Raw genomic sequence first — 288,358 nt, forward strand, 5'->3', positions numbered from 1 at the left:
ATTAAAATATAAGTCATATTTAGTCATACCATAGGAAAAGCCATTCTCATATCAATGGGCCTGCTTCTTTCAAATTTCCACAGTTCAATAAAGGGCCCAAGTGTTACACTGAACAGATCATGAGAATTAGAAACAGAAAAGCTCTGTTTACTTATAGGATATGATTTTAGATTCCTTTATTATTCATGTAGTCATTCACTAAACATTTATTGAACACTTATGTGAAGAAACATCATCCCAAACTTGGAAAAAAGGGGTGACTGACCGCATGCTTTCCATTGTCACACCATGACCTGCCAGGATTTTCAAATCTCTGGGAGAATCAATCTGTTTGACATTTCTGCTTACTGATTAGAGCCCAGACTCTGCAATGTTACCTGTAGATTTCTGTCATTAGAGAAGCTGTGGTTCCATTGCTCTGTGGAACATTAAACAATATTCTATATAACCTAGCAATCATATTCTAACAGTCTGTTTCCAAAAAATTTCTAGAAGTATCCAATTCTTAAAAATGCTTTTGAACTGGCATTACTATTATATGTTCCCTTGTTCATAATGAAATCTATCTTTGACAGACATTTATTCTAGATTGGTGTTTTAATGTATTTGTGCTGCTGTAACAGAAGACCACAGACAAGGTAGGTACTTTACAAAAACCAGAATTTTATTTCTACCCTTTCAGGGGTCTAGGAAGTCCAAGATCAAAGCATTGGCATCTGGTGTGGGCCTTCTTGCTCTGTTCTCACATGGCTGAAGTAGATAGGCAAGAGAGAATGAATGCCATGTTCTTATGGGGCAGAAGAGCAAGCCAGCCAAGCACAGCTGGAGCGTCTTTTATAAGGGCCTTATTCCCACTCATGAGGAAAAAGTTGCAATGGTCTGATCACCTCTTAAAGACCTCACCTTTCAATACAATCACATTGGCAACACCTGGATTTTGGAGAGGACACATTTAAACTGCAGCAATTGAGATGATATCACATTTTTGACTTTTCGAAAGTTATACTCTGTGCTGTGAAAGATTTACAGAAATATAAATGACAACTCCCTGACCTCCAAGTCTGTCTACAACATCTGTAATATCAGACAGAAAGTGATCCATGCCATAGGGAAGGGTAGAGGAAGTACAGTAGAATGCAGAACAGAAGCTTCATTTGTAGCTGGAAACACAGGGAAATCTTTATGAAAGAAAGGGAATGCTTTGGCCAGCCCGGGCAGTGAGGAGAGGCACTGGGCTATGACATCGCTGTTCTTTGGACAAGTTTAATGTCATCCCTCTTCTTATTATCTCTTTATCTTTCCCTTTTCTTTCAATCCCAGATCTTCCTTTTCCTTGCTCATCTTTGCCCTTTCTCAGCTGCTCCAATTCTCTTTCCTCTGGACCCCATTCTTCTTGGCACTTGCTTCAGAAGAGAAGTATTTGGAAGAACTAGGCAGGAGACTCTCTGCAGAGAGGGAGCTGAGCAGGAGCCCAAGCCACTGTCAGGGGCCTCCTGTGGTATGGATGGAAAGGAGCTTGTTTTAGAAAAAAAAAGCTCCAGAGGATCAGAGGATAAAAAAAGAGGCCAGGGAGTCAGAAAATCTGCATTTATTTAAAATGGTTTCATGGAGTTGGCCATTCTCTTTAATAGGCAATGTAAAACAATATCAATATTTATGGGCATTTATGCAGCGGGTACTAAGGCAGCCAGCACCTTCACCCGGAGGCAGCCAGGATTATAAAGACACTGGTCTGATCCTTTAGATGATCAGAGCACATTGCTCTCTGGAGCTGAAATCACTCTTCCAGGGCCCTGGGGCCCCATTTGGCGTTCAGAAAGTGGAACAAAACACAATGATCCCTAAGAACCCTGCCAGGATAGCAGCTCCCCAAACCAAGCCGCTCCTTTTCATCCTTCCCATCTGTTAAGACTCATTCTCTCTGATCAAGCCACGGGCCTTAGCACAGCACAGAGACCACAGATCATTCTCCTAAAGATGAGCAAATGGCTCCAGAATGGGACAGGGTGGAAACAAAGTCCCCATCTCGAAGTCTAAGCTGAGCTTTTAGTCTTGGAGTGCAATAAACACTCAATGACGGGGAGAAACCAACTCCAGGGGTACCCTCTGGGTGACATTTGGGCCAAGATCACTTAGGAAGCGCCTTTTCATCCCCAGGCCTCATGGGTGTTTCAGAGACCATTGTGCTCAGGCAGTTACAGGCTATCTGGTCAGTAGCCCCAAACAAATGTTCTGTGATTTTTATCTCCAGCAGTGGACAGTAAGAAATTTATGAAATGCAGCAAAAGAGTGATCGGCCCCAATGCAAAGCTTCTCCCAAATGTGGTCTTTGAAAGTCCCTTCCTTGATAAAGGGATCTTTTGCAATGCTCTCCTCTTCTTTTTCCCCCTCTGGACACGTCAATAAGACACCCCAGGAGGATTCAGAAACACAACAGCAGCAAATCACACAGCAGCTCCACGCTGAGGAGCTTGCAGCCCAGCCATGGAGCCAGGCTCAGGAGCCGGTAGTACTCAGCTGGGCACAAGGACATTGCAGCCTCCAGGTGGTGAGGATCTGTGGCCCAGGCTTTGGGAGCAGCTCATTGAAAAGGACAAACTATGACAACCAGGAGGCAACTTCCAAAGAACTGACGTTCCTTGCTTGAGTGTCTCACCTACCATGACAAGGACTCAAGATCATATCTCTCCTGTCTTAAAATCCGTAACAGATGGTGTTGCTTTCCTAGCCTCCCCATCCCTTACCACCTCAAGGCACCCCAGGGCAGGACCCGCATTCTTTTACCTGAGAAAGTGGGTTTCTCCTTGCAGCCTATGCAGAGGCATGGAAGGGACAGTCCCTAAGCCATGCCGAATGGTGGAGGCGTTTAGGACATACCCCAGCATCTTTGCCCCAGGGCAGGAGGACTCAGAGGTGTGTGTTCTACCCTGGCTTCCTGAGATCCCAGAGGGAGTAAGTGCCCAGTGTCCAGGGCAGCAACCAGCTTCACCTCCTTCCTGGCAGCCTTCCCTCCCCTCTCTCCCATTCCCACCCCCGTCAGGGTTTTTTCCACCTTCATGGTAAACTTGCAGTTTCATTGTTGTATCTGGGTCTGCTTCTGTGGCAGCACAAAGCAAAGACATCCCTCCTTTTCCTTATTTCTCTCTGCCTTCAGCTTCTTACCGCTTACTTTAGAAAGTCTCCAAGGAAATCTTCTCCCCTGGCCCCAGGCAAAGTCATACGCCCCTCCCACAGGCAGGCAGGGGATACTTACCTTTCCATTTTTTTTTTTGGTCTGCTCATTTAAAATACACTACTGACATCTGGGATTATGTAAAGCCACTAATGAAGGGAGGTGAATTGTGAGTGGAATTTTGACAAATAACAGTAATAATAAATATCTAGTCAGGACCTATGTGTTAGTCTGTTTGGGATGTTGTAACGAAATACTGTAAATTGGGTGGTCTAACAACAGGAGTGGGTTTCTGGAGGCTGGAGGTTCAAGATCAAGGTGCCAGAAGATGGGGTGTCTGCTGAGGTCCATAGATAGCATCTTCTCCTCTTGTCTTCACTGGTGGAAGGAAAAAACTCTGGTCACTTTGCCCTCTTATAAGGGCACTAACCCCATGAGGGCTCCACTTTGATGAGCAAGTCCCCTTCCAAAACCCCACTTCCTAATACCATCACCTTGGGGGTTAGGCTTTATCATATGGATTTGGTGGGGACATAAACATTCAGACCACAGTAATCTAATAACTTGCCTGGCCAGGCCTCCTCCAGCGGCAGCAGGAGACCCAGTGGTTGAATCCGGAGTTCCTGCTCCCCTTACCTGCTCCCACACTGCCTCCCTGGAAGGGAGAGAGGAGGAAGGGAGGGAGGAGAAGAGGTGAGGGAGGCGGGAGGAGGAGAGCTGGCCATGGAGCTGCCAGGGCTCGTAAAGGCAGGGACTGATAATTGTCATGCTTGGGAAAGAGGAGGGACCCATCTTAGGCTAAGAAGGAAAGCCCTGGGGTGGTCTAGGCTCTGTCCCTTTGGGGGAAGCGATGTTCATCATGCACTTGTGCAAAGCAGCAGCGCCAGAACCGGGATGCTCCTTGCTGTCATCGGAAAATGAAGGCAGAGTCTCAGCGTTCTGGCTGCCATCCTTAATCCACGCCTCCCACTTATCCCAGCAGAGTGTCGTTGTGATGTTCAGACAAGAGAATTCTGCCCTGGTGCCTGGAGTCCAAGCTTCTTAGCATCTTTGTCTATCGGTCAGGTCAGTTTGTCGCCCTTCCCCGTACCCTCTGTATCTTTCTCTTTTCCTTCCTCCCTTCCTTTTCCTTCCCTCTCGTTGGTGCTTTTTCTTTTCTTTTTCCATTTCTTTCTTCTTACTTTTTGTCAATATTTTCAGTTGTCTACTCTTAGCCAGGTACGGTGCCCAGAAAACAGCACAGGGGTATCCAGCAGGCATCTGCTGGGCAATTGGAGAGGAACTTGGTGATTTCCCGGGGCCAAAGCTATCTCATCACCTGGGGAGGAGCCTGAGGAGCCGCTGGCCAAGGGTGGAAACTTGCATGAGCCTGATTGGTTAATAAGAGTTCCACTTTATTTGTTTCTGTGGGTGATGCACTACTCAGGATCAGTGGGACCCAGGGATCCTCCCTGTGGGAGGAGAGCAAGTAAAATAGCACCCAGTTGGCCAGGGAAAAGGAACTGGGATATTCTTAGCATATTACATATCCAAAAGAATTTAGATATTTCTAAAGGGACATTTTCTTCCAACCAGGATGTGTATGATTTTAAGGCTCATCTGGTTTAGAAAACTGGAAACAAACATTAAGAAGTCTCCCTCGGCCGGGCGCGGTGGCTCAAGCCTGTAATCCCAGCACTTTGGGAGGCCGAAGGGGTTGGATCACGAGGTCGAGAGATCAAGACCATCCTGGTCAACATGGTGAAACCCCGTCTCTACTAAAAATACAAAAAACTAGCTGGGCGTGGTGGTGCGTGCCTGTAATCCCAGCTACTCAGGAGGCTGAGGCAGGAGAATTGCCTGAACTCAGGAGGCGGAGGTTGCGGTGAGCCGAGGTCGCGCCATTGCACTCCAGCCTGGGTAACAAGAGCGAAACTCCGTCTCAAAAAAAAAAAAAAAAAAAAAAAAAAAGAAGTCTCCCTCTTCCTACTCATCAAATTTTGCTTCTCTTTCGAGGAGATTCAGGCAGATCTGTTGAGCTCCCTGGTTCTTCCCCACAGATATGGTGAGTTCTGAGCGAGTCTGTGGCAGTCTCCTGGTAATAATTCCCCTACCTCATTCCCACCTTGGTCTTGTGACCTCATGTAGTCCATGCGTGCTAAATGCTACAATACACAACCTCCCAGGTTCAGTGCCCTAATACAATCAAACGTTATTTCTCAGTCGAGTGCAGGTTGGTGACAATGGGAATGGAGACTTGGGGATACTTGGGTGGGGGAAGGGAACTGCCCCATGCAGTCTGCTACCATCTATGGCTTCTCCTCTTCTAGAGCAATGGAATCCTTCACCGGATCTTACCCAAGTATACCTAGAAATTCTAGGTAGCAATGAGCACCAGAATTCGAATCTCATTTCCTGGGGAAAGCACTCTGCACTACACACACATGAACTCCTGGGATGATACCACTTGGATCACAATTAGTGATTTGTGACATGGACTGTCAGATTCTACTAGCAAATTTATATTTTGATCTGGCCAAAAAGCTTTTACTAAACAAACTCGACTTTCCCATAGAAAACATGATTGTACTTTCTCTCTTGAAGACAGGTTTTGTTAAATTTCCTTTTAATAGAAAGACTAAAAGCCCTACTGTATCCAAAAATGGCTCAGCAGAGGGGGGTTGCCATTCAAAGGATGCCTTCCTCTCAAATTGACAGAGGCTCATTACTCTAAATTGCTTCAAGCGCCACCAAGATTAGAATTCTTCAGCAGCCTGTGCTGATTCAGAAAGATGTCGCCTCTGAAGTTATATGCTACCCCGCTGCCTCTGAATCTGTAGGGTCCCTAGGAGCTTCTAATCAGCTGAACATCAGCTGCCTGACCTACTTGAAATGTGGACCAATGAAAATTGTGTATAGTCTTGTAGAAGTCGGTGTTGGATTATAGGATTAACAAGCACTGCTGGGGGTGGGGCGGCCTTTTACTGTAGCTGACACGGGGCCAGTGACTCAGGCTTTTGTCGAAGAACAATGCTGCCAAGGTACCACAGGGCCTAAGAGGTGTTTTGATGTTTGAAGACCCTAATGAGGCTAGCTGCAGAGAAAAAGCAAGGAGAAAAAAAGAGAGAGAGAGAGAGAGAGAGAGAGAGAGAGAGAGAGAGAGAGAGAGGCAGAGACCAGGAGAGGAGGTCAGAGAGGAAGGTAGGGTTGAAAGCAAGATCAGAGATGTGAAGAGGGATGGACAGAGGCAAAGACTACGTTTCTCTGCAACATTGTTCTGTGGGCCTGGAAACAAACTGCTTATCTGGTCTGAGATCATTTCTTCCTTGGTAAGACTGAGAATATCAAATGGTGAGCAACACAATAGTATTATGGTTCAGCCCAATGGCTCTAAATTGTCCTTCAGCCCTGAATTATCCTGGCTTTGATCTCCCTCCTAAAGCAATCCCTGTGGTTTCTGATGACAGGTGCTTACTGCTTGCTATACTTCCTTTTATTTTTTTGGAGACAGGAGTTTCAGTCCTGTTGGCCAGGCCGGAGTGCAGTGGTGTGATCTCAGCTCACTGCAACCTCTGCCTTCTGGGTCCAAGCTATTCTCCTGCCTCAACATCCTGAGTAGATGGGATTACAGGCATCCACCAAGACACCCTGCTAATCTTTTGTATTTTTGGTAGAGATGGGGTTTCACCATGTTGGCCAGGCTGGTCTCGAACTCTTGACCTCAGGTGATCCAGCTGCCTTGGCCTCCCAAAGTGCTGAGATTGCAGGCATGAACCACAGCAGCCAGCCTGCTTTCTACACTTACTAAAATGTAAGCAGCACCTAATATATTCCTTCCTTCCCTCATCTTTCTTTTTCTTTCTTTTCTTTTTCTTTCTTTCTTTTCCTTTCTCTTTCTTTCTTTCTTCCTTCCTTCTTTCCTTCTTTCTTTCTTCCTTCCTCTTTTTTTTTTTTTGAAACAAGGTCTCACTCTGTCACCCAGGCTGGAGTGCAGTGGCACGATCTCAGCTCACTGCAGCTTCTGCCTCCCAGGTTCAGGTGATCCTCCCACCTCAGCCAGCCTGCCTACCTTCTTTCCTTCCTTCCTTCCTTCCTTCCTTCCTTCCTTCCTTCCTTCCTCCCTCCTCCCTCCCTGCACTCCCCTTTTTCTCTGTCCCTTCTCTCTCACCTCCCTCTCTCTCTTCCTCTGTCCCTCTCTTCCTTCTTTCCAGTCATTCATTTCCTTGGTAGACACGACGATGTGAAGCCCAAATTCCCCTTCAAGAATGAAGATCTTATTCTCCCAGTGGCTGAAAGACCACCCTCAGTTATCAGCCCTCTTTGGGGGTTGTCATGTCTGAAGACAGTCCCCTCGCCCAAGGGCCACACCTCCTTCCCAATGGCAGCCCCATTCAGGGAGTGATGGATATGCTGGTATAAGAGCCTGGCCAGCACCTCCTCCCCATACAGATTCCTCAGAATCTGTAGGGTCCCTAGGAGCCTCTAATCAGCTGAACATCAGCTGTCTGACCTACTTGAGCGGACCAATGAAAGTTGTGTATAATCTTGTAGAATGCAGTGTTGGATTATAAGGCCATGCTGCTCGGAGTTCCCTGTGACCAGCTGAAGCCTTGGCATGGCAGCCCACCTCCTCCGTCTTTGCAATTTGGCTTCCAGCCCCTCTAGAAGCTTCGCTGGGGTCAATCCTGTGCCCCTAACAAGCATCCTGCATGCTGACCAGCCCCTCAATGTCAGCCTCCCAGAGCCCCCAACTGTGGCAGGTACCAAACTGACACTGGTTGCTATTTGCCATGAAAGAAACCTGTGCTGTTGCTGACATGACAGTTAAGTGATTACCTTCACTTACACACACACACACACACACACACACACACACACACACACCCCTACCTCAGTTCTCTAGAACTGTGTGTGTGAGTGACACTGCTTGGTAGATACCAAGGCAAGATAGACTGAGCAACACCTCTGAAAACAAAAGTCAATTATGTAAAGCCCCTCCAATGAGAGAAAATGTTTTGTGTATATACAAATATACATACACACACACATATATATATAAAGCCTGTTTTCAGGAGCCCATTGCAAATCCAGAACTCCTCTAGCCATCCAAGGCTTTGGTTTTCTCTTGAAAATCTTCCTTTGACCTTTGATATGCTTGGTTTCTGCTCTGCGGTGCCATTTGAGAGCCTGCATCATCTCAGCATTTCTCAGACCTGGCCCAGTGCACAGCATTCCAGCTACCTATCCTTGAACTGTCCATCTGGAAGCTGAGGCGGTTCCTTCATGCCATCCCACTGCCTTTCTGCAGAGCACAGACCATTCTAACAGAGCTGGACAGAGAGGCTGCTGCTGCCGATGCAGAGGGAAACCAATTGTGTCTTTTTGTTCAATGAAAAACATTCATGTCGTTTTTTTTCTTGACGGGAAAGTATCCCCAGACATGCTTTAAGACATGACACCCTTGGCATCAAATCTAGCAGATATTTATCCTGTCTTTGTCTCAAGAAAGTGATTCCTAAATGAGCTATTGTTCTCTGTGAACCAAGTACTAATTAGCATGGCCTTAGTGTGGACCTTCCTTTTCCAAAAAATCATATTTTCCTGGTAAAGGAGCAGGCATGCTAGAGTCAAGGGAAAACGATGACCAGCAGGTTAATTGCGAAGCCCAAAGCTGTGGCATCAGAGCAACAGGAAACAGTCCTGCTGTTCTAAGTCTGCAAAGCAATTTCACACTGCAAGAAGGGCACCTGATGCCTGTGGGAACCTGGACTGGCACGGACCTTGTACATGGGTCAGCCAAAGAAGGATGACATATAACATAACTCATTCTGCCAGAGAGAAACAGAGGCTTTATCCTTGGGGCTGACCCCTTGAATTAAGATTATGCCACCCAGGATCAGAGAGGCCGAATGCCCCACTCAAGGTCACACAGCTTTTTGGCTTATGGTGTGGTGGATTAAATGTTTAAACTTCATTTTTATTTTTTTAAATTATGGTGAAATATACATAACAGAATACACTATTGCCACCATTTTAAAATATCCAGTTTAATGGCATTAGGATCATTCCACATTGTACAACTATGGCCGCCATCCATCTCCAGAACGTTTTCACTTTCCAAACTGAAACTCAGTCTCCATCAACTCTGGCCCCTTTATTCTTGGGGCCAATCCCTTAAATTAAGATGATGTTACCAGGATCAGAGAGGCCAAGTGCCCCAGTTGACATCACACAGAGCTTTTGTACCCAGACGTTCATTTCCACTGCCCCCCACCCCCCAGCACACACACACACACACACACACACACACACACACACACACACGCATTTTGAACCAATTAACTTCTGATTCTCTCCTTCCCTGCAGTCACTGGTCACCTCCATTCTACTTTCCTTCTCTATGAATTTGACTATTTCTGGTACCTCATAGAAGTGGAATCATACAGTATTTACCTTTGTGTGAGTGGTTCACTTCACTTAGTGTTAGGACCTCAGGCTCATCCATGCTGTAGCATGTGTCAAAATGGCTTTCACTTTTTGAGGCAAAATAATATTTTTCACACACACATATATATATATATATACATACATGTATAATATAAATAATTACATGTACACCTATAGATGAAGAAGTTCTGTTTATCTATATGAATAATCAAAATGTTATATATATATATACATACTCATATATGTATATTCATATACATTCGTTCATCAAGGTACTCTTGAGTTGCTTCTGCCTTCTGGCTATTGCAAATGATATTGCTACAGTAACCCAGCTGGGACTAAGGGCCAACAGGGGTGCACAATTAAAGATCATTGTTGTTGTTGTTTTGTTTCGTTTGAGACAGAGTCTTGTTGTGTTGTCCAGGCTAGAGTGCAGTGGCAATCAGCTCACTGCAACCTCCGCCTCCCGGATTCAAGCGATTCTCCTGCCTCAACCTCTGGAGTAGCTGAGATTACAGGCATGAGCTACCATGCCCTGCTAATTTTTGTATTTTTACTAGAGATGGGGTTTCACCATGTTGGCCAGGCTGGTCTCAAACTCCTGACCCCAAGTGATCCACCCACCTCTGCCTCCCAAAGTGCCCGGATTACAGGCATGAGCCACCACACCCAGCCTTAAAGATAATTTTTAAGTTTAAATTGATTTTTTTTAGAAAATATGTAATTGCATTTTCTGCTGGTGGAACCTAACTGATATTTGAGCAAGGCTGTCACCATTTTACGGTCTGTTTCCATTCTACTTAGCCAGCTTGGGTGGCTTTACAAACACAGGATCTGGTTCTTCCTTTACTCTAAGGAAAGACATAAAGACAAAGTGGGCACAGCTGGTGGAGGAGTGGCTCAGCCCTTGCAGAATGTCCCTCCCGAGGACACAGTGTGATTTGGTTCCCTGATGTGCCTAAGATAGTTCCTGGCACCGAAGAGACTCTCAATACATTTTTTTGGAGATGGATAAATGAAAAAAAAGAAAAAAAAAGAAACTTTAAAATCAATGGATTGTATTGAACTATTTATTTTTAAACAAATTTATCTTTAACCAAACTTAAATGTGTATCTAGTCGTAGAGCTTATTTTCTGTAATAACCATCGCAGATGGGAGCCATGAGTTTGTGAATGAATAGACAACGGCAAGCCTGGAAAACAGAGCAAAATCTCCTTTGTGCCTTTAGCGCTATAAGGAACCTTTAAAAAAAAAAATCTTTGAGGTGCTGCCACCAGACTTAGACAAAAAAAGACACGTGTTGCTGAAGATGGATCAGGCTTTGCTATTCATCCATAATGAGCTTCTCGGGACCAACTTGACTGTCTACTGGAAATTGGAATCCTGTTATCACTGCTTGTTTCAGGTTCTGGTAAATGTTCCTCAGAGTCCAAAAGTGGGGAAGCCTAGCACTGTAGCCGTCCCTGTCAGCACCCAGCACAGATCCATCCTACAGCTGCACGACACCTTGGAAGAGAAAGAAGTTTGTAGGCTGGAATACAAATGAGGAGAATTTGGAAACTATTCTCTCTCGGTAAAGTACATCCATAATGGAGTTAGTGAAATTGCCTGTGACCGGGCTGTGAACGAGGATCCAGCCAACAGTAACCTTCCTGTGAGCACCGCATTCCTTATTGGTCTCACTGTCATCACTGAGGCTCTTGTGGAGTTTGGATGCCTTTAATAATTGGATTTCTAAGGCCATAAGTTCTCGAGAAACTGATCGCCTCATCAATTCTGAGCTGGGATCTCCCAGCAGGACAGACCCTCTCGATGGTGGCATCCAGCCAGCAGTGTGGCATCCATTTGCCCTGCTGCTCCCTCTCCACGGCATGGACACCTTCAGGGGGATTGCTGTCATACTCAGGGTCTTCGTCAATTATGGAGAAGGGAAATATTGATACTTCAAACTCATGAGTTGGAATGGGTTGTTGGTGGCTGACCTTGTGTTCCCATGGTTTGTATTTATTATGGGATCTTCCATTTTTCTATCAATGACTTCTATACTGCAATGGGGATATTCAAAATTCAGATTGCTGGGGAAGATTGCATGAAGGAGTTTCCTGTTAATCTGCATAAGAATTATTGTGAATCCCAGTTATTGCCTTGGTCCATTGTCTTGGACAAGGTGCGCATTCCTGGTGTGCTGCAGCTCTTGGGGGTGACTTGCTTTGTGGTTGCTGTGTCGGAGCTCCTCTTTGTTAATCCTGTGCCTGAACATTGTGCCTCAGAGAGGAGCTGCCTTTCTCTTCGAGACATAATGTCCAGCTGGTCCTAGAGGCTGCATATCCTGGCGCTGGAAGGCCTGTGTCTGGGCTTGACACTCCTCCTGCCAGTCTCTGGGTGCCCTACTGGTTATCTTGGTCCTGGAGGCATTGGGGATTTTGGCAAGTATCCAAAGTGTACTGGAGGAGCTGCGGGCTACATGGACCCGCTTGCAGCTGGGAGACGATCGCCTTTACCAGCACCCATCTTCTGCTGTGCTTTACCACACCGAGGTGGCCTATGACCCTGAGGGCATCCTGGGCACCATCCACTCCATCGTGATGGCCTTTTTAGTAGTTGAGGCCGGAAAAATACTATTGTATTACAAGGCTCAGACTGAAGACATCCTGGTTCGATTCACTGCTTGGTGTTGTATTCTTGGGCTCATTTTTGTTGCTCTGACAAAAGTTTCTGAAAATGAAGGTTTTACTCCAGTAAACAAAAATCTCCGATCCCTTTCATGTGTCACCACACTCAGTTCTTTTGCCTTCTCCATCCTGCTGGTCCTGTACCCGGTTGTGGATGTGAAGGGGCTGTGGACAGGACCCCTGTTCTTTTATCCAGGAATGAATTCTATTCTGGTGTATGCTGCCCATGAGGTGTTTGAGACCTACTTCCCCTTTCAGTGGAAGTTGGAGGACAACCAGTCCCACAGGGAGCACCTGACTCAGAACATTGTTGTCACTGCCCTCTGGGTGCTCACTGCCTACATCTAGAGAAAGAAGATTTTTTGGAAAATCTGATGGCTCCTGCTAACATGTACTGCTGGGAGACTCTAGTGGGCCTGCAGGGAGGACTGAAGCAGCCTTCATTAAAGGGAAGCACTCATTAGTTAAAAAAAAAAAAAATCTTTGATACCTTGCAGCTGCATTAGGATTGTTAAAACAAAAATTATACACTCTCATCTCTTAACTGCAACTCCAGTTGGCAACTCCCCAAAAAATTGTTAAAGAAGATGCCTGTGTAGCCGGGCGCAGTGGCTCAAGCCTGTAATCCCAGCACTTTGGGAGGCTGAGGCGGGTGGATCACGAGGTCGAGAGATCGAGACCATCCTGGTCAACATGGTGAAACACCGTCTCTACTAAAAATACAAAAATTAGCTGGGCATGGTGGCACATGCCTGTAATCCCAGCTACTCAGGAGGCTGAGGCAGGAGAATTGCCTGAACCCAGGAGGCAGAGGTTGCGGTGAGCCGAGATTGCGCCATTGCACTCCAGCCTGGGTAACAAGAGCGAAACTCTGTCTCAAAAAAAAAAAAAAAAAAAAAAAAAGAAGATGCCTGTGTGTCAGGTGACTATGAGCACGATTCTGCTGCTTAACGTGAAACCACGAATCGCACCGCATACAGGAGCAAGTGTTTGGCTGGAGTGTGGCTGATCTGGGCTGGGTTCAGCTGGGCCGTCTGCTTCTGAGCATCAGCAGGGGGTGGCTTCTTGAGGGAGTCTGGGCTCAGGGTCACTCGGTGACCCTGGTGGAGGAGCCAGCGCGTCTGGGGGAAGTTCTGGGCGTGGCCAGGCACAGGCAAATAGGGAAGCAGCAAGGCCTGAAAAGGCGAGCCTTCACTTCCACTTTAATTTATTGGCCAACGCTAGTCCCATGGCCAAAGTTAAAGGAAGCGGGGAAAGTGGGAAATATGTTCTGCCTTTTGTGGGAAAAACTGTAAAGTCACGGAGAAAAGATCTAAATACAGAGAGGGCTGGAGAATTGGACCAATAACGGCACCTTCCACATCCGGCTAATGAAAAATACGGTGGCTTGTTGGGGAGGTGGCGCTGCAGCGTGGGATCCGCTCAGCTGAGCATCCCCACCATCACCACCGTGAAGCCCAGGGAGGGAAGACCCTGAGGGGATCCTTCGGCAGAATCTGGTTGCCACGGACTGAATGCTTGTGTCCCCGCCCCACGATTCGCATGTTGAAATCCTAAAGCCCAATATGATGGTATGAAGCAGTGGGGTTTTGGGAGGTGGTTAGGTCAGGAGAGTGGAGCCCTCACGAAGGCGATTCATGCCTTCATAAGAAGAGACCAGAGAGCTCCCTCGCCCCTTCCGCCAAGTGAGGACACAGCCTGGAGGCGCCACCTGTGAACCAGGAAGTGAATCCTCGCCAGGCACCGAACCAGCCCGCATCTCCATCTTGGACTTCCTGCCTCCAGGACTGTGAGAATAAATGCTTGTTGTTTAAGCCACAAGTGTAACCATCCCATGGTTTATTTGTTATCATAACCTGAACTAAGTCACTAGTAGTAGAATACAAAGGTAAGAATTACAGTAGTACTTACAGTGCTCCTTAAGAGTCTGCCTTTGCGTGATGATTGCCATGCCAGGCCTCACACAGCAGCTGACAGGTTGAGGCTCCTAACGTCACCTCTGCAAGGAGCAACTGTCGCTTTGCCTGAGCCTTGACATAGAATCCAATCCTTAGAACCCTCACTAGATAACACAGATGATTTTCTGACTATTAATGGCAGTAAACCTTGCTCTTTCCTGTAAGAAAGAGGAACGTCTAGCTTCACCCTGAGCATGGGATCCCCTTTGCAAGGATAATCACTGTCAGAAGCTATTTTGATTTCACTGCTCACCAGCAGCTGGAAGTGAGCACATGTGATTAGCTCAAAAGCTAACTGTAAGGCATTTCCAGCTGCTGGCCTTGGAAACCAGGTATGGGGTCAGGTAATTACAGTAACATTTCCTTAAGCTCATGTTGCTGTGTCAGGGCAGATTTCATCAAAACTGAACACGTTGGAAGAGTCTCAGAGGCTGCTTTCTGGGCAGATCATCTAAGTGGCCTCAACCCCCAGGCCATGGACTGGAAGGGGACCTAAGCTCCGCCTCCTGTCAGGTCAGCAGCAACATTAGATTCTCACCGGTGCGCAAACCCTACTGTGAACTGCGCATGCGGGGATGTAGGTTGTACCACTATCCTCCTCCCCGGTCTGTGGAAAATCTGTCTTCCATGAAACCAGTCCCTGGTGCTAAAGGTTGGAGATCATTGGTTATAACAGACAGGCCAGAAGTGGGTCCTGGGCTTTCCAAGTCTGCTTATCGTTGGGTTCCTTTAACAGTGGGAAGTGTTAGGGACAGGGAAGAGAGGGAAAACAAGGAACCCCTAGCATCACTGGTCCGTTTCTGAGTGACTCAGACTTGGGTACATTTCCCTGAAAAGCCTCCTTGTTCAAGGTCTTGATGACTTTGATCAATCAGAAGGTGACTTGGGAAGCTGGGCCTGGAAGGAAGAGTTTATATTAAAAAAAAAAAAAAAAAAAAAAAGTGATGGAGGTTAGTAGTGATATTGTGAAAACAGAAATAAGGACAGAGACCCATTGGTCTAGAAACGGCTAGAAAGAAAAAACGTATTAGGTTAACTTTGCTGATTCACTCTAGTGGACTATAGACTTCTCCATTCCACAAAATGCATTATTGACGAATGATAGATGTTGACTAATCTGTGTCACAAGCCACCTTAAAATACAGAAGCACAGGAATGTAGACTCAGCCTTTCTGTGTTTGTGCAGTCATGGGCTACATAACAACATTTCAGTCAACAACAGACCCCATAAGCAACGGTGGTCTCCTAAGATTATAATGGAGCTGAAAAATTTCTATCACCTAGTGGTGTCTAGCCGCTGGAACATGGCGGCACAAGACACTACTCTTGGAATTGTGGTGATGCTGCTGTAAACACAACTACTGCCCTGCCAGTTGTATAAAAGTCTAGCACATACAATTATGTATGGTACACAATACTTGATAATGATATTAAATAACTATGTTACTAGTTTATGAATTTACTATACTATACTTTCATCATTATTTGAGGGGGTACTCCGTCTACTTAATCCAAGACAGTTACTTTTAAAATGGCCTCAGGCAGGTTCTTCAGGAGGATTCCAAGACAAGGCATTGCTATCACAGGAGATGACAGCTCCATGCATGTTATTGCCCCTCAAGACCTTCCAGTGGGACAAGATGTGGAGGTGGAAGACAGTGATATTGATGACCCTGACCCTTTGTAGGCCTAGGCTAATGTGTGTGTTTGTCTCTTAGTTTTTGACAAAAATGTTTAAAACATTTTAAAAAATTAGAAATAGAAAAAAGCTGATAGACTAAGACATAAAGAATGTATTTGTGTAGCCGTACAATGTGTTTGTGTTTTAAGATAAGTGTTATTATAAAGGAGTCAAGATGTTAAATTAAAAAGTATATAAAGTAAAAATTTATAGTAAGCTAAGGTCAATTTACTATTGAAGAAAAAAGTATTTTAAAATAAATGTTTAATAAATTTTATAGGCTAAGTGGACAGTATTTATAAAGTCTACAGCAGTGTACAGTAATGTTCTAGGCCTTCATATTCACTCACCACTCACTCACTGACTCACCCAGAGCAACTTCCAGTCCTGCAAGCTCCATTCATAGTAAGTTCTCCATACAGGTGTGCAGTAGGTCATACATCTGCATTTGTGTGAGTCCACCCTACAATGTTTGCACAATGATGAAATCACCTAATGACACATTTTTCAGAACGTATCCCTGTTGCTAAGCAACACGACTGTATTTAAATGATCCTGAAGATACTGATCCTCTTCCCTTTCATTGCAATTGTCTTCTTTCCTCTCAGTCAAACTAGAGTTTTTTCTAGGCAGTCTAGCTTCCCTGACAAGCTAGACTGTAAGCTCCTTGAGGGCAGGTATCTTCTTTGCCATATTGTCTCACTGGGGCACCTGAGGCTCCTGACATGAGTCTGGTACACAGGAAGTGTTCAGTCAACATCTTGAAATGAATGAGGTATGGGAACACACCCAGGATCACCACCATTGATCATCACCGAGAGAGAGAGACTTAAACAGGGATTGGTCCCCACTGAGAGAGAGACTTAAACATCCCATCAGCATCTTTCAAGTTTAGGGTGGGAAGTGGTGGCAACAAAAGTTCCGGTTGATGCTGGTGTTCTTTGTTTAGTGAGGAGGCACTTGCATGACTCATGCTATGTACTGAATTGAGTACCTCCTGCTCCCAAATCCATACAATGAAACCCAAACCCCTAATGTGACTGTGTTTGGCAATAGGGCCTGCAGGAGATAATTATGGTTAAATAAACTCATAAGGACGGGACTCTAATGAGACAGGATTTGTCTCCTTATAAGAGGAGACACCAGGTGAGGAACAGCAAAAAGGTGGCTGTCTGCAAGCTGGGAAGAGAGCCCCCATCAGAAACCAAATCAGCTCCTTGATTTTGGACTTCCCAGTCTTTAGAGCTGTAAGAAAGTAAATTTCTGTTGTTTTGGCCACCCAGCCTATGGCATCTGATAGTCAAACAGACTCAGGCTCATCTTAATTATTCAAAATGTCCCACATTTAGGGTCCTACTGATCGTATCCTCTTAGTGACTTTTACTGTGTTCCTCTTACTCCTTTATTTCCAGGAACTTGTTAGTGAGAGCTCTAGGTTTGGTTAGATTCCAGCTGATTTCTTCTGTTAAAAATTCTCATGGTCTGGGCACGGTGACTAACGCCTGTAATCCCAGCACTTTGGGAGGCCGAGGCAGGTGGATCACTTGAGGTCAGGAGTTTGAAACCAGCCTGTCCAACATAGCAAAACCCTGTCTTTAAAAAATAAAATAAAATAAAATAAAAAATTCTCATGGGTGGTGCTGGGCATTTCACGCTGCATCTCATGAAGAGACGCGTGATGTCTGGTGACCCCTTTCCTGGTGACGTTAGTGTGACCCAGTGTGCTCAGGTGCTGTCAGCCTGCTCCACCTAACAAGTTTCCCATTCGTCACGCTCCTAAACAGTCTAGCATCTGTTGTTGATTATGGACCCATGATCTCATGAAGGATGAAACCTTCTTTTAAACAGGCCTCATCCTGGGCCATGATCTTAAGTTTGTGGCCACCTGTGGGTGGGCTGAGGAGACAGACGGGACAAAAGCAAGAAAGGAGAACTCGACAGCAGAGAGCCTTCATGGCTGACGCTGTTCCTTTCCAACTGTCAGTCACCCCATATTGCACAGAGGACCCAGAGGCTGGTAAATTTGTAGGCAGTGAGGTGCCGTGTTCCCGCTGCCATTGTCAATGCATGATGATACCTCAGTGTCCCCTTTAAAACTCGTTTTTGGAGTAATTTTAGCTGATGTCGGACTCCCTGCTCCACACCCCCATGCAGGCATTCTCAGTAGCAAGGCAGTTCTGGACACAGCACCTTGTCATAAAATCCAGATTTTATTGTTGTTCTTGCCATAACAGGTGGTTCCAAATGAAAATTGTGAACTTATATATCTTCTTGCTTTTCTTATTTGTCTTATCAGTATAGAATGCGTGTTGTTAGGTCGGATTGGATGATGTATTCATTCATTTGCATTGCTAATAGGAACACCTGAGGCTAGGTAATTTATAATGGAAAGAGGTTTAATTGGCTCATAGCTCTGCAGGCTGTACAAGCATGGCACTGGCATCTGCTTCTAGTCAGGGCCTCAGGAAGCCTTCAATCATGGCAGAAGGAAAAGGGGTACCAGTGTGTCACATGGCAAGAGCAGGAGCAAGAGAGAGAAGCGGAAATGCCACACACTGTTAAACAACAGAGCTCAGGTGGACTCTTAGACCAGGAACTCACTTATTACCTTAAGGGTGACACCAAGCCATTCACAAGGGATCAGGCCCCATGACTCAAACACCTCCCAATAAGCCCTTCCTCCAACACTGGGGATCACATTTCAACATAAGATCTGGAGGATACAAATATCCAAACCATATAAGGTGATAATCTATCTGGTAAAAATTAAGCCCTTTTTAGATTGATGAAAGACTTAACACAACTTAAGTTTGCCTCTATACTTGCCATACATCTGATGTGGGTTGATGGAGAGCGTTGATCCATGCAGTCACTCAGGGACCCTGCCACATCCGCCCTCAGGAAACTCTTCATGGAACAGGGAGCCTGGATTTCCCTGAACTTACACAAAGAGCATATAGGACTCCTGTATTAGGTGGTTCTTGCTTTGCTATAAATCCCTGAGATGGGGTAATTTATAAAGAAAAGAGGTTTAACTGGCTCATGATTATGCAGGCTGAACAGGAAGCATGATGCTGGCTCTTCTCTGCTTCTGGGAGGCCTCAGGAAACATACAACCATGGTGGAAGGCAAAGAGGGTTCAGGGATGTCACATGATGAAAGCAGGAGCAAGAGAGAGAGAGAGTGCAGTGGGGTGCTACACACTTTACAGTGAACACATGTCATGAGAAAACACTGTAACTAAGACAGCACCGTGCCATGCGGGCTCCACCTCCATGATCCAAATACCTCTCACCAGTCCCCACATCCAGCCCTGGGGATTACAGTTCAGTATGAACTTTGGGCAGGGAAAAATATCCAAACTATTTCAACTTTTTTGGGCCTGCTTACGCATGAAAACCATTTCGGAAGTCAGCCTGATATCTGCTGTTGCTACAACCTTGGGATGACCTGTAAGCCCCCTGGCTGCCTCTAATCACCAGAGACTCCCTGTGTCCACTGAAACAATGGCAAGTATTGAAACACACTCTGAATGGGCAAATCGGCCGGGTCAGTTCTTCACAGGGGCTTGGCCCAGAGTCCAGCAGCCAGGAGGCACTCAATAAATAGTAGTTGTTTTTATTTTATAAATGAGACACCTGAGGTTCAGAGGGTTGGGTAACCGACCTCAAATTACCCGTCTGTGAGTGGCAAAACTGGGAAAATCCCCAGCTCAGTTTGATCTGGAAAGTTCAGCCTCATTTCACTGGGCACAGTGCCTCTGTGGAGACACGGGCTGCTTTGTGGAGCCCTTGAATGCTAGATGAACCCACAAAATTACTCATCAACTACAGGTAAGTGGGGACCATCGATAGCTGGGTGAGGGGTAACAACAAAAGTGGCAACTTAGGAAACCCCAGCTGGCAGCACAGTGCAGGGTAGATTTCAGTGAACAGAAGCTAGAGGCAGGGAGACCCACTAAGATTCCATTGAAATAAGAAGCTGGACTCAGGTTGGCGTGTTAGCCAGGGAAACACCAGATGACTTCGGAAGAGCTTGCAAAGGAAGTAGGAGCAGAATGTGGTGACTGATCAGGGAATAAGGAAGAGACTGTAAGATGACATAGAGCTTCTGTGGGATCACAGGAATATAATCCCAATATTGGCAAAGGGGACACTTGGTCCTAGGATCTGAGAATCAGGAAACTGGGGAGTGACCTCTCAGCTAAGCTACTAGTTAGTTGGGTCACCAGGGCTTGAAGAAGTCTGGGCAGATCTTATTCATAAGTGTGACTCAATAAGAAAAAGAGGTGAGTTAATGGGACAACAAGGCAGGCCTGTGAGCAGAAAGGTGTGTGTGTGTATGTATGAGAAGGACTATGTGAGTAGAAGTGTGTGTGTTGTGTAAGTGCGTGTTTATGAGTTAGTGTGTATGTGTTGGGTAGAGGTGTGTTTGTATATGTGTATGTGTATTTGTGTGTAGGGTAAGAGTGTGAGTGTGTGTGTTGGATAGGGGTGTGTATATGGATGTGTGTGTTGAGTAGAGGTGTGAGTGTGTGTGTTGGGTAGCGGTGTGTGTATGAATATGTGTGTGTGTTGGATAGGAGTGTTTGTGTGTGTGTGAGTATGTGTGTTGGGTAGGGGTGTGAGTGTATGGATGTGTGTGTGTGTTGAGTAGGGCTATGTGTAGATGTATGTGTGTCAAGTAAGGGTAAGTGTGGATGTGTGTGTGTTAGGGTGCTGTATGGATGTGCTTGTGTGTTGGGTAGGGGTGTGAGCAAATGTTTGTGTGTTGAGTAGAGCTGCACTTATGTGGATGTTATTGGGTAGGGTTGTGTGTGTATGAATGTGTGTTGGGTAGGGCTGTTAGGGTGTGGATGTTTGTGTGTTGGGTAGGGCTGTGTTTATTGTTTATGTGGATATGTGTTGGGTAGGGGTATTGTTACCAGGGCAGTACCCAGCTTGTAGGTTCTTGGCCCTCCTAACCCCAAACAATGGGGAAAGGGGTCCCAGAGGTGTGGTGAGTTTATTGCCCAAATAAAATTGTGGACCCAAAGAGTTTTGTGGAAGAGTGATTTATTAGACAGAGAGAAAGAGAGAAGACAGCTTCCACGCTGTTGTGGGAGGGAAACCCAGAGAAGGAAATCTGTTCAGGTAGGACCAGCTGAAGTTTTAACCCTTGAGTTATTCCCTCTCCATTCATGTCCTCGTCCAATGAGAGGAGTTCTTTTAAACTTCCTCTGGATTGATTGATCTTTGACTCTGATACTGGATTGGCTACTTGGTCTGCAGCCCTGACTTACAGAGCCCCCTCCTCCCAGAGCTTTCCATGGGAATTTGGGACAAAAGAGCCCTACCTGGCTTTCCCATGCACGGAAAGATCAGACAAAGAATTTTACCTGGCCCGTGTGGAGGAGGTGCTCAAAGAGCTCCAGCCACCTGAGGTGGGAAGTTGGGAAATTCCTGCATTTGAAACCCCTTCCCTAGCAGACCTGGGAAGAGAAGTTTTTTTTTAACACAGTCCCTCAGTATGTGTGTATGGATGTGTATGTGGTGGGTAGGGGTTTGAGTGTGTGTGTGTGTGTGTGTGTGTGTGTGGTTGGGTTGTGTTTATGTGGATGTGTGTTGAGTAGGGGTGTGTGTATGGATGTATGTGTATTGGGTAAAGGTGTGAGTGTGTGGATGTTTGTGTGTTGGGTAGAGCTGTGTTTATGTGGATGTATGTTGGGTAGGGGTGTGTGTGTATGGATGTGTGTGTGTGGTGGGTGGTGGTTTGAGTGTGTGTGTGTGTGTGTGTGTGGTGGGTGAGTTTGTGGCATATGCATGAGTGTGTGTGCTGAGTTGTGTGTCTGAACAGAACACTTGCAAGCAGCATGTGCGTGATTACATCTGGAAGTGAGTATTCAGAATGAAACCTCCCTTTCCATTCTTTGGTAGCCGAACTTCCAAGAAAGGTATCCTGTAATTGAGCCCCTCAACTCTGAATATCCAACTTTCTAATTAGCAAGAAAAATACAATCCTGGCTCTGCCAGGGGTCATAGGGATTTATTTTGCAAGTAGACACACACTCCTTGCCCCAGTCAATTAAAGACTTGAGGTGGCAGGGATACCAGAGTTGGGTTTCTCTACCTTGACTCTCTGGGATCCCCTTGAGCATGTAGGGTGGTGGGACAAGGTATGAATACCAATTCAGGAGACCAGAAACTGGCAGTCACACTACAGATGGAGTCCTCAGGGCATACAAGGGAAGCTTTAGAAGTTATTTTGAAAAGACAAATGCAAATTACATTAAGAGCTTAGCTATAAGGTAAGTTGGTCAGGGAGGGAGAATCTTTGTTTTTTCAAGTGCAAGGAACTCTGAACTCAGAGGAACAGATGTGTAACTAAGAGTTACACTTAACCCATTTAGCAGTCATTTCCTGATCACTTCTAAAGCTATTTGCTTTTAGGTGAGAAAGATGCTGTTGATCTCAAGAAGAAAATTGGACTCAGGCTAGGTTCTAAGTTGATTCAGATAAGTAAGAGCTCCAGGGGCATTGTAAAACATCACATTGGCGGCACTAATTTCTTAAACAACTTTCTATTTGTCTTATTGTTTTTGAGCAGCCTTTCTAGCTTTTAACATTTCTTATCCTACTGTATTATATTTAAAAGTTTTTTAAAAGATATTCTGTCCTTTCTCAGACTCTTAAAGAGATCTTTGTTCTTTCAAATGGAGTTTGGCAGAAAGATTTGTTTCCCTCTAGGCAGATTTCATTTATCTAAAGTTGGCTGAGAAAATCCTCCCCTTGCTGAAAGCACACCTTCAACAGTTTGACCGTGAGGTTGGCCTTTCAGTTGCAAGGTTGCAGATTCGCCTTTGATCTCACTGGAAGCAGCAATTTTACCCAGCTTGGCAAAGCACCAGCCTGGGCGTCAGGAGGGCCAGAGCTCAGCCACAGTGTCGCTGCTAAGGATCTCTAGCAGACATGCCCTTGGGAGAGTCTCCTTAGTGCCAATCTTTCTGTGCTCTGTACAGCAGGTACCGGGGAAGGTGGCAGCCTCAGGTTCATTGAGTTCAGCTATGAAACTTCCAGAGTGCCCAAGTGATACAGAAGTAAAGAAAAAGTACTTAGGCAGATAGGGTACAGGAGTCTTCAGTAAGGTCTTCCTTTAATGAAAAGCAGCCCCCAAATCATTGTCTTTTCCAACAAAGAGCAGCCCGTAAAATTGAGCTGCAGACATAGATAAGCAAGCTAGATGTTTGCATGGGTGAAAGCTGGCAGTTGGGCCAATAGAAAAAGGCTACCTGTGAATAGGCACTATCAAAATGGTGGCTCCATCTTCTCTTCTCTTTTCCAGCCCTGTGTATAGTAAGGAGCAGACAGGATATGGCACTGGCCAAGTGGAAATCCCACTTACATAATAAGATTAGGGTGGGGCAACCAACCTTCCCATCCTGCTATGTAAACATCACACCTCCTCAAACCAGTCTGTGGGCCCGATGTAAATCAGACACCACCTCCTCAAGCCTGACTATAAAATCTGCTGCAGTCCACTGTGGGCCACTTTTCCCTTTCAGGCACCTGTTTTTTGCAAGAGAGAGCTGCTCTCCTCTCTCCTTAACCCACCCGCATGTGTTTGTATCCTTAATCTTCTTGGCATGAGACAACCCTCCCACTCCCCGGGTATTTACCCCAACAATGCTGCTTCACAAGTAGCATCTAGTGGAGTTCTTAGATCTTGTAATACCACTTCTGACCCTGACACCTTTGGTTTTCTTAATGGAAAAGATCAGCTCCAGCAATGGGGGCCCTGGGAGGTGAGACCCAGTAGCCTGATGGTAATTCCTGTGTGGGGACATTAATGACTTTGTTGAAAGAGCTGAAAATTTCTGAAATTTTTCTGGGGGTCCCTTCTTTTCCCTTAACTCCTGATTATGGATCTATCATTCCTGAGTTCATCTAGAGTTGTAAAACCAAAAGGGATCTAGGAGCACATCCATCTGGTCATATCACTTATTGAAAACAAAAAAGCTGTGTTCCTCCGGAGGCAAAGACACTGCCCCTTTTCTCTTTTCTGGTCCCTTGCTAGTCTCAGGGTCCACGCCCAAACCTGGAGTTACCATTTGGCACTGTCATCTCTTTGTGCTTCTGCTTCTTCGGCCTAGGGATAAGGAAACCTCGAGTTGTTCTACCAGCTTCTTAGAGTGTTAACCATCTTGTCCCAAAGCTATGTTGCTGGAGGATCAAAACCTGCTCCCTTTAGAATTCCCAGACTGGAGGGGCAGATATGATTGCCGGCCATCTCCATTGCAGAAAGTCAGCTTTACAAGGGAGGGTCTGGGGTCAGGGTGCTCCTGCTATTGTATCCTGAGTATCAAGCACATCACCTGGCACAAGGCAGTCTTTAAGTAAGTGCAGTCTTATTGAACAAATGAACAAATGAAGTCCAATCACTCCCACTAGCGTTCCTTCTCAGGAATATTTCCCAATCTTCTCAGAATGTCTCCAAGTCCAGGGAAGAAGCATGGTAGCTTTGTTACCACCAAGTAAACCTGTCTGTCCTTTCTGCTTATTGTGCTGACCTCGGTCTCCAGAGAGAATAGGGCACGTTTGGAAGCTCCAAAATTCAGTGCATTGAATCCACTCACACTGAGTCCCACCAAGGCTAATGCCTCAATTCTTCCTTATTTCTCTTTGAGCAGATTCGTGTGTAGCCAATCCCTCCTTGGTCTTCTGCAGCTTTTGCACCCACGTGACCCTGGCCCCAGTGAAGTGGGTCCTCTGGAGCTGTCTTGTACTGACTGCCCTGCGTGTGAGCAGGATCGGGCCTCCGAAACACACAGTCTTGTTCTTGCAGCTTTGTCATTTTTTTAAAGGTTGGTGAACTTGGCTTTGCTTTTCAGTGTCATTCCCACGGAACCTCAGCAAACAGAAGCTTTTTAAAGCACGCCCTTCCTTTGGTGACATCAGCAGGTTGCCTAGGTCCATGAGGACAGCAGCCACAATTGGGAGGACATCTGCCACCACCAGGAGGCATATTTTGCCATCGCGAGGGGCCAGCTCAAGCCCAGTGGGCAATGGGAAAGAGGCGGGCAGAACCAGATGCTGACCCGCTTAGGCATGTGGCCTTTTCCTTTTACCACTCTCAGAAGGAGAAAAACCAAGGCCCACTATTTTTTGCCACATGCTCATGGGACAGAGAGGGGTGTTTCTTTGGGATGAAGTCTGAACAATGAAGCAGGGCGTGGGGCCAGCCTCATCACCTGAGGAAATCACCAGGCTCTTTGCTTTCCCCTCCCTGCAATTTAGCAGATAGGTAAGTCCCTTGGCCTGTGGCTCCCTCTTTACCCAGCAAGTCTCCCTCCCCGGAGATGAGGACCCCTGTAATTATCTGAGGTAAGGTCCCAGCACGGGCTCCTGGAAGCCTCCCTGCACACCTACAGTTCTGTCTTGAGGTCACTTTGTGGATTCAGGGCCCTGAGATAGGTTCTGAGTGTCAAATACATATTGAATTTCAAAGACTTACTAATAACCTTAATAATGTGATTTTATATTGAATATATGTTGAAATAAAAATTTGTGGTATATGAAATTAAATAAAATACATTATTAAATCAATTTCAAAGATTTCTTTTTACTTTTTTTTTTCTTTCTGAGTCCGAGTTTTGCTCTGTCACCCAGGCTGGAGTGTAGTGGCACAATCTCGGGTCACTGCAATCTCCACCTCCCAGGTTCAAGCAATTCTCATGCCTCAGCCTCCCAAGTAGCTGGGACTGCAGGTTCATGCCACTATGCCTGGCTAATTTTTAGTAGAGACAGGGTTTCACCATGTTGGCTAGGCTGCTCTAGAACTCCTGACCTGGTGATCCGCCCACCTTGACCTCCAAAGGTGCTTGGATTACAGGCATGAGCCACCGTGCCCAGCCTCTTTTTACTTTTATTATTGTGACATTTACAATTACATCTTGGCTTGCATTATTTTCTGTTGAATCAGCACTGCTCTGGAAAGAAACCCAAGATCTCTTTCACAATTTTTCTTTTCTTTTTGTTTTTGAGACAGAGTTTCCCTCTTTTGGCCAGGCTGGAGTACAGTGGGATGATCTCGGCTCACTGCAACCTCTACCTTCCAGGTTCATTTCAAGTGATTCTTGTTCCTCCACCTCCCTAGTAGCTGAGACTACAGGTACATGCCACCACACCTGCTAATTTTTTTATTTCTCTGAGAGATGGGATTTTGCTATGTTGGCCAGGCTGGTCTCAAACTCCTGACTTCAAGTGAGCCTCCCCCGCCTCGGCCTCCCAAAGTGCTGGGATTATAGGCTTAAGCCGCCACACCTGGCCCACAATTTTTCTTAATCCAATACTCTAGAAAGGACCCTAAGGAGATTCTAGTATCTTCTTTTCTGGTCTCTCCACTCCAAACCCTCAGGCACTCTTGGGTCTTCAGGATGCTACCAAAGTCAAAATATGCCTCCCACAGTGGCCGTTCACACATAGACTCCTGAAACGGCCTAGAGAGGCTCTGCATCTGGGACTTTCTCCTCCCCAGACAGAGGACCCAGAGCAAGTTTGTTTTCTAGGAGGGCATTCCTCAATGTACTCTATGATGTAAACTGCAAAATGGTGTTGGCCAGCTTGGAACATGCTGGGCTGATCAAGTCAGATTTCTTAGCTGCAGGAATACTCAGAGCACGTGTATATTAATAAATATTGTGACTCCCTAAGAGCAAAACACTTTGTATGACTTCTAAAGTTGTTGAAGACAAAGCTCCTTCTGCCTTTTTTGAGCATCTGCAGTGAAGACACATTGAAAGGGACTCTCTTATTTTTGCACTTCTATTAAAGGTCCTCTCTTTCTTCTGCCCAACCTTGTCCCTCAAGTCCTTTCCCTCTCTTGTCCCCACACCACCTCCCAGGTCCTCTCCCTCTCTAGAAGAAATGGTCCCAGGTGCGAGGCAGACCACTGCCGAAGCTCCAGAGAAGACTCAATGGCTTCTAGTATCTGGCATTTTGGTCACTGGCATTTGGCAAAATGGCCGTTGATTTAGCCACAGAAGAGGAATTTGCTGATGCTCAACCAGGTGAGACTGTTTTTCTCTGTCTAGTGCTGACATTCTCTCCTCCAGACTGCAGAAAAATTTCATTGCCCTCTGATTTATATGATCACAGGAGATCTCTCTCTCTCTCTCTCTCTCTCTCTCTCTCTCTCTCTCTGTATGTATATATAATGTGTGTACTGAGAGTAAGAGAGAGAGCCTTATATCAATGCCTAATTCATTTAACTTTGGGGAACAAATCTAATCAATTTCCAACAGATGGCTCTAAGATTTGCGAAGTATTGGATAAAGGACATTACTCAATAATCATTTATATTGTTTTATATCCAAGCTTCAACCCTCCCAGAAGGTGGGAGTTCTGGAAGAAAGACTGACTTTGGCCAGGCTGCAGGAAGCCACCAGGAAGCTGGGGCTAAGGCATGGCTGGAAGAGGGCCAGGAAACTCATTTGCTCTGCTCCATCTTGCTAACATGGGCTGCTGTTATGTTTCATCACAGCCCTGCCATCTGCTCACCCCTGCACCTCAGATGCCTCCCACATCCTCGATTGAGGTTACACTGAGGCTTACTGCTTCTGCAACCAGTTTCTATCACCAGCTTCCCACATATGGTTCACTTTTTGAAAACAAAACAGGTCAGGAGCAGTGGCTCACACCCATAATCCCAGCACTTCGGGAGGCCAAGGCAGGAGGATTGCTTGAGCCCAGAAGTTTGAGACCAGACTGGGCAACGTACCAAGACCCTTTCTTTACGTAAAATTTAAAAAATTAGCTGGGCATCGGGGCAACTGCCTATAGTCCTAGCTGCTTGTGGGGCCGAGGTAGGAGGATCACTTGAGCCCAGGAGATTGAGGTTGCAGTGAGCCATGATGGCACCACTGCACTCCAGCCTGGGCAACAGAGAGAGAGAGACTCTATCTCAAAACAAAAACAAAAACAAAAACAGATTTCACCTATAGGAGGTAGGTCTTGACATCTCAGGCATCTTCTTCCTCTTTGCTCAGACTTTTGGTTCCATCCTCACTTAACCATTGTTTGTTAAACAGAGCAGCCTCACTGTATGGCAATTTCTGCTCCTACTGGGTCTGCACATGTAAAGGAAATCACTGGGCTTGGATTTAAAAATAAAAGCACTGGCTTCATTTGGTTGAGTTAATTATTTTCATTTGTTTAAACTTCATGACAACTAAAGTCTGCCCCAACTAGTTGTGGACCATGCCTGCCAGCTGCCTGCAGAATCCACTTCTTCCCTTTGGAATTCTCTCCTCCTGACACTGACGATGCCCTTGCTTCAGACGACCTGCCTTCCCACTCTCCACTGGGCACTGTGGAACTCCTCGGCGTCCAGTCCCAGGGCAGAGCCACTGCAGGACCTCAAGTCTGCTGGCCTGAGCAGGGCTAGTGTTTTGTGAACAGCAGCTGAGACCCAGTTTGGGCTCACAATCTCATATCGTATGTCAGAAAACAAAAGAGCAATTGAGTTCTTGTGAAAACTTGCCAGATTTCCATGCAACAGTTTCCTTCTTGAAATCCCCCCGCCTTTTTTTTTTTTTTTTTTTTACTTTCTATCATAGAAATGAACTCAAAGGATAAAATGACTAATCACTGGCCTACTCAGAATCATTGGTACCCCGCAAGTAAGGGTGATCCTGCCTCAATCTATTAATTTTCCTTTCCAGGATTTTCAGATGTAAAACAAACGTTCGATGTGATCTGCAACACTGATCTGTTATAATTAAACAACCTCCTACTGTCTAAACTGGCAACGCACTCCATCGATCAGTGGTAAATGTGGTCCTTGGAGACTGCTTTTATGTTTGTTTCACTTATGGGAAAATGGCCACAACCCTTTTGTAAGATCCCTCGGCTGCTGCTCTCCCCCAGGTTACAATCACAGTAACTGCTGCTTCTGGGATGCCTTGCTGTACTTCTCACGTCCAATGCTGGCTTGATGCATATGTGCTTGAAGGAGACCGAGTGATGGGAAGTCTCCAGTTATGAATAAAATACATTCAAGTCAATAAGCCCTTCTTGGGTTCCTTTGCCTCACCATCTTATGGACAATTTATGAAGTACCCTGTATGTACCAGGAGCTATTTGCAATGTTTAAGATGTGGGAGCCGCTATAATTCTAAATATGTCTTATATCATCTACTTTCCTCTTTGCAAAGCTGGGAGGTTGGATTCCTGCCAGGCCTGATAATATAGATCTACTGTTTACATGTAGCATAAAGGAGGCCCTGATGACTTCCTACTCTTTGCTTCCCTCGTTGTCCAATAGTTGGGGCCATTGGGCTGCTCTGTTCAGACCAGTCCTTGCTCTAGATGCTAGGATCCAGCCATACCTGAGGCAAGGACGCACACTGGTGTCAGTGTTCCGTCACCCCCATGGTCAGGCCTCACGGGCTCTGCCACAGTTCAGACACCAAGGCCCCTGCTTTAGTTTTCTGAGAGACCGTTTCCACATTGCACCTGAATTCATCCAGTTCAATTTCACAGAACGACTTGTCCTAGTTTAAGCAGAAAGGAATGTATCACAGGCTACTAAATGGTTTATGAAATCCTTGGAAAAGCTGAAGAAACAGACCTTAGGAAGAGCCCCCTGGAGCCACTCTCAAAGCTATCTAGCAGAACCTGGCCACATTTCTAAACAGGAAGCTGCCTTCAGAATCAGCAAACAGCCCCCACACCCGCCGGCTTCAGAACCACCCACCTCTGCTCTCCCCACACAAGTGAGCAGACATCTCAGCCCTACCTTTCTGGCCATTTGACTGCTTCCAAATTAAATCTCTCCCATTTGCATCAGGAGGAGGAGTCTAGATGATGTCTAGAACCCTAGTTTCTGATGACTCTCAGAAATGAGATGTTTCACCTGCCCAGCCTCTGCAATTCAGGAAAAATCAGAGTGTGTTGTAAGTGACACCGAATGAGCTTGCCCTCTGATTTGTCAGTTTCCCGAACAGCCACTTGGCCCTTGTGTATATTGATTTTTAAACTTCTGTAGTTTACTCCATCCCCCAGGGCTCTGGGACACCATTTCTATTGGCTGGAAACCTACTGGGAACCAGCTACCTGCTGACAAATTCCAATCTTATTACTATTTTGTATTGAATATTTACTCTGCACAGTTCCTAATTTTCTGTGAAGTGCCTTTTCTCTTTACCACTCCTTGACACAGTTACTGCTCTATAAACTGAAACACCACTCCTTATGGCCACAGTTGTTTGTGCCATGAATAAGCAACTCCCTAAGCTCAGATTTTCTCTTGAATCTGTGGGCTGGAAATCAAGATGGTTGAGAACAACTCTTCTCCTAGTGGCTGAAGTAGTAAAAAGAATGTCAGTGTGGGCGTGGTGGCTCATATCTGTAATCTCCGTGCTTTGGGAGGCTGAGGTCGGGGAACTGCTTTAGGCCAGAAGTTTGACATCCACCTGGGCAATATAGCCAGACCCTGTCTCTACAAATAAAAAATTAGCCAGGCATAGTGGCATGTGCCTGTGGTCCCAGGTGCTTGAAAGGATGAGGCAAGCGGATTGCTTGAGCCCAGGAGTTCAAGGCTGCAGTGAGCTGTGATTGCACCATTGCAGTCCAGTCTGGGCAACAGAGTGAGACTCTGTTTCTAAAAAAAAAAAAAAAAAAAAAAAAAATATCAGGAGTTCTCAGGTGTCCAGCTCTCAGGATGCCTCGTCCTGTAAGGGCCCCCAAGAGTGGCTGGAGGGCAGGGCATTATGCCTCTTGGGCCACCTTGCAAAGGGCTCAGAGTTCTGCCATGAGGACAGAACCATCTACCATGAGAGGAAAGAATCAGTGGCTGAGAAGATGGAAGTAAAGCCACGAATTGGAGAGAATGTCCCAAGGCCATTTCCATCTCTGGTTTCAGCTTCTCCTCAATCCTGACCACATGCTGGATTCGGGGCTCCATGAGATATCTCCATGTCCTTGTTATGTTCCCAGTTCTCTTATTTTGCTTCAGTTTGAGCTGGCCTCCTGTCACATGAAACAGGGAGTCCAAAATACCATTGACCCTTGAACTACACGAGTTTGAGTTTCATGGGTCCACTTACACATGGATTTTCTTTTATTTCTGCCACCCCTGAGACAGCAAGATCTATTCCTCCGTCTCCTTTCCCTCAGTGTACTCAACATGAAGATAAATAGGATGAAGACTTTCATCACTTCTACTTAAGGAATAGTAACTATACTTTCACTTTTTAATAATTTTCTTAATAACATTTTCTATTCTCCAACTTACTTTATTGTAAGAATATAGTACATAATACATATAACGTACAAAATATGGGTAATGGACTGATTATTTTATTGGCAAGGTATACAGAGCACCTGTGACATAAGTAACTCCATCTTAGAAAACGACTCCATCTTTCATTTCAAAAGGCATTATGCCAACAGGACCAGATGTTCCCCTAATCAATAAAGACAGCACCTGACTGTCTCTATAGCCGGAGCATAGCTAGCCACACTCTCTATTATCAGTCAGTCCTCACCAGAGGACCCAAGGGCTACAAAACAGCAGGACTCCACAAGCTGGACTCGGCTGTTTTATGAAATACCATCCTGCTGTCACTCGTGATCAGCATCTGGCCTCTGCTACAGAGGGCTCTGTCCAAACCAGGGGCTCTCCCTTACATGACACTGCTGTGCGTCTAGATCTGCCCAGGACCCTCTCCTTGTCCACATCACTGCTCTTGGATGGATTAATTAATCCCTTTTCCTATCCCCTTTTCTCTTGATGTTAAATGTTGCTCCGTTTGATGTGGAATGTTTAATGTATTCCATTCATATATTGATTAAGTACACTAGTGGATGGTTTGCAATATCAACTGACCTGTGGAGTGGCTTGAGCCTGTGTGCCTGTGGCTCTGAGTCCTGAGCGAGTGCTAAGGAAAACTGCATCCTTGGGAACTCCATGCAGCTTGTGGCTTTTATGATGGAAATGGCATCAATAAAAGCCTGAACTTGTGGAAAGACACAAATGTGCGTGGACCTGGTTATGTCTGACCTTGTGCCTCTCCCAGCAGTAAGGCTTCCAGTCAACAGTAGGCTGCTAGCAGTTACGTTTTGGGGGAGTGGAAAGTTTTACTGGGATTTTCAACTGTGCAAGTGGTGAGCGCTCTTAACCTGAGTGTTGTTTGCGGGTCAACACGCATACGTATTGAGCGAGTGTGTATGTATTGAGTGATTTGACGGGGACTCTTGGACCATCCTCATTGGCCTCCACATGGATGATTTCTCCTCACTTAAACACATGCAAACTTCTCCTAACCTTGATTCTTACAGCTCTTGCCCTTTGCGCCACAACCTCAGTAGAAGCTTCTGTACTTCTGGCTCCAGCTCCTCTCCTCCCACAGTCTCCTTAGGGGACTCCAATCAGGTTTCCCCGCTGCTCGTCATCAACCTTCGTGTTGCTGAATTCAGTGCTCACTGCTCGGCCTCACTGTGGCCCACCCTGCATCCCTGAAACGTTTCCTTCACCTGCCTTCAGCTGGCCTCCCTTCCACCCCACCAGTGACCCTTACTGGTCTCCCTGATTGCTCCTTCACACCCCCGATGACTTAACATCCCTGTTGGTTTTTGGCCTCTTTGCTTCCCTTCCCCGCTTTGCCCTTTGTGGGCAGGCTCTGCAGGCTGTTTCTCATGCCCCAGGCAGCGGCTCCCAGCCACAGGAAGGGACTAGGGGGAGGCCAAGAGAGCCTTAGGCAGCATCTCCAGCAGCAGCAGCAGCAGCAGCAGCTGTTCCTTTTGTTTCCACTTCTTGGAGGCAGCATGGAGTTTAGTTTCTGCTGGGTGAGCCCAGCTCCCAGGTTCCTGTAGCACCACCTCCCCTTTATTCCCAGACCTCATGATTCTCTACGGAGAAAATCTGATTGAATCTGCAGAAAAGCTATTAGAATTAATGAGCTTAGTAAGGAGATTGCAAATACATCTTGCTAAAATCTCTCAAATCAAAATTTTAAATAAGGATCCTCATTAATGACTTTTCCTATAATACACTGAGTTAGGGAAATAGCACTGATCTCTTAAGAGTGAATGAGCTAATTTTTTTTTTTTTTGCGTGTATTACCTTTTGAGACAATATGGTCATAGACTGAGAAAGTGAATGCAATAGGCCATCTAGTTGCCTCAGTCAAATCTGATTTAGCGCTACTGAAAGTTCATTTTTTTTAGATGAAGTTTCACTCTTGTCACCCAGGCTGGAGTGCAGTGGTGCAATCTTGACTCACTGCAACCTCTACCTTCTGAGTTCAAGCAACTCAGCCTCCTGAGTAGCTGGGATTACAGGCACCTGCCACCATGCTGGCTGATTTTTGCATTTTTAGTAGAGATGGGGTTTCACCATTTTGGCCAGGCTGGTATCGAATGTCAGCGACCATCAGGACGGGTAGGCACGTCTGCCGGGGGTCTCTCGACCTGCAAGAGGGTCCCAATACCTGGAAGAGAGAGTGCGCTTGAAGAGAGCAGGGGTCTGGAGGGCTGGATAGGCCGTGCCTAAACAGCAAATTTTATTTTTCAAAGGCCAGGAATAAATACACTTTCTTTACTCTGGTTTATGTCATTGCAAGAGGAAATGCAAATCTACCTTACATGGCCTATACGATAGAGAAGTCAGATACACAAGCAGTGGTTGTAAAAAGTAGCAGAATTTCCTGTGATCACAAAGCTTGTTTACATCCAGACATTATTCCTCCTGGCTGCAGGTATTTCTGGTTTGATCTTGTTTTAGAACTGAGATGTGAAAAGGTTTTCTGGTTTTCCTCATCAGAATATCTTTTAACGAGTTTCTCCTTTGTCTGTTCCTGACTCAACTTATCTCAACTCCCCCATTCAGGAGTCTCTGAGTCAGGGATCAAAGCCATCCCGTATGGTGGCATTTGCTTTGCAAATATCCCCACAGTTAAACCATTATCTAGGGTACAAGGCAGTCAGGCAAGTAAAGAAAAGGTTAAAGCTTATTCTTAAAGAAAGAGTCATAAAAAGTTAAAAGCAGAAACTGGTTGCTGGTAGGGAGTCACTCGGTCTAGCAGCACCGCATAGTTTTAGGCCCAAACGATATTGTGGTTGATATTAGAAACTGATCATCCATCTTTAAGTTCCTTTTTCCCGATAGCTTGACTGCCTCCAACAGGAAACTGTGTTTGGGATCAAACTCACCGTATAGCGAGACTCACGCCTTTTGGGGGTCTCACACGGGAATGTTCCCCACACTCGAACTCCTGACCTCAGGTGATCCACCCACCTGGGCCTCCCAGAGTGCTGGCTTGAACCACCGCACCCAGCCTGAAAGTTCATTTTCATACAGACAAAAAGAACACTCTTCTGATGAGAACACTCTTCTGATGCCAATGAGCTTTCAGGTTAGGAGTCTTTAAAATAATTTTCTGACACAGAAATGAGCATGCTGTTCTTTCTTACTTGATGTTTCCTCTTTAGGATGCCTGTCAGTTTCTGCACAGGAATTGTCTACAACAGTAGTTCTTGAGGTTTGATTTCTATTAGAAATGAAATTTTTAAGTCTCCACCCAGACCTGTGGAATCAGAAACTGTGGGGGTGGCATGCAGCATTCTTTCTTTAATATTCCTTTGAGGGGATTCTGCTGCCTGCTAAGCCAGAACCACCAGTCTATACAAGCTTGGGGTATGGGAAACAAGATCATTTATGAGGTCACTTTTGCTGTCTAAACTAAATTCCCTGAAATAAAATTGGCAAAATGTTCCCTACTTTTCAAATTCTTTCCTCCCTCTCTCCCTCCCTCCCTCCTTTCCTTCCCTCTCTCTCTTTCTCTACTCACTCTTTTCTTTCTTCCTTTCTTTCTTTTCTTTCTTCCTTTCTTTCTTCCTTCTTTCTTTCTTTCTCTTTCTTTCTTTCTTTCTTTCTTTCTTTCTTTCTTTTTCTTTCTTTCTTTCTTTCTTTCTTTCTCTCTCTCTCTCTCTTTCTTTTCTTTCCTTCTTTCTTTTTTTTTTTTTCACCAGGCAACTTTCTGGGGAAGCACACTAAGTTTTAGATAATAACATACACTATATATTTCCAGTAATCAGCAAACACTCATCAAAAGTAGAGGGAATAAATGCACTTTTACATGTTAACACAGTAGATTTACTATTCAGTTATTAAAATGAAGCAGACACACACAAAGAGACACACACCTACACACATACACACACACAGGCACAAACCCAGAGAGTTTTATTAATAGAATGTGGAGGGAAAGAAACATATGAAAAATAATACAGCATAATTCCATTTATATAAAATTTAAAAATAGACTCAACCAAACTACGCTGTTCAAGGATGCATACACAGGTGGTAAATCTGTTAAATAGTCAAGAAGAGTATTATATATATTTTTTAAATAATTTCAACTTTTATTTTAGATTTAGGGAGTATGTGTGCAGGTTTGTCACATGGGGTTACTGTGTGACACTGTGGTTTGGGGTACGAATGATCCCGATACCCATGTAGTGAGCATAGTACCCCATAGGTAGTTTTTCAGCCCTTGGCTGCTTTCCTCTCTCTTGCCTCTAGTAGTTCTCAGTGTCTTTTGTTCCCATCCATGTGTACCCAATGTTTAGCTCCCACTTTATAAGTGAGAACATACAGTATTTCGTTTCCTGTTCCTGAATTAATTTGCTTAGGATAATAACCCCTAGCTACATCCATGTTGCTGCAAATGACATGATTTCATTCTTTTTTATGATTGCATAGTATTCCATTGTATTAATCTGTTATCATGCTGCTGTAAAGAACTGCCTGAGACTGTGTAATTTACAAAAGTAAGATGTTTAATTGACTCACTGTTCCACATGGCTGGGGAGGCCTCAGGAAACTTACGATCACGGTAGAAGGGGACAAAACACATCCTTTCTCACGGAGTGGAAGGAAGGAGAAATGCAGAGTAAAGAAGGGAAAAACCCCTTATAAAACCATCATATCTTGTGAGAACTCACTCACTATCATGAGAACAGCATGTGGTAACCACCCCCAAGATCTAATCATCTCCCACAAGGTCCCTCCTTCAACACATGGGGATTACAATTCAAGATGAGATTTGGGTGGAGACAAAGAGTCTATCATACATGGTGTATATGTAACACATTTTCTTTATCTAATCCACCATTGATGTGCACCTAGATTGATTTCATGTCTTCATTATTGGCAATAGTGCTGCAGTGAACATACACATGTATGTGTCTTTTTGGTAGAACAATTTGTTTTCCTTTGGATAAATATACACTCATAATGGTGCTTTTGATTTGCATTTCTCTGATTATTAGTGATGTTAGCCTTTTTTCATGTTTGCTAGCTGCTTGTATGTCTTCTTTTGAGAAGTGTTCGTTCATGTCTGTTGCCCACTTTTTAATTTATTTTTTGCTTGTCGAGTTGTTTAAGTTCCTTATAGATTCTGGATATTAAACCTTTCTTGGATGCATAGTTTATGAATATTTCCTCCTATTTTTTAAAGTTGCCTGTTTAGTGTATGATTATTTTAAAGTCAGAATAGTGGTTACATCTGGAGGGAAGGATGGTGTTTGCTTGGAGAAGAAATTTATGGACAGGGGCTCTTGGAACTTAATAATGCTCTATTTGTTGACCTGGGTGGCCATTATGTGGGTGTTTGACTTATAATATGTCAAACTGTGCATTTAATTTTTTACTGCTTTGTAGGTATATTTCACAATTCAAAACTGTCTTTAAAAGAAAGAAGGCCTGGTGCTGTGGCTCATGCATACAATCCCAGCACTCTGGGAGGCTGAAGCAGATGGATTGCTTGAGCCCAGGAGTTCAAGACCAGCTTGGGCAATATAGTGAGACCCTGTCTCTACAAAAACTACAAAAATTAGCCATGCATGATGGCAAACTGCCTGTATTCCAGCTACTTGGGAGGCTGAGGTGGGAGGATCACCTGAGTCCAGGAGGTCTAGGCTGCAGTGAGCCATGATCACACCACTGCACTCTAGCTTGGGTGACAGAGCAAGAACCTGTCTCAAAAAACTAAACAAAACAACAACAACAACAACAAAAATACCAGGGTTAGGGATCCCCGATTGTAGGCTGAGTAGTCTGTCTCTTTCTTGCCAATTTGTAATGCCACCACTTTTAGCACTTAGTAGTCACTTCCAGATCAAATGCCCCAAGTATACAATTAGACTGACCTTTCTCAGTTTTTAATGGACTTTCCACGATGACAAATGGGGATTTCGCTTTTGGCCCCACCCTTGTGTGTCCTTCCTCTATCTCCCAGGTCTTTTGATAATTTTCTTTCCCACATTTTCTTTCTTTGTGTGTATGTGTGTGTGTGTGTGTGGGGGGGAATTTCTAATGGTTTGATTTTTAGTGCTGCTTCTATTATTTTGTTATATCTTCTCTCCATTATAGAAGATGACCTTATAATTATTGACCAAATATTCCAATAAATCTATTAATAGGCCCATCTTGTTTTTAATATCCAAGCTCCTTTTTGTTCTCTGGCCGTTCTTGTCTGATAGCATCCAGTTCTTTTTGCAAATACACTATATTCTAAGAAGAATATTGCACAGCATTACACAGATATGGAGGTACTCTGCTGGGGAAAGCTGGGAATTCAGGCAAGTTAACAGCCCAGAGCAGCACTATCCCATGGAACTATAATCTGACTCAATTATGTCATTCTAAATTTTCTGCTAGACACATTGGAAAAAGTGAAATGGAAGAGGTTGAAATTAATTTTAATAACATTTTATTTAATCCAATATATCCAATATAACATTATTTCAACATGTAATCAACATAAAAACTGTTGAGATATTTTACATTTTTAGTTTTATTCACAATACCTTTTACATTTAAGCATATTTTTCTTTGAACATGTCACATTTCAAATGCTTAGTAGCTATGTGTGACCCATGGCAATTAGGTTGTATGGTTTGGGTCTGCAGAGAGCTGCATCAGCCATGCCTGCAGGCTAAGTTCAAATCTGCTCTGAGATCCCGAAGAATGTCCTTTCCGGCCTGGTTCCCATCTTCTTGCAGGTTGCTTCTGAAATTTGCTCCCAATAGCCTGGCCTCCTGGATGGTGGGGCCTGGTGCCTTGCTCCATCTCAGGTCCCCGTCAACACCCATCCTCCCCTGCATAATTTCCCCTCTTGGACACCATGTGTGTAATTGCATTTGCTCCTGATCTCAACCCTTTCAAAGTTTTGGTTTCCCCGGGGATCACTTCACATGACCCAGTTCTGTAAGCATCATTCTTGGGCTCTGCTTAATACCCCCAGGCTACTGCCCAGCTGCCCAGGCTCTTAAACTGGCTAGAAATGCTGCAGCCTGAAGGTGTCATGAAAGGCTGAAAGGAGCTTGTCCTTGTTACACTGTGTCTGGCCAGCAGCCAAATTATCTCCAACCTCAAACTCCGGGTAGGGTGTGGGTTCCCGCTCCACTCACAGCTGCTCAATAACTGGTGTGGCCTGGGGCTACTGTGTCTAGAGTCTGGCCTCTGGGCCTTTGCATGGGTAGAGAGAAGAGAAAGTCAGGACAAATGCAGCAGGGGCCAGTAGGAGGAGGCAGAAGAGATGTCCCCAACCCCTTGGGGGTAGAGGGCCTAGAACGAGGAGCCCCAGTCTGTACCCAGTAGGATCTCTGAAGGCCAGGCTGGACAGGTGTGACTGGTGAGTCAGCCCTGGGCCCCTGCCACCCTCCCTTTACTTACAGCTCACACAATAGCTCAATTGTATCATTGCACTTAGCTTTGGCTTGGGTTCCAATACAGGGACTTAGCCCAGGGACCTCTAGAGGACAGAGAGAAACAGCTATGAGAGAGGTCTTTGTGCAAATCTATCCTGCAGGAAGGAGCCCCAGGGGTATGGTCAGCATGGCTGTGGCTGACAGCACAGTGTAAGAAGAGCTGTTTTCAGCCACTGGCTTGGACTGATGGCCAGTGGGCGTCAGAAAGCGACTGGAGGAAAGTTTATCAAATAGGTGGACAGTTGCTGTGCATTTTAAGTAGAGGTTCACGCGAAGGACTCTGAGAATCTGAATTCCAAGAGAAGACAGCAAAGTCTCAGATATTGCAATAATATTTAACCAGATGAATAATTTGAATATACTGTATTTACCGTTTTGTCTGCTGTCATCACACGCAGAAACCTATTTAAGACTGTTTGAAAATAAAAAAGAAGGGTTGTTTAGGTCAGCCGAGAGTCTGCTGGGGCCAACACCCTAGCACCTCCTGAAGAAACGCTTAAACCCTTTTTCAGGAAGTGAAATTTCTGAACAGCTATGACTTATGTTAATATATTACAGATGTGCTATCGCTACAGCACGTTTTGACACAGGCCATAGTGGGGCACTAATCCAAGGCAGAGATGAGGGTGCTAAGAATGACACAGCCTACTCTTGTCCAGCGTGTCGAACACAGATGTTGCAAGGGGCGTGTTCTGGGTCTTAGCATCTTATATTCTAAAGGAAATAGGGAGCAGAAGACTTTTTTCACTGAACATTCTATTAAGATCTTAAAAGTATATCCACCATGGTCCCAGGTTTGACCAGCCTGTGGGCTCCATGTCGTGACATTATCAACGATAACTCTAGTTTTTGTAGCTTTATCCCATTCATTAACACCAGGTCTCCAGCCCCACTCGAGGTCTCGCCCAGTCATTTCCAGAGACACTGGGTGAGTCTGTGAGGATCCCTTGCATTCTTCCAGGGAGGCTTCTCTCGCCCACGCCCACTATTCTGGCCCGTTGCATGTACAGGAATGCCGTTTTCTTCAGCACCTGCGTCCCTCAGGGAGCTCAGATGGGAACCTGCGGCGTGAGGGTGGGACTGTTCTCAGGCAGACGTTACGCTCACCTTTTCCTTTTCTCCTCCCTCCAACCCCACTCCTTCCTTCTCGTTCGGTCAGGAACCCTCATGAAAACACATTCCTGCCTCACCTCCAACTGTACATTCACAGACAAGTCTGAACCTAAGTATCTCAAATAAGGAGGTTCCAATCCTAGTGGATTTATTTGAGAACTAAACTCTGGGGAAAACTCTCAGGGTATAACAGGATGTACCACTGGAACTCTGTATCGTTCAGTTTTGGCAGGAGCCCCCATGACTGAGGACAACATGGTGGGTTCAGCGACGGCGCTGTGCCCTGAAGCAGCGTGCATGGAGACGGTGGAGCTGGGTCTGCCGGTTCTTCCTGTCACCCAGGAAGGCCTCAGAGCAGGTTCTGGTGCAAGAGACTGAGAGTGAGGAATATATATGGGCTGCCCACACCCCACAGAGAAGAAGTACTTCCCCTTCCCTCAAGAAAAGTGATTTGGACTTCGTGAGAGTTGGATATCATGTTGCCTAGGGTTTGGGAGGAAGAGAAACTTTTGTTTCCCTCCTACTAAGCCTAAGGGCTAGAGCAGCTCTTCCGTGGGAGCAGAATGAAGAAAACAGCCTAGGTTGGAAACAGGGGTTCTCCGCTGGGTTGAGAACATTGCATGTGCATTTGCATGGCAGGTGATACGTTCTGGAGAGCCGTCAGGGACCCTGTAGAGAGGACCTGGCCTGGGGTCATTGTAAGGGGTGTCCCACCAAGAAGGACTGCCTGAGACAGAGGAAGCCTCCAGCAGAAGCTCAGAGGCCAGGGGAAGAGTCAGACAGAGCCGACGGGTAGAGTCAGAACCAGCCAGAGGACAGACACCACCCACATGTCCCAGCAGGGGGATTCCAAGCATTGGCCAATGTGCTCTGTGGGAGGAAGAGCCAGCAATTGCACATCTATCCACATCCTGATTACAAAGGAGCCAGTCAGGAAAGGCGTTTCCTCCACACTCCACACCTTTCTGCCCCTTTCCAGCCCATTGCAGTGAGAGGGAGGCGGGGAGGCAGGTGAGGAGTGGAGAAGGAGTCACCACGCTGTCCTCAGCTCTACAGGTTTCCAGTCAGCACAGGCCCAGGCTGGGGTCACTTTAAGCTGGATGAAATTTTGGAATCTTGTTGGATAGGAATTTTCAACTATTGAAACAAGACTGGTTTTGTGCCTGAAGGAGTCAAGAATATTGAGAGACTTTCTCAAGATTTCCTGCACAGGTATGAAAGAAGGAAAGAATTTAAAGGAGCCGTGGGAGAAGAAATCATTTTCTGCTTGCCCCTCGCGAAGCCAGTGGCAGAGAGCACCGTTAAACACAGTCACACACAGTCACTCACAGTTAATCTACATAGAAGCATTTAAAATACTATCTACGGCTGTGAGAGGCCAGTGCCAGCTCGTTGAGATCTCCACTCACTCAACACCTGCATGTTGAGGACCATGGGTGATATTAGTGCCCTAAAGGCAGTATTGACCGAACTTGTTTTACTCAAACTCTTATCTCTAAGCATCAAGAGCCTACTAGGTGTGGCAAACATCTGAGATTCTGTGAGAAAAGCGTGGCCTTCCATTTCCTGCCTCACACTGACTTGGAGGCAAATACCATGCCCGCAGCAGAGAAGCAGTGCAGTCACTTCCGCTGCAGGATTTCAGTGTCATTTCTCCCATTCTCCCTCCCTACCTCTCTCTTTCTGCATACTTGAATTTATGTGGGCAGTGTAGAAGGAAAAGAAAATCTCAGGACCAGAATTCACAATGCCAAAAGGAAAAACTAAGCTGAAAGCTGAGTCATGTAAGAACTTCCCTTTTGATCTTAAGAAGATAGCTACAGGCCGGGCGCGGTGGCTCAAGCCTGTAATCCCAGCACTTTGGGAGCCCGAGGCGGGTGGATCACGAGGTTAAGAGATCGAGACCATCCTGGTCAACATGGTGAAACCCCGTCTCTACTAAAAATACGAAAAATTAGCTGGGCATGGTGATGCATGCCTGTAATCCCAGCTACTCAGGAGGCTGAGGCAGGGGAATTGCTTGAACCCAGGAGGCGGAGGTTGCAGTGAGCCGAGATCACGCCATTGCACTCCAGCCTGGGTAACAAGAGCGAAACTCTGTCTCAAAAAAAAAAAAAAAAAAAAAAGAAGATAGCTACAATGAAAAGTTAAAACAATCTCCCCAGGCAGCTACTCTATGTTCACCTTATCCTTATGTGAAGGGCCAATTTACTAAGCATGAGGGGAGTATCTAATTGACTATTCCCCTTCCTGCTCCTTTTCTCTTGCAACTTGTGGATTCGGTACTGTGACCATACCCTCTCTCTCTCCCCTCTAGCCCACTTTCCTTCTTTAAATATTGAAGTCCCCAAAATCGTCTTTGGAAAAAAGCATGGACCACAGACTGTTCCTGTGGCTTTGTGTTGCTTTTTCCTGGGCATGTCCTTATCCTTGGCAAAATAAACTTTTAAATCGATTGAGACCTGTCTCAGGTACTTTTTGGTTTATGGCAGTAAAGTGTGCATAATGCAACTGCACTTGTATTTCGTAATATCTTTATGTGTTCTTATTACTCAGGTAAGCCATTTTTATTGTGAGAAAAATCAGAAGATACAAATACATTCGAAGGGAAAAAACCTCTCATCTTTCCTATCTCCCAACCTTAGTTTAGTCTATGTCTTTAATTAATTGGCCTATTTCTAGATCTATCCACTTTGGACGTGAGATTTCTGCTAAGATGGGTGAAGATTTTGTTTATTTACACCACATTTCACCTCCCTTTTCCCATCATTTCAGTTTCTCACATTACTATTTTCTTTCTTTATAAGTTACCTTGGTGATTCCAGGTAACTGAATTAGACTTTTAGCCACTGTTTATCAACTATGGAAAGGCTATCTTGGGCTTTCCTTTAGCAATCTTCCCCTTTTCACTGACCGGTTTTTCATCTGTAGTTTCCCTTATGCATTGTTAAGGTCAACAACATTTGCAGATGCCAGCAGCCACCCTCTCTGCTATGCTTCTTCCATTTTGTGACTCAGCATTCTCTCAAATCTAAGAATACTAATTCATTCATTTTAAAGCGAGTATTTATTGAATTAGTTCTGTTTCCTTGGCTGTCAGTTCTTCTATTTTTAGATTGTTTTCTTTAGGTTTTGATCATCATTGGTTGTTTGCTCACCTGCCTGTTGAATGCTAGTTTTGTTTACCATAGCCTACCTCAAGTGACAGGTAGAATCCAGGTAACTTGTCAGTCTGGAGCCAGGGAGGCATCCACAAGCCACCACCTGTGTTCCACACAGAGTGCCTTAGAAGCCTGTGGATAAACGAGACAGTAGGCACTGCTGGGGCTGGGATTCTAGAATCAAGAATGTGCTGACAATATGACCTGGGCTCATCTTGAATGCAGGAGCTAGAAACCAAGAAAGGTAGCTGGTGACAGGCAGGAAAGAACTTGACTGTATAAAAGCAGATATATATATATATATATATATATATATATATATATATATAACCACCAAAGAAGATGAGCCCCCAAAACCTGTTTAGAACCTATCTCAGGCAGACAGTATTACATATTCTTCCAGCTACAGAAGGGCTTCATGGCATCAAACCCCATGTCTGGAAGTAGTTATTCATTAAATATTTACCAAGCATGTACTTTATGACAGGTGCTGTGCTCCTCTCTGGAGTTTATACACAAATAGGACATGTACTTCACACAAGAAGCTCACCATCTATGGGAGAGGAAGACACACGTTACATACAGCATGGTGTGGTAAGTTCTACAGTGAAAATGTGCACAGATCCCTGGGGGGATCACACATGGAAGGAGTATGCAGCTCAAAACGAGAAGTGGATCTAGTTTCTCAGGTGGGAGATTCCTGAACTGAGTCCTGGAGACAACTGGGAGTTGGGTAGAAAAGAGTGGCAACTGGAGACAGAACGATAAACTTTCTAGGCAGAAGGGAGAGCATGGCAAGATCAGGTGTCTGAAAATAAAACCGTATGACTGGAGGTTGGTGAGATAAGGCTGTTGAATTGGACAGAGCTGGGCTACCTACCTCCATGAAGTTTCTTATAACTGGAAATGAGCAGGGAGGCGGTGTGTGCCTGGTGCTCTGGTCATTCACTGCCACATAATCATCCAAAATAATGGCTGCAAGTAGTGATGGTCATTTATTTTGCCCATGAATCTGCAGTTTGCACAGAGCTTATCAGGAAATGCTTGTTCTTGCTCTATGTGGTATTGCTAGTTTGCTGGGCTTTGTGGTAGGTGGGATCTGCTTCTAAGGTCATGGTGCTGATGGTCAGGTGTGGGTCCAGCCAGTGCTGAAGGCCAGAAACCTTGCTGCTTTCCTCATGGGCCTCTTCCCGGGCCTGGCCTCCCTCACCATCTGGCAGCTGTGTTTCCAGAGTGCCTGTTCCAAGACAGTTGGGCACAGATTGCATCACCTTGGAGACCTCATCTCCAAGGTCACATAGCATCACTTCTTCCTCACTGTATTAGTAAAGACAGTCCCAAAGACCGTTGAGTTTCAGGGATAGAGGAATAAGACTCTATCTCTTGATGGCTGAATGGCAAGGTTTGAAAGAGCCTGTGGGATGAGCCATTTTTAGGATATGTAACCCCCACTCCCACCCAAGGCAGCGGGTGTGTGGAAGACAGAAAGTGGGGTTTGACCCAGAGGCAAGGGGACCCATTAGGAGACTTATTCAAGTGAGAAAAGGACACAGTGGAGAGATGAAAATGTGTTCCACAGTCTCTTAGTCTCTGGGAGTTAGAAAAGGAGGTTCAGAAATTATAGAGCAGCAGTCGGCCACAATCTCACCCTCTGGAGCAGGTGTCCCCAAACTACGGCCCACGGGCCGCATGCGGCCCCCTGAGGCCATTTATCTGGCCCCCCGCTGCACTTCAGGAAGGGGCACCTCTTTCATTGGTGGTCAGTGAGAGGAGCACAGTATGTGGCGGACCTCCAACGGTCTGAGGGACTGTGAACTGGCCCCCTGTGTAAAAAGTTTGGGGACGCCTGCTCTGGAGGCTTCTGCTGATGGCACTGGTGCCTGGCTCCTGGTTTCAGGGCCAGACTCTGCCGTGGACAGTTGGCTAGCCAGGATCTGGGAGTTGTTTTTGTGTGCTCGCTCCACATCAGTCAGGGACATGGTTTCCATGAAGAAACCCAATGCAACTCACAAGGTCCTACCGTTCTCATGACTGGCAGCAACACACACTGCATGGACCAGCAATTCCAGGTGACTTCAGCACTGTGCTGTCCATGGAAACAAAGCCTCCCCAGAGACTACTGCTGACAGGGAGCTATGTCCTGAGAGCATGAATGAGTCTGACCCACTTTCAAAACACATGAACTCCTGACGGTGGCCTTCAGGGGAGGTGGAGGACCCTTACTCCAAATGCCTGGATGACTATTGAGAATAACATTCAAGAACGTTCAAGAACAATGCAGATGCTTCCTGAGAATGTGCTTGTTTTCAAGTCCATGGGCCTTCAAGGGTCAGAAACTGAGGGTGTACAATAACAGTATTCAGTTCGATGGTGAAAGATGAGAACAGTTATTAGGGAGTTTCCCATCTGTTCCTTCCCAGTCACGCGCGCGGTTGTTCCCTGCAATTCAACCAGCACACATCCTCCTCTCCATCAGCCTAGGATGTACTTGTGTTCACCCAACTGCAGGATGACCCCTTCACCTCTCACTTTACCAGTAATGAGTGTGCTCATTTCAGGCTCAGACCTGTGGCCTGGGCTTTGATTTTTGGTTGTTATAAAGCAACCAAGCTGGGTGGCTAGCAGAGTTCCGGCATCTCAGAGACCTTTGGATGTGGACGAGGACCACAGAGGCAGACCCACAGAAGGAAATTCAACCTCGAATCGGAACTGAGGTTGGCAGGTGAGGCTGCCACAGGCCCTTTCCAGTAGCCAGCAAGATCGAGTCTTCAAAAACTCAAGAGCCCCTTGCCATGGAATACCCCCTGTGAAAGACGTGTCCACCCCAGGGATCTATCTGGAGAAGGCTATAGCTGTTCTTTACACTTCTCCCCGTTTGAACGCTCTTTCTATGCTGCTCCCGCCATCTCTCTATGCCTAGTTTTGTTGCTTATAAAATAAGAGTGTGGGTCCAAGCAATCTCTAAGGCACCTTCTAGCTCAGAACGTTCCATGAGTGTGTTTCCACACTGTATTAGTCACAGTTTCTCCAAAGAAACAGAAATGATAGTATATAGATAATTGGCTCACATGCTTATGGAGGCCAGGAAGCCACATAATCTGCCATCTGTATACTGAAAACCCGGGAAAGCTGGTGGTGTAATTCAGTCTGAGGCCAAAGACCTGAGAACCTGGGGGTGCCGCTGCTGTACACCCTGGAATTGGAAGGCCTGAAAACCAGAAGCTCCAAGACCTAATGGCAGGAAAAGATGGATGGCCCAGCTCAAGAAGAGGGAGAGAAAAATTCTCTCTTCCTCTGCCATTTTGTTTTACTCATGTCGTCAGTGGATGGGATTGTGCCCACCCACATTGGTGACAGTGGACGTTCTTTACTCTGTCCACTGAGTCAAATGCTAACCTCTTCCAGAAACACCTTCATAGGCACTTCCAGAAATAATGTTCAATGAGATATCTGGGCACTCCTTAGCCCAGTCAGGCTGACACAAAATCAACCCATCACACATAAATTTCCCAGGCAAAGCAGCAGAGGGTCTTGATAATCACATGAGTGCAACTCTTTGAAGTACATTTTTAAGGAGCAAGAATTGGCCAAGGCCATCCACTGATTCCAGTTTCTTGACTTTCTTCTCTCCAGTGACTTTTTTCTTTCATCCGTCTTGGTTACCAACTGTACCGCCTCCAAATTTGCAGTTCACTTATCCTGTTTTCCAGCCACAATCAGTTGCCCTTCTCGTTCATTTACTTAATCTTTCAATCTCATTAAGACCTCCCAATTCATTGACCCCTGGCATCTTCTTTTTTTTTTTTTTTTTATCAGTTTTTCTTTACTTTCCACCTTATGAAATTTATATATCCCATGGTTTATCTTCATAACTATAGTAGAGTCTATTTTATCCAATGTGATTTGGTCTGGCAATTGGTAACAAGTAGAAAAAGTTCAAAAAGTAAAAAAAGTAAGTTAAAACTGGGAGTTCTAAAAAACGACACATATACCTTTGAACCATTCTTTTAGTTAATAACATAGAAAATCGGGATTAATTTGACAGTCTTTTGAGTTAGGCTCATGCCTTTCCTTTGAGAATGGGTCTGCTGATTAGAATTCTGTGTTCTTGTTTTGCTAAGTCACTATAAAACCTCCTCTACAACTTCCAGTTTGGTTTTCTTTAAAATGGAGTGAGCATGGAATGACATTTGGAAGCCATCTGAGTGCAGTTATGTTCTTACAGTAATGTGTAAGCTTGAAATAACAGGTGTTGCAACACTTGTAAGCCCAGAACAAACAGAACTGAACAGTGGAGCGTGGGTGCTTGTGGAGCCATCTGGGTGCCTCAGCCCGTAAGTTCAGTAAAACCCTCATGCTCCTGAAGGCTCTGTCTCAGCCTTTTTGCCTCCGCAAGCCCCTTCCCGATCAGCCTTCTCAGCCCTTCCCTTTCATTTGATGGCCCTGCCTCTGTCACTAGAGCCAAGGACCTTAGAACCAAGCAATGCCATGAGAGAGTCAACTGGGTGCCTGAAAATCTATTTAAGAATTATGGCCCTAGCAGGAGAACAAATATGAAAAGATTCCTCCAGAGAATGGCCTAGAAAAGAGATTAGTTGCATCTAATAAAGTACAGGTAATAGAAAACAGCCATGACTAGGGAAATGGTTAGCAACTAGGTCATCAGGATCCACGGGGTGGCAGGGAGCACCTGCTGGAAGGGGGCAGCCAAACCCAGGAGGAGCTCACACTTAGCCTGTCAGGGGTTGCAGGCAAGACCCCAGCCAGTGTCCGGGTCCAGGACCTTTCTGATTTTTCTTTTTAATTGAGAAATCCCAGCAGCTGAAAAGGTAAACTCACAAACTTTCTAGAAAAGTTACACCAATATTGTCGGGGATGGCCATGATATCTTTTGTATGTAAACATTTTTTATTCCCAGGGAAATTCTGAGTCAAATGTAGAAATGTTTAAGAGAATCAAACTAATAGTATTAATATTTTTGAGATTAAAAATCTTGTCCATATTTGGTAGTTTAAGTGTTTGTAAAATTTAAGATAATTTGGGCTATTAATTTAAAATCTATAATTAAACAGGCTTTTTATTCTAGGTTATAATCTTACTAAATATACAGCCTTGGATCATTTAGAAGAATTAAGACTCAGTATAGTTCTAAGTTTATTAGAATTCCAAGGATTACTTAAGTACTTGGACAGGTTTGTTTGTTAATTAGGTAGCTTAAGTGCTTCAGAAAGGAAATGGAATTAATGGACACATAAATGTTAAAATACTTAAAGGAGTTTATTTAATTCAATTTAAAAAAGAAAGTAGACATTAACCCAAGTAATTAAAAGGACTTGCTAAATGCTAGGTTTATAAATAGAGTAAAGAGATCGGTATGCCAAATTCAGAAACTTAAGGAAGAAACAGCGTTTGGTAATTTTATCTTTAATTTTTAAAACTGAACTTTTTTGAGGGTAATTATTTCTACATTCAAAACCCATCCTTAAGGACACAAAACTCTCCCACTGACAGCCTCATACTTCGTGGGGGAACAGAGGCCATCAGACAGGCCCCCTCCTCCTCTGGTCATCGAATCCCCAGGCTGCTGTGCTGGATCCTTCTTCCAGACAGCAGCAGTCGCGTTGCTGCGCCACGGTCCCAGGCTCCTCTAACGCAGCTCTGATGCCCTCCCTCTTGCGTCTTCACTTCCCCCTCTCTGGGACTGTTCGCACGAGCCAATAAACAAACTCTGGTGTCTCCATCTCATGAAATGTCCCCCAAGCCCTCCAGCTATTTCTCCTTCTCAGCTCCCAAGTTGTCTTCATCTTCCGCCTGGTCCTTCCTTGGTCTTCTTCAATCTGCTCCACCCAAACTGCTCATGTCAAGGTCACCGGCTTTTCTGTTGCTGTCCCCGTGGGTTTTGTCTCTATCCTTATCTGACTTGACTTCTGTCTGGCCCTGCCTCCCTCTCTCTCTTCCTGTCCCTCTAATCTTCTTCCTAGTCTCCAACTCTAAGAGAACATTGCTTCTGAACCTCCTCTTCCTCTTTCTCTGCGTCCTATCCCTGGACAGCCCACTTACTTCCCTGACTTTAAATGCCATCTGTGCCCCGAGAAATTCCACATTTGGTACCAAGATTGGCACATGCAACTGTCTTTGGCAACTCCCTTTCAGGGCTCATAGCATCTCGGATTTATCTTGATTAAACCTTGGTCAATTGAACATTTAAAACTGAGCTCCTGATGGAGTGAACATTTTTCTACTTTGAACTATTTCCACCTCAGTCTTCTTCAAGCTGGCCAGCAGCCCCCTTCCACACCACCTTCAAGCACTGCCTGCTCCAAGCTTATCCCCATCTCCCTCAGGGCCCACACAGAGGTCTGTTCCACTTAGTGCTTTGTCTTTGGCAATAACTGGCTACTTCAAAGTCTCTAAATGTTAGAGTTAAATCATAACTCTTCAAAGAGGCTGTTTTAAAAATTCACTCCAGGGCTGGGTGCAGTGGCTCACGTTTATAATCCCAGCACTTTGGGAGGCTAAGGCAGATGGCTCACTTGAGCCCAGGAGTTCAAGACCAGCCTGGGCAACAGAGTGAGACCCCATCTCTACAACAAATACAAAAATCAGCTGGGCATGGTGGTGCACATCTGTGGTCCCAGCTACTTTGGGGGCTGAGAAGGGAGGATCACTTGAGCCCAGGAGATTGAGACTGCACTAAGCCATGTTTGTGCCACTGTACTCCAGTCTGGGTGACAACATGAGACCCTGTCTCAAAAAAATAAAATTTCTGTGTTTGTATCTTGGCAACACAAAAATAAATGAATAAAAATTCTCTATTTTTGTTTTTAAATCATCCTGATTAAGTTAGGCAACCAATTCATTTTGGACTCCAGTTCAAGTGATCCTCCTGCCTGAGCCTCCTGAGTAGCTGGGATTACAGGTGGGCACCACCACGCTCAGCTAATTTTGGAGTTTTTAATACAGATGAGATTTCACCATGTTGGCCAGGCTGGTCTTGAACTCCTGACCTCAGTGATCCTCCTGCCTCGGCCTCCCAAAGTGCTGGGATTACAGGCGTGAGCTACCGCCCTCGGCCCACTCATTTTCCATCCCAATTTTGTTTCTCCATTAATCCATAACTTGCGGGATTTGTTTTCTTATATACCGATTCCCATAAGATGCAAGCTCCCTGAGGACAGAGATCTGTATATATTTTTTTGCTATTGCAACCCATGGCTTAGCACAGGAACCAGCATCTCAACAACGGTTGAACGAAGACCTACAATTGTGCATGAAAGAGAAAGGGGGTCTACAGTGCGTAGATACAGCTAAAACTTTCTAGTCCAACTGTCCCAGTGGGCCAGGTTGCCTGCCCCTATCTTAGAGGATTAAATCCATTAAAGTTATAGACAGAGGGGAAATAGTGATGGTAAGACTACTTTTATTTTTGCTTTATTTTATACTTTTATACTTAAAATTTTTTTATACTTTTATTTTCATTGCTCGATGAAATGCCATTGTAAATGCTAATTATCTTCTAGCAACAACTTTGAGAACTAATCTCCAGTCTCTTGCTAATTTTCTTTCAGATTTCCACTTTTCCAAATTTAGGTAGACTAGATTCTATGCACATCACCTTTGGGTTAAGGTAGCTAAAAACTAAACTTTCAAGATGGTACTATATCATGTAAGTTAAATGTACTTTTTAATGCTGAGATGCTGTGGGTTTGAGGATATGCAGGCACTAAAGTTTAAGTTCCCACATCCAGTTACAGATGCGAGATTAAATTCTAATGGGATGACACTTTCTCTACATTTCATAAAAATGTCAACATTGTGATACCCATTAGAATGGCTACTCTCAAAAAAAAAAAAACAGAAAATAAGTGTTGATGAGGATGTAGATAAATTGGAACACTTATACACTGTTAGCAGGAACGTGAAATGGTACAGCTGCTATGGAAAACAGTTTGGCAGCTCTTTAAAATTTTAAAAATAACAGTATCATATGATCCAGCAATTCCACTTATGGTTCCATACCTCAAAGAACTGAAAGCAGGAACTCAAACAGATATTTGCATACCCAAGTTCACAGCAGCATTATTGGGAATAGCTGGAAAGGTGGAAGCCACACAAATGTCTATTGAAAGATGAATAAACAAAATGTTGTCTATCCATAGAATAGAATATCATTCAGCCTTAAGTAGGAAAGAAATGCTGACACATGCTACAACATGGCTGAGCTTTGACAACATCATGCTAAGTGAAGTAAGCCTGTTACAGAAAAGTTAAATACTGTATGGTTCCACTTAAATGAGGTACCTAAAGTAGTCAAATGCATAGAGAAAATAGAACGGTGGTTCCCAGGGGCTGGAGGGCTGCAGGATGAGCTGTCGTTAATGGGGACAGAGTTTGTTTGTGAAAATGAGAAAGCTCTGGAGATGGATGGTGATGATGGTGGTACAACAGAATGGATGTATTTACCACCACTGACCCGTACACTTATAAGTAGTTCTGGTGACAAACTTTACGGTATGCATATTTTCCTACAGTTTTAAAAAGCACTGCAGACCACATGTGGTACCCAACATAAAGGATTTTTCACAAGTACTGTGGTAGATTTAGACAGATAAGAAATAACAGCTCTAGCCAATGGCACCCTGGGCTTGAAGATCCAACTCAGTGGAGCACATTCTCAGATGCCATGTGGTCTTCAGCAATGATAGAGACACAGGAGCCCAGAGGTCTGTCCTCTCCAAGGCTTGCATGAGCAAACTCAAGGTAAATGGAAGTACCACCGAAACCTAGAATATACTTTTTGGCCAATGGTTAAGTTGTCTTCATTAAACATTGGCTTAATTAAGGAGTGGGTAAGACCTTTCTAGTGACTTAAAGTGGGTTTGGCTCACCTCCAATTAAGCCAGAGAGAAGCCTGCTACCTTATTTTATAGGTTCTCGACAAATGTCTGTTAAGCACCTAACGTGTACAGGGAGCACATACTAAGAACTTTGGGAAAAGTGTACGTCTTTTGTGAATCATGAAATTGAGACTATTCAATCATTTTGATTAAAAAATGGCAATATCATATATTCAAGTTGAACTGTTGATGGTCTAATGGGGGAGAAAAGACACAGAGAGATACAAGAAAAGCTGGCCAGCAGCAATCAAGTCTAGCCCTGGTGTCACATAAATACTGCTGGTCTCCCAGGTAAAGGAGCAGCATGAGAAAGAAGGAGCTGGGACATCAGGGCACAAAGGGCAGAGCAAGTCCCCGTATCACAGAAGGGCCTGGGGAAGAGTGTGAACCCGACAGGGAAGGGGAAGTGCCTGCGCTCAGCCTCTTCGTGGAATTTTCAGAAGAGTTTCTAATGAGCAGACGTGAGAAAGTAAGCTTGGAAGGGAAGCTGAAGCACGTAAGCAGAGTCCGCGTCTTGGGTTGTCTGTTAAGTTTGGATTTCATCTTCTATCCAATGGGACAGAAGGGAGCCAATGAGCCTTCCTTGATGGCAGTGAAGTGACGCGAGTACAGCAGAGGTGCAGGAAGGAAAGACTGCAGAGGAAAGAAATTATAGGAAGGCTGCACCATTAAAAATGACTATTTAGTCTGGCAGAAAGCAGCAAGAAAACAGACCAAATGCCTGGGGGTTGAAATTGGAAATTATGCACTGGGGATCAAGGGGTTGGGTGAGGACCTTATGAAGGAAACAGGTGGTGCTGGAGTTGGAGGCAGATAGGTGGGGCAGCCGCTAAATGAGAAAGGCAGGAATCGGTGACACACGTGAGCCTTTGACCCAAGTCATAAGGAGAGTCATGGCATCTGACTTGGCTTGACTAAATGCCAAAAGATGATGGAACACTATCTAGAATTTCACAAGAAAAGACTGTGATGCATGAACCATGTGCAGCTAAGCAAACATTTGTTTTCAAGGGCCATATAAAGGCATTCTCAGATATAAATGGATTCCGAGTACACTGTTCTCTTTTTCTCAGGCTGATTCACTCAGTGCTTTTAAATTAATTTATTGAGCACCTACTAGGTGCCAAGCATTGGTCTAGTATTTAGGATACATCAGTTAACAAAACAAATACCCCTGCTTGTATTGGAACTTCATGCTGTGTGTATGTTGACAGAGAGAATAATAACCCTAGTAAGTAAATAAATTATTCATGTTAAAAGTTGATAAGTACTACAGGGGAAAGATGAAAGCAGAGAAAGAGGGGAAGTTTCATTATTAGTGGGATAGTCATGGTAGGCTTCACTGAGAAGGGTATTAAAAACTTTTTCTAGATTACCTAGATTAGGAATTCGGTATTTTGCAACACCAATCTGCTCATTGACTTCACTACATTCTGAAATTTGCAAATAATGTTAACAAGTACTTTTGGTAAAAATATTGACTAAAAAGAAAATTGTTTTCTGTTTGTTTGTTTGCTTGTTTGTTTTGAGATGGAGTTTCTCTCTTGTTGCCCAGGCTGGAGTGCAATGGTGCGATCTGGGCTCACTGCAACTGCAGCCTCCTGTGTTCAAGCGATTCTCCATATTGCTGAGATTGCAGAGGTGAGCCACCATGCCTCGCCAGAAAATAATTTTCTAATACCACTGGGAAACCAAGCAAAGTCCAGAACAGACATTTTTCTCCTAAATATTTTCCTACCACCTGTACAACCAAAGTGAGTCTCTGTTTTTACTCAACCCAATTTGGTTCCCTGCAATTTAAAATATGATTAAAAAAAAAGATGTATAAAAATGTGAAAAAAAATTAAAATTCTTCCAAAGGATTTCTAGATGGATTTGTAACCAGTATCACCTTCCCTACCTCAAAAAATTCACAACCTGAAAGATTTTCCACCAGAGATAATCCAAGGCTACCCAACGGTATATGGGTAGACAGTTTCCAAAGACAAATTCCAAATGCACCTTTCACAAAGAGAGCACCTGTAATTCTATAATTCTAGAACACCTAAGGCCACCACTGTCACAGAACCAACGGGATGTGGATACTATTTTGATGTCTGCTTTTTTTTTTTTTTTTTTTTTTTTTTTTGAGTTGGAGTCTTGCTCTTTCACCCAGGCTGGAGTGTGGCGATGTGATCTCAGCTCACTGCAACCTCCATCTCCCAGGTTCAAACGATTCTCTTGCCTCAGCCTCCTGAGTAGCTGGGATTACAGGTGTGTACCACCACACCCAGCTAATTTTTGTGTTTTTAGTAGAGACGGGGTTTTGTCATGTTGGCCAGGCTGGTCTCGAACTTCTGGCCTCAAGCAATCCACCCACCTTGGCCTCCCAAAGTCCCGGGGTTACAAGGCGTAAGCCAGTGTGCCTGGCCGGATGTCTGCATTCTAATTGGGCAAGTATCTTAGTTAGTTTCATTACCTCACTCTCAAGCCTCCCTCATTGTATTATTCTCTGCTCTTCACTGCACTCAATGGGACCTCCTTGGCACTTGTGGAAATGAATACTGCTGACATCCATTCCCTGTGGGACTAGATGGAATTCTAGGTTGAAATCATTTGAACACAGTGTCTCTATGGTACTACATGTAGATGTGGTCTGAAATGTTGTATTAGTCACTACTAGCTTCATTTAGATAATTTAGCACATTAACCTATTTTTTCCTTTTCATTATGCCTATTTAAGAAGCTATACAAATGTGCTAAGCATTTCACATTATGTAGTTTACTTTGTCTAAATGTACAACCATGCTTAATGACTCTAATATCCTCCTCAAATGGCTGTATTAAAAAATGCAGCTCTGCACCAGTGTTTTGGAGGCACAGAGTTTTCAGCACTGGCTGGAGGTCAAGCTGCTGGTGAGGAGCGCCCAGGCTCAGATGCAGAGTGTGTGCCAATGGAGGTGCGCTCCACCACCATGAGCACAAGCCTCTGCTTTACACAAGTCCACTGATTTTCTGGATCTGGGGCTTCCTTAAGCCATGACCTAATCTTGGAAGGCCACATGACCCTACCAAGCAGCAGGAGCTTGAGGACAAGGCCCTGGTGACCGGTTCCTGACCAAATACTGGCCCCTGGAAAGGAGCTCAGGCATTTTTGAAAGCTGTCAAAGGTGAGCTTTCACACCAGCTGTCAGGCTAGTCTATCTTCAATGGTCATTTAGTGTCAGGTAGCAGCATCTGCCAAAGATAGAACGGCACGAGTCTTTCCAGTGAGTTTGGATGGCTAGTAGCCGTGCTGTGGGAAACCCAGTGGAGGTTAAGGCAAATAAGACAGTTAACAAAAGAGAGAAAAAAAAACACTCTAAGCCTTTAAGATCAGACATTTCTTTCTATATCAGTAGTCCCCAACCTGGATTGGCTTTGTAGAAGACTTTTCCACAAACCAGTGTTTGTGTGTGTGTGTGTGTGTGTGTGTGTGTGTGTGTGTGTGTGTGTGTGATGGTTTTGGGATGAAACTGTTCCACCTCAGTTCACCAGGCATTAGTTACATTCTCATAATGAGTGCACAGCCTAGGTCCCTTATATGCGCAGTTTCACAGTAGGGTTTGCACTCCCAAGAGAATCAAATGCTGCCACTGATCTGACAGGAGGTGGAGCTCAGGGAGTAATGCTCACTCACTTTCCCACTGCTCACTTTTTACTGTGAAGCCTAGTTCCTAACAGGCCATGGACTAGTAGTGGTTCATGGTTCAGGGATTGGGGACCCCTATGCTATATGGTCCAAGGAGAAAGGCATGCTGTAGATGGCATGTGCTGAGAGTAACGTGTTTCCCCAAAGGTTTCAAGTAGGCTAGACTAGAACTCAAAGTGCAGGTCCAAACCACCTTACTGGAAGCTTCCAGCAGCATGTTAAAAATGCAGATAGAGACTTTCTGGGGCAAGGCAGTCAACTAGTTGCAGCCAGGTGGAACAGCTGCCACTGACGGATGAGTATCACTGGCACAGTTTTAACAGATCTTCAGAGGGAAAGCACTGAGAGTACTCAGAGGGAAGACACAGAAGCTGAGCTGAATGGGGAGGAAGTTGGGACCCTGCATGGGGAGGGTACTGTGCACCAGGACTCACTCCTGGCCCCCAACAACTGTAGGGGAATGGGTGAATTGAACTGACAAGGGGCAACCTACTCTCACCACAGGCCTTTGGAATCCTGGCAGGAGGAGACCCCTCGATCACCATAAACACTCGAGTTTGCCGGGAGAGCTGCTTAGAGAAGTGATAGTGGGTCACGCCAGCTGATGTGGAGCCCAGAGGGTTTGATGCAGAAGCATCTGCAATGGAGCACAGCCAGGGACGCCCAGCCCCCTACGCTCAACTTGTTCTCCTAGGAGACTTTAGCCCTCTGGAAACTGTCAGGCCTGAACTCCTCTGCAGAGCTGTCTTGCCCACCAGACAGGCCAGTCCGACATGAGCACCCTTGGTCTGCTGGCCTATCCTGAGGCCCCAGCCTGGCTGAGGCCACTTGCAGGAAAGCCTCAGTTACCTTGGGGGCCCACATCCTGCACTGGTGGACCACGCCTGACCAATGGAGAGCTCCAGTGAAATGGCCCCTATGGCTATGCAGTAACCTGCTGGCTTCCTCCCCCCACAGAAGCTTCCCTGAGGCCCACAGCCACCCCGACATTGCTTTGTCAGAGTGTGTGTTCCAGCAGGTTTTGCCTTCCCTGCCCTGCCAGTGAGCATGTCTGCATGCATCCAGCATTGCCACAGAAGTGAAACTACCCCAACTAGCTAGAGAGGCCAACCTTCAAATTCAGGAAATGCAGAGAACCCCAGTAAGATACGGCAAAAGAAGATCAATCCCACAATACATAATCATCAGATTTTCCAAGGTTGACATGCAAGAAAGAATGCTCAAGGCGGGTAGAGAGGCAAGTCGCCTGCAAAGGGAACCCCATCAGGCTAGCAGCAGACCTCTCAACAGAAACACTACAAGCCAGAAGACATTGGGAGCCTACAGTCAATGCTCTTAAAGAAAAATAATCTTCAACCAGGAATTTAACATCCAGCCAAATTAAGCTTCATAAGAGGAGAAATAAGATCCTTTTTTAGATAAGCAAATGCTGGGCCCACCTTACAAGAGATCTTGAAAGGAGCATTAAATATGAAAAGGAAAGACTGTGATCAGTCAATATAAAAATACACTGAAGTACACAGAACAGTGACACTACAAAGCAACCACATAAACAAGTCTTAATAATAACCAGCTAACATCGTGATGACAGGATCAAATCCACACATATCAGTACAAACCTTGAATGTAAATGGGCTAAATGCCCCAGTTAAAAGGCACAGAGAGGCAAGGTGGATTAAAAAAAGGAGAAGAAAAATCCAAGACCGACTCATTGGTATGTTGTCTTCAAGAGACCCATCTCAAATGCAGTGACGCCAATAGGCTTAAAATAAAGAGATGGAGAAAAATCTACCAAGAAAATGGAAAACAGAAAAAATCAGGGGTTGGAATCCGAATTTCAGACAAAACAGACTTTACACTAACAAAGATTTAAAAAGACAAAGAATGGCATTACATAATTGTAAAGGGTTCAATTCAAGAAGAAGATGTAACTATCTTAAATATATATGGACCTAACACAGGACACACAGATTCATAAAGTGAGTTTTTAAGAGACCTTCAAAGAGACTTAAACTCCCATGCAATAATAGTGGGAGACTTCAACACCCTACTAATAGTATTAGGCAGATCAAGGAAGAAAATTAGCAAAGATATGAACTCAACATTGAACCAAATGGACCTGATAGATATCTACAGAATTCTCACCTCAAAACAACAGAACATACATTCTTCTCATCCACACATAAGACATATTTTAAAATCAATGCCATAATTGAACACAAAACATTCCTCAGCAAATGCAAAATAACTGAAATCAAAACCACCATTTTCTTAAAGACCACAGCACAATATTAGAGATCAAGACTAAGAAAATTGCTGAAAACCATAAAATTACAAAGAAATTGAACAACCTGCTCCTGAATGACTTTGGGGTAGATAATACAATTAAGGCAGAAATCACAAAGTTCTCTGAAACCAGTGAGATACACCAGAATCTCTGGGACATAGCTAAGACAGTGTTATGAGGAAAATTTATAGCACTAAATGTCCATCTCAAGTTAGAAAGATCTTAATTTAAAAACCTGATATCACAACTAAAAGAACTAGCAAATCAAGAGTGAACCAACCCCAAAGCTAGCAGAAGACAAGAAATAACCAAGATCAGAGCTGAACTGAAGGAGATAAAGACACAAAAAACATTCAAAAGATTAACAAATCCAGGAGTTTTTTTTTTTTTTTAAATTAGTAAAGCAGATAGACTGCTAATTAGACTAATAAAAAAGAAAAGAGAGAAGATCCAGACACAATTAGAAATGACAAAGGGGGTATTACCACTGACCCTGCAGAAATACAAATAACCATCAGAGAATATTATAAAAACCTCTATGCACATAAACTAGAAAGAAGTGGAAAAATTCCTAGACAAATACACCCTCCCAAAACTGAAACAGAAAGAAACTGGATCCCTGAACAGACCAATAATGAGCTCTGAAATTGAATCAGTAATAAATAGCCTAACTAACAAAAAAAGCCCTGGACCAGATGGATTCACAGCTGAATTCTACCAGACATACACCGAAGAGCTGGTACCCATCCCTACTGAAACCATTCTAAAGAATCTAAGTAGGAGGGATGCCTCCCTAACTTACTCTATAAGGCCAGCATCACCCTGATACCAAAACCTGGCAGAGACAACGAAAAGAGCAAACTTCAGGCCAGTCCTTGATAAATATTGATGCAAAAACCCTCAACAAAATACAGGCAAACCAAATCCAGCAGTACATCAAAAAACTTATCCACCATGATCAAGTAGGCTTTATCCCTGGGATGCAAGGTTTGTTCAACATATGCAAATCAATAAATGTGATTCATCACATAAACTGAACTAAAGACAAAACACAATTATCTCAATAGATGCAAGAAAAAAGTCTTTCAATAAAATTTAACATACCTTCATGTTAAAAATTCTCAATAAATGAGGTATTGGGAGAACATACCTCAAAATAAGTCATCTATGATAAACTGACAGCCAATATCATATTGAATAGGCAAAAGCTGGAAGCCTTGCCCTTGGAAACAGAGACAAGGATGCCCTCTCTCCTATGTAACATAATATTGAAAGTCCTTCCCAGAGCAGTCAGACAAGAGAAAACAATAAAGAGCATCCAAACAGGAAAAGAGGAAGCCAAACTATCCCTATTTGCAGATGACATGATCCTGTATCTAGAAAAACCCATAGTCTCAACCCAAAAGCTCCTTCAGCTGATAAACAAGTTCTGCAAAATCAACATACAAAAGTCAGAAACATTCTTACACATTGACAACAGTCAAGCCAAGAGCCAAATCAGGAACAGAATCCCATTCACAATTGCCACATAAAGAATAAAATACCCAGGAATACAGCTAAACAGGGAGATGAAAGATCTCTACAAGAAGAACTGCGAAACACTGCTCAAAGAAATGATACAAACACATGGAAAAAAAATTTCATGCTCATGGATAGGAAGAATCAATCAATATTGTTAAAATGGCCATACTGCCCAAAGCAATTTATAGATTCAATGTTATTCCTATGAAACTACCACAGACATTCTTTACAGAACTAGAAAAAAAAATTTTAAATTCATATGGAACCTAAAAAGAGCTGAAATAGCCTAGGCAACACTAAGCAAAAAGAACCAAGCTGGAGGTATCATGCTACCTGACTTCAAAGTATACTATAGGGCTACAGTAACCAAAACAGCATGGTACTGGTACAAAAACAGACATATAAACCAATGGAACAGAATAGAGAGCCCAGGAATAAGGCCACTACACATGCAACCATCTGAGTTTTGACAAAGCTGACAAATGACAAGCAATGGGGAAAGGACTCCTTATTCAATAAATGGTGCTGGGATACTGGATAGCTGATGAAGATTGAAACTGGACCCCTTCTTTATACCATATACAAAAATCAATTGAAGAAAGATTAACGACTTACATATAAAACCCAAAATTATAAAGACCCTGGAAGACAACCTAGGCAATACTACTCTGGACATAGGAATCGGCAAGGATTTCATGACAAAAACACCAAAAGCAACTGCAACAAAAGCAAAAGTTGACAAACGGGATCTATGTAAACTAAAGAGCTTCTGCACAGCAAAAGAAGCTATCCACAGAGTAAAGAGACAACCTACAGAATGGGAGAACATTTTTGCAAATTATGCATCTGACAGAGGTCTAATATCCAGTATTTATAAGGAACTTAAACAAATTGACAAGAAAAAAACCCACCTCATTAAAAAGCAGGCAAAAGATATGAACAGACACTTTTCAAAGGTAGACATACATGTGGGCAACAAACATGAAAAATTAACATCACCGATCATTAGAGAAATGCAAACCAAAACCACAATGAGATACCATCCCACATCAGTCAGAATGGCTACTATTAAAAAGTCAAAAAAGAACAGATGCTGGCGAGGTCACAGAGAAAGAGGAACACTTTTACACTGTTGGTAGCAATGTAAATTAGTTCAACCACTGTAAAAGCAGTATGGTGATTCCTCGAAGACCTAAAAACAGAACTACCATTTGACCCAGCAATCCTATTAGCAGATAAATATCCAAAGGAATATAAATTGTTCTATCATAAAGATACAGGCAGGCACACATATGTTCACTGCAGCATTATTTGCAATAGCAAAGACATGGAATCAACCTAAGTGCCCATCAACTGTAGACTAGAAAATGTGGTACATACACATCATGGAATACTATGCAGCCATAAGAAAGAACAAGATCATGTCCTTTGCAGGGGCATAGATGGAGTTGGAGATTATTATCCTTAGCAAAGTAACTCAGAAACAGAAAACCATATACAGCATGTTCTCACTTCTAAGTGGGAGCTAAATGATTAGAATACATGGACATAGAGGGGAACCATGCACACTGGGGCCTATTGGAGGGTGGAGGGTAAGACGAGGAAGGGGATCAGAAAAAATAACAGGTACTAGGCTTAGCACCTGGGTAACGAAATAGTTTGTACAAGCCCCTATGACCCAAGTTTACCTGCCTAACAAACTCACACATTTGCCCCTGAAGATAAAAGTTAAAAAACAAAACATAGATGACTGCCCTGTTCCCCTGCCAATCAGAGTCTGAGGGACAGGGCATGAAGGAGCACATTTCCTAATGACTGGAGGTCCATGTGAGCTGCACTCAGCAACAGCCAGCTTCCTCTTCCTCAGCAATGGGAATGCCATCTGCTAGGGGCAGAGGGGGACACAGGTTTTCTGGACACTGGTTGGTTTACTGAACTCTTGCCCAGTGCTCAATAGCCAGTGTCAGACTTGGCCTGAGAATGTTCCAGCAGGAGGTTCCAATGAGGTGGTTTAGACCTGCACTTTGGGTTCCACTCTTGTCTACTTGAAGCCTTTGGGGAACATCCCAACATTTGTGGAATACTGGTTGGTTTAGTGAACTTCTTTTTCCTACCATCCCACCCCATTCCTAACCCCTAAGGAGAAAACAAAATGTTTCCTACCCCAAAGAGGATCATTTTTAGGGATGTGAATTTGCCAGCCACTGCAGAGCAGGTAGGAAGGTGAGTGCTGAGTATGGCTGAGTGCAGCTTTTGGTTTGGGCTTCTAATGAAAGACAGCTCAGCAGCTTGTTGAAGCAACCCCTCTTCAACACTTGAGGAGTCTAAGCTTTAAGAAGCAGGGTGCATTGGCCCTAAGATGGCTAAGGATCACACTGAGGGTCTGAGGCAGCCAGCTCTTCAGCGGGGGCCCTGAGAAAGCCCCTAACAGGACACCTATGAGTTAGTTCCAAGTGAGAAAAATGTTGAGCAGATCCCTTGACACACACAGGCCACCCCCCATGGGCATCCATCACTGTTAGGTAGCATTCGCACAAGCACCCTCACCAGGGCAACCCCAGCTAACCCTTGCACAACCCCATTTGACTCGGGAGCAAATATTCAGAGATGCTGAGTACTTTGCTCGAGTCTAGGCCCTCAGTATTTGGTGGGATTCCAGCATCAGGTCAAAATGTCATTCTCAGTGAGACCTGAAAGAGTCTGGAAGAACTGGTTTTTTCCTTGGATGTATTCTGTCTCATGTAATGATCTCCCTCACTCAGCTGAATGTCTATTCACAATGGCTGGGCGCCATCAACCTCAGGTACAAGACACCAGAATTCTAATTTATTATAATCTAAGGCAACAGAAAAATACAATGACATCACAGGGAACATGCACAGTAGAGTAAGTGTCCAACACCTTGCTTCTCCCTAACACCTTCCTAGGTTGGGGTTGGAAGGGTCCGGTACTGGAGCATGATCCTTGGCTGTGGATCCTGGCTCCACCATGCAGCAGCCATGTGCTGGGTGCATTGCTTGTGGGCCTCACTTTCCTCATCTATAAAATGGGGATAGCAGTCCCCACCTCATGGGGGTATGATGAGGAACAAATGGGGACACAGTGCCTGGTACAGAGGGAGCGCTTGATACGTGATTGGCCTAGGAGGGCACGAATGCCAAGTCATGTGACTCTGCACCCCCAAGGCCTGGCACATCAATAAATGCTCCTGATCGAGAAGACAAAGATGAGTCAGCTGTGGGGGACACAGTTCGAGAGTGCTGGCTGCCAACAGTTCAACAACATATTTCTAAACACATACTTTCCAAAGAGCAAAGTTCAGAGCAAGTCTGAGATTCTGACTTCTCCTGGAGTTTCACTAATTAAAACTCATTATTTCAATATACAAAAATGTGGCAGTAGAAAATGAAAACACACAAGTAATAAATGTGAAGCTCTTCACTAAAAATGACTCCCGCTCTGCAATGAGCATTCAGGAAATGCTGCAGTAATTACTCTCCCATGATTGAATCAGAGTTTTCCCAAAGATAAATACACATAGAGCCTCGTCATAATACTTTTTTTTTATTACAATATCCAAAAAACTGGGTATGCAAGTTTAGGGGATCTCAAGACCCCTTCTTCAATTGTAGGAATGTGCCATCTCAAGACGGTATATTTAAACTATAAAGAAGTTCAAATGTAAAGGAAAAAGAAAATGCAATTTCTTCATAAACATTCTGTGTCTCTTACTACCAATCACATACTCTTCTGTAAACCCTGAAAATTTCCCTGTAAATAATATATATATATATATATAGTGTGTGTGTGTGTGCATGTGTGTGTGCGTGTCTGTGTGCGTGTGTGTATAAAGTGTTGGTAGCTCCCTTCCCCAAAGATCAGCTGTTTTCCTTAATCATCTGTATTAGTGTCAACAAACAGCTACAGATACATATTTCTTTGAGAATTAAATACATAATTGTGAGATTCAAACAAGCCAAAGGGCAAGAGGAAAAAGCACTATGTGGATGGCACATTTGGGGTCAATTACCAAAACATCTGTCTTTCTGAGTCACCGGTTCCCTCTTTTGCAGACTGCCTTTCCAGGAAACTCTTTCTTTATTGCAAGCACAGCCCCAAAGGCACTGGGCAGTCTCCTCACTGCCATCGCACCCGGTGGTTCCAGTATTGCTATCAGCAAACATGTTGGCTCCCTGCAGAGTCCGGGAGCCATGTAAGGGCACAGGACACGGGCGAGGGCTGCTAGGACTGGGGCCATTGCACCTGCTCTGCCCAGCACGTGGAGGGCCCAGGACGCGGGTGCCGCCGCTGGGTGGCCTGAGGCTCGCTCACGCGCTCACAGGTGCCCCGTGTCTTTGTCATGAGGGGTTCCGTGAGCGGGAACGAGTGCCGTTCCCAATGGAAAAGGAATAACGTGAACTCGCCCTGCGCCTCCCCTCCTCTAAAGCTGGCCGGCCGGGTGGGCTTGAGTGCGGGTGAGGCCTGGAAGGCGAACGGGAGACAAACCCACCAAGCGACCTGAACGTAAAGAGAGACTCGCTGGGAAGCCGTCAGGGCCGTCCCCACGGGAGGAGCCTCCGCGGCAGGGCCGGGCGGTAGCGCCACCAAGAGGCGAGCGTGGGGCCGGGGCGCCGTCACTGCAGGGCCCTGACGAGGTAGAGCTTCTCCCCGTGCTCGCTGGTGAAGATGGGCGCCTTTTTGTAGTGTTCCACCAGCTCGTCCATGGTGTGGAAGCGCCGCTGCCCAATGCAGTAGACATTGTCCACGAGCTGCACCTTGAAGTGTTTGTTCTTCCCTGACGCTTTAAGGGACACGGAGAAGTCGCTGGGCTGCGGAGGAAACAGAACACAGTTACAGCGGGGCCACCGCTGGGAGCGCCTGTCCAGCACCCGGAGGCCCAGGACGTGGGCGCCGCCGCTGGGTGGCCTGAGGCTGGCTCCACTGACTCTGAACCCTCCGGGCACCTCCATCCACCTCTCCCGCGCGTCTGAATCCAAACCACGCTTTGTTTTTTTTTTTCACATTTGAGATGGAGTTTCACTCTTTTGCCTAGGCTGGAGTGGAGTGGTGCGATATGGGCTCACTGCAACCAACCACCATCCCCGGGGTTCCAGCGATTCTCCTGCCTCAGCCTCCCGAATAGCTGGGTCTATACGCACCCGCCACCACGCCCCGATACATTTTGTATTTTTAGTAGAGACAGGGTCTCCCCCTGTTGACCAGGCTGGTCTGGAACTCCCGACCCCAGTCAATCTGCCTGCCTTGGCCTCCCAAAGTGCTGAGATTGCAGGCATGAATCACCATGCCCGGCCGGGTCTCTGTTTTATATCTAGAATGGCATCTGATGTCCAGAAAGACCGGGAGGCAGTCCATGATTCTGAAGTTCCTAACAGAAGAAAAATTACACTCTGCTTAGCCCAGTTTCAGTGCTAAATGCGTTTGAGTTATTTGAAAAGTGCGAACTCATTATGGAATATACAGCACCGCATTATGGAATATACAGTGCTGACCTGACTGCTCAAGAAATTTGTCATTTTTATTTACAAAACTGTTTTTTGATAAACTGGGAATTTATTAACGGTGGTTTGTATGTAGGCAGTAGCTAGAAATATTACTTCTTCTGATGTCTAACACTTAGAAATTAAGGCATCAAAAATTTTCTAATTCTAAGCATTTAAAAATATAAAGAGCAGTGGAAAATTCTGGTTGCATTTTAAACACAGTTCACAATCTACGAGAGGAAGCTGAACTATGGTTTGATTACAGATTTTATTGAAAAATATTTAAATTCTGTGATATGTCAGTGCCTTAGTTATATTTCAGAATATTTTAGAAACATGTCATTATTTTAATTAAAATGGATCTTTTATTGGCTGGGTGCAGTGGCTCACACCTGCAATTCTAGCACTTTGGGATGCCAAGGCAGGCATATCACCTGTGGTCAGGAGTTTGAGACCAGCCCAGCCAACATGGTGAAATTCCGTCTTTACCAAAAGTACAGAATTACTGGGTGTGGTGATGCGCACCTGTAATCCCAGCTACTTGGGATGCTGAGGCAGGAGAACTGCTTGAACTCAGGAGGCGGAGGTTGCAGTCAGCTGAGATTGCACCACTGCGCTCTGGCCTGGGCAACAAGAGTGAAACTCCATCTCGTAATAAAAAAATTAGCTTTTATCTCATTTCCCGAACAGCATGCAGGAAAGAAGATAATGAATGACAAATGTTCTTTTTCAAAAATATCAAGTTTTGATCAATGAATTAAACAAATATCAATTAGTTACTAACACATGCCAGGCAGGCTGTGCCCTGGATATGTGTGTGCGCGCATCCAGGATATATGCTCTGTGACAATCCAGTGCGTATAAATAGAGATGGATAAATAGAGGTGGACAGATGGCTGCACAGGGCAGTAAGTTCTATGAAGAAAACCCCAGAGTTGCAGGGGAGAGGAACATGAGCTACCGGAGCCCTAAGTGTGTGAACGTGTGCATATGTGAGAGGAAGTATGTGAGTATTAAGAGAGAATGTTAGCGTGTGAGTGTATGTGTGTACACACACAGGTATGAGCTCTAAGTATGTGTGTGTGTATGTGAGTATTGAGAGAGAGAATGTGCAACGTGAGTGCACGTGTGTGAGTATATGAATGTCCGTGCACACACAGGTATGCACGGGGAGGGGGGCAGGAGAGCACTCTGGATAATGCAGAGGCAGGGCTGGTAGAGAGTGCTTGAGAAACTAGCACCTTGGTGAAGAAAGGGAAGAAGGTCCTGCTTCTGCGGCACCCAAGGGGCAGTGTGACTGGTGGAGTGGAGAAGGGAGTCTAGTCCACACAGTAAGTGCTGCACCCCTGGCTTGCTAGGTAGCATCAGTTCATGCCTGACCAGTGGCAGGACCACAGCCTAATATCCGAAATTCTGTATGGAATTCCCACACCAGCTTTCTGCTTTTCTCAAAGCCCAGGAACTTCCTGCTCTGGGGGTCCAGTAGCTTGGGGCCCTGCTTTAAGACCTCCTAGTAGGACCTCCAGACAGTGAACAAAGGCCTAGGCCACTGTCTATCACAGGGTTCACAAAAGCCCAAATAAATGTTTGATAAGTGGGCAACCCTTGCAAAATAAGGAATCACTCCATTTACACCAATGACAACACAGGGGAATGAGTATCTGAGAAAACTCAAATTGTGCAAGGCAGCCCGGCTCACCCACCAGCCACAGCTATTAACAGGAAAGAATGAAAGGAACAATTTTAAGTAAGTATAGTTTGTACTTGTGCATGCTTCTGCCCCAAACAGATCAAATAAGAACAAACCTTTGAGGGAAAAAGCCCCGTCTCATTGCCATGTGAAACCCGGGGCTCTACATCTTAGAGGAGGCCCAGGGCATGCTCCTGGATTAAACTCCAGGAAGAAACCAGAAGGTTAATCTCAGATTAGGCCTTAGCCTGTAGATGATTATTCTGTAAATATGTATATTCTGTACTAGAAGTTGTGCCTTTAGGAAAAGATCAAGGGCAATCTCACCTGTAGAGTTTACCATAAGCCAGGCACTGTGTTAGTTTTATAATACTTTAATCAACTTAGAAATAAAGTGGCATCAGTTTTAGTGGAGGCAGTATGGGAGTGAATCGTGGTAAATATATGATACACCCAATTTTAATTAAGCCAAATGATCAACAGATGACTTTCTGCATAAGGAAATTTGCTTTTAATTCAAGCTCCTTAATTTAACATCATGGTGTGTGTGTGCCTGTATGCATCCCTGAGTTGCGGCAATAAATTTTCGCAGCAGAAAAGGTAATTTTTAATTCCATGGGCTCTTGAGCAGAAACCTTACAGTTAAGGATGTAGAACCAATTTATGCCAAGCAGGAGTGCTAAAAGTTTGGGAGTGTTCTTTAATTTAAACTGAGATTTCCTGTAGGAAATCTAGAAAAGAACAACCTATATGCTAACATACACCGTTACATGTTACCACTGAACACCTCTAAGTGAAGTGTGAAGATGAAATAGGTCAGATGTTCTCCAAGTATGCTTTCAAGACTGGCAGCATCAGCATCCTCTGGGAACTGGTTAGAAAGCAAATTCTCAGGTGCTAGCCATGGTGGCTCACATCTGTTGTCCCTGCACTTTGGGACGCCATGGTGGCAGGATTGTTTGAGGCCAGGACTTTGACACCAGTTTGGGCAACATAGTGAGATCCTATCTCTACTCAAAATTTTAAATAATTAGCCAGATGTGGTAGTGCAGACCTGTGGTCCCAGCTATTTGGGAGGCTGGGGTGGGAGGATCACTTGAGCCCAGGAGGTCAAGGCTATAGTGAGCTACCATAGGGCCACTGCACTCCGGCCTGGATGACAGAGTGAGACCCTATCTCAAAAAAATTAGATTTAAAAAAAAAAAAAAAAAAAAGCAAATTCTTAGGCTCTGTCCCAGCCTGCTGCAGCAGAAATCCTGGGGTAGAGCCCAGCCATCTGTGTTTTAACCTCCAGCACCCTCTGTTTTAATAAGCCCTTCAGGAGACGCTGATGCAGTTTGAGAACTGGAAGAAAATTTGGAACAAACATCAGCAGTGTTGGAGCCACCAACAAATTTTAGTCACCAGAAAAAGATGGGAATGCAATTTATGGGCAAAGCAGCCCATAATGGAGGGAGCTCCGGTCTGTGGATGCCTTTCCAACTTCGTCCTGAGGACTCTGGCTCTGTTCCAGACATCCCTCACAGGGAATTTCCTCTGATGGGAAAGCTGGGACACTGCTGGGGACAGTGCTATATGGGCTCTTCCTTTCAAAGTGAGCCAGTCCCTGCATCTGATGGAGACAGAGTTACTCCTGATCCAAAACAACTCTGCCTCCAGAGGGGGCCAGGGAATGATTCCCATGAAAGCAACTCCATCACTCCTGTTCTCATCTGTTGTAGTCCTTCCATGGTTGGCTTTCTAGAACAGACTTCAAGAAATCAGATTAAAAAGGACCATGCCACACTCACTCCTCAACATGTACTAAAGTACTGATAGTATGGTAGAGTACTCTACATTTAAGCTTGTCAAAGAATCTTAACACATTTTTGAAATACGCAGTCAAGATGCTGGCTGAGGCTGCAGTCATCTGAAGGCTCGCCTGGGGATGCAAGCTCTACTTCCGAGGCAGTCTGCTCACATGAACCCCTGGGGGGCTCTGTAGGGCTACTTGAATGTACTCACAACATGGTAGCTGGCTCACTCTAGATCAAGTGACCCAAGATAGCGCAAAGAGGCAGCCACAGCGCCTGTCTCAGAAGCTGCTCTTCATCGCTTCTGCCACATCTTGGTCATTAGAAGTGAGTTGCTCAGTGCAGCCCATGCTCAAGGGAAGAGGGTCAGTCTCCACCTTCTGGAGCAGAGTACCAAGGAATTTACGGACATCTTTTTAAGCCATCATAGATGGACATGACACTCATTTAAATTTTCTATGGCCGGACTAAACTAGACTCAGTCCTTGGGTTTTGAAACATCTGCCCTTTGATTTCTTTCTCCTCTGCAATTGCCACCTTTGTGCTATCTCCCACTGTCCCCATTTCCTACACTTTCCACATCCAAACATTGTACTTACTTGGTATATAGCAATTTCTCTGTGCTGATTACTAGGCAAATTTTCTAATTTTCTAACATTAGACACTTCTTCCTGTTATGTCCTTCTATGACTATTCCTTATAAGGAATGATTTTTCTATTCGCATAGTTTTTGAATCAATGGTTCTGGAGAATGAACAATTAGTACAACTCATTCATTCGACCCTTCTTTTCAGAAAGTCATTTTCCAAGTGGAATCTAAGGACAATTAACAGGTTGGTGAAAAACCAACCTCTTTCAGGGCCTCAATGATCACTGTTGCTTTTGTTTAGGTTTTAGGTTCCATGTTTGAATATAATTAAGTGCAAGAACCCTATTTAACTCCACATCCCCACACTGGGCTCAGAGTATCTAGGGTTCCACAAACATGTAGACTTACAAATTTCTAATTTTGACTTCTTACATTATTCGTTCCTTTAGGTCATTCTTAACACCTCATCTCTTTGCAATTTGTGCTTGTGATAAACGGTACTAGAAAAGAACAGTAGAGAGCACACGCTGTGATCCCATCTCTACGGCTTCACCAGTTTGATCCACTGCCACCAAATACTTGCTGAAAAGCACCTTTGCAGTTTTATAAAACAGATGTCCTGATCAGACATGCCTCTTCCTCTCTCAAGATTTAATCATTGCTTTCTCATAGGAGGAAAAAAATAAATGCCGAGGACAGACTTTAATATCCTTCATTTCCTCCTCCATCCCTGAAAGCTCACATATTAATGCGATTTTCTTTTAAACACAATGGCCATGAGAAAACAAGAGAGAGGGGCCTTGCTCCAGCTACTTTTGGTCCTTTAAACCTTAAAATTTCTCCTTATCTTTCACTTTGGACTTTATGAAAAGATGAGAGTAGAAACTGTGTGATTCACCAGGCCTCCCACACAGACCCTGGACCGATTTCCAGCCATGCTGAAGTCCCCAAGCATGAACAATCTGCACATAACACTCCTTCCACCCACAGAGAGATGTTACCCTGTTGGTTTCTTATCACATGTTGTATCATTCTTTTCTTTTGGTAGAGATGTTTTTCTCCTTTTACTTTTTTACAGAAGGTACTCTTCTGTCCGCAGAAGGGGTTCATTTACCTCCCAAAATTTAGAACAAATGGGTTAGAGGCAAATCGTAATCCACTGATTTATAGATTCTTGGTTTTTATCTCAGAAAAACTGCCTTTCAGTTTTACCATTCTATTCAGTCACCTGCCCTAGCCGTCTAAGGTAGTCTTTTAATCAAAATCAACTCCTGTCTACACTTAAGCTGCTAGCTGTCACCTGACCCTATGCTCTTTGTTTTTACATCAGATTATCTCTTCCTTGCCCCAAGTGTGATGAGTCTCACCAGCATTTCCTATTCTCCTATCAATGTTCACCCTATAAAATATTTACTCCGCAGGCCTGAAGCCAATCCACGCCGACATGACAAATATTCATCTAATTAATTTTGGAAGTAATCTTATTTACATAAATGATGAAATATCAATCATCAACTACAAAGCAGCCCTCCAAGTCCCATCTACCTAATCCAGGCAAATGGACCGTTCCCTGTCCACTTTCTTGTTAGTATGCATGAGTGTGTTTAGCCCTCCCTACCCCCAAAGGTATTTCCTAAAGTCACATGTAATACCTTACCGTATAGACCTTTAGAATATTGTCCTTGTTATTCTTTGTCTTTCCACAGTGTCACACCTGATGTGACTGAGTGATCATTTAAGTCAGAATTTTGCCATATAACACAACAGTAGGCAAAAAGGCTTGAATCAAGTGCATATACTCCACAAGGCGGTGGTTCTCAAATTGGAGCATCACAAGTATTCAGGGGTTCATAGGTTCTCAGGATTTGGAAGGAAAAAAAGGACTCAGAGGGCTTCTTCAAACCAAGATTGTAGAGTCCTACCCAGAGATTCAAAGGCAGCAGGCTGGGACAATCTGCACTATACCAAGTTTGCTGGTGATGCTGACGCTGCTAGTCTGGGAACCACACTTTGGAATTACTGCCATGGATGGAGGCTGAAGAAAATTATACATTTTGGGTTTTCTCCAGTTCATCTGTGGCAGCATCTATGCTTGACTCTGTTATACTTCCAATGACTATACTGTAGTTGGAATTTTTAATATGCTAAAATGAAATGCAGTAAAGGAAGATGGGTAAGCAGACCAGTGTACAAATGACTCCACCATCAGTTATTACACAACGAACTTATTTATAGTAAATTGCTTTCTGTGTTATAAACTCCACAGGGATCCGAAACTGTTTTGTTACTCTATGCTGCTCTTGCCATGCTATAAAGGTCATGTTAAAGAAATGCCTAGCAATAGTGCCACGAAAAACATCCCCAGATAAATAAATGAGATACTCCACACAGAAATACAACTTGAAAGGGGAGACATATACCCGCTGAAAGAAGACAAGCAAAATGTAAAGCTGAGATTAAAAGGTTATGGGGTGATGCAAATCAAAACCACAACGAGCTACCACCTCACACCTACCAGAATGGCTGTTTTACATATACATACATACACACACACAGCCATGTGGAGCTTAATGACTGGATATGTTCTTAGAAATGCATAATCAGGTGATTTGGTCACTGTGCAAACATCAGGGTGAACTTACACAAACCTAGATGGTCCAGCCTACTACACACCTAGGCTATAGGGTATGGCCTGTTGCTCCTCAGCTACAAACCTGCATGGCATGTTACTGTATTGGACACTGTAGGACATGGTAACACAGTGTATTCTGTAAACCAAAGAGACATCTACATCTATAAGCCAACATAGTCACAGATTATTTTGCAGCCACAGCTGCAATTTTAACCCCAGTGCATGATAAATAACCGTGGAGCACTCACAGAATGAGACAGCACATCTCCACCTTGTGGGAAAAACCAGGAGCCATGGTCCCAAAAGAAATTATGAACATCATACAGGCAGTGCTCGACTTACGACCACGGTCAGGACCGTGGACCACTCGTAACACAATTTGGTCGTAAGTTGAGTAGGCTATATGTACAGTTGAAATGGTGCACGCGGAGATGGTAGTGCTGCCGGAAGCTGGTCCGCACTGTCATACGCCCAGCTGGGCAACGTTTGTGCTGCCAGACATGGAGCAGTCGTGGCTAGCGATTGTCGTTGTAAAGTCGAATGGCTGTAAGTTGCATAGGTTGTAAGTTGATCAATACCTGGTACTAACCATTTGCTACTTATTGTACTAAGAACACTAGCTTTTAATAAAAGTCTTGTGTTCACAGATCCCAGTGCATGGTATATTGCTCGTCTGTTTTAAAGGCTGGTATTGAAGAGCCAGCCAGGGTGGAGAAGGCAGTCTTTAAGGGTTCTGGCCTATCTGAGAATCAGAATCAGGTGATGAGTACTCAGCTTCTATATAACAGCCTGTACTTCATGATCTTCCAGACCCTTCCATCTTCAGGAGTTAAATATGCTGTAATCCCAGCAATTTGGGAGGCTGAGGTGGGCGGATCACGAGGTCAAGAGATCGAGACCATCCTGGTCAACATGGTGAAATCCCGGCTCTACTAAAAATACAAAAATCAGCTGGGCATGGTGGCGCGTGCCTGTAATCCCAGCCACTAAGGAGGCTGAGGCAGGAGAATTGCCTGAACCCAGGAGGCGGAGGTTGTGGTGAGCCAAGATTGCGCCATTGCACTCCAGCCTGGGTAACAAGAGAGAAACTCCGTCTCAGAAAAAAAAAAAAAAAGAGTTAAATATGCTTAAAATTAGAAATATTACAAAAATCCAGGCTTAAAACTTCCATTTGGTACTGGGCAAAAAGCCTGGCAGTTAAAATGAACTTGTTGTCTTTGAAACTGGAAAGAAGCCTACTGGCACTGCTCACAGCAACCTAAGGTTAAGTCATCTTAACGTTAATTCATTTATGAAGAAACACCTACAGATGGAAGCCTAACCATGAATCTAGGCAGCCTGTCAGGAAATCACCGAAGGAGTTCACTCAATTGCTCCCCATCTTCAGAGGTGACGTGGAAGCAGTTTTCACTTTGCTGTAACAATCTACCTCCTTCCAATTCACCAGCAGAAACACAGCAAATAGAGGACGTTTATTTTCAAACTCTAGACAGTAAAACAAAACAAAACAAAAAAACTCAACAGAAATACACTTCAAGAGATAAATTCCACTCAATAAAAGCTATAGTTGTAAATGAAGCTAAGCTTTATGACAATATTTTTATAATTCTTGGAAAGGTAGTATTATGTAGAAATGATTTTAATAACAGCTGTGAGAATGTATAAAACCACTAAAAATGCATCATAGGGATCAAAGGTTTTCAAAGTGTAGTCCCCAAAGCAGCAGTCTCACCACCAACAAATGTGCTATTAATAGAAGTGCAGATTCTTGGGCCCCAGACCTCGTGAATCAGGTCCATTGCAGGAAGGACCTGGCAATTTCTGTTTTAATAGCCCTCAAAACGATTCTACACACTATACATACAGTTTGAGAATCACCACTTAGAGAAATGGAATAATCAAATTGCTGAAAATAGAGTTTTGGGTAGAAGTTATGATTTCCATAAGAAATATTATAACTTTAGAAATACAGAAAGGAACTATTCTAATTATTTTATTTTCTGGTCAACTACTTTTAGTATATTTTTAAAAAGAGAAATGAAATATCCATCAACTTTTAGTATGGCCAATATGTGCATTCAATTATCCTTAGCAAGAGAGTTTTTCTCTACTGGAATCAAATGTATATTATGACAAAAATATGAGTATCTAATACCATTGCAGGGCATAATAAACATGTCTTCCCTAAGGCCACAACCCCAGAGAACACCTTTTTCATCTACCCTCTAAAGTCTTTCCTCTTCTCCCCAAGTCCTAGGCAGAAAGAATAAGTATGTGATCTCTTAGGGATTTAAAATCTTACAGAGGAAAACAGCCTCCCAGACCTGTGGCTGATGCTGCCCAGCAAGTCACCCAGGCCAGCTCTGCACCTTTTCCAACCACACCCTAGTTGTGATCTGTCACTTCCCAAGCAACCGTTACAAGGATGGGGGATGCAGCAATTAAGAAAATAAAATATCGACAACTTGTCCAGTTTACCAGAAACTCAGCAAATGGTCACTGTTCATTTTAAGTACAGCTTTATATCCACATCCATAGAATCAATGCCGATGAGATGTAACATGTAAAGATTTATGAACACACACAGGGTGAGTAAAATTTCTGAGTTTTCTGGATTTAAGCAGGTATGGCTCACAGATGAAGGTATGATAATGAAATATGGACAATAAGCAACAACAATGCATCACTTTATCTACTAACAATAAATGACAATGGATGAAAGAGGAGAGCGGGGTAAAAGGAAGAAATGGAAGAACAAGCAGTAGGTACTGAGGTTCAGGGCAGGAAAAAGAGGCCAACAGGTTCGTTCGTTTGTTGATTCACTGATTCATCTAATATATCCAACAGGCACTTCTGAAATACCCAGCGCTTACTGATAGTGGATCGCGTAGGATGTGGCAATGTTTGTTTTCCCTGAAATATCCACCTCTCAATATCTTCAAACAAAGGTCTAGCTCATTTACACTGCAATCACTCAGGATATTTTAAAAACTGATACACATCTTGAAGATCCATTCCAAAAAAACAGCTGTGCTTATCCAGAAGCCAGGCTTCATATGGTAACCTCAATTAAAGGCCCAGGCCCAAAGATTGCAAGAAAAGAAAAGGAAATTAAATGAAGATGCCTGCCTCTGAGTTCTGCAGGGAGGCTGAATCCCTCAGAAACCTTTCCATCCTGGCATGCTGTGAAGGAATTATGTCAGATCATGAACCTAAGAGCTCTTGGCGGCCTGGTGGTGGCTGTGAAATGCCAAAATGAACAGGAAAACACATGGGGATGGGGGGAGGCAGTGGATTGTGGGAAAAAAATAAGCAAAGGACTCGTCCACTAGGGCAGGTCCCTGGCAGTCACAGATGACAGCTGAGAACAGCCTTGGTTATAAACAGGAAATGCAGCAAACCTGGCTTGGTTCTGCTGTCAGGAGAAAAGGAGCAACACACCTCAGAGCCCTTGCAGAATCCCTGTGGCACATGCATACTAACAGCTGAAATGGCCCGTGTCATGGCAAGATCCATCAGGACAAGCTGCCCTGCACAGCATCAGGCCACGTGGAGCCTCAGACCGAGACAATGCCGCTACGTGTGAATAGCCGATGCAAGTCCCAGTAAAGCCCTTTCCACCTTATATTCCTGGAATCATACATGTTGTTCCTTGACTTTCTAAGCTAAGGCAGGCTGTAAAATATCTGGAAAGGCTTCCATTAAACAATGGTTAAAAGGAAATACAATTAGTACTTTAATTCTTTTTTTTTTGAGACGGAGTTTCGCTCTTGTTGCCCAGGCTGGAGTGCAATGGCACGATCTTGGCTCACCGCAACCTCCGCCTCCTGGGTTCAGGCAATTCTCCTGCCTCAGCCTCCTGAGTAGCTGGGATTACAGGCACCCGCCACCATGCCCAGCTAATTTTTTTATTTTTAGTAGAGACGGGGTTTCACCATGTTGACCAGGATGGTCTCGATCTCTTGACCTCGTGATCCACCCGCCTCAGCCTCCCAAAGTGCTGGGATTACAGGCTTGAGCCACCGCGCCCGGCCAGTACTTTAATTCTTTAGGAAAAGTCAGCATATTCTCTAACAATGCAAGGCAACTGAGACAGTGGGGTGTAGAGTTCTGAGATGAAATGCAGCCAAAACATGCATCCCTCCCTATCCAAAGGGATCTGGTCCTCAATTCAGACAGCAATGACCACATGTGCATGTTAAACAGAAAAGGCATAGGTCTTCTCTAAGGCCACCACCCCATAGAACACTTTTTTCATTTACCCTCTAAAGTCTTTCCTCTTCTCCCCAAATCCTAGGAAGAAAGAATAATGATTGGGGCCAATGTCTCCACATTGCAGGACTTCCCTCCGGGAAGTCTCTTCAAACTCAAAAATTTTAAGCCAAGATCATATTTTGTGCATCATCCTTAGCCCTTAAGCACTCTGGACCAAGCACTTAATATTGTAATTGGTTTTCCAGTGCTTTCTCTAAGTTTCCACTCGACTGAGTTAAAAGCGCTGCTGTCCTTAATTTGCTTAAGGCTTCAAACGTGATCTAAAGGAAGTGGTGCACAGAGCTCTCATCATGTGAGAACAATTCAATGTGATGTCTTGCCAGGAATGATAAACCCTGGTGACTTGATAAGAAAATCTCAGAGTTCAGATTTCAGAGGAAGTTAGCTTTCAGGCTGGCATGCCCTTCCAAGTACATCTAAGGCTCCGCAAAATTGATGACACCATAAAGGAGCCCAGTTTCCACCACCAGGATGCTCTTTCCTCCAAGAGGAGCAGATCCCAGTTGCCTCTTTCTGGAGGGCTTTGAATGCCTCTCAGATCAGTCAACAGGACTCTTGAATGTACACTTACTCATTGTGCTAGTAACCTTTTCAGAGGACAGCAGTGGCAGTAGGTAGTACATAGCAGTCTTACAGTGTGCATTTAAAAATGAAATTGAAGCCTACTAGAACCAATACAATTCAAATACATCAAACTCTGTCTCCTAAATGCTTGTTTTGGGGGTCTCTCAATTGCAGAAAGTGTATTCGGAAAGACGTTTGCAAAACTGGTGGAGTATTTCCTTCACACTCGAAAAGGCTGCCTTCTGGGATGCAGGCTCCAGTGGACCCCATGCCTGAAACCACCCCCACAGCCTGCCCACTTTTGGAAGTGGTCTGCTGCCCCAGTCGAGTGGCCTCATATCTCCGACTCACTGCACACACACAAAACTCATCTCTCTTAAGAACCCTTGTTTTCTTTTCAATTCATCTCCTAAGTGCTTTAAAAGCTTTTCAGAGATGAACTCAGTGGTGCTGCCTGGCGAGGCAATGATCTTGGGATTATATGGTTTACAAAGAAAAAGCAAGCAAACAACAAAAGGCAGTGTCAGAAACCAGCCACAAGTCTTGCAGAGCTTGCTTTCTCTGGGACACAGACCGAGTATAAACAAAGTAAATCACTCGGGCCTTCTGCTTACACAGAATGGGCAACCAGGAGAAAAAACGATGTTTGAACCCCTAAAATACAAGAGGGGGAATCTTGGGAGAGAAGCAGAACCACCTTTGTAAGCTAAAAAAAAAAGTTTTAATTAACCTTCCACCTCCAGAAACGGACACACACTATCCCCAAAGCAGACGTAAGGAAATCACGGAGTAGCAAACGTTATACTAAATTGCATTCATCCGCATCTCCCAGTTTCTAGTGTACTCACACAATGTGAAAAGGGTGTGGCACACAGAGCCACCGCGCAAGGCGCATTGACAGCCTCCAGGCGGAGCTGCGGGGGCAGCGCACTTACCGAGGACTCGCTGTCCCTAATGAGGAAGTCGCCCTCCACGCCCCGCTCGTTGAGGGCGCACTCGGCCTGGTGCCGCGTCACGTTCCCGTAGTACCACTCTCTGCCTGCGAAGCGCCCGCTGGACGAGGGCCCGGTGTAGCTTATCTGCGGGGCGTGCGCAGGGTGCAGGGCCGGCCCGTCACTGAGGACCACCACGTAGTTTTTGGGGACGAGGCCCACCTGGCCCCGGGCATTTTTGCATTTCCACCACTCGGGGTCGTTCTCGGGCTTCTCAATCACCTCCATGGTTTCCCCCTTCTCGAAGTTGAGCTCCTCCTCGGTGACTGAGCTGAAGGGGTACAGCGTCTGGACCACGTGCAGCACGCGGGAGCCCTGGCCGTTGCTCAGCGAGGCGCCCTTGCGCAGGCTCAGGAAGCTCGGGGACTCCGCAGCCGCCTCGTCCACCTCTTCCAGGACGTAGTTGGAGGGGAACCAGCCGATCTGCCCATTGTAGCTGCCCCGCCACCAACCGTCACTGCACTTCTCCATGACAGTGACGCGCGACCCCTTCACCAGGGACAGCTCATCCTCCCGCTCGGCCACATAGGCAAACTTGACAAAGGCCGGGATGTTGAGGTCATAGATGCGGTCGGCGCCGCTGCCGTTGGCTGGGTACTCGGCGTCCGTGCTGGGCGTGGGGGACGCGTCCCGTGCGCTGGTCTTCCTGCGCGTCTTGCCGAGGCCTGTGGAGACACAGCAAGGCTCAGTGGCGCGGGGCACTTGGGCACCACCCCACTCCCTAGCTTACCGGGATTTCCACACAGTTTCTCTGGTGGTTAAATACAAGGGGACACATGGACAGTACTTACTGTGTGCAACAGGCTGAAGCCCTGTCTCTAAAATCAAACAAAACCAGAAAGTGCAGGAGTACCAGTGACACAAAAGATAAGGACACAAAAGAAAAGAAAGTTTCCTTTTGAAATGATCATTTTTAGAGCATTGCTGTGCCTCTCAGAAAAAGTATGAACGCAGAGAAAATCTTTTTCATTTCTAGAATGACTGTGAAGTTAGACTAAACGAATTACCATCAGAAAAATACGGTGCTGGCAGCTGCCTCCTAGAGTTGTGAAGGTACTTAAAGTTGAGAATTACTTACATTGATCTGTTTTACCCATAAAAACATGTCATGGGGCCAGCACAGTGGCTCACACCTGGAATCCCAGGCTTTGAGAGGCCGTGGTGGAAGGACTGCTTGAGGCCAAGAGTCTGAGACCAGCCTGGGCAACATAGCAAGACCCTGTGTCTGCAAAAAATCACTCCACTGCACTCCAGACTGTGTGCAACAGGGTGAGGCCTCTCTAAAATCAAAACCACAAATTACAGGAGTACCAGTGACACAAAAGATAACAAGAACAGTAGAGAGTTTCCTTCTGAAATAACCATTTTTAAAGTATCGCTGTGCCTTTCAGAAAAATAAAGTATAAATGCAGAGAAAATATCTTTTTTATTTCTAGAATGACTGGGAAGTCAGACTAAATGAATTCAAAGACCAGTTAGAACTCTAAGACTGATCCAGTCTTAGGGAGCACAGCCATGCCCTGCCCTGCCCTGCCCTGCCCCCAGCTGCCTTGGCCTCCTCTACTCCTGGGACACTCAGTGTCCCTACCCTCACCCCTGGGCAGCTTAACAGCCCTACTGAGCAAAACCCATCAGCTCTACCTTTCTTCTCTTCTTACTATTCTTTTCTTCTTTCAAACAGCAGACATTTCCCACAACAAATTGTGATGAGTGAATTAGGAAAAATTAGCTGATCGCTTAAATTGAAGGCAAACTTTTTCATACTGTGATTCAAAGCCCACTAGTGGTTGACGAAAATCACTTTAATGGGTTGCAACCAGCCTATATGTATGTGTTGAGTTTAACGGAATAAAGCAGAAAATTGCAGTGCATCAAACACAATTACAATAAGTACTGTTTCTTCAGTCACAGATGTGAGTATTGAACAGGCATGATAAACATTTTTTTCTGTGCATTGAGAAAAAAAGCTAGAAAAGCCCTAAGGTAAAAATGTTTTAACTGCATGGAATTCCGGAACATTCTAGGAGAGGAAAGCATGTCAGCCCCAGAGCTGGGGACACACCCTGCACAGGCGGACTGGCCTTCCTCGGCTGTCCTGAGAGGTGAGTGCTTTGACCTCTACCTTAGCCAGTGTGGAGGTTTAGTCATTTGCAGACTCCTTAAAATGACACCAAAGCACTTCCATGGGTAGCTTGTACCCCTTTCTCCTTTTCTTCCTTAAACTAGAATAAAGGGAGATCAGTCCTAAGAATTACTTGTGCTTCTATGGCCTTGCTGAGTGGGGAGGGAGTCAAGAGGAGAAGAAGGCTGATTGTCCTCAATGGTGGAGAGCTAGTCTGCTGGCCCCTTCCAGCAGCCACTGCCCTGGGATGCACAGACCCAAAGTGCCGGGAGGCGTGCGAGGCCACTGGAGGGTTGGCCACGGAGGTTTTAGAGCAAATACAGACTCATTTATGCTAATGGCTTCTGCCCTTTCTCTTTGTACTGCAGCATTTTATTCACGTGCATGGGAAACACAAGAGTAAGCCAGAATATTAGAATAGGTGAAATGCTTAGATTTCTACTTTGGGTTAACTTGTACTATATAAAAACACAAACCTCTAAATCTGAGAACTCATCCTTTCCCAGGATTTCAAATGCAGGGTGGTTCAACTACACAATGAGAGCACCATAACAACACCACAGCTCCACAATCCAGAAGGCAGGCCATCCATGAAAGCAAACTTTTTTGTCCAGAAAGCAGTGGTGCCTGAAGCTCAATCAGGACGGCCTCACAGACTTATTAAACAGCTAGCATGCCGGGGCAGGGGGGCCAGGCAGAGGACAACGTGTATTGGTAACAATGATGTCAAGAAATAAGACTGAAAAATAAACTTTTAATAGACCTTTGCAAACATGTGAATTACAAAAGCTACTTGAGAAAAAAAAACTCATGTGGAAGAGCAGGTTTTAGAATATTTATCAGGCCATGAAGACAAAAGTGACAAGATCAGTAGAAACGACATTAGATACTGGCCATTGCAATATGTTACAAAGATACTTTATAACTGATTTATGAATATTCTACTTTAGTGACTTCTTTCAAAAGCACAATACAGTAATTTAAATTAACTAACACAGTCACCGAATCCTGAGACATACCAGACACCAATCTAGATGGTAGGGTGGAGGGGGTGAAATGAGCAGACAGGCATGCTTTCTGCCTGCACAGAGCTTATACTTCTCCATCAAGATGAGAACATTGTACACAGCAAGCATGCAGCGGAAATTTTACTTGTTTTGCTCCAATGTGATCTAAATAGTCGTTGGGGCAACTCAGAGGGGCAGTGCAGACTGACAGAGAGCTGTGTGCTCCTGATCAAATGACTTAATAATGGTCTCTTTGTGTTTTAGTTTTCTTACCCCCAAAATGTGGATATAATAGTCTGCTCTGGCTACCGTAACAAGTACCATAGACCGCGCAGCTTAAACAACACATATTTCTTTGCTCAGAGTTCTGGAGGCTGGAAGTCCCCATCAAGGTGCAGGCAGGGTTGGTTCCTTGCAAGGCCTCTCTCCTTGACTTGCTGATGCTATCTGCTTCCCATGTGTCTTCACAAGGTCTTCCCTCTGAGTGTGTCTACGTTTCAATCTCTTCTTCTTGTAAGAACACAAGTCAGACTGGATGAGGGCCCACCCCAGTGACCTCATTTTTATGTAATCATAAATGCTCTACCTCTATAAATGCTCTACCTCCAAGCACAGTCACATTCTGAGGTCCTGGGGATAGGAACTTCATATGAATTTCAGGGAAGCACAGTCTGGCCCATGACAGGCACTGGCGTTCAGCTGATGCTATAAAGCACAGGAAGTGCTCTGTGGATAACAATGATTACTCTCACTAACTGAGCTGGGGCTTTCTTGTTGCTCTGAATGGTATTTTACCAAAAGAGGGCCGAAGTCCTCTTTAAAAAGACTTGGCCATGATCCTACCAGTGTCAAATGGCCACCAAAATAGAAAGCCTGCCTGCCAGTCTTTGGCAGCTGGGAAGCAAACACTCTTCCATGTTGTATGTAGCTGCTGGTGCCGTGAAATTCAAGAGGCAGGTGCCTGGGGATGGTGAGGGACCTGACTTTACTGACGCCTGTGTTATCTAAACCCTTCTAACAGTCCTGTGGCGAAGTGGGCAAGCTCTTCATCTGTGGAAATGAGAGGCTACAAGAGGTCAGGGAATTGGCCCAACATACCCACCCGGTGATGTGGCACAGGCCATACACCCAATAAATGCCCATTCAATCCGTAATAGTCAAGAAGCAGAGTCCTGATAGTGACTGTTGTCCAGCATAGTTTTTATGGCAAAGCATCGTCGTCTGTAATGTGATTTCTATGGAAAATGGAACTAGGACTCTGAATTGGGGTGCTAAGAATCTACCCCACTGCCTCCCTGCCCACTTGCATGCCCAAGCAGAGAGAAACCTTTTCTCTTTTTCTACAGAATGAAGAGGCCCCTGTGTCTCCAGGTGGGAGAGGGGCTGAGGTTCAGGTAATGAAGGTTTTGGATAAGAAATGTAACCCCAGTGACAGGTCAGGGCCCCAGAACAGCAGTTAATAGATTGGAGGGGGGCTGTGTGGGAAAGAACTTTGTCAATGGGATCAAGTTGCTGGGTTGCTGAGAGACAGCCCTTTTCTTCACTGCACCCTGTTTCTGCCCAATGGCCAGAGCCAGGGTCATCTAGAACAGAAGGGATGGGAGATCCTGAATGCTGGCATAGGAAGATTTGATGGGCTCAGCCCTATTGACTGCTAAGGATACCTGAGCCAGAAAGCTGTGGCCTGGGGGAGGGAGGGGAAGGGTGGCTGGACAAGGTGTCTCAGTGACAGGAGAGGGGAGTGGGAAGAGAAAAATGCACCAAGAGTGCAGGTGGCCTTTCTGTGTGAGGATAATTAAACTGCAACCCCAGAGTCAGGAGAGCCTTTACATGGGGAAGGCTCAGGAGACTCGGCGATCCCCCGTCCTTTTCCCCTTTCCTGGACTTTACCTGGAGCTTGTGACCCAGCCAGGTGGCAGCCAGGATGTCTCAAAGGGAAGTTTCTGCTGCAAAATGAACAGGGATTCATGTGTGTCTGTGAGGCGGGAGCGCTGTGTCCTGATCAAGGGCAAGTATCTGAGTGGTCCAGGCTCCAAGCGACTGCCTCTCCCTAATTTGAAGGCAAACCCGTTACTTTGTAGGTAAAGAGGCGGCACAGGGATCCCAGTTTCCTTTGATTCTCTGTATTTTTTCTATACATCTCCACTTCATTGCCTCATCTTTCACTAAAGTAAAACCACCTACTGCTTCCAGTTGTAACAGAAGCACAATTTGAACTCCAATGTTTATTTTAACAGGGCAACATGATGTTTTTCTCATAGACTTTTACACATTTTCTCAACAAGACAGGCAAATCCTCATACCTACTTCTCAGACTCATAACTAAACCACAGCCAACCAGGACATGGTAGACGGAAGCCCCCGTCATCCAGGGCCCCTGCTCACCTGTCTTTCTATGCTGCATTTTGGAAGAGCAGTTGCCAGCATGTCCCTGGAGCCTGCTCACCTTGGTGTCAACAGTGAACTCCAAAGCAGGCTGCAGGCCAGGTAGATCCTTCAGAGGGATGTGAGGTAGGTGGGCCTCACCCGTGCAAACACCCAGACGGTTTCAATGCCTCCCATTCCTGCCCTTACCGAGGCATGATGTGTGCTTCTGTGTTTTAGCAAGACTTGGGACAACAGATCAAATGATGTGTTTTTCTTCCAATTCTCAAGTTAATCATAAATGCTACTGCACAGGATTTACCTGGTCTTGAGCATTTTGGTTGGAGGTGTCAGAGCAGCGTGCTTTGGATAAATCATATTGCGATGATCATATCTAGAATATGACCATTACAAAACCTTCCAACGGCTGGCATGCTGTATATTAGATGAAGCATCATTTTTCTTGCCAAGTAATGACTTTATCTACAGCTTGTTCAATAATGTATAAACTACTACATCTTTGCACGAAAAAGAATGAAGGAATCAAAGTTACTGTAAAAAAAAAAAAAAGCAAGATTCTGTTTGATCAGACATGCTCAGCAGTGAGCAGGATTTTAACTCTTACATTGCAGAACAGGCTCTGAGAGCATCTCAAGCTCTTTAACTCTATCATCAAATTACAGTGTTTAAGTTCTAGAAGAAACCTTAGAGGCCTGATGGTACCTTAACTGGTTCAGGCACCTAAAGCAAAATACCATAAACCAAGTGACTTATAAACAGCAGACATTTATTTCTCACAGTTCCAGAGGCTGGAAGTCCCAGATCAGTGTCCCAGGAAACTTGGTGTCTGGTGAGGGCCCACTTCCTAGTTCATAATGGTCCCTCCTTGCTGTGTCCTCACATGGCAGCAGCAGCGAGGGAGCTCTCTGAGATCTCTGTTAGAAGGTCACGAATCCCATTCATGAGGACGTCACCCTCATGACATAATCACCTCCCAATACCATCCCACTAAAGATTAGCATTTCAACATAGGAATGTGGGGAACGCAATCCGCAGCGGCTTGGCCAGTTGTTCTCAGGCTGCTGCTGTGGGAAATGAGTCCTGGGATCCCACGTGTGTGCGGCCCAGGGAACTGGGCGGGACAGGAGACCCTGTACCCCCAGGACTTCCAACAGCTGCAACATTGTTTGCTTTACACAGGGGCCCTGGGTGCTTGACAATACGCTCCACAGACAAGACAAGTGACAGAGGCTTGGAGAGGCTGAGTATTTGCCTGAGGGTCTCCCAGGCCAGTCAGCACCCGGTTGGAGAGCAAGGTGAGCACACAGCTGCTGGAGATGGCCAGCAAGGAGTGTGAACAAGCTCCTTATCCAAGCCACCTCCACAGGGGCCGCGTTAAAGACCAGCCACAAATTGTGCCCTGACCTTATCTGCGTTTAATAACAATAAAACAACATGTGCACTGTAGGTAATAATATTTCTTACTCAGTGAGCAGACGGATAGTATAATTTTAAGGGGCAAATAGCTGAGTTGGATTTAAAGGTAAACTGTAAGTTTCTGCTTTTGTGGTGATTCTGCAGCATCAAGCTATTGGATCTCTGATCACAAGTCATATTTTTATTGATGTTAATAAGCACGTTTTAAACTTTCCTGAATAAAATTACATACATTAAAGATTGGATTCTAATAAAAGCCTGACTATGTCATATATTATTAATGTCAGTAAATTTAAAGTCAAAATCTTTTCTATCTTTTACATCCCTTTTCAGATGAAGGGATGTTATAACAGATGACTTTAAAACATGCTCTGGCTGTCATCTTCCAGCTGGAGTTCTGGAGATGTAAGATAAAGTGTCAAACAAACTTGGTACTCCAGAAACATAGTCAAGCCAATTCATTTTGACAGAGTGCGTTCAAGTTTGGGGAACTCTGGCAAAATCATTTAATTTTTGCTACTGATCAGATGTGTAACATAAAGCAAATTTAATCAGAAAGCTTCTTTTTATTGAAAATGCTATTTTTCTAAGAATCAAGATTATTGATTTGGTGAGGGGGTTCCCAACTAGAGTCAGAACCCGTTATTAAAGTCAGCTAAACAGTACAAAAAGCTTTTATTATTAAATGCTATGGAGATCTGATAAGATCTGGTTATGGTATAAAGTGGCCAAAGGACATTTCCGTATAAGAGAATACAGCTCGTGTTCAGCTTCTAAGAGTTTTGTGTTACTGTATGTTCATTTAATTTGCCTCTAGCTTTTTAGCTCTGCTGCTAAGATTAGATTCCACTATTTGGAGCATGCGGGGCAAAAATTTATCATCATAATACTTCAATAGGTAAAGGGAGAAAAATCAAATTTATTCAACTTAAGGATTTTTTGAAAGGGCGGCCACATGAGATTAATGCAGTGGTTATGTTGTCTTAATCTGTTCAGAAGCCTCTGTCCCTTCTCTTAGTCAAACAAATTTCACCTCTGTCAAGGGCCCCATCTCACCCCTGAGCCCTCCCCTGCCCTTGCTGGCCATGGGGGAAGCCCATGACTCATCTGTGTGGTCAGGGCACTCCCGGGACCCTTGCTACACTCATGGGGGAAAACACCGTTCCTATGAGGACATGGCCAGCGCTGCAGCAGCATCTGTCCACGCTGCAGAGGTTCATGTAGGAAGTGAAGGGGCAGGGGGCGCAGGGAGAGGCACAGAGAGACAGACCCCGTCCCAGAGTTGCACCCTGGGATCCAGCCGTACTTCCCAATCACCTGAGCCAACTTTATGTTTTCTTTTTTCCCCTTCAGTTACTTTTGAGCTGACTTTCAGTCACTTCAATTAAGAGACGTTAAAAAAAAAAACTACCCTTCCCCCAACCTCCCTGCTCCTCTCCCAACACATCCCCTTAGATGAGCCAAACTGTTGATTCCCACCTGAAAACGTGGTATATATGGGTGAGCTGAAAAGAACAGTGATAGGTTTTGACCGAGGGCTTTGGGTGTGGGAGTGAGGGTGGCAGCAGCGGTGGATCAGCAGACACAATTCACAGCTAGGTAGTGTGCATGTTTCCTAAGCCTGGAGGATCTGGGCTTAAAATATTTACTGTAAGAGTAATAATGAGAAGCCCGTGATGCTGGGAGGCCACATCCATTAGGCCTCACAGACAAATACAATCTAACCTCGATTTTCAGGGGGCTCTCAGAGTTAACTTAGGGTGGGCCCACATGAATTCACTGGGGCCAGTATCTTAAGCACAGTGTGGTCAGAGAAAATCCTAAGAGTGGCTGATCAGAGTGGGACACACTTTTGGGTACAAATCAATTTCAGACAAAGTCAAATTTAAGTCAGAAGAGACCCATGCACAAACGCCATCAGCTAGCTGCTTCAGCTGACACCTATTCCTTTTGTCACACAGAGTCTCAGTTGTGTCACTGACTGCTGGCAGAGGGTCACGGAACCGGGGGAATGGGATCTGGAAGGACAGTGACCTTCCCTGGCAGGTGGGTTGGGGCATCATATGGGCCCACCCAGGGTCAGAGCACATCTGCCAAGCTGGGCAGAGGACAGGTGCTGCTAATGTCCACTTCCAGGAAGGGCACCTCGAATGTACTCATTGCTCAACACAGGTGCACCCGGCTGAAGGAGAAAGGGGACTGGGTTACTTTTTGGGGGATTTCTCCATATCATTTCTGACTCCTCCCTAGCAACAAATGGCATTTAAGGCACAAAAACTTTCAGAGAACTCTAACAGACCATGATGTTCCCCAGTCATTCCTGAAATACTGTCCTTTGGCTCTGCTGTGAATTCACCTAGAATACCTCCAAATGCCACCTCCAGCTGTACCTCTTTTTTCATTTCTTCAGAGTTCTCAAGAAAGGTCTCTGTTCATCTGTTGTTTCATGCTCAGCCTGAGGGAAAGTGTGAAGAACTTACCCACCCTCCTAAACCTCACAGACTAGTGTAAGAAACTGAGTCACGTATGCAAACCCAAGTTGCAGATGATGACCAGCGGTGACAATCACAATAAAAGGAGGAGGTCAGGGAAGACCTCCCTGAGCATGCCACTTTCCATCCCACACGACACAGAGGAGCTCAGGTGAGGACAGGAAGTACATGCGGCAAGGAAGACAGGCTACACCACAGCTGTGAGCAGAAGGATCGGAGCTGTTCAGGGCCGTGAAGGAGGTGTTAGGGCACAGTGTGGGAAGCAAGGGCACAGGGCACAGGACAGGCCTGGGCCGGGCAGCATGCAGGCAGCAGCAGGCACCACCAGCTGCTTCCATAGCTGCAGAGAGGGATCTGGGCAGGGCAGGAGCACAGAGCTCTCAAGCTGAGGCCGGAAGAAACATGGTGGGCAAAGCAAAAGAAGTCATCAACTGCCCTTTCTCTTCCGAGTGTCCTGCTGGTAGAACATAATCTCCCCATTAAGAACTGCAAATGTTTAAGGAAGAAATTCTAAATTCAGGACCACTGTGGAGACAAAGCACTAAATATACTCTTGACAGCTTCTCCGGTCTTCCATGGCCTTTCTGGGCCACCAGCTTCCCTTGCACAAAATCTCAGCCCATCTCCAAGACTGTCCCTTCTGGTTCCTGTTGTCAGATGTCACGTAGTTTCATCCCCGTGCGCTAAGGTCCTTATGAAGTTGGTCTCTTAGGAAGCTGGTAATCTTCCTAAGAGCAAAGTCTCTTATGAAGTTGACCCAGGAAACTTTTTACCTCTAGCAGTTTAATTCTAGCTTTAGAAAACAAAAAACAGGCCAGGCATGGTGGCTCACACCTGTAATCACAGCATTTTGGGAGGCCAAGGTGGGTGGATCACTTGAGGTCAGGAGTTCAAGACTAGCCTGGCCAAAATGATGAAGCCCCATCTGTATTAAAAATACAAAAAAATTAGGTGGGTGTGGTGGCACATGCCTATAATCCCAACCATGGGGGAGGCTGAGGCAGGAGGATCACTTGAACCTGGGAGGCAGAGGTTGCGGTGAGCCAAGATTATGCCACTGCACTGCAGCCTGGGCGACAGAGTGAGACTCTGTCAAGATAGAAAGACAGAAGGAAAGGAAAGGAGAGGCTAGGGGAAGGGGAAGGAAGGAAGAAAAGAAAACAAAAAAACGATGTCTTTTTCAAAAGATTAGCAAATCCCCATCTCCCTAAGCAGACTGCAGGCAACATGGGCAATGGGGAAACATCACCAGCCTTCCCTCCATATTAAAATGACAGTTGATCCCAAAGCTCTCGAAGCGCTGTGATTGGTAACCAGCACAATAACGTGGCTCAGCGCCTGAGAATGCCTTGCCTGTCTAAAGGCCTGTCTCCCGCAGGCCCTGGGAGCACTCACTGGTGCTCATGTCGCCACCCTCCTCATCTCTCTGTATTTATCTCCCTGGGAAGGACAAACGAAGTCACCATCGTAGCCTCAGAGCTGGGCATGGGGCAGGTATTCAATACACGTTTGCTAAATAATAAACCCCACTTGCTGTCTCATCACCGTGATCTCACATGCACTCATCAGCTCCTCTAGGCCTGTGTCTGCAGCGACAGGCACCTACACTGCCAGGGGTGTAAGCGAACACTTTCAGAGTAGCAGGCCAGGATCATCAAGAGCAGACTTCCCAAGCACACGCCACAGTGACCCTTCTCTGCAGCTGTTTCTTCCTCCTTCTCTTCCACACGGATCATATCAGGTGCTGGGCACTCATGCACCGGTACGTAGTGATGCTGCCACGAGGGTGGAAAGCAGTGCTATTGCTGAGCTGTGTCTGATGGCTCCATGGTACACCACATGTGGTACACGTGTTTTCTGATCCATCCCCAATTTCCCCAGACTGAAATAACTCTAGGACATTTACTTTTATTCTTTCTCCTTTTTTTTGAGACAGGGTCTCACTGTGTCCCCCAGGCTTGAGTGAAGTGGTGTTATCTTGGCTGCAACCTTCACCTTTGGGGTTCAAGTGGGGGGTGCCTCACTCTCCCACCCCCCACCCCCCGACCCCCAAATAGCTGGGATTACAGGTGTGTGCCACCACTCTGGCTAATTTTTGTATTTTTAGTAGAGACCGAATTTCACCATGTTGGCCAGGCTGGTCTCGAACTCCTGACCTCAAGGCCCACTCTGGCCTCCCATAGTGCTGGAATTACAGGCCTAAGCCACTGTGCCTCGTCTGACTTTTATTATTTCTAGGCATGCATACCCCATAATGAAAACTGTCTGCCATTCAAAATCCCCAAGTTCAGGAAGGGATTGCCACAGGATGGCAGGGAGGAAGGCGCCTCATGCGACGGAAGGGAGCTGCCATCCCTTAGGGAAGCCCTAAGCAGCCACCCTGGCTGGGTGGGGGTTAGCGCTGCTGGCACCCCTGCTTCCTCAGCCTCTAGCTGGCACTCCCTGCTGCTCTCTGGAGGGGAGGGCAGAGGGGTACCTGTAGGACCCCTGCTTGGCCCCTGTGGTGCTGCGGTCTCACTAATGGACTTCAGCCCACACAGGTGAGGTTGAGTGTCTTTCACCAGCTCTACATGCAGGTAGTCCCTTTGCCAGTGGGTGGGCACAACAGGAGCCAGCTCCAAAAGGGAGTGTCGGGGCAAGGGGCCCACCCTCCCGACCACCACATGCGTCCATGTGCCCAGGGCTCTGAACCTGACTTTCCACTCCAGTCATAAGAAAGCCCATTCCTTTGTGAGCAGGCAGGCAAACAACGTGATGGAATATTTAAACCTGAAAAAAAAAAAAAAAGTCTAGAAGTATAGGAGTTTCTCACAAACGTGAAAGTCAAATGGAAACACAGATGCCAATGAAGAGAATTAAAAATTTTTTTCATTATAATTTTTAATTAAAAATACATATTTAGTACCTCTCAACACATATACTGGATCCATGAGCCCAAGCGTTTTTGAATATGCAAAAGAGCGTACAAGACGCAGCAAGGATGAGACGCGACATTCTGGAACACTGCACTGCTTCAAGTGTCAATCCACTGGCAAAAGTTCAGCATGCCTGCCGCTCTCCAGGGCCACACCTGCTCAGGAAAATGAAATGCGACGAATACACGAAAAGAGACAGCACATTCATGGGGGAACATGCAGGTGGCACGTGGTTGGCAAAGACACAGCGGAACCATACTTCCGCCAGCTTCTCAGAATACTCTGGAGCCCAGCCTCTCCACCTCCTTGTGCTTGGCCTTGGCACTTTCTGTAACATCTCTCTGCATCTACATGTCTTCATCTGTAACACGAGGACACCCCTGGTATCTGTGGGGCTGTTACGAGGGCCCAATAACTGGGCATGGCACTTAGTGGGGTATCTGACACACAGCAGGAGCCCAAGTGATGGCTGCCACTGTGTGTTGTCATCCTCGTACCAGTCACTGTTACGGCTGGGGACACAGGCAGGATCCAGTGTGGCAATTTCTCAACAAGGAGTGCACACACATCTATCCTCCCTAAATGCTCCTGGGGGACGCGTCTCAGCTCATTCCTGCTTTCAGGGTCAGAAGCAGCTCAAGACATGAGGGAACCAATGAACAGGCTAGGGGGAGCACAGTGGGCCTATGAGGGCGTTAAGAGAGGAGCCCCATTCCCAGGTTAAGAGTAGGCAGCGGGACTGGAACGTATGCTGCCTTGGACAAAGGGAACAAGGGTTACTGAGACGTAAGTGTTCTGGAGTGCCTGGGTGTGGTCCACCTGTTCCGTGCTTTGGAGAAGGTCCTTGATGAAACTGGGCTCTAGCCTCCAAGCCTGGGCTCCGAGGGGCCCACTCCTGGCCTTGCTTTGAGGCAGGTCCACCGCCCTGGTCAAGTCACTTGTCTGGCCTGAACCTCAACTGCTTCATTTTTGTAGAAAAGTGCTGGGCCAGGGTATTGCCTTTCCAGAATTCTACCGACAGCCCAAATTACCGATTATTTTTACTTTTTAAACCTAACTGTGTATAGTAGGCTTTGAAGAAGAAAAAAGAAAACCCACAGAAGAACCACAAGGGGATCAAGTGATCCTTTTGGACACCACACAGACAACCTTTGTCATTGCTGAATGAAGTTTCTTAGCATACCCAGTTAAACATTATAGATTTAGTCAACTTCAGTTAGTAGCATCAGAACAAACTGCATGTTACCACTAATTCATCTCTACCTTACAAACACCCATTTGTAAATTTCACAAATCAGACAATCAACGACTATGTTCCTTAAAAAAACAAAAATACAGAACCAAGCAGGATTCCCCATAAACAGCGGCCTCAGCATGGCTGCTTCCAGGAAGAAATGCAGGCCGCCCCAGACTTCAACTTACAAACGCCCTCTGGGTGGCTCTCACAGCTGTGGGGGCCACTGAGGACAACCTGTGTGTGTGCACAAAATCTGTGAATTCCCAAACGGAGAGGGGAGGTTATAAAGAAAAACCCAGACCAGCCTGGAGGGGCTGATCATAGAGACAGACTTCTGGACAAAAGCTGACATGAGTCAATGTAGGCTGATGTGCAGAAAGACACCCAACTCCACCCACATTGGCCAAGGTCCATCAATTAGACCAAGGTGGCACGTGGACCGTACAGGAGCCCTACAGATGGCCACCTGCTTGCAGGCAGGCAACTTCACACATCAAGCCAGTAAACAAGGGCTCTCTCTGTAGCCTCATGCTGCCTCCAGGAAATAGATATTAAAATGGAATAGAACAAAGGAACATCTTGGACATATGGATAGCACCTAAAAAAGAGAGGATGCCGTATGGGTAAATGCAGACAGAAGCATGCTAGGAAGATTGCTCTCTAATTCCCTGGCATATTTGGTTCACGTTTCTTTATTCGTAAACTTCAGGCTGCTGCTGGAGTAACTCAAGTGACTAGTTAAGAAGGGGTGATCTTTAGGAAGCTGAAGCAGGGTGAGATCATTTTAATAAGAAGCAACCAAGATGCCATTTCCTGGGAAATGCTCTGCCTGATGCCCTGCCTTTCACCAGGACATGACCGCTCTCACTCAGCTAAGTGCACACAGCAATGTGAGTTCTACACATCCTACAGCGAACTCCACACCTGACTCTCCCTAGTATTCCAAGGGTATGGACCCCACCCTCACTTCCTGCCTTGTCCCCCATTAGAAATCTTTTCAGACAATCTGTGTCTATTTTCTCCTGAAGTATCCTCCCACGAATCTGTTGTGATTTGTTTCAGATTTTTGGTTCTAAATACTTGGAAGCTAACGACACACAAAAAACAAACCCACATTTATTTTGGGGTATCTGGCACCACAACTACTGCTGAAGATTCCGTATTATGTGGGTCCTTCCTCTTAGGAACTACCTCACAAGACAGAATTTTAATGAATTCTAAATTCTGATACATCATATTTAATTCATGTTCATACAATGGTAAATTATACAACAGAGACGTGAAAAGTAAATGTGAAGTGTTAAATGCATCTCTGAGAACCCACAGAGTCCCCGTCTTAGCATGGTAAAGAGACGATAAACAATTTGTCGGAGAAGTGGAACGTTTAAAATAGAATTAAGATGGCTTAATTTTTTCCCCTTATGTTACATACAAACTTTTCAAAGGGAACAGTTTGGCTTTGTAGTGATAAAGGAAAAAGTGGTTCCTTGGAGAGTGGCTTAGTTTAGAAAGTATGTCTGAATGATATCAGGATGATTAACAGGAATTTTCTCATTCCTGAAGAACATTCAACTCAGAAAAACAAACTACTTCTAAGACAAAATGCACCACAAAGAATCAGCTTCTCCTTTTACATGACTCAGAGAATACACAAGACACACTGAGCATCCCAACCACTCAACACCCAGGAAGCACCTATACCGAAAATTACTGCGTAAATCTCATTTCCAACCTGTGTCAGGACCAAGTGCCCTGTAGGAAAAGCCTGATGTTCTCTAGACGAGGGGTCTCCAACCCCCAGCTGTAGAACAGTACCTCCGTGGCCTGTTAGGAACGGCATGTAGCAGGAAATGAGCAGTGGGCTGGCAAGTATTACCCCCTGAGCTCTGCCTCCTGTCAGGGTGGTACAGCATTAGATTCTGACAGCAGTTGCAAACCCTACTGTGAACTGCACATGTGAGGGATCTAGGTTGTGCGGTCCTTTTGAGCATCTAATGCTGATGATCTGGGGTGGCACAGTTTCATCCCAAAAGCTTCCCCCCAACCTCCTGCCACCATCTGTGGAAAAACTGTCTTCCACAAAACCAGTCCCTGGTGCCAAAAAAGCTGGGGATCATGTTCCAGATGAACTCCACGGTGACAGCGGGTACTGATAACGGCAAGAAGTCATCTGTGTAACAGGATCTTAACTGTATGTTTATATTAACACTGGGAAAATCGACGCAATGGTAACTGTGATTACTTCTGAGTGACAAGATCACAGGGCATTTGCTTTTCTCCATTATGCTTTTCTATAGTTTCCAAATTTTACAAATAATATCCCTTTCTTTAAGACTGAGGACATTGGGAGGCCGAGGCAGGTGGATCACGAGATCAGGAGTTCAAGAGCAACCTGACCAACATGGTGAAATCCCGTCTCTACTGAAAAAAAAAATTACAAAAATTAGCTGGGTGTGGTGACGCGAACCTGTAGTCCCAGCTATGCGGGAGGCTGAGGCAAGAGAATTGCTTGAACCCGGGAGGCAGAGGCTGCAGCAAGCTGAGATGGCGCCACTGCACCCCAGCCTAGGCAACAGAGCAAGACTCAGTCTCCCCAAAAAAAGGACAACTGATTAATAGTTTTATAAAACTCAGGCATTTCAGAGATTACAATTCTGAGGAATACCTGTTTGCAGAAACCTGTGCCATACAAAGAAACGGACAACAAAGATGGCTGAAGATGAGTCATGTGGCAGCGGCACACGTGTGCTGACAAAACTGTTGCCAAATTAAAACTCAATTACAAAAAAGAGTACATTCCTGTGACACTCAGCTTCTCAGTTATTTTGATTAACGGCTCTTGCTCACGTCAACATTAAGGAACCAGGAAAAGTTACAAACTGGGGAGCCGTTCCTTTAGCATTTTGGGGGCTAGTGCAAGGGCAGCAGATCACTTCAGCAGCGTGTGGGTGGGAGTCACCAGTACTGATGCCTAGCAGGAACTGCTTCTCCATCCCACCCCAATCAGCACCCCCAATTCCTGAGACTGAACAGCAATCACAAGAGGTGGAGTCAGGCCACGCTGGGCTCAAGTGTCAGCCCCAGCACGTACTATGTGTTTTTGGCACCTCACTTAATTTCTGAGTCTCAGTTTTTCCACAAGCAAAATGAGGCTATTATGATTTCCCTAGAAGGCTTACTGTGAAGATGAAACAAAAACATATTCGGGCATCTAGCACAGTACCTAGCACACTTTAGACACTCAAAGAGAAATAATTATCATGGCCCATTCACTGGGAAAATGCATGTAAGACTGGTCTGGGGGAGTTCGTTTAGGCTTTCCTACTGCATGAGCTTTCTGTTTATTTTCAGGGTGGGCCACATACTCCTCAGCAGGGAGTGGAGGGAGCACTGATGCTGCCTCGGGGAGCCTTTGGCCCTGACACCAGCTACCACAAGGCCTCCTGCTGGGGAGGGCTCTGGTGATGGCTTTTCATCTCTTTCTAGTGTTAGCGGTGTTATTCCAGTGTTATTCTTTCTAGTTTTATTTGGATAGTGTTAACTTAATCTAAAGTCATCCAACTGCAGGGATCTGTGTGCGTGTGTGTCTGGGTGTGTGTGTGTCTGGGTGTGTGTGTGTGTGTCTGGGTGTGTGTGTGTGTGCCGCAGGCGTGCACATGGCAAGCTAGAGGTTACAGATCTTTCCCATGGGTTCAGAAGGCCAAACTCATGCCTGAAAGGAACAAGAAAGAATCCAAAAGAGGCCAGGGCCAGTCCTTAACAGAGACGGAATGCCTAGCTGACATACCGAACCAGCTGCCTCAGAAGTACCAGCTCTCCGAGGTAGGCCCTGGATTACATTATCTTTACACATCTGAAAATAAAATGTCACTAACAGAAAGGAAGTATGTCATGAGGATAACTGTGTATCTTCCAAGCCTGAGATTCACACCTGCAGCCTTCTCGGCATCCTACTGACATTCCGCCCTAAACCTCAGACTCCACCAGGCACTGTGGCTCAGTCTCCCCTTATTCCCCCTACTCTCTGGGTCACTCTGCTGGTCCTTCAGGCTGGAAATACTTGAGTCATTCTAACACTTCTCCGAGGCGTTCCCCATCCAGGCAACAGATTCCTAGGGGTTTTCCTTCAAAATCTCCCTCTTCTCTTTCATCCTCCAACTCCAGAGCTGAGCTCAGGGTTTGGGATGTCACCTGGGGTCACTGTCAGGCCTTGTCCCCCGCTTCTCACAGCCAGGCTCAGGCCTTTCCAGTCGAGTCCTGAAAACAAGGATCAGGACCCCTGCCAGATACCCCAGCAGTCATCCCCCACCCATAAGCCCTGCAGAAACCTCCAAGGGTTCTTTATTCACACCCAGGGCCTTCACAATGTGGTGCACTCCACCCCCAGGGCTGCCCCAGCCCTCTTGCTCACCCGAATCTGGCTGACTCACCGGTGGCCTTTCCACACCTCGGGGGTTTTCATCTACACATCCTGCCTTACACCCTCCAACCGTCAACTGAAATACCACCTCCCCTCGCCAAGTCTCAACCCAGCTCAGAGTATTCTTCACATGAATGACTTCATTAAGTTCTCAAAAACTTTATGAAACAAGCAGTTCCTTATCCCATTATACAGATGATGCAACTGAGGCTCAGAGGATTCAATGGCTTGTTCAAAGTCACTCAGCTATTACCAGTAGTAGGTGGCAAAGCCTGGATTTGAATGTGGGTGGTTGAAGACTCCAGAGTCCCCCCTCCTGCCCACGACGCTACGTGCCTTCTGAAAGTGCAGGTGCCCGAGCTGCACAACTCAGCCCTAGTTTCCCATGGCACAGGAAGGGACAGTGCAATCATTTGAATGAGGACTGTCCATCTGGTGCCAGTATTATTTTCCCAATTACATTACAAATACAAGTTTCAGAAAGTCAGGGACTAAACCTTATCCTTCCTTCACATCCCAACCAGATGAAATAACATCTGACCAGGCTCCCCTTTCTGATCAGAACATACCCTATTACACTGTGGTGGTTGCTGCACCATACCTGCATCCCTATTTCCAAGCCTTTGGTTATTGTTTTCAAAGGTCACTCACAGCAGAGAATGCAGTAGCTCAGATGGATTTCCAAGGAATAGAGAAAGGGACAACTGAAGTTTAGACTCAATTTCCATAACAACTAGGCTGCTGCATTTGTTACCTAAATTTCATTTCAGAGATGAACAGCTCTGCCCTTGTTGAGACCTGTGAGACTACTTATAATCACGATGACAGACCCACAATCCTACGATGCTGAAATGAGAATTTCCAACTTCCTGCAATCAGAGGCTGTGAGCCTAGGAGCTCAAAACAGCCTGGGCCAACGCAGCAAGAAGCAGAGATGGTTTTCACTTGCATGCTGGGGATGTGGAGAGAACCTTGATGAATAATTAGAGAAAGCTCTGAATCAGGTACTGTTAGAACCATTCTGTGAAGCAACAGCTGGGCATGTTGACACCTGGTGTTATTCTCATGCTCTAGGTCTAAGTGCAGCAGATACTCCATACTTTCTGGCCCCTTAAATGCTTATGCCAAACTTAGGGCACTGCCCAGGCACAGCAGAGTTGCCCAAGTCTCCGGACTACCAGCTACCTTTACAGCCGAGGGTAGTCTCTAAATCACTACTGATATGTCTCCTTGTTTTAATGCATAGGAAAGTTACAAAAACAGCACAAAAAAAAACCCTATTTTCCTCAAACCATTTGATATTAAGCTGCCAAGACGATGTTCCATGACCCGAATACTTCATGTGTATTTCCACAAGCAAGGGCATTCATCATAATCAGTTAATTTATATCAACACATGATTATCATCTAACCCCTGAACCCCTTTCAAGGCTTGCTAGTTAGTCCTGAGGTTTCTCATTTCTAAAACGAAAAACTTGGAATAATTCTGACTCTGTGACAGAGTCCCCCCAAATGTACAAAGTGTCCTAACACTAAATCCAGATAGTCAGTTTGGTATAGGAAAAATATTCAGATTAGATCTGAAGTCCCCTCTGGGTCTCGTATCTGTGACTGGTATATTCTCAGGCTTAATTTTTTCATCTGTGATTAGTAACACTACTGAGGCTGGAGTGGTGTCACATATTTTCATATGAACTTACAGTTTCATAAATTTACATGCCATGTAACTAAAAGCATCTTGCATGACTACTCTGCTAACCTGGGTCTTCCAATCTAAGTAAAATCAACATGCTTAGCATGAAGCACAGGCTCAAGACCGACCCCCTTCCACCAGTCTGGAGCCCTCAAATTCTTCCTAGACATAATTCCAGAGTCTTTACTACTGATATAAAAAAAAAAAAAAATGCATGTAAGTGTAAGCCACTTGGTAAACTGCAAAGCGCTGTATAAACTGCACACTGATGCTGCTCTTATTACAGGTATATATGTGGGCTAACCCTAATCAAAGGGCCTTTAGTTATCCTGGGCAGAGCTGCCTTCTCCTATTCCCGTGTACAAACCAATACCCTGATCCCTGCCTGCTACTTCTTGTAGCCACTATGCAAGTGGAAGAAAGGGAAGAGGGAGCAGAAGGGAAGGAGGGAGGAAAGAATTCCAGGCCAATCTGATCTTAAGATAAATTGCTGGGCATGACTCTTGTGGTAAGTCTCAGTGTGCTTTAAAATAAGAGAAATTGGCCAGGCACTCATGCCTGTAATCCCAGCACTTTGGGAGGCCGAGGCAGGTGGATCATTTGAGGTCAGGAGTTTGAGACCAGTCTGGCCAACATGGTAAAACCCCGTCTCTACTAACAATACAAAAAATAGCTGGGTGTGACGGTGTGTGCCTATAGTCCCAGCTACTTGGGAGGCTGAAGCAGATTTGCTTGAACCTGGGAGGTGGAGGTTGCAATGAGCCAAGATCATGCCACTGCACTCCAGCCTGGGTGACACAGTGAGAATCTGTCTCCCAAAAATAAAGAGGAAAACCTCAACAGCACCAGTGGCCCCTATCACTTTCAGCAGGTAGCTATACCAGAAGGAAAGTAACTTGGCTCCTGGATCCAGCAAACAGCATCTAATGTGGGCATCCTTCCCCATAGAGAGGTGGTCAGAACCTGGTGCATAAGCCAGACTTCCTTTCAGAAGACACGTGACGTCTGTATACAGTGTCTTCAAAGATCGCTTATGATCTTAACGTTTTAAAAATGTTGTTAATGGCATGTATTGTTAAAACCAGGTACCTATTTGTTTTTTACATAATAGGGAATTTGTTAGTCCACTTAAAATCTAAAATCAGACTTCATAAAGATGTAAAAATTAACTGAAGAATGCAATTCAAATTGCTCTCTTCTCCCTTGCAAAGGCATACGTATCCTTTACTTTCAAGAGAACTCATTTAGAAAATGGTTGATAGTTTTCCGCACACATTGTTACCTTCACCGCTGCCTGGAGGGTTTCCACACCAGGCTTGATTCTCCTAAGCCACCTGCTCCAAGTCCCTTCTTTCGGGATCCACAACCCCCAGGCTCCTCCAGCCTAGCAATAGTGCCCTGGGGGTTCCATCCATGGCTCCTCCGAGTCGAAACTTGGCAGAAGTAGAGAGAAAATTCCCCATCTGGTGTGCCCCACAAGTTGCAGTAGCAGGAAACGGTTAATCCAGGCATAAGAGGCAATCCTGGTAAATACACAGGCTGGCAGGGCATGGCTCTGGACTCCTCCATCTCCATCACAGCGCTGTGGGCATCCACAGCTCCCTATGGACCAGTCTGGGCTTTCCAAGTTTCCTCATCCCCAGTTCCTCCCCAGCCCTGCAGAGGAATATGAGATGCCCCTGCTCAACTCTTCAATTGTTCATGATCACCCTGGATCACGCTTGAGTTCTGTGCATAGCCCAGGGAGTCCTCCCCATACGGTTCTGACTACATGCTTGCTCATCCTCCCTGCCCCCTGTGAAATTCACTCTAGCAATACAACGCCCCTCCTCATTCTGAGAGACCCACAGCTTCGCAAGTCCCTGGGCCTGTGTGGAACATACACACTCTGCCAGAGCAGGGGCTCTGTCCATCCTGACCTCTATGTTGGAGGTTGACACTTGGTGGGAAGGGTCCCCTTGTGGATGCAGGAACTCTAAAAGTTCTAACATTTTGTTCTGATGGTTTTTTGTGTGTGCGTGGTTCATTTTTTGAGACAGGATCTTACTCTGTGGCCCAGGCTGGAGTGCAGTGGTTCAATCACTGCTCACTGCAGCCTCCAGCTTCTAGACTCAAGCAGTCCTCCCAACTCAGCCTCTTGAGTAGCTGGGACCACAGGCACATGCCACTACATCCTGCTATTTAAAAAAAATTTTTTTTGTAGGGATGAAGTCTTGCTATGTTGTCCAGGCTGGTCTCGAATTCCTGGCCTAAAGTGATCCTTCTACCTTGACCTCCCAAAGCACTGGAATTACAGGCATAAGCCATCATGCCTTGTCTTGATGGTTGTTTTGAACTGACATTTTTCTAAAATAAATCTCTTAAAAACAAAAGTATAATACCAACAGAAATAAGCAGTTAGCTTTGCAAATTCCTACAAAGAAGGTGTGCCCATAAGCTTGTCCCACAGACCCCAGGGCAGAAGATCACCAAGACAGAAGCCCTTCTACCCTGACTTGGGCTCTGCTTTCCTCCCTCCAAAATCCTGTAATCTTGACTCTAATACTAAGCGCTGCTTTTAACTGCTTTTGGATCTTACATAACAATCCTACAGCTGTACTCCTTTGCATCTTTGATCAGTTCAATTCCAAAGTTGATTCCATATGCCTTTCAGAACCTTCTCAGTTTCACATACAGGTGCCAGTCACCCTGTCCCCATCCAAAAGCATCAGCGCAAACCAGTGCAGAGGCGACTTCACAGTGAGCATTAGGGAGCCCTCTCAGCAGCCTCTGTGTTCCCAGGTCTGGCCTGGATCACGGAGATAGGAGAGTTCTGGGGCTGACCATGACAAGTTTCTAACCACCCTAGGTCTAGGTGTGGCCTCATTGGGAGGAATGCTGACGAATGAGCCTGGGGCAGGCCACACTAGATGCTGAAGTCCCAGGTGGGTAGGGTGGCAAGGTGAGCCTTGGGCAGGTGGGCCTGTGAACATACCCTCCTGAGGATATGATCAGGTTGCAAATGGAACTATAACTTTCTGGGTAATGTGAGTCAGCCCTTAAGCCTATGCTAACAACCGAAAAGAGAATTAACCTTTGGGGCCTTGCAGGGCTCCAGGTGGTGTCATAAAGCAGTAACAAAACACTGCTCTTCAGTAGCTTGAAGGAAAATCTTTGAAAAATACCTCCCTGGGAGCAGCTTCCCCATCTCAAAAGATATAGCATAGTGCTTTTACAACATCTAGCCTGCATGATGTTCTACGTGAGTTGCAGTATCAAGGCCAGACCTCAGCCCAGGTCCGCTCTCCGCTGAGCTCAGAGCTGTGCAGTCTGAGCCCTTCAAAAACATCAGCTGATTCTGCCAGCAGAAGTGGTTCTTGATCATCGTTATGCCCTGTTATCTTTGGGAGAGTTCTAACTATTCATCATCATACGCTGAATATCAGAGGAGTTCCAGTATATAAATGTTTTGCCCTTGTGAAAATAAGAGCTCAGATTGTCTTATTCACTTTTAAATTATTGCAGGGAAAGAATGTGAATCAAAGGTGCTCACATCTTTGTAAGTTACTCTTACAAAGTACTGTATGTGACAAAATTAAGTTTACTACCAACTTCAGGACAGCAAATGAGTACCAGAAAGCAGGAGAGAACTACATAGAGTTAGGGTAATCTGCAGTTGAGGATGCAGCACACAACACTGCCTTTGCTGGGGAGGTCCGTGTCATTTTATTCCAAAGCAGTGGGGAATCTTTCCATGTATTTATGAATTAGGTGGACTCCCAAAGCAGTGAAAACTGCAAATGTGGGTGGTGCCATGAGTAATTACTAGATTGACCCTACGAGTTAAAGATCAGCCTGGGCAACATGGCAAAATCCTGTCTCTACAAAAAATACAAAATAGCTGGGTGTGGTGGTGCATGCCTATAGTCCCAGATACTCGGGAGGCTGGGGTGGGAGGATACCCTGTGCTCAAGACTGTAGTAAGCAGTGATTATGCCACCGCACTCCAGCCTGGGCTACAGAGTGAGGCCCTGTCTCAAACAACAACAACAACAACAACAAAAACCATGGTCAGTATACATGTAGGGTACTTTCAGTGCTGCTTTCACTCCCAATACACAGCAGGGATCATTTCTGCTGGCTGTACAATATGGTCTAAAGTCATAGTGTCATTCTGATGGTATACCTATTTAATTCTAATCACCCACAATAACAGGAAGCCATGAATACTTTGGCTCCTATCTTTTTAGCAAAAAAAAAAATCCCCCAAAAAAACAAAAAACTAATGGGAGTGGGGAGCTACGGAAAGCATTCTTACTTTCCTTCTTGGCAAAGCCACATCTAGAAACTTTGCACAGAAGTTACTGCATGATGGTGAGACCTGGTCAGAGGGTGCCTCCTCTTCTATTAGATGCAGCTCAATGGGACAAGGGAAAACTCATGCTGAAATAACAAGGTCCCTTTGTCCAACAAAAACCTCCAGGTAAGCAGGATAAAGAGATCAAAACAAAAAATGTATACTAACCATGGGGATCTTTCTCCCTCATGACGGGGATGATACTGATCCCCAAGGGCGTTTTGGCTATGAAGATCAACTGCTAAAATCAATACAAGGGTTCAGAACCTCACTGTATCTGTATTTTTACAGTACCTAATGCTTAACAGAAATGTTTCCCAAGAACTGTCTGCCTGGATTGAAACCAAGCCTATGGGAGAGCCGACACTACAGAAGAGGATCCGATCTATTCAGCACAGGCCTGGAGGGCAAAGTAAGAGCCAAAGGAAGGAAGGAAGTTAAAGAAATGTAAAAATCTGATTCTATTTAAGGAAGAGCTTTCTAACAATCTGTTTTCTCCAAAAATGGGATTGGCCTACCCGAGCCGTCTCTGTGCTCCAGCAGGGCTGGATGGCCATCTGTCAGGGACGGGCGCAGACCCAGCGCCGGCTCCAGGATGGGCGGCTGGCTCAGTCGGAGAGCCTGGGAGTATACCCATTGGCTGAACCAATCACAACTCACGAGAAAACTAAGCATGCTGGGTGGAAGAGGTGGTCTGCAGTTTTAATTTGTGGCTTTGTCTTTTCTCATTCTAAAAAACTGAGGAAGAAAAATGACAAGGTTTTCAAACTTCCAGGTCACCCAGAGCACTCGCCTGGCCTTGTTCTACTTCCTACCAGTCTCTGAGCATTTCATGCTTTACTAGAATCTTGTGAATACAAAAAAATAAAAAGGCAGTGGAGGCAAAAAAGAAAAAAAAGACACAAGTCAAGAACTTAACAATGTTTAGCATGATTTAAAAGAAGGTACTTTGGTGAAAGGCAGAAATTGGAAAAATAAAGCTCAGGGCTATCTTCAAGTACTCCTCTATTCATGCTACTCTCTTTTTTGGTAACCACAGTTAATTAAGAGTTATAAGCATAAAAGTGTTTGTTTCAAGTGGCATGCTTATGTGGGGAAAAAAAGATGAAAGGGAGGCAGCTCAGTGGAGAAGGACTATACTGTTAATGAAAAATGAAATTTCTCCAACAGGCTGAGAACCTATGATGACCAGTGTGACCTGGTATGATTCACACGAAGTCCTGTGTCTTACCTGTCTCTTACCTGTCTCTCCAAATCATGGTAATAACCTAATCCATGCACAAAAATACTGCCTAAAACATGAAGGCTTTAAATGATTGTGCAGAGGGAGTTGAGACTTTTCAGGATTGCAGAAAAGGAAAGATGAACAGTTTGCAACACCTACCACATTTGGTGTACAATTTTACTTTCAGTTTTCCCATGTATTCCTCATTCTCTGCCCCCCAAAAGGAAGGAAATCCTCTTGCTAGACAATTTTTTAATGTAACACAGGTGATAATATTAACTCATTTCAATAGCAAGCCCTTAAGTGATAACCTGCAGTCTTGGGTACAGACAACATTATCCTCATAAGAAGGTAACAACGTTTCAATGTCAGCTTGAGATGAGTCATTCTTCAGAAAAGTCCTCACACTATTTTCTTAAGTAATCTGAAGCAGTAACTACTGTCAGTCAGTCCTGTATGCATGCACATGAGAAAGCAAGATTGGATACTGTTAACTTCGTGTTAACTCCCGGGGGCATTGCCCATGTCCTGACACCTGGTGAGGGTTGGAGGGGGGAAGGCACATGGAGAGAGGGCCAGACAACACTATGGCTGAACTGGGCCCCTATCCCGGAGTGGCCTCACGTCACACAGGTGCCCTCTTAGCCAACAGCACCCGGGACCATGGTGTGATGCAGCATCAATTTCAGAGAGGGAAAAAGTGCTTTGGCTCTAGGCATATAGGCCAAATGGACAGGATTTTATAGGAGAGAGAGAACTTCATGGCATGATACCGGCAGAGCTGGGTAGACTTATAGAGGTGGGAATTCCAAGTCAGGGTCCTCTAAAGTTTTGATACAAGGAGATATCTCTGCAGAAGTCCCAAGCACATAGAAGTGTCTCCATACACAAGACCCCAAACTCTAGAATCTCCAGGAAATGACAAACATCTTATTTCTCCGTCTTCATCTCTTAATTCTTAGATTTTTAAAAAAAGACAACTAGGAAGATGTTAACATTTAAAACACCTTTTTTTTCTTTGAAAAAGCAAACAAACTAGAAAGATGGATAGTGTCCCTTGAAATGCACAAGGCTTCCTCTCTCCAGCGGGTGGAACACTCACCTAGTGTGTCCTTCAGGTTCTTCACGAGGGAGCCCTTCTTCAGGCTGTTCTTCCGTTCCACGTAGTTGGACGGCACATAGCCTGTCCTGTTGGCCGCGTTCCTCACCCGCCACCATGTCTTGGAGTCATCCAGCAACCACAGGCGCTCGTTTTTCTTGATGTCCAGCTCCTGGTCCTGCTGGGCGGTGTAGTCCCACTTGGCTATCACAATAACTTCTTCTGTCATCTTTCATGGAGTCCTTCTGCCAACAAAACATTTGGAGATGCTCATTAGAGAACTACCTGGACACTTCATCCTTTGCACCAACGTGAAAAATTAGGCACTGACAGTTTTTATTATGACTCTGCAACCGGTTTCCTCCTGGGTCTTGAAATGCTCAACCTTAAAATGTCCTTCTTTCAACAAGCTTTAGTGTTTGGTTTAGAAACAGCAATCTTAGAAAACAAATCCTATCTCACTGTTCGTTGTACATGAGGAAATCTCTAACAAAATCAAACTTGCAAAAAAGTCTAAATAACAATATTATAATTAAATAAGTCCATTTGATTAAGTAACATGGCCTCCTGATAACTGATAGGTTTACATTCATTTTCTCAGGATACGCTGTGTCTTATGAACATATTTAATAAATGTAACAATAAACTACTCCTACAAATTAAAGTTAACATTGTACTAATGCAAGGTGGTATCCTGGATTGGATCATGAAACAGAAAAGGGAAATTAGTGGAAATACTGGTGAAGTAAAAATAAAGTTTAATAGTAATAATAATTGTCAATCTCCTGGTTTAGACTACATTCACATAAGATGTTAACATTACGAGATACCGGGTAAAGGGTATATGGGAATGGTCTGTATTATATTAGCAACTTTTTTTATAAATGTAAAATTATTCCTAAAAATTTTCATTCACACAAAAACTTGTACAGGGACATCTGTAGCAGCTTTATTCATAATTGCTCAAACTTGGAAGCAACCAAAATGTCCTTCTAGTAGGTGAATGGATACGTAAACTGTGGTATACCCAGACAATGAAATATTCAGTGCCAAAAAGAAATAAGCTATCAAGCCATGAGAAGACATGGAGGAACCTTAAATGCATATTGCTAGGTGAAAGAAGCCAATCTGAAAAGGCTACACACAGTGTGATTCTGACAGTTTATCCTTAACCAAACTTCAGCCAAGCTCCTTTGAATCCTCCTCTCATTAGGCCTTGACTTTCGTACTTCCGTGACCATCTTTGCATTGCCCAATCTTTGCAAGACTCTCCTGCTAAGTTGCTCTAGCTGGAATCCTCCACCCTCGACATCTGATCAGGTTCCTCATCCTCTACCATCCCCTAGGTGACATCTGATCACCCTGTCCTGCCTTCAGAAGAATCTTGTTAGGTTAGTTTAGCCAGAATCCCCACCCTCCACCCCTGACGTTTCCTCTTAGTAATTTTCCATCCACCAACTTCCTTATTTTGCTTCTTGCCTATAAATGCCCATTCTTCCTTGTTGTATTAATATCAGGAGTCAAACTCAATCTCTTTCTTGACTGCAAAACCCTACTGTAGTAGTCCCTCTGAATAAAGTCTAACTGTTCTTCAACAAATGTCATGAATAACTTTTTTCTTTAAAATGGTCTGACATTCCGGAAAAGGAAAGACAGTAGAAAATGAGTGCTTGCCTGGGGCCAGAGGGAAAGGAGGAATGTACAGGCGAAGCACAGGATTTTTAGGGCAGTGAAACTACTCTGTTCAGTACTATAATGGCAGACACCTGTCACTATGTATTTGTTAAAATCTACAAAATGTGCAAGATCAGAAGTGAATATAACATTTTTCCAAAATGAAAAGTTTATCAAAACAACAATAAATAAATGTTATATTATATATCTAGTAAAGTTAATTTTGGAAGTAATAAATAGCAAAAATACAGCTGAATAAAATAATCAACTACTTCGGCAACTCTGTACTTCTGAGGTAGAAGATGAACCAGTATTCTTTCAGCAGAAAAATTCAATATTCAGTCCTTAAATTAACTATTTCTCCAAACTAGGAAGAAACGAATGATGAAAAGACCCTGGACTAAAATCCCCTTTCCCCCTGACAGAAGTTCTCATTATTTTAGAGGGATGACTTTAGGATTACAGGGGATCTATGCACATTGACTCCATGGAAGCATAAATACCATTTTAAAATAACATGATGTTTTCTACTAGATGCTAAAATTTTTTTTAATAAATAATGCATTTTATTTTTATGAATTAACTTCCAAATTTGAAGATAACAAACCTTTTGGGAAGGAGGAAAGCCTCTGCATAATGTATACAATATCCAAAGGATAAAGTTTACATAAAGCTCCTATCAGAACTGGAGACTATTTTGTTATACACTTTTAGAAAATCTCAAGTCCACACCATGTAGAACTCCCTAATCCAATCTTTATGTCAGATTAGAGCTTTGAAAGTCACAAAGGTAGATTTTCTTTTTTTTTTTTTTTTTGAGGTGGAGTTTCACTCTTGTTACCCAGGCTGGAGTGCAATGGCGCGATCTCGCCTCACCGCAGCCTCCGCCTCCTGGGTTCAGGCAATTCTCCTGCCTCAGCCTCCTGAGTAGCTGGGATTACAGGCACACACCACCATGCCCAGCTAATTTTTTGTATTTTTAGTAGAGACGGGGTTTCACCATGTTGACCAGGATGGTCTCGATCTCTTGACCTCATGATCCACCCGCCTCGGCCTCCCAAAGTGCTGGGATTACAGGCATGAGACACCACGCCCAGCCTGATTTTCTTTTTTTAAGTAACAACAAGAAGAGCAATAGCAGTAACAGGAATGGAGCTCAGAGAATATTGCGTCTGAATACCAGATTGCTTTCTTAATTACACAATTTCCACAAGGTTTTAACAAGAGCAGCTCGTCACTTAAGAACAGTCAAGATCTGGCCAATCAAAGCTGTTTATTAATATTTCCTACTCAATGAACGGCAGTTAAGGAAAAAGTTGGCTGGGCCTGATCTATTCCCATCTACACAGAACATCATATTGAAGCTTTAAAAATTCCACTGCCTGAGCCCTACTGAAAGCCAATTATATCAGGATCTTTATGAGAGAGGCCCGCGCATCCAAGGAGTTTTACATCTGGCAATATAATTCTGCTGAGCCTTAGGTGGGAAAAGCCAAGCGAGAGAACCGAGCCACAAAACAATGCCACACAGAGCTTCCCCGGGGCCACCACTCTGAGCTCCTCGGAACTGCAATGGGCACCTCCCATAGGTCAAGGCATTTAATCTTGGGAATATCCACGTTTCAGGGAGGTGTCATCTTTTAGATGACTGAGTGTCACAGAGACTGAATGCCTTGTTTAATGACAGTCAGGATTTGAGCCCAGGCCTGTGGACCCTCACCCAGTCTCTTCTTATGCGCTCACTCCTTGGGGTGGGGGTGGCTGGGGGCCTGACACTAGTTTGCATTTTGAGAGGCTTATTCCAACTCAGAACTCTTAAGTTTCTAGCACATGTGAGAATTAAAAGTTCCCATACACCTAGGAAATGACTGCCTATTGGTTGGCCATAGCAATGGGTTTAACCTTATCTTAAATGGCTCAAGGACCGCCCCCATCAATTTTAAAAAACAAAACAAAACAAAACAAAACCTGCTTCTGTTCACTTACTGCAATGAAGTCCACCAATCAACAACTGCCTCATATCAGAGGGCCAGCCAATAAGCAACCACTTCACTCCAGCGAAATCCACCAGTCAACAACCATGCCACACCAGATGGCCAGCCAACAGACAACTGCCTCACTGCACTGAGGTTGCTTCAGAGGGACAGCCAATCAATGACAGCCCCAATGGGTTAATCACCCTCTGTAGTTAAAGGTTAACTAATCCCTGAACGCTTCTGCTTCTGAAGCTCCAGGAGCACTGGAAGCCACACTTCCCAAGACCCTGAGAAAGCTCAGCTCTGCACTGGGCCCGACTTAGCAGCACTGCCTCCTCCATGAAGGAAGCACCCATACAATTTCTTATTCTGAAGCTGAGTTGTGACCACACACTGATAGAAAAATGGCTCCCTCATTTGCACAGCTGGCCTCGGCTGCTGCGCTCAGACACCCCAAAACCAGTGGGAAGGAAGAGTGCCCCATCACCCTGTATCCTCACAGGCTTCAGTCTTTTCTTTCTTTGCCAACACAGGTTGAAAGGGGGGCTGGAAGCCCATCTGAAGTGTCTTGCATGTTGGTCAAGTGTTGAGGTTGCATCCCTGAGGCCTTGGGAAGCTATTTCTTAAAATCCCAAAAGGACCATGTGGTATTTTCAGTTAACTAATTTGTTATGGTGCAGGTTGGATTTGAACAGGAAGAAGACTGCAGATGAACCATTACTCCACAATAAAATTAGACATACAAACTGACAAATTTCCAATGTGGAAAAGCCTCAGCAGAAGAAAGTCTGGAAAAAAAAAAAAAAAAGTATTCTAACTGACTGAGTACTCAAATTTTAAGTCAGAGTTGGTAATCTGATTTAGTCCAGGCAAGAATCGTAGACATCTGATTCAAAGAACAATGCATGTTTTTCTCTCTAGCTTAGCAGTTCAAGGAAACCTAGTTTTTGCCTTCATTACTACAGCTAGTTAAATTTGCCACTCAGGTCTAGCTCAAAGATATAAGGGCTACAAATTTGATATTCAATAGCCAGATCACATCTTGTATGTCATGTGACCTCTCTAGAACACAGCCTACCAGGACCCCGAGGTTATGCTGGAAAAACAGCTTTCAGAACCTCATGAGCTAGGCTGCTTTTTTCAAGCGTCAGGTGGGAACGGATTTAAAAACAAATAGGATATGTAAAAAAACTTTCTCAGCTCAACAGTTTTCACTAACCCCTAAAATACAAGCAATCCTACTCTAGGACCCTATTTTCTTTCTAAAGACAATCCTATTAACTGTATTTTGCTGGGTTACCTACTCCTGATACTAGCTTGTGTCCCTACAACATTAAAAAATGGTCACAGATATTTCCAGGGAGGTCATGGGGATCAAGCTGAACCACGTGGTCCTAAAGGCAAATATTACAGAAGAAAGAAGAGATTAGGGTCTGGGATCCAAGCTTAGCTGAACCATTTGTATGTCCTCCTTGGACTTCAGTTTCTTCTGTAAAATGGGACACCACCACTTGCCTCAAAAGATACTTCTGATACTCAGGAGAAACATGAGTACAAAGTGCTTTAGAGGGCAAGGTTTAGCATTATATAGGTGTAGACCTTACCACCACCTTGGCCCAGCTACCTCTTCGATAGCCCGGAGTAATACCTCATTGAGGAGCTTGTAAACAAAGTCCTGAGGCTCGACGTGCCAGCATAAGAGAGACTTAAGAATGGCAGCTTCAGTCATAATGAATACCCTCTGAAGACTTATTTCATACATGTGAGGTGGAGCCATGTTCTGCCCATCCCTACTTCATTTAACTAGGATTTACTGAGTTTTCTGGGCACCAGGGTTCCCTGCAGAGCAAGATAGGCCCAATGTCTGCTCTCCTATGATTCAAGCCTGTGCACAAGCAGTACCTCTACAGAGATACCCATCGAAGTGTCACTATCCTAGCCCGCATGTCTGACTTCCTCAAGAGCATTTAGCACAAGAGACGATCTTGTCACTTGCTTTGTCTAGGAAGCCCTACTGCGTGTTGACAATGGCTGTTTGGGCTTCGGCCATCTGGTTTAACAGGAAGCTAAAGGAGAAGGCAGACAGATGATTCTAGGTTAATACCCACCTGCCTCATTCACCTTTCCACCAACTAACCAATTTATCCACCACAGGAAGACCAGTCTCCTCTCCCTCCTTTCCTTCCTTCCTTCTTTCTGATGGCATCTCAATCTGTCACCCAGGCTGAAGTGCAGTGGCGCAATCATAGCTCACTGCAGGCTCCAACTGTTGGGCTCAAGTGATCTGTCTGCCTTAGCCTCCCAAGTAGCTAGGACTACAGGTGTGCACCACCGTGCCCTGTTACTTTTTTATTTTTTGTAGATACGGGGTTTCACTACGTTGCCTAGGCTGGTCTCAAGCTTCTGGGCTCAAGGGATCCTCCTGCCTCGGACTCCCAAAGCACTGGATTACGAGTATGAGACACTGCACCTGGCCCTGATTTCTTAAACTGAATTCGAAATATATGCACAGACAAACAAGTCTTAACACGTTACTTCCAGGATATTAACTTGAAATTTCAAAAATACGTATGTGCACACGTGTGCAGACATACCAAAATATATTTGTCTATGTGGAACTCATTGGTTTAGAGAGTTCAGTTAGTAGAAAAAAATTGAGTCTGTATGAAAAAAATTGTCATCTCTACTTGATTTTCAACACACAGTCTGAATTATTCAAATAATACAACCTACTTTACTGTGGGCCCTTAAGACTTTTCTTTGTAATATCTCATGCCTTCAGGGGAAAAATGCAACTGATCAATTTATGGAGACTCATTCAAATATAGGCTTTTGGTAGATGTCATTTGGGGAGGGGCTTGTTTCAATGTTTTACTGGGGACGGGTAGAGGAAGGCAGGCCCAGCTGAAAGGGAGAAGTTTACTGAATCCAAAGTAGAAGTCCACGAACTCGGCTTCTCTTGCCCCTCTCTACTGCAGAGTGTGGGAGGCAGGATGTGTACACTGCTATTCTCAGGAGCAAAGGAGCATCTTCTCTGCGGCTGCTCCCACTGAGCATGGCTGAGCAGCCGCAGAGAAGATGCTCTTACAGGGCAGTGGCTTCTGGTCAATAAGGCCTTTGCTCAGTATGTTATTTTAGAGAGAGTCCTTTTATGATTTGTATTCTGTTTTTGTTGGGTAATGGTCAAAATCTGCTGCCTGTGAACTCTCTCCAACCATTGAAATTGGAGAGGTTTCCTCTGTGGACTCTGATAGGACCACTTCTGTGAATGATCCCCTTCAGCTGCAGAAAACCAGGGTTTGAAAGGCCAGCTTCGTATCAACCATCTGGGTGACTTTGGGGGAAGGTGCTTAGCCACTCTGCCCCCTAATTCCGTGTTTGCAGATGGGTCAGAGTTTCGATGAGGATTAAATCATCCAGCCTATAGGAAATACCTAATACCCAGTCTGTGCTGGGCAAGTGTTAGCCATCATTGCCCTACTCCTGTCCATGTAATGCCCAGTCATCATGAGGCTCAACGGCTTGGAGGTAAGGTTCACAGGGACTCAGAAACATACGCACATCAGATTATGTCATTGAAAAAGAGAAAACTTAAACAGGAAGATGTGCCAACACTCAAAGGTAGTAAAACTGGAATGGCATAGTTCTATGAGGCTTTACAAAGAGACCCCAATGAGTCTTGCGTACATCCTAACTCCTTTTTTTTAATGTTCCTAATGTGGCTAATGCTATCAGCTTGTATCTAGCTACCCTAGAAAAGCTTTGATTCATCCACAGCATCTAACAGAATACATTTACAGACAAAGAGGTATGGTCAAGTTATTACAAAATGTAAATTTAAACTATGTGATGTTCATTTTAGAGACCCAGTCAATGAAAAAAAAAAAAAAATTAAGTACCTGGGATAAGTAATTATCCGGCAAATTCTCCTACCTCTTTGCTACCTGCTCCTTCCCTGACGTAGGCTGAGGGTCCCTGAAGGCCTCTCTCCAACCCTGGGAGCCCCTCCCAGAGTATAAGCTTATCTACTTCCCATTGGCTGGCTGGCTCTTGTTCCAGGTCTCTGTTTCTGGGGGGCTGGTTCCACTGCACACCTGCATTTCCACCTGTCTGCTGGACACAGGACCCTAGAGTGGCATTGACCACTTTTAAACAGTAATTATAATAAGTATTATTCAGCAGAAGTTCAAGCACACAATATCCCACATCCTTTCTTTTCTACAAAATTGTGATAAAATACATTTAACGAAGTTTAACATTTAAACCATTTCATTTTTTTTTTTCACCCAACCCCTGCAGATTAAACATTGAGTGTACAGTTCAGTGGCTTTAACTACATTCACCCTGTTGTGTAAACATCAACATCATCCATCTGCAGGACTATTTTCGTCTTAAAAAACTGGAACAGGTACACACTGAATGCTAACTCTCAACTTCCCCCTTCCCCCAGTCCCTGGCAACCACTATTCGACTTTCTGTCCCTGCAGATTTGATGACTCCAGGTACCTCATTTAAGTGGAATCACTTGTCTATTTGTGACTGGTTAGTTGCACTTAGCATGATGCCTTCCAGGTTCATCATTTGGTAGCATGTGTCAGAATTCCCTTCCTTTTTTAAGGCTGAATAATATTCCCATGTATGCATGTACCACATTTTGTTGATCTGTTCATCCATCAATGAACATTCGTGTTGCTTCCTTCCACCTTTGGATGGTTGTCAATAATGCTATGAACATGAGTGTGCAAATATCACTTCAAGTCCCTGCTGTTTCCAGTCCACTGGGTATACACCTAGAAGTGAAACTGCTGGGTCATATGGTAATTCTAGTTTTACTTTTTTGACAGATTGCCCTAATGCCTTCCACGGAGGCTGCATCTATTATTCCACCAACAGTACACAAGGGTTCCAATTTCTCTACATCCCTGTCAATGCTTGTTATTTTCTTTATTTTTTTTTGACAGCAGCTATCCTATTGGGTATAAAGTATACATTAATTTCTTAACTGAACAGTATTTTTACTACATCCTCAATAGAATTTACTAGCACATAGCAATTCTCAATAAAAGGAAAATTTTTATACTGATCATAATGATCATCTATAGCTTTCTGCTACACCCTTCTATTTTTTTTCAGTGAATACCTACCATTACTTTATCTTTGCTGCCAGTGTCAGGCTACCCCTCAAAATTAAACTACAGAAGAAAAATGCCTTAAAATGTGAGTTTATCAACCAGTTTCCAGGACTTCATCATTGAGCAACTCATTTACTCTGTGAAATGCCAGGACACACTAGCATTCTGCAGACTAGACTGTAAGTCAACACAGCTCATTAGTGTCTGGGAAATTTTACAGGAAAAAAAAAAAAAAAAAAAGAATTGGTGGCACTGTCGCTTCAACTAGAATCTGGGAAATGCTATTTTACACATAATTTACCACTCCAGCTACAAAAGTACACATTTTTGCAGACTTCCTTGGCTTTCTCACTGGTGTCTCAGATACTAATCACACTAGGAGGAAGGCTCTGACTGTCAAGTGATTCTCTGGTGCCAGCATTTTGGAAAAACACCACCAATTTAATAAGCCAATTTTCTTACATGATGCTAACTGTAAACAAATGAAACTCCATATAACTGCACTGGAATCAACACTGCCTTCTGCCAACCCAGAAGACAGCACGGTGATGGGGTGAAGAGGAAATACCAGCAATGGGAAAATACTCATGTACAAAAATGGACATGGACGGCTTTGGTGAAACCTGGCCTCTCGTGAAACACAAAAGTGAGGTATTTTCAGGTAGTACTCCCTGATCCCAAAGTAGACAAATAACAGTCACCATGTTTTAGGGGTTTAGCCCTTTCTATTTTTTTTTTTTTTCACAGCTATAAAGGTACTTGTAATTTTTATAACTTAAACATCTATTTCAAAAACTTGCCGGTTGGGCATGGTGGCTCATGCCTGTAAACCCAGCACATTGGGAGGCCGAGATGGACAAATCACCTGAGGTCAGGAGTTTGAGACCAGCCTGGACAACATGGTGAAACCTCATCTCTATTAATAATACAAAAAATTAGCCGGGCATGGTGATACACGCTTGTAATCCTAGCTACTCAGGAGGCTGAGGCAGGAGAATCACTTCAGCTCCAGAGGTGGAGGTTGCAGTGAGCAAAGATCATGCCACTGCACTCCAGCCTGGGTGACAGAATGAGACTCCATCTTTTTTAAAAAAAAACATCAAAATATAAATGTCATGAGTTTCCTTGATTCTTACAAATGAATTCAGCTACGTTAATCAATACCTGACCTTTTTCCTTGCCACCTTATTACTCATGATTCCCCTCCCGGTTTTGAAACATGCAAGGTTGAAACAAGCAGCACGGTGACATTGAAAACCAGATTCCACACTATCCAGGTCTCATAATGTTCAAATATGGTTAGACTGCTAAAATCATTTTAGTTATGCAGATTTATATGGTCTGTGTCCACATTCCCAAATATTGTATCCATGCTTTAGATTTTCCTATTTAAGTGGGAGAGCAGATTATAGAAAGCCCCTCTGTATCCAGCTCTGGGGACAAGAATCTGAACCTACCTGTCAGCAGGGACCCTGTGTAGAAGAGGGGTTATGGGTTCCGCTGGGTTTAATTACTACAGACACATCTACAAATGAGTTTGGAGCAATAAATGCTAATATGTACTCCAAATGTATAATTCTGTTAAAGAAACCATCCCTAACATTTAATAAAACAGAATGAGGTAATGAAAGTTTCTAGCATCTGTGCTTGACATTTTGAAAAAAAAAAAAAAAAAAATCCCCTCCCTCTCCAAGATAGTGTCTTGCTCTGTCACCCAGGCTGGATTTGCAGTGGTGCGACCTTGGCTTACTGCAACCTCCGCCTCCTGGGTTCAAGCAATTCTTCTGCCTCAGCCTCCCGAGTAGCTGGGTTATAAGCGTGAGCCACGAAGCCTGGTTTTTTTTTTTTTTTTTTTTTTTTTTTTACTAGAGACGAGAGTTTTACCACGTTGGCCAGGCAGGTCTTGAACTCCTGACCTTGTGATCTACTCGCCTCGGCTTCCCAAAGTGCTGGGATTACAGGTCTGAGCCACCGCTTCCGGCCCCAAAATATTTTTTTAGGACTACGTTTCTCTATTATTAACACATTACATTAGTTTGATATACATGTTAAAATTAATGAACCACTACCTCTACATTAACTAAAGTTCACAGTTTATTCAGATGTCCTTAGTTTTCCCTTAGTGTCCTTTTCCTGTGCCAAGATCCCACCCAGGATCCCACACTGTATTTAGTCAACATGTCTGCTTAGGTGCCTGTTGGCTGTGGCAGTTCTCGGACTTCCCTTGTTAAAGAGCACTGGTCAGGTATTTTACAGAATGTCCCACCAAAAGGATTTGTCTGATGTCATGAGGAAAACATCAGATAAATCCTAACTGGGGGACATTCTGCAAAATATCTGACCAGTGCTTTGGTAATAGCTTTTGGGAAGAAGATCCTAAAATACCTGACCAGTGCTCTGTTGTTGAGCTTTGGGAGGAAGACCACAGAGGCAACATGCTATTCTCATCTCACCACATCAGAGGTCAGCATGGCTTAGGACTGCGGACTGCTGATGCTGACCTTGATCAGTGTTTGTCAGGATTCTCCACTGTTAAGTTACACTTGCCTCTTTCCATACTGCACTCTTTGGAAGGAAGTCTCCAGGAACAGCCCACACGTAAGGGTGGGGAGTTACCTCCTCTACCTCCTCGAGGCAAAGCATCTGCATGAATTATCTGGAAACCTTTTGCACAGGAGATTACTCTTCCCCGACTAATTAACTTGTTCCATCATTTATATCACTGTGATCTTATGGCTATTTTATATTCTGGGCTACAATCCAATATTGTTTTTTCTTAAATTGTTCCAACTTTGGCTATGGGAGTGCTTTCAGCTAGCCATCCCGGTCACATATCACCATCACCGAGAGTCAGCGTTTGCTTGTTTCTTTGAGCGCATCCTTACTTTCGGGCACCACGAGATGCTTTGGGCTTTTCGTGCATATTTTCTACCCTAGTTCCAGAATCAGCATATCTGCCATGATGGTAACCAGCAGTACCTGCAGTCCACTTTTTACACAAGAATCCTTTACAAAATAAAGAGGGGAGGGCTAGGGGTTTTTTTCTTCCCTTGGTGACCACAGTATAGACATGTAGGCTAAGCATCCCTTATTCAAAATCCCAAACCCAAAACTTGAGCACTACAAGTGAAACATTCCACATCCAACCTCATGTGATAGGTCACACTTATTATTAGAAAAATTACATGAAATTACTTAGGGCTATGTTTATAAGGTATATATGAAACATAAATAAATTTAGCATATAGACTTGAGTCCCATTCCCAAGATCTCATTTATGTATATGCAAATATTCCAAAACCCCCCAAAATTCTGAATTCTAAAACACTCTGATCCAAAGCATTTAGGATAAGGTATACTCAACCAGAACTTAGATTTCTCCTGTGTGGACTCTAGTCCACATGCTGTTGAAGAAAATAATAAAACTGTGCTGTGAAGCCTGATGTATTTGATCTCCACTAGACTGTCCCTCCTGCTAAGCAATGCCAAGTAACAAGAACCCCTACTGGTTGCCTAACATATTTCTCACAGTGACCACTCCCCTGAAAACTCATCCCTCCAAAATCACAGCGGCCCTCCTCTGCCACCGGCTCAGTCTCATCCCAACCTCTGCACCCCCAACCTGGCCAGGCCTCCCAGAGCCCATCTGCAGTCTCTGCTGTGAGTGCTTCCTGCTACTCCATGTGTAATTACTTGGACCCTTGACTTAGGGGCAACAAAACATAGTGACACAAGTCAAGAGTCAAGAGCACTTAGAAAGATCTCAGTGGCTTTAACTCAAGAGTCAGATGTGGCTGCCAAAAGGACCAAGGGGAAGTTTAAACAACTCTGGTAGCAGGGCAGACAGCACAGTCATAAAACACATGTGTAATAAAGTTCAAATTTTTATTTTTTTTAATGTATGTATTTTCATTAAGATTAGAGGTACATAGGAATAAATGTGATGAAATTTCTTCACTGTTTAGGATTTCTATTCTTTTTATGAGAAAAAAACACACAAGCCGGGTGCAGTGGCTCATGCCTGTAATCCCAGCTCTTTGAGAGGATGAGGCAAATGGATCACCGGAGATCAGGAGTTCAAGACCAGCCTGACCAACATGGCAAAACCCTGTCTCTACTAAGAATACAAAAATTAGCCAGGCATGGTGGTGCATCCTGTAATCCTAGCTGCTTGGGAGGCTGAGGCAGGAGAATCACTTGAACCCGGGTAGTGGAGGCTGCAGTGAGCTGAGGTCACGGTATTGCACTCCAGCCTGGGCAACAAGAGCAAAACTCCGTCTCAAAAATACCAACCAAACAAAAAACCCAAAACAAAAACAAAAACACCACACAAATATTACTACTACTTTCTCTGGTTAAATCCAACTCTCACCTACTCCACACCAGCCCCAGGGCAGCCAGTGCCATTTTACATGTCTGACCTCTGGCCTCACATGGACTCTTGGTGCCTCCCGGCAACTTACTCCATTTTCTAAGTGGCCTCCGTTCCCCTCTATGAAGGGTCTATTAACATCTTTCTTGTCTGTACTCTAATATCTCCTCCCCTCTCTGTAGCCTCAGTTGATGAGTGACCTTCTATGACATTGTATAAAATATATTTGGTCATCTTCCCATTTCCTAGCATATCCTCAAATGAAAGTGTCTTTTTATATGCAAATGAGGTGACTGGTGGCTGGCAGCCCCTAGGAAGCTTCAGGATGGGGTTGGTCTGGAAAAAGACCAAGGCAGAATTAGAGGTTTGGGACTTTCAGCCCCACCCTCCACCCTCCACCCTCCAGGAAGGGGAGAGGGGCTGAGGTCAAGTTGATCATCCATGGCCAAGGCTTTAACCAATCATACCTATGCAATGAAGCTTCCATAAAACCTAAAAGAACAGAGTTCAGATGGGCATCCAGACTTCTGAACTTTGGGAGGTTCCTGGAGAAGGCAGAGAAGCTCCATGTCCCTTCCCCATACCTCACTATGCCTACACCTCTGCCATCTGTATCCTTAAAAATATCCTTTATAGTGACAACCAAAATGAGTGACTGAGGTATACATCTCAATCACAGAAGTTTATTAAGCCAGCTTTAGGGCTTTTCTGGGAAAAAACATGAGCCACAGAGCCCACCTGTTTTTCCAAAGAGGTTTTCAGGTTTAGTATTTAGACATTTCCTTAAAAGTGGGGGAAGACAGGTTGGCGGTTAAGGCGAAAAGGTTACATGCCTGTGAGACTTTGGTTAGTGCCGAGTAAATCTGCATTTTACATCAGATAAAGTGAACATCTGAAGAGAAAAAAGGAAGAGACAATTATGCAGTCATCTCTAGATAGGTGGAAGAAATGAGTCTGGACTTGTTCTGCACCTGGGAAGATAACCTTGTAATCCACATTACCAGTGTGGAGAATTCAGAGGTAGACCTCGATTACTGACCTAAAGTGACAACTGGTTTGTCCTTGTTTATGGGAAGCCAGCAAAGAATTTACTTAAGAATGATTGTGGGGGCAGCCATTCAGACACCTGCGGCCTTTTACCTTTCTGTGGGGACCTGGCAGATGCATAAGGCTGATAACAGCTGTTCATTAGGAAGAGGGGGATGTAAGAGTCAGCCTCCAGGCTTAAGCCATCCTTTTGCATAAGTAGTTTAGCAAGGGGGATCCTGAGATTTTTTATTTTCCTTACAATAAGGAAAGAGGCAAATGTGTTTCCCTGAGTTCTGTGAGCTGCTCTAGCAAATTAATTGAACCTGCAGAAGGCAACATGGGAACCCTGGTTTATGGCCAGAAGCACAGGTAAAAATCTGGGACTTGCAAATGGCATCTGAAGTAGGGGTGGAGGGGCAGTCTTAAGGACTAAGTCCTCAAACTATGGGACTGATGCTATCTCCAGGTAGACAGTGTCAGAACTGAATTAAATTAGCAGATGCTCAGTGATACCTGCTGCAGAAGCAACTGCTTACTTGCTGTTGGGAAGCGATCCCCAGACATTTGCTGAAAGAAGTGTGTTTTGAGAGTAGAGTAGGAGAAACTGAGTTTTTTCCACTTGCCCTCCTTATTTCATTAAGAGAAATTCAGGCCATCAGAAGAGAACATCTCCACCTGTCCCACGTGTTACGGGAGTGAGCAGTCTTGGTGCCTCTCCAAGGCCTGTCTTCCAAATTATAGGAGCAGGTTCCTTCCAAAGGTGGGATTCAGCCCACACCTGAATCCCACCTCTGGAAGGAACCTGCTCCTGTAATTATTCCCTGGAGCTACTGTGTCTTTCTGGATCATCTTGTTTAGCATAACACATACTACATTCTCCATGCTGTGATCACAGTCCCTTGCCCCTACCCTCACCATCTCTCCTTTATAGCAGGTGACTATCAGAAAGCTGTCTCCTCTTGTCATCTCTACTTCCTTCCCCACCTGCTCTTTGCCCCTCCACTAACTGGCTTTTGCTCCTACCATACTGTCAAAGGCAAAAGTCCTCCTGTTACCTGCATGTCCACTATAGCAGAGACTGCTGACCAGTCCTTCTGTGAGACACACCATCCACCAGCTGCCTGGAGAGCCCACAGCCCTGATGCTTGTTCCTCACCGCAGCCCTGCTGCTTGTCCCTCACTGACCCTTCCTTCTTCGTCTTCTGGCTGGCTCCATTTGTGCTTCCAACCTAAAGATGCAGGGATAGCCAGGCTCTCTGGGGGCCTCCCCTCCATCCACCCTCTTAGCTTTGAGTATCATCCATGTGTTGCTGCCAAATGCTGGTCTCCACCCTGCTCTATCCCCTAATGCTGGACCTTTGCACCCAGCTACCTGCTGAAAACCTCCATCTAGATGTCTAATGTGCACTTCAAATCTCACATGTCTAAAACTAAGCTCGTCATTCTGCCCACAAAAAACAAAAGGAAACCAATCAAATAAACAAACCACCTCCTGTGCCTCCTACAGTCTGCCCTTCTGGGTAAGTGGGTATTAAACAACCACTAAGTGGGTTGACTCAGGCCCCAATCTGAGATTTATCCCTCAGGCTCTTGTCTCTCACTCCACATTCCTTCCAGCAGCAAATCCCACAGGCTTGCCTTCAAAATATGCCTCGGATCCACCCACTTCTCTCCCATGCACTCCACTCTAGACCAACAGCATCTCCCCAGCCTACCAGTCTCTCTATTCCACCCTCCCCACACACCAGGCCAGCTCCTTAACAGCAGCTCTGGGGACCTTTAAAAGCTGAAGGTGATTTGTGTCAGTTCTCTGTTCAAACCCCACTGTGGCTTCCCACCACAACAGAATGAAATCCAAAGCTGTACCAAAGCCTAAAAGACCTTGACCCTGGGTTGTTTCTCCAAACTCAGATTCTCTCCTTGGGGTCCTTGTATTGGAATGCTCTGCCCCAGCTCTCTGCAGGACCCTTTGTTCCCTTATTTTGTTCAAGATCCCCTCCCTTGTTCTCCCTCCCTCTCTCATATTCCTTCTCTGATTCCATCCCACTCTCTGCCAAGCCAAACCCGCCCCACCTCATCTAAAATCGCTGCTGCACCACTTGCCATTCCTTTGTTGTTTTCTCTTTTTCCACGGCCATGACCAGTACTTCACACATCTTAATTTATTTATCGTTTATTTTCTCGGACTGCATTTAACTCCTTGAAAACAAGGGCTTTGTCCCCTTGTAAACCAAGACTTAGAAGGGTGCCTACTACGCATATACATTCAGCAAACATTTGAAAGACAGAGTGGATGAAAGGCCTACGGACTGCCTCCATCAGATGTTGACACGCAGATACAAGATGCCTACAAATTACTCCATCCGACACGGAGGCCCTACATTGCAAATGGATTCAAATTTACGGTGCTTCATTTAAAACAATCCCACCTCTTGATATATTCATTGTTATTCTACATAATAAGGAGTCTTTTATTCATACGATGGGAGCCATAAAATAATTCCATTAAAAAATTTAAATTTTATATTATTCAGCTACTTTGTTAAAAGGGTGCAAATACAGAGATTATACATGAATATTCATGAAATACAGATCGATAATAAAGAGTGAATCTTCCAGTAAGTTTTAGCAAATGATTAGTGCAGCCACAGATAATGAAAGATAAATTCTGGGAAAGCTCATTAAATGACTGAGAAGGCAATTGTCTAAGCCTAACTTAGTTACCTAGCCAAAAAAAAAAAAAAAAAAAAAAAAAAAGATTTAAAGATTTTTAATGAAATTCCAGTATTAAAAAATTTGCATTTCTCAACTCCAAAATTTAATTTTAAAATATGCTGCTGAACACTGAAACACAAAATGCATATAGCCCTTTCGGCACAGCTGTGAGAACACAAGATTCTCTTCTTACATGAAAATGCTAAAGTTTATAAATAGTGGTATCTATTGTTGGTACAAAAAAAAGACTGTTCTAGTTAAACAGAAAGTCTGGCTTAACAGTGAATTCTCATGTAGGAATTACTGATTTTCACAGATCAAAATAGGGTTAAATATACTTCTGAAGAAACTTACAAACAGTACATATAATCTTAGAGGACTGGTGCTGAATATGTAAGAACTCCTACAATTCAACAACAAAAAGACCAATAACTCAATTAGGCAGGAGGCAAAAGACACAGTCATTACTAGGACAGGCAGCACAAATCGTGAATAAACAAAAATAACTCAAGTTCATTTATAATCTGAGACTACGATAAGATCCCATTTTATAACAGATGGGTAACAATGAAAAAGGCTGATAACGTTAAGTGTTATGAAGGTTGAAAATTAATGGGAATACCCATACTCTGCTGGAGAGAGTAAAAGAGAATCACTACTTTGGAAACAAGGTAGACTTATCTTGTACAGCAGAATACTGACGTACATACAAGGCAGCAACTCCACTCCTACTTATATGCAGTACAGAAACTCTTGCACTGTGCACCAGGGATAAGCACAATGCTCAGGGCAGTACTGCTTATGACACTTAAAGAAGAGAAAATAAACCTGAGGGAAGATAAATAGGTGGTATAGTCACATGATTCACTATCATATCAAGAAAGTGAAAACCAAGAAACGACAGCTCCCCACAATCACACAGGTGACTTGGAGAAATAATATGAAATTGGGGAGGGGCTGGGGAAGTCGAATGACTGCATACTACATAGATCCATTTCCATAAATCCCTAAAACAAAATTAAATGATGTAGTTTAGGCTTACATATGTATGTGGTAAAACTAACGTTAAAAATCAAAGAGCTGGATGTCATTAAGATGGTCTATTAGAGACATACCCAGCACTCACCTCCTCCATGAAGAACTAGATAGATAACCACACAGCAAGTAAAATGTCCAAGGGAGAACACTGGAATTCAGCAAAGAAGTAACAAGACCCTCTGAGGTACAGAAGCTCAGGATACCAGCCCAGAGGGAAGAAAAGCAGCCAGCCAGGACTGACTCAGAGCCACAGGGGACTCCCTGTTGCAGGAAAAAGTAAGCTAAAGGTTCACAGCAGTCCATATTCACACTACAGATGCCTACGATCTTAGCCACAGCCATCACAGGCCTTTAGCCCAGTAGAGGGAGGAGCCCGGCATCTTTGCAGTTGTGTTATTTGAGAGAGGCAAATTCATGCTGGATAGCCCCCATTCCGAGTCCCAGGCTGCTACGGCACAGCACCATTTGGAGACTGGATTCACCACTAGAGTGCATCCTGTCAGGGGGCCCCAGGATCTCCACATCCCTGCGGTCCTGTCAATATCTCACTATATCCACCCAAAGAGCTGCAGTGTTATGATACTGGCTGGACCCAGAAGTGCAGCTATAATCCCAGCACCTGAACCCAAGCAGCATCCTAAACTCTGTGGAACAGGTGGTCCAGCACAAGAGGAAGACTTCCTCTAGGACAGAGAGAGCCAATGTGCAATCTCCCAAGAGCCTGAAAGCTGCTTGCATGGGGTCTGCTGCTGCCTCCACCACCAACTTTGCTCCCTCCAGCAGTGAACTGTCACATATGCAGCCCAGAGGCCTGAAAGCAGCTCACCTACTGTCCTTGTTTTTGACAAAACAATGCCACAGCCTCCAAAATCAACTGCAGCTTAACCACTGAGGCACCTGCAGATACCACTGACAGTGATTACAGTCCAAGAAATCATACGAAGATGACACTTTTATGCTCACCCAGAATCAAACAGAAAGAATCCTACCCAAATGATACTAAAGGATACATCTACAAAAAACTTTATTTTCTATAAAAGAATACTTCATGAAACTGAAGAAAAAAAAAAAAAAGAAACTGTTTCACTAACAATGCAGATATCAATGTACAGATACAAGAAACAGGAAAAAGTGAGGCAACAAAAAAACCTACAAAGAAACACAATAATTCTTTAATAACAAATAAAACAAAGTCTATAAAATGCCTAAAAAAGAATCTAAAATAATGATCCTAAGGAAACTTCATGAGATACACAAGAACACGGAAAGTTCAATGAAATCAGAAAAACAATTCATGACAATTCATGGAAAAATTCAACAGAGATATTTATCATAAAAAGTGTTGGAACTAAAGAATTAAATGAATTAAATAAAAAATGAATTGAAAACCTCAAACAGAGACTAGATCAAGCAGAAAAAAGAATTTCTGAACATAAGAGATAGGTCTTTTGAAATATCCTAGTCAAACCAAAATTCAGAAAAAGGAAGAAAAAAGACTGAAGAAAGCCTACATGACATATGGGACACCATTAAGCAAACATATATTCATATTTTGGGATTTCTAAATGGAGAAGAGATGGGGAAAAGCACAGAAACCCTATTTAATAAAGTAATAGCAGAAAACTTCCCTTCTTGAGAGAAAGAATCCAGATCCAGGAAACTTTAAATAGATTCAACCTAAAAAAGTCCTCTCCAAGGCACACTGCAGTTAAGCTGTCAAAACTAAGACAGAGCGAGAAGTCTGCAGACAGCAGGAGAAAAACATCAAGTAAAGTAAAACAGAATCCTCATCAGATTAACAGCAGATTTCTCAGCAGAAACCTTACAGACCAGGAGAGATCAGTATGATATATTCAAAATGCTGACAAAAAAAATATAGCCAGCCAAGAATACTATACCCAGCAAAGCTATCCTTCAAAAATGAAGAATAAAAGCCTTTCCCAGACAAGCAAAAACTGAAGGAATTCACCACCAGCAGACTGGCCCTACAAGAAATGCTTAAGGGAACTCTACATTTGGAAGCAAAAGAATGATATCTGCCATCATGGAAACCCACAAAAGTATGAAATTTACTGTTAGTGCAGAAACACGAGGAAGAGAAAGAAATCAAATATTACCACTGAAGAAACCAGCAAACCACAAAAAAAAAAAAAAAAACAATGAAAGGAAGAACAAAACAAAAAATATACAAAGGAACTAGAAAAAGGTTAAAGTAGTTACAAGAGTATGCCTTCATCTCCCAATAACAACCTTGAATGTATGGCCAGGTATAGCAGCTCATGCCTGTAATTCCAGTATTTTGGGAGGCCAACGTGGGAGGACTGTTTAAGGCCAGAAGTTTAAGACCAGCCTGGGCAATACAATGAGACCCTATCTCTGCAAAAATAAAAATAACAATTAGCCAGACATGGTGGCATGCACCTGTAGGCCCAGCTACTCAGGAGGCTGAAGCAGGGGGATCACTTGAATCTAGCAGTTCAAGGCTACAGGGAGCTATGATCATGCCACTGCACTCCGGCTTCAGTAAGAGAGTCAGACCCTGTCTCAAAAAAATAATAATAATAATAATAAAAATATTTTAAAATTTTGAATGTAAATGAATTAAATCCCCCAATTAAAAGATGTAGACAGGATGGATGAATTAAAAAACACCAACCAACTATATGCTGTCTACAAAAAAACATTACCTATAAAGACACACAGAGACTGAAAGCGAAAGAATGAAAAAAAATCTTCCAGAGAAATGAAAACCAAAAGTAAACAAGAGTTACTGTACTTATACCAGACAAAATATAATTTAAATAAAATAGATTTTAAGTCAAAAAACATAAAGAGGCAAAGAAAGTCATTACATAATGATAAAGGAGTGAATTCTAAAAGACATAACAATTGTAAATATATATGGACCCAAGAATAGGGCACTCACATATATAGAGCAAATATTAGAGCTAAAGAGAGAGAGAGACCCCAATACAATAACAGCTGGGGGCTTCGACACCTCACTACAAACACTGGACAGAACATCTAGGTAGAAATTCAACAAAAAAACATCAGACTTAAACTGCACTATGTATCAAACTCACCTAACAGACATTTACAGAACATTTCATCTAATAGCAGCAGAATAAACAACCTTTCATCGGCACATAGAACATTCTCTAGGATATACAGTATGTTTGGTCACAAACCAAGTCATAAGAAAAGTTTATAAATCAAAGTCAGGTATTATCTCAGAATACAACAGAATAAAACTAAAAATCAGTAACAACAACAGCTTTGGAAATTGTATAAATATATGCAAATTAAACAACCTGCTCTTGAATGACCAGTGGGTCAATGAAGAAATGAAGAAGGAAATAAAAAATCTTGAAACAACATAAAAATGGAAACACAATATACCAAAAACTATGGGATTCATCAAAAGCAGTGCTAAGAGGGAAGTTTATAGCAATAAATGCCCTCATCAAAAAAGTAAAACAATCAAGACACTAGAAAAGTGAGAACAAACCAAACCCCAAATCAGGAGGAAGAAATAATAAAGACCAGAGAACTGAACAAAATAGAGGCCAAAAAATGCAAAAGATCAATGATATAAAAAGTTGTTTCTTTAAAAATATGAAAATTGAAAAACCATTATCTCGACTATGAAAAAGAGAAAAGCCAAATAATATCAGAAATGAAAAAGAAGACATTTACAAATGCTACTACAGAAATACAAAAGATCCTTAGAGACTAATTTGAACAATGATACATCAATACCTTAGAAGACCCAAGGAAAGTGAGTAAATTCCTGGACACACAGAACTTGACACTGAACCAGAAAGAAACAGAAAACCTGGCCAGGTGCAGTGGCTCATGCCTATAATCCCAGCACTTTAGGAGGCCAAGGTGGGTGGATCACCTGAGGTCAGGAGTTCGAGATTATTCTGGCCAACATCCCTAATCTAATAAAAATTAAAAAAAAAAAGTTAGGTATGGTGGTGCATGCCTGTAATCCCAGCTACTTGAGAGACTGAGGAAGGAGAATCGCTTGCACCTGAGAGGTGGAGGTTACAGTGAGCTGAGATCACGTCACTGCACTGCACCCTGGGTAACAAGAGCAAGATTCCATCACAATCAATCAATCAATCAATCAATCAATGGAAAGAAGAAAGAAAAGAAAATCTGAACAGACTAATGAGTAACAAGACTAAATCTGTAAGATAAAAAAGTCTCCCAACAAAGAAAAGACCAGGACTGGATGGCCTTAGTGCTGAATTTTTCCAAACTTATAATAAAAAACGAACACCAATTCTTTTCAAACTATACCGAAAACAACAACAACAAAACAACAACTAAGAGAAGGGGATTCTTCCTAACTCATTCTAAGAGGCCAGCATTACCTTGACATTTGAAACACACAAGAACACGACAACAACAACAAAAACCACAGGCCAATATGCCTGATGCACATAGACGTAAAAATCCTAAAAAAAATACTGGCAAACCAAATCCAACAGCATATCAAAAAGATAGTACATCATGGTCAAGTAGGACGCATTCCAGAAATGCAAGGATGGTTCAACAAATGTAAATCAATAAATGTGATACATCACATCAACAAAATGAAGAATTATTGAGATATGATCATCTTGATGATGTAGAAAAACATTTTGATAAAATTCAGTATCACTTCATGATAAAAACTCTCAACAAATTAGGTATAGAAGAAACATACCTCAACACAATACAAGCCATATATGACAAAGCCACAGCTAACATCATACTGAATGGGCAAAAGCTAAAAACCTCAGTTTTTAGAACTGGAAAAATACAAGCATGTTTATTCTTTCACAATTCTTATTCAATATATTGTTTAAAGTCCTAGCCAAAGCAATTATGCAAGAGAAAGAAAGGGCATTCATACTGGACAAGAGGAATTCAAGTTGTTCCTCTCTGCAGATGACAAGATCTTATATATTTTAACAAATTCTAAGGTATCATCTCAGCCCAGTGAAAATGGTATTATCAGAGAAAAAAAAAAAAATTCTGGCAAGGATGCAAAGAAAGAGGAATACTAATTTACCATTGGTGGAAATCATCCAGCAATCCCGCTGCCACGTATTTACCCACAGAAAATGAAATCAGCATATTGAAGTGATAGCTGTACTCCCATGTTAACTGCAGCACTATTCACAGTAGCCAAGATATGTAATCAGCTTAAGATTAAAGGATAAAGAAAATGTGGTACATATACACAGAATACTATTAAGCCAGAAAAAATAAAATTCTGTCACTCACAGCAACATGGATGAGCCTGGATAATATTATATTAAGAGAAATTAAGTCAGGCAAAGAAAGATAAATACCACAGTTCTCACTCACATGGGAGCTAAAAAGGTTGATGCATAAAAGTAGAGAGTAGAGTAGAATAGTGGTTACTAGAGGTGGGGAAGCATGGGGAGAGGGAGCAATAGGAAGAGATTGGTTAACTGGATTCAAAATTACAGCTAGATAGGAGGAATAAGTTCTAGTGTTTGATAGCACCACAAGGTGACTGAAAAATAACTAGACGAGAACATTTTGAATGTTCCCAACACAAAAGATAAATGTTTGAGTTAATGAGTATGCTAGTTACCCTGATTTGATCTTTACACATTGTATACATGTATCAAAATACCATGCTTTACCCATTAATTTGTAAAATTAAAAAATTGGTAAACCGATCCAGTGAAGAAAACAAAACATCAACTAAAAAGAAAAAACAAAAAGCAAGAGAATGAATGACTAGTAAATAAGTGATAGAGATAAATTCTGTTGGCAGAAAAATTCTAAATAACTTATGTAGACACTCTGTCTTCAAGGAGATGAAGCAGTGAACTCCCCTAAATATGGGGTGCACCCAGAGACCTCCTTCCAAAGAGTACATAGAGAAAAGGGGAGAGGAAGTCAGTACGGAGTGAAGAATTCTGACAAACACTGCCTCAGTGCGGCAATCTCAGCATTGGCAAGTCCCGAGCCATAGTGGTAGCATGGATTCCTGATGTGATGAGATGAGTAGGACATGTTGCTTCTGTGGTCTTCCTCCCAAAATCCTCACGGGAAAAGCATCAAACAACTCTCAATTGACAGACTTTGTAAAAAAATTCCCAACTCCTCAAAACTGTCAGGGTCAACAAAACAAGGAAAGTCTGAGAAACTGTCACAGCCAGGAAGAGCCCAAAGAGACATGACAACTAAATCTAGTGTGGCACTGTGGATCCTGGGACAGAAAATGAACGTTAGGTTAAAAAGATTTTAAATCCAAATAAAATATGGATCTTAGTTAATAATGTACCAATTTTAGTTAATCATAGGGGAAACTAGATGCTAAATATATGAGAACTCTTTATGCTATCTTCAAAAGCCTTCTGTAAATCTAAAAGAGTTCTAAAATAACCTCTTGCGGGAAGAAACAATGGGACAGAAGGAGGTAGAGAACACTATTGTTTTCAATATTGAGAATATTCTAGTTTTTAAGTTGGGAGGTAGGTTCACGGGCATTTGTTTTATTATTATGCCCCATAAGCATATGAATGACCCCTATGTATTTTGTACCTATCAAATATCACAAATAGAAATTTTAAAAAGAAAGCACACAGGCCAAGCAGAAAGACAGGGACAGAGAGAGTATGTCACTAGCTAGCACTTGCTGAACCTGCCCCAAGATGCCAGTCAGCATGGCTATGTCCCTAGGCCTGGAACTCTACACTATCTGACTGTATCGCCCAGAGCTGGGGATGTGAAATCAACAATCAGTTCATTTGGGCTCTGATAAAAATAATGCCTATTTTGGGAAAGGTGGAAGCCTCAGAGAGTTGGTGTGTCAACTGATATCGAGAGCTATGGTTTCTATTAAAATATGACATTTCAGACAGTGGCCACTATCTTCCTGAGGGTACAGCTGAAAAGATGAGTGAGTGATGGTCCCCTATATCGAGCGTGCCTAATTTACTAAGAGGTCAACCCAAGCAGCATCCTATTTCACTCTTACAACAGCCCCAGGGGGGAAGTGGTGACCTGCTCAAGATGTCATAGGCGATCAAAGACAAGCTGAGACCTCTCCCTGGGTCTCTTGACCCCAGGATTAGTACTTGTGTGTCTAGATTCATGAAAATAAGTATTTCATTTGAAGTAGCTGCCATGATTTGTAGAGCCTTCTACTGTTTTCAGGCTTGTTTCTTAGACATCAGAATCGAGACAAAGTCATTATCTATATCACGTTTAAATTCTGCACTCCACACTGGTCTGGGGGGTACGTGTGCGCGTCATGGGTCTTTAATGGTAGTATTCTTGTGGTCAGTGTCATTTGTTTATTTTTTGTATTTGATCAACATAAATTACAGGTAAATTATTGTGAATTATAATTGTATATCAAAACAACAGAAAAGTATGGTTAGGCCATATTTTTCCAAAATAGGGAACAGGGAAACTTGTTGATAAGAAAAACATTTTCAGCAATCTTGAATGGTGCCCAGTTCTCTCTGGTCCTTCTCCTATTTCCATCTTCCTTTTATGACTTACTCGTCTACTGCTATTTAAGTTTGGATACTTCTTAGATCCCAAACTATACACTACCATAAAAAGAAGAAATGAGTTGATCTTTCAACAATTTTTTCTTTTTTAAAAAAGTGTAAACTTTTAATTTTGAAATAAGTGTAGGTCCACAGGAAATTCCAAAGATAGTGCAGAGTGGTCTCTTGTTTGTACCTTCACCTCGTTTCTCCTAATGGTTACATTTTACATAATTACAGTATAATATCGAAACCGGAAACTGACATTAGTATAATGAGTATATACGGTTCTGTCACTTCCTATGTGTAAACTCCTATAACCACCATGCCAATCAAGACACAAGACTGTTTCATCACATAGATCTCTGACATTATCCCTTATATAGTAACAGCCACCACCCCCCTTTCCAACAACTATCACCAATCCCTTGTAAACAGTAATGTGCTCTCCATCTCTGTAATTGTCATTTTGAGAATGTCATATAAACAGAATCATACAATATGTGTGACCATTTGAGACTCTGTTGTTTTAAAGCAAAAAGAAAAAATTTTATTGAAAAGACAGAGAAGATACTCTGTATGATTTCAATGCTTTGAAATTTGTTACTGTTTGTTTTTTGGCCCAGGATATGCCCTAACATGGCAAATGCTCTGTGGGTGCCTAAAAACATGTGTCTTCTGCTATTGTTGGGTGGAGTGTTATAAATGTCAATTAGATAATCTTAATTGATGGTGGTGAGTTCGCCTATATTCTTGCTGACTTTCTGTGTGCTTTCTGTATGGCTGTTCTATCAACTGTTGAGAAGGGTATGGAGATCTTCAAGTATAATTGTGGGTTTATCTATTTCTCCTTGTAGTTCTAGCAGTTTTTGCTTCTTATTTCACAGCTCTGTTGTTTGGTGCATGCATACTTAGGAATGGTATGTCTTCCTCATGAACAGATTCTTATGTCCCTGGTAACTCTACTTTTATTTATCTGATATTAATACAACAATTTGTTTTAATCTTTTTCCAGTTTTTTATTTTCAATGCATACACACACACACACACACACACACACACACACACACATAAAATGTCTCTAAAATGTGTCAGGATAAGGCAGGGGAGATAAGGAAGCTCCTCAGAAGAAGGGATATTTACTTGGCAAGAACTAGGTGTTGAAAGGGAAGGGTGCTATGAGGATAAGTCAGTAATGACCCAAATATAGGGGGCCTAGAACCGTACAAAGAAGTTCAGAGCCCTTTACCATGCCATCCATTTGGAATTTGGCTCTAATTTAGGAATAAGAAATTCCTGCTTTATTAGTTACGTTTTTGCATTAAAAAAACCTAACCAATCAGATATTCTAGATATCAGTCTCTTTAAGTTTTTAATTCCTGAAATAGTCAAAATGCCAGGTGCAGTGGCTCATGCCTGTAAGATCAAGACCAGCCTGGCCAACATGGTGAAACCCGGTCTTTATAAAAATACACACACACATACACAGACACAGACACATACACAAATTAGCTGGGTGTGTGGTACAAGCCTGTAATCCCAGCTACTTGGGAGGCTGAGACAGTAGCATCGCTTGAACCCAGGAAGCAGAGGTTGCAGTGAGCTGAGATTGTGCCATTGTACTCCAGCCTCGGTGACAGAGTGAGACTTCATCTTAAAACAAAACAAAAAAAAACACGACAGGCCTCCCAACTAACATACACACTGCAATCAAACTACCTGAGCCAACAGAATTGGTCCTCACAGGGTGGTATGGTTAGGCTTTGTGTCCCCACCCACATCTCATCTTGAATTCAGCTGTAATCCTTATAATCCCCATGTGCTAAGGGAGAGACCAGTGGAGGTAACTGAATCACAGGGTGGTTTTCTCCATGCTGTCTTAGTGACAGTGAGTTCTCATGAGATCTGATGGTTTTATAAGTGGCTCAGCACTTCTCCTTCTTGCCACCTTGTGAAGAAGGTGCCTTGCTTCCTTTTCATCTTCCTCCATGATTAAGTTTCCTGAGGCCTCCCAGCTATGCTGAACTGTGAGTAAATTAAATCTCTTTCCTGTATAAATTACCCAGTCTTGAGCAGTTCTTTACAGCAGTATGAAAATAGACTAATACATGGTGTCGGCCTTCTAAAGGAAGTGGAATATCCCAGCAATCTGCTCTAGAGTTTTGAAGGACATAAAGCAATCATTTTGGTTAATCAGAATCTCTGTTGAGCTCTAATGGAGCCAGGAACTCCAAACCTGATCGATCACCAGGACACTATGACTGCATAAGAAACTCCAGTCCTGAGGACTAGAGGGTCTGGTTATGTAATAAAACTCATTACAAAGATTTTGGGGTTATACTGTAACTGACAGAGCAAAATATATATTTACTGCCTTCTGTAAATTTACAAACATTTCCCATCCCTCTGTGCCTTGCTGGTGACCTAGATAATGGCTCTATTGGGCAAAAATAAAGGCTCTGTAAAAAAATCTCTAAAACAAGAGAAATTATGATTCTCTGCTATGTGATAATATGGACTCGCTATGTGATTTCTCTGCTAAACCTTTTTCAGGAACCCACCATCCCCCAAGCCAGAATCTCCAAAGTGGAAAACACAAGGTGTAAGAAGAACTAGAGCTTTCATGTCTGGTATGTTCCAAAGGGCTACAATGCCTAGTGCTGCTTCCTCTTTCTCCAGTATGTTTTGGTTAGCTCGCTGTGAGAATGGAAGATCAGAACTACCAATAAACACTTACTAGTCATGGAATGGGATTTTTTAAAGTGCAACGAATTATCTCAGGTGTGAATAGATAAAAATTCACAAATGGAAGTCCGCAGAGTAGAAGAGCCCTCTAGGGAAGATCAGCACAACAGCACGGATGCCCAGGTCCGGGTTAGTCTGGAGTGAACCCTGAGCATCCCAGGTCACCCCCAGGGATCCCAGGTGACCCCGATTACAGCTGGCAGGCATGGACGCACAGAGCTCCAAAGCCTGGAGGGAGAGGAGGAGGCAGGAGCCATTCCACGTCTATCTTCACTATGTCCCCAAGCACCTCATCTAGGGCCCACTCATCTCCCTCCATGCCTGGCCCCCCCACTCAGCCAAGCAAATATCAGCAGCATCACCTGCTTACAGCTCGGGGTAATCCCTGCTGCTCTTTTCCGGAACTGAGATTGGGAGACGGGCTTGTGATCTTACTGTAGTGGTGGGGAGGGGGACACTGGCATCCCACAAACTCTGAGCATATTTTCCCACTGATTCCTGTGGGGCATGGCAGCCAGGTCTGTGTTACTGTCCTGCCTGTGCCGGCCTGTCCTTCGAATTCCAAGTTCACGGGCCCCACTTTATCTACCCTCTCCCTCCATGTCACTGCCAAAAGAACCAAGGCTGGAAGTTGGCTGGAAGTTAACACACAGCCGTGAAAGCAGAACACCCCACGCATGCGCACACCCCGATTCCTCCAGAGACCTTTGTTCCAAGCACACGCCAATGAAACATGGTACTTTAACCACTGGGAAAATGACCAACATTTTACAAAAATGTTACAAGATGAGCTCTCAGGTTGTAAGATACGGTTGCATTTAGCTTCTCCCACAAGACAGGCCTGCACCAGACCCAGGCTCCAGGCAGGGAAGACGGTCCTGCCTCTGGCTCCCTGGCTCCCGGAATCCCTGTCTTTCTCAAGCACTTCTAACCTTAATCTTGGTGAACACAACAAAATCTTCAACACAACCTCTGGGTGAGATCCTAAGTGGCATATTCTGGAAGGCTCTAATTAAAACAAGTCTGACTGAGGAGTGAGTGGGCTCTCAGATCTGTTGCGTTTCCCACTCATTCCCTGTGAGCCGTGGGGGACCCAAGTGAAAAGCAGTGTTCTATGCAAAGTGACATTTATGGACTGGGCACGCTGCTCTGTGGTCAAGAAAGGGAGGGAGCACTCTCACGTACGAAATGAGATGAGAACAATCATAAGCAAAACCCAAAATGGAATGTTGGCAAAAGAGAAAGCAACTTAGAAAAACCACTAAAAACGTCAACTCTAGAGCTTCTCCCTGTCCCTGGCCACATCCCTGTAAGAGACAGGCTACCTGAGGACACTCAGGAGGGATGTCACCCTTGCAGACTCCTGGCAGTCCAGGGACTGCTCCTGACCATGGCTGTTCACACTGTGACCTGGGTAGACCTCCACACAGGAAGGTCACAGAATGAGGCCTTTGATAGGAAACAGCCACAGCAGATTCACAATTAGGATCATCCTTACTTCTTGCAGGTAGCAATCAAGCTCAAATCTCGCTAATTAATCTCACTAATTGTCAGTGTGACTGCTGGTCAGGCGTGACTCTGAGAAACTGAGAAGGCACATTTCACTTCCCAGAGAGATACAAGGCCTGCCTCCACAGCCACAGACCTGGCAGGAGGGCCTGGGTACCTTCCCTCACAGCAAGCCCTGAGGGTTATTCGTTTCCATCCGAAACTGGCATCTTGTTAACATAGTACTTGTTAACAGTACCAAAATCCATTCTCCCTAAACTGTGACCTCTTAGGATCTGATTTATTCATCACATTTTATAACCATTTTGATATCCTGGAGCCAGGACCATTTCTAAAGAAAACATTTCAAGGTTAGCTCTAGTAAAATTCAACCAGAAAACTGGTACTGATAGGTACAGAAATCTAAACTCAAAATGCTTTTGGTGTGTCCACTGAGGCACCCGCAGCACAAAACGGGGAGGCACAGGATCACTGGGACACACTCCCCTCCCACACCCTCCACCAGACATGTCCAACTTGAATGACACTTCTGCAGTTCCCACGTGTTCCCTTCAGTTCCATACATTCCAGTGGTAATCCCAGAAAGTATTCTCCTACTGGAGTTGGTTTGTAATTACCTGATCAGGGTCCAGTTTACTAAAAGCCCGGCAACACCCCCTCCACAGTGACACAACACACACACACACGCACACACACACACACACACACACACACACACACAAAGGGCATGAGAGGACTTTTTGTTTTTCTCGAGGAAGTCAAGAAAAGTCTCTCTCTGCCTTTGTAGTTTGGGAACCTCAACAGCAGCAATGCTCTTATTTCAAGCTCTATGCGGCCTGTTTATTTAATGTTGTTCTCTGACATACACATCCGCCACATGCCTGGCCCAGGGACTCCTAAGGTAAGTCAAGGATAGACTATCCAGTCGCCATCTAACGCTGGGCCATACTTGGCAAGGAAGGTAACCTCTGGGCTCATTTTCTCCTATAAAATTCAGGGAGGAATATCCGTTATCACCCGGCATTACAGAGAATTCATGAAAATTGCTTTGTAAATTCTAGGGTGCAATTCAGAGAATCATTGAGAAATGACTGGAATGTTCCGTGTTCAGTTTCCATGTAAGGAAAAGAAGGTCAGAGTGGTGCAGGAATTGGCTTTCTTGTTGTTAATTTGTTTCTTCAGCTTTCGACGAAGCCACACTGCTAGAGTACATTAGCTGTGACAGAACAGAAAAAATGATTGGCTTAACCTTGATCACCACCCCAATTAAGAGAAAATAATTATGTCACTGACCATGCAAGAATGTGAAATCACAATTTTATGACGTTTCGCCCTGAACAGGGGTGCTGTGGGAAGCATCAGGGACCACAGGGTTGGCCACAGCACACAGGAAGTGGTTGTTAAATACAAAGTCCCTGGCCTATACAGAGGACTTCTCTTCTGGCAGGTCTGATGTTAAGCTGTGGGCCCCCAATACAAGCATCGTCCTGGGGCTCTATGGGCAGAGCTGGAGGCCACAGGAGCTGCTAAGCTAATCCTGGGGCTTCAGGAGCAGCAGAGGCCCTTGGCGGATTCAGGTTCCTAGCTCCTATCCCTTCTCAAACCTCCCAAAGCCTTCCTTCACACACCCGTATGTTTCCAAAAAGAGACCCTTCCAAACTGTACTAAGTTGCAGATTTTTCAAGGGAACAAAAAAAATAAATCTAACAAAATTCCTTGTACAGTAAGAAAGGCTTTTGGGGATCAAGAAACAGGAGCACCCAGCCTGCTCTGCCACCTAGAAGCCCTGGGCTTTTGCTAAGTCATTGGATCTCCCAAAGCCTCACATCCTGGTTCAAGGTAAGCGCTTGGAGAATGGGTGGTTACCATGTCACTACCATCGTGTGTCAGAGACGGCAGCCCAGGAAGCAGAAGGAACGTGGGCTTGTAAGCAACGGACCTTCTGCTTCCAGGGCTGCCACTAATAGATGGGGACACAAAGCCACAGGAGAGGTTAAGGGGAGTTGAGCATGCACAGCAGTGAACAGTCTCCTTAACCTCTCCTGAGGCTTTGGGTCCCCATCTGTTAAATGGGGGCAATAACATCTGCATTTGCGACCAGAGGTAATATACAAATGGTGACGAACCCTGTGCTGGGAGCCTGCCACTGATAACCCTATAATCACGGTGGCTTCCACTGACGGCACCACCAGGGGCACTGTGGAATCAATGTGGCAATATTTTTTTCCTAGCAGCTGTCGGTACTTACTGGGCAATTATTTAAGCAATTATCAGAGATTTATCCAGAGCATCAAAGGCCGTGGCCATCTCTCTATACTCGGTACCCTGTACAGAAGAAACAATCCATCTAACTGTTCCCCCAGATGACCCAGGGGCCCAGTGTGTGGCAGGAGGCTGAGACGGGCCCCTCTCTTTTGGCAGAAACTCCACAAGTTACTTCTAGGTGTCAGGAAACCTCAGAGCTACACCCCCAACAGAAGCTTTAGCTCTAAAAACTCAAATGTGTGAGCACTGGCCTTGGCATGTAAAAAATCTTTCTAAATAACCTGTTGGGGGCAAAGTCAGCTACCAGCAATCTCCAAAATACCAAAAGGCCAGGATATGATAAAAGTGAGTAGTAAATTCGAGATGACTTTTCCAAGTGTACACACTCTAGGAATAATTGTTCTGAAATAAACTGAGGCTAATATGAAGATAAGTAGTAAACTTTAGTAGTTAAAGAAATATTACTGGATAGTGCTTTTACGGATGTAAAAGTGACAGGCTCAACGTTTCATCTTCTTGCGCTCACTGCTCAGTTAAACACAGCCGCTGCTGCTTCCATCACAAATGGAAAATGTGTATAGGCTCACTGCTGACATTTACATACTGGCTATGCACATCACCAACTGACACGTGGTTTGTGAAATCCAGTCCTGTTTACTTTACTTATACTTGAGTTGTGTCACTAAGCCACTGTCCTTCCTACCCCACTACACCATCCCAGCGTCCTTCTGTCCATTAGGACCTATCTGTCGTGAAAAAGCCTTCAATAGCTTTTCAAAACTCAAAGCATCTGCAGCATAGCAGACAAGGCCCTTTGCAACTTCTGTTCCTAGTAATGAACAGCCAGCCTCCAACAGTCAATTATAGTCACTTTTCAAGTACATATAGGAAGAATTAAGTGCAGATTATATAAGTGCCAAAATGACAACTCTGGTCATTTGACAACTCCAGTCTCTTCCTACAGCCTCCATTCCCCAAAGGCAGCAGGGTCAGAGCCGGAGGGTCCCAAGACTTTATTCCTTAACTTCAATGGGAGACCATAAAACGGGTTAAGAAAATGTGCCACATGGAAACGGGCTGAGATGTCACTCAGGCCCTGAGACACCCCCATCTTCCTCAAGCTGCTCTCAGCCCAGCCCCAGGCATGCAAACCTTGAGCACCCAATAACCGGGAAACATCCGAGACTGAGATCCCGCTTACTGTTCTACCAAGCCAGCATTACATTTCTTTCTGACATGCCAAAGGGTACGGCTGACTGAGCTGTTGCTTTTCCTGTTGGCACTTCAAAGATCACCGACCAAATGGCAAATGTCTGGTCCCCAATTCAGCATTGTCTGAATGACCTGCAATCTCTGGGACCCCTGGCCCAGCTGGTCCAACCAGCTTGCCTTGTTCCAAGGAAACATATTACACCTCTGTACACATGTCCCGCATTCTTTAAAACTTGTTCCAAACATAACATCCCCTGGCTTTTCCATACTTTTCCCCAGAGGGTCAACTGGTCCCTGCCTCAGGTACTAGGGACTGGTCTTAAGAACCTTCACTGCAGCAGGTAGCATGGTCCCGGACTGTCAGGGTCCCACTCCAAAAGGGCATGGGAAAAGGTGGGTGGGACTATATTTTATCTATTCTTTTTAAACTGCTAAAACCAGGCATCCCCAAACTTTTTACACAGGGGGCCAGTTCACTGTCCCTGAGACCGTTGGAGGGCCGCCACATACTGTGCTCCTCTCACTGACCACCAATGAAAGAGGTGCCCCTTCCTGAAGTGCGGCAGGGGGCCGGATAACCCGCCGGCCGTAGTTTGGGGACGCCTGGCTAAAAGAGTCACTGCAAGAAAAATAGCCCAGAATACAGGTGCGGTGTTCACAACAGCTATTTATCATATGGATGGGCTATATCTCATGATTTTCCAAATGAACATTTTTCTAAACCACAAAAGTAAATTTTAATAGGTGAACCAAGGTTTTGTGTGGATCTTATAAACTTATAAAGTAATCCTTTAAAATTACATGGACACAGATATTTTTGCAAGCCAGCTCTCATGCTAGTCTGTGCGTGGGTCTCCACGCACTGTCTTGTCTGTGTGGCACTGGCATGCTGGGAGCTCCTGCAGACTGAGCTGCTGGGTGAGCACGCCACCCTCCCCTACTTCACCACCTTCTGAACCAGAACCAACATCAGCTTCAGGTCTGCAAATGTCACCGATGATGATCAAGACCTTTCTAAAGAAGTAGTGTCAGATTCTGATGCTAATGAATTATTCATGAGTTCCAATGTTCAGATCAGAGGATCTGTCATTTCTAGCTTACACTCCATTCCCTTGAAATCTGACAAATGGATTGATATGTGACTGCAATTGCAAATGGCTGTTTTAAAAAGTTCTACTTCAATGGCTTTTTTTTTTTTTAACTGAGTTACCATGGGTTTGAGCAGTTTTCTTATGTAAGAAAAGCCTCCCAGGATCAGAACAGGAACACCCTGATGGTGTTGGTGTCGCACAAGGTCTGGAAGAGAGGCCTGGGAATGCCCTATGAATGCATGAGGGGATCCAAACCTAAAACAGCCAAGAATGCCTGGGGTGGGCAGGGCAGGGTCAGCAAGTACAGGGGAGGGAGAAAGGAGCGGGGAATGGAGTCAGGTGTGCAATGGGAGTGCCAGTCCCGGAGTGCACACCAGGAGCTAGCTCTGGAAATCACAACACACAACACCCTAAATCAACGGGACAATGAGGCATTTTCTCCAAAAGATAACATAAAGCATAACAAGACCAGAACACTAAGGCACTTAATCCTGTCCTTATTGCATATTAATATTATGCTGTTCTGAATACCACAGTTCAAAAGAGGCAAAACTGAAATTAAAAAGGTTCTAAGAGATTTTTCTTTTAAGCTAGTTGAAGAGAAAGAACATATTCACACAAGATGTTTTTTAGTAGAAGCAGATCAAGTAAGAGGAAATTCTAACTTATATTAAAGGAGTAAATTTACAGAAACCAGTACACTAAGAGATTCCGTAGTCCAACATGACAGTGTCAAGATTATTTAAAACAATCTGTGAATAATAGAAGCAAATTGAAGTTTTTAAGGAAAGCTGGTGTTACTCTTGCCGTTCATTCTGAGACAAAGCTCTGGAAGCGAACATGTATCTTCTCCTAAAGCACTTCTTACTGCCCAGCCAGAAACGTAACAGTGAATTAACTGGACCACCAAAGAGCAACCCATATTTTAAGTGAAATGTTCCAAGCTATTAGGGCTAAGAATTATTTTTGTTCCACAGTGACATGCTTTTGTTTGGTGCCTGTGGATATAGCACCCATGGGTCCCAGAATCCACATGCTGCATCACAGTTATGATTTTATTGTAACATACACAAGTAGCTTTTCGTATGAACAGGTAAAACCTTCCTGAAATCCTTCATCTGTCTGCATTTCCTTTAATGCAGGCTTTTAAATTTTTTTTTTGAGACAGAGTCTTGCTGTGTCACCCAGGCTGGAGTACAGTGGTGTGATCTTGGCTCACTGCAACCTCCACCTCCCGAGTTCAAGCAATTCTCCTGCCTCAGCCTCCCGAGTAGCTGAGACTACAGGTGCATGCTACCATGCCCAGCTATCCTTTGATGTACATTTATCTTCTCAGCATTAAAGCTGGAATCCAACCTTTACTAGACTGAAAGCACCAGAAAAGTGGTTATTTAAGTTATACTCCCTGTCCCATACACAATACAGGGGACCAGGATTCATTGCGGATTCAAGAGTCAGTACGTATTCGAGTGTGAAGGTACCTGTACCATCTTACAGGTTGGAGGTGTCTACCATCCTGCTTCCTGGCTACATACTCAGAGCCAATCACACACTAAAGCAGGAACAGAGATAATCTAATGTAAACAGAGATAACCAGGTCTCTCCTTGAAAGCTTAAATTTAATAATATGATTCAACAAATCAAGCCTACACTGACTGATACTGTACCGAACTTACTGCCCAAATTAAGCATTTGAGGCAAAAAGCTGCAACTTCTGTCTTAAGCAGAAAACTGCAGACTTACCTTTGGCACACAGTTGAGAGGTGACTGGCAAAACGCAGAACTCTTCAAAATGATGACGTTTTTAGCTAATTATACCTCTGAAGTTACAAAGCTGCAGGGATTCTCCAAATTCTCAAATCCAACTCAAATCTCAGCGAAGAATTATAATCTGGGACATCGCTTGTATGCAAGGAACACATGAAATCTAAAAAGAAAGAAGCCTGTATTAGGTCTGCTTGCTTCTTTAAGTAACCGCTTTGAAATATAACTGGTTATTTGCCTAAAAACCAATAGTTTGTTTATTTATTTATTTTTTTGAGACAAGGTCTCCTCTGTCACCCAGGCTGGAGTGTGGTGGTACGATCTTGCCTCTCTACAACCTCCACCTCCTGGGCTCAAGTGATCCTCCCGCCTTAGCCTCCCCATTAACTGGGATTACAGGTGTGTGCCACCACCCCTGGCTAATTTTTTATACTTTGAAACCAGTGTTTTAAATATATCCCAGAATAAAGCTGCTCTGTGCCTAAAGATCTCCATCAACACACACATCCTCCCCCTTCCCACCTTTCATTCCCTGTGCAAGCTCCAACATCAAGGTAGGGGGACCAACCACACACCTGATAAATTGCAGGTGGAAGGAGATGATGGGGTGTGGGGGCGACAGCCAGCCCATAATCAAAGGACCTGAGCTCCCAGTCCCTTCCAGACTTCATCCTCCCAATGACCCCCACCTTTAAAAGCCTGCCAGAAACAAAAGGGAGGCTGCCATTTGGAAAGGAGGCAGTCTGGGAGTCTAATGAGGGAGAAGGCTTACAAAGGACATGGATATTGTTTAGAGACTTGTTCCTCTCATGGAAGTCTGTTGTACCATCCACTTATTATAGAGGTCACCAACCAGACCCATAGCCTTGGGCTAAGGCTTAACCTTAAACACACCTGCTTTCAAGAAATCTGAGATGAACACTTCAAAACTAGAAGGAAGTTAAGATGAGAGGTGCCTGATAATGGTGACCAGCTTCCTCTTGGTTGTGGAGAGCTGGCTGCTGCATTATGCTCACTGCACTTGGTAAATATTTTCAGTCCTTGACTAACATTTTTGAGGGGACCCTGGAGCACTCTGTGGACTTCAAGTGAGTTCACTGACATTTTTAATTACATTTCAAACCCAGTGGGGATCTGTCTTGACAGTTCACTCAAAGATCTATTAATTCATCCCTAGCATGATGATGACCCAAAATGTTAAATACCCCATAGAAAAATCGAATTCTATTTTAGTCAAAGAGAAGAAGATAATTCAAATAGGGCTATCATAAAAATGTTATAAGGCAAGTTCATAAATTTTGATTTAAAAAATTAATTCCTTTTTATGCATTCTCTAGCATTATTTTAAAGGCTGCATCATTTTAATATAGATACAATTTAAGGCAAGGGAAAGGTGATGGCCTAACACAATAGGAATACGTCTTTGGGCAAGATGTCAGATTCACACTAGAGTTCCCTTCTCTCTGCTACATATTTTTAATAAAATGACAAGTACTCTTGAAATAGAAGTACAGGTATTGATCGACTTACGACCTATGCAACGTACGACCATTCGACTTTACGACCACAATCGCTAGCCACAACTGCTCCACGTCTGGCAGTGCAAACGTTGCCCAGCTGGGCGTATGACAGTGCGGACCAGCTTCCGGCAGCACTACCATCTCCACGTGCACCATTTCAGCTGTACATATAGCTGACTCAACTTACGACCAAAACGTGTTACGACCGTTCCGCAGTCCCGACCGTGGTCATAAGTCGAGCACTCGCTGTATTGGAATCAGGACTCAGTTCTCGACAAAGAGTTTTTGTTTCTCATGCTGACACCACTGAAGAGAGTCATCAGCACAGGGCAATGTGCTGGGCACCGTACCCCCAACACCACCTCTGTATGTGGCATTTTCAGGGGCTATTATACACAGAAATTGTATTGTCAAGATTTTAATTGGAAAGTAAATTTGCCCAGAGTCCGTCTTCCACAGGCAAATGCAAGAAATTGTTTATGCGGTTGTTCAAGTTGTACAAATACAAGCCTCCACTGTGTACCCTGTGTCTCATGAGTCATATGATTTAATCCTTCTGATAAACTTCCAGGATGGATTCTAATGCCCGAATATACAGAGGCATTAACTTTCTGAGGGACATTAAAAGTTTTTCCCAACCAACTGGAGAGTGAGGAACTCACTCAGGCCTTGGACTCCGGATGAGAGAGCTTTGCATGACTCTAATCTCCTCTGCATTCAAACACAGAGGAGACACTCTTATGCCAACAGCAAACCAAAAGCCTGGGCAGCTTCTTTGCCAGGCCCCGCAAAAGAACAGTGAGCTGGATTTAGCACCTGAGTCCGCTGATTCTAGGCACAGTGGACAAGTCAGAACACGGCCTCTCCAAGCACAATCAGCAGAGGAAAAGCCAGACAGAACGGAGCAGGACTTGAACTAAGGCGGCAGCTCCAACAAAAGTGAGGCTACTCAAAAGGTGCCAGTGGCCATCTGGGATTCAAGTGTAAAATGTGGAGGTTGCATACAATGTTTGCCTTGAGAAAAGCAATCCATTGACAAACTGTCAATGTGCTAAGTGTACATTCTAAGTGGGAAAAAAGCAATGGTGATCAAAATCTCTTTGGGTTTAAATGAAGACTGCCCATGTTGAACCTGGGGCTCTTAGCGTATGCAAAGCCTGTGTTAAGGAAGAGCATTTCAAAGCAGGTCTTAATTATAATCGGTGATCTAAACCCATCAGGGAAGTGTACACTTTTGTGCAAAAAACAGTATCAGCCTGAAAGATAAACACCTATAAGGTCACATGGACTGTAGAAGGCCCTCACCAAAGGAGTCATTCAAGGATTTTCTATAGCCAGCTTCGAGAAGACAGCAATACGCGAAAGGGGTGTGTGCGTTTCTCTAAAAGTACTTCACTAGCACCACGTGCATCTCCTTTAGAAATTAAAAAAAAAAAAGCAGGAAGGCTGGAAGGCAATTAACACTGAGAGCATACGTAGCTCTTCATTTTAATTTAGACCCTTAATATTACTAAATTTTACCGCTGCAAATCCAAGGGATTATCTGAATTCTCTCTAACCGTGAGATTTGCTTTTTTGTCTACTAAAGCCACAACCCAGGGTTTTCAAGTCTTTACAGCAGCACTTAGCTGTAGTCTTGGGTGAGTATGCTGAGCTCCGCCAGGCCACACTACTTGTCCCAGGCGCAGGGCCAGGCAGTGAGATGCCCCGGTGCAAGCAGTCCTGGCCGGTTCTACATCCCCGGTGCCCGCACGGTCTAGCAGTGCCTTCTGCTGCGCCTGGGCCGGTTTCCTCCAACCATCACTATCTGAGAGGGAAGTCCCGTGATGAGGTCCTTGACTAAGGCAACTCCAGAGGAGCAGTTCAGGGTTAACAAAAGAGTTATGAGCCTTGTTCTGATGACAGCCAGAGTCTGTGAGCCTTGTGGGTATAATACTGCTGGGCACTGTCACTCAATCTGTTTTTGAGATGGCCTATTTGTCCAGAAAACTGAAGTCACCAAGAGGCTAAAGTTAGCCTTCAGAAAGCGTAGGGAATCCCTCCACTCCCACTCCCTGACTGATGGAAACAGTGACAGGCCAGGAGAAGAACATGCTCTAGTCCCAGTGAGACACTCGCTGTGGCTTCACCTTAGTGTCAGCTACATGAATCGTCACAGCAACCCTGGGAGACACATCTTATCATTCAGCTCAGAAACCAAACGACCAGACGTCCCACAACCAGACTTTGAACACACACTTGTCTGATTTTAAAGCCAGAGTGCTCTTTCTTCTGGCAAAGATCATCACGAAAGGGCTACAGCCTTGACAGTCGCATCTTGCAAATCACATCTGCTGCTGTCATCTGTCTGGGGTATCTTCTGCAACTCTCACATCAGGTAGGTACAATGTTAGGCTACGTCAAGAAGCAAGCCCATGAATGTACACACACCAAGTTCGTTTTCAACAGTACTGCTTCTCTTAGATGTGAGCACAGGAGAAAAAAAAAGCCTTGTTGAACAATGTCACCTGGCTGGGTCAGTAATGAGCGGATCCTGGACTTAGGTGTGTATCATAACCAAATCTAATCTGTTAAGCCAAGCCGGGAGAGAACCACGCCCGATCCCTAGTCTGGAGCCGGAGCTAAGGCAATTGTCCTTTTTCTTTTATTTAAAAAGAAAAAAAAGCACAGGATTAGCATAGGCCTCAGAGCTCTCAAATACCCTTCCTCCTACTCCCTGACCAGGCAGGCCCAGCAGAGGCCTGCAAGCAGATCTCCAGCTCAGAATACGGAGGCAGGCGAGGCGGCAGTGCCTGCTCAACACAGCATGGGGTCAGCGCTCTCTGGGGGAATTGTGGCAGAACTAGCTGTATTTCATTCCTACTGAACTACTTGGAAGAAAACCTTATTCAAGTGGGAAAGGGCTGGTTTCACACACCGAACAAAGCTACACAAGTTTCCTTGAGTGGTCTGGCTAAACTTCAACCTATGTGGACTGATATGGAGCAGCTTAGATGTGTTTATCAATCCAAAACTCAAAGGTGTCCAAGGAGATGACCTCAGCTGTCTCTTAATCATCCAGGGCACAGTGGTTCCCAGGCAGGGTTCAGAACGGGCTGAAGTCTACCTTCCACATTTCAGAAAGCCTCACTGCAATTAGATTTTTTACTCAAGATGAAGCCATCCTGAAAAGTAAAAATATCAATTTTTTCCGCACTGGGCTGAAATTATATCAATTCCATATATTAATGGTGGTTATAAGGTTAATTAGAAGCTGATTAATGAAAACAGGAGGGAAAAAAAACAGTGCTAGTTTCTAATTCTCTAAGAAGCCACTGTGTGACCAAGGCAGGTGTTTGTGGGAGAAAGGTAACTGATGAGAGTTGAAGGTCTGTCAGTTCTAGCATATGGAATAATCATTTCTACCTTCAGATACTCCAGAACCAAGAAAAGAAAGAAACAGCAAGCAGCAGGTCAATGGATGTGCCGAACCCCTATTAACCTTAATATGGAAGGCACCAGGTTCAAGAGGCTGAAGGGACCCAGAGCCAGCCAGGGTGTTATTAGGGGCTGACATAGAAGCGAGAGTCCAGTGGCAGTGGGATGGACAGGGGACCCACACCTGCCTGCAAGCATCATGCAGTTCATGTAGCATTTTCACTTCACACCCTCCCGAACCAAGGACCTCCACCTGGCATCCTTTATGCAACCCCAAATGCAGGGCCTCTACCACACCTGTTGCACAAGACAGGCCGGGGGGGAACTCAGATGTTCCTTATAGACAAGGACTGAATCTCCAAGTTGGCAACTTCAGGATTCCCTAGATGGGAACACACATTCAGGTGCGTCTGCCAAGCAAGGTCATTCTAACGGTCTGCTTAAGTTATTGCTGTCAGGTGCGTTTACCCTACATCATCCATAAGACGCAAAATACAAGCCAGAAAAGCAAGCAACAAGGCCGTGGGTCAGGATGACAAGGTTGCAGGCCTGACTCGGCCACCAAATGCCTCTCTCTGTTCCCTCATCCACCACCCCAGACACTCAACTGCAGTCCTGTATCTTGGGGTCACACAGGAATGGACATTATCAAAAATCGATGCTGTGGTGTCAAAAGTGTATCAACACTTACTAAAATAACACAAGAAAGTCATAGGGCAAATCTTAATATATATTGAAGTTTTACAGTCTGCTGCCTGAATATTCTAACATAAAGAAATTTGATTAGTGACACTGTTTCCAAAGGTTTGTAAAGGGTTTTATTGATATACTCAATGCTAGCCTCTTCAATCCGGCAGTACTCCATTCGCTAAAAGGCTCTCCAGGTGTTTCTCTAAGGTTTTTCCTCTAGTCCAAACTGTCTTTGTAATCCGCATAAAAGCCTTGCTATACCTCTCAGTGCCACAACCAGACAATCTAATTACATATCACCTTAACAGGTTCACCAGCATTTTCTTAAGCGTGCACAGGATTCAGCCATTGTCTAGGTAGTGACACCACCAATAAAAAGCATGCTAACAAAAATAAACTGTAAACACTAAAATGCACTACTGAATACAAACTGTGCAAACCACGCTTTTTATGAAGGAAAGAAGAAGAAGAAGGAATCAGTGAGGGGTCAAGGGAAACAAATCCTGTTTTTCTCCCTCTCCCTCCCTACTGCTAGCTAGCTTGCTTGCAGGTGCGCGCGCTCTCTCTCTCCCCCCACCCCTCGCTCTCTCTCTCTCTCTCTCTCTCTCACACACACACACACACACACACACACACCCCCGTGCGCCCGCGAGTTTTGTTTTTTTCAAATAGCATCTTGAGAAGTGGGCCAGAAGGTGAGACACAGCTATTGTTAACACATTTAGGGAATAGAATCAGGGGTGAGAAGGGTTAATTTCTTTTTTCTTTTTTTTTTTTTTTTTGAGACAGATTCTTACTCTGTCACCAGGCTGGAGTACAGTGGCGCAATCTCGGCTCATTGCAACCTCCGCCTCCTGGGTTCAAGCGACTCTTCCGCCTAAGCCTCCCGAGTAGCTGGGACCACAGGCGCGTGCCACCACGCCCGGCTAATTGTTTTCTTTTTAGTAGACACGGGGGTTTCACCGTGTTGGCCAGGATGGTCTGGATCTCTTGACCTTGTAATCCCACCTCAGCCTTGAGCCACTGCGCCCCGCCCCGAGAAGGGTTAATTTCTATAACATTTGAACTTTTATAAAGTATCTTAGTTTAGTAATTAAGCACAGCTTTAGATAAAATTCCTGACTCCTTTACCCATTTCCATCACTGCATCACCTGCTAAGCTGAGGCCCAGGAGTGAAGAGGGGGTGTACGCGCTCTTTCTTCCTCCCTCTCAGCCCCGAGCCCACTGAGCAAGTCCTCAGCACCCAGTCTCCTTTCAGGCCCATCCTGTCACCACAGCAGACCTCCACTACTAACACAGTCAGCTCGATCCTTCCCTGCCTGCCCTCTCCCCCTCAGCTTTGAGAACTGCCTTCCATCACTCCCTCTTCTTCCAGCAGTGCTCAGTGGGTGAGGTGAGATCTGACTCTCATTCAAGAAGCTCTTCAAAAAGCCCCTCCTCCAGGAAGACCTCCTGAATGGCTCCAGGGAGAGTTACATGCTTTTTCCTCCAGGTTCCCTTGGCACCTTATCCAGTAATTATTATTCTGTGAATAATAAGTAGTAAGTGCTTATATTTTACTGATTACACCATGAAGTTTTGTGCATCCCATCTGCTAGGGGCTAAATTGTGTCCCTGCCCTCCCTCCAAAAAATATTTGTACGTTGAAGTCTCAATCCCCAGTACTTCAGACTGATGGTGAAAAGGTCTTTAAAGAGGTGGTTAAAATGAAGCACTCAGGGTGTGGCCCCTAGTCCAAGAGGACTGCTGGCCTTTTAAGGAGAGGAAACGATATCAGGAGGGTGTGCAGGTTGAAAAGACCACAGGGAAACACAGCAAGGTGGCATCAGTCTGCAATTTCCAGAGAGGCCCCAGAAGAAACCAACTCTGCTGAGCCCTTGAGCGTAGACTTCCAGCCTCCAGAACTGTGAAAAAATAAATGAAGTGCCATGTAAGCCCCTCCGTCTGTGGTACTTTCCCACGGCAGCCTGGGTCTTGGTGAGGCTCAACCATACGACGTATGACACATACAACAGGAATTTGAAAAACATATTGTGAGCAAATGCAAGGATGGGTGAATGGATGGAACTCCAGGTCAAAACTATCAGGTGACTCACATTGTAACTACCAGGTATCTCCCGCACACCAGAAAGGAACTGTTCTCCCATTTTCAACACCTATTCCTTTTTCAAAACCCAGTTTAAGGCCGGGCGCGGTGGCTCAAGCCTGTAATCCCAGCACTTTGGGAGGCCGAGGCGGGTGGATCACGAGGTCAACAGATCGAGACCATCCTGGTCAACACGGTGAAACCCCGTCTCTACTAAAAATACAAAAAATTAGCTGGGCATGGTGGCGCGTGCCTATAATCCCAGCTACTCAGGAGGCTGAGGCAGGAGAATTGCCTGAACTCAGGAGGCGGAGGTTGCGGTGAGCCGAGATCGTGCCATTGCACTCCAGCCTGGGTAACAAGAGCGAAACTCCATCTCAAAAAACAAACAAACAAACAAACAAAAAAACAAAAAAAAAACCCAGTTTAAGCACTATGGCTCCCTTCCTGGGCCAAACTCCAGCATCACATTGTAACAGGGCCGTGCCATTTTGCATTTGAATTGCGATGTTTCACTAGATGCAAAAGTCCTTCCTCATCCAATCCCAACAATTACACATGCAGTCACGCCCCAGACCTCACAAGATGGCTAAAGCAAATGACAAGCAAAAATTAGTTTGCCCATAAACACTTCAGTGCTTATCACCAAAAGATAAGCACAACTCCACTATCCCATCCCAAATCATGACCAGTTACTTAACATAAAGCTCACATCTCATTAGGTCCTGATTTTCCAGTCTCATAAGGGACTTGGTATAGCTGATTTACTTAAATCGGGATCCGAGTCATGTCCACAAATTACAATTTGTCTCTGAAGCCACTTTAAGTCGATTTTATTTTAATGGCAATGTGTTGAAGAGGCTGGGTGATCTGCCCTGCAGTCACATGGCATTCCATCCCCCTAGTGTTTTTCACATGCTCCCCAGCCCTGGCATTTCTAGTAAACTGGCGGTTAGTCCTGGGGGCTCTTTCAATGGGAGACTCTTTCTCAAGAGCAGGGACCCAACACTGACCATGTGCTTGGCAATGAGAACTACCCAATTCATCCGTGATTTAGTAATTGAAACCACAAGTTGGAGGTGCTAACGTATCAAGGAATCCAGCCCTTGTCCTTAGCTCTTTCCAGCCTCTAATTTTCAAATGAGATTTTCTGCAGGGTCCATGGACCTTCCGAAGCCTTTCCAGAAAAAAAGGAAAAGCCTCGTCCTACTTTTCCAACTGGGAGAAGGTATATGAAATTTAAGGCTGAAAGTTACAAAATCATCTTAAGCATTGAATGAAGTCATGTTCTTTTCTAAGAAAGTAAGAAAGAAAAAGAGGGTGGAAGGAGGAAAGGGAAGGGGAGGGAGGGGAGGGGAGGGGGGCATCACTGATGGTCACTTCCAGGAGGCTGGCATCACCGATGGTCATCCTCACACTACCCTAGGAAGGAGGCTCCCATGTGACCCTAATGAGAAACATAATGCCATTTTACACTTCTCAAATTATATAGATATTAGCTGTATGCTACTAATTTTTTCCCTAGGAAGGAAAATTTGCTCTTTTTATTTCTACAAAGAACATTTATATTGTCTTACACAAATCTGAGAGTTTTCCCATATCCCAGAATTAAATCAGAAACCTAAAACCGTTTATTTCCCCTGCCCTTTAAGGAGAGCACCTGGGTGTGATTTTAGGACCACCTATTAATCTTAGAACACAAAGTCTGTGAAGCCTGCCCTTCACACATATGTGCATCACAGGATGGAAACATCCAGAGAGAGCTGTTCCGGTCAGGGCCTATGTTCTAATTAACTCAGGATTAAGCAGCTGGGTCCTCCAGGGAGCAGGCTACAAGGGCTGATGCAAAATTTAGTACTCCAGGGATTGCAAGTGTTACTCAGACTCTACCTTTGTTCCAGATTACATCAGGGGTCATTTGAAAAATCCCAACAGGACCCTCAGCATGAGGGTGTGGGATAGGATGTTTTATAGCAATCAAAGGGATGGGCTAAGAAAGACTAAGATCACCCCGCGACCATGGGCATTTGAGCAGTCCCCAATAGTGCAGAGAACAATGCAACTCTGGAGAAAAAGGTTCAGAAAGATTTTGTAGGAAGGTTGGTTGTTTTTTAAAATTTCGTAAATTACTGATAACTGGGAAGCCCCCTATGGAATGGGATTTGCTTCTAAGAAACTGAAAACACCTCACTCCATGTTATCCTCTTCCTCTGATAAGCACTGAATCCACTTGATTTGTTTCCTCATTGTTAAGTAGCAGAGATATTTACATGGATATTATAGTGTCCCATAAATGAATTCCATAAAATTCCATCAAATGTGGAAAAAGGAAATTTAAAATTTCTCATTTAAAAAGTGGCTAATAAAGATACGGAAACAATCTAAGTGTTCACCGATGAATGCAGAAAATGTGGTATGTGTGATATGTACACACACACAAGCACACACGCCACATATACACAGGCTGAGCATCCCTAATCTAAAAATATAAAATCCAAATTGTTCCAAAATCTGAAAGTTTTTGAGCTTTAACATGATGCTGCAAGTAAAAAAAAATCCCACACCTAACTTCGTGGGAAGGGCCTCAGTCAAAATGTAGGCACACAACACAGTTTACCCAGCACCCCCAAGAAAGAGATGAAATTATCTTCAGGCTTTGTATATAAGGTGGACATGAAACACAAATGAATTACACGTTTGGACTTGTCTCCACCCCCAAAACTTCTCATTATGTATATGCAAATATTCCAAAATCTGGAAAAATCCCAAACCTGAAACAGTATTTGGGTTAAGGAATATTTAACCTGTATATACACACACAGAAGAATATTATTCAGTCCTGAAAAGGGAAATCCTGCCATTTGCAATAATGCAGACGGACCTGGAGGACATTATGCTAAGTGACGTAAGCCAAACACAGAAAGACAAATGCTGAATGAGCTCACTTACATGTGGAATCTAAAGAAGTCAAATTCAGAGAAATAGAGAGGAGAATGGTAGTTAAGAGGGGCCGGAGGTCAAAGTCAAATAGGAGGGCTGGAAGGTAGGGAAAATGGGGGGATTTATGTCAATAGGTACAAAATTTCAGTTATAAAATGAGTAAGTTCTGAAAATTTAATTTACAATGTTTAATTTAAAAAATATATGAAATTTTAAAAGGCTAATAGTTATAAAAATTTAACTTATAGAAAATAAATTTATTATTCCAATTAAATAGAAATTTTACTATCACTGTGTTTTTAAAGTATGTTTAGCTTTAAGCATATTTAGTTCTTAAAATACAATTAGTTTTTAAATATTCCTAAAATGGTCAAGGTATGTTCACCCACATTCTCCTGGAACACTGGACCCTTTCACAAGTCTCTGCCCTCATGTCTATTTCCTCCCAGTACTGGGAACATCTTTGCACCTCAGCTTCCCAATGGCATCGTGCAATCAAATTCAACTCACCTTCAGGAAGGAACTCAAATGTGCTCTCTTCCAGGAGACTGGCCTCTGTGCCCATAGAAAGCACTATTTTATAATATAAACGGTCATTTACATAACTGTCCAGAAGAGCCTCTGGGTAGGGAACACAACTTTTTTATATCCTGATAACCCATATGGGGAGGCCCATGGCAGGCTCTGGATAAAACGACGCTTCTCCCCTATTTATGGTTTAATAAACTTCCACTTCCTTAGTTCCACCTGTAAGGCTGTGACTGCCTAGTACCTGCAGCAGACAGTGCCATGTTAGGCCTGGAATCCGTATCCCCCAGTTTTCACTCTAAAACACAGTGAATCCCTTACATCACTGTGCCTTTGAGCAACACCATGAATATCAACTCAGAACCTTAAATATAGATAATAACATACCTATGCCAAAACCAAACCAATATGGTATGATTCTGCTTACACACCGTATTTCTTAATTTCAAGGCTATACATTTAGTTTTTCTGAGTATTTCATTTAATAAATTTGCAAGCAGTCAATGAGAGGGACAGCATCAAAGAGTAATTCTAAATTCTAAAGCTCAAAAGCATATATATGACTTCCTTTGGCAGCTACCCAATTAATGCCAACCATAAAGCCATTCAAATACTGTGTCTGGGCTGAAATCCAATTAAGCCATTTCTGTCTGAATATCCCCAAAGAGCCTCCTGCTGAGCTCAAAGTGAAAATCATCATAAACGCCAGATTAGCTGTGTAAGCACTTCCAAAGCCGAAACCAGACAAGAGCATGAAAACCTACATGCCTAGCCTTTTAACTGGGCACGCAGACAGAAAACACAATCAGTGACCATCTGGCAAAAAGTCAACCCCATTTTCCTGTATAGCCAGGTCTTCTCAGATCATCTGCATCCAGTGCAAGCATCAAAGAAAAGCACTGGTCCATTGATGTACACATATTTTGAAATGATCAACTTTTCAGCTTCACAGTGAAATTTTGTGCAGTGAGGGCCAGAAACCATCTCAAGCTTTCTCTAGATTCACAGTTTTACTCAGCCAACCCCTTATACAGTACACCATTGAAATTAGTAAATCCTGAGATTCACCACTGCCTCTATGCATATAATTTGCCCCATAAAAAATGGGCAAGCAAATCCAAAACTTAACTCAGAGGCGGGGTGGGGGGGGGGGGGCGGTGGATGGCAGAGACGCACCTAGTGTGTTAATTTACTCCTCTGTCTTGCAGTCCATGACTCAGATTCACAACTCACAAAGCACAGAGTGTCCTCAGCTTATATGCAACAGCCGGAATCAGGCGTGTTCAAACCACATATTCCAGAAACAGAAAACCTCTGGCCTGACTATTCATTCCAAACAGACTCTACCTGAGGCCTACTTAATTAGAACATCTGCGGTTTATAAAAGCTTCTAGGTGGTTATGAGGCCCAGCTGGTTCAGAACCACTACTCTGGAGAAAATAAGAGAAACTGAAGAATGGCCAATTCAAGAAAGCCTTATTCTCTAAACCCTTGTAACTGGACCGCAAGGACTGTGTGAAAGACGACTAACCCGGGTATGAAGCTGGCAATGCCTCTGCAAATGACGCAGGGCCATGAGGACTTGGTTTGAAACTGGATGCTAATTCTGGTTCCACACCTTCTGGGTGATATGAATTTGAGGCTGCTAATTAACCTCAGAAACTAGTTTTCCTTGGAGACAATAGCAGTCACCTTGTTGATAGAATGAAATCAAAGTCACACATATTCAATGAAAATGTATTGCACGTCAGCTGTGTGCAAATGCTGTACATACGTAAGGCACAGCACAGACGCCGCCCTTCTTAAGGAGCATGGCCTAGTCAGAAATCAAATAGGAGACTGCATAGCAGTGCCTGTTTATATTTGCTGCAAGAAAACGTGCCTGTAAAACACAGCAGCTAAACTTTTCTACGTAACTTCTAAAACAGATGTGTGCTATCTAAAATATCTGCCTTATAATTTAAAAATTCTATGGAAACAAACAAAATGAATGTTTATATTCACCATCATCTTAGATAAAAACTAGTTTGTGACACAACAGAAAATAAGCCTAACCTTGACTGACCTTCAAAGCTGGGGGAACTATAATCTCTTCTCCAAGGAAAAACCTTCCTAATTTGAAAAATGACAACAAAGTTTCCTAAACCTCACCATTCCAATACTGCTCTTTCTTAGAAAAAGACTTCACGCTAATTCATCCAACAAGTATTTACTGAACCCCTGCTAGCACGGTGCTTCGTGCTATACACATGACAGACATCACTGACACTACCTCACCCCCAGGAAGCAAATCAGACAGACAACTGGGTGGGAAGCAACAAAAATCGGATTTCCAGATGATCAGTCATCATCCATGGCCTATGCATGTGACACATGGAGGCAAACAAGGACGTTGTTATGGTCTGAATATCTGTCTCGGTCTCATGTTGAAATCTGATCCCCAGTGTTGGAGGTGGGGCCTTAAGGGAGGGGTCCGCATCATGGGGGTGGATCCCTCATGGATGGTGCCTTCCTCGTGGTGATGAGTGGGTTCTCACTCTATCTAGTTCCTGTAAGAACTGATGGTTAAAAAGAGCCTGGCACATCCCTCTTCTCTCTCTTGCTTCCATGCTCTCGCCGTGGGATCTCTACACATCAACTCCCAACACCTTCCACCATGAGTGGAAAGCAGCTTGAGGCCCTCACCGGAAGCAGATGCTGACACCATGCTTCCTGTACATCCTGCAGAACCATGAGCCAAAAAACCCTTTTCTTTATAAATGACCCAGCCTCAAGTATTCCTTTATAGCAATGCAAACGGACTAAGACAGATGTCCACTACAGAAAATAGAAATGCGAATGCTAAAGGCTCGTTAAGGACGCCTGATGCGGCAGTGCCTCTGCAAACAGCACCATCCCTGCATGGTGGGCCCAGCCTCCCACACCACATTTGGGCAAGGGATTTCTGAGTAGAGGTAGAGGGTGTGTGCACATCTTCCCGTGCCACTTCATCACAACAGGTTCCGTCCACTGTTTAGCTTCTCAAGAGTCCTAAATCCTGGCTCACTCCCAGATGGTCCCCATTGCTCTATCCATGCGTCATCTGCAAATTTGGTAAGCAGGTTTCCAGCTCTTCATCCAAATCATGGTCAAAGGCAGTAGGCACCTGAGGCCTTCCTGGAGGAGCACTGAACCAGCAGATGACAGGGCATGGCTGTCCAACTGCTACCAACCTGCGTAACAGTTCTCCATGCATGGGCCTGCAGCCTGAGTCGGTGAACACACACTGGCTTTGGACTGCAGTGCCAGCTCCATCACTTATTGCTCAGCAGAATAACTACCTCTAGAGCTAGATACTCTAAAAAGCACCCTGTAAAGTTCCATGTGATTAGTGCGCACTCAAAGAAGACATCACTTTGTTTGTCCGAGTGGACACAAAAATGATTCTTATTATAATGGGGACTGAGCCGAGGGCCACTGTGCCTCCAAACACCCAGCCCTTGAGATGAGCCTCCCAAGGAAGACCCAGAACAATCCCGAGGCTGCTCTCACAGGGTAGGTAAGAAGCCAAGCAGGAGGCAGCGAAGCAATGAGGAGGCGGATCAGACGTTCCTCCCCAGCTCCAGCTTTCCTTGTGCTGTGGGCTCCTCCTCACTCTACCGCTACAGCCAGCACACGGCAAAGGTCTCTCTGATGCATCATCCCTCAGTCTTTCTTCTTTTCTGTTAACGTTGTGCACTCTGTTTTACGCAAATACACCATGAGAAGAAAAAAAGGAAAAAACACGTCCCTCAACCATGTGCTGGTGCACACGATGACATGGGGGAGGGGAGGCAAGCCAAGCGAGCTGGTCAATAGATTTAGGGCTGGAGCTGGGAGAGCCCTACAATGATGTCCAACGAGGGGACAGATGGCCACATACCTGTCCCCAAGGAGACAACAGCCCAACAGGCCTCTAGCCAGTGACCAGGGTCAGAGGGGAGGTCCCAGGGTCAGGAGGCATATTAACACCACAGATTTATGCGACACACACACCTAAGAGGGTCCAACCTCCCCAGACACCCTGCAGATAATGAGCCACATTGCATCAAAGAGCCACATTGCATCAAAGAGAAGAAATGCTGAGGGTTCACCATGCCCAGCCCTCATCTCCATTCGGTAATCTGTTTAAGTTTCTCTTCCCTGATTCTGCTTTTTCCTGCATTTAGAAAATTAGAACATTTGCCTGTCCTCAATCTTCTGACACTCCTCCTCTCCATCAAGGCTCCTCAAAGAATACTAACAGGCTTCTGCCATCCACCTGGACATGCATGTAATCCCTGGGAACCTCCAGCTCGGATCTGAAAGCAGCAAGGAGCTCACCACTCCCTTTTCTCACGTTAAGCTTGAATTCCTTCTTTACGACATTTGTTCTGCATGCTCTACTTTCAAGATTCTTTTTTTTGACAAACAACAACAAAACACAGATGTTCATGAAAGCTGATCAACTGCGCTCCTGCAACTGGTCCCGTCAGAAACCAAGCACCGAACCCACTCTCTCGGTCTATTTATCTCACACAGACCAAAAACAGGAGGAGCATTTCTTACTCTTAGACCTTAGTAGAACTTTGAGACTAACCCCATCTCAGCTGGCTTTCCACTTTCTATGGGCTAATCACACACATATGCCACTATCTTACATAACCCTGAATTGTATTCTGTTTTCCTTGGCCTTCAGCACTCAAGTTTAAAGCTCAGGAACTGTGCACCTCAAAATTTCATACTCTAAAGAGGACAGGAAACAGACTAATGCTAATAGCGATCATTTACCAACCCTATCCTGGGTACCACAGACCAGGCTAAGTACTTCTCATGCGCTATCACAATCAATCCTTACAACAGGATGATACTTCATAACCCCCTTCACAGCAGAGAATTAGGTGATGTGCACAGTGAAGACAGAGAACAAGATGTGCAGTTGGACCCAGAGCCCGGGGCCCTTCCTCGGTGTTCACCCTGGGCTTGCAGCTCCCGTGCCAGAGACCAGGAGAGCCAGAAACATACGGGGTAGCCAGGCTAGACGGCTGAGCTGACCCTCTCTCCTCACAAAGCAGGAGCTCAGGAGGAAAACTGTCACCATCTCTGTCAAATGCTGGTGCAAAGACACATCTAATGATACCACACAAAGAAAGATGGTGTTTCCAAATGACAGATTTCCTGATTACCAGATGCTACACTGACCAAAGGAAACTCATGGGGGGGATTCTTACAAACTGTACAGAATGTGGTGTTTGAATGTTTCTTTTTCTCTTAAAAAATGTTATGTCATTCATGATTTTCAATCAGATTCCCCGGTCCTGTCTTTATAGCCAAGAACACAGTGGCAAGACAGCAGAGGGGCAGGCCGGGTAAGGACCAAAGGCTTCTTGAAATGGATTGATCTTAAACATTTTTAGGCTGGAGGTAGAGGGAAGCATTTCTCCATGCCAAAACAACCCGCTGACCTTTGAGCTGCTACTATGCCATTTATGTAAACATGGTAATTAGCTTTTCAATTTTATAGACTTTAATATAGTGGTATTCTGTTTTGCTTATTGGCTTTAAAATAATAGGAAGTTTTCAAATAACTCATCAGCTCATGTTTGGTGTGGTAGATAAAGAGACAGACTAATGAAACACTAGGAGGCAGGAACATGGGAAACAGACCCAGATATACAATAAAGGCACTAGCTCAAGTCCCCAGGGAAGAGACAGCCTTCTCAATAAATGGACACAGGGTATTCTGGTGGGCATCTGAAAGAAAACTGGAGCCACATCTCACACCCACAACAGGATAAATTCCAAATACATCTACATTTACAGTGAAAAAGTCAAAGTATAGAAGGACACATGGAAAACACCCTTTATAACCCTGAAAGAAGAACTTTTTTTGAAACCTAGGACTCAAATTCCAGAAACTATAAAAGATGAATGAATCCAACTACATAAATAAAAAAATTTTCTTACATGACAAAACATACCACAGGTAGGTTCAAAAGACAAAAAGCTAGGAGAAAACATTTGCAACTTACGACACAAAGAACAGAAAGGGCACAGTGAGAGCTCCTTAAACCTGACCCAAGAAAAGACCAGCAAACCAAGAAAACCATGGGCCAAAGAAAACGAGGTAAGAAAATATCTGGCCTTCAAACCGATGAAAAGGGACATCCAAACTTCACTAAAATGACACGAAGCTATCACCTGTCACCTGTCAGACCACTGGAGATCAGAAAGTGTGATGCCAACAGCCCTGTATAACTTCCTGATTTTCATAACTGTACTGTGGTTATTTACGATGCTAACATTTGAGGAAACTGGGCGAACAACTCAGAAAAATAAGGGAAGAACACTTTGTATTAATTCCCCCCAAATGTGTTTATCTATGAATTACCACAGCTACTGCCTTGCTGCCTGGTTCATCTGCTTCAAAACAGACACCTGCAGTTTATTCTCATTCTGTTGAGATTCACTGTCCACATAAACTTAATCACCAGCAACCTCAGTGGGTTCACTGCAGCCTTCCCCCATCTAAGCAAACCACAATTGTTTTTAAGAGCTTACGTGTATTTTTGGGGAACTTCACTATTCATATCTGATGATGTGAATCAGATATGGAAGAGGAAAACATTTTTAACCTTTATTTCTTCTCTCTAAACCAGACCCCAAACTGGTTCATCATTTAAAGTATACAATTCAGTGTTTTTTCTCCTTGCTAAAAGCTAGACTTGGGTAGATAGATCTCTTCATTTCATAAAAATTAAAAAAGGGGAACACGGAAAGAAGGAAAAAAATGACTCGGGTAACCCAGTTTCAAGAATATTCTGGATGTACAAACAAGAGGCCATGGTGAGGTTATCTGGGCTCCTGGGACAGGAGGGAGGCTTCCCTCGATGTATGGTTTTGGCTAACTTACTTGTTACCTACACGTTACTCTTTCAAATATATTTTTTCAACAAAATCACCGTATCAGCTATATCAGAAGAAAACAAACATTATAACAAGCGAACATTAGCTCCTACTCCTTTCATGGCACGTTCAATCCTAAAGACACTTATGTTCAAAAACACATCTTCTGGAGGTAGGGGACGATTTAATATTGACTCTAAAATAGATGGATCAAAACCATAAATTAATAAAAATGTGGTTACAATTTTGTTCTCCTAGGAAATGAACCGAATCAGATCACTACAGCTCATCAGCCCACAGTCACACCTGACTTGGGATGATGAAATCGCTTAAAGATCTGCTGTTAGTGCCAGTAGCTTAAAAAAGTTGCGAAACCATAAATTAACAACCAGAGTCCACACCAAATTGCTGAAAGAGTTTTTTCCCCTGCCAAATGCACAAACTGGTTTTCTAGAAGCATCTTTTTTCTACAGGAAGGCAAAAGTTGACAGGAGGCCACAATGTTAGGCATTTTAACTGATCGTGGCTAGAAGAGACTTTGCATCTGCTCACTAAGCCTAAACGGGGAGGCTGCGCACAGTCGCTGCAAATCCAGCCACTTCCTGCCTCACCATTACTACACTCATCTCCGACAGGCCACACAGGGACCCGAACAAGACCAGGCTCCATGCTCCGTGCCAGCCATCCTGACACTAAGATGCCATCAAAAGAGCACCCTGCCTGAAATGTGTGCAGAGAATTTAAGAACCTCCCTGCTGCTAGTCCACACAGCCTGGCAGCCTGCTGCTTGGGCGTATCGATTTTTTTCCCCCTTAGAAAGACCTGGAAACCATTTCTGCCCTTGCACTGCACAATATGGAACTGCATGGCTGGCGGTCCCTTCCGGTCTTAGAACTGTGAGTTCAACACACACTACCCAGAAATAGCACAAACTGGTGTTTATTTCCTGTGCAGAAATGAAAAATCAGCTAAGGCTTCAGAATCCCATCAGTATTGGTTCCCCTTAAAACACCTATAGGAGCTGAAATAGAGGTGAGTCCTTTCTAAGATCCTGACTTTGGCCAGATACAAAGGATTAGAAATCAATGTCAGCTTTTCTCTTGTGGGGAGGGGAGATGCTGAAGGAAAACAGATAATGGTGAGTCAAAGGCCTAAAAAGGATAATAAATTTTTATGTCTTAGAGACATAAAGTTAAAATAAAAAAGGGATTCTGATGACTAAATCCGTTTCTGCAAGACTACGCTTGTAACCATCATCATAACACACACTCACCCGGCTAGGGCACTGAACCAACCACAGATAAGTGCTGACACTTACATGTAAAATGCTTAATATAATTTATTCTATAAAGCCAACTCCTGAGAGAGCAGACAAACCTATGAACTGTCACCACTAATGTCTATAAGTGCTCTAATTATATATATATATATATATATATTTCTAAGTATATATATTTCCTTTCCAAGGAATCCAATGTATACTGCATTTAACTTGTGTCAAATGCTGATTAGTTATTTTTCCACTTCATTTAATTCATGTGATAGAGGTATGAGAAAGTACAAGGGAAAAAAGAGAAAGGGAATAAAGGTGATGTCGAGAACATTTGGAATAACACTAAATTACAGGATATTCTTCATTGTCAAATGCAAAAGAAAAAAAAAAAAAAACACCATCACCAGCCTTCCAGCTCCCAGGCTCAGTCCAGATGCTGCCCATCTGAACACCTGTGTTCTGTGCCACACACTCATGTCCCCAGGCCCTCTCTGCAACCAGCGCCAATACCCCATGAGCTCCCTGCTCCAATGCCCCCAATTCACCCGTATGTACACACACAACCCTTAAAACAGCAAAGACATTGAATTATTCACTCCTCTTGTTAGTGGAAATTGAGTATTTCTTAAGATCCTAAAGTGAGGCAACAGGAAGCACAGGGCTATGATAAACTGACACTACCCCAACCCCAGCATTCTCCTGGTGCCATCAATGACAAAACAGCCTTTCAAGAGCAGCAAAGCCACCACTCCGCCCACCAACCATATATACATGTACTGACACATGCCCGCAAATGGTAGTCTTTCAACCCTGAAGCCACAGTGCCCAGAGGGCAGCCAACAAATAGACTATCAACCTCAGTCACTTTAAACCCTGCAGTTGGTATTCCCCGTGCATGCACCTAGTAAAATTCTGCCTTCCCGAGACCTGTATCATAAAACAGAATTAGCTTTCCAAAAAAATGTGTGCTTGCACATATGATTTATACCAGGGTAAACTACAATAGAGTTTTCAAATGCTAAACTGTTTTGCTCTTTTTACAAGACTGGTAATAAAGAATACACCGTTGATGTTTTTCATTTTAAATGATTCATGTTTTCCTAAAGTCCTAGATGTAAATACCTAGTTTTACTGAAAAGGACTGGGGGGAAGGGCGTGGAAGATGAGAGGGGTTGGCAGATGAGAGGAAGCGGAGAAGGAAGTTAGTTAGGCAGGAGAGAGAGGTCTAGAGGGAGGAATAACTCAAATGCCTGGTTGAACATGAGCAGCGTTTCTCACCAGGGGTATGCTGACATTTGGGTAATTCTTTGTTGTGGAGCTGTCCCCTGTGTTGTAGGATGTTTAGCAGCAACCCACGCCCTGCCTAAATTGGTGACAATCAACAATGCCTGAAGATGCTGCTGCCTGCTGGATGTCTCTTGGGGAATGAAATCACCTCGGCTGAGAACCATTGAACAAGCATGCATGTAAAGTAAATAGATCACATTTGATAACAGCAAAAATAAGACAGGAATATCCATGTATCTGCTAACTCTTTTGGAATATGACTCAAATATTTATGCAGCAGTTGTTATAATTATCCCTTCCAAAATAGCTAAATAAACTAAACAGGCTCATTCAGTTTAACTCAATATCATGATTAAGTTACAATATACCATATAATTTAAAAACCACCTTTGAACTCTTGCTTGGGAAAAGTGTATAGAGTATGCTATTGCTTATTTGAGAAAACAAAAAAATATTAAAAATATATGACTATATCCACATAGGTGTTTGCTCACATTGAAAAACAATAAACATTATTATGTATTTGTCCAAACCCATGGGATACATAACACAAAGAGTGAACCCAAATGTAAACCCTGGACTTTGGGTGACTGGTTTTTGTCAATGCAGGTTCATCCACAGAAAGAAATGCGCCACCCTGCTGGGGATGTTGCCAGTTCACGTCGGGGACCTGGGTATACGAGAAATCTCTCTGTACCTTCTGCTCAGTTTTGCTCTGAACCTAAAACTACTCTAAAAAAAATAAAACTTTTTTTTAAAAGAAAGAAATGAAAAGGGGAAAGAAGAAAAAAAATCCTTTTAAAAATGATGCTGGAAAAGAGCAGGGAAAAAAGAGGATAGAGAGAGTAGTCATACAAAATAATCATTCTCTGGACATACCGTCTTTGGCTGCAGAACCATGTGAATAGTTTACATAATAATAAACTATTTGGGAGGCTGAGGCAGGAGAATTGCTTGAACCCAGGAGGCGGAGGTTGCAGTGAGTCAAGATCATGCCACTGCACTCCAGCCTGGGCTACAGAGCAAGACTCTGCCTCAAAAAATAAATAAATAAACAATAAACTATTATAATTTAAGTCCAAAAAGTAAAAGCAGAATGAAACAAACTAAAGTATAAATTGAGCTGGTGGCATAAGTACAGAGAGGAATTATCCCGAAAGCTCTGAAATATATTAATTTGACTATATTTCCTCCAGTGAGATAAACCCTAAGGACAAAAACACCTTCAGCTCTTTTCAGTACTTACATGGTTGGCAATTATATTGGTAGGGTTATGTTAAACATTGATGTATGTTGTATATAAATAAAATACACATGCAAGCAAAAAAGTCATTACGTAAATGATCCTAGGGACAACAATTTTCAGCATAAAGCAAACATAAAATTGAAGGCTACGCCCAGGCACATGGTGGCTGACGCCTGTAATCCTAGCACTGTGGGAGGCCAAGGTGGGCGGATCACTTGAGGTCAAGAGTTTGAGGCCAGTCTGACCAACACGGTGAAATTTTAGAAAATTCTTCTAAAAATACAAAAATTAGCTGGTGTGGTGGCAGGCACTTGTAATTCCTGCTACTTGGGAGACTGAGGCAGTGGAATCACTTGAACCCGGGAGGTGGAGGTTGCAGTGAGCTGAGATAGTGCCACTACACTCCAACCTGGGTGACACAGCGAGACTCTGTCTCAAAAACAAACAAACAAACAAAACAAAACAAAAATTAAGGATACAATAGTTTAGAATCCTAATTTTGAGTTAGAAATATCAATGTGAATTAATAATAGATTATGTTTAAAAACAAATCAAACCGAAAAAAGCTTTTATCCACTGAAAGAGGCTCAGACACAATGACCAAGCCAGGAGCAGTAAGCATCCTAAACCCCAAACGGTGGTCCCCACAGCTCTTTGAAGACATGCACACCCTGGCTGGGGCGGGCACTGTCTGAAGGAGCCTGGAGTAAATAACATTTTGAGACAGGTGGGAAAATTTGAACACTGACTACATACTTGATAATACTAAGGAATGATTGTTACTGAAATTTTCAATTCAGAAAGAATGCGTTAGTTAGAGCCTATGGGGTCTTAGATAAATCTGCAGCAGCACTCTGGCCGGTAAGCATGGGCATTCATGGATAACTGCTGAAGCTGGGCAATTTATTCTATGATTCTCTCGGCCTCAGGACCACACTGAATATGATGATCCTGGTAACTAAGAAATCACTGCTTATAAAGAATGTCAAGATCATCATAAAATGTGAGAGCTCAAAGGGCCATCAGAAACCACCAAGCGGCAAACCATCTTCTACACACAAAGGCAAGCAGAGCACCTCCTGGTATAGGGCATGGAGCTGGTCAGCGGTGAGGCTAAGCAGGAACGTGGTTTCCAAAATCTCATCCATCTCTCCGGTCACCAAGGCAGGGCTGGGGAAGCGTTCCCAAATCTCGGGGCAGAGCCCACAACACAATCGGCAGACTGCTTTTCAGAATCAACTATGAACCTATGAAGGCTCTTCCTTTTGTTTTTGATTATACTTTAAAACAACAACAGCAACAAAAACAAAAACATTCTTGGTAGCTTGACCTCTGCTCCTCCCAAAAAGAAAAATCAGTTCACTCAATAAAATCTTGATCATTGATTCAGGTGTTAAATATACATCAGACGTTGAAAATATCGAGTGGCCTATCAAAACATCACCACCACCAGCAGCCATGTCCTTTTTGCACAAATCAAATTACAGACACAACTCACAAGCTCTAAGAAGAATGGACACCACAGATTTGCCTGAATTGTCAAGGTAGAAAAACTAAACCCTGTATCAAACACTAAAGAGGCCCCTACGATCAGATCGATCATGAAGTGAGTCAATCTGAAATGCTCCTTGCTGTAGAGAAGCGTAACACAAGAGTGCTCCAAAAACATACAAGAAACTACACTGTAATACACGGCACAAATAAGGACATCCCAAAGACAGTCTGGTAAGTCTGCAGCAGCATTCTGGCAGGTAAGCATGGCATGTTCTTCCCCTAGGAGTACCCAGAACAGAGGCAGGAGGCGCCAAGGGCCTGGCCTGATGCCTTCACCTAAGATGAGGACAGGTGCGGGGGATGCAGTAAGATGTCACATCAGGTGATTACACTCCAGGCAGCACCACCTGGCACACTTCTCAAAAGGCCCAGGAAATGAGGGCTCCAGAGGTGGCTGAAATAACAAGAAAGGGGGCAGGCTGCCTGCAGAGGGGTTCCCTCACAGGCACAGCCTCTCCTGGTGCCTGGGCATAAAGTGCTGCCCATCCTAAGAGCCAGGCTACTTGCCAGCCTATGGCACTCTGAGTCAGCAGGGCAAGATCTTTTAAAAATAGGCGGTGGGCAATGACTCGAGCTGCAGGAAGCCAAGAAAGGAGCCTGTCATTTTAATCCAATCGACAGATCCTAATGACAAGCACGCTATTTCTAACGGTTTACTTTTATGTCTAAATGTTCGGGGCTATTTATGGGCTTTGATGAAGAAAAAACGGCTGCCCATATTTTTAGCTCACAAATCAACTTTTAATTCTTCTCGTTCTACAAATAGGAAGTAACATTCCACAAAGCAGACGCAATAAAAATTAAGATGTTTTGAAGACAAGCCAGTTCTGCTCCTTTGCACTCAAAACCTGAACACGCTACAGTGTTGGTTTCTGATTCCCGTGTCCTCCAGGAAGTGACGGCAAAACGCAACATCCATTCGTGAACATTTAGTTGGCGACCACTCATTTTCAACCTGTTCGTCATCTGACGGTGAGGTGTCCCCTGGCCAGCACCAGCAGCATCTGGGGACTTTTTAGAAATGCAAACTACTGGGGCCCACCCCAGACCACTAAGGCAGAAACTGGGGGTGGATGGGGCAACCGTCTGTGTCGGAAAAGCCCTCCTGTTAACCGGGAGCAAGCCTAAGTCGGGGTGTGAAAAACACAAGCCGCGGAGCAAGGTCCTCATAAGCAGATCATGATGGACAGTAAGTGCTTTACAGCTGGTTCCAAAGGCAGGTTTTATTGCCCCTATAAGGATTTTATGTAGCAAGGGGATCATTTTCATCAGAAAGATTCAGGAAAACAACTCTTCAACTAAAAAGAATTCTCTTACGTGTAACAAAAGGAGGCTAATGTTTTTCTCATTGAAAAAAGGTTGGGAGATGAGGCAAGGTGGCTCACACCTGTAATCCTAGCACTCTGGGAGGCCAAGGTGGGTGGATCACTTGAGGCCAGAAGTTGGAGACCAGCCTGGCCAACATGGCGAAACCCTGTCTCTACTAAAAACACAAAAATCAGCTGGGTGTGGTGGCACATACTTCTATTCCCAGCTACTTGGGAGGCTGAGGCAGGAGAATCGTTTGAACCCGGGAGGCGGAGGTTGCAGTGAGCTGAGATTGCACCACTGCATTCCAGCCTGATTAAGAGTGCCAGACTCTGTCTCCAAAAAAAGAAAAAGAAAAAAATGCTGTGAAGCACCTGGGTTCGCGTGCCACATATAACTGCAAACCTGGCTTCTCTCTCATAGCCCCTATGGGAGCTGAGGGTCCCAGGCCCTCAGCTGAGGAAGGTAGGTGGGACTCACTTGGGTGCTGGAACCCTCTGAGCACAAGTGAGACTGCAGGCATCAGGGGACAGGGGAGACTGGCAGGGAAGGTACATTAAATCATTCACAGTCATACCATGTTTTTGGGGTTTTTTTTTTGTTTTTTGTTTTTGTTTTTGTTTTTGTTTTTTTTTGAGACAGAGTCTCACTCTGTCACCAGGTGCCAGGCTAGAGTGCAGTGGTGTGATCTTGGCTCATTGCAACCTCTTCCTCCCGAGTTCCTGCAATTCTCCTGTCTCAGCCTCCTAGGCAGCTGGGACTACAGACACGTGCCACCATGCCCAGCTAATTTTTTTGTATTTTTAGTGGAGACGGGGTTTCACCATGTTGGCCAGGATGGTCTCGATCTCTTGATCTCATGATCTGCCCACCTTGGCCTCCCAAAGTGCTGGGATTACAGACTTGAGCCACCGCGCCCAGTCAGTCATACCATGTTTTAAATAACAATTTATCTGTATCAGTTTAGAATCTGAAAAAGTTAAATGCAACCAGAATATATTCTTAAAAACTCAAACCAGCAGATAAGAGACCCACTGCCCTGACTAGCCTCCCTGTGTCAAAATTCAACAAAATTAACACAGATAGCTTTTGTGTTAAAGTACAGAGTACTGGATTACACTGGCTTGTAACTGATATTGGCTATTTAAGAATGAAGAAAAGGAATGGAGGAAAACAAAAAAACAAATACATGCATTCTGTGGATAAAGCATATTGAAAGACAACAAACAAAAAACAGAAAACGCTAGGAGAAGGCACTTAGAGGTTAGGAAGTTCTACACTGGCCAACAGAAGTGTCTTATATAACCTATATATATGCAATATTTAGTACAGTAACTGTATTAATAGTATAGTAAAACTATAGATATATTAAATATCAAAAATATATACTGCTTGTGTTACTTTTTCAAGAGGAGATGGAGGTGACAGTAGTTTCAGAATCCCTATTAATGAGAAAAGTTCCTTTGGATAGAGTACAATTATAAATAAACACACCAGAGGAAACCTAAGCATGGAAAAAAGACTGAAAAGTCACCATCTAAACAGGTTGACAGACATGGAGAAAAGAATTTCCCTCTCCTTTCAACATACTTTTAAGCAACGGCTTTAACTGCACGAAAATGCATTTTATGGGTGTAGGAGTTCTGAGGGCACAAAAATCCTTTAAGCAAAAGACAGCAACAGTACCTAAGTTTTCTAACTTTTATCTCAAATTTACATAACTGATGAAAAAAACTTATCCAGAATTGGCCTCCTTCCTCCCCAACTCTCACTTCTAATCCCCTACACTTAACAGGAGTGAAAAGAAAGTCAAATGGAGAAGCTTTTTTGAAGCTAGCACCCTTATTTCTGCATTCTGATACAAGCAGATCCAACCTTGGAAGGAGGCGCAGCCCAACTCTGGTTTGTCCTTAGCTGGTGGCACGTGGAGCCCAGGAGGGCAGGAAGCCCAGGTCTACTCCATTCTGCCAATGGGCCAGGGATCTGTATGTCGGGGGTCTGTGCACGTGTTTCTAACAGAATGAGATCATCTTATAGCATGGATGTAGGCCAAAATTACAGAAAAAAAAGAATGGCCCTAATCTTCCCATCCACCCGCCCACTCACTGTCATCAAGAAAAGATGAGCCTTGTTTTCAGCAAGGAGGAACCTGACCAGTGGAGATGCTCCTGTGGGGAAGCTGCAGTGGTCACCAGAGCATCCCAACAGCCCAAGTGGAGTCTCCACTGCAGGGAGAGACTGAGGCAGCTTCACTGCTCAGGCAGCCCTAACAAAAGACCACAGACTGGGGGACTTTAACAGCAGCTTTCATTCCTCATAGCTCTGGAGGCTGCAAGCCCAGGATCCAGGTGCTAGCAGAGTCTGATGGGGCCACTTTCTGGCTTGTCAACGGCTGCCTTCTCGCTGTATCTTCAGGTGGCAGAGAGCTCTCTGCTGTGTCTTTTAAGAAGGGCAGGAATCACATCCTGGGGGCCCTACCCTCCCTTAACCCTAACCACTTCCTCAGAGGACTCATCTCCCAATACAGTCACACTGGGGGTTAGAGCTTCACCATGTGAATTTCTGGGGGACACAAAAGTTCAGTCCATTGCACTTGCAGATGGAAGACTTGGCCCAAGCCTACAGATATAACCAGGCCAGAGCTGAAGCTGGGTCCTGCCCCTTTCACAGTGCTGAGCTGAGCTTCCTTTAGTGTGAGGACAACCAACCCAGACGAGAGAAATCCAGCTGAGTGCTCAGGGCTGAGGGACAAAGGTGAGGCCAGCGGGGTTACAGCAGCTGCCCAGTGCCACCACACCTGACAGCAGAGGAGCCGCAGCAAAGGGCAGGAGAGAGGAAAGCAGGGTACATGCACACCCCCCAAATGAGAGCAACTGAGGCCACAGAGCACCTGGAGGGTGCCACACCAGCTGAAGTTTCGCAGGTTCCCTCCTTCGAGTCTGGACGGTGCTGTTACCACCATGCTTTAGACAGGAGGGTGCTTGAGTAGCAGAGGTAGGGAAACCAGCCTAAGGCCAGGTGGCAGGGCTAGCAGAAGGCAATGGCTCCTGAGAGGCACAGGGGAACAAACCCAGGAGGAAGCAGTGCATGGGGGAGGTCTCACAGGGACACAGTGCTTATTAGGCCTCACCCTGAGCCAGCCACGGGGAGTCTAATTTCACCCTCACAACCTTGAGAGGCTGGCATTACCTTCCTTTCCTAAAGGTGTGGATGAGAAGGAACTGACTCAATAGTTCATGCATAGAGAGAAGCAGACGCCAGACCCAAGCAGTGGCCAGGGCCACCTCCAAGGCTGGAGGCCAAGTCTCCAGAGGCAGACACCTTCCCAGACAGGCCCAAGACAATACTCCCAGCCTTCCCAAACTCCCATCCTGTCCCTAGCCTGCCCACTGACCGTGCCCAGGGCTGATGGAATGAGTCCATGCTCAGAGCCAGGCCTGGCACATAGCACATGCTCAGTTAATAATCACTATTGTTATTACACAGATTCAAAATAAGCATCACTTGTTATCAGAGTCATTTGTACACACAGTTTTTTTCTTCCCTGATGCTGGGATTGTTTGTAATTTATTGTTCAGTCCACAACACTAATCACGGCGCCCTAGACGGAACAGATGATCAATAACAGGCTGGCTGGATGAATGGATTAATTAACTGATAGAGAGACGTGCAGTGGGAGGGACGTGAAAATAAGGCAAACAAGGCAGAAAGTAAATGAGAAAATCGACAGATGGACAAAGAGTGGACACACACACGTCTATGAAAACACACAAAAAAGGCAAAAAGTATTAAGTGCAGGGAACCAGTCACCCAAGTTAAATAATCTGGAGCATCGTCTGGACCAAAAGTATTTGCACTGCTACCAGATAACATATTTATTTTCTTCAGCACATTAGATGAGAACAGCTAAACAGACTCAGTACTTACCAGGAATCCTGCGCCCAACCTCCTCCTGACCCTCAGAGTGACATTTTGGGTATGATCAGGTTCTCCCAAGCTTTGGCTTACAAAGGTCAAAGGCAAAATGAACCTCAGCAGGGCTGCCCCAGACTCCCTGGCTGGGCACACCTGCAAACACCTGAGTGGACGCTGGGGCGGCTCAGAGCCAAGGGTTCCCACTCTATTCGTGCTGTTGGAGACTGGGCCTTTCCCCTTACCGTTCACAGCGGGGAACCTGTTGGCAGGTCCCCTCGGGTTACGAGCAGAACTGAGCAGGTGGCATTAGATTTTGTACGGGCAGTCATTTGGTCGCTTCACTTTGGAGTCTATCTTTCTGAATAGCAGGAATTACGCTCACATGTCTCCCGGTAGGACAACACAAGGACAATTTTTTCCTGTGATTACAGACCTCTCAGGAAGCTTCCCATTAGCCTCCTTGGCCAGGAGGGGGGAACCGTCCTCGGCTTCTTTTTGCACTTAGACACAAAAGCATGGCTACCTTGGCTCCCAGTGACACTGTAAAGAAGCAACTGCCTGCTTCAGAAAGCATTTCTAACTGGGAGGCTGCCTAAGTCCGTGTGCGTGTTCCCAACTTGACTCTTGTATCCTATTCCATCAGTATCTGAGGACGCACTCTGTGCATATTCTAAGAATGCTGAAATGGGACGCGTGGGAAACACGAGCCTGGAACAGTGGCTGCTGAGGAACGGATGGACTGCAACAGACACATTGCTCCTCCAGCGGCAATTTTGATGGTGTTACAGTTTCCACTGGACTAAGTGAGAATCTTTTAAGGCAAGCATTTGTAACTGCCTGCCTGACCACAGAAATGCTCAATTTAAATATGATTATAGAAATGATAAAAATGCATTTATGCTCATCTACAGTGTAAAGACCTGAATTCCTCTCTACATGGTAATCCCCATAAGGAAGATGTGTCATTCCTTTGTAGACTCTAGCACAGTTTCTGGCATACAGTGAAAACGCAAATGTATGTTGAATTTCACATGCCCCTTCACCTCAATATAATGAGCACTAATACTTACTAGCCTGAAAAGGCTGTTTCAAACAGCTTGACATGTCAGCAAATTAAACTCTCCCCTCCTAGTTCACCCTAGGCCCTAGTGGCCACAAGGAGTCCGATCAGCAGGTAGGAAAACTGCTCCCTGGGAGTGCCACTGGGGTGAGAAAAGGGACAGCAACTTCCTATTAGAAGTAACAGCTGGGCACAGGGGCTCATGCCTGTAGTCTCAGCATTTTGGGGAGGCTGAGGTAGGCTGGTTACTTGAGCCCAAGAGGTAGAGTGCAATGGCACTCTGTCTTCTGCAGAGAAAGGCGTGTTTCATTTTCTCCTGCAAATTCCTAATATAGCCACATTTCTGATTGCTACAAGGTGCACTATAAAGGGAGAAGCAACCACTTTCTGGGAAGAAATGCCCTTGTTTCCAGTGCAAAATCCCCTCTGCTGGGAAGCACACTGAAATCACTCAGGAACAGGCTACCCCTCTTGGAATGAGTGGAGGTCATCATTTTTCACCTACTACAGAAAAAAACATAATCTGAATACACTTAGGTAGGGCTATTACCCAAAATATTTACAGGGTTTCTTCATGCTAAAGGTATTTTATGAGGCTCAGAAGAACAAGGTAGATAAAACACACCATTATCACCCACGAATGGCCGCCCTCCTAGTAACTTGCACCCCCGGTGGCAAATACCGCCTCAGTGGTGTACGAAGCTTCCCACAAACAGGTGAAGATAAAGAGCTACGGCCAGCTCCAAAAGGCAATGCTGCATCAAGCTATTTTTACCCTAAATAAAAGCCATGTTCTACGCAGGCTTCACGGCGCTACCGCAGGCACAATTTAATAACTCCCTCTGAGGAAGGAAGTAGGGGAAAGTCTCTAGTGACAATCTAAGAGGCTCCCCAAGGGAAGGGTGGGGGTGGGGGCCCACCCAAGCTCTAGCAAGGCTACGAACAGCATGCAGAACATTCCACTGCCATTACTTTCCATCTTCAAAAGATTACATATCATCTTAAAAAGAATTCAAAGTTCAGTTCACTTTCTCAGCTACTTCGGCAGAAAGCAAAGCAGAGCAGCAAAAAAAGTTCAACCACCTCCCAGGGTTCTGGCCTTCTGCTACTCTTATTCCTAAGGCAGCTTCCCCCTCTATCTTGTTCCACAGTGATATCCCCGGTACCCTAAAAGGGCCTGGCCTTAAGACCTACCTGTTGCAAAGGACAGTTGACTGACTTGGCTGCAAATAGGGCTTGTTACAACGCTGGAAATAAAGGCAAGGCTCTCACCCTCCTCAGCAAGCCGGTGAGCACAAGTGTCTGGAGTAACTGCCCCCTATGCCTTTCAGCTGGCAGCGTTGGGGACAATGAGTGAGTTCTAGACACTAGAAGCCAGCTCCGAGAGGCATGTGCTGTGGCCGCCAGAGCTGAGCACAAGCCTAACAGCCTTTGCAACCTCCTCTTCTCCCCAACATCCAGTTCATCTTAAGGGCAGCTGTAGCCAGTTTTGCCAAATGATTCCAAGGAGCCGGGTCCTCCCGCTCTCAGAAATGATCAGGTTCTATCATTCGACATTGTATGAGGAGAGCTAAATTGAAAACAAAACTACTCTAACAAAGTAAAAAGTATGAAAACCAGATACTGCCTATTCGTGGAGTTCAAGAGTGAGATGATGAAAACAAGACATTTGACCTCTAGAGCCAGCATTCCTCAACTGAGATTTTGCGTAGAATCTAAAGTAACTTTAATACCAAAGAAAAGAGTTTCATTATATAGACTGTTTCTTCTCAAGTCCTCATGGAGCCATTAACCCAATCCATAGACACCTGGCGTGGAGGAAGTGAAACTAGTTTTAGGGAGATTTTTGGTGGCAGAGAGAGAAGGCAGGTCACTAATCCCCTTGGGCCGGTGTTAGCCATCAGCGGGAGGTGCCTGATCATCCATCCATCTAGATGAGAAGGGAGGGCCACGGTGAATCCCTGGGCCTGGCCACTTCCCTGCCCATAGCCAGCCCAGGAGGCTTGTCCTTACTCCTGATAAAGAGAGGGGAAAGAGATGATCGGAGACAGGCTCCCACTCTCGTGGAAGCCCGAAAGCAACTTTCCACAGTCATAGCAAGAACAGAGTGAGGACGGAATGAAACTCAAATCCCATTTTTCAGATAATAAAACTGACACACAAAGATCTTCGCCAGCTCAAAGTCACACTGTGGCAATGGCAGGCCGTGATTCATGCCAGCAAACCAGATCTTTACTGCTAGGCTGTACTGCCTTCCGGGAATGAGTGCAGAAGTATTAAGAAACAGATGTACATGGACAAGAAGGCCAAGAAGTGTCACTAGTTCTAGCTGGGGGAATCCTGAAGGCTTCAAAGGGGAGACAGCATTTAGTCAAGTCTTGCAGTGGGGGAAGGGGTGAGTGGTAGAGGTGGAGGTCAAGATGGGAGAAAGCTGCCCCTGCGTCACCAACAGCATCTGCAAAGGCACAGAAGTGTAAGAAGTGCACAACTCCCTTGGGAATACCTAGGGTAATTGCATTCATAAAATTCACAAGGGTTGAATGGTAGAAGGTGAAGCAAAAATCAGATTTTAAAGGTGCTTTGACAACAAGAAGGTGCCTCCAGGAAACGGGGAGCTAAAGGTGTCTAAGGAGAGAAGTAAAACAATTAGATCTGTATCTCAGAAAGCCAACCTCAGTAGCAACGGAACAGGTGGATGAGAGAGAAAAAAGTTTGGAAGCAAGAAGACAGGAAGACCATGAACAGGTGAGAGCCAAAAATCCAGATTTGGGCAATGAGAAAAGAGAGGGTCAGTCACTCAACGATGAGTGACTGTCTCAGTCTGTTTGGCTGGCTATGACAAAATACCACAGATGAGTGGCGTATAAACAGAGGAAGTTATTTCCAACAGTTCTGGAGTCTGGAAGGCCAAGATCTAGGTACCAGGAAATTCAGTGTCTGGTAAGGGCCTCCTTCCTGGTTCCTGCATGGCAGCTTCTTGGCATCCTCATGTGCTGAAGGGGCAAGGGGGCCCTCTGGAGCATCTTCTGTAAGGACATGAATCCCATTTGCAAACGCTTCCCTCTTAATCACCTCCCAAAGGCCCCACCTCCAAATACCATCATCTGGGGGTGGGGGTAGGATCTCAACAAATGAGGGACACATTCAGACCACATCAGTGACCATGGGCTCTGACTGGTGACTGATGTTTCAACATAAACAGTGCCCCTCTCATCTCCATAGTGCCCAGGTGTAGATGACAAAAATGTGGTTATCACTTTATTCAACGTCTATTTGAATGTGACGAAAGACATGAGAGAGAAGCAGAATTTGAGAATGAACATTAGAATATTAACCCAGATATCAAATGAAAATTAGAGAAAGAGAGAGAGAGACCTTTAGATAAATAGATACATAAACCATATTATGGAAATAAATGTGACAGACATCTAAATATTTATGACTATCAGGCCCCAACGTAATCTAGATGCTGAGAAGCAATGGTTTTATTACTTGAAATTTTGTTTTAAAAACTTTCCAAATATTCTACAATAAATATTTATTATTCTTGGCTAATCTTGCAACCAGAAATTTTAAAACAAAGGAAGTTTGCTTCATTTCTAGTGCATCCAAAATATGCTCGGTTAAAATAATGCCATTGAATAAGGTAAAGGTGAAACTGGAAAAATGGAAATTAGAGTAGTTTATGAAAAGAGTGGAATTGAATTGAATTTTAATTAAATTAAATTAAACAGGAGGTCTTGAGAATTAGCTGAGCTGTGAAGTATGTGGATACGTACATGCTATCCTGTGAGGGTGAGGGTGAAGGGGGTCTCGTAGGCTATGGTATCTTGGCTGTTTTCCCCATATCAGTTCTTCCTTCCTATAGCTAAGGGAATTCATCCATCATACAGAACATGGAGACTCTACAAAGCTAAATTTCTGCTAGGGAATTACTATATATATATGTCTGTGAGTGTGTGTTTTAAATCATGGTCTGACCAAGAGGCTCAATTCAAAAGCTGCATTATTAGTAGAATAAAATCAAAGCTCTTTCTTCCCCTCCCCCACCTGCATACGTCCTGTGGGCGGAGAACAAGCTCTCTCTTCCGTCAGCCCACAAAGCCAAGTGAAAAGCACAAAGAATGGGTAGTCCTTTTGAGGTCTCCAGCCGGGAGGCTGCACGCAGCTCCAGGAAGCCAAGTTCAGCTGGACACAGCCACCCACTACTTGGTAGGTGGCAAACAGATGCAGCCACATTCAGACAGATTGAAGCTCTATATATAACAGTCACATGGCAATCAACTTAAAGTATCCCCTTTAATTAATACGAAAAGGTTAAAAGCCCTGAGTTTGGGTATTTTTTATCTTCTTCAGGAATGATTTTAATAAACACATTTTATGATGAATTACTTTTTTTTGAGACGGAGTCTCACCCTGTTGCCCAGGCTGGAGTGCAGTGGCATGATCTCGGCTCACTGTAACCTCTGTCTCCCAAGTTCAAGTGATTCTCATGCCTTAGCCTCCAGAGTAGCTGGGACTACAGGCGCACACCACCACACCCTGCTAATATTTGTATTTTTAGTAGAGACAGGGTTTCACTATGTTGGCCAGGCTCGTCACAAACTCCTGACCTCAAGTAATCCACCTGCCTCACCCTTCTAAATTGCTGGGATTACAGGTGTGAACCTCTGTGCCCAGCCTTATGATGGATTCTTAATGAAAATTATTATCGATTATTTCTCAGTTTTAATATTTAAATATTGAATTTCCAAGTTTAAAATATATATTCTTAAAGCATATTCTTAAAGCTCTTTTAAAAAATAACCATTGTCTCACTTAGCCAGGTATAGTGGCATGTGCCTATAGTTCCAGCTACTTGGGAGGCTGAGGCAGGAGGATCACTGGAACCCAGACGTTTGAGGCTGCAGCAGGCTATGGTCACATGCTGCACTCCAGCCTGGGCAAGAGTGTGGGATCCTGTCTCTCTCTAAAAAAATAATAGTAATAATAAATGAAAGAAAATAAAAATTACCATTCTCTCAACTGATATACATAACCAGGGCAGTATCAAGAGCATGATCTCCCAGTCCAAGGAGAAATGTGCAGAAACTCCAGCTGATAGGGGCACGTTTGATTCACACAGGCACCAGCATTCTGCATGACTCTGTGAGAGTTCGCTCTGCGGGCAAATCCCTACAGAGGGGCTGCCCAGAACCAAGGGCTTCCTCCCTCTGCCATCACTGCTTTTTCCTGGTCACCATGCACATGGTCATAAGGGCAGGTGTGTTCTTATACACCACCACCCCCCATGCCACATACGATGGTCAACAGATGTGGTCAGAGTGGGCAGCTGAAGAAACTGAGCCAAAGCGGCTCTTTTCTGAAGACGTTACACAGAACAGATCCCAAAGGCTCCAGCCTCTGCTGGAGACACGTGCCTCTAGGATGCTGGCAAAGGTCACTACCACAGGTGCTGGGATAGGGACGGCCAGTCTGCAATGTGCAGAGGGACAGAGCTAAAAAGCAGGGGGTTTTCTAGGTCCCCAATCCCCCTCCATGCCCCGGACCCAGTCCCACAGGCCTGCCAACATCCCCTTCACGAGACACTTTGTCCTCAGCCCAAATTTCTCTCACTTCATAGAGCTCAGTGGGGTTTCTGTTACTGCTACTGTAGCAGCTCTTCCGAGCACAGCTGAAGAAGGCGAGGAGAAAAGGCAGGTGCAAACAAGGGAACTAGGAGAGACTCACAAAGGGCAGATCTCAAACAAAAGAACTTGCCACCACAAGAAGACAGGCAGAGGCTGAATGGCTAGGTGAAACCAAGGGGCTGCTGCTGAAATCCTGTGAGCTGTCACCCCAACACCGATCCTCTCTTCAATACAAGCAGAGAACTGCAAAGGGAGCTCAGCGTTTTCAAGATGCACGTGTATGTTTCCTGCTTGACAGGAGCAAACAGTTGCTACCAGGGCTTCAAGTGGTCTGCCCCTCCATCTACCACATACGCACCAGAGAACCATGGTGTCCTTGTGGCTCTTCACACAGGCCCTTGACGGGAACTGTGCACATCGGTGTTCACAGATGATTACCTGGACAACAGCTGCAACTGAGTCATTTATAGTCATTCCCACCGGCCAAGGCAGGTCCTTTTAAAATTCTCATTTGTTTTAGGTTTTTCCATTTTAGTGTGTGGGCATAAGCTGCATGATTAGCCCATTATCAATACCCCATTTACATTGATCCATAGAGAAAATGCCCAGGACCTACCACTCTCCACCCACACCGTGCCAGGTGGTGAACACTGGGTCATTTCATTCCACCTATACTCTCAGGAGTCTGTGTGCCAGATGTGGCCTCCTGGTGTCAGGACTGCCCCAACCCTCCTCTGTACCTGAAAGCCACACTTGCCAGCTGGATTCTGGTTAAGTTCTGTCAAAGACAGAACCAGGTGCAATATTATAAGGCAGGAGGAAGGGCAAGGTGCTGCCCTCTGCGACACCCCTGCTCGTGGCTATGGGGACAGCAGGTTCCTGCAGCAGCGGCAAGAGTAGAAGGTTCCAGCCGCATGGGTGGAGTGCCCAGTAACAGCCGCAGGGCCCCGGGCTCAGGATTCCCGCTCGGTGGCAGCAGCAGTGGGGAGTGCCTGCTCTCGGGCTCTGGGAACTCTCAAGTCCTCACTTTGCCTTTCAGACCTAGGGACAGCAGGAGCTTTCTTAGTCTCTGACCTCTGGTGAAGATGCCTTTGGCTGTCCAGCCCTTCACACTTTTGTGAAGCCACTCCCCATACTAGACTCGGCCTATATGAAACTTCTAGGAGGTTTCCATTTACTGAGAGGGAAGAGCTCCAAGGGGTCAAGAAGAACCCCAAGGCCAGAGTAGAGAAGAGATTACCTGAAAACTGAGGTCAGCAGTAGTGACTCCCAGAAAGAAACCACAGGGCTATGGTACCCTCAATTAGTCACCTATGTTCTGACTGTTAAAGATCCCTGGAGTGGGGAGCCCAGGGCCTGGAGCCCAGAGCCCGACGCCTGAACCAAGTTCAGCCTTGTTACTGGGATGGCTGAGCTAAAACCAGCCAGGCCAGCTGGAGGAGGAAGGTGGCTTGCCAGCTGGCATCATCTGCTCACCAGCTAACCCTAAAAGAAAATCCACAAGTTCCTTTTTCTGGTCATGCTCAAAATGTTATAGAGATCCCCTGCCAGGCCAGGGGACAGCCCAAGGCAGTCAGCATGCAGCAGCCCTCCACGGGTGGGTGGGCCAGCAGATGGCATGGTACAGGAAGCAGCCCCCAACCACAGCTGGGTGACTGCACACCCTGGAGAGCGGCCACTCTGCCCCAGTCAAACGGGCCCACCTGTCATATGCATGGTGACAGGGGTTCTGAGCTCCCTCCCCCAAACCTGTATGGCTGCTTCCAGAAGATGTTGAAATGTGAAGATATATGGAGTACTTACAGAAACAAAAGGCAAAAGGTAAGAAACTGAGTGTGTTATAGAAAAATCCAGGATGTATGGTTTCGATAGGACAGAAGTTGGGGTGTCCCCGCCCAAGACACTGTAGCAATGTACAGGAAGTGGGAGGAAATGGCAGGGTAGAGCACTAGGATTCCCACTGGAGGTCCCCAGCCAGGCACAGCCTGCTCCACGCCCACTGACATGCTCCAGGTCACACCAAATTGGGAAAAACCAAAATACAATGGGTACACTTTTTTTTTTTTAAATTATTTCCCAGGTGGAAGTCATTAACTCCCTAAGCCACTGATGTTCAACAATTATCCCTTGCACAGTTTTTTTTGGTGGTGGTGGTGCTTTGTTTTGGTTTTGGTAACCACAAAATTGAAAAGGAACTTTTTGATGACCAGCTATTCCAAGTTTCTCATTTGCAGATGAGAAAATCATGAGCCTGATTAGCACACAAAGACACCAATTCACAGTAAAAGAATCCAAGTGACTCAAGGTAGCTCCCAAGCTACCCGGGAGGTGTGATGCTCCCAGCGATGCCTGGCTGGCTGAGGGCAGAAGAGAAAAACAAACAAACAAAAAGGAAGCTAATTTTCAAATAGTTGTAATTAGTTGATTATTCTTCACTTGACAGGTTGCATGAAACAGACAGCTTTCTTTTGTCTATAGCAGAAGCTATTTAAAGTATAATATCATAAATAATGTTTAAAACCCAAAAGGAAAGAAGAAAGAGTATATCAAGGTGCTACAATGACAACTGAAAAGAATAAGCAAGTCAGAAGAAAAAGAATTACGTTCAAACAAAGTCAATGTGAAGTTAAATTTTTAAAAATACATTTTGATTAAAAATAATGATCCCTCTACCTGGAATCTGAATAATCTAATAGGGAGGCCAGAGATAGTGGAAGGGAGTGAAGCTACTGATCTCCAGTGACTTCTCCAGAGTAGAGAACTACTGATGTCCAGTGACAGGTACACCCCACAGGAGTCAGGATACCTACATTTTGAAATTTCCCATTATAAAAAATTAGAAGTCCACACAGAAACAGGCAAATTCTCATTGATTAGGCACCCACATGCCACACACAGCACAAATTGCTTACAACATGACTGGCACATAAAAATCACCCTTCAACAAATATACCGTATTACTGTTTGTTCAGAACTAAAGTTAAGCTAACATCAGATGACAAGGGACTCAGACACCATGGTGTGACTTAATTTCTACATGAATCCATCTGGTAATTATTATTATATCGTTGCAGAGACAGCGTCTTGCTAAATAGCCCAGGCTGGTCTCAAACTCCTGGTCTCAAATGATCCTCTTGCGCTGACAAGCATAAGCCACTGCACCTGGCCTGGTAATGGGTTTAGAAAGCATTTTTTTCACTGTACATCTATATAACTCATTAAGCCACATTTCTTTAAACATATAACTAAAAAAGTGTCTTTTAGATGACATAAAGTACTCAGTGTCCAATGAATGTGTCATAAACCTTGCAAAATAAATGTGAGTTAAAATTGGGTGTACTTGTGGAACACCGATTTTTGTCATGCCCAGGCCCCAGGCAACTTGACACCTCATCTCCCCACCACAGGAGGACAGGCCAGATAACCAGGTCTGGAGTTAACTGTGTGCCTTCCCCAGCCACATAACCAGTCCTGCAGTGGACACCTCTCCAAATTGAGATGATCAAATCTGGCTCTGGGACCCAGGTACATCTCTCTAGGGATTCAGCACACCAAGGCACAAGGGGTCCGTTCACAGGAAGGGCCACCAGATTCTGACCAATACATCATTTTTATTTTTGCTAACACAGAAAATAGTGAACATCTGCCAGATCAATCAGACCATCATCACAAAGCCAAGCTAATGCTTGCTGCAAGGACTCAGCTACTGTGAGGAGGACTTAGGTACCTAAAACATCCATTACTAAGATAGCTGGAGGCTGGGCACGATGGCTCACATCTGTAATCCCAGCACTTTGGGAGGCCAAGGTGGGCGGATCACTTGAGGTCAGGAGTTCAAGACCCGCCTAGCCACCATGGTGAAAATACAAAAATTAGCTGGGCGTGGTGGCACGTGCCTGTAATCTCAGCTACTTGGGAGGCTGAGGCAGAAGAATCACTTGAACCCAGAAGGCAGAGGTTGCTGTGAGCCAAGATCACACCACTACACTCCAGCCTGGGCAAAAGAACAAGACTCCATTCCCCACTCCCCACAAAGAAGCTCGAAAAACCCACATCTTCCACATGAGGACTTCTAGATGCATACTTCATTTTGGTACCTCTGACATCATTCTGATAAACGGAGGCTCTGTCTTGTTTAAGGCAAATGAAATCAGTTAAAGAAAAGACTGCTGGACTACCCAAAAGACTGCATAAGAGCAAAAGACAACAGTCTACACCACCGCAGTCTGCCAGACACAGGCTCCTGGGAGCAGGAACTCAGGCGCACCTTTTCCACCGCAGGATCGCCAGGGCTGAAATAGCGCCTGGCTCAGCTGAGGCGCTCAAATAGTTGTAGAGTGGGTGACTGCTGCTTCAACTTTTCCAAAGAAAAAATATCCATAGACCAGGACGCTCTAGCATTTAAGTCATGAACCATTATGTGTCAAAGGGCCACTCTGGTATTAGGTGCTGAGAGAGGACAGGGAAGGGTGACAGAATATACTAAGTATGAAGCACAGATGACAGACACCATGGGGTCTTTCTACTGATACTGAAGTTAACTGCCCTGCAGGTTCCGGGTGCCATGGTGATGGCCCTGAGCTGAGCATGTGGGAAACAAGGAGGCATTCCAGGGCTGAAAATCAGCATAAGCAAACGTGCATGGACTGATAGAGGCTGGCACGTGGACCGGACGGCGAGAAGACAGGTCTGCCTCAAACAGGTGGCTGGAAAGCAGAGGAACAAGGGGACTAAGCCAGTGTTCGAGGATTCGAAAAACAACTGCAATTGCCGACGTTGGTTTGTTAAAGAAAATGCCCTTGGCACTCACTCATTGGCAAAAATATGAGTGATGACCAGACCGTGCATGGCTCATGCCTATAAATAATTCCAGCACTTTGGAAGACTGAGGCAGGTGGATGGCTTGAGGCCAGGAGTTTCGGACCAGCCTGGACAACATAGTGAGGGCCCATCTCTACAGAAAAAGAAAAAGAATTAGCTGAGTGGAGTGGCATACACCTGTAGTCCCAGCTACTGAGGAGGCAGAGGCAGGAGGATTGATTGAATCCAGGAATTCAAGGCTTTAGTGAGCCATGATCACATCACTGCACTCCAGCGTGGGCGACAAAGCAAGACCATCTCCCACTCCACCAAAAAAAGTAGACACATGGGATGATGTGGGAGGTGGCCAGGAACACACTGTGAAGGAAGGACCAGGAGACCTAGATGCAGGGCAAGGACAGGGAGGACTCAGCCTCCCAGATGAAAGGAAGCTGCACTCACTATGAAAATAGGAGGGGAGAAGAAGCCAATTCCAGAAAGAAGAGTTTCGGGAAAAAACTCTAGTAGGAGGTCACTAATATCTCTAGGCTTCCCTAAAGTCAGAGCAGGGTGTTGTCATTGACTTCTTCCCATGTCCTCCGCAATAATGACCGTATGCTGAGCCAACAGTCACAGGCAAGTCCTGGCTCAGTGTTAACCCAGCATCAGTAACATGTGGCTGACCCCAGTGCTGGAGAGGGAGGAGGACCAGAGATCCGGCCACTTCTGGGGAAGTGCATCTGTGAGGCTGGATCAGCTATCTAAAACGCAGAACACCGCGAGGGCTAAAGTGAAACCCAGGGCTATGCTCGCATTCCCTGGGAACAAAGAAAGGATCATTTTCCTATTTCTAGCTTCTTATTCCGACCAAATCCAAGCAAATGGGAAGGATGCTGAGTGTTGTTTACTCCATGGGCAGAAGGTTCTCCTTTGGGAATAAATAAGCCAGCTGAGTGTTACAACTGAGCCTTATGAAAGTTAAAAATCAACACTCCAAATAAATCCACAATTCTCAAACTCAGGGCCAAAGAGATCGAGAGTTCCCAGGAGTCCCCAAGAGGCTGTTGGGAAGACACCAGTGGAAACTGCTAACACTACATTCTCGGCCTCTGCAAACGCTGCCCCCTCTGCCATCCTTCAGACACTGGCCTCGGCTGAGCCAGGACTGGCAGTTTCACAGGCAGGGCGCAACTCACAAGCTGAGTTCTCAAAAACCTCAGAGTGAAGAGTTCCTGGACACTTCCACGACAATACCCAATTTGGAAGGGTGGCCCGGAGGGAGTGGAAAATTAGGCCCTGGAATGGCCCTGGGAGAGAGGAAGTCAGTCGGAGGAAGCCACTGGGAACAGCTGCAGAGAAAAATATAGATCTGAGTGACGGCCAGGCCTCACAAAGGAACGGCAGCTTTCAACTGGGGGTTTTTACTTCAGACAGAAGAAAACAATGGTTAGAAAAAGCTGCCAGTAGCGGTCAACCCAGGTACATGCTTTTTCTAGAAAGGTTTATGAAGTCAAAGCAAATCTCAATAGTCTCTATTTGAGAAACAACAGCTTTAAAAAAAACTGCCTTCAGGCCGGGCGTGGTGGCTCAAGCCTGTAATCCCAGCACTTTGGGAGGCAGAGGCCGGTGGATCACGAGGTCAAGAGATCGAGACCATCCTGGTCAACATGGTAAAACCCCGTCTCTACTAAAAATACAAAACATTAGCTGGGCATGGTGGCGCGTGCCTGTAATCCCAGCTACTGAGGAGGCTGAGGCAGGAGAATTGCCTGAACCCAGGAGGCGGAGGTTGCGGTGAGCCGAGATCGCGCCATTGCACTCCAGCCTGGGTAACAAGAGCGAAACTCCGTCTCAAAAAAAAAAAAAAAACTGCCTTCTAGTCATAAGAAAAGAACATTACTTTCTACCTAAATGATATCAACATTACTTTCTACCTAAATGATATCATTAGAAACAATGGGAAACTTCTTAAAATATTTGTCTAAATTAGGTTATCTTTTTTTTTTTTTGAAAGGGAGTTTCACTTTTGTTGCCCAGGCTGCAGTGCAACGGCCTGATCTCAGCTCACTGCAACCTCCACCACCCAGGTTCAAGAGATTCTCCTGTTTCAGCCTCCCAACTAGCTGGGATTACAGGTGCCTGCCACCACACCCGGCTAATTTTTATATTTTTAGTAGACACAGGGTTTCAGCATGTTGGCCAGGCTGGTCTCAAATGACCTCATGTGATCCACCTGCCTCGGCCTCCCAAAGTGCTGGGATTACAGGCATAAGCCACCATGCCCAGCCCTCATGGTTTTTTGTTTGTTTGTTTTTAACTAGAAAGTCAGAATGAGAAATGTGAAAGGGGAAAGAAATAGTGATATTAACATCAGGATTGTCCAAAACGGAAGACTGAAATGATACCTGCCAAATTGTTTAATGCAATATAGTTTACTATACAAATGATTTCCTTGATCTGAAATATTTTAAAAAGCTAGAAATACATTTTCAGAAGTATTATTTTTTCTTGACCTGTTAAAGTTAAGATCTTTAAGTTTAAAATAATGAAAAATAATTCAGATCCCTAAATATCAATATCCACATCCTAGGCAATATAGCCTTCTGTGAGCACAGTCACATGAGAATCAAATTCGAGTCACTGACCTGATCATTTGACGATCGATGGTCTGTTTCTAGAGCATATCTACATCCTCTAAAAATGACAGCTATTCTATAGCCTTCTACTTCTAAGAAAATGATTTTAAATATGATTGGTTATGTAAACACATATTCACATACGCACACACACAACCATAAGTTTCAGGCCTCCTTAGTTGTAAGAAAAGCGCTGTACTTTTTATCAGGACACATGAATCTACCTCTCAGAAAGATCAAAGCCAGATGCAAACACCATGCTTTAAAAAGATTTCAGCATTAGATAGAGCCACTAAGTCTACCTCTAACTGGAGTCATACTGCAACGGAAATCTCAATCATGCTCTTAAAGTTCAAAGAATTCCATAGGAAACCATGTTCAGAATATTAAAATTTTTTAGAAGTCTGATTCTTAGAAATTCCTTTAGCAACCATGTCCCACTTCCACAGTGCACGTTCTCTTTCACCATTCTATTATTGCAATATACCACTTTTTTTTTTTTTTTACTTATTAGTGCTTTATGTTATGAAATTAAGTGCAAACATACTTAACTAAGGCTATGTGCCAGCCACCACTCTCCAAAGTTTGACTCACTTTAATCTGCACAATAACCCATTTTCCAGCAAAGGGAATGGAGGCACCAAGGGGGAAGGAGTCAGCCTTAGTCAGACCTCACAGCGGGGCCGAGGCATTCTGGCTCCAAAATCCTGAATCAAAAATCAGAAGGTCAAAAAACCTAAAACATCAAGAAACATCACATAAGGAAGGAGGAGAGGCCAAAGACTACTCTGAGGGATTCAAATCTGAGTTCTTCTCCGGTTTACCTTCTCACTAATTGTACTGAATATGCCTGACACATGTATTCCCTGTGAGAGGCTCCTGTGGCCGCCTGGATGTGCTGGACAGTGCAACTCCTCAGGGCGGGAGCTGCATGGACCCTGGGCCTTCTTGGTCAATCACTCTAATTTATCCCATGGTTCCCTCTGGAGGGCAACGGGCAGTGTAGTGGGTCACGGACACGTCCCATTTCTTAGAAGACCTGCAGCCATGCATGCCTAACTTCTGTGGAGTTCTTCTTCTGTAAGTTATTATAAGTAGAGTCACAATTTTTGTGCTACATTTAAACATTCTATATGTCTAAGCTTCCTTAGAAATGTTACTATATTTTTCCTACATTTGCTTCCTGAGAAGCAAGAACGGGGGAGTTACCAGCACAGTGAGAGTCATGATTAGTCAGACCCAGGGTAGAGAAGAATGTAAAATAGGCACGCATCAGCTGTTTTACTGAGAGGAGGGTTTTAAATAGGGCACAGCCAGCTGGGGATGGGGAGGGGTGGGGCGGGGTGTGGCAGCAGGCTGACAGGGCTGCCCTGGTGCGGATAATAAAAAAGATCTCTGGTCTTGGTCCCTGGTTTCTGGCATGGAGCTCCTAAAGCCCTTGGAATTTACAGAGTAACAAGAGTGCCCTTAATGATTCATAGAGAGCCCCAGTGCAGCACACCTGAGCTTATGCTAATAAGGTGACTGGAGATTGGGGGTGGGCCCCTAGACAGCCTGGACGGAAGCTGGTCATTGCCAAAGACAAAACATGTGATTAGAGGGCAGGACCTTTCAGCACCGCCCCCCAACATGCCCCAACTTCTGGGACGGGTGGAGCCCGGAGACTGGGTTGCAAAAACTCTTGAATGAGGTGATGTGGGGAGCTTCTGCATGATGAGCTCCTTGGGATGGAAGCTGGGAGGTGTCCCCTGAGGGGGCATGAAGGCTCCCACCCCTTGTCCAACGCTTCGCTTCCTTTGGGCTGTTCCTGACTGAGTTGCATCCTTTAAACCAGGGGTGTCCAATCTTTTCACTTCCCTGGGCCACACTATAAGAATTATCTTGGGCCATACATAAAATACACTAACACTAACCACAGCTGATGAGAAAAAGAAAACTACCAAAAAAAAAAAAATCTCATCATGTTTTAAGAAAGTTTACAAATTTGTGTTGGGCCACATTCAAAGCTGTCCTGGACCACCAGTTGGACAATCTTGCATTACAGGAACCACTAACAATAAGCAAAGTGACTTCCTGAGTTCTATGAGTTGTCCTGGCAAATTATGACACCTGAAGTGAGGCCATGGGAACCCCAATTTACAGCCAGTTGATCAGAAGTACAGGTGGTTTAGGACGTGCAACTGGTGTTGGGAAAACGGACACAGTCTTGTGGGACTGAGCCCTTAAAGCTTGTGAGGCCGGCACGAACCATGAGAAGCTAGTGTTAGAACTGAACCAAATTAGGTGACACCTACGTGGTGTCAGAGAATCAGAGGCCTGTTTGACAAGACAGCCACCGGCCACACGCGGCCACTGAGCACTCAAGGTGTGGCGAGCCCAGCTAGGCCATGCTGTAAGGGTAAACACACACTGGACTCTAAAGACAGGCAGAAAAAGCAAATGAGTGTCATTTACATAATTGACTACATGTTGAGATATTTTGGTTATATTGGGTTAAAGAAGACATTAAAATTCATCTATTTCTTTGTAATCTTTTTACTGTGGTTACTGGGGAAGGTGAAGTTACACATCTAGCACACACTGGCAGTTTACATTCTATTTCTGCTGGATGGTGCTGCTTGCGATGTCTTCATTTCTGAAAACAAAGGCACTGATGCCCACCTTTTGTCTCAAATTTCTCACATGTAGAAAGACAGCAACTACTCAAGGAGGAGAGCCGGGGATGTGAGTAATAGAGGGAAGGAATTCGTATTTATTAAGTGCTTAGTAAGTGCTGGGAACTACCCAGTATCTTGCACAATTTCATGCTAGCAATCCTGAGACAATGAGCCTCCTCCTTCCCCTTTCCCAGGTGAGGGCGCGGAGACCTTGAGCCAATAAAGGGACAAAGCAGGGACTCCAGTGCAGCACTCCTGACTTCTGTTCCTTGCTGCACACTAGGGGCTGCCGTCTTCTGGAAGAGGCCAGGCATTTCAGGCGCTGTGGACCACATGGTCACAATTCCTCAATTCTGCTATTGCAAAGTGGGGCAGCCACAGAGGCTGTGGAAATGAATGAACCCAGGTGGGTTCTAACAAAACTGTATTCATGCACAAACAGATGAATTGGATGTGGCTGATGGCCAGTTTGCCAACCTCTACTGTAACCACAAAGAGTAACAGATATTCCTAAATAAATTATAGTATCACCAGTGTACCAAAATGTAACCACCTTTCACAAAATACTAATTAGGTTATTGAATGGGGAGGGTCCAGTTTTGCAGGTGAACTTCCTATTAGGCTTTTTCAGCTCATATCGGACATCATAAGTAGGCCATGTAGGGCTTGTCATGAGTATTACATTAACAGCAAATTGCATTTGGTTCAACGACACACATAACATGAATAACATTACAAGTATATACCTGAAGATATGGAATCGTATATATGAGATAAATATGAAGGGAGTCCAGGCTTCCAGGTCAGAGCCTCCCTGGCTCCAGCGAGGTAAGCAGGCACCAGGATCCCGGCACTGTTGTGTGTGGGCCTCACCCAGCTGACCATACAAGCAGGCGTGACACACCTGGGCATGTGTCCTCAGGTGAGAGGAGTTCCGCCCAAGCGGGTCATGGCTCTCTTCACATCTTTTCTCCACTCCTGAGTTTCACCAACATTGCACAGGCAGCAGGAAAATGGAGCCAGAAGCCTCCAGCCAGTTACGAAACTAATTTGATGGCTTAAATGTTAATTCGTAAGTCAAACTAACACTGCTCACTACAGATGGAAATAGTTTGGAGGGAACAAAAATCCTGCATGGCCACAAGATGGAGGGGAGGCCAAGTAAAAGGTCTGGGGACAGAGCCATGGCTGGCTGTTGACCTGCAGACCCTGCCCCCACCCACCCGCTCCCGGCCAGGATTCTCCCTCACAGACCACTCTGAAAGGTGACCGCTGAACAAACACAAAGCAGTGGAGAAAAAGAAAACCGAGGCCGGACACAGGGCCTCCAGTCTGTAATCCCTGCATTTTGGGAGGCTGAGGGAGGAGGATCCCTTAAGGCCAGAGGTTTGAGACCAGCCTGGGCAACACAGTGAAACTCCATCTCTACAAAATATAAAATAAAAATTTTCCTGGGCGTGGTGGTGTATGCTTGTAGTCTCAGCTCCTTGGGTGACTAAGGTGGGAGGATCACTTGAGCTCTGGTCCTCGAGGCCACAGCGAGCCATGATGGCGCCACTGCACTCCAGCCTGGGCACCAAAGCATGACCCCATCCCTCAATTAAAGAAGAAAAATAAAACATAAAAGAGGTAAGAGAAGGAGTCAGAAATACATCAGGTTTGCCCCATTTTCCAGGCCCTCCCAGAGCCATGCAGAACAGAGACTTTCCCAGGTGGGGAGGCTCCACATTCCCAGGCTTTCCTGCTACCAGAATGCGCTTTCAGGCCCACCTTCACCACTCAGCCCCACCTGCGCCTCCCCTTCATCCTTCTGTCTCCTTTAACCCTCTTGAAGGGAACGGTATACATCGATTTCTACTATCCAGGGTGGCAATTTCTGGGAGTCCTGCTTGGGAGGAAGCAAAGTCTGACCAACAGTACCAGGAACTGGTCACACCCGGGCACTATAAGCGTCACCTCCTGCTCTGTAACAAGTCACTGCAAATTCAGCAGCTTACACTCATTTATTGTCTCTGTGGGTCTGGAGTTTAGGTGTGGCTTACCTGGACTCTTAATTTTTTACACAACAAAAGATAGCTAATCTAATACACATACCTCCATAGACTTACACACACACACACACACACACATGTGCACATGCGTGCACACACACAGAGACACACACAAACCGTATTCTAAACAGTACCTGTGGGAGGCTATCTGCCTGTTATGAGTGTGAAAATCTAACAATACTTTCAAGTGTTTCTGAAAATGTCTTTAAGGAACAGATTAGCAATTATAAAAAACAAATCCCATTACCTCTGTCTCACTTAGCCAGTGACCAAAAATATGATAATCCAGCCCCATCACTGATATCATGCCCCAAACAAGTCCCCACAGCACAGTCTACTAACAAAAACTAAGGTCATCTTTAAAGGGAAAAGTCATGCCATGGCTGAGAACGTTCCATCTGCTGTCAGGGAGTCCCTTCAAAGAATGGATCACCAACTCAAAAGGAAACTCCAAGCTGGCAGGGGGGCCAGCCTCGGGATGACCATGATAGAGTGCTAAATCAGTAAGCACTACTGGCAGAGTCCCTGAAATTCAAGGACCGTTTTAGAGTCAGCCTGTTTTAAAGGACACAGTAGTCACAGTATGTACAAATTCTCGTCAATTTGTTTTCAAAACAGCAGTGACACTGTTTTATCATCACTCTGAGACATAGTCCTCTAGAATAGATCGATTCAAAATGACTTTATGGTGGGACCATTTACACTGACTTTTAAAAGCATTACAGTGTGGGTGAAATTGATACTTCCACGCTACTGAAGATTGGCATAACCCTTTGGAAGAGTGTTATGGTAAGATGCATCAAGAGCCATAAAGATGTCCATACCATGTAACTCTGCGATCCCTCTCCAGGGAATTTACACTAAGAAATGGTTCCACTGGAGAAGAGAAATACACCCAGAATGTATGTACATAGGCACCTCTACTGGAACAAATATTTAGATGTCCAACTCAGCACACTGCGTATGCAGGTGGTGGCGCTTTCAACTCCATGGGATATCATATGACATGAAAAAAACTATTTGAAAAACTAGTAAAGTGGAAAAAATATTCAGAGTGAGAAGAATAGAAATAATACAAAAGTTATAAATACTTACAAGGATGAGCTGCAAATATAAAACGTTTCTCTTTCAGGATGGTGAGATTACAGGAAGCATCTCTCTTTTCAGAAACGATGCTTCAGAGTCAGTATCTTTATCTTTAAAAGAAAATTCACACCAAGAGAAAGCAATGCCAGAGAAATACAACTCAGGAATCTAGGTCTCAATAAAGTAGCTGTGTGTTCAGTTTGCACTTCGAGATCTCTTTACCTGGCACTGCTGAAACCCCACCTGGGAAGACCAGAGCAAGTGACCAGTGTCATTCTGCCTCCTGCTGACCTCTGTCTCAGCCAGATGAGGCAGGCCATTGGGTTTTGAGGCAGCTTTGTGGCTGAGCCTTGAAGAAGAGCAGGCTGCAGGCTTCTGCAGGGATGCAGTCCTTGGAGGGTGGCCGGAGATAAACAGTGGAGCTCAGAGAGCCCTGCAGAAGGAAGCACTTCCACTCTAGCTGCAGTGCTAACATAATTAAGAATGTGGGATGCCTGCCCACAGGCTCTCATTAACCTGCAGGGTGCGGACGCAAAACCAGCCGAAGGGTCAAGGCTGTGGCCCACACAGAGGATCACTGCACAGGCGTGCAAACAGAACACACCCACGTGGGAGCTCTGCAAAGCGAAGCTGCCAGGACTGGCATGCAGATAAACTGCTTCGCTTCTCTAACTCAGCTACCTCATCTGTTAAACGGGGCTGAGGGCAGCCTCACGGGGCTGTAGAGAGGACTAAATTAGGCAACACATATGAAATGCTCGGTCATGTTAAGTGCTCAATAAATATCAGCTATTACTATTGCCACATGAATACTTTAAGAATGCTCCTTCATGCAGTCCATCATTGTAAGGGAATTTCTAGCAGCTGGTATTTATAGTTCCACATGCAAGAAGGCACAATGCAAGTAATGTGTAGGCCAATTCTTCTTCCAAACTGTTTTTTATTTTATAGCATATTTCTTTAAACACACGGTCCAAAACTCCAGGGACCATTTTGCCACAAAACTCCTGAGAGTCGGAAAGTCAAACTTTTTCAAGCAAGAGATTTTAAGTCATTGACATTGTCCTGGTACTAAAGTTCTTATAAACCCCTAAGTGCCCAAAGTACAACCCAACCCCAACCCAATGGCTATAATAGTAAATAATCACACATTCCAGAACCCAAATTTAAATTAGGGGTTTTTTTTGTTCCAACTAAGAAATTGAATTTAATTTTTCCCACTAAGACAAGTTAAATAATTAAATAAAAGTCATAAAAACAATAACTAGGCTTTTATCCAATTTAAACAAAATTCTTTCTATATTCTCTTCTGAGAACAGGTTTTCATTTTACCCACTTGGGGCGTGTTTTGCTACTACTGGATGACTAGAAAGAGTTCTGTTAAGCAGCAAAATTGAGTTACTTTTCTGCCATGCCTGTGTAGACTGTCTCTGGCCAGCAGCCTTGGTCCCAGCAGCTCTGTCATCAAAGGACATGGTGACACCTGGTCCCCGGCCAGGTCCTGCTCTCCCCTTGGCAGAATGGTGAGGCCTAGGAACTCCTTCCAGGGGGTGCTTTTAAGTAATTTTCATTTTATGCAATTACATGGAACACAGTTATTAATACATTACTTAAAAACAAACTTGAGACATAGAAATCTACGTATTTCCTTATTGACATGCCAAATGAGAGGGTAGCAGCAGTGCTAATAACAACGGTAATTTAAAAACAATGATAAAAGCAATGGCTCTTTCAACACACCTGCAGAACTATTACATAACAGGAAAATAGTGATCATTTCTCTGATGACTAAAATGCTGTGGGCTATGCTACCTACATTCATGAGGGAAGGAAATACTGAATTTCTGTGAAAAGCCGGTGGAAATAAGGATTTTTTTTTTCCCACCCTAAAGTTCACGGATATCCTGAAGTTCATGCACTGATCACCACAGGCCCATGGTTCAGGATACCTTCTTCAGGAAATCACTCAGAACATCGTCATACTACATCAAGACCCTGGGCCATGAGCTTCAGCAAATCCCTAGATTCCAGAGTCCAGACTACAGAAGAGAGAGACTGAACCCCTTTCAAAGCAGAGGGCTCTTTTGTTGCTGTGAATCCCAGGAATGCCTGCTGATGTGAGGAGGCGCTCTTACAGCAAGAAGCCTCCGGGCCTGGACCTAGACCCCCCTGGTTTGATGCTCTGCCTATTAGCTGCCTATTTCCTCTGCAAGGCCTCTTTCAACTTGAGAGTTGAAGGAAATCTTCGGAGATCACCTGGTTTAAGCCCACTCTTAACTCACAGAAACTGTGCTTCCAACAAGCTTCTTCTAAGGAAAACCCAAGAGCAGTCCACTCCAGAAACTCTGTCCTTGATTTTCTAGCAAAGCGAAAGTCCTTGTTTTCAGGTCAAGTGATTCATCTATACAAAGCCACCAAAACCTACACTTGCAACTTTAAATTAGCCGAAGCAAAAACTTAGAAAAAGGACAAGATATTTTTAAAATGTATCAGAAATCTGCAGGTCAAAAGAGAAAACAAACTATAACACAGAGGCATAGATTGAAAAGAAAATAATTTTCAAAAGTGGCAGTGCACATGTCTTTTTTTTTTTTTTTTTTTTTTGGTCATACTCTGTTACCTGGCTGGCATGCAGTGGCCTGATCACGGCTCACTGCAGCCTCGATCACCCAGGCTCCAATGATCCTCCTGCCTCAGCCTCCCAAGTAGCTGCTACTACTAGCATTTTTTTGTAATTTTTGTAGAGACAGGGTTTTGCCATGTTGCCCAGGCTGGTCTTGAACTCCTGGGCTCAAGCAATCCTCCCCCCTCAGCCTCCCAAAGTGCTGGGATTACAGGCATGAGGCACTGTGCCTGGCTCAATCATTTTTAAAAAAACAGAATGCATTACTATAAATGATATCCATGTGCATGAATACCATAGAATCTCTCATCTGTGTATAATATTTTGGGAAGGGTGGAGCAGGAGTAGTCTCCCCCGACCTGGCCTTCCATCCAAACCTGGAATGGTCTCATCACTAGAAGGGAGAAGGTAGTGACAAAAGAGAAACAGGCTAACGGCCTTAACCAACTTTTCCTGTACCCAAGAGAAAGGTCAGCCACTCCTCTCTCCCAAAAAAAGATTCTCTGGAACCTTCAGTCAGTCAGCCAGGAGTTAAAAGGACCCCTTCAAGCCCCTCCTGCCACTGCCTGCAGTGCCCACACCTCCGCTCCCACACAAGCCTGGGCAGGCCAGGAGCCTGCTGCCCAGATGAGGCCTGGCAGGCTGCGTGGGCAGGGTCACCAAATGGCACCAGGGCAGATTCTGGTCCCCATCTATGTAAGGAGTGCACCTTGCTGAGACACTGGGTCTCTAGTCACTGGGCTAGGACTACTTCATGAGCCCAGTCACAGCCCAGGCTTCTTCAGATGGCACCAGGGTTATGGCCACCCAGACCCCAAACCCAAAGAAACCTCTTCAGGCCACTGCCCTCCCACTTCAACCAGGGAATGTGCCCGAGAGGTAGGGCTGTCCTAGGGCGCAAGACATCGGACACATGTGGAAACTAGAAGATTTTCTGGTGATTTTTAATTTGCCCGAACCCGAACACAGTCCACGTGGGGTCTCAGTCTCTCTCACAAGTAATAAAACTGTTTTCAGACAAGCCTGGCCTCTAGGGACCTCCCTACTCTGGCCCTGACAATAGGTTTCTCAGCTGTAACTGGTTTCTCCCTTTACTAGAACTCTGGGTCCACCAAACTAAGGATGAAGTTATCCAGAAAGCAAAGACCCTGGGTTGATACAAAGGGAGCCTCAGATGGAAAGATCCAAGAGGTGGTCAAAACCATGGAAGGAGTGGTCACACAGGGGCCCTCTGCAGGGGAGCCTTAGAGCTAGATGCCACCAGCAGGGATGAGGTGTGAGCAGTGAGGAAGGAGGTGAGGGCTTGACTCCTGGCCGGCACACCCAGGGTTCAAGAGCTAATCCACAGCAGAGGTTCTCAACTTTGAATATGCATCAGAATCACCTGGGGAACTCGTTCAACAGGAAGAATTCCAGACCAACCCACCCCACGAAACTGAGTCAGGAGATCCAAGGCAGGTGCCCCGGAATCTGCATATCTCCACAGCCCAGGACCACATTCTAGAAACCCTGTGCTGGGGCACCATCCTATCCTACCTCCTCCTCTGCAACAGTGCCAAGGGGCTGTCTGTGCCACAGTGCCTTCTATCCCCGCTGAAAATCTTGGTCCCTTGCGGGGGAATAGATCAATCTCTCAGATAGAATTCTAAATAACTAATGTAAATACAACCCCTCCAAGAGGTAGAGCTGAACACCCTCTTCCTTAAGTGACTTCCTTCCAAAGACTGAAGTATGGAAAGAGGGGGAAGAGTCACTTTGACAGTGGAGACCCCTGACAAACACTACCTGGGCCAGGTGATCAAGGTCAACATCAACCGTCACAAGCCATGCTGATCGCATGGACCCTTGATACAAAATGGCACATTACCTCAGTGGCCTTCCTCCTCAAATGGGTAACTCCAGACTAATCACGAGAAAAACATCTGACAACTCTCAACTGAGGGACAATCTACAAAAAAAACCTGAAAATCAGTTTTGCTCCTTAAAGCTGTCAAGTCATCAAAAACAAGGCAAGTCTAAGAAACTGTCCCACAGCAGCGGTGCTATGGAGACTAAATGAAATGTACCCTGCATGGGATCCTGGGACAAAAAAAGTATGTCAGGGCAAATAAACCATGAACTTTACTTAACAATAATGTACCAATACTGTTTCATTACCTGTAACCAATGTACTAGAGTAATGTAAGATGCTAATCACAGGGGAAAGTAGACGCTGATTCTATCAGAATTCTCTGTGTTATCTCTGAAACTTTTCTGTAAATTTAAAACCTATTCTAAAATTAAGGGCTTACTTAAAAACATGTACCATATGTTTTTATGTGTAATATCATACAGAAGCCTGTATGCACAGGGCTACATGACTTTCAACAATAACAAATGATGCTTTGGAAAAGTTAATTTCTCTGTGCTCAACAAAAGGAGATAAATACCTCTATTGATCAGCCTAATACACTAACGTGAGGGTATTACAAGGTTGAAATGCAATACAATTTTCTGCTTTCTTCAGAGAACATATTATGTGTACTTGAATATGTAAAATGATATACTGCATGAGTTTATGAACAAATAAAAAATCTTGCTTCCTTGAATGAGACCAAATAAAGACTTAACACATGAAATTCTCTCCTTCTGAAGGCCCAAGAACCAGGAATCTAGGTATTCCATCAATCTTTAAAATTGTATCACAAACTCAGATCTCAAATTAAATTCTCATTATTCTCAAATTAAGTTCATTCAAAACATCAAGCATTAATTATACTCTACACTCTATCGCTAATTAATTATAGTAAATCGCCAAACCATTTTACATTAATCCATGTCACCAAAAGCTAAGGGAAATGTCTGCTGGTTCAGTGTCAAATAGAGAACAAATCACTAATTATGATTTTACTAGTTCTGAATGCTAGCATTAATTTAGTTTCAGATGTTAAACAGAGCTTAAATGTAAACCCTGAAATCAGTTCCAACCTTTGGAAAATAGTTTTATGACAACTTACTGTCATAACAGCACAGTAATCTGGGTACTGAGTAGAAGTACCAGTCTTGACTACTCAGTAGAAGTCAAGAATTTGAAACACCGCATTTAAAAAATACAAAAATGGGCAAGGTGCAGTGGCTCATGCCTGTAATCCCAGCGTTTTGGAAGGCCCAGGCAGGCGGATCACAAGATCAGGAGTTTGAGACCAGCCTGTCCAACATGGTGAAACCCAGTCTCTACTAAAAATATAAAAATTAGCCGGGGGTGGTGGTGGACACCTGTAGTCCCAGCTACTTGGGAGGCTGAGGCAGAAGAATTGTTTGAACCCAGGAGGCAAACGTTGCAGTGAGCCAAGATCGTGCCACTGCACTCCAACCTGGACAACAGAGCGAGCCTCTGTCTCAATAAAAAATACAAAAATGAACATCTACAATGGAGTAAGAAATAAACTAAATTTCCAAACACAGTTCAAATGAAACCATCAGTAGGATAAAAAACAAACGTGTAAAAGGTGTTCACAGGATTGATTTGCAATATTCATTACTAATCCAAGAGAAATAATGTGATTAAATCACTTACACCTCTATATTAAATGTGATGGCATAATGCATTTATACTTCCTTATAAAAAATAAGGAAGTATTAGTGTGCTGACATCTGCATTCCATGCAAAGCACCAAGTAGATTTACTCATTTTTAAGAGATAAAGCTCTTAAGCAATAAACAACCTATAAGTAGAGTTCACATTATCTGAAAATTGGCCCACAAATCATGTGTTCATCCTAAGCAAACTCACTGAGCTTCATCCAGGCCCTGGAATAGTAACAGCCATCCCAGCATGAGAGAATAGAGGTGCTTTGTCCCAGCTGTGGGAGAGACCGGACTTACAACTGGCATGAGGAATGTCTCAGCTCAGGTGACAATTCCAGTATCCGGGGGTTGCCTGTGCACTGAAGAACTTCTGAGGATCTTGAAAAAACTATCCTCCAGAAAGCTTCAGATGAATTGTGCCTGGCCTTGGGGGGTAGGTTAGAGATTAGAGAGGAACTTTCCATATGTGCTTCCCCCACCCCGAGATCAAGAAAGTCATTTTCCATACTTGCTAACTAAGATTAGGAGTGTATTGTGAGCTTGTAAGATCTTCACATTGGTTTACAGGCTCCCTGAGGGCTGGTGTTCATGTAGTTTGCTGTGGTTTTCCCATGGCACCCAGCACAGTGCCTGGCCCACAGCTGGTCCTTTGTAGGTATGAAGTACAGGCAACAACTGAGTGAAAACACAGCCAGGAGAGCAGTCCGACCTGTTAGTGGCATCAGGATGAACAAGGCAGCCTTTCCACATCTCTGGACTCGTACACTTCCAGCCCTCCTGACTGCATTCAGAGAAAAGCAACAGCAACATCAGCTTACACATAAGTCAGTTCATCCCATGCTGCTTTGAAGAAAAATAATCCCCTAATAATCAAGGGTGTGTTCCATCCCAATTTTAACACAGAAAGTCAGGGCTATAAAATGCTGTGAAAGTACATTACAGGCAACCCCTTGTTTCACGGAAGACAAAACAGAGATCAGGAGAGCTTAAAAATTAGCTATGCAACTTTAGCCAAATTAGTAGCAAAGAAAAAGGAGACTCTACATCTCTGTTTCTCATATGAATCAAGATTGTTGAAGTTCAGATTTACACAAGCCATTAATAAAGTTCAGAATGGGGCCAGTTGTGGCGGTTCACGCTGTAATCCCAGCACTTTGGGAGGCTGAGGTGGGCAGATCACCTGAGGTTGGGAGTTCGCGACCAGCCTGACCAACATGGAGAAACCCCATCTCTACTAAAAATAGAAAATTAGCCAGGCATGGTTGCGCCTGCCTGTAATCCCAGCTATTCGGGAGGCTGAGGCAGGAGAATCACTTGAACACAGGAGGCGGCGCACACCACTGCACCCCAGCTTGGGCAACAAGAGTGAAACTTCGTCTCAAAAAAATAAAAAATAAAATTCAGCCCGTCCGCCCTCCCTCCTTCCCCTCCTTCTTTCCTTCCTTTCCTCTCTTTCCCTCCCTGTTTCCTTTTTCTTGCTGATTTTGTGCAAAGGGCTAGCATTCTCATCGCTCTTTTTTTCAGGTTTAATCCTTATTTTAACAAAGTTTTCAAACAAAAAGTTAAAATAAATAAATAAATAAAATAAAGTTCAGAATGATACTGTTTGAATCCAACTCCCACTGTAATGGAAAGCCAAGCAGTCACTGCACAAAGGCAAATGTTATGAGGGAGGAGGAAACTTCAATAACATCAATATAAAGCCAGAATGAAGTCCAGGGCCTGCCACTGAGGGGCTGGGGCATCCTACAGGCCACAGTGCTTGGGCCTGACATCTCCCCATGGCCACTCACCACAGAACCCCAGTGGGCCAGTCACTGTGCCCTGGTGAGGGACCCACACTTTCCTCACCTAAAAAAGGGCTAATTAACAACACTGGCCTCCCTCTTCCTGCCAAAGTTAGAATCAAATGATACAAGGTGTGCAAGTAATAAAGAGATACACACATTGTTCCAAAGCTGCAACTTCAGAACTTCCCAATCTGTCCAAGGAATTACTATTAATTTCTCTCTCAGAGGTCCTTCTCAGTCCATTTGAGATGGGACGACTGAGGAAAAGAAAAGATTGATTGTGCTTTTAACTATCTGCACCAAGGAAAGCTCAAAATTTTGCAAAGTGCTGATTTTGTGTTTCCCAGAAACAGAACAGGAAGAGAGGGGTAAGAAGAAACGAAGTCAAAAGGAAGAACAATAGAACAGGAAATAATTCATACAAAGCAGACAGTGAGAAAGCCAAAAGAACTTCTAATTGACAGCTCTCTTCATCTCTAGGCTTATCCTACTTGATCAAGTAAGGCCCTATTTAAAAAGAAAAAAAGTACATTCAGACAGCAATAGCATATGCTAGGCCAGGTAATAGGCAGCTTTGTAGACACTGGGAGTCGGCAACTAGCAGCCAGATTAGAATTTCCCCTTTCCTTTTCCCTTCGTAAGGTCTAATTTGTGATATTTTTAGTCTCTCTCCCCTGAGGAGTTTATTTTAGAACTATACAAAGAAGGAAATTAAACATTCAAAAGCTAACATATGTGACCAGCTCAAAAAATTATCAGGCTGAACCTAGATTCCTATGAACCTTAGTAACAACAAAGACAAATCTGCTTCTGTAGACAATCACCAGCGTAAGGCTTCTAAGCTGAGAAAACAGATGTCTTTGATGAGGCCAAACTCTGAAAATCAATTACTTATTAAAAGTAATTGATAACACCTCCCTTATTACTTCCACGTCAGTGGGCATTGTGAGGGGAATGTACTTTTATCACATTCCAGCAAGATATCAAAATGTTTCCTACAAAATCAGCGTTTTGTATGTTTATGATTGAAATATGTTGAATGAGAAAATAATGTATGCCATTAGTTTAACACTAGTATTATTACAGATAAAGAAAAAACATGGCTAAATCAGTTACATTACAGATTCTCCCTTGCATACTTAACTGCATACATGTATAAATCATGTTTAGATCTCCACATATGTATTGTTTCACCATGTTTATTGAAATGGAAGAAAAATTGATGTCCAAAGGCAACTGTGTGAAGGAATGCATGTGCCCCTGACTTCAACATTTAAATAAAGCAGAGCAGCATTCACTTATATCAAGGCTGCTCAAATACTGACATCTGAGCTAGTTAATTCTTTGTTGTGGAGGCTGTCCTGTGCATTGCAGGATATTTAGTAGCATCTCTGGTCTAGCATCCCACTAAACGCCAGTAGCACCCCACAGGCATGACACTTAAAAATATCTCCAGACATCGCCAAATGTCCACATGGGCAAAACTGCCCCAATTGAGCACCATTAACTTATAGACATGGGTTCAAGTCTCAATTTAAGTTTCCCAAAATATTAACATTTAAAAAGGTGTTTGTGTACCCGCACAAGTAAATTGTTTCTACTTCCCGATCTAGTTCTAATAACGAATAAGATCTAAAATGAATGAGAAGCCATATGTACAAATGCACAGTGTGTTAAAAACATATTTTCTTCCTTAGACATGGAACGCTCATCAACCCGAGGCATTCATGAAAGGAAAACCTACTTCTTACAGAAGACGGAATCAGCCACACCCACTGGGATGACTGAGAGATGATGAGGTGCTTGGCACAATCAAGTGAAGAAGCAACAAATTCAACACTAGACACCTAATCTATAGGTGATCAATCAACTGAGCTTCTGTTCTACCCAGCAAGGCTGAAAATTAACCGCACGGTGTCTGACACCCTTCTCTTTCTTTTAAAGATGATAATGCCATCGTTTCTTCATAGTCACCACTGGGTCTTGTCTACTAAACCATGTAAAATAGACCTAGTAAGAAAACTATGAAAAGGGAACTGAAGCAAGACAAATGGCTTAATTTAAGGGAAGAGAACCTTGTAAATCCAGGTTAGGAAGGTCCTAAGAAGACAATAACAAAAGTACATAAAGGAATGGTCATATGAGGGCAGTCACAAAGACACATGGGAAACAGACACACTTTAAGATAAATGGTGTTCAGGGTGGGGGAGATGGCATGAGGGGAGTCACACACAAATGTGAAAAGTGAAAGGAGAGCCAGAAGAATACAAAGAAAGAATGGAAATGGCTGGAAAGAAAAAAGTCTGTTTTTATAAACATCTTTCTAGATTCTGCTACCAAGTTTGTTTGTTTGTTTGTTTTAAGTCATTTAATGAAAATTCACTCTTCACCTATATTAAATTTCCCAAAAACTGTCTCTAACACAACTCAGTGAATCCCCTGTTATTTAAAAATACTCAAGCACCTTGTAGTTTTTATGTCAATGTCTCCAAGCTGGCTTCCATCATGCAGAACAGCAAAAAAAAAAAAAAAAAAAGAGGAGAGAAGGGGACTGTTTTATTACCAATGCAGCTCCCCCACGCCCCCACCCCCACCCCCAGACACACACAAACAGGGATAGAAGCTTTTAAAGTGATTGTCCTTCAAATGAAGACAGCTGACGAGAGGGATCGCATGAAAGAGACAGCAACTGCTCTTCTCTCCGGCAGCCAGGCTCGTAAGTGATATAATTAAAATATTTGTTGACTTGCAGACATCCTTAAATACTCAGCCAAAATTCTTAAGATATTAAATGGAGACACAACCTTTAAGGAAAATCGAAGGAGGCATTGATGGACTTTGTCCTCTAAAATGGGCATGCGCATCTTTTTAGCCATCCCCCTGTGATCTCCCCACCATTTAACTAACTTCTCACTCCCTGGCTGCCCCCACCGTTGCTGGGAAGTTAAGAATGTTTAAGTAAACAAATTTTTGCCACTACACATCCTGGAACCTGCTACGTATAGAAGTGGCCACATGAGAGGCGGTGTGATTGCAAATCTAAACCTGTGAGTTGAAAGAAACTGCCCAAGTTGCAGCCCCACTGAAACTTGGAATATGCAGGAGCTTCTCCCAACAGAGACGCCAGACTCAGTCTATCTCAGTCCCCTCTGCTCACGAGAGGGCTGCTCAACCCTCTGATGGCCCTCAATGGCCCTCTCAACACAAAAGGGTAGGTTCAAGAGGCTGGCACAGACAACTCGCTTGGAAGGGCAGCCAGTATCAGAGCTCCCATCAAGACCTGTAGCAGCTGTCTCCCAAGAATCCAAGAATCCACACTTGGACTTGACCTGGCCTCTCTCACAACCTCAGAAGCAGATTCCAAAGCCACCTTGGAATTCTCGAAGATCTTCCCAAATGTCATAAAAGCACAAAGGAAAAGGATTTGGTATGTCCAGCTACAAGGTTTTCATCAAGAATCTAATTGCCTATCTTCACTTCAACAATAGCAACTCATTCAAGAAAAACAGAGCAGCAAAAATGAGACAGTGAGAAAGACACACACTCCTGTTTCCTCAGCCCCCAATGTGGAGAAGACAAGGGTGGGGACCCACCACACAGCTGCTGCTGAACAGGCACATCACACAGGCATCTATGACGGCACCCGCATGGCCACTTGAGCTAATACACTGTGACTGCAACAGAAAATACTCCCTTTCTCCCAGTGGCACTGCAGTTTCCTCCAACGGTGGTTCTCCCCAGGGGATGCTGGTGCTTCCTGCCGAGTTGGAGACCTGAGCAGGTGGAGGACCACCACGCTACAGAACACGGCAAGGGGGTTGGGTGATAGGAGCAGCCAGGCCAATGGTGTCCACTGACGATGGTTCAAGGCTTCCCCTCCTCCGAGGTATCGGTTACTCATTATGTCCTTCCAAAGTCCAGGGCCTTCCCCAACCACTTGGCTGATAAGGGCTTCCCAGAACGAACCTGTATCCAAGCTCCACTCCTTATCAATGATTTTCCACCAATGTTTCTCAAATCTTACACCATAATAAAAGTTTATGATTCTGTTTTATGTATTTTCAGATACATCTTTTTTTTTTTTTTTTTTTTTTTTTTGAGACGGAGTTTCGCTCTTGTTACCCAGGCTGGAGTGCAATGGCATGATCTCGGCTCACCACAACCTCTGTCTCCTGGGTTCAGGCAATTCTCCTGCCTCAGCCTCTCGAGTAGCTGGGATTACAGGCACGTGCCACCATGCCCAGCTATTTTTTTGTATTTTTAGTAGAGACGGGGTTTCACCATGTTGACCAGGATGGTCTCGATCTCTCGACCTCGTGATCCACCCGCCTCGGCCTCCCAAAGTGCTGGGATTACAGTTTCAGATACATCTTAATGAAGGGATGGCAGCCAGCTTGGTCAGAATCTAGCTGTGGAAGGTCAGACATGGCAGCCCTTTCCTTGGACATGAAGGTACAAACAGAAAGTAACCACATGCTCTGTTAGTGAGGACCCAATGAGTTATTACACGTAAATAAAGTGCTTAGAACAGTAATTACAGTGTGAGTGTGTGTGTGTGTGTGTGTGTGTGTGTGTGTGTGTGTCTGTGAGGGAAGAAGCTAATGTTCACTTAAAAAATATATGATTTTAGATTGCACTTAACATGTATCAGAAATATGTTGAATACTACAGATGACTACATAAAGAAAATAGACTACTATTCAGCCACAAAAAAGAATGAAATCATATCTTTTGCAGCAACACAGACAGAACTGGATGCCATGATCCAGATGGAACCAGAGACCTGAAGGGTGATGAGATGGGAAGGGATTACTCAATGGATACAATGTATGTTACTTGAGTGATGGATACAATAAAAGCCCTGACTTCACCACTAGGCAATCTATGTAACAAAATAACACTTGTACCCCATAACTGTATACAATTTTATTTATTTTTTTTTTTTTTGCCTTTCCTGAGGTGCTGAACAAAGTCTTTAAAAAGAACTGTGTTGAACACTGACATACAAAAATGTTATTTTATACTGGTAACTTAACTTCTAAAATTCAAAGCACATTTTTAAATAATTGTAAAATGAACAAGGTATTTTGATGACACATTCGGTTTTAACTGAATCTGATTTTAATGCCCTAAAACAACATGCACTGAGTGCATGAAGTAGGACATTATTCCTTATATTTCAAAAGGTTACACCTTTCCCAATAAAGCACAATAATAATTACCATTATAATTATTCTACATTGTTTCCACTTTGTCTCTAGTTATCTCAGTTTTGGAAAACTGACAGCAAATGCAGCTTAAATCATGAAAAGTGTACAGACTCACGCTCTGCAATAAGGCTGTGCCACATGTGGCTACCAGCCACTCAAAATGCAGTGAAAGGGAGCCAAGAGGTGCAGTAAATGTATACACTATATGCTGTATTTCAAAGCCCTCACACAAATAAAAGAATGTGAATTATCTTATTAATTACAATTTACATTGATTGCATATAGGAAGAGTTTATATATATTGGGCAAAAGAAAATATATGATGAAAATTAGTAACACTTGTTTCGTTTTACATTTTTAATGTGGCTACCAGAACACTATGACTACATCTGGGGCTCGCATTTGTGGTTCACATTGTATTTCAAGGGGTCAGCACTGCTTGACAACCCGTCAGTTCAAATGACATTTGCAGGAAGACGGTCCGCATTAAAACACACATACGCACCATTTTCTGTACTTAGCCTCCCCTCCTCCCGTGACAGAGAGCCAGGCCCAAGCTCAGTTCTACACAAGGCTGTAGTGGGGAAGCCCTGCCATTACTGCACAGGAGAACCCTTCACCAGCCGCAATGGAGAGAAGTCTTTAAAAACAAACTGATTATAAACTTAGTTTTGTTATCACAATTAGCAAACTGTCAGTGGGCAGCCACAGATGACTTGTAGCTCAGCATGTGTGTATGTGGAAAAGGGGATATTTAGATGCTGGGAGAAACAGAGAAGCAGCACAGGCGTGCATGCCCATGCCTGCCATGCTGGGGACTTGAGACACTGACCTGAGGGCGATAGACAGCAGGTCGTGGCCAAACTGTGAGGGTGCAGGCACCCTGGGACAGATTGGCAGGAATGGTTTTGATGTCCAAGGGAAAGAGAAAAAGGACGGCAGGGCTGAGATTTTAGATCTTGTGGAGGTAGAATCAACAGGAGTTGATAACTAGTTGAGAGGTGAGGGAGAATTCAAGGATGACCCAGTGATTCGGTGATGGAGAAAATAACTGAGAAGGCAGGCAGGTTGGAGGAGCTGCTACAAATGGTTTGGGATGGTGGAAATGACCAGTAAGGACTTGGATAATTTGAATGAATGAATGAATGAATGAATGTATGAACTAACAAAGGAACAAACAAAGCATGAATGAACATACAGATCTGGAGCCAGAGGGAGGTCAGTCATGCAGGCACTGCCCCTGCCTTACGTCTGAACAAGGCAAACTGGCCTAGGTCAGAAACATTCCAGCCGTGCTTGGCGTGTACCTCACCACCGTCATGCACATTCTGCTAAGGGATGTTTGCTCATGTGGCAAAGACTGCACAATCACAGAGATGGCAGGCTCACAGGGGACAGCCTCTCCACCCTGGTTGCCATTGGCCCCACTTCTTGCTTTGCTCTCTTCGTCCAGGGCTCAGAAAAGACTTTCCTTCACGTATCACTGATATTTTATCATGGTCTCAAGCAGAGACAAACCAACCCCCAAATAAGTGTCTCCCTACCTACGTAGAAGAGAAGCTTCCATAAATGAAATCAAGTCAAGATTTTGCTCTCTCTTCATCTACTTAAAACTTTTCCAGCCTTTGGAAAGCCAGCACCTTATTCCCTGTTATGGGGTGCTACAACCAACATGTAAAGAGTTGACATTCCCTCCTTACTTGTGACTACTCCAACCATCCCCTGGGAGGTGTCCCCAAATAAACAAAGATCCCAGATCAGGATAATGGGAGCACCAGGTCTTCCTGAAAGCACTAGTCCTGTTGTAGAACCTAGACAGACACACTGGGAAGGGCTGAATTGTCCCCCCTAAATTCATATGCTGAAGCCCTAATCCCTAAGTGACTATGTTAGGAGACAGGACACTTTGGGAGACAATTAAGGTTAAAAAAAGGTTATAAGGGTGGGGCCCTGATCCAACAGGACAGATGTCCTTATAGGAGGAAGAGACACCACCAGAACTCCCTCTCCCCGTGCATTCACAGAAGGCAGGCTACATGAGGACATAAGAAGGCGAGCCAGGAAGAGACCCTCACCAGAAACCAGCCCTACTGGCTCCGGGATTATGGACTTCCAGCCTCCAGAACTGTGAGAAAATCAATATATGCAGCTTCAGCCACCCATTATGTTGTTGTGTGTCTATTTTGTTTTGTTTTTGAGACAAGGTCTCGCGTCGTCACCCAGGCTGGAGTACAGTGGTGCAATCTCAGCTCACTGCAACTTCTGTCTCCTGGTTTCAAGCAATTCTTGTGCCTCAGCTTTCGGAGTAGCTGGGATTACAGGTGTGCACCACCATGCCTGGCTCTTTTTTTTTTTTTTTCTTTTCTTTTTTTTTTTTTTTTTTGGTATTTTTAGTAGAGACAGAGTTTCACCATGTTGGCCAGGCTGCTCTTGAACTCCTGATCTCAAATGATCCGCCCACCTTGGCCCTCTGAAGTGCTGGAATTACAGGCATGAGCCACTACACCTGGCCTCTATGTTTTATTCTTACAGCACCTGGAGCTGACTAATACATGCACTAAAGAGGAATAAGCTCTCTCAACTTGAGGAGGTTTTCCAGGGTAACATCAGCCTGTAACCAGGATGTGAGGACACAAGAGACTGACATTGCTCCTGCCGGCCTCCCTCAAACTGCTCAACCTCACAGTCAACTCACACCCAGAATCTGCTACACCAATATCTGCACACAGCTGTGACACAGCAAAGGCAGACACCCGAGGACACTGTGTTCCGAAAACTGCCTCAAAAAAAAAAAAAAACCTCTACCCAGCAACGCGTTGGTGTTCCTCATGTGCTGCCTGCAGGACTTACCCCTAAATTCAAGCTCTGTCTTTCCCAGTCTCCTACCTAGAAACAAGGGCCAGAACCAAGGGTGCCATGTTATTCTGACTATTAAGTATGATGGTGCATGTGCAGAGGACTTTGCAAACGATGAATCAGCGTGCATGCACTAGCACATGTCATTCTTCTCTCACCATGGCGTTTTAGTTCTTCACTAACAAATGGGCAGCATTAACACCCCGCCTTCCAAAACTGTCTCAAAAGAAACTGCAACACTTAAATTCAGAGTGCATTTGAAGCTTCTTTTCTTAAAAACATTACAAATACAATAGTAGAAAGAAGAGGTGACACAAAATAACCAGGCCAGGATCACAAACGCTCTGCCCAGCATTTCGAATTCAGGTTGATATGAACAGACTAACCTGCAAAAGTAAACCATTCAGCCAGCTGACCAGGCAATGCAGTTGGGTATGCATTTGGCTTTGTTTTTTTTGTTGTTGTTTTTGCTTTTCAATGTAGCTTCAGGACTACAAATGACTCACTTGACGGAAAATTTACCAAATAAAGAGGGCAACAGACCAAATTCTCCCATTGCCTGGACATCCTGAGGTCAAAGCCTTCCACAACAGACAGAGGTTCTGAGCAGATTTACAAGAATGCCAGAGGTCTCTTAACACTCGCATCTCAGTGGGAGGCAAGAGCCTAAACATTGACAGGCTGGGAACTCAATATTCACGCACATATTCAATTAATTATTTGTTGCACACTCATTGTGTATAAGTGGCAAGACCAGTCTACCCCCAAGGGGTTCAGAATCTGTTAAAGAAAAGATGAATCAAATAAAAAAAATAAAAAAAAAAACCTTAAGGCAGGACATAGTGGCTCAAGCCTATAGTCCCAGTATTTTGGAGGTCAAAGTAGGAGGATCACTTGAGCCCAGGAGTTTGAGACCAGCCTTCCGCAGAGACCCTATCTCTACAGAATAAAAATTTAAAAAATTCACTGGGCATGGTGGTACACATCTGTAGTCCCAGCTACTTGGAGGCCCAGGTGGGAAGACTGCTTGAACTGAGAAGTTCAAGGATGCAGTGAGCTGTGATTGTGCCACTGCACTCCAGCCTGGGTGACAGAGTGGGACCCTACCTTAAAAAAATTTAAATTTTTTTTTTTAAATGCAGGAAAGAAGGTCACAGATGATAAATCAGGTACACAAAGAATGTGCTGTGGCGGTTCAAAGATGAAGTCATCCCTGTAGTTGGGAGTTGATAAGATGTGGGGAAGAAAAGAAAGAAGAGATGACCCTTGGGAAGAGTAAGAACTCAGGACACAGAGGGGGCTGAGCCAAGGTGGAACACAGAGGCTGGTCAGGGACAGTGATGCTGTGTGACATCACTGTGACACTGCTACCTCAATCAAAATAACTTTCATTTCCACAGTTTCAAGGACTGAGATTGCTGAGGTAGGAATGTATGTGCAGCTGTGTATCACTGGGCAGAGGTATTATTTGCTAATGTTCATTGACCTTCAGAAATAAACATACTATGGGATATGCTCAAAGGAAAACACAGGAAATGAAAAAAAAGAGTGTAAATGTTTAAATTGTGCTCCTATGTAGCCTAAAGAAATGCAAAACTAGTTTTGCTTTCACTGCATACTTTTACAACCAGTTAAAAGGCTGTCATGACCTTCTTCTGAGTTGCTTTAACTCACAGATGGAACACCACACATGAAATCATGTTTTAGCTTAGGCCCTTTGAAACGTGCCGTGAAGTATTTCCATCACCCATTTTAGGAAAGAGAAACCATTTGGAAGCACCACTTGCAATCCCTCAGGATGGGAAAACTAATTTCCTAAGCCTTTGGAGAGTTGTGGGGAGTTTCCAGTTCATTTGTGAAAAAAGTTAGCTTATTTTTTTCCCAAACATCGCTCATCATCCTCCCCTGCAGTTCCAGCAAGCAATCTTGAGCTCTTCAGTCATTAAGCCTCATTTTTAATATCAGAAAATAATTTCCACAAGCCCTGTCTCCCCCAGTGCACACGGCAAGCCAGTCTGAGCAGTCAGAAAAATGGGTGTCCCATAGAGCAACACAGCCTGGTCTAGCCAGGGCAAATTAAGCTAGTGCAAGTGATCAAGTAAAGGAATCCAGTGCATTCTGTGCCATTCAGGGAGTCTTAGGGTATTATAAAAGGTTATCCAGTCTGTGCACAGGCAAGGAAGACTTCCAGTGGATTGAATATGGATGATAGTGCATTTCTCAAATATAGTACTGTGTACATAAGATCTGCTGTGTTTTGGAAAACCTAAATAACCCAAAATGTAAATGACAGCGCCTGGGTAAATACAGCAGGGTCAAACAGAGCAGGGATGAAGAAGATTTAAGTATGTAGTGTGTCCTAAGCAAAACACAAAGCCTGAAAACTGAGCACAGCTACCTGAAAGGGGCCTTCAGCAAGTCCCACCATTAATAGGGTCAGTTTGTCCACAAGTGGACAGAGGGGTTTATGCAGCAGCCAACTCTCCCTGATGGTAATTTGTGACCCAATTTCATCCAGTGTTTCATGATCAATTCCCCCTGAATGTTTATGAAGCAGGAAAGAAGCTCAGAATCCATGCAAGGCCTCCAGGACAGGAAGTGGGCCAGGCACCTCCACAGCTTCCCATGGTCAAAGTTCTCAATTTCAGCCTCAAGTAGCCGCCAAAAGAACACCAAGATTCTGCCACCGTCTCCAATCAAAACTACATCTAACCAACCTCCAGGGGAGAAAATACTGAGGTAGGGTTTTCCCTTGTGGTCACTTCTTCACCAGCAGGGTTAACGCTCGGTTCGCAGGAAATCCCTGTTCCAAACATGAAAAAACCTACATCTCTAGCCCAGTCTCCAGATGAAATGCATTTCTTCTCCATGTGTCCCGTGACTGCCGTTCTCTTTACAGAAACCTCGCACTGGCTTGAATCCTGTTACTAATTCACCTGTTTATCTATGAACGCTTGGGAAGTGAATAGAGGGAGTGTTCACAAGCAGTTACCTACTGCTAAGTTAAAGCTGCCCAGGTTAATTTCATTTTCAGTCACTTTCAGACTCGATAACTACATCCAAAACAGAAGCATGAAACACGCCCTGAATCACTTTCATTCCTACACAAAATCCCTTCCGAGAAGCAGGGACTGGGCCTGGGGCCTGGGCCAGGAAGAGACTCCCCTACCTGTGGGTCCCGAGCAAGCCACGCCCACCGGCATCTCTGGCTAGTTTCTTTCTGGGTCGAGGGAGGGAGCTAGCCCATGCGATATTTTAAGCCCCTCCTGCCCACACTAGGGCCTGCTCATCCCATTATGCAGATACAAACTTGGCAGAAGCAACCTTAAAACCTGTTGGTAAAATATAGCCAAATAAAGGGGAATCTGCCAACCTGAATTGTCTGAAGTGGTCAAGGCCGACTCCACGCACGCTTGGCTTTGTCCCTGAAGCTGTTACAATATTAGTTTAAGTCAGGTGCCTGGGGTCCACCAGCCAATGACCCCTAGCATCCAGAGCAGACCTTCACAGAGATCCTTATTGTCTACAAGTTAACGTGCGTGGCAAATTAAACCCCTCCACACAATGCCAAGCTAACTGCGTTCCTAAGGGAGTTACCGTAGTCCATGCCTTAAAACTCACACATCAAATGTTTCCAGAACCACTCCGTTGTTAAATCGCCCTGAAAGAAACCGAGAGGCCGAGCAATTGTGAGAAACTTTGGTTCAGGTGGCTGTAAGAGTCCTGTAAATCTGGGGCAGGGCGCAGAGCCTGAAGCCGGGCACAAAAGCTCCCTTCGCCGACGCGAGGACCTCCTTTATGCGATGTGACAGCAGCTTTGTGCGCGATCATAAATAGTTGTAATAAACACAGTTAAGTTCTCCCGGCCGATCGCGGCCTCCCCGGTCCCTGCGCCGGGGCCCTGCGATCCGCGGCTATCTTCCCCAGCACACGCGCCCTGGCGACCCTGGCCACTGCACGGTCCTACGCTAGCCCCAAGCTCCGTGCCAGCCGCCGGCCAGCAGGCCAGGAGCTGCCTACACACCCGGGGGTCTGGAGTCCCCGGGCCCCGCCGCCGGGCCCCCTGCCCTGATCCCCGCCTGCGCCCTTGGCGGGCGTCCCCGCCCCTGCGCCGGCCCCCGATGGCGGGGGGTGGGGACGGGAAGGCGGGCAGGAAGGTGCCGAGCCGGGAGGTGCGGGGCAGCCCGCGGTCGGGGGCGCCCAGGCCGCGGCGGGGCCGAGAGCACCGGTGGGGCGCGGAGGGGACCCGCTCTCCCAACCCCTTCCCGGGAGCGCCCTGGCCCGCGGGCCCCGCCAAGCTCCCAACTCCGCCCAACGGCCCCAAGTTTGCGGCCCCTGCTCCGCTCCCGCCCGGCAGTGCTTACCTCGCCGTGGGCCGCCCGCGGAGCCGGAGGGCAGCGGCGCGGGTCCCGGGGCGGCGGCCGCGCTGCGCCCGCCCAGGCGCCGCTCTTTGTCTGCGCCGCTCCCTCCTCCCGCCGCCGGGCGGACGCTGCCGGCCCGGGCGGACCCCGCCGGCCCGGGCGCCGCGAGCCTCCCTGCCGCCGAGCCTTCCCCTCCGCCAGCCGCCCGCTCGGCCGCGCGGCTCCGGCCTGACGATCCCAGCGGCGGCGGCGGCGGCAGCGGCGGCGGCGGCGACCCTCCCCCGGCGCTCAGCGCCCGCCTCCTCCGCGCTCTTCCTCCTCCTCCCGCGCTCCTCCCCGGCCGCGCCGTGACGCCGCCCAGGGGCCGGCCCAGGCCCGGGCGCGCGGGGCGGGGACCCGAGACCCACCTGGGGCGCCCCCCGGCGCCACCAGGCTCCGTGTCTGGGTCCCGGTAAGCGCGCCGGTATAGAGCAGGAATCGGGGACGCTCCGCTCTGCAGGCGCAGCGCGGGCCGGGAGTCCGGTGCGGGAAAGGGTCCCCACGCCCGAAATTGCGCGCGGGCGGTGGGTGGGGAGGAGAGTGAAAACCCAAGCGGTAACTTCCAGCCTCGGATGACTGCAGGGTGGGCTTTACGTGCTCTTTTTTATTTGTTTGATGTTCTTATCACGAAGCTCTAGTTGCTGGGCAGCCGCCCCCGTCCCGGAAGCATTCCCACGGCACTCAGCGAAGCAGGCCTGTTGTCCATCAGAAAAGTGACTTGTATAAAAATGTCACTTCCTCCCTGTAATTGCTTGTGGGTATTTTTATTTATTTGCCCTGCATCTATTTACTTTCCCAACCAGACACGTTTTTAGTCCATCATCCCGTCCGAGGCACTTCCTAAAAGAAGGAGAGGAAACTCGACCTCTGTTGCCTCGCAGGCATCCAGGCCAGCCCCAGCCAGTGGAATCCTGGTTGCACACCCGTGGGGCAGAACCCGGAGAGGAGCTGCCCGAATGGGCCCCTAGAAAGAATGTCGCTAGTGGTGGGACAGTTCAGCCCACCAAGCCTCGAGTTGTGGCTAACCTGTAAACAAACTTAGATTAAAACCTAAGAGCAAGGCGAAAAACACAAGCTTCCCTTTCACAAGCATATTCATCCGGATCTTTTCTCCTCCCCATGTGATTTCCCAAAGGAAATTCTAATATTCAAATAATTATGATTTCCTGGCAGGATAGCCTGCATCCATGCTAATAAGATTCTTTCTTAGGCTCCTGGTCTCTGCTTACTATTAAGGCAATAATAACTTACCCAAGGTTATAAAGCAGTATCATTTGATTCACTCATCTCCTGCCTCTTCCAGAAAGGAAGCATCCTAGGATAGGTAACTAGAGTCAGTGTAGCTTTGCAGTCAGACAGGTGAGTGACTGTTGACTTCCTGAACTGTGTAATTTCGCACAGGGGGGCCTTGGCCTTTCTAAAATCTGTCAAATGGGGAGTTTTTTTGTTTTTGTTTTTTTAAGACAGTCTTGCTCCGTTGCCAGACTAGAGTGCAGTGGCGCGATCTTGGCTCACTGTAACCTCTGCCCGGTTCAAGTGATTCTGCCTCAGCCTCCGGAGTAGCTGGGACTACAGGTGACCGATACCATGCCCAGCTAATTTTTGTATTTTTAGTAGAGATGGGGTTTCACCATGTTGGCCAGGATGGTCTCGATCTCTTAACCTCGTGATCTGCCCGCCTCGGCCTCCCAAAATGCTGGAATTACAGGTGTAAGCCACCGCTCCCGACCAGGAGATAATATTTACCTAACTCCTATGTGAAGTACCCTGGCAGTAGGTAGCCCTCAATAGCTCATTAAGTGGAAGGAGGCGCAGTACGCTGAGCAGGGATCAGATACAAGCTCAGGGAATCGGAACAGCCTTTTTTCCCTTTGTTTGACCTTGTGAAAGAAGCTACTTAAGTTCATCCTTTTGGAAAAGTCTTGTGTTAATAATACCTAGTTTACAATAAGGAAAGAAGAATTCTAGTCAGCCCAATTTTAAATTAGTTTTCTCAAAAGAAGTATAACAATATTGACCCAGTTTTTAGCTTGTTTGCTTTGTAAATTTTCAATGAATCATGGTTCTTGCATGCCTTTTCCTTCTCTGACTTTTTAGAAAGTCACCGATGTCATTCTCGATCTAAATCCAGTGGCTCTCTATCAATAACTATGCAGTTTTCTAAAATATGTGGCATTTCTGCTATTTCCTGAAACACCATCATCTTTTCATTCATCAAACACAGCCAGTTCTGATTCTCTTACCTTTCTGACCTGCCCATCTCTGCCTCCTCTACAGAGTTTGTTGTCTTCCCACCATCTAAAAGTTATATCCCCAAGGCAGAGAGTGGCCCTTTATTTTTATTCCATATACACCTTTGTATTTGAGAGAGAGAGAGAGAGGGAGAGTTGACTATTTTTTGTATGCTCCCTGTCTAAACCTTCATTGATTAACTCCCAGACCTGTAGCCATAGAGAGCTCCCCAGCGAATCTGCAGAGCTCCCAACGAATCTTCACTTGCTACACATGGCCCAGCATCTCTTCTGCGTCACCACGGTCAGAATGAAAACTCGTCTCCTTCCCAGACCAGCTCCTCCGCTCACGGTTTCAGGCCTGGCCAAGAGTCTCCCAGGCCCCTCAGCTCCCGGGAGAAACCTCAGTGCCATCTTCCCTGTCTCCAAGTTCTGCCCAAGAAAAGCCAGGAGAGGACTGAATGGCGCCAGGACCCCTTGCAGTCTATCCCCATGGTTGAGTCCTGGTGATTCTTAAACATCTTTTTGACTACACCTTCCTTTCCATTTCCATCACTGGCATCCTAACTTTCACATCATTCCTAGCGAGACTTGAAATGTACCTTGATTGAATTCTTGACGTATATCATCTCTAATCCACACACAGTAGTATTATCCCTGTTTTACAGATGAAATCACTTCAATAGTGGATCAAAGAACTGGGGTCAGAACTGCGCATACCTGATTCCAAAACTCTTGTTCATTTCCCCATACCTACTGCCTTCCAACTGATCTCCCATTACTTCTTCTATCCCTCAGATTTACACTGGACATCAGCGTCATCCTAACCTTTCTATAGATTGCTTCCATTTTTCCCTGGTTGTGCTCAAGAACTTTCCATGGCTCCACGTTGCTCACCACAGTCTCCTCAAAAGTCATCTGATGACAGAAGACTGAGCATTTTCCCCAAGAGAGGCTGGGGGATTTCGCCCCAAGAGGCCTGTGTTAGTTTCCTGCGGCTCCCTTAACAAATGACTGCAAGCTAGGTGATAAAACAGAGGCTATTTTCTCAAAGTTCTAGAATTCTGAATTCAAGACACCAGCCTCTTCGGAGGAAGGCTGTAGAGGACACTCCTTCCCTGCCTGTTCCAGCTTCTGGTGGCTGCAGGTGTTCCTTGGCTTGTGACAGTAATCACTCCCAAGTCTGCCTCTCTGTCTTCACAGAACCACACAACCTGGTTCCCTGTGTCCTCTCCCTTCTCTCTTTTTATAAAGACAAGTTATCATTGAATTTAGGGCTCACCCTAATCCAGCGTGATGTCATCTTAACATTCTTATCCTACAACATCTGCAAAGATCTTTCTTCCAAATAAGGTCACATCCTCAGCTTCCTGGTGAGCATATCTTTTGGGGCCAATATCCAACCCACTGCAACGCTCAGTATGGGGGAGACATTTCTTTGAAGCTTATGTTTTATCTGAAAATGTATAGGTTTTCCTGTATTCTACTCCATTAATCACATCTGTTTTACTGTCTTCAATCACAAAGTATTGAAAGCATAAAAAACAGAGTGGAAGGGCACACAGTACACTTTTGCCTAAAATAGCATTACATCTTATGATCTCTCTTCCAAAGGCCTCTCAAACTTAGCCCTATCATAACAATCTCCTTTTTACCTCTATCCAGTATAAGCTATTTGCTTCAGTCACTCAGCTCTGCCCACAGTGCCGCACTGAATCACGCTAGTTTCAGCCTTCTGTGGTGTGAAGGCGGCTGGGAATTCCCTGTCCCGCTCCTTCTCTCTCAGAGCTCCATTCAAGGCCGTCTCTAACCCCTCTTTGGACTCATGGGAAACACAAAGCAAAGGTTGAGGGTCCTGCCGAAGCAGACTTCAGAGGCGCAAAGCCTACCTTCGAACCTGTGCCTTGGGGTCATTTCTGAGCCTCAGATAGTAATAGTACTCTTGCAAAGGGTTGTGGGAATTAAAGGAGATAATGCAAACATGTCTCAACTGTGTGTTCAGCACATGGTAAACACTCATGTCTGCTTCCTCGTGACCTTCTCTCTTAACCTTCAATTCAATTAAGCATGTCTGGTATAGTTCTTTTTGTAAGGCATTGTAAGATCCAGCTCAGGATTCATTCATTTGGATGATGTAGGAAGAGCAGATGTAAGGCTGCAACATTCAGAGAGGTGATAACGCAAACTGGAGTCGAGTGAATGGATGGAAAAACGGTTTAGGAGAAATGGAGAGGAAAGACCCAAAAGGAAGGATGAAACCAGCATATGAATAGCTATAATGTAAAACTAAATATGAACAGTACCAAACAAAATATGTCTAGAGAATCATAAAAGGCTTTATGAAAGCTGGTGGCATTGGCAATGACCTTGAGAAATGACGTGGTGGGAAGCTGCCTTTAATTCAGCTGCCCCTCATCTAGCCCCTTCCTGGTTTTAGAGGGGCCTGTCTGAACCCCGGAGGGAAGCAGAGTGGGCACCTCGGTCCTTCCATTCCCAGAAGTCCTGTGAGAGTGAACGGCCTGTGATTGGCCAGAGGAGCCCTCCCACTCAAGACTGTGAAACTGGAGAGGATGTAAGGACAAGGGAGGGTGAGATTCAATTTGCCATTGCTGAAATAGTCCCAGCACGTCCCTCCCTCAGGAATTAGCTAGCTCGATTCTCACCCCTTCTGCTCTCCAGCTCCCCTGTGAGCTGCTTGATATTCTTCTGGTAAATTCTCCTGTTCTGCTTAAGGTACCCAGAGGCACTTTCTCTTTTTGCAACCCAAAACCCTGAATAATGTAAATGGTTGGATTTTGAAAGGTGGAGATAGACCGGGAGAAAATTCCCAGTGGCAGAAGCTCAGAACCCTGAAGCACAGAGGGGAACGTGGGAGGATCCGGTAGGAACAGGGAATGGCCCACTTGCCTAAATGGAGCAGAGGCTGCACAGAGCAGATCACGAGGCCAAGAAGGAAAGCAGTTAAGTGTGGACATCATCTGGGCTCAGCCGAGGAAGATTCATTTGGTGCAAGCACAGTAGGACAACTGGAGTCAGGAAGAGCAGACAAAAGTTTGCATCTCCAAGAGAGGTCATAACCCCAACTGGGGCAGAATGCATGGATAGAAAAGTGTTTTAGGAGAAATGGAAGGGGAGGCTCAAAATGAATTGGCAGCTGCTTGGATGTGGGGGACCAAAGAGAAAGAGAATGGGGCCCAAATATAACCTGAGGCTTTGGATGTGGGGAGCTGCAAAGATACCGGTGCCGAGATCAGAAATAAAAAAGTGGGGAGGACTGGCTTGTGAGGGATGAACAGTTTTGCTTTCGTACATTCGTTAAATGTAATGAATAGTTATTGCCAGCTTACTATATGGAGGGGGCACTGCAGGAGGTACACACATGAACAAGCCACAGTTCCTGCCCTCAAGTGCCTCTGTGCTAGAAAAGTTGCTATTACTGCTATAAATACCCTGCTGGAGTAACAAGCCTATTGCTCTTTAATTGTGTCATCCATCTCAGTGTCAATATGAACGCCCTGAGGGCAGGAGCCAAGCCTGGTTTTCCTGAACATCCCCGACCCTTCTCCTGCCTACCCAGTACAGAGAAGATACTTTGCAAATCTTTTACGATGGATGGAAATTCCACACTTATGAGTGTGTCAAAGAGGAGAGTGAGCATTAGTGAAGAGACTTAGAAAGAGGCCATTAGGAACTCACTCTGAGAATCTCAAAACAGATACTGGTGGACTTACAGAATTTTGGATTTCATTTCACCTGCATGACCACATGCGGAAGGAAAAGGTCTTAAGACAGCACAGTGATTTCATATCCAAACTACAAAGTACCTTCCCACGACCTCTTCAGACCCAAGTGGGGACAGCTTAGAAACTCATCAAACCCATCTCTCAGTGACTGACAAGATTAACTTTTTACAAACCACCACTACAAAGAGTTAAATTTCATACACACACACCCAAGAAGTGGGGTGTCCTCTATGGATGATCAATACGATTCTCCTGCTTCTAAGAACTGGGATCTGGACTTCAGGAAGTAACTGTGCTCTAATTGTGTAAATAAAGGAAAAGCAGATGAAGTAACACTGTAAAGTTGAATGTATGTTAGGATACCAAAAAAACTAAAGAACATAAGTGCACTTAAACACTGGCCTATTTTTCAGTATGAGTTTTGTTGAACACTGCCTGTGGTGATCAATGTTACACATCATAACTTTACATCTTAACAGCTGCTTGATCTGAAAAATAAAAATAATCAAACTTTACATTGTTCTTGATTGTTAGCAGCAGGGCAGAGATAGTTTCAGGTAGGAACAATTTTTAAGAGAGCTCTGTAACTTTACGAAAGCTAAGATTTTACGCAAATTTTCATTTTGAAATCAGCCTTTAGGTGAACATCGTGGATGAGACATTTCTGTTAGCCACAATAACCCTCAATTAATCAGAGTGCCTCAGGAAGGAGCTGTTTTACTAAATTAAATTTTCATGTTGGTTAAGGATTAACCAGAAATTCCTTTCGGCTGGAACATAAGTTGAAATTTAAAAATATGTACACATATTGTAGGCAGATAGCTCACCTTGGAAAGTCCAGTGCAGTAAATGAAATGAGTCCCTTTTTGACGCTGGGTGCCTCCCGTCTCCGAGTCATCTTTCTGAACATGCATCCTCATTTTATAGTGCCAAGTGTGTAGAAGATTGGGTGAAAGAATCTTCACTAAGTCAGAGCCATGTGTTCAAATTACTTTTTTTTTTTTTTTGAGACGGAGTTTCGCTCTTGTTGCCCAGGCTGGAGTGCAATGGCGCGATCTCGGCTCACCGCAACCTCCGCCTCCTGGGTTCAGGCAATTCTCCTGCCTCAGCCTCCTGAGTAGCTGGGATTACAGGCACGCGCCACCATGCCCAGCTAATTTTTGTATTTTTAGTAGAGACGGGGTTTCACCATGTTGACCAGGATGGTCTCGATCTCTTAACCTCGTGATCCACCCGCCTCAGCCTCCCAAAGTGCTGGGATTACAGGCTTGAGCCACCGTGCCCGGCCCTCAAATTACTTTTTTAAAAGTTAACAAAATTTACTTGTTTTCCTGCATTTGCTACTTTTTTCCAATAGTGAAGTGCTGAGTAGATTACCATTGAAAGAGGGCTCCTGTTACTTAGAGCCTAGTCATTCAGTGTTTACATGCGTGTTTTAAAAGGGAAGACTTCTAGCTGGGCGTGGTGGCTCACGCCTGTAATCGCAACATTTTGGAAGGCCAAGATGAGCAGATCACTTGAGGTCAGGGGTCCAAGACCAGTGTGGCCAACGTGGTGAAACCCCATCTCTGCTAAAATTATAAAAATTAGCCTGGCATGTTGGCACATGCCTGTAATCCCAGCTACCAGGGAGGCTGAGGCAAGAGAATCACTTGAACCCAGGAGGCAGCAGAGGTTGCAGTGAGTCGAGATCCTGCCACTGCATTCCAGCCTGAGTGACGGAGTGAGACTTCGTCTCAAAAATAAAATAAAACTAAAAGGAAAGACTTCTAAAATATAAAGCAATTCTCAACTAGAGTACTGGTAAGTGGGTTGCTTTTTAAAATCACAGTCTTCACTAGAGAACAAATAAGTTAATAGGAAGGTATGTTTTAGAGACACTGTAACATAATCTCTTATTTAGTGTACAGTTCACTAGGCAGCTTTCTTCTGTGAACTTGATGTAAATCCAATGGAGAGTAGGCTTCATGGAGGAAGAGTCCTGTGTAGCTTCCTGCCGGTGGCCCGCGTGGCCTTCCCTTCCGCCTTTGATGCAGTAAGCTCTCTTTCCTTGGGGTTCCTCTCATTCTCCAAACTTCTGCTGGGCCGTGTAGCCAAAAACACCTTGTTTTCTAGTAATTTATGTCCATATGATATTTTAAGGTGACAAGCTGATTCAGGGCAAAATCATTTAATTTTTTAATTTTTATTAGTATTATTTTTTGGAGACAGGGTTTCATTGCATTGCCCAGGCTGGAGGGCAGTGGTGCGATCTTGGCTCACTGCAACCTCTGCTTCCCGGGTTCTAGCAATTCTCCTGCCTCAGCCTCCTGAGCAGCTGGGATTACAGGTGCATGCCACGAAGCCTGACTAATTTTTGTGTTTTGGGTAGAGATGGGGTTTCACCATGTTAACTAGGCTGGTCTCAAACTCCTAACCTCAAGTGATCCACCTGCCTTGCCTCCCAGCGTGCTCCCAATTTGGTGGCATGAGCCACCAAAATTGTTTCTTTGAATTCCCCAGAGTATCTCACTGATGCCCCATACAAAGTTGGCGGTTAATGATGTTTTTTTGAAGAAAAGGTATGAGATAAAAATACACTTTGTAGAAATATTATTTTTTAAATGCAAATGGGTTTAAAAAATAATATTAAAAAAAACCTTACCATTGTAAGTTTTTATTATTAACACAATAGTTGTTAATAGCTATCATTCATTGCATTCTTACCACTGGCCAAGCACGATATCTAATCCTGACAACCCCAGTGAGGGAGGCATGAGGGCCCCCACTTTATAAGGAAACTGAGGTTGAAGATCTTTAAAAACATGTCTAAAGTCACAAAGCAAACAAACGATTGTGATTTCTTTCTCATGATATCTCCTACGAATGTCTAATATTGATTTACAAAGTTTCTGAGAAGTGCAACCAAGATCTATAAATTGTGTTTATTTTAATGTCCTATTAAATCACTTTCATGTTGAGAATTCCTAACAGAGTTACTGATTTCACTTTGCTATTTTTACTGTAATTTTATTAGACACTTCCCACGTCCGCACTGGGCGGGGGGCCTCGGTGTAGGGAAGTGTGAGAGAGGACTGGCACCTTTGCCTTCAGGGATTCAGACTGGAGCAGTCGCCCCTCCGCAAGGCCAGCATCGGAGCCACTCTGCATGGGGTTCTGTGTCCCGTTACTGCTGTAGCAGTTCACCACACAGTCAGGGCCTTAAACATCACAGAGTTATGATCCTTCAGTGCTGTGAGTCAGAAACTCAACCCAGCTCTCTCTGGGCTAAAATTAAGATGACAGTGGGCTGTGTTACCTTTGGGAGCCTCTAGGGGACCATTCATTTCCTTGACTGTTCCAGCCTCTGGAGGCCACACATGTGCTCCTTCCCAACGGCCTTTTCCTCCACCTTCAAAGCTAGCAGTGATGCAACTTTTCTGACCCTGCTTCCATTTCTGAGTGTCTCTCACTGCATCCCAGAAAGGTCCCCCTCCCTTCAGGACTTATGAGGGCAGAGGTCTCACCTGGACAGTCCAGGGCTGTCTCTCCCTCTCAGGGTTCATAGCCTTCCTCACCTCTGCAAAGTCTTATTGCCATGGAAGGGAACAGTCACAGGCTGCAGGGTTGTGAGCAGAGGCATCTTCGAGGTGTCACGATTCTGGAGCATCATTTATGGAAGAGACTTTCAATCCTGTAGGGGCATTACGGAGGGCAGGGACAGAACCAGAATGCCACTAAGAAGGCAAGAAGGAAGAGGGGATATTCCAGCCTCTGGAACCACTGGAAGAGAGAACTTGAGGAGGAAATGAGCCTGCTGTATATAAGAGAATGAGGACACGTCACTCCTCCTGTGAGTGCTTTCTGGAGCCCTTGGCCCAGAGGACCATTGTGGGTTAGAGGAGGTGGGGCATTTATTTTGGCTGCCTCCATTTATGAGTCACACACCCCACCTGATATGACTTGGCTCTGTGTCCCCACCCAAATCTCATCTCTCATTGTAATCCTATGTGTTGGAGGAGGAACCTGGTGGGAGGTTATTGGATCATGGCGGCAGCAGTTCTCCCCATGCTGTTTTCGAGATAGTGAGTTCTCACGAGATCTGACGGTTTAAAACTGTGTGGCAGTTTCCCTCTGTCTTTCGCCTGCTGCCATATGAGACTCGCCTTGCTTCCGCTTTGCCTTCTGCCATGATGGTGAATTTCCTGAGGCCTCCCTAGCCATGTGGGACTGTGAGTCGGTTAAACCTCTTTTCTTTATAAATTACCCAGTCTCAGGTAGTTTTTTATAGCAGTGTGAAAACGAACTAATACACCACCTAAGAGGCAAGAGGAGCAGTTTAGGGAGGCTGATGGTTTCTTGAATAAGGAAGTCAGGCATTAAGAAGATATTTTGGATCCAACCACAAAATTACAGGAAACACAGGGGACAGAGAACATGTCCAGCTATACTGGGAATGCAATCAGCAAAATCCAGACTGTGGGTATTCTGAAGGACAAAAGATCTGGCTTCTTCCACCAATATTGCTAGGAAAAATGAACAAAGGTGGACATTAAACCTAAAGGTTAAGAGACCTAAAATACATTTTAATAACCAAAAGAAAATGAGCCACAGGGATTAGGGGTGCATGCTTGTATGCCAAAGCAGAAAGGAAAGAGAGAACTCTTGAGGGGGAAGAGACGGAGTTTTGGAGGGGCTATGGTTATAAGGGTGTTTGCTTTACAGTGGGTCAATCGGTCATATATTTGCTTTCTGTGGTTTTCTGTAGGTGTGTTACATTTATCAATACAAACATGACGTGTTGATGATATATTTGGGAAGATTGTCAGGTGGGGGTATGCAAGCTGATACGGAGACAGACAGAAGCTGTGAATGTCACAGCATGGGCCGGATGGGATTGAGGAACCCTGCTCACAGTGGTCGCACTAGAAAAAAAACAGAAAGAGAGGGATGTGTGTGGTCCAGGCGAGGTAACAGTGGGCAGCACAAAGTCGCTGGCTACATATTGGGGTCAAAAGAAAGGAATGCGTATTCTGTAGTTCTACTTAATCCAGAAGAACCATCAAAAGAAACAGAGCCTGCTCGAAGCTCATGAGGGATCTGGCTCCCTTGCTTGGCCTTGAGTACCAATCTGTCTCCTTAGAGGACCATCAGCAACTTCCTCAAATGTCCTGACCTCTGGACATAAAAGCCTAAGACAAGGGCATGTATGTGAGTAGTTCATTTGGGGAGTGATGCCAAGAGAGGAATAGGAGAGCCTGGTGGGAAGGGTGAAACATGCTAGGATAAATCCTAGAATTATAAGGATATTCCCTCCCAGACACTGGCCCCACGATTTTCTCACTGACTCCGTAGCCATGCCTTGAGACAAAAGTTTCCCTATTTCTTCCAGGATTTTTTTTTTTCTAGTTGTTCTCATTGGGGGATTGGTCCAGAAATAATCTGGGCATCCATTTGCATGTTACAAGAAATTACATCTTTGTCGAAACAGTCCCCGTGACTCTCAAGTTTCCAGGCTAACCTGAAACTGCTCTGAATTACTAAAGAAAGGGGTATTGAATGGGTGAAAGGAGGGATTCTCTAACTTTTGTGGGAAGCTGCTTTGGAGTCGCTTATTTGAGATGCTCGTACCATGTTTGAGGGCCCTGTGAGGCTGATGCTAACAGTGAGTCATTCTACAAGTCAGCAGCCAGTTGGAGCCCCTGTGTCAACTGGAGCCCTGTGTTACTGCCCAGACCCCTTGCCCCACCAGGCCCTCATACCTCACCTCAACCCCATCTCAATCTATCAGGTCCCACCTATGGCTGAGCCCACCTTTTGTAACTTCTCTTCCAAGCTAAACTTCAATATCATTTAACCCATGTATGCTGGATGTTGCAAATTTTTTTTGCGTGAAAAATCAGACCTTGGCAATGACCCTGAGCAGTAGGATATAAGTAACTACCACAAGCTTAGGGTTCCAATAATGGAACACTAGGCATAAATGCATTACTCCTGATTTCAGTAATATACACACATTCCTAGTATTGTTTGCCTTAGGCCTCAAAACCACTAAATTTCCATGTTATTCAAAGATTGGTTCCAAGGTAAAGTGAAAACCAGCAGGTCTCTCTTCAACAAATTACTTCTCCTCTCCAGTCCGTATGAGCAGAGGAGGGAAATGTGTTGCTGTTGAAGAAATTAGTCTAAAACCTGTGCTAATCTGATAAACACCAACATAATTTAAAAGTAGATACAATTGTTAAATGCAGATTATTGCAGCAGATGTCCTCAGTGCCTGCCCGGCATCCTCCATCGGGGTCACCAGCAGCTTTGTTGGACAGGGCCCTCACTTCCTTTCACACTGATGGCTTTCTCTCTCAAGCGCTGGGTTGCTCTCACTGGGGGCTTTCTCTGGCCATAGGTGTGTGCCTGGCCCTTAGGTAGGGACAGGGCGGCAGTACCAGGGAGCAATGCTTCCTCAACACCCCAATGTATATCTGTTCATAAGGGCCCAGCTTTGTCTCCTCTTGATGGGACGATGCTGTGCTGTGTTCCATACGGTCTCCCAGAAACTCCCCAGTGAGACTGTCCCAGCTATCCAAAGCTGGGACCTGCTGATGACCTTCCTTCCTTCCCCATTTCACATATTATGCACTCCCTGTGCCTCCTGGGACACTTACTATATTAGCCTGCTTAGGCTGCCGTAACGAAGACCCACAGACCAAGGGGTTAAATGACAGACATTTATTGTCTCACGGTTCTGAAGGCTGGAAGTTCAAGAGGGTAGGTTTGGTTTTCCCAGGCCTCTTTACTTGGCTTGCAGATAGCCAACTTCTTACCATGTCCTCACAGTGTTTCTTCTGTGCGTACACATCCCTGTTGTCTCTTCTTCTTGTAAGGATATCCGTCCTATTCTAGTAGGGGCCTCCACCTTTATGACTTCATGTAACTTTGTTTATCTCTTTAAAGGCTCTATCTCTAAATACACTCACGTTGAGGGTCAGAGCTCTGACATCTGAATGGGACAGGGGGCACAATTTAGGCCATAACACCAGCCAAATGAATTATTTATGTCCAAATCCTTATTTCAGAGTTAGAACCCAAATTAAGACAGCATATATCCAAAGTTGTTATAAAGAACACACACGTGCGCACATGCACGCACACACACACACCTGGTTTGACAAAGCAGGGGTTCTTCACAGCAGAAAATGCCACTGAGCGCCCCAAACCAAATCCCCAACAGCCTTGTATTACGCCACCCAAGGATAAAATTAGGAGGTGGAAGGGCAGGGTTTTTTCTTAAAAGAATGCACATACGGACTCAAGGGTTTTGCTTTCTGTGGACACAGTTTTTTTCTGCTCCCCCGTTACCATTGTTTTACACAAACACATTGGTGTGCACAGCTAATCTTGACTGATGGAAGGAAATTCAGGAGACAGATTACCCAGGGGAGTTTGTCTCCGGGCCTTGCATAATGTGTTTTTTTGGCACTTCTCTAAAGCAGTTTGGGGGAACATCTTTCAGGATCCTCCGTCATGACTTCAGATTGTCGCCCATCCTCACAGGAGAGTCACTTGGTGGGTCTTGGAACCAGTGCACTCTCCCAACCTGGGGTCTGAACAAAGCTCACATTTTGCACATGCATACATTACTATTTTTCAAATATAAGCAATGCTATAGTGATGAATAAAACAAGCTCATTTTGCAGTGTTACTGAATTCATTGTAGCTTTTAGCCATATGCTTTTTAATCAAAGGAGATTTCAACTGCATACAACCACGAACACATGGAGATCTTCAAAAAAATGTTTCTGTATAAGGGATCCTCCTCCTCAAAATGTTGGAGTCATTGTTCTCATCTGTAACAAAGAAACATTTCTCACTCAGCAGAGTCTCCTCAGACAGGACCTAAGAACAGAATCTGTAATCTGCTTCCTGTCCACGGCCCCCTCAACCCTAGAATAGTTTCCTTAACCAGAATTGCCCATGCCATCAGCTCTTTTGTTCTAGCTATTCTTGTCTGGTACTTCCTCTTTTCTGTCTTACTCTTTTCTCCTGCCTGTATGTCTCATTCCAGTCAGGTAGGTTTTCCTTTCTCACCTTGATCAACACTTTCTGTATTCTTTGCCCGCTTCTTGTAATTCCATTTCATTAGAAAACCATCTTGATTCCATCCACATGTGTCACTATCAGGTTTGAAGACCTTTATCTAAATGCAGAGATGAAGAATTAGACTAGGAGAGAGTCACTCGAATGTTTATGAAGTCTTAAAGAGAGGCCGTGCCTATTGGAGCAGGTGTAGGTGGTGCCCAGCCGTATCCCCTTGGAATGTACCACTCCCTGCACACAGATCTAACTCCAGCTGCCCCCAACTGCAACACGTCACCTTCAGGCTCTCTCTGAACAGTCTGTTCTACCCAAGTGCAGGGAAGGGCAGGAGTGCTAGGACAGTTATACCTCCTGGAGTTGTCTCAACCAATGACTGGTGGGAACTAGCTGATAAATAACCTGGCTCCTCCCTTTTTCATAACCCTGGGATTCCTACACTATGCTAGGTCGCAGAGCTCCCCAGTAGGTTAAGCCCCAGGTAGCCACAGTAATAACTTCCTTCATAACTAACCTTATATTGTCTTATTTCCCAAATGACCTTCTTGTACTCCGATCCTCATCTCAAAGATCGTATATAAAGGAACCCACATTAAGGTGCCCTGGAAAGTCATTTACCCTTGCACTCTTTGAATAGTCTATTTATAGATTAAAGAAGAGGACATTTTGGCCATTACCTTCTTACTTCTCAGGTTTACAATTCCATCACCTGGAGTCGACATTCAAATAGCTGTAACGTGGACAAGGCACTCTACTTCTTTGTACCTCAGTTTCCCTATTGTAAAATAAGGGCTTGTACTAAAACAGTGATTTTCAAAATGTGGGATCCCCCTGAAGTACTTGGAGGATTCTCCAGACAAAAGTGAAATCTGAAAATAAGAAGGCACTCAGAATCATACAAATTAACTTGTGAAATTGCAGGTGAAGTGGAGAATCTGCCATTGGGTATTGAGAAACAGTTCTCCATAGGTATCTCACATTTCTATACATCTTGCATGCAGAGGCACAGGCAACCTTTGTTTCAGACTATCTTTTTGAAGATGTTGTATAGCAAAGAGACTTGGGAAATAGAGGTCGTGTCTCCCAGCAGGGTAATGATAAGTTTGTTTGCTTTCCGGGCTAATAAAGGTAATTTTTCTGTCCAGTGCAATGGTTGAGCAAGTTTGTTTGCTTGTAGCTGACTGTAAAATACTGAAGTTCTCTGAGCTCTGGGTTCCTCAGCAGTGATGTAAACTTACTGTGTGCCCGGTATCTCTCTGGGTGTCTCCATATTATTCCCATGGGACTTAGGAGGCATGGGAAGCCAAGGTGAACATGAAGTTAGTGCTACTTGCTGTGCTGTGAGTACTAAAGCTCTTTGTCTCTGACCCAGGAATCTCGTGTCTTCTGTGCAGCATTTACAAAACCATGGCAATCTAAATGTTTAGCTTACAAGTCAGGTAAAATCTCAGACCCTTTGCAGTACTTAATGTTCAGAAAATATCCCAGAATACTGTGTCATTGGAATCACCAATAAAATGTGGGCTGAGAGGAGGTTTACACAACACAATAATCACCATTGTCCACTAACATAGTCTAAAATAGAATCTAAGAGTGCAGATCCAAGGCTCTTAAATAATGCACTTAGAGACTGAGATTAGTAAAATCTTACATTTCAAATAGGCAAGTGTGTGGATGTGCTAATTTTCCCATTCTGATTATATTTGTATATATTCTTGCAGGCAAGAAAGGGATATTTATCACTTTATAAAACACCACAGACCTATTAAGAGAACATTTTAACTGCTTCAAACTCCAATAACACCAGAAACAACTTGATAAAAATGTAGCAATGTCTCTATAATGGGTGACAGCAGTGATAGAAAAACAATTCACATAAAAGTTATTGCCAGTGTGTGTGCAGGCAGTGTATTTGCATAATAAGCACTGCCTGTTACAAAGAAGGCAACTTTGTTTTTTAAGTGTTTGATAATGTCATATGAATTGGCAACTCTATTAAAGGATTGTCTTCACATTGCAAACTTTTCAGTTATTTACAATGATAAATGGGGTGAATTCCAGAATTTATTTTTCATATTGAAGTTCACTGGTTATACAGCAGCAAGGCATCAGTGTGACTACTTCAAATGAGACAGAAAATTACTATTTTGTAATAGAAGCATCTTTAGCTAAAGCTCTCAAATATAGCATGACTGCATTCCTTTGCATATCTTGGTGATATTTTTAAGGAACTAAATTCGGCAATGTAAGGCCCCTGTGTCACCAGGCCTAAAATTACAGCTGAAGTATCAGCAGTGAATGTGAAGGCTAAAGTTTGCACTCAACATGCAAAACAAAGCAAATTAGGCTATTTAGAAAGTTCAGATTATTATCTACAAAGAACTGTGTATAACTTCATCTGATTTTTGAAAAATTAATGTTTGTAAAATATTTTATATGTCAAAAGATGTATTTGAAGACTATGTTTTGCCCAGCAATCATTAAAGCAAGTATTTTACTTCAGACTTAACAAGTATTAAAAAATAATAAAATTTATTTGATATTGTTAGATATAATTTGTCTATTTCTGTATCAAGTTTCTGAATTCATTTAATTGACAGATATCCTAGATTGCAAAATAAACTGTTTTTAGAACTTTTACTCTTTGGAACTACTTGTCTTGATGAATCACAATCATTTCCATGCTGTGCAACCACACTGAAGGGACCATAAGACTGTACCTGACATCTGTTTAGTCCCAGTCTCTAAATGATGTATTCATATTACCGTTCTCAATTAATTGCTTTATGAGTAAATGTTATGAATTTCAAGCTATAGAATACACTTACGCTACTAAAATACCACATTTTATGTTTCGCTTATTAAAATTCTGCTTACAGTTTTGTTTCTATAAAAAGCTTCTGTGGGTAAAATATATTTTGAAAATCCCTGGACTAATTGATTTTTAAGGCTTTTTCATTTTTTGAAGACTTGACTCCTCTAATATGAACTTGAAACAAAGTTCTAGATTTTCCAAAAGACTGAAATATTATCTAAATTAGACATATATCCCTAAGACAGACAGACAGACAGACAGACAGACAGACAGACACACACACACACACACACACACACGTACACACACACACCTGTTCCTGTCTTGTAGTCCAGCTTTACCTTCTCTGATGCCATCCAGGTGCTGTCCATCATCACTGTCTGACTCAGATGTGCCAGCTTCTCAGCTCGTCCAGTTTGGGATTCCTCACTTTCCTTCCCTCAAGCTCGTTGTTGTGGGTCTCGTTCACTGCTCATCTACACGTTTGCTGAAGGATGAATGGAGAAATTTATACATAACAACAGCAACAACAAAATGGAAAGCAGGCTGGGCGCGGTGGCTCATGCCTATAATCCCAGCATGCTGGAAAGCCAAGACAGGCTGATCAGTTGAGGTCAGGAGTTCAAGACCAGCCTGGCCAACATGGTGAGGCCCCCGTCTCTACTAAAAATACAAAAATTAGCCGGATGTGGTGGCAGGTACCTGTAATCCCAGCTACTCTCGAGGCTGAAGCATGAGAATTGCTTGAACCCAGGAGGCAGAGGTTGCAGTGAGCCAAGATGGTGCCATTGCACTCCAGCCTGGGCAACACAGCAAGACTCCATCTAAAAAAAAAAAGAAAAGCAGCTAATTTTGGTATTTTGTTAACCCTCACAAAAAGGTTTTTTTTTTTTTTTTTTTTTTTTTTTTTTTTTTTTTTTTTTTGAGATGGAGTTTTGCTCTTGTTACCCAGGCTGGAGCGCAATGGCACGATCTCGGCTCACTGCAACCTCTGCCTCCTGGGTTCAGGCAATTCTCCTCAGCCTCCTGAGTAGCTGGGATTACAGGCACGCACCATCATGCCCAGCTAATTTTTTGTATTTTTAGTAGAGATGGTGTTTCACCATGTTGACCAGGATGGTCTCGATCTCTTGACCTCGTGATCCACCCGCCTCGGCCTCCCAAAGTGCTGGGATTACAGGCTTGAACCACCGCGCCCGGCTACAAAAAGGTTTTAATGGAGCAAACCTTTAGAGTTTTGACTGGGACAATATTTTAGTGTTTCCTGCTGTAAAATGAAAATATCTGCAAGATGAAAAAAGATTCAGGAGAAACCTTGTATCACACAATTGAAATACCCTGAGTTCCTGATCATAGCTTTGTGTCCCCAGGGTATATATTAGCCATCTCTTGCTATACAACAAATTACTTTAAAAATGTATAGTGTTTACGGTGATACACATGTAATATCTCACCGTTTGCATGGATCAGAATTCCTGGTACAGCCTAGCTGGGTGCCTCTGAGTCGAGATCTCCATGAGGTTACTGTCCATGGCTGTGGTCTCACCTGAAGGCTCTATGGAAGGAAGAGGACCTGCTTTCAAGCTCACACAGCTGACGGCTAGCAAGATTCACTTCCGCGCAGGCTGTTGTGCTGGGGTCCTTAGTTCCTCACTGGCTGTTGGCTGGAGGCCTCCCTCAGCTCCTTTCCCTGTGGCTGTCTCCACAGGCTAGCTCACAACATGGCATGGTCATGGCAGCTCAGAATGACCAAGGGCAGCTCAGAATGTCCAGGGTGTCCAAGGCAGATGTCATAGATGTTTTGTACCCTAATTGTGAAAATGACATCCTGTCACTTTTTTCATAGTCTACTTGTGATATGGTTTGGCTCTGTGCCTCCACCCAAATCTCATCTTGAATTGTAATCCCCACGTATCAAGGGAGGGGCCTGTAATCTTCATGTAGCAAAGGAGGGAGGGGATCAGATCATGGGAGTCGTTTCCCTCATGCTGTTCTCATGAGAGTGAGTGAATTCTCATGAGATCTGATGGTTTTATAAGTGTTTGGAAGTTTCTCCTTCATTTTTCTCTCTTCTGCCGCCTTGTGAAGAAGGTGCTTGTTTCCTGTTTGCCTTCAGCCAAGCTTGTAAGTTTCCTGATGCCTCCCCAACCATGTGGAACTGTGAGTCAATTAAATCTCTTTCCTCTATAAATTACCCAGTCTTGCATAGTTCTTTACAGCAGTGTGAAAACAGACTAATGCAATGTGTTAGAAGCAAGTCTTGAGGTCCAACCCACACTTATGAGGAGTGGATTACACAAGGGCATTCAGCTCAGGTGATGTGGATCTTTGGAGGTCATCTCAGAGACCAGCTACCATGAGATGTTATGAAGAAACCTTATGCCTCTCCCTCAGTCCCTGTTAGCCCAGTCAGTCCACTTCCTACTTCTAAGTAACCTGAGTAAGCCTTCAATCACACAATAGGCTCAGGTGACTGGCATCAGTCTGTTCCTGAAATGAGAAGGAAGGACAGCTCCCTTATGCTGATTCTGCCAGCATTTTGTAGCCATCCAAGTCGATGAGGAGGCTGGAGGGTCCAGCACTGTTGTCATCAGGCACCTGCAAGTCTTACTGTGTGTCCCACAAGAACTGGAAATGGAGAGCCAAACTCTGCTCAGTGGAAATTGCAAGGCATGCCATGAGAGGCTCAGAGCACCTCTCTTCCTTTCTAATCATACTTCGTCGCTACCTGTCAGACTGTTACCATGCCTCACTGCATATCCAATGACTTTTTAAGGTTAAAAGAATTCTTTCCCAAAATGAGGGTTGACATGCAGCAGGTATCCTGCAGCGAAGCCTTTGCAGCCCTGACTAACTGCCTCAGTGGTTTCTAGAGCTTGCTAATTGGTGTGCACCCAGATTTCAGTCCTGTGCTTGCTTCAGCTGCTATTGAAAGCAGCCACTGACAGTGCCAAGATCTCTATATGGCCCAGGTTCAGCAGCAGCTGCAAGAAACACCACCTGGGCAAAGCTGTATCACCTGTCAGCTGCCACTGCTAATAAAATAGCATCTGCATGATGGGGTTAAATAAAGGACTGGATATATGTGTGAAAAATGCATATTTACATGGAAAGACTGGTACAATAACTTAACTCATATCCTGAAATGAGGAGTAGACAAGAGGAGATGATAGTTTCCACTTGGGTAAAAGATGCAAGATGAAATGTCACTCTCGTTAAGACTAGAAATGAAGAATAAGGAAAGGCTTTGCTTCTCCTGGATTAGCATTACAGCACAGTGCAGACGTGTGGTCCCAGGCTTACTCCAAGTGAAGACTTCTCTTCCTAAAAGTGACGTCAGGATTGCAGTGTTACTAGACTTAATGAAACCGAACTGCCAGAGCTTTCGGAATTCTGTGGGAATGCTGGTGGCTGCAGTGGCGGTAGCAATTTGATCCCTTGAGATTCGAGCTGCCCCGCCTCCCCTCAGCACAGATTGCAGGGAGTGGAAAGACTTAGGCCAAGAACTATTTTAAGGCTCTATACATTAACTAAAGACATGCAACTAGTTTCAGCCCCAATACATAAACTTTTATTACTTTAAACCTAAGACTAAAAATTGGGGCAAGTTAACGGGTCCTTCTTGTTAATCTTAAACACTCTTTTAAAGTCTTTAGAAACCATTCTTGACCAAGAATGAGATTAAATTCTGAAATATGGTAATTAGCTGCTTATCACACAATTGTCAGTATATCCTGCATCAAATCTTCCGTTTGAAGCAACGAGATTGCTAAAATTCTTCTTCAAGTAGCTCTTCAAACACACATTAATTTTTAAAAATTTCAATAGGTTTTTGGAGCATACGTGATGTGTGCTTGCATGCATAGGTTCTTTAGTGTTGATTTCTGAGATTTTGGTGCACTCGTCACCCGAGCAGTGTACACTGCACCCAATTTGTAATCTTTTATCCCTCACCCCTTTCCCACCCTTTCCCCTGCGTCCTCCAAGTCAATTGTATCATTTTACGCCTTCGTATCCTCATAGCTCAGTTCCCACTTATAAGCAAGAACATACCATGTTTGGTTTTCCATTCCTAGGTTCCTTCACTTAGAATAACGGTCTCCAAGGCCGGGCGCGGTGGCTCACGCCTGTAATCCCAGCACTTTGGGAGGCCGAGGCGGGTGGATCACGAGGTCAAGAGATCGAGACCATCCTGGTCAACATGGTGAAACCCCGCCTCTACTAAAAATACAAAAAATTAGCTGGGCATGGTGGCGCGTGCCTGTAGTCCCAGCTACTCAGGAGGCTGAGGCAGGAGAATTGCCTGAACCCAGGAGGCGGAGGTTGCGGTGAACCGAGATCATTCCATTGCACTCCAGCCTGGGTAACGAGCGAAACTCCGTCTCAAAAAAAAAAAAAAAAAAAAGAATAATGGTCTCCAATCCCATCCAGGTTGCTGCAAATGCCATTATTTCATTCTTGTTTATGTCTGAGTAGTATTCTGTGGTACAAACATACACCACATTTGCTTTATCCACCCATTGATTGACAGGCATTTGGGCGGTTCCATATTTTTGCAATTGCAAATTGTGCTGCTATAAACATGCAAATACGTGAATAACTTTTGACTTCTCAACTTTGTCAGTGTCTAGGCGATACTCGGCTCTTCTATTCCCTTGTCATAAGCTCCAGGAGTTTATCATTCTACTTTGAATGAAGTCTGGCTGACAAAGCTCAAGGAAAAAGGTTAGGAGGAAAACTCAACAGAGAATGAAAGGGCAGATGTGTGTGAAAGTGAGTGACAGTGAGCAGAAGGCAGACAGAAAGTCTGGCTGGGCTACTGCATCTGGGCTGCTCTTTTTATGTCTCATGTGATTCCTATGCATCTCCACTTCCTATTTTCAAATTAAAAAATATTTATAACAACAAATATTTCTATTTAATACAACTGTATTGTTTTTTAAGTAAATGTAACATAACCAACTTCAAATTTTCAGCATTGACAAAATAGAGATTAATTTGTCTTTCTGGAGGCTTTTTGGGTAACTGAAATAGTATTTAGGGTGCAGTCTAGGATATATTTTTATTTAACATGCTCTTTCCTACTGAATGTCCTGTGCTCAGTATTTCTGAAGTTTGTCTTTTATGGAAATCTTTTTTATTTTGTTTTGTTTTGTTTTTGAGACTGAGTCTCACTGTCGCCCAGGCTGGACTGCAGTGGTGCAATCTCAGCTCATGACTCCTGGGATTAAGCAATTCTCATGTCTCAGCCTCCTGAGTAGCTGGGATTATAGGCACCTGCCACCATGCCCAACTAATTTTTGTATTTTTAGTAGAGACAGGGTTTCATCATGTTGGCCAGGTTGGTCTTGAACTCCTGACTTCAAGTGATCCACCTGCCTCAGCCTTCCAAAGTATTGGAATCGCAGACGTGAGCCATCATGCCCAGCCTTTCATGGAAATCTTTATGCCAGAGATCAATGGATAAATAGTTTATCTTTCATGGACCTTTGCTCTAAAAGCTGCTCAGTTCAAATTAATCTGTTCTGTAATATAAGAGTTGGCACAGATGAGTGGGTGCACAAACCTGCTTCATGACAGCGTGAGTCTTGGGAAGCTCTAATCAAGCCTCCCCATCCCTTTCCACGTTTTCCTGTAGCCTCATTCTGCATACAGGGCACTGGAAGGGTCATGGTCTCAGAAGGGTGGCACAGCAGGACACCAGGCACAGTACTGAAATCTTAGGCAACTCTGGACAAACCCGCTACATTTGGAAGTTTCTTTGGTGGCTTCCTGTTCCAGCAAATAGAAGGGTAACAAGAAGAGAGTAAGAAACTCTGCCGCGCTTTTCCTGAGCGTTCCCCAGAGAGAAGAAGAAAACCCCACAGAGGTGTAAGGATTCGAGGGGTCCTGAGATTCAAGGGGTCCTGAGCTCCTTTTCTTAGATAGAGCGCCAGAAAGCAGCAAGACCCTTTGTCTATGGCCAATCAGCCAGAGCTTCTCATTGCCTCGGATTCTCCCTCTAGCTCAAAGGAGTGCGGGAGCTGTGTGTTAGCTCACCTAGTGGAGGACGACTGCATGGATACTGGTAACAGATGGCCTGACCCTGCAAGACGTGAAGCTCCACAGTGACCTGGATCCACCGAAAGATGGACATTCCCGCGGTGCCAGCTTCAGTGGATGTCACCACCCTGAGGGCCTTGTGTGCCTTCCCCTGACCTGCACATGCCAATCAACCTCAGGGAAAGTGCGTGTGTGTGTGTGTGTGTGTGTGTGTGTGTGTGTGTGTGTGGCTAAGGGCACATTGAAGTCATGATGGCTAAGTGACTGTCACCTGGGGGACTGTACCCTCCAAGGAGAATTAAGTTCAGTTAGAGACTAATTAAGACTCCCCTGAGTTTTGGGTTTTTATCTGCTGTTCCCACAGACTGTTATGTGAAGCTATACCAACAAGTTCCCCAACTCAATAAAATTATACAAAACCGATTCAAAAAGAACATTGTCACATTTGTTCAGAGAATGTGTATTGTGTAACATGAAATTATAGTTTATTTTTTAACAGCTCTATTGAGGAAGAATTAACATTTTATAAATTGCAGCTTTAAAAACTATACAATTTGTTAGTTTTGACATGTTTATATACTCAAGAAACCATTATCATCATCAAGAAAAATGAATATATTATGCCCAGATCTCCCTTCTTCCACATCCACAGTGGCTGGAACACATAGAAGGGTCGTGCAGTAAGCTGAGCAACAGTCCTCAGAAACACTAACGTCCTGGTTTCTGGAGCCTGTGACTATTACCCCACATGGAGAAAGGGTCTTTGCAGATGAGATCAAGCTGAGGATCTTGAGATGGACAGATGATCCAGGCTGGCCGTAAATGCAATTCCATGTGTCATTTTAAGAGGGAAGCAGAAAGAAGAAAAGGTCACGGGCTGATGGAGGCAGAGGGAAGCACAGTCAGAGTGAGGAAGCTACATGCTGGCTTCAAAGATGAAGGAAGGGACAGGATCTAAGGAATGCAGCAGATGAAACCCTGGAGGCTGGAGGAGGCAGTGAAATCAGTGCTTCCCCAGAGTGTAAGGAATGCAGGGAATGAAACCCTAGAGGCCGAAGGAGGCAGCAAAACCAGTGCTTCCCTAGAGCCTTTGGAGGGAACACAGCTCTGCTGACATCATGTCTTTTTTTTTTTTTTTTTTTTTTTTGAGACGGAGTTTCGCCCTTGTTACCCAGGCTGGAGTGCAATGGCGTGATCTCGGCTCACCGCAACCTCCGCCTCCTGGGCTCAGGCAATTCTCCTGCCTCAGCCTCCTGAGTAGCTGGGATTACAGGCACGCGCCACCATGCCCAGCTGATTTTTTGCACTTTTAGTAGAGACGGGGTTTCACCATGTTGACCAGGATGGTCTCGATCTCTCGACCTCGTGATCCACCCGCCTTGGCCTCCCAAAGTGCTGGGATTAAAGGCTTGAGCCACCGCGCCCGGTGCGACATCATGGTTTTAAGACCCGTAAGATTCACGTCAGACTTCTGGCCTCCACATCTGTAAGAGAATAGATTTCTATTTTTTTAAGCCACTAAACTCACAGTAATTTGTTGCAGCAGCCATGGGAAGTTCATACATGCATCTTTTGACTAGTTTGAAGTAATAATTTTACAGCAATTAGCTTGGATCTGAAGAGAGAATGGACCAAAGACATTGAATTAGGGTCACTGGAGGTGTTTAACCTTATTGGAGGTGCGGGGGTGGTCATGGTAGGGAGTGGGGGCCACCCTCTCAGATTCAGCCTACTCTGATTGTTTGAGTAATGAGGATTTCCTAATTTCCACATTTCAAGGAATCTATTATATTAGTCTGTTTTTAAAAATTCAATGTGTTATAAACCTCACACCAAAACTTTTGAAAATAAAGAAAGTTAATCCCAGGTAATCTCATGGTCACAACCCAACCATTAATATCTTTTTATCTTTTTGGCATATTCCTTTTTTTTTTAATGAGACAGAGTTTCACTCTTGTCACTCAGGCTGGAGTGCAATAACACAATCTTGCCTCACTGCAATCACCGCCTCCTGGGTTTAAGTGATTCTCCTGCCTCAGCCTCCTGAGTAGTTGGGACTATGGGCATGTGCCACTATGCTCAACTAATTGTTTTGCATTTTTAGTAGAGACGGGGTTTCACCATTTTGGCCAAGCTGGTCTCGAACTCCTGACCTCGGGTGATCCACCCACCATGGCCTCCCAAAGTGCTGGGATTACAGGCATATTTCTTTTCAGTCACTTTTTTCCCAAACACATATTACATTCATAGTCCATTATATGCTATGGTCTGTGTCCCCCTAAAATTCCTATGTTGAAACCTAATCTCTAAAGTGATGGTGTTAGGAGCTGGGCCTTTGTGAATTGATTAGGTCATGAGGGTACAGCCCTCTCGAATGGGATCAGTGCCCTTATAAAAGCAGCTCAGAAATACATTTCTTCCCTCTTCTGCCCTGTGAGGACACAGCAAGAAGGCACCACCTGTGAGGAATGGGCCCCACTGGGCACTGAATTTGTCAGCGCCTCCAGAACTGTGAGGTATAAACGTTTATTGTTTTAAGCTATGCAATTTACGGCATTTCTGTTATAGCTGCCCCAAAGGACTAAGACATTGTACCTATCCTCCATAGAATTTCTCACCACTTGTTTTACGCAATAATATTTTCCCATGTTACATTGTAATTGTTATAATTACTGCTTGCAGTATACAAGGTGCCACTAAGTTTTCATGCCAGAATCCAGCTGCTGGATGTTTTTCTAACTTTTTCACATAACCTCTTTTGTAATCATCTTCATATATATATATATATGTTTTTCCATGTTTGGGAACATTCCTTTAAAGTAGAATTTTATAAGTGGGATTATTGGAACAAGGAAATGATTTTTAAAAAACCATATACATTTCCAAATTCCTTTAAAAAACACACACAACACAGTCACAGTTAATGTACGGTTTTCACTACACTGTGATTGGAACTGGGAAATGTATACATAATCTTTTTTTTTTTTTAGATAGAGTCTTGCTCTGGCAACCTTGGCTCACTGTAACCTCTGCCTCATGTGTTCAAGCGATTCTCCTGCCTCAGTCTCTGGGGTAGCTGGGACTACAAGCACCTGCCACCCACTCGCAGCTAATTTTTTGCATTTTTAGTAGAGAAGAGGTTTCACCATGTTAGCCAGGATGGCCTCGATCTCCTGACCTTGTGACCCACCTGCCTTAGCCTCCCAAAGTGCTGGGGTTAAAGGCATGAGCCACTACATTCTGCCTGGACACATAATCTTAATTCAATTTAAAAAGTGAAGAATATTGCCACCTCGTTGCTTTTATTTGCCAAACATTGATTTCAAGTGAGAATGACTGAGTTTTCCCCCATATTTTGATGATTAGCTCTGCTTTCCTGCCCATGAATGATCTGCTTGTATTCTTTGGCATTTAACTGCCAAGTTTACAATGTTCTTCTGCTCTCATATGACCTCTTTTTATTTAAGAAATATGTTGAGCAATTTTCTATCATTCACCCCAGCCTACTCTTTGCTTTCTTGCCTTGGATTTTCCATAGAAAGTGCTAAATATTTATGTGGTCAAATTCTCCTTTTATGATTTACTGTGTTACTTCCATGCTGAGAAAACTACAGTTGACCTTGAACTACAGAGGTTTCAACTATGTGGATTCACTTACAGGTGGATTTTTTTTTCAACCAAACACAGATAGAAAATATGAGATCCATGGAAAGGTGAAACCTAAGTAATGCAGAGGGAGGGCCGACCCTTCCTTAAGGTAGCTTCCACGAGACCATCTGCAGGACTTGAGTGTGCACTGAGCTTGTTATATTCAGGGAAGCCTGGGACCAATCCCTTGAGTATACATGGGGATGATTTTATTCTTTCCTCAGGATTTTATTTTATTTATTTTTTGAGAGAGAGTTTCGCTCTTGCTGCCCAGGCTGGAGTGCAGTGGTACGATCTCGGTTCACTGTGCCCTCCGCCTTCCGGGTTCAAGTGATTCTCCTGTGTCAGCCTCCTGAGTAACTGAGATTCCAGGCACCCGGCACCATGCCCACCTAATTTTTGTATTTTTAATAGAGACAGGGTTTCACCATATTGGTTGCATTGATCTCGAACTCCTGACCTCAGGTGATCCACCTGCCTCAGCCTCCTAGTGCTGGGATTACAGTTGTGAGTCACCATACCTGGTCAAGATTTTAATAATTATTATATTCATTTAATGTAAGGTTCTGTGTTTAGCTGCTTAAATTTTCTAAAATTTCAAATAAAACCTAAATAAAACCTAAAGTAGGTGAAGACATCCTTCTTCCTCCTCCAACTCTTCCCTTGTCCCCTCTGTCACCATCTCAAGGACCTCCACTGTGCCATATCCAATTTTATATCTGCCCAACTTCATCCATTTATTTGAGCAGAGACAGGAACTATTCTGCAGTAGGTAGAGGAAGAGAAGCGCTCAGGGTGACCACCCCTTCCTTTCTTACGCTGTCTTAAGAGCTGATCACATTGACAGTGTTAGGCTAGAAAACACCAGAACACTCTGGCACAGCCATCTATAGGCTCTGGGGCAGTGCTGGGCACCTTTCTAATTTAGGCAGGGGGAGGGGTAGGGAGTTGCAGCAACTGTGATGTGTCTAGCCTGGAAATTGTCTTCTGAGTTGCCATTGTGAAAAGTATTCAGTCCACGTGGCAGTCACCCTGCTGGCCCACAGCCCTCATGTCTGAGCTGTTTCCTCTGCTTGAGGAAGGAACACAGTTGGAAAGCCTTCCTGGGGACATTCCCAGACCTTGTCCTTCAGGGCTCTTTTCTGCCGTCTCTCATTCCAGCCGCCTGGAGCTTGACGCATCCGTAAGTGAGGAGACCTGTGGACAAAGCCCTCACAAACCAGGCTTCAGGGAAGAGTGTTAAAGTGAACATGGATTCCCATTTCTCTGAGCAGCTTAATTACTATCCTGCCTTACAGCAGTGAGATGAACTGGATGATGGCTGAAAGTCTTTCTAAAGGAGCGACTTTAGGATCTGGAAAGCCATTTGTCCAGACTGGAGACAAGGATCATCTTAACAGGCTTAATATAGAGAGAAGTATGCAAAGTGACATTTTTCAAAATTTTACTTAGTTTATCTCAGGTAATAGACCCTTACTTTTAAAGCTCTGATAATGTATATTCAAAGGATTATAAATAGTTCTACTCTAAGGACATATATACACGAATGTTCATTGTATCACTACAGTATTTACAATAGCAAAGACTTGGAACCAATCCAAATGCCCATCGATGCTAGACTGGACAGGGAAAATGTGGCACATATACACCATACAATATTATGCAGCCATCAAAAACGATGAGTCCGTGTCCTTTGTAGGGACATGGATGAACCTGGAAACCATCATTCTCAGCAAACTGACACAAGAGCAGAAAATCAAACACCGCATATTCTCACTCATAGGCAGGTGTTGAACAATGAGAACACACAGACACTGGGAGGGGAGCATCACACAGTGGGGTCTGTCAGGGGGAAATAGGGGAGGGACAGTGGGGGGTGGGAAGTTGGGGAGAGATAGCATGGAGAGAAATGCCAGATATAAGTGATGGGGAGGAAGGCAGCAAAGCACACTGCCATGTGTGTACCCATGCAACTATCTTGCATGTTCTTCACATGTCCCCCAAAACCTAAAATGCAATTAAAAAAAAAGCTCTGATAATGTTCAGTCTCAGCCCATGTATCAACCCAACCAATATGTCAAGATGTTTTATATTTCCAGAACCAGTGTGTCCCCCATCCCAGGCAAAGATGGCAAGAATTGGCAAGGATGGCATTTTCCAGGAACTATGGAAACCACTAGAGACAGACATGAACCCTGGCAATGCAGGAGAAACACAACTTTCTATTAATTTTTATCAACCCTTACCTCCTCTGCTATGGAAGTTTTAAATTTTATTAATCTTTCACCATTCCTTAATATAATTTTCAATGTAAAGAGAAATGAGATCTTGATTTGCTCACATTTAGAAGTTAATGTAGCCTATTTGCACGTGTCTTTGTTTCTTCCACCTTTTTTTTGAATCAAGACTCAAATAGAGGATCTAGTACCTACCCTAAATATGGTATAGCATTTATTTTATTAATGGGATTATTTTCTCGGCAAGACAGGTTTGGAATCTTAAAGTGTCTTTCAAGTCTACATTATTATCCATTGAGATTAAAATAATGTTTTGCTTTTGTGGAGGCATCTGTAAGAAAAGATAAATGTTCTCTCTTTGACAACCTAAATAATTTAATTCAGGTGACCCAACAGTAATATGCTTATGAAAAATTTGGTAAATTGACAAACTATATATTCCTCTGATAAATATTAACAAGTAATGACAATGGTGTAATAAGAATATTGTCCAGGAAAACAAGACTTTTAAAAATAATTATACTTTAAGTTCTGAGGTACATGTGCAGATCTTGCAGGATTGTTACATAGGTAACATGTGCCATGGTAGTTTGTTGACTCCATCCCCTCATTACCTACAAGACTTTTTTTTTTTTTTTTTGAGAAAGGATCTCATGCTGTCACCCAGGCTGGAGTGCAATTGTTTGATCATAGCTCACTGCAGCCTCAGACTACTGGGCTCAAGTGCTCCTCCTGTCTCAGCCTCCTGAGTAGTTGGGACTACAGGTGCATGCCAACATACATGGCTATATTTTAAAATTTTTTTTGTAGAGATGGGGGGTCTCACTTTGTTGCCCACACTGGTCTTGAACTCCTGACTTCAAGCAATCCTCTCATGTCAGCCTCCCAAAGGGCTGGGACTGTACATGTAAGGCACTATGCCTAGCCCTCTTTTATTGGAATCAGTAGATATTAAGAAAGAATCATCTGTAAACAGTGGGAGAAAGTGTCTTATTTAATAAATAATGTGGGAATAAGTGTTTGGCACTTTGTGGGGGGAAATTCACTTACATCTTATAGCAATGACTGGTAATTTTTCCAGTATACATTCCATTTTTCTTTAACAATAAGCCCTCTGGGTTTGAGTAGGGTACCTCAATGCCCAGCTGAATTCCTCCAGCTTTCCAGCAGGTAGGTAACCAGTGCAACTTCCTGGATACTTTCTTAAAAAGGAAACTGTGTGGTCTTCATTCTTTCTGCTTTCCCATGGCAGAGCGCCCAGAATTCAGACTTGCCAGTGGCAAACCAGCAGTGGCCATGAGGATGAGGACAAAAACCTGGAGAGATGACAGAGCAGTTACAGGGAAGGGGCTTGGATCCCTGGATGATCTTGTGGAATAAAGCCTCCCATCCTGCCCTGCCCTCCCTTCTCCCGTTACAACTCTTAGACATCATATAGGAAAGTAATTATGAAATAGAATTAATACTTGAATATAAAAAACAGAAGCCACAGACAAAAGATACAAACAGTTCATAGGAAAGAGAATAGGAATAGCTCTTAAACATACACCAGAATATTAATTTATTCTTTTAAGCAAAGGCAAATTAAAATAGCATTTTAACCTCTCAGATTGGCAAATAATATGAACCGATGAAACAAAATCAATAAGCTTCAAGTAAATAAACGAGGGAAGGATACAAATAAAAATCATACAGAAAAGGAAATACATATTGAAAAGACCATGTCAACTTTTTCATATATTAATTGGCAGTATTGATAATACAGTGCAATGCATATGTTCCAACAAGGTTAAAATGATGAAATTAGGTATAACCCTTCAGGAGAACCATAAAATTATTTTTTTCTAGATTTTGTCAATCTATTATAATGAAATGATCCAAAATATAGCAAAGGTTATATATGTGAAGACATTCACAACAATACCATTAATAATAATGAAAAATTAGAATCAGAATGCTCAACAGAAGATAAATGGTTATTATATATCCATTTATGGGAATTCAGTCTTTTAAAATAATATTTATGAAAACTGCAACAAATATCAAAAAGGTTGATTTTTTTTTAAGTGGAAAAAGCAAGATTCAACACTGCATGTACATGAATTTTACTGTCACACTGTCTATGCCTACTTTGTCCACTCTATATTTTCGGCCCAGTTCTGTCTTTTCAGCATAATCTTGAATTTCAGGTACCTATCTCTACCTGTGTATGCTTTATCCTTCTCCAAGAAATCTTCCACACTTCTGCCAAATTAATTTGCTCACTGTTTATCCAACAAATATTTATTGAGTGCTAATCATCAGCCAGAAAGTAGTTCCAGAGACTTGGGCAACTTCACTGAACAAAATCAAGATTTCTGATCTCCCAGCGCTTATGCTTGAGTTGGGGTGGGGTGGTGGGGAGCAAACAATAAATGTGAGTCAAAAAAACTGTGCAGTAGGTTAGAAGGCAGTGCAGGGCAGTTGGGTGAGGGGTGGGGCAGGTCGCCGTATCAAATAGAACAGTCAGAATAGGAAATCATTGAGGAGAGATTGGAAGAAAGACTTAAGGCGGGTGACGGAGTTAGCTAAGTGACTATTTGAGAGAAAAGCATTCCAGATAGAGGGAACAGACAGAGCAGAACTCCAAGGTGGGACTGTGCCTGCCATGTGGAAGAACCGCAGGGGGCCACAGTGGCTGCAGTGGATTGAGTGAGCTGGGGCACAGTGACAGACGAGGCCAGGTCATGCAGGCACATCAGGGCTCTGATCCAAGGTAGCTGGGCAGCATGGCAGGGTCTAAGCAGCTTAGGGGCTCTGACTTGGGTTTTGGAAGGGCTCCTCTCCTGGGCTAAGGGTGGCACAAAGCAGGCAAAGGTGGAACCATGGAGGCCAATCTGGGGACCCTTCCAGACACCTAGGTGAAAGATGGTGGCTCATACGAGGGTGGTAAGAAGTGATCAGATTTCTACTATCTTTGAAGGTAGATCTACAGAATTTTTTAATGATGTGTGTGAGCGGAGGAAAGCAAGCCAGGATGACTCCAGGCATTTTGGCTTGAGTAACTGGAAGGACATCATTGTCACCAGCTGCAGCGGACGTGTGAAGTTCACATGTCTACCAGACCTCCCAGCGGTGATGTTGAGTAGAGAGGTGGATGAGACACAGCCGTGCTGCATTTTGAATACATGTTCTTATCGATGTTTAACTACTGAAAGGCTGAGTTGTTATTGACTCGTTAGCATTATGTTACGTTCTTTGCTTCCGTTGCAGTTTTCCTTTTGTTCTTTTAGAGACAGTTCTTCGGTTTTGGGTCTCAAAGTTCCAGCTGAGTCGATACGCTGAGTGCTGTGTCTACGGTGTATCAATTAAATGGGCTGGCAGAGTGAACAGTGCCCCCTTCCCACTGAGTTCCTTTCCAGCTCCATCTAGGCCGCTGTCCCCATTGCACCCTTTGCAAGTCACCCAGACCCATCTCCCCCATTTCCTCTAAATAGCCTGGGTGTTCCCCACATTGGGAGCCTTCCTTCAGGCTGTCAGGCTCCCCTAATGCCGACTGCCACCTCCCTCATCTTCTTATGTGTTTATCAATGAAAGAACTGAAGACACATGAAGGTAAATATCACCAAATGATAGAAGCTGTGCCATGGTGATGGGCTTCCGCTTATCTCTTGCATTTTTGAGGCATTCCATAGTTGAGTTGAATTGTTCAAACACCATATTTACATATAGAAAGGGCATTATTTTTTCTTTTCTTCCAAATTAACTGCAGAGAGCTTGATTGTAACAGTCTGACCTGGCTGTTGGCTTTTTAGTCGACGTAACTGCTAGAGATGTACTCTAAGAAAAGTACTGTTGGGATTATCTTCCTCCAACTTCCACTGCAATGCTGGGTCTCAATGTTCTAATGGCATTTGCAAATGAGCCAACTTACAAATGAATCCACAACGACAATGGTGTGTTTTCCGCAAAATGAAACCTGGAGCTCTTAGACGGGAAGATCCATTCCCCTAATCAGAGCTAAGAGGTTGTCACGAATTTGTTTCTGAGTATATGGTGAAAAGAGAAGTCTGAGCCCCAACTTGTTTACCTGTCCGGTGGCTGGTTGGGACCCAGGGTGGCAGGTGGGTCTGGGGGAAAATGTGCAAGAGAACATGTCAAAGGTAGTGCGTAGAACTCTGGGGTGTCCAGCATGAGTTGTCCTGCCTTTGAATTGTGGCCCTCTGTGATCCAAGACAAATTTCTTAATATTTGGCACCTTTGTGTCTTTATTTTAAAACTAGGGATAATCAAAACCATCACAGGGCTTGTGCGTGTGTGCAAGGTCTTTGAACATTTGGAACACAGGTGTGCCTGACACGCTATGCTCACAGTAAATATTAATTCCCCTTCTTCTCATTGGAATATTATATACTATTTGAGGTATTATTGATACAAGCAATCCACACGCTGATTGTAAAAGATTTTGTTCAGAGATGCCTTAACACCTACCTGGTTCTCAAATAACTGAGCTGAATGTTTGTGTAATGACAACTGATAGTTACAGAGTGCAGGAGCCTCAGCACCTTGTGTCTATTTGCCTGACAGTCCGAGGAGGTGAGAATGGAGGTGAGCATCCTGCCTTTTACAGGGAGGAAGAAGTCAGGGAGAGGGGAAGTTAAGGCCCCTGACATGGCATAGTCTGTAACTGGGAGAGGCGGGTTTTGCAGGTGCTGCCCGAGCTCTCCCCACTGCATCATGCCACCCTCCTGTGAGTGCCCATCTGTTCATACACCCTCTGTCTTTGTGTATGTGAACGTCCCTATCAAAGGGCACTCAGTTCCAAATATACAAGTAGCCTCTGCTGAGTCAGCCCTGTTGACTAGGCACATGCAAAGATCTCAATTCACTGTGACTGTAACGCAGCTATTTTCACCCTTCCTGTGTGACTGTTAGACTCACAGTGACATTGCAAACACATGGCACAATTGAAATAAATAGTTCTTGGAAGCTGGCTTCGCAGTGGGACTGTCAGGACAAGTATTGTGTATCCAAAGGTCCCCTCTTCTGCTCTATTGAGCCCCAGCCTTATGGAGTGATCTCAGAAAATGCTTTCTTTCCAATTTCATCATTTATGCTCTCTGCCAAGCACCTCGCCAGCTTACATCTGGCCACTCTGCTTAAGCAGCATGGGTTAGTCAATACCTTGAATCATTCAACAGAAGCATGTCAGGATGTCAAAGTCAGCTCCTGCTCTGCTGGAAGGTGTTACATTTCAGTGCGTTTCTATAAGGACCTCCTCAGGTCTGTAAGGTTTTGAAATATCAAGGCCCCATATTCATCCCTTTTACCACTGTTGACATCCGACCCACTAAAAATTGCCTCTGAATCTTGTTCAAACATTTGAACTCCTCTATCTTATTGTTTCTGGTGCTCAAGAGAGTGTCAACAAACAGCAGGAATTCAATGGCTCTATCAGTAGTCCCTATGCATTGTCTCCTTGGCTAGGAATCCACCTTAAGCTCTGTGCAAAAACAGAAGCAAAATCTGTGTCCAGAAATTCCAGCCTGAGTACGCACAGGAAAAGACCACAGGGGAGTGTTTGCTGATGATACGGACATTCCTCAAACGTGGAAGGTGGTATCTATTCAATAAATGCCAGATGCCTGAGGTAACTTGCTGCAGGAAGTGACAGCTGGACTGGGAAGGGAGGAGGAGGGAAATTGGCTAAATTAAAATTTAGATCAGTGTGAACACTCTTACCCATGTGAAACTCACAATGCAATCTTAAATGAGCTAAAAGTCTTTGGGATCAAAATACTGTCTGGCCGGCATTTGTATCACACTACCTGTGTTGCAGTCCCTGCCATTCCCATCTGCTCTGTTTGGTACTCAGATGCAGTGAATGGCAGATGACTCACTGCTCCCCCTTAACAGGGGATCATCCCTCCAGGGCCTCTCACACTTGGTGGCCACTGGAACCCCTGACGGGTGTGGTGCGTATTAGAGACAGATGCTGGGATGGGCATGGCAGCTCATGCCTGTAATCCCATCACTTTAGGAGGTCGAGGTGTGTGAATCACTTGAGTTCAGGAGTTCGAGAGCAGCCTGGGCAACATGGTGAAACACCATCTCTACAAAATATACAAAAATTAGCCAGTGTGGTGGTGTACACCTGAAGTCCTAGCTACTAGGAAGGCTGAGGTGGGAGGATCAATGAAGCCTGGGAGGTTGGGGCTGCAGTAAGCTGTGACTGAGCCACCACGCTCCAGTCACCACATGCCAGCAAAGTTGTCTCAAACACACACACACACACACACACGCACGCACACACACAAATCCAAAAAAAAAAAAAAAAAAAAACCAAAGACAGATGCTAGGCCAAGTCCCTGTACGTCTAAATCAAAATGCTGGGGCGAGGCCTGAGAATTTGCTTTTCTGATAATTCTCTGGAGATGCTGATGCTCCTGGCCCATAGGCAGGCCACACTTTGAGAACCATGGGTCCATGTAAGCATGGACTGTGAATTTCTTTTACCTTTTGTAAATTCAGTAGCACTAGATTAAAGATGAAAAAGAATTGGCTTTGGAATCAGACAAACCTGGGCTAGAATCTCGGCTGCCAATTACCAGCTGTGTAAAGCTGGAGAAATTACTTAATCACTAGGAGTGTCACCTGGCAGAGTTGTTGCACGGATACAAAGTCTGCCTAGATTACACAAATATTAACTAATGAAACCTCTGCTACCCCAGACTTTGCTCTCCATATAAGCATCAACTGCATGTAATGAAGTCCAAATGGCCAACCTTTTAAGCATATCTCCATACCCTAATAAACAGGAATCTTTTTCTGGAACATTTGGATTCTGATTCATATTCATACTGCTTTTTGGCTTTGGGTACTATTTGACCAGACCACAACGTGGGAGACTACAGTTACGTACTTGATTTTTGTCTTTTAAAAGAGAATAGCAACCCAAACCACAATGGTGAATGGCCAGAATCGAAGTATAACACACTGAGAATTTCATATCCAATATGTTACCTGTTAAAGTTTGGTCTGAATGTTCTCAGTTCCTCCTGGGTGACAAATGTGATAATGTCTCTGCAGTGAATTCTAGCTGATTCTGCTGTTTGCTTGTACACAGCTATGTGGGCGCCTCATGAGTAGACCTCCATTAAGCCTCTCTCAGATAATTCCCTCCTATAATAATTTCTAAAATAAAACTGGGGGCAGACCAGTGATGAGTCCATGCAGTGACTGAAAACAGAGGCTCAGAAACATGGCTGAATCGCTTCCCAGTGGTCCTCTGCATTTGGTCATTTCCATGTCCCATGTGGTTAAACACCAGTCACCCAATGAGCTTTTGTCACGTGATGTTTCATAGCAGCCTGTTCACAGTAGCCAAAGACTAGAAACAGCCCAAATGTCGACTGGTCTATATTCATAATGAAATATTCAGTCTTAAAGAGGAAGGAGATTCTGACACAGGCTACAACATGGATGAACCTTGAGGACATTGTACTCAGTGAAATAATCCATTCACAGAATAACAAATAAGAGGTATGGTTCCACCTGTATGAGGTCCCTAGGGCAGTCAGATTCATAGAGACAGAGAGTAGAGTGGTGGCTGCCAGGGCCTGGGGAAGGAGGAATGGAGAGTTAGGGTTTAACATGTATGGTTTCAGTTGGGAACAATGAAAAGGTTCTGGAGCTGGATGATGGTGATGGTTGCACAGTAATGTGAATACACTTAATGACATAAAACTGGAGAGTTAAAAATGGTTAAGATGGCAACTTTTATGCTATGTCTATTTCCCTACAATAACAAGTGAAACAAAACGACTCAGGTGAAGTTTAGTTGGCAGTGGGGATATGGGAGTGGTTGTCAGATAAATTCTGAGAATGAAGAGAAGCTTCTACATTACTGTGTTACACATGAGAGTTAATCCATCATGGCATCTGGAGGCTGCCTGAATGCCCCTTTAAATCTGTACTGCAAGCAAGTGACAGAAAGAAATAACTTAAGTGAGGAAAGGATATTATTCTGATGAAACCAATAGGCTTATAATATGATATAGGTATGTCAAATAAGAGCCCCAGACGTTTTACCAGTGTCTCTAAAACAGAAGGTAGCTGTTGAGAGGTGATGGGAATTAAATCATTTATTTTCCCCTCTGCAGTTCATGCAAGACTTTTCTTACATTCACCAGCAGATTTTATTCCACATAATTGAATCTACAGGGAGTCTTTGGCTGTTCTATAAAATGACTTTTACTGACAAATTCATTTTCAAAGATTGCAGAAGAAGGGTCTGCTCCCCACGTTCCCCTGTGTCCCTTCAGGCAGAATGAGCTCTTGGGCAGAGGCGGTGGGAACGTCAGAATCCCTCCCCTGATTCTCAGTTGCGCTTTTCCTTTCGCGTGTCCGTGTCTGCATGGGCTTTCCCTTTCTCGGTGCTCTTGCTAACTCATTCGTATCTGGGCACGCGTGAAGGAACAGGGAGATGCTAAACTCCATATCTAGGTAAAGGACAGCGTGAGGCCTTACAGAATCACTGAGGTGCGGCAACGCACAAGAAAGGGTACGTTTCTGAGCACCTATGTGCTAGACGCTATACATAGATTTATATGGGATACATGTGATAGTTTAATACATGCATATGTTGTGTAATGATCGGGGTAGGATATCAACCACCTCAACCATTTGTCATTTCTTTATGTTGGGAATATTTTAAAGTTTCTCTTCTATTTTGAAATATACAATATACTGTTGTTAACCATAGTCACCCTACTCTACTATTGAACATTAAAACTTACTCCTTCTGTCTAACTGTATGTTTTGTATCCATTCACTAACCTCTCTTCATCCTCCACCACCTTTCCCTAGTCCCTGATAATTATCATTCTACTCTCTACCTCCATGAGCTTAACTTTTTAAACTTCCATATATGAATCAGAATATGCGATAGTTGTCTGTGTCTGGCTTATTTCACTTAACATAATGGCATTCAGTGCCATCCACATTGCTGCAAACGACAGGGTTTCATTCATCGTTGTGGCTGAATAGTATCACACTGTGTACATGGACCACATTTTCTTTATTCATCTGTTAATGGATGTTTGTGCATTCCTCCCAGTATTTGTTATTTTTGATCTTTTTTATAACATCCATTCTAACTGGGGTGAGATGATACCTCATTATGGTTTTGATTTGCATTTCTCTGATGATCAGTGATATGGAATACTTTTTATGTAACTGTTGGCCAGTTGTAGTCTCCTTGTGAGAAATGTCTACTCAAAACTTTTGCCCACTTTTTAATGGAATTTTTGTGGGCTTTTTTCTGCTGCTGAATTGAGTTCCTTGAATACTCGAAATATTCATTTCTTGTCAGATTAATAGTTTGTAATTATTTTCTCCTATTCTACAGGCTGTCTTCTCACTGCTAATTGTTACCTTGGCTATGCAGAAGTGGTTTAGTTTAATACAGCCTCATTTATCTACTTTTGTTTTTGTTGCCTGTGCTTTTGAGCTCTTAGGTATAAAATCTTTGCCTAGACCAATGTCCTGTAGCATTTCCCATATTTTTTTCTAGTAGTTTTATAGTTTAAAGTCTTAAGTTTATGCCTTTAATGTATTTTGAGTTGATTTTTTAATATGGTGAGTGATAGGGGTGAATATTAGGTTTCTCCATGAGTATTAGGTTTCCCCACTCCATTTATTGAAGAGGCTTTTTCCCAATGTTAGTCACACTTTTGTCAAAAATAAGTTGGCTTTAAATATTTGGATTTTTTTCTGGGTTCTCAATTCTGTTCCATTGGTTGATGTGACTGATTTTATATCAATACCATACTGTTTTGGTTACTATAACTTTGTGGTACATTTTGAAGTCAGGTAGTGCGATGCCTTCAGCTTTGTTTTTTTTGTTGTTGTTGTTTTTTGTTTTTGCTTTTTTTTTTTTTTTTTTTTTTTTTTTGCTTGGAATTGCTTTGGCTATCCAAGGTCTTTTGAGATTCCACACATATTTTAGGATTGTTTTTTATATTTCTGTGAGGCATGTAATTGACATTTTAATTAAGATCATATTAAATTGGTACATTGCTTTGGGTAGTCTGGTCATTTTATTGATAACAATTCTTCCAGTTTATGAACATGAAATATCTTTTCATTTCTTTTTGTACTCTTCAATTTATTTCATCAGTGTTTCATAGTTTTCAGTATAGAGGTCTTTCATCACTTTGGTTAAATTTATTCCTAGGTGTCTTACATTTTGTAGCTGTTATAAATGGAATTGTTTTCTTGATATGCTTTTCAGATAGTTCAGTTAGCAAATAGAGATGCTATTGACTTTTGTGTATTGATTTTGTACCCTGCAACCTTACTGAAATCATTTATAAGTTTTATGAGATTTTTTTCTTTTGATGGAGTCTAGGTTTTTGTATATTATAAGACCATGTCTTCTGCAAACAGAGACAATTTGACTTTCTCTTTCCCAATTTGGATACTTTTAATTTCTTTCCATTATCTGGTTGCTTTGGTTAGGACTAGCAATACTATGTTGAATGAGAATGGTGAAAGTGAACATCCTTGTCTTGTTCAGTGCTTAGAGGATAGGCTTTTGTAATATATGACCTTCATCATGTTGAGGTATGCTCCTTAAATGAATAATTTGTTGAAAGTTTTTATCATGAAGGGATATTGAGTGTTATCATTTTTTTCCTGCATTAACTGGGATGATTTTGTTTTTTCTTCTTCATTCTGTTATTTTAATATAATATATTTATTAATTTGCTGATATTGAACCATTCTTGCATCTGTAGGATAAATCTCACTTGATCATGATGTGTTATCTGTTTAAGGTGTTATTGCATTTGGTTTGCTGGTGTTTTGTTGAGAATTTTTGCATCTATGTTCATCAGGAAGATTGACTTATTTCCTTTTTTTGTTGTGTTCTTCTCTGGTTTTGGTATAGGGTATTGTTAGGCTCAATGAGTTTGAAAGAATTCCCTTGTCTTCCATTTTTTGGAATAGTTGAAGAAGATTTGTTTCTTCTTTAACACCTGAGAAGTGTTTGCTTTTCTTTCAAAGTTTGGTACAATTCATCAGTGAAGCCATCTGGTCCTGGGCTTTTCTTTGTTGGGAGGACTTTTTATTACTGATTCAATCTTGTAACTAATTATTGGTCTGTTCAGGTTTTTTATTTCTTCTTGGTTCAATCTTGGTAGGTTACATGTGTCCAGGAATTTGTCCATTTCCTCTAGGTTTTGCAATCTGTTGATATATAATTGTTCATAATTGTTTCTAATGACACTTGGCATTTTTGTGGTATCTGTTATAATGTTTCATTTTTTTTACTTTTGGTTTTATTTATTGTCTCCTATCTCCTTTTGGATCTTCTGTCTCCTTTTCTCAGTCTATCTAATTATTTTTAAAATTTTGTTTATCTTTTCAAAAACCAAACTTTTTCTCAGTCTATCTAATTATTTTTAAAATTTTGTTCATCTTTTCAAAAACCAAACTTTTCATTTCATTGATCTTTTGAAGTTTTTTTGGGGGGTCTCTATTCATTTAGTTTTGCCCTCTTCCTTTCTTCTCTTCTACTAATTTTGACTTTAGTTTGTTCTTGCTTTCCTGGTTCCCTGAGGTGCCACATTAGGTTGTTTATTTGAAATGCTTCTATTTTTTGATGTGGTTATTGCTAAAAGTTTTCCTTTTAGAACTGCTTGTGCTGTATGCCATTGGTTTTGATATGTTGTGTTCATATTTTCATTTGTTTCTAAAATTTTTTTATTTTCTTCTTAGTTTCTTCACTGATCCACTGGTTGTTCAGGATTATGTTGTTTAATTTCCATGTTTTATATGGTTTCCAAAGTTCATCTTGTTACTGATTTCTAGTTTTATCTGTTGTGATCTGAAAAGATACTTGATACAATTTCAATATTTTAAAATTTGTTGATACTTGGTTTGTGGATAACATATGGTCTAACATGGAGAGTTTTCCATGTGCTTATTAGAAAATGTATTCTGCAGCTGCTGAATGAACTATTCTGCAATTGTCTGTTAGGTCCATTTGGTCTATAGGACAGATTAAGTCTGATGATTCTTTGTTGGTTTTCTGTTCAGATGACCTGTCCAATGCTCAAAGTGGGATGATGAAGTCCCCAAAGATTACTGTACTAGGATCTCTCTCTCTCTCTCTGTCTCTCTCTGTCTCTCTCTCTCTACCTCTCTCTCTCTCTCTGTCTCTCTCTCTCTCTACCTCTCTCTCTACCTCTCTCTCTCTCTCTCTTTCTCTCCCTCTCTCTCCCTCTCTCTCTTTAGCTCTAATAATATTTACTTTATATATCTGGGTGCTCTGGTGTTGGGCACATATATATTTATAATTGTCATATCCTCTTGCTGAATTGATTCTTTTATCATTATATAATAATCTTTTTGTCTATTTTTATGTTGTTGCTGCTTTACTTAAAGTCTATTTTGTCTGATATAAGTATGGCTTCCCCTGCATACTTTTGATTTCCATTTGAATGGAATATTTTTTCCATCACTTCAATATCTGTCTATGTGTGTCTTTATAGGTGAAGTGAGTCTCTCGTAGGCAGCATATAGTTGGATCTTTTTAGCAAATCTATTTAGTAGTCTAAAATCTTTTAATTGCAGAATTTAAACCATCTACATTCAAGTTTATTATTGACAGGTGAGGACTTACTCCTGTCATTTTGTTGTTTTTCTGATTATTTTATTTATCCTTTGTTTCTTTCTCTTTTATTGCTTACCTTACAAGTGTTAGTATTTTTGTAGTGATAACATTTGACTCCTCTTTCTCATTTGTTATCTGCTGTAACAGTGAGTTTTATACTGTCGTGTATTTTCATGATTGATATAATCCTTTCTGATCCAATTTTTTATTGCACATTTTAATTGTTTCTTTTTATCTTCTATTGTCAATGCTGTTTTGAAATACATGCTTCTCTGAGTACATATGTATTTATTTTCTCAGGTACATTCCCAGAAGGGGGTTACATTCCTGGGGGAAAACAAAGTTGAGATGTTTACCTATTGTTCAAATATGACACAGAATGCTTATACAGTTTATAGCCCCATCAACAGAGCATGAGAACTCTAGTTCCACATGCAAATGCTGACTATTACTTTCTTTAAAAATCTTGCTAACTTTATCATGAACAAATGGTATACAGGTATAATTATTTTATATTTTGCGTGTGTTTTTGTTTATTCCTGGTAAATATTAACATATTGTCACATTTTTAGTAATCAACTAAATTTCTTCTTGAATTATCTAAATAATTATAGTCTTTGCCCATTTGTCTAATATATTTTTTTCTTGATTTAGTTTTAAGAGCTTTCATGTATTAAATATCATTTTCCAGATTTTCCCCACTATATAGTTGGCCTTTTAATTCTCTTTCTGTTTTTTGTTTTTTTTTTTTCACATTCAGAAGCATATCAAACCTTTCCATACATACCATTTGTGCAATTGTGTCAATATATCTGTAATACAAATTCCTACATTTAGAATTACTGAACCAGGCTGGGTGTGGTGGCTCACACCTGTAATCCCAGCACTTTGGGAGGCCGAGGTGGGTGGATCACAAAGTCAAGAGATCAAGACCATTCTGGTCAACATGGTGAAACTCCATCTCTACTAAAAATACAAAAAATTAGCTGGGCATGGTGGCGTGTGCCTGTAATCCCAACTTCTCGGGAGGCTGAGGCAGAAGAATTGCCTGAACCCAGGAGGCGGAGGTTGTGGTGAGCTGAGATCACACCATTGCACTCCAGCCTGAGTAACAAGAGTGAAACTCAGTCTCAAAAAAAAAAAAAAAAAAAGAATTACTGAACCAATATAAGGTGCATTTAACATGTTGATAGGTGTTACTAATTATAATAACCCATTTTATGCCCACCACAACCAAATGAAATAGCTATTATTTTCACCATTACATAGATGTAGAAACTGAGCTTCTCATAGCAACTTGCTTAATGGTACACAGCTTGTAATTGGAAGAGCTCAGAATGGAACCCAGGTCTCTGACTACAAGCCACAGTATACACTGTCTCACTAGTATCTTCTGCAATAACAAAAGTTCTTAATTTGCAAGTTCTCAAACTTTTCCTCTACCAGAAATTAGCACTGTAGAGGGCAAATTAAACAGTTTAAAAATAATAAACATCAAAAGAGAACATGACCTAAGTTTGGAAAGAGAAATCTAAATTTGCTGCCAAGTGATGGTCTCAGCACTGAAGCCTGCTTGCAGCATCTGATGCAGCATATTGCCTAGAAAAGGCATCAAGGTCTATTTTTAGGAATGGCCCCTCCATGTCAAATCACATAAAACACATTCCTATGTCCTCAGTTTTTTTTTTTTTTTAAATGTCTCTGGGTATTTTAGAACTGGTGGGAAATCTTATAAGAAAACAATTGCAGGCATTGAAAAAATAGATTTTAGATTGTGTTCTACACAGGTTGCTCACACCTATAATCTCAGCATTTTGGGAAGCTGAGGTGGATGGATCACTTGAGGCTAGGAGTTCGAGACCAGGCTGGTCGACATAGCAAAACCCTGTCTCTACCAAAAATACAAAAATTAGCCAGGCGTGGTGGTTCATGGCTGTAATCCCAGCTATTTGGGAGGCTGAGGTATGAGAATTGCTTGAACCTGGAAGGTGGAGGATGCAGTGAGCTGAGATCAGACCACTGCACTCCAGCTTGGGCAACAGGGCAAGAATCTGTTTCAAAAAAAAAGTGTAGATAAAAATAATTGAATGAACATTAAAAAATCATTTCAGCTTGTGAGTAACATGAGAATAAATATGCATTTTTATATGCTACTCTTTTTCAACTAAGAAAAAATTTGTGGCATTTCAAAATAGTAATAATGTAATAAATATTTTCGTCATAGTAAATAACTTTAACTATTCTCCCAAAAGTCATTGAGTGGTTCAGAAATCTCCCAGAAGGACTGAAAGATGTTGCCAACGAACTTGACTATTTCAAAGGCAATGTATTCTATTCCCTCAACTAAGCTGTAACCATACAGGATAAGCTTCTTATGTCAATGAAAGCACATCTCATAAAGAATAGACATCTCTCTTTGGATGCAAGGTAATCTAACAAGATATTACAAATGTAAGAGGAGGAAGATGGTGACACAGCCACAATTAAGTGTCGTGGTATCCATAGTCCACTTTAGGCAATAATTGGAGGCAGAAAAAGATCACTGTGGAACTCACAGGAAGAAGGCAGTGGTGGTGTGGAATGTTGTGTTTTCATAGATTCCAACACATGCATATTTTCCTGTAGTAACATCTCTGACATTGTGATGTGTTGCTGTGATCACCACCTTCTAGTTGACAGCTTGCCACAATGTATTTATCAGTGATTTTTTTTCTTCCTTAGTGGCAAAGAAAATAACGAAGCATCTTACAACTGCCGGTGTCCTTGATGTAATGAAGAATGAATACTTACTACCAGTGAGCAAAGCAGGGGGCACCTTAATGAGGGGCAGGTGGCCATCGTTCACACTCACTGTTATCAGCTAATTATGATTATGGCATGAGAGCCTAGCACACAGGCTTCAATGCAAGGTGAGAGGGATATGAAGTGTTTGAGGAGGAGAAGGAAGGTTTAAAAAAAAAAAAAAGATGATGAAGTTGCCCATTTACCATTAAACTGAGGAAGGATCTAGATGTAGACCAGTGTGAAGAATTGTCATCTTGCTTCATTTCCCAGAACCAGAAAAGCTGTTTTTAAAAAAGAATAAACACATTCTTGCGTATTTGCAGTATGGCCTGAAAACGAAGTAAATCAGGATTTTCACAGAAAATATTGAATTGTTTTGAACACAGCATTTGTACCTATTGATTGTGATTTGTAACAATTAATTAATACTCAGATGTAACCGCTGAACAAAACACTGCTGTTCTACAACATGATTACAGAATTGATTTTCTACAAAACATTTTAAAGGGATACGAAGTTAAACAGCTAGGAAGATGTAAGGAGGCTGAGTTCAGAATCTGAACTGGAATCAATTCCATCCTTTTTAATTTGGAGAGTGGTGGCAGGACACAAGGCTGTGGCACCAGAGACACCCGACCTAATATCGCAGACGCTGGGGATGAGATTGATATTTAATTTTTTTTTTCAAGTGATTCTAATCTGCAGTTAGAGTTGAAAGACCTCTGACTTTTGACACAGCAAGTAGAATAGTGTCACTGAGGTTCAGCCTACCAGTTAGGAAGATCGGAGAGCAGAACAGAGAAGTGGACTGGGTTCATTCTTCCCAGGGGCGTTTATATTCATTTTGTTCTAGAAGGAAAAGTCAGGTCAAGAGGCTCTGATGATTCACAGAGGTTGTGGGCCACATTAAGGGACTCGACAAGAGATAGTAAGGCATCTGGACAGTGTCAGCAGGGAGCAGCCCCTCACCCTAGATCTGGGGAAGGAAGGGGCAGAACCCTGGAGGAGGGGGCAGCAGGCAGGGCTGTGCTCTTGGGGGATCCAGTCACTGCCCAGTAGCACTGAGCAGGGAAGGTGTGGCCAAGACAAAAGCCACCTCTCTCTCCTCTTGTCCATCTATCTCTTGCTGCTGCTTCTGGTTGGTTGAGCCCAACCGGAAGTCACAGGGAAGAAAGCCCAGGCAGGGTGGTCCTCAGAGATCAGGCTCCTGGAGCCCCAGGATGAGAATGGGGTGGGGTGGGGGGAGGCAAATGGAGGATAACCAGCACAGCACTAAAGGCACAGTTGGAAGTTTTGCCTAAATTCAATATGCAATGGTAAACCGCTGGAGGCTTTTGAGTGGGATTGTGATTAGAGCCACGCTTTTAAAATGTTTAAACTGTCATGATATTAAAATTCATGTAAGTGGGGGAAAATATTGGTATGTAGGTTGATTAAGGCCAGGAGGAAGCAGGAGATTTTCTGCATGCATGCCAGCCTTGGTACTGCTCTGCCGGGTCAGAGGCTCTCCCCAGGGCTGATAATGATGGCCGGGAGTGTGGGCGATCTGCTGGCAGCTGCCCTGACCTTGGCCTGCCTGTGCTGTTTGAGCTTGCTGCAGATACTCTATTCTCAAGAACAAAGCCCTGTCTGTTAATTATTCTTCTAGTCGCTAAGGGAATTAACCAAGGTTTATGGGATTGATTCATCTCTCATCAACATGAAAGCTCTATGAAAATGTTGGCAAACACACAGGGACATGTCGATTCTGGATTCCTGCGTGGGACTCAGGAATGGATCGTTCCTTGGGGGATATGTGGGAGGGAGGGGGGTCTTTTCCAACTGAAGCCACCCTGGGAAAATACAGTGTTGGGAAGAGAATTCTGGTCCAGCAATATGGCTCTCTACTTTTGAATGAGAAAAAAATGCCTCTGTAGGCTTTTCAGTAATGAGCCTCTGTGAACTGGGGAATTAGATTACCAAAATTGAGTGCTCTTGGTTGGGGATCCTATCAAGGCATTTTCTTTTGCCGGAAATGTGCTGGCGAAGTCTATTCATAAAGGAAGAGGTAACATGTAGAAGATGGGGCAGAACTTCCACTGTTCTTCTTGGAGCAAGAGGCAAGCTAAAAGGGGATATTATGGAGATACTTGTTTTTGATCAATGTGTGCAAAAACTCCAACACTCAAAGCTGCCCAGCAAAGGAAAGGGCTGTCTTGTGAAATGGTGAACACCTCATCCTTACAAGGACCCAAGCAGATACCTGGCAGCTACTTTCATGACTGATATTTTGGAAGGCATTCCTGCCAGGGCTCTGGAGCAACAACCTGCTTAGGTGACCCTCTGTTAGGGCTGAATTGTGTTCCTTTCCTATGCCAAATTCATATGTTGAAGCTCCGGAAACTCCTAGTACCTTAGAATGTCACTTTATTTAAATTAAGGTCTTTAAGAGGTAATTAAGTTACAATATGGTCTTTTGCATGGGTCCTAATCCAATGTGACTGGTGCCCTTATAAGAAGAGGAGATTAAGACACAGATGGAAGACCATGTGAAGGCACATGAGGATGACCGCCATCTGCAAGTCAAGGAGAGAGGCCTCAGAAGAAAACCACTCTGTCACCATCTTGATCTTGGACTTCTAGCTTCCAGAACTGTGAGACAATATTTCTGTCATTTAAGCCATCCAGTCTGGCGAATACCCCCTCAATCTTTCTAAGATTCTATTCTTTGATTTGATTTAAAGAAGCTTATTCACTGGAGTTCAGAGTAACACTACAGGATAACAAGTCCTGGTGTTGAATAAAACAGCAGGAGCCTAAGACTGCAGTTGCATTTTACTTAGCTTCCTAAATAATTGAAATAGGAGGCTATCACAGAGAAGAAATCACTTACAGGTTGTATTCATTCATTAAGGAATATCTATTATGGGCTTTCTGTGTGCCAAGAACATCAATTCAAAGCCATAAGCAATCAACCGGTCTGTTAGCAGAATGCAGGGCTACTGAAGGGAGGTGACTCGGATTTACTCCGCAGAAGGGCAGGCAGGACTATCCAGGCAGGTGGCTGCTGGATATCTGGTTATCTGGGTATTAGGATGTATGAGCAAATGGCTCTTGTGTGAAAAAGAGAATTGGCTTTTCTCTGCATCTCTATAGTAAGAACAATAACAAGAAGTTCTGAGAAGTAGACTTTAGCTCAACATTAGGGGACCTATCAAACTCTCAAGTTTCGTGACATGGGCTTCTGTTGGGGTGAAGAGGGATTTAAGTGCTGGCTTTACAATGAAACATGAGGACATTCTAGTATGGTTCAAGTATCGAAAGTGAGATATACTAGAACATCTTAAGGAGCTTTGCAACCTTGTCCTTTCATGATGTTTGAAGACAATCCTATACTATCCTACCATCCACAATGGTATCTGGTTTGATGGAAATGGGAAGGCCTGTTGGGAGGCTATTGAAATATCTCAGTGCTGAAAGCCTGCAGATCTTCATGAGACTATGCCAGGAGAGTGGGAAGGGCCAGCTAGACAGAGTGAAGACAAGTGGGTTCCCCAGCCCCATCTCCACGTCATTCTGCTAGCTTCCCCATAAAGCTGATCTGTCCGGGTTGCATCAAGGGGTTCTGTGCCCTCTGGTGTCTGGTTGGGTTTAGCCAAGAAGAAGCCCAGCTGGGGACTTGAAGGAAGGAGCAGGAGAGGGGGTCAGGATATTTATTTCCTGGTTCCCACGACCTTAACAAAAAGGCACAATAGTCCTCCCGAGGTGGCCTGCTCTGCACCACTCTCTCCCCTCCCAGGCTCTGTGGTGTCTCCCTCCCCTCCTCCCACCAGGCCTGTGGGGGGAGCTGGATGGCAGTCGTGCCGCTGTCAGCCTGAATTCCTGTGCTCACCCCTCATGGCTCTCTACCCTTCACCACGCCTTCAAAAAGGGTCCCTTTGTAAATAAAACCTCCTCCCATTATCCTTGTTTGAGTGCACCATCTATTTTCCTTCTTGTTTTTCCTGACCCACACCAACTGCTTGACTGGATTTGGTCAATGATAAATTTTGTGTAAATCAGCGCATTTCAAAATGCACTTTTCAGAGGTGGGTGTGGGGATAGGGGGAGTTTTGTCTGTGGCTAATCAGATAGCTCCATTAACCTCTTGGGCCACTCTCTAAAATTCCATTTCTGTCCGAGCACAGTGGCTCATGCCTGTTATCCCAGCCTCCTTTGGGAGGCTGAGGCAGGTGGTTCACACCTGTTGTCCTCCACCTCCTTTAGGCAGGTGGTTCACTTGAGGTCAGGAGTTCAAGACCAGCCTAGCCAACATGGCAAAACCTTGTCTCTACTTAAAAAATAAAAATACAGGCTGGGCGCGGTGGCTCAAGCCTGTAATCCCAGCACTTTGGGAGGCCGAGGCGGGTGGATCATGAAGTCAAGAGATTGAGACCATCCTGGTCAACATGGTGAAACCCCGTCTCTACTAAAAATACAAAAAATTAGCTGGGCATGGTGGCGCGTGCCTGTAATCCCAGCTACTCAGGAGGCTGAGGCAGGAGAATTGCCTGAACCCAGGAGGCGGAGGTTGCGGTGCACCGAGATCGCGCCATTGCACTCCAGCCTGGGTAACAAGAGTGAAACTCTGTCTCAAAAAAATAAATAAATAAATAAATAAAAATACAAAAATTAGCCAGGCATAGTGGCACATGCCTATAATTCTAGCTGAGATCATGCCACTGCACTCCAGCCTGGGTGACAGAGTAAAACTTTATCTCAAAAAAACCCCAAAACAAAATAATAAAATTTCATTTGTATAAAGGATTTCATAACTATGACTCAGTTTGAAAGGTCTGGGCAAAAAATAAAAATAAAAAGACAAAATTCCAAAAACAATGCCCTAATTTTAAGTATGGACCAAGAATTGAAATCATCATTCGATTCTTGCTGCAGACCTCAGCTAACCCAGGATCTGGTCCATTTCTTGGGCTGTACCGTCACAACACAACATGAAGTAGAGTCTTGGCATTGTTCCATTTAATTTGATAAATGTACATGACTAGCAAGGTGGAGTGGCTTAGTGTCTAAAAAAATCCATTTGCATTTAGGTAACCTGTCTATATTAATCAAATCAGCTGGCTAATTGCCAAACCTCCACTTCTTTGTGTATTACTTAGGGCCAAGATTGGACAACAGAGCGCAATGGGGAGGGCAGAGAGGTTGACTCTCAGCCCGTATCTTCATAAAGATGCAGTTAAAAACCTCCTTGACATGCCTACCAAGCCTAGGAAAGCCTGCCATGAAATACTTGCTGTTAGGATGGCTCTCAATTGAGATCAGGACAAACTCTGCATCCTCCAGAATAGATCATTTGGTGAGAATGCACTTTAGAAATCTTTGAGGGATGAAATTATGGGAACCAAAAAACATCCTCCTCCCAGTGTGAGTCAGCTGTGTTCAACTACCGAGGATGTCATAGTCAAAATTAGATGCAAAGCCTAACTCCACATTCATGGCTAACGTGTGAAAAGAGATGCTCTGTGAAGCACAATGTTAGACAGCACCTGTTGTGTGAGCACTGCACTCAATGAGGAAGGCAAAATAGAAGTGAAAACTAATTGGAAAGGCAGATGTCAGGGGTGTGGGCGAAACGAAAATACTCTGATGGTTGCTTTGGGACAATGTCAAGTGACACACAGTATTTGGAACCGTTTTGTTCAAAATGGGATTTCTGATTTCTAGGGGGAAAAAGCCACGTGTTTCTGCTTTACAAGGTACCAGACTGGTGAAACTTGGAGTGCAAGAGAGAGAGTATGCCATGGGCAATTTCATATATAACTACTCTCAATCTAAAAACTTTTTTTCTACACATGCTTAATATGTAGTTTTGAGTACACACACACACACACACACACACACACACACACGTAGTAATTTTCAATGGATGGCATTTTAGCCTCGATAAGCTAGAAGGATTACCTTCTATACTTTAATAATTCCATGGATGATGGAAAAGTATTGGACTGATTTGATCTAAAAATTTGAAGGTCAAAATTCACTCAGCATTCTTAAGTCTGGATATCCACTTTGAAGGCCAAGAAAAAAAATCAGGTGGGATTGTCAAAAAGATAAAGGCCATTTCACTTCTGTTATCACAGGAATCTTCCCAAGGTTAGTGTGACCAAATATCAATCTAGGAGCTGATATGTTGACTCATAAACTGAAATTTTCTGATCTCCAGGATCAAATGCCAAAAGACGAGAGGGACAACTTAACATGAAAAATGGGCACAAAAGTCTTGATATTGGAATATCAGAACTTAAAATGAGACCAAATCAAGACATTTGAAAATGTCTCCTAAAACTATATTAAAACACAATGCACATTTTCAAGTAGTGAAAGGTCCAAAGCTCAGAAAATTTAAAAAATTGCCTCTAAATCTGTAGCATCTGGTTTTTTAAAAAAATACTTGAAATTCAGATCTCTCTGGCTCTATCTTTTCTGACCATGTGAAGGCAAATACTCCCTGGGAATGATGTTTTGTCAGCCTGGTAGAGCAATTTAAAGGATGTCAGAAACTTGCAAAGCCGACAGGGACATGCTGAGAGGCTATGCTATTAACCACAGAATCTTAATTTGAGGGGTTCCCATGTCCATCAGAGTAGCCTCGTTTCTTGAATTCAAACAAACAGCCAAGACCAAGTCTTTAAAATATGCCCTGATTAAATCATTTTGAAAAGCATGGTTTGTTGCAATAATTTGTGATAATTGCAAATACCTTTTCTTTTTAAAATTTTTTTGGCATGGAGCAGGCCCCATAACATTTTCAGTGAGAAGACTTGTTTTAAAAAGTAGTGATTGAAATGTATTTTTTTCACACCCAGGATCTGGAAGTACCAGTAAAACACACTCCAGAAAGTCCTGCATTTATTCAGAATGTTTCCTGATAAATGACATGGATGTTAGTTTCACCCTTTGGCTGCTCACACTGAGGCTTCATTTTGTTTTGTTTTGTTTTGATCAGCAGCAAGTAAAGAAATTGCTGAGGGGAATTCCAAGACTTCAAGCCTCCAGGGATTAATCATGGTTTAACACACCTGCCTGTTTTTGTCGGCGAAGTTCAGTGCTCTTGAGGTGAGCTGCTGCTCAGAGGTGCTCAGCCAGGCAGTGTCCTGTACCTTGGGCTGCGGGAACTTGCTGTTCTCTCCCAAAGGGAAGAGGTGATACACAGGTCATCGTTATGGGCTCCTGTATAAGCAGCCAGTAATGCAAACTAAGCAGAACTGCACATCCTGACTTCGTACTGCCAAAGCAGAGAAGGTGGACAGAATGTAGTTGCATCCTGACAAAGGCTGGCATTTTTTTTCATGCAGAGGTCAGGCTCATGAACTTCCTCCTGTCTCTCCTGCTTTTTCCTTCCAGTGCCTCGAACATTCCAGAAACCCTTTGCCCTCACCAGAACCTGCAATCCACTGATTTTAGCATCCTCTCTCTGTCCCTCATTCCTGGTTGCCCTTGCCTTCAGTTTTAGTGCTTTTGCACCCGCCGTTACCTCTGCTTGGAACATTCTTCCCTCTGGTATCCATGCAAGCTGGCTCACCTCATGCAAGCCACCACTCAGATGATGTCATCTTGAAGCTTATCCTAACCATTTTTAAATAGTTACAATCCATATCTGTCCCCATGTCTAATTTCTCTGGCCTACTTTTGACAAAAGGTGGTCATAACATTTATCACCTTCTAACATAAGACCTCAAGTGCATTTTTATTTGTTATGGTCATTATTGTTATTTGTCCTCCCTCCCCAACTAAAAGGAAGGCTCTACGAATGGTAAGGGTTTTCTGTCTGCACTGGCATTGCAAACATCTACCAGACACTGAGTAGATTCTCAGTTAACACTGCTGAACTGAATGCAGAGATGAATTCTGCAGAGAGCCACAGTCTGCTGCTCTCGTTACACTAGAAGGACACTTGGTTCCATAAGAAATCAGATCTGGGACACCAGTGTGAATTCATTTACTTCTGAGTGAACACACTGTTGACTTCCCTATTTCAGAATGCCAATCACATCTTTTAAATCTATTTTGCTACAAGCAAAATTGAATCCAGAGTGTGGCTCAAGGGTAAGTCATTTTTCTCTTTTCATTAAAGCCATAATTGTTTTAGCATGTGAATCTCCATCAGGTATGATACAATATGTGTACAAGTTCCACGACAAAAGTGGCCTACTTGATATCTGTCCTTTATGCTAGTTTTGGGGGACATAAAACAAATGAAATATGCAATAGATTATTTTACATCTTTTATTCTTGGTCCTCTTGAACAGGCCAACTTATCCTGGTTGGTATCGTACCATTACATTATATAGAGAAAAAAATATATTTCTAAAGAAATCCATACTCATTTTTCTCTTACACATAGATTTGGGGACTGCTCACTATAAGCTTTGCTGATGGTCCTAGCCATGAAGATCACAGTGGGGGCACTCTGGGCTTCCAGCACCAGGGTTCTGTGCCAACAGTTCACAGTTACTCAGTATTATCCCCATCCCAGAAGAAATGCTTGGTATCATCTAGACAGGTGTGGGTCATTAGGCCTATAGCTAAGAAGCATGCTGAGAAGAATGGGTCTGAATTTCTTTAGAGACACATGATGAAAAAGGTAAGTGCAGGAAATATGAAGTCTTCTAGAAAAACACGCGAATTCTCATTTACTGCAATGTGTTAATTTTGGCATATCATTTAAAAATTCTTAAAAACGAGAATAACTGGTCCTTTTTCATTTCTTTGACATTTTTCTAAAGCAGAGACATGGAAGTCAAAGTCATGACTTTCAATGTCATAAAAGTAGTCTAGAATGAGTGGTGCTTAATACTTGTTAAGTGATGAGAATATTAAAATTTATCTCCTCACCAATGACTGGTTTGATAAATAAAAGGTACAAAATCATGGGGTATCTATACACAAACTTATGCAGGTTTCATCCATCCGCTCCCCCAACCATCCACCCTCCCCATCCATCCACCCCCCCATCCACCCATTCACCCATCCATCCATCCATCCATCCACCCACTCACCCACCCAACCCCCCTTCCATCCATCCATCCATTCATCCATCCATCCACCCACTCATCCATCCATTGCTGGAGCAACTGGGGGAAGTACATTAGACAAACTGATACATAGATAAATTACACACACAATTGACAATTGTGATGAAGAGAATTAAGGTGTTTCAAGGAATGTGAGCTGCTTGGTGTTGGAGTTAGAAGTTAGGGCTTAGAGCTGAGAGCAGGATAGGAGGCAGAATGCCCCAATTCTCCTCAACACACATGCACACACACACACTCATAAACACACAATACCCACTCACACACAGTCATATACACATGCAAAACATACATACACATTCACACAACACATAAACACACAAAACCACATATTAAACATATGTACAAAACATACAGACAAGACACAAAAATTATAGACATGCAAAACATGCACACACAAACATACACATACACATCAAAAACACATACAAAACATGTACACACTCAACATATACATATGAGTTACACAAACCCACATAAACACACACAAAATATACATACAAAACACATATAAAAACACATATCAAACACATAAATACACACATACAAAGCATCCACACATGCACTACACACACACAGAATGTGCACATTCTAGGCCCCCTTAGGAGTGCAGGCTTGTCATGAGAGACCTGTCCTGGTCTCCTGCTGGAGATGAACCTCTAGGAATTCTCAAGGCCCTTTGATTTCAGTGCAGGGTGTTGGCATAGGTGGAGCCTGAGGCCCTCGGAGCAACTGCGGGCCCCTTAAGGGAGGCTCTCAACAGCTTGATGTGTGTCCTGGGGTTGCCGTGTGCCTGGAAAGACAACGTGGGCAGCCACGTCACACAAGGGGAGCTGCCACCAGTCCTGTGGGCTCCACAGGCAGCATGCTGTGGGGTTGAGGAGGTAGAGGGGACCCAGACTTCCCACAGTACCACATGAGGGACTCAGAGGCTGGGAGAGTCGGGGTGCTGGGCCTGGCACTAAGCCAAGCAGGGACGTTCCACCCAAGCAGATTTAGGCTGGGAGTACCCCTGCTGAGCTGGGGCCACAGCTGCCCTGGGTGGGGGTTCCCACTGGCAGAGAGCTCAGATAAAGCTGGAAGCCACCCCCTAAAGGATGCCTCACAGCCCAGGGGTCTCTGATACACTTCTGCTCTTCCATGTCTCCCCTCATTTCTCATCTTGTTGGATAGTTGCAAAGGATTCCATCTCCAGCATTTGTAAATCTTTTTTTAAAGTAAGCTGTAGCATCACTGTCTTAAATGTACCAATGGAATCTAAACGCATTGAGGTTTGATTCCTACTTTCATCCTTTACAAAAGCACACTAACAAGCTGTTAATTAACACTCAGAAATGTAATGCCTTTCCCTTTTGGCCTCACATTTCCAATCCATTTGCCCCACAGAATTGTATCCTAATAAAAAATATTTTATGCGGAGAGTCTTTTTATTGCGAGTCTCTGCAAAAACAATCTATGAAGGTTGAATTTGTTTGATTTCATTTTTTGTCATAATGACGGCAAGGATGCAGCTGTTTGGACCAGTGTAAATACATCATAGATTTTGGCATACATTTTAAAATAAATGGAAACAGGAATAATTTATTAGAAATGCATGTCTCTCTTTTCTTTTCTTTTATCCTTTTTTTTCTTTTTTTTTTTCTTTTTTTTTTTTTTTGAGACGGAGTCTCGCTCTGTCGCCCAGGCTGGTATGCGAGGTGCCATCCTGGCTCACTGCAACCTCTGCCTCCCAGTTTCAAGCAATTCTCCTGTCTCAGACTCCCGAGTAGCTGAGACTACAGGTACCTGTCACCACACCCAGATAATTTTTGTATATTTAGTTGAGACAGGGTTTCACCACATTGGTCAGGCTGATCTTGAACTCCTGACCTTAGGTGATCCACCAGCCTCGGACTCCCAAAGTGCTGGGATTTCAGGTGTGAGCCACTGCAGCTGTCTAGAAATGCATCTCTAAATGAGATGTTTATACCCCAAGAAGCAGAGATTCTCCCATATGTGGCTTAGCAAAGAGACAGTGCAGGCTGAGAAGGGAAACTAGAATGGGGCTTGGTTTAGCTGAAGGGTGGGGTTTGGGCAGTCCCTCAGAGGCAGTACTTGGTAAACTGAGGCCTGAAGGAGAGCCATGAATGGTGGGGAAGCCATGGTGGCTGTGTGCCCTGAGCACAGGGAGAAAGCTGAGGCCAGGACCATGGTTCTGCATGGCTTTCACAGACCTCTTGAGGAGTTTATCTTTATTCCAGACACAATGTGAAGGCAAGTTTTGAGGAAGGGGCGTGATGTGACCAGAGGTGGGAAGGAACACGTGGCTCTTCGGATAGATTGAATGTGAAAGGGAGGTGCCAAGGAAGACCCCCAGATTTCTGTCATGCATACACCCTTAGGTGGCTTCTATGTCATCACCCATGAAATTGTTTTTGTGTGTGGGTTTCAAATTATTTAAAATAAACTGGACACATTAACATTGCTCCATTCGTACCATGATAGGAATAGTCAAGTTCTACTTTGAAACCAGACAATATGCTGTCAGACAGCAAGATTTAATTTTCCCAGTATTTATAGAGTTAATTTACTAGAGACATGCTGGTTTATATTCTAAAACCACGACTCATTCCACCTGCTGTAGGCCTGCAGTTAAGGCTGCTTAGAAAGACAAATGAGTGACCACACAAATCAGAAGCTCACTGTTACTGCTGTGGCCAGGATGTTTGCAGAAAGAAACAAAAATTCCTAAATCATTTTTTCTCCACAGACAGCACAGATCAGCTGTTGTGTGATTTCATTCAGATTCAGTGTGTTATTCAACAAAGCAGTTAATACATATTTTATCAAAATAGATTATAAAATATTTATTCTAATTAACAGAGTTGTAATTCTGAGTCATCACGGAATATATGAAGGCTAAGGTTTTCTCATATTTTAAGTTGCTACATAATACTTGTACATATTTACGGGGTAACTGTGGTATTTTGATACATGCAATATGTAATGATCAAACCAGGGTAATTGGGATATCTGTCCCCTCAAACAATTTTCACTTCTTTGTGTCGGGAACATTCCAAAGCTTCTCTCGTAGCTTTTTGAAATATACATTATATTGCTGTGAACTACAGTCACCCAACTCTGCTATTGAACACTAGAGCTTATTCCTTCCATTTAATTGGATGTTTGTATTCAGTAACCAACCTCTCTTCATCTCCCCACCCCAACCACCCCAGCCTCTAGTAACCATTGTTCTACTCTCTATCACATGATTAACTTTTTTAGCTTCCAAATATGAGTCAGAATATGTGATATTTCTCTTTCTGTGCCCCTGGCTTATTTCACTTAACATAATGTCCTCCAGTTCCATTCATGTTGTGGCAAATGACAGCATATCACTCTTTTTTTATGGCTGAATAGTATTCCATAGTAATAATATCCCACTGTGTATATACACATTTTTGAATTCATTGATGGACAGTTGGGTTGATTCTGTATCTTGGCTATTGTGAATAATGCTACAGTAAGCATGAGCGTGCAGATCAATATACTCTTTTCTTTGGGATATATAGCTAGTACTGGGATTGCTGGATCACATGGCAGTCCTGTTTCAGTTTTTTGAAGACCTTCCATACTGTTCTTCACAGTGACTTTCCACCAACAGTGAACAAGCATTCCTCTTTCTCCACATCCTTGCCAACATCTATTTTTCCCTGTCTTTTTGGTAATAGCCATTTTAAATAAGATGAGATGATACTTCACTGTGGTTTTGATTTGCATTTCCCTTAGAATTAGTGATGTTGACCAATTTTTCATATACCTGTTGGTTATTTGTATGTCTTCTTTTGAAAGATGTCTATTCAAATCTTGTGCACATTTTAAAATTAAATTATTTGATTTTTTTGACTATTGAGTTGTTTGAGTTCCTTTCATAGTCTGTTTTTTTTTTTTTTTTTTTCGGTTCATTTTGTTTTGTTTTTAGGCAGAGTCTTGCTCTATCTCCCAGGCTGGAGTGCAGTGGTGTAATCTTGGCCCACTGCAACCTCCGCTTCCTGAGTTCAAGCGATTCTCCTGCCTCAGCCTCCTGAGTAGCTGACACTATAGCCACACGCCACCACACCTGGCTAATTTTTGTATTTTCAGTAGAGACGCGGCTTTGCCATGTTGGCCAGGCTGGTCTTGAACTCTTGGCCTCAAATGACCTGCCCACCTTGGCCTCCCAAAGTGCTGGGATTATAGACATGAGCCATCATGCCCTGCCATTATATTCTGGTTATTAATATCTGACTAACTGTCCCTTGTCAGATGGACAGTTTGCAAATATTTTCTGCTTTTCTATAATTTGTCTTGTTATTCTGTTGATTGTTTCCTTTGCTATGCAGAAGCTTTTTAGATTTAAGTAACTTCACTGTGTATTTTTGCTTTGGTTGCCTGTGCTTTTGAGATCTTACTCAAAAAATCTTTGCCTGGCCAATGTCCTGCAGTGTTTCTCCAATATTTTCTTCTAGTAGTTTTATAGTTTTGGGTCTTACAACTAAGTCTTTAATCCATTTTGATTTAATTTTTGCACACACTGAGAAAGGCATCTATTTTCATTCTCCTACATAAGGATATCCAGTTTTTCCAATATCATTTATTGAAAAGACTATTCTTTCCCCAGTGTATGCTCTTGGCAACTTTGTCAAAAATGACTTGGCTGTAAATACATGAATTTATTTCTGGGTTCTCTATTCTGTTTCATTTTTCAAAGTTTATAATTCCTTGAATATACTTTCCCCACTAGCTTTATTGAGGCACGGTTGACAAATAAATATTGTAGAAATTTAAAGTGTTCAATACGAAGTTTTGAGAGATATATACATTGTGAAATGATGACCACATCAGGCTAATTAACGCATCCATCACCTCACATAGTTACTATTTGGTTTCATTGTTTATTAAGTTAGGACACTTAAAATCTACCCTCTTAGCAAATAATTTGGAGTATAGAAAACAGTATTGGTAACTATAGCTTTACGTTGTACATTAGGTCTCCAGAATTCATTCATCCTGCATAGCCGAAGCTTTATACCCTTGGACCAACACCTTCCCATTTCCCCCCAGCTGGCTTCTGGCAACCACAATTCTGCACTCTGCTGTAGGGTTTAGTCATGTTTAAAAAAATCGGTGTAGGCCGATGTGGTAGCTCACGCCTATAATACCAGCACTTTGGGAGGCTGAGGCGGGCCAATCACCTGAGGTCTGGAGTTCAAGACCAGGCTGACTGACATGCAGAAACCCCATCTCTACTAGAAACACAAAATTAGCTGGGTGTGGTGGTACATGCCTGCAATCCCAGCTACTCAGAAGGCTGAGACAGGAGAATTGCCTAAACCCAGGGGTTGGAGGTTGCCATGAGCTGAGATCATGCCATTGTACTCCAGCCTCAGCAATAAGAGCAAAAGTCCATCTCAAAAAAAATAAATAAATAAAAATAAATTTAAAAAATTAAAAAAGAAAAAATCGATATATTATATAGCTTCAAAATGAATAGAATAAAGAATTAATAATCAAAGATTTTTTTTTCTGTCTCACTTTTTCCAAAAGAAGTTTTAAGACATTTACAGAATTTAGGTATAATTATTTTTGGAATTCCTAACATGTATTGTATCAGAAATATTAAAATATACCCTAATCTCTATTAAATATAACTTTTGGCTCTAAAATATTTTTAAAATGTTTATAATTCTACTTTTGAGATTATTTATCTTCAAGTGACTCAGAAATCATGATACCTATTAGGGGATTATTGCAAAGTGAAAAAATCTACATATTGTTTTCAAATGTATTAAAATTTTCATGGATATTGAATTTAATAATTTATGAGATTGACATAATGATATGTTTTGTAGACATTTAATAAAATATTTATAAATGTTAATTCAGCTGTTTTCTTTTTGATTTTTGTTTTATTTTGTGTGAAATCAGAGCTTAGGGATTGTGAGCTCTGGAACTGGCTTGCCTGGACTCAAATCTCCATTCCTTTTCTAACTGTGATCATGACCTTGGTTTACATAACCTCTCTGTACCTCTATTTTATAACCTGTAAAATGCGAATATCACTTTTAATTCCTCGCCTGTGATTGTTATCAGACCAAACTAGGTCCTTTTGCCTGCATGCATCAGAAAGCCAAATACTGAAGCACTGGATTTTTGCAGACAGAAAGATGTATTGTAAGGCAGCTGAGCAAGAAGACAGGAGACAGGCTCAAATCTCTTTCCCCATACTGACTATAAAGCTGTGTATTTAGGGGAGGAATGCCTGGGGAAGGGTTTGGGGTTGGTTAGTGATTGGCGAAGGAAAAGGGGAAGTTTGGGAAGTCTACTGGGCATGCACAGTTATCTCATCATGTCTCTTCATGGGTCACATGCGTACATCTGGGGAGGGTTTAGTGTGAAACATGTGGTGGGAATTTGGGCTGTGACATCAAAAGGCTCGTTCTGCACAGACTCCAGTCAGCCATTTGGAAACACCAGTTTCAGCCAACTTCGTTGCTTTGTAAGTGAGAGGGACTTCAATAAGATGTTTTTCTATCTGCTTTCCTGTAAAAGAAGCTCAAGAATTTCTGTTAGTCATCAGTTTCTTTCATGCTTTGGGGCACAGTTTTATGATTTTGAAATCCAAAGAGTTTGAAAACTGCGAGTCTGCAGGAAAAACCTACAGGATCCAGTGAGAGGCTATTTATTTTCTTTATTTATCCCAGTGACTATAAATACCATATGTTCCAATCCCCATCTATTATGTGTGGCTGAAGTGCTGCCCCAGACTCTGCTGGGGGACTTGGGTAACATACAACATAATATATGCATCCTGTTTCCATTCTAAAATTAGAAAAATTTTGCATTCTGAAATCTATCTTGCCCCTAAGAGTTTCCAAAAAGGGAGTGTGGGCCTGTAATATCTACCTCTTAGGGTTGGAAAAGGATGAAGTAAGTGAATACAGATGGTAACTGACATGATTTTTTGACTTTACAATACTTTGCAGTTTGGTCTTTTCCTGGGCTACTCTGTGCAATACAATGCCCTCTCACACTGCTGAGCCACAGTAGCAAGCCGCAGCTCCCAGCCAGCCAAGCGATCACGAGGGCAAACCACCGATGCTGTGCTCTGCAGTGTACTGTATTCAACAAGGTACATGAGATATGCAAGGCTTTATTACAAAACAGGCTTTGTGTTAGATGATTTTGCCTGACTATAGATTAATGTAGCTTTTCTGGGCACGTTTAAGGTAGGCTAGGCTAAGGTGTGGCGTTCAGTAGATTAGGTGTATGAACTGCATTTACGATTTACAACATTTTCAATTTACATTGGGTTTCTCAAGACGTAATGCCATGGAAAGTACATAGTACCACTCCTGGCAGCCAGTGGGTACTCATGGATGTTAGCTGGGATTATCTATCATTCTTTGCAACTCTCAGAGCTCTGTGTAGGTATGGAAAAGCCCAGGGCCCAGCCCACTCCCCAGAGACAATCATTTTGACCTGTTCCAGTTGTGGTCACCCATGTGGTCACCACTACTCCTCTAAATCAGAGACTTTGACATAGTTTTCTTTGTTATCAACCGACAAGAATTTTGCTCACTTACACCCCAACCTGTCTCCCTCCACTCTCTCTGCAGGAGGGTTCTCCCTCTATTCCTTTCTTCTGTTGGTAGCTTTTGCATGTCAACAAACATTCTTCAATCTCAATTTCTTGTTCCATCCACCACAGATGTGATCTCTTATCTTCCACTTTGTAAGACATGGTATTAGAGGGCCCCTATTCCCATATTCCCTTCATCTCCTCTCTAGTCCTTTTCATTCCCCAGAACTGGGGTCTTTAAAAATAGCTAAGACTAAATATGGGCTTTGTATGCCTAATGTTTTACCTCTACAAACTTTTTTTTGAGACACTCTTGCTCTGTTGCCCAGGGTGGAGTAGGGTGGGGGTGATCTTGGCTTACTGCAACCTCCACCTCCCAGGTTCAAATGATTCTGGTGCCTCAGCCTCCTGAGTAGCTGGGATTACTGGTGAGCACCACCACGCCCAGCTAATTTTTTTTTTCTTATGGCATTTTTAGTAAAGACGAGTTTCGCCATGCTGGCCAGGCTCTTCTGGAACTCCTGGCCTCAAGTGATCTGCCCACCTTGGCCTTCCAAAGTGCTGGGATTGCAGGCATGAGCCATTGCGCCCGGCCCCTACAAACTTTCCATTGCTGCTTCCGTTATATCTTGTTACTTGGTTACTTGTCATTGGACTATCCAGGTTTTGTATTTCTTCATCTTTTAAATCTTGATAGGGTATATGTTTCTAGGAATTTATCAATTTCTTCTAGGTTTTCCGAGTTGTTGGCGTAGAGTTGCTCTGGAAGGCTGCAAGGACAGTGCTGTTCTGCCACTGCAGATACTCCCAGTAGCAGTGACACATTCCAAGGCAGGTTTGGCCTTACTCATGATGCTACTAATGAGAAAGAACCGTGGGGTTTTTGAAGTCAAAGTGACCTCGCTCATCTTATAGAAGAGAAAACTGAAATTCAAAGCAATCAATTGTTTTGGCTCAAATCATGTCACCAAAATCTTTGGTAAGAGCTGAACTGGGACTGGACCCCAGGTCTCCTAATGCCCAGTGGATGTTCTCAATCCCAGCCTCAATTTCCCCTGCCCGTAAGTAAGAACAGGGCTCACTTAGCCAGTAAGCTTCTCATGCATTTTCTAATGTATATCCTGAAGCAACTGTCCTCCAAAATATAACCATAATGGGGCCACTTTTGGTGACCTCTCCAGCTACACCCTGCTCTAAGCACCATCCTGCACTAGCTTCCTAAGGGTTCTTCTTGCTTTCCCCCTTCTTCCTTATGGCACAGTCTCAATGCAGGCACTCTTCCTAAACCCTGCAGTAGAGCAGTCCACTGCTCTGCTCAAGTCTTGCAATGATGTCTGTTCACTTGGAGTGGTGGGTGCTCAGGAGCATGTGTGGGTACCCCTCACTGCCAGTCTGCTCCTGGAAAGACGGGATGTATGGCGTCCTGCAACCCAAGTGTATGTTTATCTAATTACAAGGAAGAAAAACAGGATTCCTAATCGGTGTCACAGTTTTTGCATATCACTTTTGCGGTTTCAAGTATTAGAGTATTGCAAAGATGTTCTAGGAGAGAAGATAGCCAGGAATGAGGAGAAAAGAGACAAAATTGAGAAGAACAAAGGAGTAAATGCAAGCCGAATGAAATTGCTCAGTTCAGTTGATTGGGGCAGTACTTTCCAAAATAATGAAATCCCTGACAGGTAAGCACACTTTGCAGTATGGTGCCCCGCCCCACAGCACTCACACAGCCATATTATAATAGTCATCTGAGGACTCACCTACACAGACACTGCACATGTGACAAAGGCAGCAGACATATATCGCTCATGCATGTGGATGAATACACCCATCAGCAATTTCCCTGGTTTTCTGCAAGATGATCATCTCCACTTTTATCTTTCTACTTTCTGCTTTCTCCCTCGAACCTCTATAAAGGAAAATCAAAATGCCTGCATGTCTCCAGATATTAAGGGTCACCTGTGATGTAACAAGAGGTTACAAAAAACTATCCAGGAAATATAAAAACAAAAATCACAGGACCAGTAAGTACTGCAAAAGAGAGACATATGTTGTGCTGAGAGCATATATTAACAAGAATAAGCCCAGCCAGGAAGGATAGCAAGACTTCCCAAGGAAGTGATGACTGAGCTAAGACGGGCAGGAAGAGTAGGAGGTACCTGTCTGAAGTGGGAGGGAAGGGCCTCTGGGGAGAAGGAGCTTTCCAGACAAATGCCATGTGACGTTATTTGCTTGACTTATATTATACAACTCACTGCATATGTGAGAAAGAGGCATATATTGCACACATATATAGACACACATACACACCTGCCAGTCTCAGTTAGGAGATGATGTTGCAGAATGAGAGCAGGGAATTTAGAAAGCTTTTGGACTACATAGCTTGCAAATTCTCAGAAAGGAAAATCGACTGCATGTCATGATGAGTTGGTGATGGGGAAGTTCGACAGACTTAACAGCGGCCTGCCAGTCTCCTCAGCCCTTACCCTTGCAGCCAGCGCCTTGGATGGACAGTGCCAGCCAGCATCTGCATCTCTGGGCCTTTCCCTGACTCTAACTCCTGAGCTTTAGCAAGCCAGAAAACCAGCAAATTAATACCCCATCCAGCCCCGCCGATCTGAGTCTGTGGATAGACACCTTTCTGCCCCGTGGGAGGCACATGTTCTCGAAAGTCTCTCAGAGCTCCCCAGATTCACTGAGCACTGGTTACCTTCAATGGTAAAATGCTTAAGAGCATTCTGTCTTAGTGTGGACTGCTAAATCTCACAAGCAAAAATCCCATGAACTAGGGGGCTTAGGCCACAGACATTTATTTTTCATGGTTGTGGGGGCCCGGAAGTCCACTATCAAGGTGCTGGTCGATTTGGTGCCTGGTAAGAGCTCACTTTCTTTCTGGTTCGTAGATGGCCATTTCTGTTCTGTCCTCACAGGGGAGAGAGAAGCAAGCTCTCATGTTCACGTCTCTTCTTCTGAGGACACTACCCCAGCACGAGGGCTTTGCCTTTATGACTTAGTCACCTCCCAAAAAGCCCACCTCCTAACACCATCACGTTGGGATTAGGGCGTGCACAGATGAATTTAAGGGGGATGTAAGCATTCAATCCATAGCACATACCTTTTGTTGGTCCCCTTTTTTTCCCTGTCCCACTTCCCTGTTTCTCTCCTCTCCTTGCAGATAAACTACTTTCCCTAGACTCCTGGTTGAGGGTCTGCTCTGGGGACCCAAAAAGACAAGGTAGCCAGGTTGACTTCAGGTTTCCATTCACTGAGCTCAAGGATCCTAAAAAAGAGTTTAAATACAAAAGGCCAAAGTTCAATGCTTTTCTCTTCAGTAGCAATGCTAAAACAAGACTTTACAATAATGAATAGCATAAAGCCCACTGTGTACAAATGAATCAAATTTGCAGGAGAGTAAGAGGGAAGCTTTCCGAAGGGAAGTGCTTAGGAGGCGTTTGAATTCTCTTTTCAAAGAGAAGGTGTATGTGGCTGTGCAAGGTGGCTTAGGTTAGTAATCCCAACACTTTGGGAGGACAAGGTGGGAGGTTTGCTTGAGGCCAGGAGTTCAAGACCAGCCCGGGTACTATAGCAAGACAGGAGTCTGAGACCAGCCTGGGCACCATAGCAATACCACATTTCTACAAAAAATAAAAAAAATTAGCCAGACACAGTGGCATGTGCCTGTAGTCCCAGCTACTCAGAAGGCTGAGGCAGGAGGATCACTTGAGCCCAGCAGCTCAAGGCTGCAGTGAACTACGATCATGCCACTGTACTCCACTCTGGGCATCAGAGTGAGAACCTGTTTCTAAAAAAAAGAAAGAAAGAAAGAAAAGGAGAATGTGGACAGCAGAAGTGGCCTTGAACCTGAGAGTGTGGGGTTGTGAAGCTGCGAGGCAAAGGTTCTGAGGGATCCTCCGTCCATGGCAGCCATGTGTGCTGGGCTAACAGCTAGAGAGAGACACTTTTGTTCAGGAAATGCTTCAGGTGTTAAAATTGAGAAGCTCAAGGCTTGTTTTCCAATTTCTTTTAACTTAATTTTTTTTTAGAGGTAGGGTCTCTCAATGTTGTCCAGGCTGGTCTTAAACTTCAAACACCTGGGCTGGGCTCAAGTGATCCTTTTGAGTAGCTGAGACTTGGTTTTCTAATTTTTGAAGCGTGAGGTTCTTGGATTCTGTTTCCAGAGCTTCAAGGACCCCTCCTGACCTAGCGACCAAAATCCTGGAAACGGCATTTAGAGAATATGTTGCTTTGTTTTTGCTCCAGTTTCCTTCATATGAAACCAAAGACTATTTCAATCAAGATACAGGCATTTTCCCATTGGCTGAAAAATCGGCAGTGCTGTAAAGGCAGCAACTATCTTGAAACCTCGTCTCACATTTCCCCTTCAGTTATTGGAGATAGGGTGGAAGATGATCCTGAAGAGAGCTTTTAAGTATAATGCCTAGAAGACAGGGTTCTCATAAAGAAGAAAAGAAAAGACAAAAGTAGGCATCTGCGCACACAGACAAAGCATTTATTCACCCCAGTGGGGACTCCAAGTCAGCAGCTGGAGGAGTGGAGGTTTCACTGCCGGAGCCCAGTGCCTCGCGCTGGCTGGTGGGATGAGCTTATATGGATATTCCCATACAGGGCAGGTGCCCCAAATAAAACTACGCATGGCCGACCATCAGAGGTGGTGGTGGCCCCACAGTGTCCCCCAGGAGTCCTCTCTGGGAGCACTAGGAGTTGATTCTGTGTTCCAACAGCCTCTGACAGAAGAAAGCATCCTGAGCACAGACAGTTATATGGGGTTTTAAATGTCCTGACGTTGGCGATACGGAGTATTTTCTATTTACACTCCTCTCCCGGGCATTTAGAACATGATTGGTTGAATATTCAGGAGTAAACCAACATTAAATGGGATTTGTCTTTAAGAATGCCTCAGAGGAGCAAGGAACGAACATCCTAGGACTTAACAGGTTACTATCATCTATTCCTATCCTGGAGCAAATGATTTTAAAACACCTCTCTTCTCACGTGGCGGGGATGAGGACTGTTTGGCTTCAAAGGCTTCTGCAGCAAAAGCAGCGGCTGAGTGATCCAAGAGTAGCCTGCCCTCTCCACTGGTAGCTTGTGTGGGAGGCAGGGGTGCAGTCATTACTGAAGGACATTTGTTCTGGGGACACAGTGATGGTGGACCAGAGAGTTCAAGAAAACACGTGGTGGGAAGATACATGGTTTCCCATTTATGCTATAAAATACCAAGTGGCAAATGTGACATGACTGGAAAAAGAACAATCACTCACAGTTTCCTGCCAGCTTGGGTAACCCCTGCATTAGTGGCCGTAATCAACAAAGCGCAGCAAAACCGTCGAGGTCATGGGAGCCAGTGTTCATGAGTGCAGGGAAGGTGGATGGTGCAGCGTTGGATCACCGTGGAGCTGGCATTGAGTAAATGGTGTGGGACAGCTACAAGGGAGGAAGTGCATGGTGCCCAGTGCAAATGGGCCTTGCAGGGCAGGACACTGAGAGAGGTACAAAATCAGGCAGGGGTGGCACGCTGGACAATCAAGAACATGAAGGGACAGACAACACACACGCGCACACGCGCACACACACATGCATATGCACACATGCACACGCACGCACACAGGCACACAGGCACACACACACACACACACACACACACAGAATTTTCCAGTGCTCTACACATCTAAGGGGCCACCTGGTGGCTGGTACTGGTCAGCCTAACTCCATGATAAGACATGGATTTCATGGTCCTCTCTCCATGATCATGATCTTCTCTCATGATCTTATGTCCAACTGGTTACTTAGAGATGTTATTCTTCCAGCCACCTGTGTTAGAAATCTACAAAATGGGTTCAAATTATGTGTTATTCTTAATGTCTCCCCCACCCCCTGCCCTAAGGCACAGGCCTGCTGCTCTCACCATGGCCCTCTTTCCTCACTTGTCTCTTGGCTCATTATTTCTTTCCTGTAAAGAGCCAGCTGGGTGATGACCTGGCCTCCGGAAGCTATTTCTTGCTACCTCCCCACATTTCTTTTTCAGACTAATCGCAATTAACTATTTGCAGCTGCAGGATGAGAAGCACTTCTTGTGCCTTCCCACTCGTGTACACACTGTCCCATCCTTAGCAAATTAGATATCTTCCCCCTCCAGCCCTCATGGGTCCCCTCTGTTGTTCCTTTAAGACTAAATGTTGGGCCGGGCGCGGTGGCTCAAGCCTGTAATCCCAGCACTTTGGGAGGCCGAGGCGGGCGGATCACAAGGTCAAGAGATCGAGACCATCCTGGTCAACATGGTGAAACCCTGTCTCTACTAAAAATAAAAAAATCAGCTGGGCATGGTGGCGCATGCCTGTAATCCCAGCTACTCAGGAGGCTGAGGCAGGAGAATTGCCGGAACCCAGGAGGCGGAGGTTGCGGTGAGCCGAGATCGCGCCATTGCACTCCAGCCTGGGTAACGAGAGCGAAACTCCGTCTCACAAAAAAAAAAAAAAAAAAAAAAAAAAAAGACTAAATGTCCCCTAAGATTCTCCCCACAATGTCTTGAGCAAAAGACTGTTCCTCTCTGTCGCCAACTACTTCTTGAACATATATTAGTATTTATTGCAAATTACACTAACTCCCTGGTCAGCATCTTGAGAACAAGGAATTTGTCTTGGAGACAGTGTTTTATATTGAGAATACAGTTTGGGAGAAAGATTGACCTGGGCTCTAATCTTTTTTTTCATTGTAAGGATAAAATCTTACTAGGTAGATAAAGGTAGACAATGCAGGCTTTAAGGCTAGCTTGTCCAACCCACAGCCCATGGGCCGCATGTGGCCTAGGAGAGCTTTGAATGCAGTCCACCACAAATGCATAAACTTTCTTAGTTTTATTTTATTTTATTTTATTTTTTGAGATGGAGTCTCGCTTTGTCACCAGGCTGGAGTGCAGTGGTGTGATCTCAGCTCACCACAACCTCCGACTCACTGGTTCAAGCTATTTTCCTGCCTCAGCCTCCTGAGTAGCTGGAATTACTGGCACACACCACCACGCTCAGCTAAGTTTTGTATTTTTAGTAGAGACAGGTTTTCACCATGATGGCCAGGATGATCTCGATCTCCTGACCTCGAGATCCACCTGCCTCAGCCTCCCAAAGTGCTGGGATTACAGGCATGAGCCACCACACCCAGCCAATTCATAAACCTTCATAAAACATTATGAGAGTTTTTTGTGATTTTTTCCCCCCCAGCTCATCAGCTGTTGTTCATGTTGGCCTATTTTATGTGCAGCCCAAGACAATTCTTTTTCTTCCAGTGTGTCCCAGAGAAGTCAAAAGATTGGACACACCTGCTTTAAGGTGAGCAAAAGGTTGAGTACAGAGCTTAGTCCATGTTAAACGCTCAACACATAGTGGGTACAGTATTGTTCTTATCTTTCCATTTTCAGTCCTTAGCCCGGTGCCGGAGACAGAGCATTCACTTGGTGAAAGCAAAGCAGAAAGTGGATGGCGGCCATGTCTGACACTACCAGTTGGGCATCCAATGCCGATTTTTCATTTTTTTTTTGCTAACAGAGCTCTGTGTTTGTTCAGAGTAGCCCAGCGAAAACACTCCCTTCCCCAGCTTGGCTGCTGCCTGGGAACAGGATCCCATAGATCTGATGGTATAGGAGATCACAGGGTGGGGCTTCAGAAAAAGCCATGTCTTCTTACCATTAAAAACAGACAGACTTGGCTACCACGTACCTTTTGTCTTTGACGTCCCTCTCATTTGTATTCTCATTCAAAAATACATAGAAAATGTGGGTGTGATGCCGGAGGTCCAGCAGCCATCCTGTGACTGTGAGAACAGGATGCTGAAGCAGGCAGGGAGACAGTCTCAAATGGAGTCTTGGACTTCTGATGTCCGAAGTCTTTGCTTTGTGAAAAGAGAAACCCCTTCCCTGTTCAAGCGCTGCTTGTGTGTTTCCTTTATGTGTAACTCAGTGGTCTCAATGGGAGAAAACAGTTTTGCCTGTGGGGGTACATTTGCCCAGCATGTTAGACTACTGTGGCTCCAGGTGAATTGACACCTTTATCACACCTCACTTACGCCCCTTCCTTCTGTTGGTCACATCCACTCTTTGCTGTCTTGAATTCCTTCCGTTTCCACAAAGCATTCCCTCTCTAGCCCACAAGGACTTTTTCCATTCTGCTTTCCCCTGGCACTTTAAATCTTATTGTCCAGACTTAGATATGTGATGCTTCATATTCCTACTTTCACATATGGGCAGCTTGGTTTTATACACATTCCATATTTGTAAGACAAAGACTATACCTAAGACTCCTGGGTCACTCACTTGAAAGTTTCCCACTGAGCTGGGCGTGTAGCTGGTGCTTTGGAATATTCCCTGGGCAATTCTGCAGAGTCTCTTCTATGAACAAGTTGCCATGAAAGGCTTGGCTTGGGGGCTTCCTCCCCAGCACTTGATCGGGAAGGAAACCAAAGCCAGACAAGATTAGTGGGTTCCTTCTCTCCTGAAACCCCGGCTTCTCTTCACCAGTGTTGCTCTGACTGGAGTCTTCTTCAAGAGTGGATGTGCCTCCCCGGGGCCTCCTTGCTGCCTTGTATGCTGTGGGTGCTCAAACAGTGCAGAGCAATAGCACCCCATGTGCTGCAGGCATGGGTTCATTGGACCTCCACACAGCCTTCAAGGAAAATTACAGTTCAGTGTATCCACTGCCATGGACAGCTGGGATGAAAGCAGCCATAATTCAGTGATGCCACTCTAGGGATACAACTTCAGCACAGGATGAAAGGAGAAAATTAACTGCAAGATAAAAAGCTGTAATTTAAAAGACAAACTCTTGTGAGTGTCAGCAAGAGGGAAAGCAACATGTGAAATGCAGATGGCAGGGGAGCACACTCACGTTTGCCGATGACACTTTGGAAAGACCTTCTTGCATGATGTCTCCCGTCACAGCCACCACTTCCAGAACTGCTGCCCGACGTGACCCAGGGAGCTGACAAAGCACAGCCTGAGGAGGCGGAGGGGACCCAGGGAATGTGAGCTGCAATCAGCCAGCTCGGCAATTTCTTCACTTAGCTCAAATCTGTTGACTAAGCCGTAAGTTTAGGGCCAAAATATATTATTAAATACTCTTTATTTTAAAAATAACAAATAGGCCATAGAAATAAAACCAACACAGTTGGGATCCCTACTATAATTGTGTTGGCCGTGTATTAGAACAGAGTGTGATGACTCCTGAATTAGACTTTTCTCCTCTCTGAAGCCGTTTTTTTCAGATGTGGCCTTATAATTACCTAGGGTGTCTAAAAGGCAGATTTCAGAGGCCCGTTTACTCTTCCTTTATGAGATCTCCATGGAAAGGCCCAGGAATCTTCATTTAGAAACGAGCTCCTGGTTGGGGGTGGAGGGGGTGCTCATGCTCGGGAAACTCTGAGAAGCAAGTCTTCAGTGGTGTACTCTGGATTCTGAGTTCATTCAGCGACATAAAATACAAGATTACCCTGGGAGGCTCTGTCCATTACCATGGACAGAGAGAGGTGGCAGGGCATGACATGGCACCCTGTGACTGTGAGCTGTGAAGAAAAGCTGGCAAATGATATTCCGCCCAATATTTCCTTTCAAACACATATCTTTTTCATTAAACAAACTCTCTGAACATCAACGGATGCATAGCTCCTGCAGATGTTCTGAAAGGTTCTACATGTGAGCATGTCATACAGAACAGAACATCCGCTGAGGTCTCACCCATCCTCACCATGGAGGCGCCAAGGTCTCACTCCTTCTCAGCATGAAGGTGCATGCACAGCTGTGGCGAGACTCAGGAACTACTGGCTCCAAACCACAGCACCCAGGTGGCTGCCACGCACCTTCCATGGCACCCTGTGACTGTGAGCTGCCAGCATGAGTCAGAGAGCCTCGGTGTGCATTGCTAGAGACATTGTTGAGGTTATTAAAAGTTGTAACGTTAATATATTTATTGTGAAAACAAAGCACTACACAATGATGCTTAACTGCATTACTTCCCCTGCCTTTCTTCCCTGCTGTCCACAGGGAAGCACTCTTAGCATGATGTGCAAATCCTTTTCATCAGATCCTATGTATATGGAAATCTATGTGTGTGCAGCCAGCTCCTACAAGTTACAGTGGCAGGATCATTTCTCACGACATGGAGGATCCTTATCCCCTCTCTTTGCACATATTCTCATGGAGACAGTCACAGCAGCAACAGGATAAGCTGCTGTCTCAGCTACTGCACAGGCTCCTTTACCAAGCACCCCTGAGCTACAAGCCCATCCTCTGCCTTGGAAAACAGCAGACACTACTTTCAGAGGTCTTCCAGTTGGTTTCTGCCAATGGGAGGTCAGCAGGTGAGAGGAGGGAGAAGGGACTTCCACTCTATTTCTGATGCCCGCTTTGCCCAGGAGCCCGCTTTGCCCAGGTGCCAGCCTTGGGCTTCTCTCAGTACTGCCAGTCCCAACCTTACTGGGGCCCCTCAGAGCTACCAAGACAAGCTTTGGTGTGTTCTCACATTTTCTGGGTCATGTGCCTTCCTGAGAGTCCTGAGTGACAGCTGCCTGGAGCTTCCCATACCGAAGCCCTCATTCTTGCTCCTGATAACCTCACTCTTCTCCTGTGTTCCCTCAGTCCTAGAACATGAGTTGCTTCTCATATTATTGGTAGCATCTCCTGGTTCCTTTTCGGTCGTCCAACACCCACACGATCAATTCCCTGGGTTTGAAATATCCAGGGTTTGTTCTTTGTCTCAGAATTCTAAATTCTGCACATAAATGCCCCTCAAAGCCTTGGCTGAACAACAGTTAATGCTTGCGGGAGGGGAGGCTCCGAAATGTCCAACAGGAAGCAACAGCTGGAAGACTAAAAGAACTGACCAGAGATTTTACCTGCTGCCCTCTTCAAAAGAGACAGAATTTGGAATTTGAGTCCTGACAAATTGGCAAGGTTTGGTAAATATTTTGAGCTTTACATTGAAAGCCCAGAAAGTCCATGCCTTAGAAGTAAACACTGGGCCCCAGGACTAAGAATTCACATTAGTACTAAAAGAAAACCAACAATAGACTTGCCCTATCATAGCATACAACAAATTCTCAATAAATTTGAGCTGATTGGCCAGCAATTTAATTCTTTGCTCTTCAGAACAAGAACAAAGGATGCTGAATCTTTACAATGTATTGTCTATAATGTTAAGCATAAAATTAAAAAAAAACTAGACATATGAAGAAACAGAAAAATGTGAATCACGGTCAAGAATAAAAATAGTCAATAGAAAACAAACCTGAGATGACCAGACTGGAGATAGTAGTAGAGGACTTTGAAGCTGTTAGCCTAAAGATGTTCAAGGTACTTAATGGAGGAGATTGTTTTCCTGAGTAAAGAGATGGAGGAACTCAGTAGAAAAATGTAAATTAAAAAAAGAACAAGAAGGAAATTCTAGAGTTGAAAGTACAATATCTAAAACAAAACATTCAATGCATGCTTTCAGCAGCATGTGATAGACAAAAATTCAGTTCCTACTCTAAACAATAGAAAGACAGAAGATTTTAAAAAATAGAATTTCATTAACTTATGGGGCATAATTAAGGAATCTAATATGCCTATAATTGGAGTCCCCAAAGGGAAGAAGAAAGAAAATTAGTCAGGAAAAGTGTTTGAAAAAATAATGGCTGAAAATATCTCAAATTAGTTCAAAAACATCAACTTAGAGTTCTAAGAGTCTCACTGAAAATTAAGGATAACTATCCCCAAACCACATGTAGGCACATAATTGTCAAATTGCTAAAAACCAAAACTAAAGAGAAAATCTTGTAAGCAGCCAGCTGAAAATACACACTACATGAAGATGCCTTCTCATCAGAAACAGCCATGCCCAGAAGGCAGTGGAACAACATCTTCTAAAAGACATCTCCACACCCAAAGATAACTGTGAACTCAACATTCTATATCCAGCAAGAGATATCTTTTACAAACTACATGAAGTGAAAAAATATTTTGAGATAAGTGAAAGCTGAGAAAAGTTGTTGCTAATGGACTTGTACTACAAGAAATATAAAAATAAGTTCTTCAATGCTGAAGGGAAATGATACCAGATGAAACTGGCATCACATCTATGGAAAAGAATGAAGGACACTGGAAGTGGTAAATGTGTTAATACATTTTTTAAAAAGGCTACATTTTTCTCCTTCTTCTTTAAAAGAATTGACTATTTAAAACAAAAATCATTACACTTCATTGTGAGGATTTTATGATGTGTACATGACAACAATAGCACAAATAAAGGTAGAACATGGAAGTCTATTGATCACCTGGATTCAACACGCAAAATTGATCTGGAATCAGATGTAAAATTCTATTTCACATTTTTCTGAGAAGTGGCAAAATATTAAATCTATGTAGACTGTGATAAGCAAAGGACATGTATTGTACTTTCTAGAGTAACTATTAAAAACAGTAGAGGAACATATAATTAAATTCGATAATTAAATTTGAGGGTTAAAAAATATTCAATTAACCTGAAAGAAAAAAAGAATGGAGAAACAAAGGGCAAAAATCACACAAGACAAATAGAAAATAAATAGCAAAATGGTGAGCCTAAATCCTACCATGTAACTAATTACATTTAATGCAGTTAAACTAAACAGTAATTAAAAGACAGAGATTGTTGAGTTGGATTAAAACAGGAAGGTACAGAGAGATCCAAGATGGCTGACTAGCAGCAGCTCAGGATTGCAGTGCCTAGTGAAGGCGCAGGGAGTGAGTGGACACCAGACTTCCAGATGAATTTTTGCTGCCCACAGACTAGGAGATTCCCAGCGGAGGAGTCCCATGGTTGCCAACGCGACTCTTTTGGCTGGCACAGCTGTTTTGCTGACATCCCAGCACGGCGGTTCTCAGTGCGGATTGTGCGGGAGTGGGTGCCCTCTTGGCTGGCGTTTGCAGCTCCGGGAAGACAGAGTCGCTCATTCAGCTGATTGAAAGGGGGACTGAAGCGGGAAATTCCCAGGCAGAAAAGCACCACGAATGTCAGCTCTGCTGTTTCAGCCGGCGGGGTCGCCCCATGGGAAATTGCATAGATCCTGGCGCCTTTTCGGCAGGCGACTGGGGCACCTGGAAGAGAATCCACCTTTCGCTTAGGAAAAGAAAAAAAAAGGGGACTCCCACACAATAATAGTGGGAGACTTTAACATCACATTGTCAATATTAGACAAATCAACAAGACAGAAAATTAACAAGGATATCCAGGACTTGAACTCAAACATGGAACAGGTAAACTTAATAAACATTTACAGAACTCTCCACCCCAAATCCACAAAACATACATTCTTCTCAGTACCACATCACACCTACTCTAAAAGTGACTACATAATTGGAAGTAAATCACTCCTCAGTAATTGCATAGCATTTCACAGGTTTAAATGAACTATTGTTTGGCTGCTTGTTTGTTATTTTCCTCCCTTATTCCTTCCTGTCTCCATTGTTAAGCACAATTAGTGGCATAAAAGAGGTTTTTAATACTCATTTTTAGACTGCATTCTAGCCTGGACAATACAGAAAGACTCCTGTTCTCTTTCCCTCTTTCTCTTCCTTTCTCTCTCTCTTTCATCCTTCCCTTTCTTTCTTTCTCTTTCTTTTTTCCAAAAAAAAAAAAAAAAAGGAAGATACAACTAGTGGTACCTGTTAGAAATGCACTAAAGACTCTAATAAGCTGAAAGAAAAAGAATGAAAGATAGACCATGCAAAAGCCAAGCAAAAGGAAGCTGTGTGGCTAGAAGAATCACAGACAAAGTAGACTTCAACATATGGATTATTACCAGAGATAAAGAGGTACATTTTATAAATATGTATGTATGTGATGATAAAGTGTCAACATATATAATAGAACTAAAGAAAGAAATAGACAATGCACAATCTCATTTGAATATTTTTAACATCCTTTTTTCAGAAACTAATAGCAGATTTGAACAACAATATCAACCGACAAGTTGACAACAACAACAAAATACACATTCTTTTTAAGTACACACAAAATGATTATGAAGCTAGATAATGCGCTGGGCTACAAAATAAAGCTCAAACATTTTCAAAAGATTAAGTAATGCTTTCTAAGCACAACAGAATTAAGTTAGAAATATGAAAATGATACTCTAGAAAATTCACAAATATGCGGAAATTAAGTAATATACTTCTACGTAGCCCATGTATCGAACAAGAAATCACAAGGGAAATTAGAAAATCTTTGACCTGAATAATGATGAAAACTTAACATACTGAATTGGAGGAAACATGACATATTGAATGGGAAGAAGTAGATAACACAGTGCTCAGAAGAAAACCTTTAGCTTCAATGTCTATAGAAGAAAGGCTTAACATCAGCTATCTAAGCTTTTGCTTTAAGAAGTAAAAAATGAAGAACAAATTAAAGCCAAAGTGAATGGAAGGAAGGAAATCACAAAGACAAAAGCAGAAGTCAGTGAAATCGAAAACATAAATATAATAGTGATAATAAGCAAAGTCACAAGTTAGTTCCTGAAAAAGCTTAGTAAGACTGATCAGCCTCTAGCAAGACTAATCATGATAAAATGCTACAAAACACAAAAATATGAATATCAGGAATCTTATAATTATAGATCCTGTAGGCATTTGAAGGATAATAAAGGGATATTATAGAAAACTTTATGTAAGTAAATTCAATAATTTGGATGAAATGGTCAAATTTCTTGCAAAACACAACTTGAAATAACTAACATATGAAGAAATAGAAAACTCTGAATAGTGCTCTAACTAGTAGCAATTCAAGAACTTGAAGTGATAATCAAAATCTTTCCCAGGAAAAACTCTCCAGCCTCAGATAATTTCACTGATGAATTCTATCAATCAGTTAATGAAAAATAATGCCAATCTTACACAAAGTTTCAGAAAGTGAAGAGAAGAAAACACTTCCTAAATTTTTTTCTGATCTAGTGTAACACTTATACTCACCCTTGACATGCAGATCACATGAAAAGAAAATTGCAGACCAATATCCCTCATGAATATAAAAATGAAACTCATAAACAAAGTACTAATGAATCAAGTCCAGCAATGTATAAAAAGAATTTGTCATGTTCAAATGGGATTTGTCTTATCTGCATTTAATATTAAAAAATCAATCAGTGTAACTTATCATATTACAAAGGTAGAAGAGAACAATAGGCAATTATCTCAATAGAGACAGAAGATGCAGTCAGCAAAATTCAGAACTACTCATGATCAAATTTCCCAGCAAACTAGGAACAGAACTTTGTTAAACTTATAAACAGCATCTACGAAAACTCTATGGCTACTTAATGGTGAGACACTGAGTGCTCAGGAACAAGCTACCATTGTGTCGCAGGCCCTAACTAGTGTGAGAAGACAAGAAAATGAGGTAAGCGACCCAGATTAAAAAGGAGGTGTGATTAAAACGGATTTTAATCACAGATGATGTGACGGTGTCCCTAGAAAAATCTCATTGAAGTCTACAGAACGACTGCTAGAACTAAAAAATTTAGCAAGATCACATATACAAAGTCAATATACAAAAAATCATTTTTAAATAAAATTTCTTTACGTAATTTTAGTTCCTAGATTCTATTTTATTTCTATATTAAGTTCCATCAAAAACATAAAATAATTCAGACTGAATTTAACAAAAGATATGTAAGGCCTGTACACAGACTTATTGCTAAAATGAATTAATTTCTTAATTACTTTAATAACTTAAGTAAATTAAATTAATTACTTAAGTAAATTAAGAGATATTCCATGCTTATGAATTGGAAGTCTCATTACTCATGAGATGCTGTTTTGATCTATAATTTAACCCAATTTCAGTCAAAATTCCACAGAACTTATTCTAAAATTTAGAAGTTGATTCTAGGCACAGGGATTAGACTAGCCAAATTCTTAAAAAAAAAGAACAATGGAAGACTCATGCTCTCTGATTCCAAGATAAAGCTACATAAATTATTTAGCTTGTACTTTGTGTAAAGCTACATTAATTAAGACAATGTGACACTGGCATAAGGACAGACAAATATACTTATGTAGTCAATTGATTTTTGACAAATGTGCCAAAACAATGTAATGGGGAAACAATAGTTTATTTTAAAAGAGATGCTGGAACAGCTGGGTAAATGTGTATGTTATGAACATGTCAGGGGGGTGGGGGAGGAACCTCATATCATAGTCAGAAGTTAGCTAAGAAAAATAGATTAAGCCTAAAATCTGCAGCTTCTAGAACAAAATATAAAAATGTCTTCATGACCTTGACATAGGCAAACATTTCTTAGAAAGGTCATGAACAACACTAACTGTAAAAAAAAGAAGTTATTACTTGAACTTTATAAGAATTAAAGACCTGCTTTTTACAAGATCACTAAAAAGATAAAAATGTGAGCCACAGACTGGAAAAAGATATTTAGTATATATATATATATATATATATATATATATATATATTTGACAAATGATTTTTATATAAAGAACTCCTCCAAATCAATTTTTTTTTAAAAAGACAACTAAAAAATAAGCAAAAGATTTGAACACATACTTCACAAAAGAAGATATATGAATGGACAGGATGTCCATGGAAAGGTGAAACGTAAGTTTAAAATCTCTCCACTTCATATTCACTAGGATGGCTAAAATTGAAAGGCATGGCAATATAAATATTGGTGAAGAAATGGAGCAACATAACTCTCATACTTTGTGGGTGACAGTGCAAAGTGATGCAGTCACTTTGGAAGAGTTTATGACAGTTACTGGTAAGGTAAAACACCTCTATCCTGACTCAGTAAGTCCACTCCCAGGTATGTTCCTACAAAAAAAAAATGAAAACCACTTTCCATGAACGACTTGTACAAAAATGTTTAGAACAGATTTATTCACAATATCTAAAACCTAATAACTCAAATATTCATCAACCAATGACAAATGGGCAAGCAAGCTGTTCTGCATTCACAGTCAGCAATATTGAGGAATGAATTAGTGATTTATGCAGTAACTGCGATGACTCTCAAAATAATGATGCTGAACAAAAGGAGCAAGACGTGAGAGTGTATACCGTGCACATTTCCATCCAAATGATGTTCAACGACACCACAAACTGTGTGAATTGGCAACCATGCGTCTGCTTTCCATCATTGTAGTCTAGGGTTTATAACAAGGAGATGTGGTGAATTACACTAATTGTATTGAACATACGATTTCACTGAATTAAAGAACGATTTAGCTGGGAGTCTGAATGTTGGGAAGCGCAACTCCACAGAAGTAGGGAGGAATGAAGGGGGTGAAGTTGTCCTTTGGAAACATTCTCTCCTGCTGGCCCTTATATTCCTGCTCAGTACCCACATGACTCTCCAAATCCTGTGCAGTGGCCCCCATCCAAGCCTACCATAGCTCCCAAAACTGTTCCAGACCTCAAAGTTTACTTGGTTCTGGCATCTCTGGTCAGTGTTTCCACAGTAATTTTTGCATATTTATGATGCCTGCTGAACTAAGCTATCAGTGGAATTATGTGATTGATAGATTATAGTATTTTTTTCAGTGCTGTTAAATACTATTAAAATGAAAATGTGCCTTCTAAAATCTACATTCATCTCTATGAATTTGACTACTCTGGGCACCTCATGTAAGTGGAATCGTATGTACTATTTGTCATTCTGTGACTGGATTATTTCACTTAGCATAATGTCCTCCGGGTTCACCTATGTTAGAGCATGTAATAGGATTTCCTTTCGTTTTACACCTTAATAATATTCCATTGCCTGTTATACCACATTTCGCTCTTCCACTGATCTGTTCACGGACACTGGGGTTGTTTCTACCTTTTAGCTATGTGAGGAATGCTGCTATGAAAATGAGTGTGCAAGTATCTTCTCAAGTCTCTCCTTTCAATTTTTTTGGACATACATGCAGAAGTGGAATTGCTGGATCATATGGTAATTTTATTTTAATTTTTTGAAAAATCTCCATACTTTTTCCATAGCGGCTACATCATATTATAATTCCAACAGTGCACAAGGATTACAATTTCTCCATATTCTTGCCAACACTCATTTTTTGTTTTTTTTTTTTTTTTTTTTTTGATAGTAACCATCCTAATGGGTGGAAGTAAATCTGATTGTGGCTTTGATTTGCATTTCCCTAATGATTAGTGATGCTGAACATTTTTTCATGTTTGTATTGGTTATTTGTATAATTTGTTTGGAGAAATGTCTCTTCAAGTACTTTGTCAATTTTTAAAATTGTTTTTTTTGTTGTTGTTGTTGTTGATGATGATGTTGAGTTGTAAGAGTTCTTTATGTATTCTGGATATTAAGCTGAGATGGGTTGGCTCCATGTCCCCACCCAAATCTCATCTTGAATTGTAATCCTCATAATCCCTACATGTTGAGAGAGGGACCTGGTGGGAGGAGATTGGGTGGTTTCCTCCATGCTGTTCTCATGATAGTGAGTGAGTTCTCATGAGATCTGATGGTTTTGTAAGTTTTTGACAGTGCCTCCTTTACATGCTCTGTCTTGCGTGCCACCATGTAGGATATGCTTGCTTCCCTTTCCGCCATGATTGTGGGCTTCCTGAGGCCTTCCCAGCTATGCAGGACTGTGAGTCAATTAAACCTCCTTTCTTTATAAATTACCCAATCTTGGGC

The 288,358-nt window shown here is 43.8% G+C and overlaps 1 protein-coding gene and 1 pseudogene across 1 annotated transcript; one reads left to right on the forward strand and one right to left on the reverse strand.

The window, feature by feature from the left end:
• Positions 1-11,435: 11,435 nt before the first annotated feature.
• On the forward strand, positions 11,436-12,646 carry LOC101049729 (heparan-alpha-glucosaminide N-acetyltransferase pseudogene; annotated as a pseudogene).
• A 44,583-nt stretch (positions 12,647-57,229) lies between these two features.
• NCK2 (NCK adaptor protein 2) lies at positions 57,230-209,041 on the reverse strand. The gene is made up of 5 exons (XM_039460811.2): positions 208,746-209,041; positions 139,727-139,910; positions 103,697-103,938; positions 77,290-78,011; positions 57,230-64,139 (listed from the first exon to the last, which is right to left on the reverse strand). Exons 3-5 carry the CDS (start codon positions 103,920-103,922, stop codon positions 63,945-63,947), a joined length of 1,143 nt encoding a protein of 380 aa, XP_039316745.1. The 5' UTR covers positions 103,923-103,938; positions 139,727-139,910; positions 208,746-209,041; the 3' UTR covers positions 57,230-63,944.
• Between the last annotated feature and the right edge of the window lie 79,317 nt (positions 209,042-288,358).

The sequence above is a fragment of the Saimiri boliviensis genome, chromosome 1 (assembly GCF_048565385.1).
Source record: "Saimiri boliviensis isolate mSaiBol1 chromosome 1, mSaiBol1.pri, whole genome shotgun sequence".
Classification (NCBI taxonomy): Eukaryota; Metazoa; Chordata; class Mammalia; order Primates; family Cebidae; genus Saimiri; species Saimiri boliviensis.

Coding starts and splice junctions, on each gene's coding strand:
- NCK2 (XM_039460811.2), bottom strand. CDS start 103,922: ATGACAGAAGAAGTTATTGTGATAGCCAAGTGGGACTACACCGCCCAG. Junction 78,012..103,696: donor GAACCTGAAGGACACACTAG/GTGAGTGTTCCA, acceptor GTGTCTCCACAG/GCCTCGGCAAGACGCGCAGG. Junction 64,140..77,289: donor TTAGGGACAGCGAGTCCTCG/GTAAGTGCGCTG, acceptor TTTCCTCCGCAG/CCCAGCGACTTCTCCGTGTC.